Source organism: Hippocampus zosterae, chromosome 9, assembly GCF_025434085.1.
Source record: "Hippocampus zosterae strain Florida chromosome 9, ASM2543408v3, whole genome shotgun sequence".
NCBI lineage: Eukaryota > Metazoa > Chordata > Actinopteri > Syngnathiformes > Syngnathidae > Hippocampus > Hippocampus zosterae.
In genome coordinates, this window is record NC_067459.1 from 2,208,615 (window position 1) to 2,462,500 (window position 253,886).

Sequence of the window (253,886 nt, forward strand, 5' to 3'; positions counted from 1 at the left end):
CCTCCTTTGAATGACTTGCCTGTCAAATATCCGGACCCATTCCCACGATTATTGCCACAGTGTACCGCTCCCCCAAACCCCACCGCGACTTTTTAAATGAAGTGTCTACTGTCCTCACCCATCTCTCCTCTCTGTCACCAAATGTAATAATCCTGGGAGAATTTTAATATACATATGGACAACACTGCTCTTCCTCTCACCGTTGACTTTACTTCTTCAATTAACAGTTTTGGTTTTGATCAATTTGTAGATTTTCCCACACACATCAAAGGTCACACCCTGGGTCTGATCTGCTGCTCTGGTATTTCCCCCTCCAACTGTACTGCTGACGAACTTCCAATAACGGACCACGTCCTTATCTCATTCAACATCACACTCCAGCTCTCAACTGCCAAATCACCCCGGACCATTGTTTACCGTAATATTAAAGACATTAACATCGACTCCCTCACTGCATGGCTGACCACCCTGACCATTGACTCCACTCCTGATGATTTGGTTTTCCGATATAACTCTGGTGTCACCAGCATCCTCAATACGCTCGCCCCTGTCAAGTCCCGCTCTGTCCTTTTTACTCGGTCTGCCCCTTGGTTCACCCCTCATCTACGTTCCTTGAAATCCCAAACCCGGCAGCTTCAGAGACTTTATAGGAAAACCGGCCTCACTGCTCACAAGGACATCTATGCAGCTCAACTATCCCTCTACAAGGATTCCATCTCTCAAGCAAAATCACATTACTACTCCGGACTCATCTGCTCCAATGCTGGAAATACTAAGACCCTATTTTCCCTTTGGAACAGAATCACTCAACCTCCTGACTCCCTACCACCTCACTTTTACTCTTGTGACACCTGCAACACACTTTTCCTCTTTTTCAACAAAAAAATCAACAGAATCCACCAGCATCTGGGCTCCTCTGTACCTTTCCCCTCCTCTGACCTTCTCACCCCTTGCAAACTGTTCTCTTCTGTTGAACTCCCTCATCTCTCCTTAATTTCAGACCTCATCATTAAATCCAAGACTTCCTCCTTTCAAGACTTCCACCACAGTTCTGGTCAAATCCTGTCTACCCTCTCTGCTTCCCTTCATCTCAGCCATTATCCATTCCTCTCTGTCGACTGGAATTGTTCCTGTGCTCTTCAAAACTGCAGCTGTCACCCCAATCCTGAAAAAACCTGGTTCAGATCCCAATGACTTCAATAACCTATGCCCCATTTCCCATCTTCCCTTCATCTCGAAAATTCTGGAGAAAACTGTCGCCTCTCAGCTCCACTCCCACCTCAGTGACAATAGTCTTTATGAACAATTCCAGTCCGGCTTCCGTCCCCGTCACAGTACTGAAACAGCCCTCATAAAAATCACAAACTATCTTCTCATGGCAGCAGATTCTGGCCTTATCTCCATCCTCATCCTCCTTGACCTGAGTGCAGCCTTCGACACAATCTCTCACCCCATCCTCCTCAATAGACTCTCTACCATAGGCATCACCAACACCCCTCTACGTTAGTTCCACTCATATCTCACTGGCCGCTCTCAGTTCATTCAACTTGGTTCTTTTACTTCACAATCCCTCCCCGTTTCTTCTGGTGTTCCCCAGGGTTCTGTCCTCGGTCCGCTCCTCTTCATTGTCTACCTCCTTCCGCTCGGAAACATTTTCCGCAAATTTGGCTTACACGTTCACTGCTTTGCGGATGACACCCAGCTCTATCTCTCCAGCAAACCCGACGCTTCTCTCCCACCCTCATCCCTCTCTCACTGTCTCTCAGAAATCAAATCTTGGTTCACCCACAATTTCCTCAAGCTAAACAGCAATAAAACTGAACTCCTACTCGTCGGTACCAAATCCACTCTAAGCAAAGCCGACAGTTTCTCCCTCACAATTGATATGCCACTATATCTCCTTCCCCCCAGGTGAAGAGTCTGGGTGTCATCCTTGACAATTCACTATCCTTTCACTCCCACATCAATAACATTACCCGGTCCGCTCATTTCCACCTTCGCAATATAAACCGCCTCCGTCCCTCACTCACTCCGCACACCACCGCTATCCTTGTTCACAGTCTCGTCACTTCACGTATTGACTACTGCAACTCACTCCTCTTCGGTGTCCATCAGAAATTCCTCCATAAACTTCAACTTGTTCAGAATTCAGCAGCCCGGATGATCACGAGAACCCCCTCCTTCCATCATATCACCCCCATCCTCCGACAGCTCCACTGGCTTCCTGTCAAACTTAGAATCAACTTCAAATTACTTCTCTATACATTCAAAGCCATCCACAACCTTGCGCCCCACTATCTGTCAGATCTTCTTCAAATCTCCATTCCCTCTCGCTCACTCAGGTCCTCATCCTCCCTCCACCTTTTTCTACCCTGTGCCCGTCTCAGTACAATGGGGTGCAGAGCCTTCAGTCGCTCTGCCCCCAAACTCTGGAACTCACTTCCTCCCAACATTCGTAATATTGACTCTCTTTCCTTATTCAAAACCCAGCTCAAAACCCACCTATTCAGACTTGCCTACCCGCCTTAAATCTTTCTTTCTTTCTTTATTATTTTATCTGTGTTTTACCATTGGTCTTGGCTGTACAGTGTCCTTGAGCGTTGTGAAAGCCGCTTACAAATGTCATGTATTATTATTATTATTATAGATCAGGCTCCACAAATAACCTGCACAGGCACATCAGAAAAGTCCACCCATCAGTACAATCTGAAGAGAAAAGACAAGCAAGGGAACCAGCTATTAATGAAGGTGCTAGTGTGTCTGCAACTGTTGCTGCTGCTGCAATGTCACAACTGCCTAGACGTACAACCCAGAGCTCTATGAGCCACTTTATGCAAAAAGCTATAAAACCAACAAAACAGAACACAATTGACGAGGAACTGGGTAAAATGGATGCAAGGGATTTTCACCCATTTTGTGTTGGCTGTGTGTTGTCGCAACATCTGTCCACTCAGAGAGACTCTTCTCCAAAACAGGTCAAATATTAACAGAGAGGAGAAACAGGATGAACCCCTCAAAGCTGAGGCACTTGGTTTTTTTTTTCATGCCAAACTTCACCAAAGACAAGCTAAAACCTTTACCTGGATGCTGCTTTTTTCTTTTTGTTTTACAAATTTTAATTTATAATTTGTTGAGTGGTATTCAAACCTTACTTATGTTGTTTTACTGTAAATAGTTAAAAGCTTATGTTATAAATATACACATTCAGAGATTGGAACTTTTTGACAACCTTGTTTTGAGATGGGTCTTTGTACTTATTTTTGTAGCACTCCATGTTGTACTCCATGTTGAGTATGTTCAGAAGAATATAAATAAAGCCATATAAATAATAAATATTTGATATAATGTCTATTTTTTGCATTAGTACTTCATTTTACACATAATATTGCGTTATTTTTGGTATTAAATTAATTTGATTTTATAATTTTTTAGGGAGCCGAGCCAAAAGAGGAGCTGGAATTCCCATCACTAGCGACTAGCCCATAGGCAGTCAACTGCTTTGTAGATTATATGCGGCATAATTACATGACAATTATTTTAGTCTCATGACGCGTATTAAACGTATCCTTTTGAGCAGGGGTGCCCATTAGGTAGATCCTGATCTACCGGTAGATCTTGTCACATTTCGGTTTTTCGGTCTGGCCAGCAGGTGGCAGGAGCGGTCTCTCTAGCACACCTGCTGGCAATCATTAATCAATAGAGACACTATTTAAGGACTCCTACGTTCGACACCTGTTGTGGGAGTATTGTTTATGGCATCGCTTACCTCGTTGCTCATTGACTAGTGGCTTTTGACCTCGTCGTGTTTTCGCGTGTAGTCTCGGTACCAAGTTTGTGTGTAAGTACCATTTTGTTTTGATGATCTGGCTTTTCTCGCGTGTACAAAGTGTTACATAGTTTTTCGTTCGTAGTTTGTGGCTTTACTTTCCTTTTCTTGCTCTTTTGTGCAAGCTCCTTTTGTTAGTCGTTTTTGATTTACCTCCTGGTCCTCATTGTGGACCAGCGCTTTATGTTCTCGCTTATTTCCGATTCGATTTGGACATTAAATTGTCTTTACATCGGAGACCTTGTTTTTGTCTACGTTTTTTGGATCCCCCTCCCTAACTTGGTTTACCCGAGTTCGTAACAGAATACTCCCACCAAAATGGATCCTGTAGACATTAACAAGATCATGACCGCCTTGACCAGCCAGGGGCAATTAGTGGGCCAGCAACAACAGGAGCGCACGGAGCTCCGGGAGGCAGTCGCCGTCCTAGCCCAGCGGCTGGAAATATTGTGTTCCCAAGGGGAACACGCGACCCCCCGAGAAACGCCACCCCCAAGAGTCCCGGCGGCTTCATCCGCAACACCCTCTTCCCTGATCATGGGGCGAGAGCCCAATCTCCCCCATCCCCCTTGCTACGGGGGAGAGCAGGCTCTCTGTAAGCAATTTTTACACCAGTGCTCTCTAATATTCGACCAACAACCAGCTACGTACGAAAGAGATAGCACGAAGGTGGCGTTTATTATGAGCCTGTTGACTGGTCAGGCGGCGTCTTGGGCAGTAGAGATCAGCAATGCTCAACCCGGGCTTCGGTCTTCCTACCCAGAGTTTGTCGCCGCGTTCCGTCGCGTATTTCAACATCCGGTTATGGGAAGGGAGGCCGAAGGTCGGCTATTAGCTATTCGGCAAGGACGACAATCCGTTGCCGAATATTCCATCTCATTTCGCATTTTGGCCGCCCGTAGCGGTTACGGGGACCGCGCCCTGTGTGGTTTGTTTCGCCGCGGGTTAAGTGCTGCGTTAAAGGACGAACTGGCAACCCGCGACGATAGCAACAACTTGGAGGAGCTCATCGATTTGGCCCTCATTGTGGACAACCGCATGCGAGAGCGTGAGAGGGAACGTATGGAAGAGCGAGGAACTACCCGTGTTCCACCCCGACGTACGGGTCGTCGGCCGGCTGAGCACGAGTCCTGGCGACCACCCGGACCCGAGCGTCATTCGTGTTCCGATCCAGCCGACGCAGAGGAGGAGCCCATGCAGCTGGGAGGCGGACGCCTGGGACCAGCGGAGAGAGAGCAGCGGATTCGGGATCGAGCCAGCTTCTACAGCTTTCCAACTATTCCTCGACACCGGCCCGCCCTTCCGGGCGCCCCGAAAACTGTGAGTTTGTGCCCGATACTGCGTCACGTGAGTCGAGACGGGAGGAGGTCCATCCTGGACATCCACCAAGACTCGAGTTGGACGGAACTCTTTATGGTCCGTTACGGGTCATTTCTGTTCGGGCCTTGGTGGACTCTGGGGCGGACAATTGTTTTGTAGACCCCAGCCTAGCTAAGGAACTGGGTTGCCAGGTTGAGGTCCTAAGAGAGACAAACCGGGTTCACGATCTTGACGGGCGACTCCTGGCGGAAGTGCAAGAGATCACAGCGCCGGTGAAACTAAAATTATCAGGCAATCACATTGAATACCGTAGATTCTATCTCATGCGGTCTCGATCGGTACCGTTAGTGTTGGGGTTGCCGTGGCTGCGCGAACACAACCCTGTCATTTCCTGGGAACGTCCGGCAATCGAGAGTTGGAGCGCATTTTGCTATACTCACTGTTTGCGCTCGGCGGCAGAAAAGAGAGGGCCGACCCGTAACGAGCCACCAGAAATGATTTGTTTGGACAAAGTTCCGCGTATTTACCATGACATGCGCCCAGTGTTTAGTAAAGACCGTGCCCAGTCATTGCCGCCTCACCGGCCGTACGACTGCGCCATCGACCTGATAGATAACGCCCCACTCCCGAATTCCCGTTTATATCAGGTCTCTCAGCCGGAACAAGAGGCGCTGAGAGAATATATTGATAGTTCACTCGCGGCTGGCCTCATTCGGCCGTCTAAATCCCCACTGGGGGCCGGATTCTTCTTTATTGAGAAGAAAGACAAGACGTTACGCCCGTGTGTTGATTATTGGGGCCTGAACGAAATCACCATCAAGAACAAATACCCACTTCCGTTATTAGATTCAGCGTTCGCCCCCTCCAATCCGCCACTATATTCTCCAAACTCGATTTACGAAGCGCTTACCATCTGGTCCGTATTCGTGAGGGGGACGAATGGAAAACAGCATTCAAGACCCCATTAGGGCACTTCGAATACCTGGTCATGCCATTTGGGCTAACGAACGCGCCCGCGGTATTTCAGTGTCTCATTAATGACGTATTAAGAGATTTTCTGAACCTGTTTTGTTTTGTTTATTTAGATGACATCTTAATTTTTTCTCGGACTCTAGCAGAACATCAACACCATGTCAGGCTGGTTTTGCAGCGTCCACTAGAAAACAGGTTATTCGTAAAAGCAGAAAAGTGCGAGTTTCACGTTGAGTCCATCTCTTTTCTGGGTTTTATTATCGAGAAGGGTCAGCTGAGAGCTGACGAAGCCAAAGTTAAGGCCGTAGTAGACTGGCCCACTCCGACCAATAGAAAGCAGTTGCAACGTTTCCTCGGTTTCGCTAATTTTTACCGTCGCTTCATTCGCAACTACAGCCAGAAAGCCCTGCCTCTGACCCGGTTAACCTCTGTCAAGATCCCCTTTAGGTGGGACACTGATGCTGACCACGCGTTCGCCGAATTAAAGAAAGCCTTCACGAACCCTCCAGTATTACAGCATCCTAACCCCTCCTATCCGTTCGTCGTTGAGGTGGACGCGTCGGAGTCCGGCGTGGGGGCCGTCTTATCGCAGCGATCCCCAGTCAACCAAAGACTTCACCCCTGCGCCTTTTTCTCTCGTCGCCTCAGCCCAGCAGAAGCCAACTACGACGTGGGGAACCGTGAACTGCTAGCCGTCGTATTGGCATTGCAAGAATGGCGACATTGGCTCGAAGGCACTGAAGAGCTATTCATGGTGTACACTGATCACAAGAACCTTGCCTACATCCGGTCAGCCAAGAGGCTAAACTCCCGCCAAGCACGGTGGGCGCTTCTCCTCACTCGCTTCAACTTCACGCTCACCTACTGCCCGGGCTCTAAGAACATTAGACCGGATGCACTCTCCCGCATCCATGACCCTGCGGAGAAGGACAACGAACCCCAAAGCATTGTTCCGGACCATTGTATCGTGGGGGCACTGAGGTGGGCCGTCGAACGTAAGGTCAAGGAGGCCCAGAACGGAGTTCAAGTCCCGGCTGGTTGTCCGACCGGGAGACTGTTTGTGCCCCCACCTCTGCGCGCAGAGGTGTTACAGTGGGGGCACACTTCTAAGGTGGCATGCCATCCAGGGGTGAACCGGACCTTGGACCTCGTGTCGCAGCGGTTTTGGTGGCCGGAGCTACGCAAGGATACCCAGGACTATATCAAGGCCTGTTCCACCTGCGCATGGAGTAAGGCGTCCCACCAACTGCCGGCTGGTTTGCTGCAACCGCTGCCTACCCCTTCTCGACCATGGTCCCACATTTCCCTGGATTTTGTCACCGGCCTGCCTCCTTCCCGGGGAAAATCCGTCATACTCACCATAGTTGACCGCTTCTCTAAATCTGCCCATTTTGTTGCGTTGTCCAATCTGCCCTCTGCTCAGGAAACCGCCGACCTCCTAGTGAGACACGTCTTCCGTCTTCATGGAATTCCGGTGGACATTGTGTCAGACCGGGGCCCTCAATTCATCTCCAGGGTATGGAAACGTTTCTGCCAGGCCATGGGGGGCCACGGCGAGTCTGTCTTCCGGATACCACCCACAGTCCAATGGTCAAACGGAGCGCATGAACCAAGATTTGGAGGCAGCTCTGCGCTGCGTTTGCCTCGATCGCCCCTCCTCGTGGTCGGTCCACCTGCCTTGGGTGGAATACGCCCACAACACCCTCGTCTCATCAGCGACCGGTCGGTCTCCTTTCATGGCAGCATATGGTTATCAACCTCCTCTGTTTCCTTCTCAGGAGGGTCAGGTGGAACTCCCTTCCATACAGCTGCATCTACGACGGGCCCATCGCGTATGGAAGGAGACCAGAGCAGCACTCTCACGCACGGCTCAGCGGAACCGGCAGATCGCTGACCGTCGCCGACGCCCAGCACCCAGCTATCGGGTGGCTGGCAACTAAGGATCTACGACTCGCAGGTACATCTCGCAAGTTGGGGCCACGCTTCACTGGACCGTTCGAGGTGGACTCGGTCCTCAGCCCCGTCTCTGTCAAGCTCCGACTGCCACCCACCATGAAGGTCCACCCCGTGTTCCATGTTTCCCTGTTGAAGCCGGTGGCCACCAGTCCCCTGGCTCCTCCGCCCACGTCGCCGCCTCCTCCACAAATCGTTGACGGTGAACCAGTGTACACCGTGCGTGAAATCTTGGACTCTCGGCGCAGGGGTAGGGGTTTTCAGTATTTGGTTGACTGGGAAGGCTACGGCCCAGAGGATCGGCAGTGGGTCCCCGGCTCCTGGATCTTAGACCCGTCCCTGCTTCGGGCATTCCATGCAGCGCACCCGTCGAAGCCAGGTGGTCCGCCAGGAGGCGTCCGTTGAGGGGGGGGTACTGTCACATTTCGGTTTTTCGGTCTGGCCAGCAGGTGGCAGGAGCGGTCTCTCTAGCACACCTGCTGGCAATCATTAATCAATAGAGACACTATTTAAGGACTCCTACGTTCGACACCTGTTGTGGGAGTATTGTTTATGGCATTGCTTACCTCGTTGCTCATTGACTAGTGGCTTTTGACCTCGTCGTGTTTTCGCGTGTAGTCTCGGTACCAAGTTTGTGTGTAAGTACCATTTTGTTTTGATGATCTGGCTTTTCTCGCGTGTACAAAGTGTTACATAGTTTTTCGTTCGCAGTTTGTGGCTTTACTTTCCTTTTCTTGCTCTTTTGTGCAAGCTCCTTTTGTTAGTCGTTTTTGATTTACCTCCTGGTCCTCATTGTGGACCAGCGCTTTATGTTCTCGCTTATTTCCGATTCGATTTGGACATTAAATTGTCTTTACATCGGAGACCTTGTTTTTGTCTATGTTTTTTGGATCCCCCTCCCTAACTCGGTTTACCCGAGTTCGTAACAGATCTAAGACAGGTTCCAAGTAGATCCGAGGAGTGTCAAGAAGAAAAAAAACAAACAACCATTTGTGTGTCTTTGTACATGTTAGTAATATATTTTTTGTGTTAATATACACTGCACACTAATCATCTTATCAGTCTCATTTTCACAAAAAAAAATATTTAAAAAATAAAATAAAGCAGGTATATCTTAAATTTGTGTGTGTGTGTGCGTGCGCGCGCCGGTAAGGGTAGATCCCGTGAGGCTAGTTGATCCATCCAAAAAGTTTGGGCACCCCTGCTTTAGAGTAACGAGACTGGGGGAAGCTATGGAATGGAACTGGAGGGCCTGAAAAGATGCCGTTCGGAGTTGGAAGGGTTTGATGCAAAAGTGTCGTCACTGACAGGCATTGCCAGCGCCAGGTGGGGAAATGGATCAGGAAGAATTGGACCCAAGTCATCCATTATTATCATTGTTGGCACATTGCTAAAGGTTAGTGTATTTCAATGTTTATATATACGGTAGTTTTGGGATGATGTCATATATCATGCACGTCACTTCACGAGTTTTCATATCATATTAAAAATACAGGTATGTGCAAGAAACTGGACTCCTTGGCCAAAAAGAAGAGCATGTCGATCCTGAAGGATTGGGTACAAAGTTTGAAGTGCCATTTGTACTGGTGTGCACTTTTCTTCCAGACACCGGAGGAAAAGAAGCAGAAGTGGCTGGCATGTGTGGACCACCAACAGAACGTGCACGATAGTTGTTTACATCCCCCAAATACTAGAGAAAAAACGTGGCTATTACCAGTTTTTTTTTGTTAAATGTTGCTTGCCCGTTAACCCTAAAAAATAGAAATATTGTCATACCTTGTAAATTCATTTAAAGGTACTGAAGTCAATGTCGCAGTGGTGGAACTCCTGACAAAGACCATGTTTGTCAACGATATCATGAAGATGTCTCACCTCGGACACACCAGTTGTCACGTTGCGCCCGAGGCGATGAAAAATCGCCTCGTGCACAACAAAAATAACGAGGTGGATCCCAGGAAAAAGCAGACACGAAAAGATTTTGTATGAAAAACAAAGGGTTTTAATACGAACAGAAAGAGCCCGACAGGGAAAACGGTAACAGAAAACGCTGGTCAAATAAGGACCAGGAAATAAGGAAAAACAACCGAAAACGCTCGCGAAAAAACAAGGAGCGAGGAAGTATTGAGATCAGTAATCTAGAGCAATAACAATTTGGATGAAACGCGAATAACAATAGTAGTGGCCGTAAGGCAAAAAGGCAGCGAGTAAATTCGAACGATGAAATAGCGAGAGAGAGCAATGGCACGGTAAGGAATTCTCCGGCAGTGAGAGGACTGCCGGAGTCTCTTAATAAAGGAGGGTAATCAGCCCGAAATTACGAACAGGTGTGCAGAACAGGCGGAGGAAAAAACCCGCCACCTGCTGGCGGGAGGAGCGACGTGACAGTACCCCCCCCTCAATGGACGCCTCCCGGCGGACTACCCGGTTTGGATGGATGAGCAGTGTGGAAGTCGCGCAAAAGGGACGGATCAAGGATCCAGGAGCGTGGCACCCATTGCCGCTCCTCCGGCCCGTAGCCCTCCCAGTCGACCAGGTACTGGAAACCCCTGCCCCTGCGCCGAGAGTCCAGGATGGCACGCACCGCGTACACCGGACCACCATCGACCACCCACGGAGGCGGCGGCGGAGCGGGAGGAGGCGCCAAGGCGCTGGAAGACACAGGCTTGAGCAGGGAGACGTGGAACACGGGGTGAACTTTCATGGAGGCCGGTAGCCGGAGCCTGACCGCGACGGGGCTGATGACGGCCTCGACCTCGAATGGTCCAGTGAATCGGGGTCCCAGTTTTGCAGACGTGCCGGCCAGGCGAAGATCCCTCGTTGCCAGCCACACCTTCTGTCCCACCACATATGAGGGCGCCGGGCGCCAACGACGATCTGCGATCTGCCAGTTCCGGGACGCAGTGCGGGACAACGCAGCCCGGGCCTCCTTCCACACGTGATGGGCCCGCTTAAGGTGGTGCTGTACAGAGGGGACCTCCACCTGCCCCTCCTGGGACGGAAACAACGGTGGCTGGTACCCGTAAGCCGTCATGAACGGTGATCTGCCTGTGGCGGAGGAGACGAGGGTGTTGTGGGCATATTCTACCCAGGGTAAGTGGTCGACCCAGGATGCGGGACGGTGGAGGCACACACAGCGGAGGGCCGCCCCCAGATCCTGATTGGCGCGCTCAGCCTGTCCATTGGACTGGGGGTGGTATCCCGAGGTCAGGCTGGCCGTAGCTCCGAAGGACCGGCAGAACCGCTTCCAGACGCGAGACACAAACTGGGGCCCCCGATCCGACACAATGTCCGCCGGAATACCGTGGAGACGGAAGACGTGTCTGATGAGGAGGTTGGCGGTCTCCAGCGCCGACGGCAACCTGGACAAAGGCACAAAATGAGCAGCCTTGGAGAAGCGGTCCACGATCGTGAGCACGAGCGTTCGACCCCGGGAAGGCGGGAGGCCCGTGACGAAGTCCAGGGCGATGTGGGACCACGGGCGAGGAGGAATGGGCAACGGCTGGAGCAGTCCCGCCGGAGGTTGATGGGACGACTTGCCGCAGGCGCAGGAGGTGCAGGCCTTGATGTACTCCGTCACGTCGCTACGGAGCTCCGGCCACCAGAAACGCTGGGCGACGAGTTGCACAGTCCGGTTCACCCCGGGATGACACGCCACCTTGGACCCATGTCCCCACTGCAGGACCTCCGATCGGAGGGAAGGAGGTACGAACAGCCTCCCCGCTGGGCACCCCGCCGGCACCTGAACCCCCTCCAGGGCTGCCTGGATCCGCTGCTCAATCTCCCACTGGACGGCCCCCACGATGCACTGGTTCGGGAGGATGGTCTCCGGGGATCGGTCCCTCCCCGCAGGTTCGTGGAGACGGGAAAGGGCGTCAGGCTTAGTGTTCTTAGACCCGGGAGAGTAGGTGAGGACGAAGTCGAACCTGGTGAGGAAGAGGGCCCACCGGGCCTGACGGGCGTTTAGTCTTTTGGCGGAGCGGAGATAAGCGAGCTTTTTATGATCAGTGTAAACGGTAAAAGGCTCCTTTGCCCCCTCGAGCCAGTGCCGCCACTCCTGCAAGGCGGTCACAACTGCCAACAGTTCCCGGTTGCCCACGTCGTAGTTGGACTCGGCGGCACTGAGTCGACGGGAGAAGAAGGCGCAGGGATGCAGCTTCTGGTCGACTGGAGAGCGTTGGGACAGCACCGCACCCACCCCTGAATCCGAGGCGTCCACCTCTACGATGAAAGGATAGTCAGGATCTGGATGTTGAAGTACAGGGGGACTAGTAAACGCCGCCTTCAGTTTAGCAAACGCCACATCCGCGGTAGGATCCCACTTAAATGGGATCTTAACAGAAGTAAGGCGGGTTAAGGGAAGCGCCATCTGGCTGTATCCGCGGATAAAACGTCTGTAGAAGTTGGCGAACCCCAAGAAACGCTGCAGTTCCTTGCGGCTGGTAGGAACCGGCCAGTTAGTGACCGCACGTGTCTTAATGGGGTCCGCTCGTAGCCTGCCCTGTTCTATAATGAACCCCAGGAAGGAGATGACGGGGACATGGAACTCACACTTTTCTGCCTTGACGAAGAGCCGGTTCCCCAGTAAACGTTGTAGCACCAGCCTAACATATTGCCGGTGCTCATGTAATGAACGGGAAAAAATCAAAATGTCGTCAAGATAAACGAAACAGAAAAGGTTAATCATGTCCCGTAACACGTCGTTAATAAGATTCTGGAATACGGCAGGGGCGTTTGTGAGTCCAAAAGGCATAACTAAATATTCAAAATGGCCCAGGGGGGTCTTAAACGCGGTTTTCCATTCGTCGCCCTCCCGGATGCGAACCAAATGGTAAGCGCTGCGGAAGTCTAGTTTCGAGAAGACCGTGGCAGATTGCAGTGGGGCGAAGGCGGAGTCTATCAAGGGTAAGGGGTATTTATTCTTGATCGTGATCTCGTTCAATCCCCGATAGTCTACGCAGGGTCGCAGGGTCTTATCCTTCTTCCCCACGAAGAAAAAACCCGCCCCTAACGGTGAGCGTGATGGTCTGATGAGACCTGCAGCAAGCGAGCTGTTGATGTATTCCGTCAACGCCTCACGCTCGGGTTGGGATACCTGATACAGCCGCGAGGTCGGCAACGGGGCGCCCGCCTGCAGGTCTATAGCGCAATCGTAGGGGCGGTGTGGGGGCAAGGAGCGCGCGCGATCCTCGCTAAATACTTCCCTAAGATCCCGATAGCACTCCGGCACTCCGTCAAGGCAGATCTCCTCGGGGGCGCGACGCGTTCGTGCTTCCCGACGGCTGATTGTAAGCAGTGCTGATAACAGTATTGGCTCCAGCTATCGATTGCTGGGCGCGCCCACGAAATCACGGGGTTATGCGTCTGAAGCCAGGGTAATCCGAGGATGATCGGAGCGTTGCGGGACCGCATTACGTAAAAAAGGAGATGCTCAATATGATTGCCGGATAGTAGAAGCTTTAGCGGCTCCGTTCGATGCGTTACTACCGCCAGGAGACGCCCATCAAGATCACGCACCCGCTTTTTTTCAATCAATTCCTCTAAAAAGCAACCCAGCTCGGACGCGAGACTGGTGTCCATCAAACAGTCATCCGCTCCTGAATCTACCAGGGCCCGAACCCGCCTTGACCGGGACCCACCGAATACCTCCCCCTCGAGCTCAAGTCTGTTGGGGTGTCCCGGTCGCTTGTCGACTCGCCTAGGCTCGGGGGGTGACGCGCGAGGTCGTAACTCACAGTACTCGGGGTGGGCATGGAAAGACGACCCCGGATAGCTGGTTGCGGCGTGAGGAGGTGGTTGGGCGCTGTCTGTCGTAGCACGGTCGCGGAGACGGCGCCTTCCTTCCTCCGCACCAACGTCCTTGCCGCCCAGCTGCATCGGTTCCTCCGTGGTTGCTGTCTCCCGGCCCCGGGAGTGCTCACCGAACCCACGATGTTCCTCACGGTACGTGGTGCGTCGAGACGGATACCGATCACTTCCACGCTCCCGGCCTCGCTCCCTCAGGCGATTGTCCATGAGGAGGGAGAGGTCGATCAGCTCCTCCAAATCGGTGCTGTGGTCGCGGGTCGCCAGCTCGTCCTTGAGTAGCAAGTTTAGGCCACGGCGAAACAGTCCACACAGGGCTCGATCGCCGTATCCACTCTGTGCGGCCAGGATCCGGAACTCAATGGAGTAGTCCGCGACCGACCGCCTTCCCTGGTGAAGGGCGAGTAGCCGCCCCTCCGCCTCTCTGCCCCGCACGGGATGGTGGAACACCCGACGAAAGGCTGCCACGAAGTCAGGGAATGATGAACGGAGATTCGGCTTAGCGTCACTGGTAGCAATCGCCCACGACGCCGCCGGACCTGTTAACAGACTCATGACATAAGCCACCTTGGCGGCGTCATTAGCGTAGGCAGACGGCTGTTGGTCAAATACGAGAGAGCACTGGTGTAGGAAGTGTCCACACTGCCCGTGCTCACCCCCGTAACGAGGGGGGTGTGGAAGCGAGGGCTCCCTCGACATAGAGGGATATGAGGAGGGCGCTTCCAGGGTGGTAGGACGAACCCCGGGAGGTGGTGGTCTCCGTTCCTCCACCCGAACTAAGCGAGGTTCGAATTCATCGAACCGATGAGCCAGCATGGAGACCGCGCCCGCGGAGTTCCGTAATGGCTTGGCCGTGCTGACTCATTTGTTGCTCTTGTCGGGAAAGAGCGGAAAATATCTTTTCGATGTCTGCGGGATCCATGGTGCCCGGAGAATTCTGTCACGTTGCGCCCGAGGCGATGAAAAATCGCCTCGTGCACAACAAAAATAACGAGGTGGATCCCAGGAAAAAGCAGACACGAAAAGATTTTGTATGAAAAACAAAGGGTTTTAATACAAACAGAAAGAGCCCGACAGGGAAAACGGTAACAGAAAACGCTGGTCAAATAAGGACCAGGAAATAAGGAAAAACAACCCAAAACGCTCGCGAAAAAAACAAGGAGCGAGGAAGTATTGAGATCAGTAATCTAGAGCAATAACAATTTGGATGAAACGCGAATAACAATAGTAGTGGCCGTAAGGCAAAAAGGCAGCGAGTAAATTCGAACGATGAAATAGCGAGAGAGAGCAATGGCACGGTAAGGAATTCTCCCGCAGAGGACTGCCGGAGTCTCTTAATAAAGGAGGGTAATCAGCCCGAAATTACAAACAGGTGTGCAGAACAGGCGGAGGGAAAAAACCCCCACCTGCTGGTGGGCACGCGACGTGACACCAGTGGCGTGGAAGCTTTTCACAGTGTGGTGAATCACTTTGCCCCAAAGATGTACCACTTCTCGTCCAAAGGAATGAAAAGCAGGCGTGTTAAAGAAAACTGATATGCATGAAATGTAGACTATAGTGAAATGTAGAACTTTGAGATATAAAGTTATTTCATCAAAATTTGACAATTTTTGAAAAATAATATAAGGCATTTTTTGTTCTATTCCAGAATAATTCTTGCTGCTTGATGCATTATAATAAAAATGCTGGCAGACCACAGAAAGTGACAAAATAAGTACAGAACTGGTGATGTGTGTGTCGACCTGCAATTTCTGACAGCAGCACTGAACAGACCAGACTGGACAAGTCAACCGTTATTGCCGAGCACCAGACCAGATTCCTCAGGAAAAAAAAATACATTCCCTGTATTCAGTTGTCCTCCTTTGTTTATTTTTATTCCAGTATTTTGTTGTGATAAACAACATGTCCACATTAACCACTCTAAAACCAGTCCAAATCACAGTTCTGAAACATTTCTCTGTGAAACACGAAACCCTTTAAATACAGCTAACTTTTGTCCTGGTGGTGGTGGTGGAAAATGTGCCCTGATACAAGACACGGCGCATGCTGGGAGCACAACACTGTTGTCCTGACCAAGAAACTTCCAGCATCAGCACATCCTGTGGCCCATCAAATGCCTTGCCTTTGTACTGCTGCTTGTAGGTCATCCATGCCACCTGTAACCCATATGGGTCTAGGGACACAGCATTGAGTCCAGGATGGTCGGTGATGCAGTCCAGCACCTGATTGAAGAATTCCTGTCCTTGTCGACATACAGTCACTCCTTCTTGAATTTCATGGCAGCAAACACATTCGACTGCTGTCGGCAATTGCTGGCATTTAGCACAAGTACACCTGCATGCTCACGTGGGAAATGACAGCGATACCTGGAAGGGCATGGTTGGGAGGAACTGCCCCCCCCATCTGAACTTGAGTGGTGTTTTGTTATTGAACTTCTGTGCTCGTCACGCATTGTCCATAACGAACACCTTGTTCAAACATAAGGGTGTCCATATGTGCACTTGGCACCAGGACACCTTCGGCCCCAGTTCGATGATTGACTTTGTGGTTGTATCATCGGATTTGCGGCCGCATGTTTTGGACACTCGGGTGAAGAGAGGGGCGGAGCTGTCAACTGATCACCACCTGGTGGTGAGTAGGCTCCAATGCTGGGGGAAGATGCCGGTCCGTCCTGGCAGACCCAAATGTATCGTGAGGGTTTGTTGGGAGCGTCTGGCAGAATCCCTTGTCAGAAAGAGTTTCAACTCCCACCTCCGGCAGAGCTTTTCCCATGTCCCGGGGAAGGCGGGGGATATTGAGTCCGAATGGACCATGTTCCGTGCCTCTATTGTTGAGGCGGCCAATCTGAGTTGTGGCCGTAAGGTGGTTGGTGCCTGTCGTGGCGGTAACCCCCGTACTCGCTGGTGGACACCAGCAGTAAGGGATGCCGTCAAGCTGAAGAAGGAGTCCTATCGAGCCTTTATGGCCTGTGGGACCCTAGAGGCAGCTGACGGGTATCGACTGGCGAAGCGGAACGCAGCTTCGGTGGTCGCCGAGGCAAAAACCCGGGTGTGGGAAGAGTTCGGTGAGGCCATGGAAGCCGACTTCCGGACGCCTTCGAGGAAATTCTGGTCCACCATCCGATGTCTCAGGAGGGGGAAGTAGTGCACCATTAACACTGTGAACAACGGGAATGGGGCACTGCTGACTTCGACTCGGGACGTTGTGAACCGGTGGGCAGAGTACTTCGAAGACCTCCTCAACTCCACCAACACGCCTTCTTCAGAGGAAGGAGAGTCTGAGGATCCTGAGGTGGGCTCCCCTATCTCTGTGGTTAAAGTCACCGATGTGGTTAAAAAGCTCCTCGGTGGCAAGGCCCCAGGGGTGGATGAGATCCGCCCGGAGTTCCTCAAGGCTCTGGATGCTGTGGGGCTGTCCTGGTTGACACGCCTCTGCAGCATCGCATGGTCATCGGGGAGAGTGTCTCTGGATTGGCAGACTGGGGTGGTGGTCCCTCTTTTTAAAAAGGGGGACCGGAGGGTGTGTTCAAACTACAGAGGGATCACACTCTTCAGCCTCCCTGGTAAAGTCTATTCAGGGGTGCTGGAGCGGAGGATCCGTCGGGAAGTCGAGCCTCAGATTGAGGAGGAGCAGTGTGGTTTTCGTCCTGGCCGTGGAACAGTGGACCAGCTCTACACCCTTAGCAGGGTCCTGAGGGGACGTGGGAACTTGCCCAACCAGTCTACATGTGTTTTGTGGACTTGGAGAAGGCATTTGACCGTGTCCCTCGGGGGGCTCTGTGGGGGGTGCTCCCTGGTAAAGTCTATTCAGGGGTGCTGGAGCGGAGGATCCGTCGGGAAGTCGAGCCTCAGATTGAGGAGGAGCAGTGTGGTTTTCGTCCTGGCCGTGGAACAGTGGACCAGCTCTACACCCTTAGCAGGGTCCTGAGGGGACGTGGGAACTTGCCCAACCAGTCTACATGTGTTTTGTGGACTTGGAGAAGGCATTTGACCGTGTCCCTCGGGGGGCTCTGTGGGGGGTGCTTCGGGAGTATGGGGTACCGACCCCCCTGATACGGGCTTTTCGGTCCTTATACTACCGATGTCAGAGTTTGTTTCGCATTGCCAGCAATAAGTCGGAATCGTTTCCAGTGAGGGTTGGACTCCGCCAAGGCTGCTCTTTGTCGCAGATTATGTTCATCACCTTTATGGACAGAATTTCTAGGCGCAGCCGAAGCGTTGAGGGGGTCCGTTTTGGGGGCCTCAGTATTGCATCTCTGCTTTTTGCAGATGATGTGGTACTGTTGGCTCCTTCAAGCAGGAGTCTCCAACTCTCACTGGAGCGTTTCGCAGCCAAGTGTGAAGCGGTTGGGATGAGGATCAGCACCTCCAAATCTGAAACCATGGTGCTCAGTCAGCAAAGGGTGGAGTGCCCTCTCCAGGTCGGGGAGGAGATCTTGACCCAAGTGGAGGAGTTTAAGTATCTTGGGGTCTTCTTCACGAGTGAGGGCATGTTAGAGGAATCTATGAGAAAAATTGTATCATGTTTAAAGTTTCATTTATTTGGGCACATCGAAGTGTTTGGGTGCATATCCAGCACCCCCAAACGCCTGCACACAAAGGCGCCAGCCATCTGGCCGGAGGGCTGTTGAAGTCCACATTAGCACGTCAATACAGGTGGGCGACCACAGGGGAGAAGGCGAAACTCGGTCACAAAAGGTGAATGAATAATTCGGGAACAGCGGTTGAGCAACAAAAGACGAGTTGAGAACACCCGTCGCGCCCAGGCGACATTGGCCATCCGCAAAGTCTGCAACATGTTAATTTGATGTAGACCAGACAGAAAAGGCGCCAATGTACTGATGGTTCAAGTTTGAAAAACACGTAACCAATCACTACCGACGGCCTGACCGGGGGTGCGGCATGCATATATCGGGGGCAGTGTTTTTCTTGTATTTTGCATATGATACAATAATGTCGAACTCGTGGAGACGGAACTTTGAGTGTGATCGCGCAACAACAACCGTCATTCGCTCTCAGAGGTCCGCTTACACCAATATTGAAGACAATTTTCCTGTGTGCCGAGTCGTTTCTTTAACTTTCTCTGAGAAAATCTCTGACAGGGCAGGAGGGAGCGAGAGATCGACGGGCGGATCGGTGCAACGTCTGTTGTAATGCGGACGTTGTATCGGTCTGTCGTGGTAAAGAAGGAGCTGAGCGAAAGGGCGAAGCTCTCAATTTACCGGTCGATCTACGTCCCAACCCTCATCTATGGTCACGAGCTATGGGTCATGACCGAAAGAACGAGATCCCGGATACAAGCGGCCGAAATGAATTTTCTCCGCAGGGTGTCCGGGAGATAAGGTGAGCAGCTCGGTCATCCGGGAGGGGCTCAGAGTAGAGCCGCTTCTCCTCCACATCGAGAGGAGCCAGATGAGGTGGCTCAAGCATCTAATTAGGATGCCTCCTGGACGCCTCCCTGTTGAGGTGTTCCGGGCATGTCCCACTGGCAGGAGACCCCGAGGACGACCCAGGACATGCTGGAGAGACTATATCACCCAGCTGGCATGGGAATGCCTCGGGATCCGTCAGGAAGAGCTCGAAGAAGTAGCTGGGGGAAAGGGAAGTCTGGGCTTCCCTCCTAAAGCTGCTGTCCCCGCGACCCGACCCCGGATAAGCGGTGGAAAATGGATGGATGGATGGATGGATATTTGCTGTGTACTGGCAAAGTGAATAATTTTTATTTTCGTGCACCCCATTATTGGTTGGTTGTGAGGAGTGTTGATTTGTATGAGCTTAGCATGACCATACTAAATTGGCATAAAGCCCTGCTCCCCATGACCGCCGTGCATGGGACCAGACTTTGGTCTTATAAAAATTTTTAAAAAAGTGGACCGACAGCATTTCTAGTTGAGGACCACTCTTTTAGACAGTGTTTATGGAATTCAGTAAATATTCCCATCCCCGGAATTCTACAGAAAGGAATATCCTTCACCCCGGAATAAAAACCTATGCATTAACATTTTGACTACGATATTACGTGTTACCGGAACTTGCGTAAGCGGAAATTCCACTACCCGTAACCCGGATGGAGGTGTAATGCAGCGGAAGCTTAAATACACGCAACGCCCACCCGATGCGACGGAAAAGACACAATGCTGAAAAAAGCTTTCACCTCCCGTTTTTCGATCATCACATTCTAAACGACGACGTGTATGTGAGTTTTTATTGCCGTGCGTTTCACTGTAATTTTGAATGATTTTAACTTTATTCACTTATGTCCTGGAGTACGCAGCACTCTCTTAAAAGCAGCACCCACTCGACATGACCGAAGAAACGTGTTCGCTTCGCTGTTTTCATTCATCAAATTCGAAACGAACACGTGTAAGCGACTTTTTATTGGCGTGCGTTTTTCTGTAATTGCGAAAGATTTGAACTTTATTCACTTACGTCGTGTAGATCATCGTATCGAAACGTAGAAGAACTGTAACGACTGGAGCGGAGCGAGTGACATGCGTCCGTTTGAGTGAAGCTGGACACAAAGTTAAAAACATTCAGCAGACACTTGGAGTCGGAAAGACGCAAATCTACGAAACTTTAAAAAACAAGACATTGATGCAACTCCTGATGACAAGCCACGATCCAGCAAGGAAGCAATGCAAATGGCAACAAAAATCCTTCAGTATGCACAAGAATTACCAGACATCGGTGATCAACGGGACAGTGACTTGCAACTAGCAAGAAAACTGTATGACACACAGGCAAACATTGTCATAAACCAAAGAATGCATCCAACAAAATAATCCAAAATACAATTTTTTTCCCAAGATGGAAAAAAATGTACATTAAAATACTGTATGTATTTTACTGTTGTGACTTTTTGGGGATATATCTGTCATGCAGTTTTTGTTATACAAACAGTTTTTGGACAGTAATGTTTTGTATTTTATTGATTGTGCTTGTTACATATGCATTTTGTCAACATACTTGCAGGTTCATAAAGGACATGAAACATGCTCATTTCCCAAATGAGGAATTTCTGTTATCAGGACAAATTGGACAGTGCAAGCAAGAGTCCGTACTAGAGAATATTTACTGTATAACAGTGCACTTAGAAAAACAACGCCACCACCTGCCACTGTGGGGTAGGAACGGCGCTCGGCCTAACACAAGGCAGAAATAAGCGTCTTGTAAATGAAATAACATCGTTGTGAATGGCTGAGTTGAAGACGGCGGGATATCGAATTCCAACTGCGGTCAAGCCAGCCTCCACTCGCAAAATCGAAGTCAAGTGAGCCCCCACTGCGATTGTCAATACTGTGCATTACGGTAATCTGTCGCCAGCGAGCCGCATTGGCCACCTACAAAATAAAAGAGTCGCCACTCATGCATAAACGTCATTTGTTTGGGATAAAGAAATTAATAAAAGTATGAAATAAGTTTTTTTGGCTGTCAGGTAAAGGTTCACCGAGGAAGAACAAGAACTCTCAGAACAGCACCAATAAGCGTTCTCAAGTGGAGATAAAAAATAAAGTAAATGGTAATTCGACATCAATTTCACCTGATATTAAAAAAAAAAAAATAATAATAAAAATTAAAGACACCAATCTAGGTGATCACGCAGCCACACCAGGTTGTCGACACCCTAGGGCACGACAGGTATACACGCACAGATCGAATGTTTCATTACCAATTAAAATGCCTCTCAAATATGACATCTTGAGCTCCTCTGCTTATTTCAAAAGATTCTTGAAAACGAATTTCAGCTATCCCTCAATCATACCAGACCTGCAGGACACTAGAGCACTGCAGGTATCCAACAAGACCGTTCTAATCTGATGTCGGCCTCTGAAAAGTGACAAGATGGCCTGCGTTCTGACATGATCTCATTCTAACATGTTAATCTTTTCACCCATTTATAGAACATCCTAAAAGAAGGAATCCACCACCCCAGGTCTCCACCCAAACCACCCTCGTCCAGATCCTATTTTGCATTTTGAAATAAAAGGCCTCTGAAAACTGTCATGATGACTTGATTTCTGACAAGTTGGCCTGTGAATGCCTAACATGTTGACATTTTCAACTGTTTTGAAAAAATTCCCTAAAATTTAGTTTTCATTATCTTGTGAGGGCTGTAAGTCTGGGGATAACTACAGTACTTCGGCTATCCAACTCAACCACTTTCGTTCGAATCCAATCTATATATATATTGCGCGTCGTCCCGCACGCGGTCTGTCCTTCCGTCTGTCCCTTTTCAAAATGTACCTACTTCACCGCGCCGCTGCGCGCCGCCACTGCGCCGCCACTGCGCCGCTCAGGCAGTGGCTCACTACGATCGTGCGGGCATCTTAGCGAAAAAATGTTGTCTACCCACAAGCATTGCAATAAAATTGTTAGTTATTTAGTAGAGCTAAACATCTGTTTATTTTCGCGATAAGCAATGAAGATGAACAAAAAGTTGAACCAAGCAACAACACTTTGCCAAAGGCCCACAAAAGTGTTGTTGCTTCCGCAGTTCCAGCCTTCCGCAGGAACTAGCTGATGAGCCGCCCGGAGGGTGGCGAACCACCACCTTACCAGCCTTCCGCAGGAACTAGCTGATGAGCCGCCCGGAGGGCGGCGAACCAGCTAGTGTTGCATATGGGAAGAAAAGGCCTCCCAAAAGAGAAAATATGACCTGGGTCCCGACAAGTTGGCCTGAACGCCTAATGTGAACTACAATAAAACCCACCAGAAATAAAAGATTAATTTGTCGCTAGTCGTTTTCAACAAAGAGGGTGTCGCTAAGATGATGAGAAGAAGTCTCTAGTTCACCTCAGAACAGAATGAGAATTGAAAAATGCTCCCACTGATGCCGACACCAAAAGATCGGTGATTGGCTCATTTCGCTGTCAATCAAAAAGAGACTCAGCCTCAGCCGATAAATGCCCACTGTCCATAGACTCCCAGAGACGCTGAGCTTCCGATGGGCTGGACAAAACCAGAATTTATCCAATGACTCGTCTTGTTTCAATGCACTGGGACTCTCCCGACGCTCTGTGTCCACGCTTTACTTTTTTGTGGACTTTGGATGGAAGAAAGGTGCACATTTCTTTCCATCCAAAACTCTCCCTTTGCAGTCTGAGAGCAATCACCTCTGGCTGAAAGGCTTATATGGTATAGTAATAATTTAAAGTCTAGATCAGTGGTCCTCAACTAGAAATGCTGTCGGTCCACTTTTTTTTTTTTTTATAAGACCAAGGTCCGGTCCCATGCACGGTGATCATGGGGAGCAGGGCTATATGCCCATTTAGTATGGTCAAGCCAAGCTTATACAAATCAACACTCCTCACAACCAACCAATAACAATTATTCACTTTGCCAGTACACAGCAAATAATGAGAGGTATTGTGTTGAGGCAGAGGAACTTTTATTTTGTTAAGTTGTGCCTACGTAATAATTTTCCCTTAATTTAACAAAAGCAAAACAAAATATTCATTTTACCAAAATAAATACTAAAAATTAAAACAAAAATTATTTTCATTTGTACAATTCCCCCTTTCACATCCCCTCTAAAATCATTGAAAAATATATCAGAAGAGGATTTAAGAACCATTTTAAATACTGACACAAGGGAACACAGGAATGTGCAGTGCTGTTCTTCCACTAAAGGTGAATACAATGTCTGAGGCATGCAAATATTATTTGAGGACGCCATTGGGATGTTCATTTAACATGTTGCGGTGTTCTGCTGTTAAACAGCTGCAAAGATCCCCCGGTAGACGGGAGCAAAACTGCACACATTCGAAACGTCCCGCGATTTGTCTTGTCTAATTGTCTGTGTGTGGCTCTCCTGTGTTGAAGCTGTGAGCACACTGTGGCGTCGCGCATGCATCTGTTTCCTGACACAATCATCCATTTTGAATGCGTGACGCCGATGCATGTGTAGCCGGGTCTTTGGAAAGACTGGACTGGACACAAAATAATTTTTAGGTGGGCTTTATTCCCGACTGAACAATGAAAAATTGTTCAGCATTAAGATGAAAGGCTGACATGTTAACTGAATTTTAAAAGAGGTCGAAAAGGGATCTAAGAGATCCAAGAAAATCATTTAACAGATTACAGACAATTACACCACAATAGACAACAGCAGTGGCTTGCTTAATAGGAACACAGAAATAAAAATACATTATTTACAAGCCACAATACTTCTTAGTGCAGAACAAATAATCATTAGAACCCAATGTTTTGAGATGCAGCCACACTTACTCGATATGTTCCGGTGTGTTGGGTGTGTACAAAGCACGTGGTCAAACATAAATGATCTCCCCTCTAAAGAATAGATAACAGTTCATATAATTTACAGTAAAAAAACATATTTACATCTTATAACATTGCAACACTTACGCTGTACAGTTGTTCACACGACTCACTAGTGGTAGATGTCAAACTCCAACCCAAACCACTCCAGATATTGTGCTCTACAAATACCATTCAATTTGGGACCTACAGTGGGCACAGTTCAGCGACTACCCTCCTTTACGTGCATGTCACCCTTTCTGGTCTGATTCTCACACGCTGCATATGTTCCCGCGTGTTTTGATCTAGTGTGGCTCTTAAAGTGACAGCGCTACATTTCTTAAACAAGGAAGCCTTCACTACAAGCATCTAAGTAAGGTTCACCTGGTTACATATGGGCACACCTTCAGAGGAGCCAATCAGCGCATCTTTATCGCCGACATGCCCCCGTCTCCAGTTCGTCAAACCTTATACACACAGTCGCGCTGCTGCGTCCTCTGCAATACATCTGTTCGTGCACGCAAATAATACAACGGATAATTTTAACAAGCGATCGCGGTAATGCGCAGATTATAGTCCAAAAATAGAAAATGTATAAAGTAAAAATCACTTTATAATTTATTATTTTATACAATTTGGCGAGGGTCCGGACAGAGGAGGTCGGCGGTCCGGACAGAGGACGTCGGCGGTCCGGTCGTGGATCGCGGTCCGCCAGTTGAGGAAGGGGGTGTTAGGCGTTCACAGGCCAACTTGTCAGAAATCAAGTCAACATGACAGTTTTAAGAGGCCTTTTATTTCAAAATGCAAAATCGGATCCGGACGAGGGTGGTCTGGGTGGAGAGCTGTGGTGCTGGATTCCTTCTTTTAGGATGTTCTAAAAATGGACGAAAAGATTAACATGTTAGAATGCATGTCATCTTGTCACTTTTCAGAGGCCGGCATCAGATCCGAATGGTCTTGTTGGATACCTGGAGTGCTCTCGTGTCCTGCAGGTCTAGTTTGAGTGAGGGATAACGGAAATTCATTTTCAAGAATCTTTTGAAATTTGGAGAGGAGCTCAAAATGTCATGTTTGAGAGGCATTTTAATTGGTAATGGAATATTCAATCTGAATGCCTGTACTGAGGTTGGATACCTGGGTGCCCGAGTGTGTCGACCACCTGATGTGGTTGCACGATCACCCAGATTGATTATTATTCTTTTTTTTTAAAAATTGATTTGGAATTACCGTTGACTTTATTTTTTATCTCCACTTGAGAACGCTTTTTTGTGCTGTTGTGAGAGTTCTTGTTCTTCCGGAGTGAACGTATCGTTAGCTGACAGCCAAGAAATTACTTATTTTATATTTTTATTAATTTCTTTTCTTACCCGAACAAATGACGTTTACGCATGAGTTGCGGCTCTTTTATTTTGAAGGTGGCCAACCAGCTCGCTTGAGGCACAGTACCGTAATGCAGAGCACTGGTAATCACAGTGGCGACTCACTTGACTTCAATTTTGCGAGTGGAGGGTGGCTACCCCGCAGTGAATTCCAGGAGTCAACTCGGAACAACCCACTGTAAGAACAAACAGCGTTCATCTTCAACGTTGAGTAGGCAAACAAGTTAACTTTCTCAAGACTTTTGGAACATGCACCGCGTGTGACAGGAGGAACGCCACGTCTATTGATTCCCCCCCCCCCCCCCCCCCTCTGAACATGCAATGTCTCCTCTTTCTGCAACTTGGCGTATGTTCACCCACCTGATGCCACGTAGCGCATTCTTGGAGCAACACGAGCAAACTCTTGTAAGTCATGATCCTCACACGTACAGTACTGGACTTCAAAATATAAATACTTAAAAGTGCATTTATCGCTGCAGCGTGTGTTTGTATGCATGCTTGCATGATTCGCAATTTTTCTTTGCATTTTTAAAAATACATAATCAATTGATTTATAAACCATTAAGATATGACATGCCAAGTTGCCACGCTATTGAATTAGGACAGATAGATTTATATATAGCAAATAATAGTACTACCACCACTACAACTACTACGTCTACAAACAATAATAATCATATTTCGACATGTTACGGTTTTCAATTTGGTCGCTATAATTCACGGGGCTCATTTATGGAGCAGTTCAGCCTGAACAGTTACCAAAGCAACAAAAAATTGTAAAGAGTCACATTTATTTGTCCATCTGTTTATTGGTCAGTAAACTACTTCTTGGTTCATTAGGTAGGATAATGAACAGATAGGAAGAAGGGCAGTTTCATTGATGCCCTCTTGTTTATCAATTATATTGATAAAGTTAATCATTCCAACTCCAATATTTACCTTTTGCATTTCTCCATTTTCTAATCCTTATCCCCACGCGTATGTGCTGGAACCTATCCCTCCTGTCTTCGGGCAGTAGGCGAGGTACACCCTGAACTAGTTTGTGAACTGTTTGTTTGTTTATTAACATATGACCGGACAACAACAAATATTTGAATAGGAAGCAAAAATATTTTTTTAAAAAAAAGAGTGGTCATCATTAACCCTTCGAAACAGAAAAAACCCTAAGTTACGCATTTTACAATTTTGGAAATGATGTATGTTGTGTTATACAAATATTCTTTTTTTTTTTCAAACAAGTCAAGTCAAGTCAACAGTATTTATAGAGCACTTTCAAACAGCCATCGCTGCATACAAAGTGCTGTACATGGAGCGATTTAACATGCACAATAAACAGTAAGACAAATCGGTAATAAAGGCGGTAGAAAGCACCAAACAGTAAAATCAAGAACAAATCTAAGTCATGCTGAGTCGAACGCCAAAGAATACAAGTAAGTTTTGAGGAGGGCTTTGAAGATGGGCAGCGAGGAGGCTTGCCGAATGTTCAGCGGGAGGTCATTCCAGAGAGAGGGACCAGCAACAGAAAAGGCTCGATCCCCTCTGAGCCTCAGTTTAGTTCTTGGTACTTCTAACAAAGACTGGTCTGCAGACCTGAGGCGCCGGGCAGATGTGTAGGGGCGGATGAGCTCAGAGAGGTAAGGTGGCGCGAGATTATTCAGAGATTTGAAAACAAAGAGGAGGATCTTGAAAATAATTCTAAAATGAATGGGGAGCCAGTGAAGGGATGCCAGAGTAGGAGTTATATGCTCCCTCTTACGAGTACCAGTCAAGAGGCGAGCAGCGACATTCTGGACCAGCTGAAGGCGCTTAATGGAGGACTGGCTGACTCCAAAGTAAAGGGCATTGTAGTAATCGAGCCGGGATGTGACAAAGGCATGAATTACTGTCTCAAAGTGTTCATGTGAGAGGAGAGGTTTTATTTTGGCCAGCTGTCTAAGGTGAAAGAAGCTGGATTTAACAACGGCACCAATTTGCCGATCGAGTTTGAAATCACTGTCCAGTTTAAGACCCAAGTTTGAGACTGTTGATTTCAGATAAGGAGACAGGGGGCCCAAGTCTACAGTATGGAATGTACAAGGGCCACTGGGACCAAACAATATCACCTCTGTCTTCCTTTCGTTGAATTTCAAGAAATTTTGTGCCATCCAGGTTTTGATTTCTTCCAACAGGATAGGAGTGGCCTTAATGAGAAGGCGTCTTTCTTGCTCAGTGGGACATAGATCTGGCTTTCATCTGCATAGCAGTGGAAGGGAATACCAATATTCCTTAAGATGGAACCCAATGGGAGCAGATACAGCGAGAACAGCAGAGGCCCCAGAATTGAGCCCTGTGGAACACCACATGACAGGGGAGCAGTGCGTGACTCAGAGCAGCCAAGGCTGACACAAAAGGTCCTGTCAGCTAGATAGGACCTAAACCACTCAAGAGCACTGCCGCCAATGCCCAACAAGTGCTGCAAACGAGTCAGCAGAATACTGTGATCCACTGTATCAAATGCTGCAGTTAAGTCCAATAAAACAAGACACACGTGGTCTCCAGAGTTCATTTGCCAGGAGGACGTCATTAGAAACGTGTAACAGGGCTGACTCCGTGCTAGGCATCGTCTTGAAACCTGACTGGAAGACCTCCAAGATGTTCTGTTCGTCCAAGAAAAGTTTCAACTGCATGTGCACCACTTTTTCCAGAATTTTGGAAATGAAAGGCAGTTTGGAAATGGGCCTGTAACTTGACAGCACATCTGGCTCAAGACCAGGTTTCTTGATCAAGGGTTGGACCACAGCATGTTTAAACTGTTGGGGAACTACACCAGAAGAAAGGCTGCTGTTGATGATATCCACGACCGATGCACCAACACTCGAGAGAACCTCCTGAAAGAAGCGTGGGGGAAGAGAGTCGCAAGGGGAGCCAGATGGCTTCGTCTGGCGAACTACATCCTCCAAAAGTGCCAAGGACACAGTTTCAAAAGAATTTAGTTCAGCTGAACATGGAACATGGACAGAGGGGTCAGATGCGGTATTTGAGACCGGAGTCCTAGCTGTAGAGACCTTATCAATGAAAAACTGAAGGAATCTGTTGCACATTTCGGGTGAAGAATCCGAGCAAGTAGGCAGAGGGAGTTTAAGTACGTTTTAAATAGTGCGCGTGGGTTGTGACGGTTAGCTAGAATAAGGTCTGACAGATATTCTCTATTGGCCTCTTTTACTGTGAGCTGGTAGTTACGCCAGCAGTCATTCCAAATTTGATAAGAGACATGCAATTTGTCTTTTTTCCACTTGCGTTCAGCTTTGCGACACTCCTGCCGAGCTGCGCGGGTAATGTTGTTAAACCATGGCTCGGGTTTAGGCTTTGGGAGCACAATTTTTGAAGGAGCCATCAAATCCAGGATGGCACGGCATGACGAGTCGAACCAAGAGGAGAGTTCCTCTGTGTTAGACGAGGGTACGCAAAGGTTATTAAAAGCATCAGAGAAACGACTAGCAGTGCGAGGGTTAAAAATTCGGCGTTTACAACTAGGAGCGCCAGATTTCAAAGCAGCCTGTGATAAGACTACGTCAAATAAAACTGCCATGTGATCAGAAATCCCATTTTCAAGGACTTCCAGATTTGACACCGGTAGACCATGAGCAAGGACAAGTTCTAAAATATGTCCTTGTTCATGTGTCGGGCTGGTCACATACTCCACAAAATTAAAAGAGTCGATAAGTCTTAAGAAGCCTTTTGCTAGCGTTTTTTCCGGACAGCACACATGGATATTAAAATCCCCCATTAGGAGCATATGATCATATCTCAGCCTGATTTCCGCAAGAAAGGTTGAAAAGTCGCTTAAAAAGTATTTTATTTCAAAAGGACGGTAATTGACAGCACAAAGCACCGGGAAAACACGAACAACTTCAAAGAAGGTTGCTTCAAAGCTGTTGGCCAATGTGGTGAATGTGCACCGTTTACATTTGAAATTGTTCTTAAAGATGCTTACCGTACCTCCACCACATCCTGATGTCCTCGGGGTATCGAGGAAACCACAGTCAGGTGGTAACAATTCAATCAAACACTCAAAATGTTCAGAGGCATCTGTGCTATCCATACATATATAGTTTTTATTAGTTTTTTGGGATTTTTTATTCTTTATTTTTTGCAAAAGGAAAAAAAAATTGTGTCTGGAGGTCCCAACCAAGCCCTACTAACAATCCCGACCGGACGTGTTCATGTAAAATGCATTGGTTTGAAGCCTCCTGGAAAAAGGCAAACTCATTTGTGATCCTCTGGCGCCACCTAAAAGTTGCATAATTGGAATGATCTCAACCCAACAATGTGGCATGCATACGTCTGTCCAAGCGAAAACAAAGCGATTGACGTAAAAATCGCATGAAATGCATGTTTACACATTAGGTTTACGATGCATTTAAAAATATGAATTATAATGGGTCTCTGTGGTGCAAAATATGTAAATTGTGAAGATTACAGAATCAAAACCTTTTTTATTATTGCTGCAATGCCTGAGAATTATCAGCCGGTGACGTCATGAAATTTGGGCCATTTTAGAATCCCCCCATACGTTTCAGCTCTCTTGTGTTTTTCCGAATGCCTTTGCCTTTGATTCTAAGACATAATTTTGCATTTATCGCAAACGGTGGACTACGAGGGTTATGTTCAAAGGGGAGTAGGAAGAAGTGAAGAACGTATCTAGCCCTTGCTCTTGTTTTATGTGTATTTTGGCTTGTTTCATATTAATACAATACTGTACTTGTAATATGTCAATCATGTAATGTATCCCAAAAGAATATTTATCTCCGTGGGACAATTAGAGTTGATCATTGTTCTCAATAAGGCTGTTTGCCCTAACGTTGTTGCAAAAACAAACATAAAACAATTGTTTAAACTCTGGCACACTGGGAGTGCAAATTGTTTTAAGATGTACCGTATTTTCACGACTATTCGACGCACCGTACGGTTGGGCGCAGTCTCATTAATGGGTGACATTTCTGTATTTTACACATACATGCATGCATGCTAACACGTTCGCTAACACGTTAGCTTGAAGCACACACTGAAGCTCGAAGCTAAAACACGTTTTTAAAAAGGCAACGAAAGCAGAACTGAGTTCGGGTGTATTTTATTTACAAGGTACTCACGTTTTTTGCTCAATCATCACTCAGAAAGCCATCAAAGTCGTCATTGTCCGAATTAAACAATTGTGCAAGTATCGGTAATCCATCCAAACCGCCGGGTTCCCTCTCGTTGTCAGAGTCACTCTCGTCGTCATGTGGCTCCACAGAAATGATGCCGGCTTTTACCAAAAGCTCGAACAACTGTACTAGCAGATACGTTCGTCCAAGCAGCTACAATCCATTCACAGATTGTGGCGTAACTAGCCCGGCGCTGCCTCCCACTCTTCGTGAAGCTGTGTTCGCCATCGATCATCCATTTTTCCCATGCCGCTCGCAACTTCACTTTGAACGCCCGGTTGATGCCGATGTCCAGCGGTTGGAGTTCTTTAGTCAAGCCTACGGGAATGATGGCAAGCTCGGAGTTCATTTGCTTGACTTTGTTTTTCACCGCTGGTGTGAGATGGGCACGCATGGAGTCGCAAATCAAGAGTGACGGCGAGGCATGGAAAAAACCATCCGGTCTCTTAACATACACCTCACTTAGCCACTCTCTCATCTTCTCCTCGTCCATCCAGCCCTTTTGGTTTGCTTTCACGATGACGCCGGCTGGACACTTTTCTTTCGGCAGCGTCTTTCGCTTGAAAATCACCATAGGTGGCAGTTTCTGTCCGTTGGCATGACAACCAAGAACGACAGTAAAAGCTGACTTCTCGTGCCCCGTTGTGCGTATCGCAACCATGCTGGTCCCCTTCTTCTCCACAGTGTGGTTCACCGGGATGTCGAAAGTCAGCGGGACCTCGTCCATGTTGGTAATGTGGTTAGGCTGGATGCGTTTGTCGACAATCTTTTTACTGCAGTAGGTGCGGAAAACGGCCAGCTTTTCTTTGTAGTCCGCTGGAAGTTGCTGAGCTACGGTCGTCTTCACTTGCCTTTAGCGTCCACTTACACGCCCACCCTTCACTCATTGCCGGACCCACCCACTGCGTGCCTGTCCTCACTCACGTCCACCTCTCTTCATATATTTACATATATGTGCACGGACGCGCTTCACTGATTGGCCGACCTCTTCTCCGCATGCGTGCGTGTCGTCACTCGCGTACACATTTTCTCTCTCTCCATAATTTACATATAAGTGCGCGGACGCGCTTCACTGATTGGCCGACCTCTTCTCCGCACTTCACTGATTGGCCGACCTCACTTCCGCCTTTTCTCTATATAAACAGCGTGTCGGGTCTCAGCCAGATTTTGGAACTCAGCTCATATAAAAGACGCATCGCATTATAAGGCGTCCTGTCCATTTTGGAGAAAATGTTAGACTTTTAATGGCGCCTTATAGTCGTGAAAATACGGTAAATTTGATGCAAACAGCTAACCCTAATAATTATTTTAATAAGTGAAGAATTTATTTTTCTTAGTTTTGATTTGAAAGGTGATCATGCAGTGATTTGAAATGAAACAATCATCACCTCAAATATACAACTTCACCCACAGGGGTGTGCACATATGCCTGCAACATAAGGGGCGTTCACACGGCACACATTTGCTTCGGTGCTGCACCGATGTATTTTGTTGCGATATATCTTACACCGGAGCAAATTTTGTGGAGCGTTCACATGTACAAAGCCGCTGACTAAAGAGAAGCGTGTTAACCCCGGTGCCGCCCCACTTGCGTTCAAACGGCAGTTTCTGCAGCGGTGCAAAATGAGCAAAGAGCTGTTGTGTTGCTTCTTTTTAAAACATACACAACTCAAGCAACTGCTGTACCGGCACGTCCTTCTCCTTCTCAGTCTCTGAGCTTCCTGCTCGAGAGGCATTCAATGACCGCCCCCGAAAGCGTAAATCAACGATGACTTCAATGACACTCCGAAAAGCAAACATATAATGCGCCAAACCGAAAATCAAGAGAGGAAAACACAAAATAAATTATATGGGGGAAGGGGGTGCACACACAACAGAGGAACAAACTACACAAACAACTCTGAGACAGTCCAGTCTCCTACAAAAGGAAAGATGACGGAAGTACAACAGAGCACGAAAGCAACGCATTCTAACTGTATGGAATCAACTCTTCTCATGCGTTGCGAGGCTACTCCCCCCCACAAATGAGCATTTGCTCCGGAGCAAATTTTTAACCCTGTAGCAAATGTTGCCTAACATTTGCTCCGGTGCTGCGCTGGGGCTAGCTCAGTAGAGCGTTCACACGTGCAAAGTTACACCGGTGAAGCCCCTGAAAACGGCTTAAACCGGAGCAAATTTAACCCTGCTCAAGGAGGTGGTTTAAAAATTTGCTCCAGAGCAAATGCTCGTTTGCGGGGCAGCACCGATGTAAAATGATACATGTGAACGCTACAGGGCTTCACCGGGGTTAACACGCTTCACTTTAGTCAGCGGGTGAGAACACACCACAAAATTTGCTCCGGTGTATGATATATTGCAACAAAATACATCGGTGCAGAACCGAAGCAAATGTGTGCCGTGTGAACACCCCTTTACAGTATGTAAATGAAGTACGCAAGCACATACTCTGACACAGGGGTGGGCAATTATTTTCCCGGGGGGGCCAAATGAGAAGCAGAAAATATTGTGGCGGGCCGGGCCAAAAGTTAGAAATAGAAAATAAAGAAGATAGCACAATGTCTTTGTATGCCAGTAATAATGTAACATTCTCCTCCACCATCACACTCAGGACCGGTTCTCCTCAAGGATGTGTACTGAGCCCTCTGTTGTTCACGCTCTACACATTTGACTGTTCTCCGACTCTTATTAGTGGTCCAGTTTGCGGAAGGTTTTTAACATGATAACAATCAAACCATTTTAGGAAATGTTCATTTACTCGAGCCACAAGTAATTCACTCTGAGCATGGAAATTGCCAGAATCGCACTAAGAATCGCTTCCTTGTTTTTCAAAGTCTCGTAGATTTGAGTCTTTCCGACTCCAGGCGTCTCCTGAATGTTTCGTACTTTGTTACCCGCTTAGTTTAATCAGATGCATATAACTTTCCCTTTCATGGTCATTACTCTCTCCCTCTTTCTTCATCTTCCCCTCCCTCCCTGCGCTCTGCAACTTGAAGTAACTGCGCTACCTGGTGTTGAAATACATTACACGTCCTAACGAAATGAATGCAATCAAACCTTAATTGTGCGGGCCGGATTAAAAAGACCAACGGGGCGGATCCGGCCCGCGGGCCGGATTTTGCCCACCCCTGTTCTGACACATTTACATACTCTCATAGTCAATATTCCATTACATGACACTTAATCGAACACACTCCACAAATTGCGCTAAGCAATGTACCGACTTAAAGGTGATTCAATTGTTTAGTTTTTTTTGCATTTTACTTTTGAACTAGTTTATGAACGCAGAAAACGATTCAAACCCTTTCAAGTCAGTTCCGAAATGATTCCACAAATGAACACCTCATATAGAAAGATGTGGATTTTTTTTAGGATTTTTTTTTGTCGAGAATTGTATCTCTTTAGTCTTAGCAACTCTCTCTAATATCAAACAATCATGAGCATTGTGGCAGGAAAGGTTACAGTGTACAAAGTGCAAAGTACACTGTAACCTTTCAACCAGGTCATAAAATGTCATCGTGTGTGATTCGACAAATAGTGGATTTGCTGATTCTGTATATTTGGATTGATCGACAATTCTAATTGCTTTTTTTAATGTTTGAAAACGGAGAGTATTTGTTTTCTAGATGTTTCCCCATTTTTTTCATACAGTAGGTCTGCTAATAATAATGAACAATATAATGTGTAGAATGACGTCTTATTAAAAATCGTCCTTGTTTTTGTCCACGATCCCTACAATTTTTGACATTTTCCTTTTGACAGTTTGACTTCCGACTTAGGGTTGCATCAATTACTACGCCGACAAATTTATTTCCATACACTCTTTCCCTTTCAATTTACCACAGTTTTAACTTGCTGTTTAGCTGGTCTAGTGCTAAAAACAATGAACTTCCTTTTGTTTAAATGTAGTGGTAATTTATTTATGTCACACCAGTTTTTAAGATGGTCAATTCTTTTTCTACCAAAGTCAGAAGCTGTCAAGATTGATTGGCAGCCAACCACAGGGCTCACATAGACAAGCAACCATTCACACTCACAAGCACACCGAAGCACAATTTAGAGTGTTCAATTAACCTCCCGTGCCTGCTTTTCAAATGTGGGCGGATACTGGAGTGCCCAAAGAAAACCCACACAGGCACAGGGAGGACATGCACATTCGACACAGGAAGGCCGGGCCTGGAATTGAACCCGCAGCACTGTGAGGCTGACGTGCTAACCAGCCGACCACCGTGCGGCCTGGTTTAGTCTTTTACCATATCAGAATGATTGCTGTGAACAAGATCATGAAAAAAAAGCTAGTACTGTCCAAGACTCATTCTCACTCCTTTTTTTTGTGTGCACTTTCTTTTGTCACGTTCCCCAACATTGCTATGTTTTAAAAGAATAGCTATTGGAGCCTGCTCACAACTGTTTGCTGCCTTGTAATCGGCTGAAAAATACATGTTCATTTCTATTGTCTATTTGGGCTGTGTTTTTTGACGGAAAGCTGTACAAAAAAATAATGCATTCGCACTTTGCCCTTCTGTTTTTCAAATGGATTGAAATTTTGATCAGCACCTTGTATTGCACAAAGAGTACAGCATGTTTGCTTTCTATTAAAATAAATAAATATTTTTTAAAATCCTCGCCTCACCCCCCCCCCCCCCCCCCTCGGGTGGTATCTGTCCCTCATTCAGCTCGGGTCCTCTACCAGAGGCCAGGAAGCTTGAGGGTTCTGCGCAGTATCCTTCCTGTTCCCAGCACTGCACATTTCTGGACTGAGATGTCTGATGTTGTTCCCGGGATCTGTTGCAACCACTCATCTAGTTTGGGGGTCACTGCCCCGAGTGCTCCGACCACCACAGGCACGACTGTCACCTTTACCTTCCAGGCTCTCTCCAGCTCCTCTCTGAGCCCTTGATATGTCTCGAGTTTCTCGTGTTCCTTCTTTCTGATGTTTCCATCACTTGGGACCGCTACATCCACTACAACGGCTTTTCTCTGCCCTTTATCTATGATCACGATATCTGGTTGGTTCGCCATTACCATCTTGTCAGTCTGGATCTGGAAGTCCCACAGGATCTTCGCTCTGTCATGCTCCACCACCTTCGGAGGTGTTTCCCATTTTGACCTTGGGGTTTCCAGTCCATACTCCGCACAGATGTTTCGGTAGACTATGCCAGCCACCTGGTTATGGCGTTCCATGTAGGCTTTCCCTGCCAGCATCCTACACCCTGCAGTTATGTGTTGGATCGTCTCAGGTGCCTCTTTGCACAACCTACACCTTGGGTCTTGTCTGGTGTCGTATATCTGGGCCTCAATGGCTCTGGTGCTCAGGGCCTGCTCCTGAGCACCGCCTTGATCTTAGCCTCCAACCGTCTTTTCCATGGTGGGTAACGTATCTCATGGCTTCCATGGTTGCTCTTATAGCCAAGCATCTCAAGGATCACTGATGCTGAAGCGTATATCAGCTCAATGGTTTCCGTGATCGTTACGGTAGGGATCGCCCTCAGTGCTGCCTTCACACCTTCCATGAGACTTTCAGGTGGTACTTCACATAGCCGTTGTAATCGGTTTCTAGGTTGCCCAGCTTTCATTCTCGTCATGATCTTAGCTTTCAGGTCAGTTGCTGTCTCGCTCAGCATTTCATTCATTGGGACTGGCCTCCCAATCTCATCATCTGCATTCATTGGGGCCTCCCAATCTCTGGTATGACCTCCTCCTCTGATCTGGCAGCCTGGGGTCCTTCACCATGAAACCTGCGTTGTACCTCATCAATCTCAAGTTGTGACAGGAGTTGCCATTTGTGGATGTTGGAACACTGAGCTACTAGTTGTTTCATGGTCAACCGTGACTGTGTCCAAGAAGGACAAAATCAACATAGCCTGACTGCTGTGTTCAAAGTAAACTTGAGAAAAATGAAGTATGCAACCATGGCTTAAATCCACTATAGGCTCAGTACTAGTTTACCTTAGATGTGCACTTTATAATGTTATATTGCTCTGTTTTGATTCCATAAAAGAGCTGTTAAAGCAGCTGTTGTGTGACAAAACATTTTTTTTCACTGTTGTTGATGGACAGTAATATTGTGTGAGAGATTATGTGTGAATAACTGCTCCAAGTGAAAAATGTTCATGTAAAATTGAAAATAGAAATTATTTCAGTAAATATTTGCATTTTGCAAATAGAAAACGGATTCATGATCCCATTGTGATCAGAGCATTAAAATGGGGAAATTCAGAAACGATAAAAAATCCGTGAGTAATCACGATTAATTTTTTGCAAATTTGAGTTAATTATGACAGTTGCATTTTTAATTAGATTACATATTTTAATCGTTTGACAGCTCTAATATATATAAAGTGTGTTTATTTATTTACTAAATAATATTGGAGGGCCGGCGTTATCCAGACACCACAAAAGCATGTGATTTTCACATGTGGAACCCCATCAGATACTGTCATTGAAAGGTCAGATTTGATTTCTGTCCGTGTATTGATTCAATTCCAAGCAAACTAAGTGAATGGAGATACGCCTTGCACTTTGTTGTGATTATCTCAAGTGGAGCCAGTAATGAAACCACAGCAATCAACAAGGGGGTTGTCATGGTGACAGGGCTACCCCGCACTCTTGCAGGCTCTGTAGTCTGATATGAGCATGATTTTGTCTCCCTGTGGGTACCAGCCCAGGAGAGTAAGCGCTGGAGATTTCCTCAGAGTGGAACTTAAATTGATACATCGATTTTTTTTGTTTTTCCACAGAGAACGTCTCCTTGGAACTAAGAAGAACCTAAACGACACGGCTGTGCAGCACGTATAACAGGATAGCAATGGGTAAACAATGTCTCCTTCCGTTTTAAAGTTCATTTAATTCACGTTTGAATGATCTTTCTTGATACATTCCCATCACCGTCAAATCCATACAAAGCTAAAATGTTTTATCATAAATGTATAAAACATACATTCACAAACTTTGATTGAACCAAAAAAAAAAAAGGTAATCTATCTTCAGTATACATAAGTCCAAAGCATTGCAGCCAGAAATATTTTCAAATGAGAAGAATGTAATTTTGGGTATAAATTAATACAATTTCATGAAACAAATGGAATAGACTTTAGGTTGTAAATTTAGGTAAGGCTTCTGATTATGTTTTCTTGCTGACCTGAACTTCTCACCACTGGTATTATACATGAGGTGAAATGGGGACGGTTATTCTGATCATTTGAATACCTGTTTGTTAAATTTGCATAGCTGTCAATAGACAAAGGAGATCAAGGATTCTCTGAAACAGCTGCAAAGATACGTGCTTTTTTTTTTGGTTAAAGGACCCAAAAGGTTTTGAGATGAGACTTGCTGCACAACCGTTTAGTCCCGATCTCACCCTCATATATTTTGCCTGAAAAATTGTTATCTTGCAAAAACAATTTCAATTTGAGGCCAACGTTTTGCATACTTTTTTTTTCAATGAAGAAGGAAAAATTGGCCATCCTGTATGGTCATTACGTTAAAGGGTCACGTGGACTACCCGCTCATCGCAGAGTAAAGAAGAGTTTATTAAACATGTTCACATTGTATTTTAAAGTGGAACAATTGAACTTATTTTACTTTCAAAAATAGTTTCAGTCAAAGCATAAGCTTAACTACAGCTATAAATTTTCACATGTACCTTCGTGGACCCAAAATACAATGACCGGAACAAAATCTTTTCTTCCAACGTACTCTCACATGATGCACAGCTTAGAACTCGAAAAACATTATAGTATTGTATTTACATGCTGCCAGTACATTTATCACAGTTTTTGATCGTGATGCATTTTTATGGTATAAAGGGTCCTTGTGAACTTGGGGATGTGGGCATGTCAAAAACAACAAGTCGTCACTGCTTTTCTTTCCCGCTGCTGCTCAAAATACATACAGACAAACAGCACAAATTGCAGCATTTTTTTCTTTAATCCCTGCACTGTATGTACATGCAGTGTTGGAAAGAGTCAAATCTGAAATGAGTTAGGCAGGGTTACGGACCAAAGTGCACGGAAGCGATGCAGGTGTGATCTTTCAGTATTTTATTACAAAAAATTAAATAAACAAGGAATTTTGGAATCAGAAAGAAGCTGCAGTTGGGGAGCAACAGGATTGATTCGTTATGTATTGAGGATAGAAAAAAAAACAGCATTTGTATTTTGAGGTGTGAATTTATCACGTTAATTGCGAATAATTAATTAGTCATATTTAGCGCGTTATGTTTTTGTTAATCACGTTAATCTAAATTTTAATCTCTAACTTTGTTTCTGTAGGTGGGTTGTCTTTTTTTGTCTTGTAATAATAATACATATTAATAAATGTATTATTATGTATTTATTTTTAATAAATTCATTTGATTTATCAGCGTCTTTCAAGACACCCAAGGACACTTTACAATAACAAAAAACACAAAACAATACGGGTTGAGGAGCGGCAGCCAAAACGCGCCAGCATTCACTCAACCCAGAAGTCAGAAAGAAACCACAAGGGAGGGAGAGGGGGAGAAAAAAACCACACTGGAACTACCCTCATTTTGAGGATAATTTGAGTTAGGCAAAAAACTCCTGCACAAGCATATGACAGTAACAACAGGTCACAAGACATAAACAATGAAGACGGTGAAGCAAGGGAATGTATGAAGGAGGTGGTGATGGTGGGGGACTAGCTTCCGAGCATACTATATCAGGGGAAGTTCGAGATAGCAGATGTTGTTTTGGTAGCAGGCTGCCCAAGAATTTAAGACAGACTTGAGTCCATGGCTTATATCTCTTTAGTGGCGTCGATCAGCCAAATCCGTGATTTCTGTCAATATTTGAGCACGGATTCCAGTTTCTCCAAGTTCTTGACCATCTTAGGCTTCAAAACCGCAACAGTTTGTGGTTGAGCACAGTCTGAGTCTGAGTGTGGGACATCCGCACTATGCCTTCCTTAGACCGGCAGCCTCTTCACTTCCAATAGAGCCGCTCCCGTCGGTTGAATTTTGCGATAGATCAGGAAACTGCTCACACCAAACAGCAGCATACCTGTTATCGGAAGGCCGATAATGTAGATGTCATCCACATCCTCAACGGACAGTGTTGACAGGCACACAATTATCCGCTTCCTCCCAGGATCTAGGGTGTACCCAGCAGCAAAAGTCCCCGAGGGGCAAGTAGGATCCCCACTGCCTGTTCTTCTCATCGAGAAAATTTTGTCGATGGCATCGAGAGACCAGCCAACCAATTCCATGTTTGTTTTTAGGATGAAAATACGACAGGAGGCTAGGAAAAGTCAGACAAAGACAGCAGATGGACTGAGTGGCGAGCAGGGAAGGGTGGGGAATGGGGGGGACAGGAGCAGAAAGCAAAGGCGTCCGCCTTCGTCGAGAGCCAAGCAAGAAGTACAGTCAAACCTCGGTTTTGGAACGTCTCTGTTCTCGACCAAATAGATTTTCGACCAAAAATTTCGAGTTTTTTATGCCTCGGATTACAACCGAAATTCAGTTCTCAATCAAACTGAGCACACTTGAATGCGCCACTCGACTTCTCTCGACTTCCTTACATGAGGAAGTGACGCTTCCTCGGGTTGACGAATAAGTGACGCCTTTGTTGTGAACAGACGTGTTCAATAAAGATTTTTTTTTTAAAAAGAAAGAACGTCCATTGTGAGCAGACGTGTTCAAATTTTTTTTTAAAAAGAGCGTCCATTGTGCGTCCATTATGAGCAGACGTGTTCAAAATAGATTTTTTTAAAAAGCAGACGTGTTTGTTAAGATGGACGCAAATTGGACTGTTATTTCTGCATGGCACCAAAGAAAGCAAATGGAAGTAGTAAAGCTGTTGAAAAAAGACGAAAATAGTGCGCAAAACTATTGAATTTAAGAAAGATTTGAGAGAGAAATATGAATCAGGTGTGCATGTGTCTTTGTTGGCTAAGGAGTTCGGCATGCCGAAATCGACGATCAGCAGCATCCTAAAAAAGAAAGACCATCATAAAGTCAGTGATGCGGTGTTTGTTTGGTGAACAAAGGCCACAAATATTAGAGGAAGTGGAGAAACGTTTGTTTATTTTCATTTTGGTTGTAAAGTGTCCTTGAGTGTTGTGAAAGGCGCTTGCAAATGTGAAGTATGATTATTATTATATTATATTATATTATATTATTATATTATAAATGAGAAACAGCTATAGCAGGGGACAGTCTTTGCCAAGATACGATTTGTGGCAAAAAAATACAATTGTATGGAGATTTGATTTTTTTAAAAAAAGGATCCTAGCATTGCTCCTGAAGAGTTTGATTTTAAAGCAACCATAGGATGGTTTGAAAAGTTGAGGAAAAGAAGTGATTCGTCATGGGGAGGCAGCCAGTTCAGACAAGGAAGCAGTCGAAAAGTTTATAGTTGAGTTTGAAAATCTCATCAAGGCCAAGGAATGTCTTCCACAGCAAACTTTTAATGTGGACGAGACTGGACTTGTGTGGATAAAGCGGTTCACAAAATGGATGGAGGGATGTTACACCGTACCATAGTGTAGAATTGCAGACAGAGCGTCCATAGTTACAGCCATTACTTTAGGATTTATAAATTCAAGGTGTAAAAGAATGCAATCTACAATTGTCGCGATGAGAGAGAGAGAGAGAGAGAGAGAGAGAGAGAGAGAGAGAGAGAGAGAGAGAGAGAGAGAGAGAGAGAGAGAGAGAGAGAGAGAGAGAGAGAGAGAGAGATGTTCAATTTTTATGTTACAATGTTTATGTTAAAATTAGTACAAATAAAATATACAAAGGGCGGCCCGGTAGTCCAGTGGTTAGCACGTCGGCTTCACAGTGCAGAGGTACCGGGTTCGATTCCAGCTCCGGCCTCCCTGTGTGGAGTTTGCATGTTCTCCCCGGGCCTGCGTGGGTTTTCTCCGGGTGCTCCGGTTTCCTCCCACATTCCAAAAACATGCGTGGCAGGCTGATTGGACGCTCTAAATTGTCCCTAGGTGTGAGTGTGAGTGCGGATGGTTGTTCGTTTCTGTGTGCCCTGCGATTGGCTGGCAACCGATTCAGGGTGTCCCCCGCCTACTGCCCGGAGACGGCTGGGATAGGCTCCAGCACCCCCCGCGACCCTAGTGAGGATCAAGCGGCTCGGAAGATGAATGAATGAATGAATGAAAATATACAAAATGATTGCAGTTTGTTGTTACCTGCTCTCTTATTACACATGTATACAGTTTATGGCAGTGGTCCTCAACTAGAAATGCTGTAGGTCCACTTTTTTTTTTTTTAAATAAGACCAAGGTAACGGACCTTGGTCTTATTTAAAAAAAAGAATTCCATGCACGGCGGTCATGGGGAGCAGGGCGAAATGCCAAGTCAGTATGGTCAAGCCAAGCTTATATAAACGTTCACAACCAACCAATAATGGGGTGCATGAAAATAACAATTATTCACTTTGCCCAGTACACAGCAAATAATGAGAGGTATTGTGTTGAGGCACAGGAACTCTTTTATTTTGTTAAGTTGTGCCTGCTTAATAATACAAATAGCCCTTTTAGGGAAATAAGACATTTTTACTTTAACCTTGTTAAACAGTAGTTCTCTTTTGTTCCTTTAATTAACAAAAGCAAAACAAAATACTAATTTTACCAAAATAAATAAACATGAAACATTTTCTTTGTGAAGGCGACGACAGGTATGGCAGCCTCGGTCACACGCTCCCTAGTATTATCCCTGTGTTTGTCATTTTCGTTTGTTTTTGGCGACCCTGAGCGGCTGACTTACACGAGGGAAAAGTTGCTGCGATGTGGGGATTCTACGCTCGGTCTTTTTTCACCAGCACACGAAAATCCACAAGGTTTTTCGGAGCTAATCGCAAGCGGAGCGGCTGCGCTGTACGGAGCATGGAAACGCCGCCGGAGGAGGGGGAAGCGAGCCGGTGTTCTCGTCAAGCTCCGGCAGCGCGGATTTCGAACCCCGCTCCCATCGATCCATCTTGCTAATCTACAATCTCTGCCAAACAAGATGGATGAACCTCTTCTCCTCACAAAGACCAACAAAACCTTTGCACCTTCTGCTCCGCTCTGCTTCACTGAAAGCTGGCTCAGTGACCGCCACCCGGATTCCGCGCTACATCTACCCGGCTTCCGCCTTCTCCGAGCCGACCGCGACACGGAGCTATCAGGGAAATCGAAAGGTGGTGGGATTTGCTTCTATATCAACAAAGAATGGTGCACTGATGTCACGAAGCTCGACGCACACTGCAGCCCGGACCTGGTGTCGCTGTCTTTAAACTGCAAGCCATTCTACTCGCCACGTGAGTTCACCTCCTTTTTACTAGTCGGTGTTTACATTGCGCCACAAGCTAACGCTAATACGGCGATACAAACGCTAGCCGAACAAGTAAAGAAACTTGAACTAAAATACCCAGAGTCACCCCTGATCATTTTGGGCGATTTTAATAGAGCACATCTTGACCGTGAACTTCCCAGATATAAGCAGCACATCGACTGTTTCACCAGAGAAGGCAACATTCTAGACCACTGCTATACAACAATTAAAAATTCATACCGATCGGTCGCCCGTGCAGCATTGGGTCTTTCTGACCACAATTTAATCCACTTAATACCTACATACAGACAGAAACTCAAATGTGTTAAACCGGTTGTTAAAACTGTGAAAAAATGGACAGATGAAGCAAAGCTAGCTCTACAAGAATGCTTAGACTGCACTGATTGGGGCGTCTTTGAAACTTCAACGGGCACACTGGATGAATACACAGACACTGTAACATCATACATCAGTTTCTGTGAGGACATGTGTGTACCAACAAAGTCCTTCCGCTCCTTCAACAATAACAAGCCATGGTTTACTCCCAAACTCAGGCAACTCAGGAAAGAGAAAGAGGCCGCATTTAGAAGTGGAGATCGGGCACTGTACAAACACGCCCGAAAGTAATTGACAAAGGAAATTAACATCGCTAAGAGAAGCTATGCACACCTATCAACTATCACCTATCCCTTAACCTCGGTTGTGGTCGTTGGGGCGCCCGTGAAAACCCTTTCACCGTTTCTTTCCAACCGTCTCTGTTTTCTGCCTCTCTCTGGGACTTTGCGAAATCCAGGTTGGTCCACTCTCTGATGTTGTCCTCCCACCTCTTTTTCTGCCTTCCTCGTTTGCGAGATCCTTGTACAGTTCCTTGTAGCACCGTCTTTGCAAGGCCTGATGATCTTGTAACATGGCCGTACCACCGTAACTTCCGTCTTTTTACGATGGTGAGTAGGTTGTCATGGTGTCCGATAGCTTGTTGTATCCTATTTTGAACTTCCTCGTTTGTTACATGATCGGTGTAAGGGATGTTTAATATCTTCCTGTAGCATCTCATCTCCATTGCAAGGATCTTTCTTTGGAGATCTGCTGTTAGTGTCCAGGTTTCACATGCATATAGGAAGATTGACATGACAAGGGAGCGTAGAAGGTGGATCTTTGAGCGCAGAGCTATGTTCTTATCTTTCCAGATGGTTTGGAGTTTTGCTATTGCTGTTGATGTTTGAGCAATTCTTGCCAACATCTCTGGCCTCGAGCCCTCGTCTGAGGTAATAGAGCCTAAGTATTTGAATGACTGCACAGTTTCTAGTTTTTTCCCACTGACTCGGATATCAAGATTGATGCCTTGATTGTTGTTGGTCATCAGCTTTGTTTTTTCGGCAGATATTTCCATGCCATATGAGGCAGCTGCTTCGTCCAGGTGTTCTACTAGTCGCTGTAACTCATCTTCTGTTCCTGCCAGTCCATCTATGTCATCAGCAAATCTGAGGTTGGTGATGTTTCTCCCTCCGATGGAGATTGTGCCTTCATGATGTTCAAGGGCATCTTCCATGATCCTCTCTAGATACAAATTGAAGAGGGTGGGTGAGAGTAGGCAGCCCTGACGCACACCGACTGTAGTTTTAAACCAATTGCCGATACTTCCATTCAGGAGGACAGCACTTGAGGCCTTTCCATACAGGTTTTCGATGATTCGGACGAGGTTGGCATCGATGTTATACTTGCGCATGGTGGTCCATAGGGCTGCGAGCCATACCCTGTCAAAGGCCTTTTTGAAATCTATAAATACGTGGTATAGGTCTTTTTGGTGCTGTAGGTGTTTTTCGCAGATTAATCTTAAGTTAAAAATCTGTTCTGTGGTGCTGCGTCCTGCTCTGAATCCAGCCTGTTCCTCAGCTATGATGTTCTCAGCTATGGGCTTCAGTCTGTGCAGAATGATCTTCAGCAGGACTTTGCTTGGGTGAATGATCAAGCTGATAGTACGATAATTTTCACACTGCTGTAGATTTCCTTTTTTCGGCAAGGTGATTATTAATGATTGAGTCCAGGGTGTTGGCCAGACTCCGGTACTCCATATATGGTTGCAAATTTTTGTGAGGGCTGTTATCATTGCCTCTCCTCCTGCTTGGACTAGTTCCGCAGGGATATTGTCTGCTCCGGCAGACTTTCCTTTTTTAAGTTTCTTGACGGCTAGTTCCACTTCTTCGCGCAGTATGGGGCTTGAGTCTTCTTCTGGTGGTGTTAGTGGACATTTGAGTACTGATGGGTCCCCATTTAGTTTGTAATTGTACAGGTCTTTGCAGTATTCTGTCCATCTGTCCAGGACATCCTTTTCTTCTGTGAGGCATATTCCGGTCTTGCTTTGTATGCTGCTAGGTCTTCCTTTTTTCTTGGTGGTCAAGTCTTTCACCATTTGGAATGCTTTCCTTGTGTTGTTCTTATCTAGGCTTTCCTGTATCTCGCTGCACTGTTGTTCTATCCAGGCTTCTTTTGCTTTCTTCATTTCCTTCCGGACTCTGTTGTTGGCCTCCTGATACTTCTTTGCTCCCTCTAAATCCCTTTTTTCTTTCTTTAGGTCGCGTCTTTTATCACACAACTGTAAAATTTCGTTGGTGACCCATGGTTTTTTAGGATGTTGGTGTTTGCCCAATATCTTGTCAGCCGTCCCTGCAATTGCAGAGTTAAAGGTGTTGATGGCTTCTTCAATGTCCGTGTTCTCATCCAGGACTCTCAGGGCTGCAAAACTCCCTCCAATCATTGCTTGGAACTCTTCCCTGACGTTGGGGTCTTTTAGTTTGTCGAGGTTGAATCTCAGTCTTGTGAATCTGGGCTTGTTGATTCTTTTCAGTCTTGTTTTGAATGTCATCATTACTAGATCGTGGTCACTTCCTATGTCTGACTCGGGGAAACTGCGGGTGCGGGCGATGTTTATTCCTGAGCGGAAGCGCTTAGGAACCATGATGTAATCAATCTGGTTATGAGTGTGACCATCAGGGCTGTGCCAGGTTTCTCTCCTAGAGGCTTTATGAGCACCGAAGGTGTTGGCCAGTGCTAAACTGTTGGTAGCAGCAAATTCCAGAACCCGCAGTCCTCTCTCATTTGTTACAAGGTTGCAAGATGGTCCATATGTTCCCCTCCAATTTTTATAAGCATCTCTACCAACTTTGGCATTCCAATCGCCCTGTATTATTATTATGTCTTTCTTGTGCACTTCGTCTATAATTCCCTGGAGTTGGATGTAGAATTCTTCTACGTCCTCATCACTATATGTTGATGTTGGAGCGTAGGCTTGTACCACAGTGATGTTGAAGGGTGCTGCCTTTAGGCGGATTGTAATTAGCCTGCTGGAGATTGGGCGACAGCCTAAGACTGTGCCCACAATGTTTTTGTGTACCAAGAAGCCGACTCCTTCTTCATGAGTGTCTTGTCTTCCGATATAATACAGCTTGTGTCCTTCCTGCGTTGACATTTCCCCGATGTTTTTCCATCTCACTTCGCACAGGCCTAGAAGGTTCCAGTGATACCTGTCCATCTCATGGACTAGTTCTTCCAGTTTCCCATCTTGGTGTAATGTTCTTACATTCCATGTGCCAATCGTTATGTTTTCTCTGGATCGTAGCTTGCTTCTGTTGTTGTCATTACCAGTCGTATACTTATCGTCTCCGCCCTGATATGTAAAGGTAGACGCGGTCCTTGTTAACCCGGGCGTCGACCGAGCCGGTATGGAATCTTTGGTTGTAGTCTTCATCATGGCGATTCTTGGGCAGTTAGACCTGGCGGTGCCCATCTCCTCTCCAAGCCGTTGGCCACAGCCGATATCCCCCGGTACTTGGTGGCTCGCCTTGACCCAGGACACATGACCGTTGGGTTCTACATGGAGCCCTTCCGCTCTGGCCGTTGACTTCCAAAAAAGTTCCTCCGCCCAGTGATGCAGTGTCAACATCACTCCCCTCACATGGTTCAGCCGGCCTGTTGAAGCCGTATGGCGCTTGGAGCCACATGTGAGAGATTTAGGAGATAGGTGAGGCCCAGTGATGCCCAGTGATGCCTGTCCACCTTTTCCGGGTGCAACAGCCAGACATCAAAAGGTACTACCTCTACCCAGCTATGCTATGCAGAGAGGCTGAAAAACCAGTTCTCTGCTAACGACTGCATCTGTATGGAATGGCCTGAAAGCAATAACTAACTATAGAATGCCATGTCCCCAAACAGTGAACAATAAGGGTCTGGCTAATGAACTAAACATGTTTTCTGCCGATTTGAAAAGGACACCCCATTTCCCACACACACCCACCTCTACCAGAAACCTCTCTACCTACCCCTCAACCTCTTTTTCTCCACTACAGATCCACGAACGGGACGCGAGACAGCTCTTCAAGCAGCAAAAGATCAAGAAAGCTGCGGGGCCCAACAAAGTGTCCTCCTCCTGCCTGAAAGTCTGCGCTGACCAGTTGGCTCCGGTCTTCACACAAATCTTCAACAGATCCCTGGAGCTGTGTGAGGTCCCATCCTGCTTCAAACAGTCTACCATCATCCCATTTCCCGAGAAATCGGCAACATCGGAACTGAATGACTATAGGCCTAATTGCCCTGGCGTCTGTGGTCATGAAGTCCTTTGAACGCCTTGTGCTGAACCACCTAAAGAACGTCACTGGACCCCTGCTGGACCCTCTCCAGTTTGCCTACCGGGCAAACAGGTCTGTGGAAGACGCAGTCAACAGAGGTCTGCACTACATCCTCGAGCACCTCGACAGCACAGGGACCTACGCAAGGATTCTGTTTGTGGATTTCAGCTCTGCGTTCAACACCATCATCCCGGAACTCCTCACCCCCAAACTTCTCCACCTCGGTGTGTCCCCTACGATCTGCCAGTGGATCCTCAGCTTCCTGACGGGACGGACACAACAGGTGAGACTGGGAGCAACAACATCATCAATACGCACCACCAGCACTGGAGCCCCACAGGGATGTGTCCTCTCTCCACTGCTCTTCTCTCTCTACACAAACGATTGCACCTCAACAGATCCAGCTGTCAAACTCATAAAGTTCGCAGACGACACCACGGTCATCGGTCTCATCAAAGACGGCGACGAGTTTGCGTACCGCCAACAAGTGGAGCAGCTGGAGCTCTGGTGCAGCCGACACAACCTCGGGCTGAACACGCTCAAGACTCTAGAGATGATCGTGGACTTCAGGAAACATTCTTCTCCACAGTTGCCCCTCACACTATCCAACTGCCCCGTGTCAACCGTCGAGACCTTCAAGTTCCTGGGAATCACAGTCTCCCAGGACATGAAGTGGGAAGACAACACCATCTCCATCCTGAAAAGGGCCCGGCAGCGGATGTACTTCCTGAGGCTGCTGAGGAAGCATGGCCTGTAATGTAATGTAATCATCACGACAAATGGCCTTTGTTGTGATGATTATTTCTCAAGTGCTAATTTACAGAGCTGTGATTTAAGGGTCTGTTTTATTTATTATGCGTACTTGTATTGCTCAGAAAAGTGTTCTTACTTTTTGAGATGTTAACATCAGCACTTTTTGTGAACCTGGTGTTCTCTTTTATTTTTATTTTGTAATTATTTGGAGATTTACAGAAACAAAACAGTGATATTCCCCTGGTGGACGAAACTAAAGGTTGCAGGTAGGATTTGGGATTACAGTGATCCCTCACTATTTCGCGGTTCTATTATCGCGCCCTCTGTGTATCGCGTTTTTTTTTTCCCCCCAAAGTACTGTATTCAGAAAAAAATGCCGAATGACTCAGAGGTTTTACACATGGCTGTAGCTTGATTGGTTCCCAGCCATATTGATTGGCTGTGCATCTTCGCAGCCCCCGCCCAGCAACCTCCTTTGTGTCTTTAGATCAGTGGTTCTCAATTATTTATCTCAATCATGCCCCCCCCGCCCCGCCCCCCAAGAAGAAGAAAACATCTCGCACCCTCCCTCGTGACTATAAATACCTGTTGTATCATTTGTTTATAAAATTGTTGTAAGTACACCTCTGCATAACACTTTATCCTTATTAACGTACAAGAGAATAAAAAAAGAAATATGGACCAACTTACAACAAAGAATAGCTTTATTAACTGTAACAGAAAAGAGTTAAAGTGCATCTGGAATTCAAAAGTAAAATTAAATCCTTAATTTAACTATAAATATTTTTTGACTCACCATGTCAAACCATATAATACTGAAAAATAAAATTACCGGTAGATAAAATCAATAAATAACAATGCATTCAAACTGATCACCAACATTAACTCAGGAGCACAATGTTAAAAAACCCTTTAAACTGCAAAACAAAAATATATACAATAATTTGTGCATTTTTTTTAAATCAAAGATGATGTCTGGATTAATGGCTACAAGTAGCAGTCACAAAAAGGGATGATTGTTGGCAATATTCGACACGTTGTACCGTAGAGAATGCTATTGCAGTAGTCAAGGCGGGAGCTGATGAAGGCGTGGATGAGGGTTTGAGCAGCGTTGAAAGAAAGTGAAGGGCGCAGACGAGAATTGTTTTTGAGGTGGAAGAAAGCAGTCTTGGTGATTTGGGTGATGTGTGCTGATGTGTCCTTTTTTAAGTCAAGTCAAGTCAAGTCAACAGTATTTATAGAGCACTTTCAAACAGCCATCGCTGCATACAAAGTGCTGTACATGGAGCAATTTAACATGCACAATAAACAGTAAGACAAATCGTTAATAAAGGCAGTAGAAAAGCACCAAACATTAAAACCAAGAACAAATCTAAGTCATGCTGAGTCGAACGCCAAAGAATACAAGTGAGTTTTGAGGAGGGCTTTGAAGATGGGCAGCGAAAAGGCTCAATCCCCTCTGAGCCTCAGTTTAGTTCTTGGTACTTCTAATAATGCCTGGTCCACAGACCTGAGGCGCCGGGCAGGTGTGTAGGGGCGAATGAGCTCCGAGAGCTAAAGTGGCGCAAGATTATTCAGAAATTTGAAAACAAAGAGGAGGATCTTGAAAATAACTCTAAAATGAATGGGGAGCCAGTGAAGGGGTGCCAGAGTAGGAGTTATGTGCTTTTTATCATCAAAAAGGACACCAAAAACCAAAAAGGACAGTGAGAGGAGGAGGACAGGGTACAGTTGTCAATAGTGAGGTTAAAGTTGGAGGTTGTTTGGGTGAGGGACCGAGGACCGATTATAAGCAGTTGAGATTTAGTACAGCGAAGAGTGAGAAAGTTTGTTTGCATCCAGGATTTGACAGTTAGACAGGGTGGAGTGGGTTGTTGGGGTAAATGATTTGGTGGATATGTACAATTGGACGTCATTATGGACGACCATGATGACGAATGATTTGGCCGAGGGGTAGAAAGTAGAGAATGAAGAGAAGAGGACCAAGCACAGAACCCTGGGGGACACATTGGGACAGTGGGGCAGTGTAGGAAGAGCAGTTGTTGAGCAGTTTTTATTTCGTTCACAGCTCCGAGTTTCCTGAACGCAACATACTCATAGCTGCTGTGCCATTGGCTTACCAAGCTTCATCCTGCTTGGCCAAGCTTCATCCGATTGGCCAAGAGGGACCTCACATTTATGTGTGTAGATAATGTAGCTAGATCCGTGGAAGATAGAGTGGAATGCATCCGATTAGCTGCTAAGAGTAAATTGCTTGTGGCTCGACGGACAGTCAAATAAACAAATGTTTCCTGGAATGCTTTACTTGTTACTTGTTGCTAAACTTACTTGTTGCTAAAAACCTTACGCTAACTGGAGCGCTAATTAGAGAGAAGGCGAGTTCCATCGCGCTAACTATGGCCATCGAGGACTACGAAGCTTCCTTGGGCTGACTTTAAAAGTTCATTGCATGACATCAACTGAGCAATGCTGTCTTAGGTGGCGATCGAGGGGAGGTCGAGTTAGAGACAGTGAGATAGTGGAAAGAAAAGCCACCGGGTCTGTTACTCGTCTCATTTTAGAGCAAATAGTCCTAAATTTGTTATTCTGTATTTTGTTCATATACCTGTACAGTATATTGTACTGCAGATTTTGTGTTATAAACGGTGTTAGGAGCATATATTTTTGCACTTCATTGCTTGTGTTGGTGCACATGTATTTTGTTCACATACTTGCATGTTCATAAAGGACACGCACCATGCTCATTTCCCACATAGGGAAATTCTCTTATCAGGAAGAATTGGACAGCGCAAACATGAGTCCGTACTAGAGAATGTTTACTGTACAAGAAAATAAGTGACTGACATTCCATTTTCATAAAGAGGTGTCGTGAAGTTCTAAATGCCCCAGAAATCAAACAGTTTCAGCTTGACATGATAGAGCATCATTTGGTGTTTCATTACTTGGTCTCTTTTCAAAAGGTTAATTTTTCCCATATGAGGTTTTTGAGTTTTTCCTTTCGCTCTTCGGGGGTTAAGATCACTCAAGGTTTGAGACTCTTGTGATTAAGGATTATATCAATAAATTTGATTTGACGGTGTTTCACAGCCATTGTATCCATCCACACTTTTTTTCCTAATAATTGAGTTGTAGACAGTTGCATTCATGAATTCCCTTCTAACTGCTTCGTGTAAATGCACGCACAGTGGTACCTCTACTTAGGAAATTAATTGGTTCTGGAAGACATTTCTTAACTAGAACATTTTGTAAATTGAGACGCGTTTTCCATGTAAATGCCCTAATCCGATCCACGCCCCCCAAAATTCAGACATAAATGTTTTATAAAGCATAAAATTGCATCAAAATATATATATTATATATATATATATATATTATATATATATATATATATATATATATATATATATATATATATATATATATATATATATATTAGAGCTGTCAAACGATTAAAATATTTAATCTAATTAAAAATGCAACTGTCATAATTAACTCAAATGAACTAAAAAATTAATTGTGATTACTCACACATTTTTATCGTTTATGAATTTCCTTTTACATTTTTTGTCCTATTTTGTCCCCATTTTAATGCTCTCATCAACATGGAATCATGAATCAGTTTTCTATGTGCCAAATGTAAATATTTACTGAAATAACAATTTCGATTTTCAACTTTACGTGAACAATTTTTCACTTGGTGCAGTTATTCACACATGATCTCTCACACAATATTACTATCCATCAATAACGGTGAAAAAAATATTTTGTCACACAACAGCTGCTCTAACAGCTTTTTTTATGAAATCAAAACAGAGCAATATAACATTATAAAGTGCACATCTAAGGTACACTAGTACTCAGCCTATAGTGGATTTAAACCATGGTTGCATACTTCGTTTTTCTCAAGTTTGCTTTCAACACAGCAGTCTGTTTCTGTATGTTTGTTGAAGAATAACGAGACACCGGACACCAGTGTTCATTATGTGCCGCTGTGTTCGAAACTGCCGGCCGTACAAACAAGCACACCATTCTGGAAGGGGTGTGGGGGGGTTCACTCCCCCTAACACAGTCAGGCTATGTTGATTGTGTTGGTCCTTCTTGCGCGGAAGTCTCTCTACGGTTTTGTGTCGACCTCATTTCGAATGACTACACTTGGTTCGATGACAACACTGGAGACGTTTTACTTTCGCTAGGTCGCTACCACCGTAGCGCACTGTCGCTGTCAGACGAACACAGAGAAGCTCCACCCGCTCTATTTATATGGACACAGACCACTGTAACCTTCCACACAAAATAGTTCCAAACAAGTAACAATTGCGTCAGTGGCATACATCGTATACCTGTATGATACAGAGAGAGAGAGAGAGAAAAAAAAAATAATTTAAATTAATGCCAATAAAAACCCGCTAAACTGACAGCTCTAATATATATATATACACTGTGTATATATGTATATATATATATACATTGTATATATATATAAGAAATACATGTTACAATTAGATTATTGCACAATAAAAGAGAGTTGTGCATTGTTAAAAAACAAATAACAGCGTCAACAAAAAAAGGTCATTTAATTTTTAACACCGTCCTCATCATTTTGTGTTCTCTCTGCAAAGTCTTTTTTTTTTTGCCTGGCGTTTTGTACAGAACTGATCCAAGGACGTTTGCTTTTGTCGGCTTTTAACAATCCTTTGAAATTATTTCCTGTTGATGTGTTTCGTAACTTGAAAATGTCGTATGAAGAAAAGTTCGTCAGTAGAGGTACCACTGTATTGTATGATAAACCGTCTGTTGTTGAGCTTTTTTGTGTATTTGTTCAACCTCCTAGGTTGCTCGACCCTCCTGTTGGCCAGTGCGGTGTCATCGCTGGGAGGTCTGGTTTTCGGTTACGAACTGGGCATCATCTCTGGTGCTTTGCTGCAGCTCAAGGCTGAGTTCGGACTCAGCTGCATCCAGCAAGAGGCACTGGTCAGCTCCTTATTAATCGGAGCTCTGCTAGCCTCCCTGCTGGGAGGAAGCTTGATCGACCGTTATGGCTGCAGAAATTCCATCCTGCTCAGCATTGTCTTAATGCTGACTGGAAGTCTCATACTGCTTATCAGCTCCTACCAAACCCTTTTACTTGGCAGGTTCACAGTGGGCTTCGCAATGTGCCAGTCCTCCATGTCCTGCTGCATCTTCGTATCAGAGATGGTAACCCCGGAGCGTCGGGGCTTTTTGGTAACGCTGTATGAAGCTGGCATTACTGTGGGCATCCTTCTTGCTTACATCACAAACTATGTTTTGTTTAATTTACAAAGTGGGTGGAAGTGGATGTTCGGCTTGGCTCTCATACCAACATTGATTCAACTTGTCTCTGTATGGTTCCTTCCGTCGAACACGGAGACGCGATGTATTCATTCTGAAACAGCCCTTATGGCTGCTATGGAAACCCAAGACCAAGCTTGCTCAAATGGCACCCAGGAAAGCAAGAAGGTGCAATATAATATCACGTGCCTTTTCCAGCGGAAAAATAACATGAGGACCCGCACCATCATCGGGCTGGGACTGGTGCTTTTTCAGCAGTTCACCGGCCAGCCAAATGTTCTCTTTTATGCCTCCATCATATTTCACTCGGCAGGATTTCAGAGTGACAACTCTGCAGTGCTGGCGTCGGTCGGTATTGGAATGGTCAAAGTGGTCGCCACTCTTACCTCCATGGTGCTTTCAGACAAAGTCGGCAGAAGGCCTTTGCTCATCGGAGGATGTTGTGTCATGGCCTTTTGTCTGATGTCCATTGCACTGCTCAGTGGACATTCACTAAACAACGTGGCCAGGCCTTGTAATTCAGATGATTCACTTGGCAACAAGACGAGTCACCTTCATTTCACGACTGGAAATGACACACCTCCTTACACAACTCTCCATGAGAACCACAAGCTCCAAGCCGCTGGTGTGCTAATGGCGGGAAACAAAGCAGAAAAACATCATGAACCGGCGATAGAAGACGTTTTCAACTGGATCATACTTATCTGCATGATGGCAGTTGTCACTGCCTACTCTGTTGGATTTGGGCCAAGTTTGTATATTTACCTTGACAATATTCCGATAGACAGTTTATTCCTGCTCTATGCGTTATTTTGATGTACAGTGTTGTCTTGAGACGCGAGAAATTTGTCCTCTGACCACGCTCGTAATTCAAAACACTCATATCTCAAATGATTTGTCCCCAGTGAAATGAATGAAAATGCCATTAATGGCTTTCAGGCTCACGAAAAAATAGCACACTTTGTCATGATTTTTTTTTTAGCTCGAAAGAAAAATGTGTTGTAACAATTCAACAGAATGTAAAGAATTCAACAGTTTGTGCATCTTGATTCACCGCGATTCATTGCGGCTTCTTATGGTGTGCACTCACACAATAACAATAACACAATAACAGTTTCATGTGAAATGTCAGTTTTAGTTGATTTTTTTTTTGTGCCATGGCTGCTGAAAAAAGATGGCTGGCCGCATATGGCTCCAGGCCGTAATTTGGACACCACTTTCCTTAAGCATTGTAACACTGCCATGTAAATGCTTTTTTCTACAGGTTTCCTATTATTTAGGCATGTGATTCCAGCGATATACGGGACAAATGTTAAGAAAATTATGGTAGTTTAAATGCAGTCAAAAGGCATCAATTTGTGGCCAACGTCTTAACGCTCAGTCAATGTGGGTCAAATTTTTAGCTGTGACCCTTTTTGTAGAATCTGAGTTTCAAACATTCAGAACTTTCTTATTGTTGATACTATTTCATTAATTGAAGTCTCGACACAAAACGTTTGGTGACTCTCATCCAGCCGTCCATTCATCCATTTTCAAATTTCATTTCTGACAGTAGGCGGGGTACACCCTGAACTGATTGCCAGCCAATCGCAGGACATACATGAACAATAATTAACACTCAAAATCACACAGAGCGACAATTTAGAGTGTTCCATGCATGTTTTTGGAATGTGGGAATAAACTGGAGTACCCGCAGGAAACCCACACAGGCACGGGGAGAACGTGCAAACTCCAGATAGGAACGCCTGAGGCGGAATTCAACCCTGCACAGTGCGGCGGACATGCTAACCCAGGGGTGTCAAACTTAGGTCCTGGAGGGCCGCTGTCTTGCAAGTTTTCCAAATCTCCCTGTTGCAACACACCTGATTCAAATGAACAGGTTCAATGTCAGGCTTCTGTAGAGCTTGCTGATGATATGATCATTTGAATCAGGTATGTTGCAAAAGGGAAACTTGGAAAACATGCAGGGTAGCGGCCCTCCAGGACCTGTGTTTGACACCCCTGTGCTAACCGGTCGATCACTGTGCTGCCTTCGGTGAATCTCAGCATAACAGAAATCATAACTTGATATCATGGCTCCCATGTGAAACTCAGGTCCTGGAGGGCCGCTGTCCTGCATGTTTTCCAAATCTCCCTATTTCCTCCCACATTCCAAACACATGCGCTGCAGGTTAATGGAACACCCTAAATTGTCCCTCTGTATGATTGTGATTGCAAATGGTCATCGATGTGTGCCCTGTGATTGGCTGGCAACCAGTTCAGGGTGTCCCCCAGCCTACTTCCTGGAGACAGCTGGGATCGGCTCCAGCACCTCCACCCGTCTCCCCGCTGTGACCTTTGTGATGATAAAGCGGATGGGAAAATGAATGGATGGATCAATTTGGGTAATTTCCTTACCTAAAAAAAAATATAAGGGTTTTTGTCAACTACAGGTTCAGGAAATATTTTCCAAGTCTTAAATCACGTGTACTTGATCTCTCGAGAAAATTTGAAGTTGTGTTTATAACTGTCACGTCCCGTGTTTGCTTCTTGCCTGCCGCCTTCACACCTGTCACCCATTGGTGACTAATTTCTCATGCTTTATTTGGGGGCTCTGGCAGTCGACTTACTGCCGGAGTATTCCACGCCGTGCCAAATTCTCTCGCCCATTCCTATTCTAATTATTCGTTGCCTCTTAGCCTTGTGGCTGTTATTGCGCGTCGTTATTTCTCTTTCGTGGGAAAACTATAAGCATTCTCCAATCAGACTCTCCTTGCTATTTTTCCGAAAGCGTTTTCTGTTGTCTCCTTATTTGTATTCCTGGTCCTAATTTTGACCAGCGCCTTTTGTCATTCTCCCGGACGGGTATTTTGTGTTTGTATTAAAACTCCTTTGTTTTCTGACAAACATCTTTCTGTGTCTGCTTTTTCGGGGATCCACTTCAGTTATTTTGTTGTACTCGAAGCGTTTATTCTGTCACTTCGGGTACAACGTGACAGAATACTTAGGCCACCATGGATCCCGCAGACATAGAAAAGATTTTGTCCGCTCTGTCCCGACAAGAGCAACAAATGAGTCAGCAGGGCCAAGCTATTACGGAACTCCGCGGCGCGGTTTCCACGCTGGCTCATCGGTTCGATGATTTCGAACCCCGTTTGGTACGGGTGGAGGCGCGGAGAACACCTCCCCCCGTGGTTCGTCCTACCACCACTGAGGCACCCGCATCATTCCCCACAATGATGAGGGAGCCCTCGCTTCCACACCCCCCACGTTACGGGGGTGAGCACGGGCAGTGTGGGCACTTTCTCCACCAGTGCTCGCTCAGATTCGACCAACAACCGTCCGTCTATGCTACTGACGCAGCGAAAGTGGCATATATGATGAGCTTGTTGACAGGTCCAGCGGCGTCATGGGCTATGGCGACGAGCGACGCAAAGCCGAGCCTCCGGTCTTCGTTCCACGACTTCGTAACGGCGTTTCGCCGGGTGTTCCACCATCCCGTGCGGGGCAGAGAGGCGGAGGGCCGGTTACTTGCACTCCACCAGTGGAGGCGATCGGTGGCGGACTACTCGATCGAGTTCCGGATTTTGGCCGCCCAGATTGGCTACGATGATCGGGCGCTGTGTGGACTGTTTCGTCGCGGGAAAACCACCCAGCTCAAAGACGAACTGGCAACTCGCGACAACTGTGCCGACCTGGAAGGGTTAATCGAGCTCACCCTTCTGATGGACAACCGCCTGAGAGAGAGAAACCGGGAGCGTCGAGGTGATCGGTTCCCGTTCTGGCATGCCACGTACCGCGAGGAACACCGTGGGGCGCTTCGGGCAGCAGGGCCCGGAGATCACCCTCGATCCCGGAATATGGCCACCGCGGAGGAACCGATGCAGCTGGGTGGCAAAAGCTTTGGATTGGAGGGGCGAAGGCGCCGATTCAACGATCGGGCTGTGTCTGACAGCGTCCAACAAGGTCCTCACGCTGCTCCCAGCCGTCCGGAGTCTCCGTTCTCTTCATTCCCCGAGTACTGTGAGACACGACCCCGCGCAGAGCCTCCCGAGACTCGGCGAGTCGACTCCCGGCCGGGGCACCCCAAGAGACTGGAACTCGAAGGGGAGATATTTGGGGGGTCCCGGTCGCTGCGGGTTAGGGCTCTGATAGACTCTGGGGCTGATGATTGTTTGATGGACACCAACCTCGCCTCGGATTTGGGTTGTTTTATCGAGGAATTGGCCGATAAGAAGCGGGTTTGTGATCTCGATGGGCGCCTCCTGGCAGTAGTAACGCAAAGAACAGAACCACTAAAACTCCAATTATCCGGAAACCATGTCGAGCATCGACGGTTTTATTTAATGCGGTCTCGAAACGCTCCGGTTATTCTCGGTTTGCCCTGGCTCAAGACTCACAACCCCGTGATTTCCTGGGAGCGCCCGGCAATAGACAGTTGTAGCCGGTACTGTTACAAACATTGTTTACGATCAGCCGTAGGGGAGCACGAACGTGCCAGTGACGACTCCCCCGAAACTATCTGCCTTGACGGAGTGCCAGATTGCTATCATGACCTTCGTAAAGCATTCAGCGAGGATCGCGCACGCTCTTTGTCCCCGCACCGTCCCTACGACTGCGCCATAGACCTGCAGGCGGGCGCTCCGTTGCCAAACTCACGGCTGTATCAGGTGTCCCAACCCGAACGCGAGGCGCAAACAGAATACATAAACAGCTTGCTCGCTGCAGGTCTAATTAGACCATCGCGATCACCGTTAGGTGCAGGGTTTTTCTTTGTAGGAAAAAAGGAGAAATCCCTGCGACCGTGTGTGGATTATCGTGGTCTGAATGACATCACGATAAAAAACAAGTATCCATAGTTGGACTCCGCCTTCGCTCCTTTGCAAACAGCCACAATATTCTCGAAATTAGATTTCCACAGTGCTTACCATTTGGTCCGCATCCGGGAAGGGGACGAATGGAAGACTGCTTTTAAGACCCCGCTGGGGCATTTCGAATATTTAGTCATGCCCTTCGGGCTAACAAATGCTCCCGCTGTATTCCAGGATCTGATAAACGACGTGTTGAGGGACATGTTAAACATCTTCTGTTTCGTCTATCTGGACGATATTTTAATTTTCTCCCGGTCGTTAAAGGAACACGAGCAACACGTCAGACTGGTTTTACAGCGGTTATTAGAGAACAGGCTCTTCGTCAAGGTAGAGAAATGTGAGTTTCATGTACCCATCATCTCTTTTCTGGGGTTTATTATTAAACAGGGCAAGCTGAGACCAGACCCCAACAAGACGCAGGCGGTGACGAACTGGCCTGCTCCAGCCAACCGGAAGGAGTTACAGCGCTTTTTGGGGTTTGCCAATTTCTATAGGCGATTCATTCGCGGCTACAGCCAAAAAGCACTCCCGTTGACCCGTCTGACGTCCATTAAAGTCCCATTCAGATGGGACTCGGCTGCGGACTCGGCGTTCGCAAGCTTAAAAGCAGCGTTCACTAATCCTCCCGTATTACAACATCCTGACCCTGACTTCCCTTTCGTCGTAGAGGTGGACGCCTCGGATTCAGGGGAGGGGGCGGTGCTGTCCCAGCGTTCCCCGGTCGACCAGAGGCTGCACCCCTGCGCCTTTTTCTCTCGTCGACTCAGTGCAGCCGAGTTAAACTACGACGTGGGCAATCGTGAACTGCTGGCTGTAGTCGCCGCCTTGCAGGAATGGCGCCACTGGCTCGAGGGGGCGAAGGAGCCCTTCACCGTCTACACAGACCATCTGGAATATCTCTGCTCTGCCAAACGACTGAACTCCCGTCAGGCAGGTGGGCCCTGTTCTTTCTCATTAAGGCCACTCCTATCCTGTCTGGAAGAAATCAAAACCTGGATGGCACAAAATTTCTTGAAGTTCAACGAAAAGAAGACAGAGGTGATATTGTTTGGCCCCAGTGGACCTTGTACATTCCATCCTGTAGACTTGGGCCCCCTATCTCCTTATCTGAAATCAACGGTCTCAAACTTGGGACTTAAACTGGACAGTGATTTCAAACTCGATCGGCAAATTGGTGCCGTTGTTAAATCCAGCTTCTTTCACCTTAGACAGCTGGCCAAAATAAAACCTTTCCTCTCACATGAACACTTTGAGACAGTAATTCATGCCTTTGTCACATCCCGGCTCGATTACTGCAACGCCCTGTACTTTGGAGTCAGCCAGTCCTCCATCAAGCGCCTTCAGCTGGTACAGAATGCCGCTGCTCGCCTCTTGACTGGTACTCGTAAGAGGGAGCATATAACTCCTACTTTGGCATCCCTTCACTGGCTCCCCATTCATTTTAGAATTATTTTTAAGATCCTCCTCTTTGTTTTCAAATCTCTGAATAATCTCGCGCCACCTTACTTCTCTGAGCTCATACACCCCTACACCCCTGCCCGGCGCCTCAGGTCTGTGGACCAGTCTTTGCTAGACGTACCAAGAACTAAACTGAGGCTCAGAGGGGATCGAGCCTTTTCTGTTGCTGGTCCATCTCTCTGGAATGAACTCCCACTGAACATTCGGCAAGCCTCCTCGCTGCCCATCTTTAAAGCCCTCCTCAAAACTCACTTGTATTCTTTGGCGTTTGACTCAGCATGACTTAGATTTGCTCTTGATTTTACTGCTTGGTGCTTTCTACCGCCTTATTACTTATTACTTATTACTGATTCGTCTTACTGTTTATTGTATATGTTAAATCGCTCCATGTACAGCACTTTGTATGCAGCGATGGCTGTTTGAAAGTGCTCTATAAATACTGTTGACTTGACTTGACTTGACTTGACCCGGTTCAACTTCGTCCTCACATACTCCCCAGCGTCCAAGAACACCAAGCCAGACGCCCTTTCCCGTCTCCACGACCCCGCGGAGAGGGACCGGACACCATTCTCCCGGCCCAGTGCATCGTGGGGGCGTTGAGATGGGAGATTGAGCAGTGAATCCAAGCAGCTCAGGATGGTGTCCAAGTTCCGGCAGAATGTCCCACGGGGAAGCTGTTCGTGCCCCCACCGCTACGTTCGGAGGTGTTGCAGTGGGGGCACGGGTCCAAGGTGGCTTGCCATCCTGGGGTGAACCGGACTGTGCATCTCATCACCCAGCGGTTCTGGTGGCCGAAGCTCCCGAAGGATGTGATGGACTACATCAGTGCCTGCTCCTCCTGCGCCTGCGGAAAGTCCTCACATCGGCCCCCGGCGGGATTGCTTTAGCCTTTACCCATCCCACCGCGACCTTGGTCCCACATCGCCCTGGACTTTGTCACGGGCCTTCCTCCATCCCGTGGGCGGTCCGTCGTCCTCACAATCGTGGACCGATTCTCCAAGGCTGCCCATTTTGTGCCTCTGTCCAGGTTGCCGTCAGCATTGGAGACCGCCGACCTCCTTATCAAGCACGTTTTCCATCTCCATGGCATCCCGATGGACATAGTCTCGGACCGGGGGCCCCAGTTCGTGTCCCGCGTCTGGAAGCGATTCTGCCGGTCCCTCGGGGCCACGGCTAGTCTGACATCGGGATATCAACCCCAGTCCAATGGACAGGCAGAACGTGCCAACCAGGATCTGGGGGCGGCCCTCCGCTGTGTGTGTCTCCACCGTCCCTCCTCCTGGGACGACCACTTACCTTGGGTGGAGTATGCACACAACACCCTCGTCTCTTCAGCCACTGGTAGGTCCCCCTTCATGTCGGCCTACGGGTACCAACCACCGCTGTTCCCGTCCCAGGAGGGACAAGTGGAGGTCCCTTCGGTGCAGCACCACCTAAAACGGATCCATCGCGTATGGAAGGAGGCCCTGGCTGCACTATCCCGCACGGCGACCCGGAACCGGCAGATCGCGGATCGTCGTCGGCGCCTGGCACCTACCTACGTGGTGGGACAGGAGTGTGGCTGGCGACAAGGGACCTTCGCATGGCCGGCACGTCTGCGAAATTGGGGCCCCGATTCACCGGACCGTTCAAGGTCGAGTCCATCGTCAGCCCCGTTGCGGTCAAGCTCCGGCTGCCGGCCACCATGAAGGTTCACCCTGTGTTCCACGTCTCCCTGCTCAAACCGGTGACTGCCAGTCCCTTGGCTCCTTCTCCCACTCCGCCCCCTCCTCCGCGGGTCGTCGATGGTGTACACGGTACGGACCATCCTGGACTCTCGGCGCAGGGGAAGGGGGTTCCAGTATCTGGTCGACTGGGAGGGCTACGGGCCGCAGGATCGGCAATGGGTCCCCCGCTCCTGGATCCTTGATCCGTCCCTTCTGCACGACTTCCACGCAGCTCATCCGTCCAAACCGGGTAGGCCGCCGGGAGGCGTCCGTTGAGGGGGGGGTACTGTCACTTCCCTTGTTTGCCAGCAGGGGGCAGGCTTCTTGCCTGCCGCCTGCACACCTGTCACCCATTGGTGACTAATTTCTCATGCTTTATTTGAGGTCTCTGGCAGTCGACTCACGCCGGAGTATTCCACGCCGTGCCAAATTCTCTCGCCCATTCCTATTCTAATTATTCGTTGCCTCTTAGCCTTGTGGCTGTTATTGCGCGTCGTTATTTCTCTTTCGTGGGAAAACTGTAACCATTCTCCAATCAGACTCTCCTTGCTATTTTTCCGCAATCGTTTTCTGTTGTCTCCTTATTTGTATTCCTGGTCCTTATTTTGACCAGCGCCTTTTGTTATTCACCCAGACAGGTATTTTGTGTTGGTATTAAAACTCCTTTGTTTTCTGACAAACATCTTTCTGTGTCTGCTTTTTCGGGGATCCACTTCAGTTATTTTGTTGTACTTGAAGCGTTTATTCTGTCGCTTCGGGTACAACGTGACAATAACTAGGACACTTGTTCCTGGTCATCATTAGTGGTGTAGTGGCATGATGAAAAAAATGCTTCAACATCATTCAATATGTGCAATTATGTCTGTGGCTCATTGAGTGACAACTTTTAATGGAAACACACATACTTACATTATATGTTTGCATTAAGCTTTAACTTGTAGACAAATTAACACGGTTGTTTTAATTGCCATTGTGTCATTGTTTTACGTTTAGTTTGACTTTAAACAGCTCAAAGCCTCTTTTTTTGCTGTTTTGTTGACTATGCCAAACTGTTGCTTAATGTGAAGCAAGTAGAAGTGAGCTACTGTCACCATGTGCTTGTAGGGATTATTTTTTTCTCTTAAGTCAAAGCTGAGAAATCTGTATGTATCTCAAGGCATCACTGTACAGGCCTGCTATCAACATGAATAGCATGCTCTTTTGAAAATGCTGTCCTGAAAACATACTGTCATAACTACTCTTTCATTGCCCAACGACTTGTTGTTGATGTTGAACACAGAAAAGAAAAGCTCTTGTTGTTTGCTGCAGTGACCTGGCTCCTCCTCAGTGAGATATTTCCCGCTGCTGTCAGAGGAAGAGCCTTCTCATTCACTAGCTGCTTCAACTGGATTGCCCACCTCTTGGTTGCCTTCACCTTCCTGGATGTTTTCAGTAAGCTTGTGTGCATGCATGCCAGCTTGTGTTCGTGTGTACGTGTGTGCATGTGTGAGTGAGAAAGAGGGTTGTGAGCGTGTTGGACCATATTGCAGCTTTTTTTTGTGCCATGTCAATTGCATGGCACACATAGACGAACAACGAATGCACACACAATCACACGTAAGGACAATTGGTGTGTTCCATTAATGTACCACGCGGGTTTTTGGTGTGGGAGGAAAACCGGGAGAAACCTCCACAGGCACACACGGGGAGAATAAGCAAACTCCTCATAGGAAAGTCAAAGCCTGGAATTGAACCATGGACCTCTGTACTGTCTGGCGGATGTGTTAACTACTTCTTCACTGTGTTTTAATAGATGGATATAGTTGTTTTATTTTTGTCAGGCGGATGTGCCGACCACATGTATGTTTACATATCATATCATAATAATACATTTTATTTAAAAGTGCCTTTCATGCCACCGAAGGACACTGTACAGACAATACGATGTAAAAATAAACAAGAGAAATATTATATAAAAACAGGACATAAAATCACAAAACAGAGGAAATGGGAGAATTATGTGTTGTAGGCAGTCCTGAACAGGTGTGTTTTTAGACGGGACTTGAAAGTGGAGAGAGGTGTACAGTTTTGGAGGTCAGGACGTAGATTGTTTGTTGCAGCTGCTTTTAACAAGAAAGCGTATGAGGCAAAAGTGGTTAGGATTGCACGACTGTCCGTGTTTTATGTTATGTGTTGTGTTTATAAATTATTATTTTACTTTATGTTAACTGATTTGTGAAGCACTTTGTGACAGCTGCAGCTGTTGTGAAAGTGCTATATAAATCAGGATGTATTGTATTGTATCCAAGCGGGATGTGTCAAGACTGTGGACAAGAATAGCAGTGGTCCGGGGGGTGAGGGACGGGTGAAGTCTGTTAATATTGCTGAGGTGGAAATAAGCAGTGCAGGTGATGGTGTAGATATGTGACTGGAAGGTGAGCATGCTATCAAGGATGACACCCAGACTCTTAAACTGAGGGGAGGGGAACACTGAGGAACTGTCAATGTTGAGGGAGAAACTGTTTACTTTAAATGAAGTGGATTTGGTGCCAAGAAGGAGGATTTCAGTTTTATCAGAATTTAATTTAAGAAAGTTGGTTGTGAACCATGTTTTGAGTTCGGAGAGGCGAGGGGTGAGTGAGGGCGCCTGGGAGTATTTGCCATCAAATGTTATATTCAATATCGTTCAACTGCTGAATGACAGCACTATCTGAAATCCACCCTGCTGTTGTTTTGTTAAACATAGTCCCTCAGTTTGTGGATCATGAATGTTGAATCGGTTGGCTATCAATGACTCTTAAATTATTTGTCATGTAGTTATGTAATTTCTTCCCAAAACAATGATCGAGCTGGTTGGTTTTGTTGGACTGCTATTTTTATTTTTTTTACCCCAACTGTGTGTGCAATTGGCTGGTGCACAGTCCAGGGTGCCCCCTGCCTCTCGGCCAAAGTTAGATGGGATCGGCTCCAGCTCACTAAGTGAGGACGGGCAATGTAGAAATAGAACGGATGAGATGGTGTGCAAAGTATATGCCGTGGCACTATCAATGTTGGAAACACTGGGTTGTTTGTTTGTATCACCAGATGCAATGGGTTTGTCTGGAACTTTTTTTCTGTATGGGATAACCGCAATGATGGCTGCAGTTTTCTTCTACTTCATGCTACCAGAAACCAAAGGCAAGACACTGGAGGAGATAGACAGGGAACTGCGTTTGAAAAGGTACTTTCTTTACTGCCATACGTTTTCATATCAGACGGAAGACTAAAACACGGGTGTGCTTTTGCCCTAGGTTTCACAACAATGCTGTGGCATGCTTCAGACGAAGAAATTCCCCTCGAGAATACCAAAGAGTCTGTCAATTAAGCAGCTGAATGTTTGAACAAGGATCACTTATCAGCAGGTTTTCACAATAAACACACAGGGCTGTGTTTTATTTGACCATTGGTGCATTCTTTCTCCCATCTCAACACTTAAAATGCAGTTTTTTTGTTTTGTTTGTTTTAAAGAAATGGTTGTCTTGTTAAGTATTACAACAGTAGCGGCAAATACAGTTCGGGCATATGGTTGCATTGGATTTATCACGTCTTTTCAGCACCACTACAGTGAAACTCCTCTACAACGAAACCTGCATAGGCGAAAGTGCCCACTAGTGTGAAAAAATCTATCTGCATTAACACCATTCACACTTTCCTGCCCCCCATACAATGAAAAAACACCCTATTTTGCGTTATATTAAATATTTTTCTCTGCTCTTGCCTCGCAACGATATTCACTACAACAAAGTCTCATCCAACAGCGACCTCTACTGCTTCGTTCAGGAACGTCAACAGCAATCACCACAGTGGTTTACACATGCGCAGTAGTCCAGGAAGTATTTGTTATTGTTGGTTTCAGACGCAGCAAGAACGTTCAATTGCTAAAATGTCTACAAAACGGACCTTTGGATGTCAAGCAGCTAAGACAAGAAGAGCTCTGATGCTAGAAGAGAGGGTAAAATTGATCAAAATGAAAGACGGAGTAGCAAAATAAAAGACATTATCCAAGAAATTGATCTGTGAAAGTGAACGCTGATCATAAATTTTGCAACTTCTTTCTCTTTTTTTTCTTTCTACACTGACTATATGACGTGTCAAATAAGTGTATGTTCATGCTTATGCACTATTGGAATACAAATAAAGAGTACACATATGTTTGAATGTGGGTGTACACTAGGGATGTGAATCTCAGCACTGAGGACGATTCGATACACATCTCGATCCACTGCCAGCGATGCGATACTTAAACGATACATGGAATTTTCTGGCGATACGATGCGATACGTTTCACCGTCGTCACGATGTGATACGATTCGATACACATTAAGTTCAAATCAATGCGATCCGATACGATACAATGCAATTTGTTGCGATATTGTGCAATTAAACATGATGCAAATAAGCAAAGAAAAAAAGCTTTTAAAAAGATGGAATTCAGTATGGTATTACAAAAAGGATACCACTCTATTCCTTATAAACAGTAGAACTTGTAAAACAACTTATTTAAGCCCTTTCACAATTGGGTTTTGTGCAAAGAAAATGTAAACAATTTGGCACCTGAGACTCACAGCTGTTGCTATAGTGTAAACACAAACAGACTATTCTCACTGAGTGTCTTATATGAAATATAATAATAATATATATATGTATCTGAATCAGGCGGCCCGGTAGTCCAGTGGTTAGCACGTCGGCTTCACAGTGCAGAGGTACCGGGTTCGATTCCAGCTCCGACCTCCCTGTGTGGAGTTTGCATGTGCTCCCCGGGCCTGCGTGGGTTTTCTCCGGGTGCTCCGGTTTCCTCCCACATTCCAAAAAACATGCGTGGCAGGCTGATTGGACACTCCAAATTGTCCCTAGGTGTGAGTGTGAGTGGTTGTTCATTTCTGTGTGCCCTGCGATTGGCTGGCAACCGATTCAGGGTGTCCCCCGCCTACTGCCCGGAGACAGCTGGGATAGGCTCCAGCACCCCCCGCGACCCTAGTGAGGATCAAGCGGCTCGGAAGATGAATGAATGAATGAATGTATATGAATCTATAGCGCAAGATGTCCACCCATCCACTGTAAGTGCAACTCTTTGCGCACTGTTCAGCGAAGCAGTAATCTCACTTCTCACTTTGTTGTACACATCGGGAATATGTTTGTAAGTGAACACAGACCTGTCTGGTATTTTATACCTGGGTTCCAAAACGTGCACGAGCTGTCTGAAACCTTCGTTGTCCACCACGCTAAGGCTGGAGGTCTTTGCATATGAAATAAGCAGTGGCCTTAGTTATAGCCATTGCGCGGTCACAGTGAGTTGCAAGGGGACTCCCAAAATAAGAGGCAATTTTTTTCTGATCCTGACCTGGTTTACCAAGAGTTTCTCCGGTGTCCGACGAGGAACTGGGCGGGGAAGCGGGAGGGAAACTTGTCGGTGATCTGGTGCCATCGTTTTAAGTGGGTCTGCATATTTGTGGTGCTGCCGTTGTATGGCTTCTTAGTGCGACATTCCTTGCAAATTACGGAGGTTTTATCAAGCTTTCCGTCTTTCTTTTCGAAGCCGTAGTATTTCCAAACATGAGATTTGAATGTTGCGGCTGCATTAAATATAGTAGTTTCCTTGCTGCTGCGTGCGCTAACTTCCATAATGTTTCGCTAGTTGTGTACTGGAGTGTATGTGACGCACGGCTACCGTCCGTATTCAACACAAAACGCAAAGCAATGATGGTGCATTCATTGCGCCTAGGAAAGGGCAGATATGTGACTTTTAACATGAATAAAACGGCGCTTGAATCGGATTTTACCGATACCCATCAATGCATCGTGATGAATCGCAGGAAAGGGCAGATGTGTGACGTTTAACATGAATAAAACAGCGCTTGAATCGGATTTTACCGATACCCATCAATGCATCGTGATGAATCGCGATTTCACCCGTCAATCGCGTCGTACCCAGTGAATGAGCCGATGCACTCGGATCGCGCACGTGCGCATCGATGCATCGATTAATATCGATTATTTTCCACACCCTTAGTGTACACATACGTTTGTGTGTGTGTGTGTGTGTGTGTGTGTGTGTGTGTGTGTGTTTACATCTGAGATCAAATTTGCTATAGTGAAAAAACCCTTGTTGTGAAAAATTTCTTGCTGCAAACATGATTTTGTTGTAGAGGAGTTTCACTGTACCAGAATTCAAATGGCACACTTAATGTCGGCTACTGAGCAGGGCTATTGTCTTTATGAACAATAGGTGGTTTCTGTTCATATTTGCGGAGTCCAACTATGGTAAACTGAGTGTGGGGTTAAAACAATGTCCAAACATATTCCACTTTAATAGGATATATAAGGAAAATGAGGGTGTGTGATAATTAGGTGTTGATTGATTATTCAATTATTTGGTTATCAGTTGGTGTTACCTTTTTTTGTTTGTATGTGGTTTGTAAATATACATACATACATAAATATACAGACAATTTATATTAACAATTATTTTGAAATTAATGTAGGTATTGAAAGGTAAAAAATATTGGTAGCATACAGGGATAAATCCAATAAAACTATAGTTTTACATATACTCACTCTTTTTAGGATATGCAAAATTACACGAAACTGAATACAGGGGTTTATTTGCATTCAAAATTGTGTGGCGCCCACCTCCAGCTGATCAGCAGGGCGTTGGGGGACGCTCCGTGCCAGACCATTTGATATCGCTCAACCTAAAGTGAAATATCATGACGCGGCGCATGTCTCGTGCGTGTTGTTCACGTGTTCGGTTGAGGGAGAGAGTGGCTTCACTTTGCTTCAAACGGACAAGAGGAGGAACACCCGCGCTTCATTCACAAAAGTTGACACATCGCGAGAAAGTCTGGTGGTGTTGTCTTGTACGTCTGTATTGCTTTCCATCTGACTCGACCGTGTATGAACGAGGCTCGTTGCAAACTTGACGTACAACAGCGATTTTGTCATGTCCTTTTTGTGTTTGAAGTCTCACTACTTGGTTTGCCTTCAATGGAGTGAGTGGCTTGCTGGTCTTGTCATAATACTGTTTTTGAGCTTTGCGCTTCTTCGTGAGATGAGCCTTGACAGTTTTGGTGGCTATTGCGTTTGGCTTGAGTAACTTCTTGCAGACAGGTAAAGTTGACCGTGTTCTTCTTGAAAACAGTCTCTGAGCTGGAGATCCAAGGATACTGTCTCTGGGTGTATTTCGCAGATATAATAGATTTAGGTAGAAATCGGTTCCATCTCTCTTTGTTGTTTCCAGTAGTCTTTTCGCACTACGAACAGCTCTCTCGCTGAGACCATTTGACTGAGGGAATTCAGGGCTGCTCGTAACGTGTTCAAACTCCCATGACTCAGAAAAATCACGAAAGCTTTGACTGGTGAACTGAGTCCCATTGTCAGAATATAGTTTCTGAGGTATTCCGTGCACTGCAAACTGGCGTTTGAGTTTCTTGATGACACACATCGATGTCATGTTTTCCAGTTTGTCCACTTCGAACCATCCAGAGTAGGAATCCACGAGTACGAGGTAGTTATTGTTGTCCCATTCGAATAGGTCTGTAGCTGTGATGGACCATGGTAGATCTGGAACTTTGTGAAGTCTCAGTGGTTGCTTTTGTTGGTGAGGCTTGAGGCTGTTGCAAACACTGCATGACTTTACTTGGTCCTCTATGTCAGAGTTGATTGTGAGCCAGAAAACAGTGTCTCTCGCCCTTCTTTTCGTAGACTCCATGCCTGGATGTCCTTTGTGTAGTTCCTGCAAGTACACTTCCTGTAGAACAGCTGGAACAACGGCTCTGTTATTTTTCATAACAATCTCGTTTTCAACAGTCAGTTCTTCTCGAAAGCTAAAGAATGGTTTGATCGCTTCAGGTACACAGCTTACCCGTGTGGGCCAACCTTGTAAGATGTAGCGCGTCAGTGTCTGAAGAACTGGGTCTGTCTTTGTGTGTCCTGCCAGCTCTTGTCGACGTTTGGGTGAAATAAGTTGGAGCGTCATGACTTCAAAATCGCGCTGCTCCTCTTTTGATGGGGGAGTGTTTAGCGTTGGCGTGCGAGAAAGTGTGTCCGCAATGTAGAGATGTTTACCCTTCTTGTAAACGAGTGTTAGGTTGAACTTCTGTAGTCTGAGCATCATTCTTTGCAATCGCGCTGGGATCGTGTGAAAGGGCTTGTTGTGGATGGTGACCAATGGTTGGTGGTCGGTTTCAATCAACACTGGTTTTCCATAGATGTAATCATAGAACTTGTAACACGCAAACACAACAGCGAGAAGCTCTTTCTCGATCTGCGCATACTTCTTCTCCGTCTCCGTCAAAGTTCGTGATGCAAAGGCAACTGGTTTGTCATCTTGTAGGCATGCAGCTCCTAGGCCGTACTGAGATGCATCGCAGGTGAGGGTCACTGCCTTCTTTACGTCATAATACTGAAGCACTGGTGGGCTTGTGATGCACGCTTTGATTCTGATGAACGCCTCTTGTTGATGATGCGTCCAGCTCCATACAATGTCTTTGTGAAGCAGCTGGCGCAGTGGCGCTGACAGTTCACTCAAGTTTGGAATGAACTTCCCTAGATAGTTAATCATTCCTAGGAACCGCTGAAGAGAAACCTTGTCTTCAGGTGGGGGCATATCTTTAATCGCCGCAATTTTCGATGGGTCAGCTTTCAGTCCTTTGTCTGTGAAAACATGTCCAACATAACCCACCTCTTTCAATCTGAATTTGCATTTCTTGGGATTTAGCCTGAGTTTGACTTGTCTTGCACGATCTAGGACTTTCCTGAGGTTGCGGTCATGCTCTTCAATCCCTTTTCCTCCGACAAGGATATCATCGACAATCACTGCACATGGATAACCTGTAAAGCAGGCATGTCCAAAGTCCGGCCCGCGGGCCAAATCCGGCCCGCGGTCGAATTTCATCCGGCCCTCGGCCCCCGTCATAAAATCAGTGCCGTCTGGCCCGCAGGTTGGGCGCAATGGAACACGTGTTGCATTGACTGAGGTCTCGTAGACTGGCGAGTGATGTTTCATAGAGTACTGCTTCCCTCTAGTGGCTACATGAGTAATAGCATTCACTAAATGAGTAATAGCATTTAGACACTAGAGGGCATCACTCACGAGTTAACAAGACATCACTCCGTGTTTATATTGACTGATATGTCATATTTCAAATTCCTGTTTCAAATGAACCAAAAGAAATTCTTAAGATTGTTGAAATTCAAATAAAAATGGAAATGTGAAACAGACTGCCTTACTAAAATTTGTTGAACAATATTGTTGTTCAATGTAAAGAATGTCAGCCAAGGTCGGCCCCCCGACATTTTACCACATAAAATCTGGCCCCCTTGGCAAAAAGTTTGGACACCCCTGCTGTAAAGATTTGTTCCATGGCCTTTTGAAAAACTTCGGAAGCTGTGTTAATCCCAAATGGCATTCTCAGAAATTTGAATCTACCAAAAGGTGTGGCAAATGTTGTGAGCAGGGACGAGGCATGATCTAGCTTTATTTGCCAAAATGAACTCTTCGCGTCCAAGACAGAAAATACGGTTGCCTCGGGCATTTGTGCTGCAACCTCTTCAACTGTACGCATGGGATGGTGTGGTCTCATTAACGACTTGTTTAACTCCCTCGGATCGATGCATAGACGCACATCGTCACCCTCTTTCTTATGAGTGGCTACCATGTTCGACACCCATTCAGTAGGTACGTCAACTGGTTCGATCACACCAAGTTTTTGCATTCTTCGGAGTTCACTTTTCACCTTTTGTTGCATTGGCACTGGAACGCGTCGTGGGGAGTTGATGACTGGGACTGCATCAGATGCGAGCTTCATCGAGTAGGTCACTGGTAATTCCCCAAGCTCATCTTTGAATAGATCTTTGTACTTTTTAAATACTTTCTCCTCAAAGCTTTCATTTGGAATTGCATCAATGTGAAAAACTTCTTTGCTGAAACTAACTAGTTTCATATTCACGCTGTCCTTGAGTCCCACGATAGACTGCACATTTCGTTTCACAACTTGGAAAATTAGGTCATAGCTCTTTTCTCCTAATTTGCATTTGAGAGTAATCGTGCCTGCAGACTTGATCTTTGTTCCTCCAAAAGCGATTAGATTGATCTGTTTGTCTTGTGGCTGTATTTTCTCATGCTGAAACATGTCCTTGCAGGTGTTCAGAGAAATCACGTTACACTTCGCACCCGTGTCCACTTTGAGCTTTAGCATCTTCTCTCCGACTGCAACAGAACAATAGCCTTCTTTCTTGTGACCATTCTCGCCCTCCAGTGTTAGGTGCTCGATAGTGAATGTTTCATCACTGTCTGAATCATCAGTTGATATTTGATTTACTTGTCTGCCTCTTGCGCGTGCTTTTGCAAACCTGCACTGGCTCTTGAAGTGATTTGGCTTCTTGCATGTGTGACATTGTTGTCCAAAAGCTGGGCACTGGTCACGTTTGGCTGCGTGTGAACCACCGCAATTTCTGCAATTTGAGATTTCAGTCGCCATTTTCTCTTGTTTCTTTTTGAAGTTGTGAGTCTTTTTAAATGTGTGGCTGCGCTTTATTTGTACAGCGTCCACACTTGTTGATGCCACGTGTTTTGGAGCAGCTAGCATTTTGCTATGTTGGTCAGTGAGCTGGTTTATTTGACAAATGCGCACTGCTTTGGCAAGTGTCAGCTCAGTTTCTTTGAGAAGTGAGCGTCTGATGCTATCACTGTTAATTCCACACACTAATCGGTCTCGGATTAGCTCATCTTGCAATGCTCCAAAATTACACGTTTTTGCCATGTTGCGTAATGTAGTCACATAAGCTTCAATCGTTTCTCCTGGCTTTTGTTGTCTCACGTTGAAACTGTGCCTCTCCATTATGATATTTGTTTCTGGGTTGCATATTTCTTTGAACTTCCTTTTCAAACATGTCGGATCTTCCCGTGACTCCGCTGCGGTTATTTCCACGCCTTGGTCTGACACAACTGCTGGGGCGTATGTGAACGATCTCTCTCTTTCAATGGCCTCCGGTCCCGCCAGATTGAGGAGTATGTAGGCCTTTGTTTTAGCATTTTTGTCACTGTGTGCTGCGGCTATGAATATATCATATTCTTGCTCGAACTTACGCCAGTTTTCAGCGACATTGCCGTCGAAGATGAGAGGATCAGGCCGCCGAAATCCGTCCGCCATCGCTGCCTTTTCACGAAGGTAAAATCTCGTCCTTTTTGCTCACCACCAGCACAGACTGTCTCCGTGGACCCTGCAGACTTTTTTGAAGGATCCCACTTCTGACACCATGTAGTTTTGATATGAAGAGACCAGTCCTGATGAGCTTGAAAGTGGTTTTTACTCAGCAGCACCAAGAACGTGTTACAGGCTTCATCGTGTTTGCTAATCAACAACCGAGCTCCCGCGACACCTTGTGGACGGGTGGCATAACAGTGGGTTAGAATGGCTAAGTAATTGGGACGTTATACAAAATAATAAACAGATCTACAGGGAGAGACTGTCGTTGTTCTGCCCACAGTAAAAGTTTTGGGTCATTTCATTAATAGTAATTCCGTTTAGAATATTCATTTAGTTATCGCGGTGCATTGTGGGTAGCAGACGTCATGTTTCAACAGACGACTCATTACAGAAAGCGTGACCGTGATCGTTGCAACTGGTCCTCCTGAGTTATATTCCTTTCGTTTCACCTTCGAAAGCAATGTCTGTAAGTCTGCTCGTGTTTATCATTATTTAGAAATGTGTTTCAGAGATTGTTATTGGAAATTCGCTAGTTTAGAGCGTTGCTAACGACGTAGCGACAATGCTAAATCGGTGCTAACAAGCTAATTAGCATGCGAAGGTGCTGCGAAAATGCATTGTTTATCGTTGTTTGTCACATTTTGAGCTGTATTTATGTCCTTGTTAAACACCTGACGATTTGTGTTGTATTTGTGTACACAATATTAATGCATGTTTTAAATCTGTTCATTTCAGTTTCACTCTGCAATTCATTGAGTCGATGTCACAGTTGTTCACTGTACGCCGTCAAGAAGACCGTAATAAAGGAGCAAGACGCTCAGTTTCCTGGCTCATGAATAAATGAGTTTGGCTTGCTGTTGACCTGCGTTAACATACCTATAGTATCCAACACGTAGCGATAACAGTACAGTCGTCGTGCGTCCTTGCACAGCAATTCAGGAGGGACTCATAACATTAACATCGGCAACTGACGAGCCATTTGAACCGTTTAATTAAAAATTCACGGGAACCACAACGTTTTTGGAATCTAAAATGAAGATACATATTCTTTTCCTTTCCATTGTAAATTCTGTAGCCAGTGTTGTGTCCAAGGACCGGCAACCCAAGGCCAAGGCCAAGGACTTGACTCCGAGGCCAAGGCCAAGGACTTGAGAAATTTTCCGAGGCCAAGGACAGATTTTGAAGCTGAGGCCTAGCCGAGGACATGTATAAAACAATGCTATCATACCACTTGGCAGGTCTTCATGATGCAACATCCCTCCGTCATAACCCTTTGCACTCCCTAACGCTTGAATGAAGTGTTTTTATTCAAAGAGAAGAACAGTCAGGGTATGCGTTATTTATACTGAGAAAAAAAAAAATAAAAGCATATGATATACATTCATGAATTTATGTTTTAGTGCAGTAGTTTCTTAATATGAAGTAAATCAACACTCAACAGGCATGGCATGGCACGGAACACAAGTTGAGAAATGACTTTGCATAGAAGTCAATCACCAAGTGCAGAAAAAGCGGTAATCTCTGCAGTGATAATTTTACAGTTTACCGGCAGCGAGTCCCAGGGACTCTCTGATTAGAAAAGTATGAGTCCCATTACGCATTGAGAGAGTCCCAAATTTCGAATTCTGAAACGGTCTACTTATTCATTATGTGTGCGTGTAACTTTTTTAATCTCCCTTTTTATTTTAATTTTTATTTAACAGTATCAATGAATGAACATATAAGACATTGCCTTTTAAAATTTGGATAATTATATGCATGTAAAACATCTAGCTTCAGTGTATTTGCAATTTTTGTCCCCGGCAGGCTGGTACCATATCATCCCCTGGCTTGAACATTCTTGCTCTGTCCCCAACTACCAGCTCATCTAAATTTGAGTGTTGTATTTAAGTTACACTGAAGTAACGTTAATATGTCTATGCATAGTTAAGAGTATTTTCTTTATGCAACGTAACTTTATTGACTCATTGTAAGCAGCGTAGTTCACAACCAGACGTGACGTCATGAAAGCGGAAAACGCGTACGCAGAAGCAGGAAGTAAAGCGATAGAGCGCCACCAATAAAAACGTATGGTAGTCAAATTTAATATTGCACAACCCACATACATCTCACACCTCTGGTAGCATCGTGGGCATGTACAAGTTTGTTTTGTTATTGGTGAACAGTTCTGTCAAAACCAATGGCCTCAGCCCGGCCCCCTCAGTGAAATTGATCCAGAATCGCCCCTGCTTATTTTGTTTATTAAAAATGATGAATAGTATCAGCGACTGCGAGCATCCTTCTCTCCGCTACTGAAGGGCATTACATTGGTGTCAGAAGTTTTGGATTCACCCGTCGCACGTCCGTTTTTGCGTAAGGATGTTCGGCGACTCCGGTACTCGGTGGAAGGTGAAGGAAGAGGCCATTCCGTGCGGCGATCCCGGCGGACGGTAAAGGATGAAGCTGTACCGTGCATGATTGATATGCCCGAGTCGAGTTGCAACAGGCGCGGTCGTCATGAAGCTGGTGATTGGCGCCAAAATGAGGGCGGGCCCGCCAAAACGGGGTTACGCCATGACGTAGCGGCAGGTGCCGCCGCCATCGCAACAGATGTAAACATGCATGGCGGCGCCCTTGGGCTCGCGTGGCCCTCCATGAAAGCTCTTAAATTCTCTGGAAAAGGGAGTTGGGAGGCTTATAGAGCACAGTTCGAGTTGGTTGCTGATGGATTGATTATTTTTAGACATCATACATTCGCTTATTAGATTGATTGATTGATTATGCTTGCAAAGAAGAACGCTTATGATTGCAATGAAGAACGCTTCTGCTTTTAATAAAGATACATTCTTTATTATATACTCACATTTTATCCATTATATACTCACTTTTATAATCAAGAATGCTTGGTGCACTGTGTGGAAGTTTAGGGACGCAACCACCTTTCTGAGGACGTGGTTGGGAAGAGATAAGTGTTAAGACTAAACAGTGAGCAAGGTTTGACAGTGAATGGAGCCATCAACACCAGCTGCAACGTGATATTTTTGTAACAATTGTACACATGTACGTAATTTACAATCACATACACACACATAGTCAAACAAGTTCAGTGTGTGTTCAACAGCCCACACCCTTTAGGTTGTAGATTTCCCAATAAATGAAGAGGTGAAGGGGGAGATTGTTAGGGTGACATGGGGAGAACTGAAACCGAACGCTTCTCATTCCCTCCTGGTACCAGAATTGAGTCTCCTGTCTCCTCCTTGTTTTATTCCTGAGTGTTGAGGAATGGGAGCTGTCAATTTGCTCTTGGCCCTCCTTGGTTACAGGTTCTTTTATCTTCTATATATATATTGTGCGTCGTCCCGCACGCGGTCTGTCCTTCCGCCTGTCCCTTTTCAAAACGTACCTACTTCACCGCGCCGCCACTGCGCCGCTCAGGCAGTAGGGATGTGAATCTCAGCACTGAGGACGATTCGATACACATCTCGATGCACTGCCAGCGATGCGATACTTAAACGATACATGGAATTTTCTGGCGATACGATGCGATACGTTTCACCGTCGTCACGATGCGATACGATGCGATACACATTAAGTTCAAATCAATGCGATCCGATACGATACAATGCAATTTGTTGCGATATTGTGCAATTAAACATGATGCAAATAAGCAAAGAAAAAAAGCTTTTAAAAAGATGGAATTCAGTATGGTATTACAAAAAGGATACCACTTTATTCCTTATAAACAGTAGAACTTGTAAAACAACTTATTTAAGCCCTTTCACAATTGGGTTTTGTGCAAAGAAAATGTAAACAATTTGGCACCTGAGACTCACAGCTGTTGCTATAGTGTAAACACAAACAGACTATTCTCACTGAGTGTCTTATATGAAATATAATAATAATATATATATGAATCTATAGCGCAAGATGTCCACCCATCCACTGTAAGTGCAACTCTTTGTGCACTGTTCAGCGACACAGTAATCTCACTTCTTACTTTGTTGTACACATCGGGAATATATAAGTGAACACAGACCTGTCTGGTATTTTATACCTGGGTTCCAAAACGTGCACGAGCTGTCTGAAACCCTCGTTGTCCGCCACGCTAAGGCTGGAGGTCTTTGCATATGAAATAAGCAGTGACCTTAGTTATAGCCATTGCGCGGTCACAGTGAGTTGCAAGGGGACTCCCAAAATAAGAGGCAATTTTTTTCTGATCCTGACCTGGTTTACCAAGAGTTTCTCCGGTGTCCGACGAGGAACTGGGCGTGGAAGCGGGGGAGCGGGAGGGAAACTTGTCGGTGATCTGATGCCATCGTTTTAAGTGGATCTGCATATTTGTGGTGCTGCCGTTGTATGGCTTCTTAGTGCGACATTCCGTGCAAATTACGGAGGTTTTATCAAGCTTTCCGTCTTTCTTTTCGAAGCCGTAGTATTTCCAAACATAAGATTTTAATGTTGCGGCTGCATTAAATATAGTAGTTTCCTCGCCTCCCCTTGCGCTAACTTCCATAATGTTTCGCTAGTTGTGTACTGGACTGTATGTGACGCACGGCTACCGTCCGTATTCAACACAAAACGCAAAGCAATGATGGTGCATTCATTGCGCCTAGGAAAGGGCAGATAGGTGACGTTTAACATGAATAAAACGGCGCTTGAATCGGATTTTACCGATACCCATCAATGCATCGTGATGAATCGCGATTTCACCCGTCAATCGCGTCGTACCCAGTGAATGAGACGATGCACTCGGATTGCGCACGTGCGCATCGATGTATGGATTAATATCGATTATTTTCCACACCCTTATCAGGCAGTGGCTCACTACAATCGCGCGGGCATCTTAGCGAAAAAATGTTGTCTACCCACAAGCATTGCAATAAAAATGTTAGTTATTTAGTAGAGCTAAACATCTCTTTATTTTCGCGATAAGCAATGAAGATGAACAAAAAGTTGAACCAAGCAACAACACTTTTGTGGGCCGAAGGCCCACCTTACCAGCCTTCCGCAGGAACTAGCTGATGAGCCGCCCGGAGGGCGGCGAACCAGCTAGTCTCTCTATAAGGTGGAAGAAGACCCAACACCACGATATCTTTTCTTCAGTTTATCACAACGCAACACGAATCGATTCGGGCTCCTGTGAGTCTCAGATTTCATCAGGAAGCCCCGAGCAACTTCAGTCACACGTACATATAGGCATAGAATGTTAATTAGGGGCGGGCAGTCCTTCCCCTTATGTAAAAATCTGAAACAAAGAAAGTCAAGCAAAGTTCGATCTTGGCATTTTGACAAAGTACAGACAATATCTGCTGGTCTACAAATCTTGAGATTAGGGTTGCTCTTCGAAGGCACTTGACAGCCTTCAGGGACTTTCACGAGGTGGGGGACGCAAAAGAAGACACTTGGGGGCTCTTAATCACTCAAGGGGAAATAGGACCCCAACTTCACCCTACACTCTTTGTTTTAAGTACTTCAGATGTTAAGGACAGAGACTAGTGTTCTCATAGCAAGATGAAATTCATCAACAATGTTCTACTACTACTTCGAGCGGAATAATTCCTTAACACTGAGTGTCAAATTGGACCAACCTGACAGTGGCCGACGCAGCGGATTGGTCGGACAAGGTGAAAGCGGTGCAGTTAGCGCTTTCGCTGACGGAGGAGGCTACATCCTGTCTGCTGCTGCTGAGCCCCGGAGAGAGACTCGATTACAGCACCCTAGTGGGTGCTTTGCAGAGGCGCTTTGGGGAGTTTAATTTGAGAGACTCTTTGCGCTGTGAGTTCAAGCAGCGTGATCGACATCCCGGCGAGCCGCTTCATTGTCTTGCTCATGAGATCGAGAGCCTGGGTCGGAATGCCAAATGAGATCCAAAATGAACTGATACGCGATCAGTTCATCCAAGCTCTCAGACCGGATGAGCTGCGCCTACATGTCCAGCTTGCCCACCTGGCAGCCCTCGGAGAGGCACTCTCTCTTGCTACAGAGTGGGAGATTGCAACCAAGGGGGCGCTACAGACATCAGCCTGCCCCGTTTTGGCCACCTCGTTGTCGGAAGGGGAGGAGCCCAGGCCAGCGTGGTTGGAGGAGCTGGAGTGCGCAATAAAGACTCGCCCATCACAGAAGGAGGAAAGAAGCGGGCATCATGCACGCCCCACTGTCTGCTGGGGTTGTGGACAGGCAGGTCATCTGCTGCGGCGCTCTCCAAAGACGTTAAACCAGCAGGGAAACGGAAAAGGGTCCGTGTAGCCCCGACAACGCGGACCCCTACAGTTGTTAACCGGGAACTGCAACCTGCATCCTCTTCCCAAACGAAGAATTTAACACGCGTCATCATGAATTCTACCAACAGTTAACATGAGCATTGCGACACCTTGTGACAAATGTTTTACGACCAGTAAATTATAGAATAACCAATACTGTTTCATATTATTTTTCATAACGATTAGCCTACAAATCGAATGACCAACTTGCCTCGTAATCGTGCCTCTCGTCGTATCTTGCTCTCGTGTTCTGTGCATACATCCCAGGTGAGTTTAGTGATACGCCCATTGGACGATTCATACGAAAAATCAGACTGTCATTCCCATTTCTTAAATGGTGTAATTAGTAGACCTTTGTGAGTTTTTTTTCGCTGCCATCTCAAACTTTCATCCACGCGATTCCCCAGTTTGCGGACTAAAATAGCAACCCGCATGCGCACATCACGTTATCTGTTGCATCACCCCCATCTCCACCCAACACTGAAAACAAAACAAAACAAAACGAAAGTAAATTAGAAGAAAGATACACACACCACACCACAAACACACATACAGGCACAGTGAAATCATGTTGGTCACACAGTCAACTCGTGTGTGTGTGGTGACTTTTATGGTTAAACTATTTTTCGGTACCGTTAAAATGACGCCACGGAAACGACACGCTGCCGGTAACGATTGTTACGATGGCCGTGAGGGAGCCAACGACGACCACGTGGGAGCGGGAAATTCACATCCCAAAAACATGAATTTCCAACCCTTTGAAGATATTGACTATAAGCCATTCGATCCCGAGAACAATTTGGACCCAGACAATAACTTCTTCAACAACAAACAAAGGGTAACAAACTCTGACTATTACCTGGATGAACAATTCAACACTAATATAAAATTGGAAAATGCACTTTCGGTAATACACTTAAACAGTAGAAGTCTCTATAAAAACTTCACAAAAATTAAAGAATACCTGACTAAATTCAATAAATTTAAAATAATTGCCATATCAGAAACTTGGCTTGATGAAGATAAAACAACTGAAATGGAAATAGAAGGTTATGAAATGTTTGCAACTAATAGAGAAAACAAAAAAGGAGGGGGGGTTGCAATATATGTAGACAAAGCACTTAAATGCAGTAAAATCGAGAGATTGACAAACACAATAGAAAACCTAATGGAATGTCTAACCATTGAAATACACAATAAAAAGGCATCAAATATCATCATAAGCTGCAACTATAGGACACCAGGAACATGTATTGACACATTCAATAAAAAACTAACAGATATGCTCAGTTACTACAACGATAAGAAAACACGAATAATAGGTGGTGACTTTAACATTGACTTATTAAACCCAAATAGACACAAAAAAACAACTGACTTCATAAATACTATGTACAGCAACAGCTTTTTCCCAGTAATCCTGAAACCTAGCAGAATAACAGTTGACACGGCCACATTAATAGATAACATATTTATAAATAAGATTGATCATAAAATGGAAAGTGGACTTCTCATTAATGACATAAGTGACCACCTACCTGTTCTTGCAGTTTTTCATAATTATTTCGATAGAAAAGCTAAATCAACAACTCGTATATCAGAAATAAGACTAAGAACCCAACGTTCCATCGATGCCTTTAAGCAAGGCCGAGAAAAACAAAACTGGACTGAGGTCTACTCAAACGAAGACCCAAATACAGCGTTTGAAGTATTTCAGTCTACCATAATCTCCTTATATGATAAACATTTTCCATTAACTAAAGTCTCCAAAAAGTATAAAGACCCAAGTAAGCCATGGATAACGAAAGGCATAGAAAATGCATGTAAAAAGAAAAACAATTTATATAAATTGTTTTTAAAATTCAGAACTGAAGAAGCAGAAAAAAAATATAAGACCTATAAAAATAAACTAGTAAATATTATAAGAACCAGTAAAAGAGATCATTATCATGCACTATTAGAGCAGAATAAAGGTAACACACAAGAAATATGGAAAATACTTAACCAAGTAATCAGAAATAGTCCTACAAAAATGGATTATCCAGAGTATTTTATCAAAGGCAAAAATACTATTTTGGAAAAAACTGCAGAAATAGCAACTGAATTTAATGAGTATTTTGTCAACATCAGCAGTAACCTAGCAAAACAAATTCCTGATCCAACAAACCTGTTTGAAATAGATAGATACGTAGAAAAAAAACTCCTCCACGATGTTCCTTACTGCAGTAAAACAAGAAGAAGTATCAAATATTATAAAAACTTTTAAAAATAAAAAGTTAACTGATTGCTTTAATATTGATATGACAATAATCAAGCAGATTATAGAATATGTAGTGCGACCTTTCACGCACATATGCAACCTGTCATTCAAAGCTGGTATCTTTCCATCAAAAATGAAAATTGCTAAAGTTATTCCAATCTATAAAAGTGGAGAAAAACATCTGTATACAAATTATAGACCAATATCACTACTACCACAATTTTCAAAAATATTAGAAAAACTATTTTCTCGCAGACTTGATAGTTTTATACAAAAGCATGCGCTGTTAAGTCAGAATCAATATGGCTTCAGGGAAAAACGGACCACCTCAATGGCAGTTATGGAGTTTGTGAAAGCAATAGCCACTAATATAGACAACAAAGAATTTACTGTTGGGGTTTTCCTAGATCTAAAAAAAGTTTTTGACACAATAGATCACAGTATATTATTGAAAAAACTAGAAAGATATGGCATTAGAGGTGTAGCTTATAAATGGATAAAAAGTTATTTAGAAAACAGATATCAGTACGTGCAACTCAACAATAAAAAAACGAATCAACTGAAAATCCCTCACGGAGTTCCTCAGGGGTCAGTGCTTGGTCCAAAACTATTCATCTTATATATAAATGATATCTGCAAGGTCTCAAAACTATTTAAATGTGTCCTATTTGCTGATGATACAACTTTCTACTGTTCTGGAATAAATCTGAAACAGCTCCTGACAACCGTAGAAAACGAATTAAAAAAGAAATAAATTGTAATTAAATTGTCACTTAACCTGAAAAAATCGAAGTCAATTGTTTTTGGCACAAGACCAATCAAACACCAAGCTAAAATTATGGTAAACTCAATTGAAATAGAAAGAGCGTATGAAACCAAGTTTCTCGGATTAGTAATAGACTCAAAACTATGTTGGAAACCACATATCGATAACGTAAAAAGAAAAATAGCCAAGACCGTAGGGATCCTCTACAAAACCAAGGAAGTGCTAAATAAGAGATCTTTGTACACATTATATTCTTCATCATTATTACCATATATGACCTACTGTGTGGAAATATGGGGAAAATGTCTGCAAAACAAACACACTCCTAATTCTAAAACTACCAAAAAAAAAAAACAATTCGAATTATTAATAGATCAAAATATACGGAACCCACAGATCCACTATTTATCAAATTAAATACGATGAAATTTTATGACCTGGTTGACTTTAAAATCGCCCAATTAATGTACAAAGCACACAATAACCTGCTCTGCCAAAACATTCAGAAGTTTTTTGAAATTCGAGAAAGCAACTATGAATTAAGAGGTACCAACTTATTCAAAAAACTCAAAACAAGAACAAACATCAAGCAAAGAAGTGTATCTAGCAAAGGTGTTAATCTGTGGAATAATCTCGAAACGGACCTAAAAATGAGTAAATCGCTTGCTGAGTTCAAAAACATTCATTCATTCATTCATTCATCTTCCGTACCGCTTGATCCTCACTAGGGTCGCGGGGGGTGCTGGAGCCCATCCCAGCCGTCTCCGGGCAGTAGGCGGGGGACACCCTGAATCGGTTGCCAGCCAATCGCAGGGCACACAGAAACAAACAACCATTCGCACTCACACTCACACCTAGGGACAATTTAGAGTGTTCAATCAGCCTGCCACGCATGTTTTTGGAATGTGGGAGAAAACCGGAGCACCCGGAGAAAACCCACGCAGGCCCGGGGAGAACATGCAAACTCCACACAGGGAGGCCGGAGCTGGAATCGAACCCGGTACCTCTACACTGTGAAGCCAACGTGCTAACCACTGGGCTACCGGGCCGCCCGAGTTCAAAAACAAATTCAAAAAAATAGTACAAACAACCTACACCAATCAGAGTTAAAATGATAAATTCTAAACATTAAATATAATGATAAATCAGAACTAAGTTGATAAATAGAGAAAGGTATTGAAATAACCACCATGAATACAAGAGAAAATTGACACAAGAGTGCCAGGGTGAGGATGTATATAATCCCGATACAAACCAAAAGTTGTAAAAATATCACGGTTAAGGGTAAAGTATGAGCCTTAATGAAGACTTCTTCTTACTTTTTCTTTTCTGATTGATATAAAAATGATTTAGTAGATATAAACACATAACGGGGTAGGACTAGATGAGTTTTTTACTTCATCCTACTCCCTTGAACATAATAACTGTGTTGAATGAAGACTGATTTCTTTCTTTTTACTTTTTTATCTACCTTATTTTCTGTCAAATTATTACTGTATATGTTTTATGTTCAATAAACAATAAACAATAAAAACAATATTCATTATTCCAACCATGAGAAAGCATTCACCAAACATAACTGGAATCGAGCAAAAGGACTCCAAATCCCAACGGCCAAACCCAGAAGTGAAGTGCCGGCATTATTGACTCCAGCTGTAACGCAAATTACTTTGTTCAAACAAACCTTCTAGTGTGACTGCACAAACGTGAAGACTGTGCAAAAATAACTATATAAAAGACACCACTGTTACAGAAAGGCTTTACACGCTATTTAAACTGCCGATCGCGAACTCAACAAACCGTGATTGAAACTAACTGTGCTCCCGCTCTTTACACGTTGCACTGTCTGTCACCTGTCAGTGGCAGGCCCGCCCTTCTTGAACGCTTGATAGGTGTATCAACATAGGTTTACCTAGATGGATTTTGTTTTATTTTCCAATAATTATCGCGGTCCACGGGCCAATTTAATATGAGTGGACTAACGATTAGAGGCTCTAATCCCTCGTTGTGTCCGAGGACCGGCATCCCAAGGACAAGGTCAAGGACTTGACTCCGAGGCCAAGGACCAAAGACTTGACTGGGCCAAGGCCCGGCTCGAGGAACACATCACTGTCTGTTAGTGATGGGATCTCCGGCTCTTTTTAGAGAGCCGGTTCTTTTGGCTCAACTCACTAAAAAGAGCTCTTGACTCACTAAAAAGAGCTCTTTCAGCTCCCAAATGGCCACTCAGTTTTTTTGTTGCTTAAATTAATTTACGACCAAAAATAATCTACAATTATGTGTAAAACGAATTACGAATGTAAAAAAAAAATATACAGTATATATGATATTTATTATTTATATGGCTTTATTTATATTCTTCTGAGCATACTCAAAAAGTTCCAATCGCTGATTGTGTATATTTATAAGCTTTTAACTATTTACACTAAAACAACATAAATAAGCTTTGATTACCACACAACAAATTATAAATTAAAATTAGATATTGGATATTTTAACCTTGCACAGTCTACACGGTGCCTTTGAACTATCAATTAAGTTGAAATCAGTCCAAATTTCACGTTTCCTATCTATTTTCTCACCTTTCCAACGTGTTTTTTTTCTTCTCTGTACTGTCGTGCTATCGAGCTCTGTCTCGTTTCCCTGCCTTTCCTGTTCGTGTGCTGCTCACAATGTGCTGTTGTGTGTGTCTAACTCCTCCCCCTACTTTTCAGTGCAGCGTGTGTGTGTGTGTGTGCGCATGTGTAACCCTCCCCTCCCTCTTCTACCACTGATCTTGACCAATCACGTGCGGCTTTAACCGAGGAGCGTTTCCCTATTAGGAGCCGGCTCTAAGAGCCGGTTCGTTCGACACATCACTACTGTCTGTAGCAGACATTTGTTGAACCGGTCCGAAGCAATGTGTCAGCCAATCCACTTTATTGTTTGTGGCTAGAAGTATTTAGCCAGTAATTCTGCAGGTAATATAAAACAATTGAGCTAGCATGACATCATGCAATCAAAATCAATGATTATTAGTTTTTGCTTGATGATATATCTCCAAAGAGCAAGTGAAGGAGTCATTTTTCCAATTTGGTTCACTTTGACAGATACAATACTGTTGGAACTCTACCGTTTTCCTGTAAAAGAAAGTGAGTCAGCTCAATTTACAAAATACATGCACGTTATGGTGCATGTTCAGGATAGTAACACCTTTACCATCAATTTGAGCCAGGAAAATCCGTACATGTTTCATTTGTAATCTTTCTTTTGCAAGTAATGTATTTCCGTTTCTCATTTACTGTACTTATTTTCTTGCTTTTTGGAATACATGTTCAAAATAAAATTGTTATCTCTCTAACTGCATATTTACCATTTTAGAAAAAACTATTAAACAACAGAAAAGAGCATTTCCAAATAAAAAATGGCATCCAAGATGTTTTAACTTTCATTCGAAATGTATTTTGGTGATATTCATTTGAAGTACAAAACTGTTGAAAACTTCTAAAGAGAGCTACAGTAGGTGGGCAAGAAAGAGAAAAATCTCGACTTAACATCAAATGAAACATATTTAAGTATAAACAGGTTGCCTTATTCCAGCTGGAAAAAAATAACTTTTAGCGCATGTGAACGATGCACACTTGACGCGAATAATCTCCAAGATGACAAAACCACCTGGTAACTGATAAATAATTTTTTATTTACACAAATATTTGCAAATACTAGTCTTCTACATAAGGGCATAAAAATTCAGTATATACAGTGGTGTCGGGACTCAATGTACACATTTTGATTTTTGTATTTCCATGTTTACAGAAGATGTACAGCAGGGTCAAAAACTTTCAAGTCTTTCACACTGTGGCACAAGAACACAGGAGATTGATGTCCTTTAAGTGCTATTCAGCATTTTGGACTTGAATAAACTGGTGTAGATCCAACTGTTGGCCAATCACAGAGCCACACTTCATTGAACTGCTGAGTTTTAGTCCAAATTTAACAGCATTTCATTCACCTGTCAAGAATTGATTCATCAAATAAAAATGCTATGAATACTCACATTGTCAACCTTAACACATTCTGGTTTTTACTTATCGCAGGCCTGGCCACAAAACATTAAATGCAAACTCCTCACCTTGCCATGCATAAAAGTCTTCATTTTGGATACAAGGATTTGTTCGTTATACACTTGCATCAATCAGCATTTTCTCCAGTGTCTTTAGATTACTTGTCTGTGCAGTAACGAGGGCTGAAAAGCATTCAATTTTTGTCTCAACCAACGACTCCACATCATCCAAAGATATACAGGACAACAACAAAAATTATACTGCAGATATAGCTATTTTGACCATGACTCTTTCTCTCTCCTTCTCTCCCTTTTTTGTGTGTTCTCTCGCCACAGTTAAAACCCTTGTAGGAAAAATGAGCACATTTTTTGCATGAAGAAAAAACAACCCTGATTTTTAAACACCTTTATCTATTGAGAGCAAAAACCTGGTTTGTTTCACTATTCTTTCAAATGAATGGGACTTTGGTTACGTCTTGAAGTATTTCAAGGAACTACTAAGCAGCATTTCTTAAGAAATAAATTACTCATCTACTGGGCCGCATCCAGCAGGCCAGAAGAGTGTGAGAGTGTCTTGTGTGCGAGGAAGGTTTGGTCTCAATGTTTTGGCTGGTATGGCTGGACGTTTTCAGACACTAATCAGATCGTAGTGTCGTGCATCTGGAGCACAAAACAGCACACAATGTGTTCACAGTTACTGGAAGCAAAACAAGTTTATTCAAGATGTGCTCCTTTTGGTCCTGAGGGCAAATATCTCTTGTTTGCCTTCTGCCAACGTACTTCTTAAAGTACAACATAATCCTAACAAAAAAACGTAACAAACATGGATGACACAGTTTCCCCCTTGAATGCATTGCTGCATTTAGAGAAATGAACATCAGTGTGTTTTATCTACACGGGACATTCATTTCATGTCACGTGAGCATGTTAAACTGATAGGAGGAGGACACAAGGAAGAACACAAATCGTAAGGTTTTGATGAGGCTTGGCCACGCAGACTTATGATGTAGAGAGCTAGTAGAGTTGCACCTGTCTCCATCTGGATTTGATGAGGTGGTCACTGAGGGGCTCCGGCAGCAGTTGGCACTGGGGAGCTCAGAGCATTGGTGGTGGCAGACAGCACAGGTGAGCCATTGAGTGGACCAAGGGCAGTCAAAGCTGGCAAGGCAGAGATACCTGGAGAAGTGCCAGAGCTACAGTTTGACAACAAATAGACAACAGCACATGCACTGTAACACATGATAACCACTTGCCGGCTGCAGGTTTTATGCCAAAAGTACAATTTCCAAAAACCTTATTTAAGTTGGGATCGCAATGTCAGCCCAAGCTGTCTGGATGTCAGGAGTCTGCCTATGTCTAATTGGGACTTCCTTGCCTTCCGCACCAGCTCGGGCTCCTTCCCTTTTAGAAAGGTGAGATTCCATGTCCCGAGAAATTGTTTCTGTAGCCAGGGGATCGGACCAGTTGACTGCTGTGCCGCACTATCACGAGTTCTTTTTAAATCTAAAATTTCACTTTGTGTAGACTCAGAGATGAAAGTAGACTTTCCTGAAAATTCCGTGTGTGTGTGTGTGTGTGTGTGTATATATATATTATAAAAATCCTCAACTCACCCCTCGGGTGGTGTCCGTCCCTCATTCAGCTCGGGTCCTCTACCAGAGGCCAGGAAGCTTGAGGGTTCTGCGCAGTATCCTTGCTGTTCCCAACACTGCACATTTCTGGACTGAGATGTCCGACGTTGTTCCCGGGATCTGTTGCAACCACTCATCTAGTTTGGGGGTCACTGCCCCAAGTGCTCCGACCACCACAGGCACGACTGTCACCTTTACCTTCCAGGCTCTCTCCAGCTCCTCTCCGAGCCCTTGGTATTTCTTGAGTTTCTCATGTTCCTTCTTCCTGATGTTTCCATCACTTGGGACTGCTACATCCACTACAACGGCTTTCCTCTGCCCTTTATCTATGATCACGATATCTGGTTGGTTCGCCATTACCATCTTGTCAGTCTGGATCTGGAAGTCCCACAGGATCTTCGCTTTGTCATTCTCCACCACCTTCTGAGGTGTTTCCCATTTTGACCTTGGGGTTTCCAGTCCATACTCCGCACAGATGTTTCGGTAGACTATGCCAGCCACCTGGTTATGGCGTTCCATGTAGGCTTTCCCTGCCAGCAACTTACACCCTGCAGTTATGTGTTGGATCGTCTCAGGTGCCTCTTTGCACAACCTACACCGTGGGTCTTGTCTGGTGTGGTATATCTGGGCCTCGATGGCTCTGGTGCTCAAGGCCTGCTCCTGAGCAGCCAGGATGAGTGCCTCTGTGCTGTCCTTCAGGCCAGCCCTCTCGAGCCACTGATAGGACTTCTTGAGATCAGCCACTTCAGTTATGGTCCGGTGGTACATCCCGTGTAGGGCCTTGTCCTCCCATGATGGTCCCTCTTCCAGCGCCTCATCTTCTGTTCCCCATTGTCTGAGACATTCTCTGAGTACGTCATCCGTTGGAGCATTCTCCTTGATGTATTCATGAAGCTTGGATGTTTCATCCTGGACAGTGGCTCTCACACTCACTAGTCCCCGGCCTCCTTCCTTTCGGCTTGCATACAGTCTCAGGGTGCTGGATTTGGGATGGAACCCTCCATGCATGGTTAGGAGCTTTCGGGTCTTAACGTCCGTGGTCTGAATCTCTTCCTTTGGCCACCTTATTATTCCTGCAGGGTATCTGATCACTGGCAGGGCATAGCTGTTTATTGCCCGGGCCAAATATATATATATATATATATATATATATATATATATATATATATATTACACGCTCACCCTTCACTCATTGGCGACTGGTACCTGCTAGGGGCGTGCTTTTAGTGTCCTCTTACACGCCTACCCTTCACTCATTGGGAGACATCCGCATGCCTGTCGTCACTCACTCCGACTTTTCTCTATATAAACAGCGTGTCGGCCAGAAGCGCTCTCAGTCATGCGTTGGAACTCGGCTCATACACTAGACCAGTGGTCTTCAACTCGAAATGCTGTAGGTCCACTTTTTTTTTAAATAAGACCAAGGTCCGGTCCCATGCACGGCGGTCATGGGGAGCAGGGCTATATGCCCATTTAGTATGGTCAAGCCAAGCTTGTACAAATCAATACTCCTCACAACCAACCAATAATGGGGTGCATGAAAATAACAATTATTCACTTTGCCAGTACACAGCAAATAATGAGAGGTATTGTGTTGAGGCACAGGAACTCTTTTATTTTGCTTAGTTGTGTCTGCTTAATAATAGAAATAGCCCTTTTAGGGAAATAAGTCATTTTTACTTTAACTTTGTTGTCTTTTTTCCCTTAATTTAACAAAAACAAAACAAAATACTCATTTTACCAAAATAAATACTAAACATGAAAACAAAAATATCCTTTTCATTTGTACAATTCCTCTTTTCACATCCCCTCTGAAATCACTGAAAAATATATCAGAAGAGGAGTTAAGAACCCCCTCCATGAGCCGTCACCTTACCGTGGTGGAGGGGTTTGCGTGTTCCAATGATCCTAGGAGCTAAGTTGTCTGGGGCTTTATGCCCCTGGCAGGGTCACCCATGGCAAACAGGTTCTAGGTGAGGGGCCAGACAAAGCACGGCTCATAGACCCTAATGATGAATACAATAGATGGACCAAGGTTTCCCTTGCCCGGACGCGGGTCACCGGGGCCCCACTCTGGAGCCAGGCCTGGAGGTGGGGCTCGTTGGCAAGCGCCTGGTGGCCGGGCCTACACCCATGGGGCCCGGCCGGGCACAGCCCAAAGAGGCAACGTGGGTCCCCCTTCCCATGGGCTCACCACCCATGTGAGGGGCCAAAGGGGTCGGGTGCAATGTGAGCTGGGCGGCAGCCAAAGGCGGGGACCCTGGCGGTCCGATCCTCGGCTGCAGAAGCTAGCTCTTGGGACATGGAATGTCACCTCTCTGGCAGGGAAGGAGCCCGAGCTGGTGTGTGAGGCAGAGAATTTCCGACTGGATGTAGTTGGACTTGCCTCCACACACAGCCTGGGTTCTGGTACCATTTCTCTCGAGAGGGGCTGGACTCTCTTCCACTCTGGAGTTGCTCACGGTGAGAGGCGCAGAGCAGGTGTGGGCATTCTCATTGCCCCCCGGCTCAGTGCCTGTACATTGGGGTTCACACCAGTAGACGAGAGGGTTGCCTCCCTCCGCCTTCGGGTGGGTGGACGGGTCCTGACTGTTGTTTGTGCATATGCACCAAACAGCAGCTCAGCATACCCACCCTTTTTGGAGTCCTTGGAGGGTGTGCTGGAGAGTACTCCTGCTGGGGACTCCCTTGTTCTGCTGGGGGACTTCAATGCTCACGTGGGCAACGACAGTGAGACCTGGAGGGGCGTGATTGGGAGGAACGGCCCCCCCGATCAGAACTCGAGTGGTGTTTTATTATTGGACTTCTGTGCTCGCCACGGATTGTCCATAACAAACACCTTGTTCAAGCATAAGGGTGTCCATATGTGCACTTGGCACCAGGACACCCTTGGCCGCAGTTCGATGATCGACTTTGTAGTTGTATCATCGGATTTGCGGCCGCATGTTCTGGACACTCGGGTGAAGAGAGGGGCGGAGCTGTCAACTGATCACCACCTGGTGGTGAGTAGGCTCCGATGGTGGGGGAAGATGCCGGTCCGTCCTGGCAGACCCAAACGTATTGTGAGGGTTTGTTGGGAGCGTCTGGCCGAATCCCCTGTCAGAAAGAGTTTCAACTCCCACCTTCGACAGAGCTTTTCCCATGTTCCGGGGGAGGCGGGGGACATTGAGCCCGAGTGGACCATGTTCCATGCCTCTATTGTTGAGGCGGCCAATCTGAGTTGTGGCCGTAAGGTGGTTGGTGCCTGTCGTGGCGGCAACCCCCGTACTCGCTGGTGGACACCAGCAGTAAGGGATGCCGTCAAGCTGAAGAAGGAGTCCTATCGAGCCTTTATGGCCTGTGTGACCCCGGAGGCAGCTGACGGGTATCGACTGGCCAAGCGGAACGCGGCTTCGGTGGTCGCCGAGGCAAAAACCAGAGCGTGGGAAGAGTTTGGTGAGGCCATGGAAGCCGACTTCCGGACAGCTTCGAGGAAATTCTGGTCAACCATACTACGTCTCAGGAGGGGGAAGCAGTGCACCACTAACACTGTGTACAGTGGGGATGGGGCGCTGCTGACTTCGACTCGGGACGTTGTGAACCGGTGGGCAGAGTACTTCGAAGACCTCCTCAACTCCACCAACACGTCTTCCTTGGAGGAAGCAGAGCCCGGGGACTCTGAGGTGGGCTCTCCTATCTCTGTGGCTGAAGTCACCGATGTGGTTAAAAAGCTCCTCGGTGGCAAGGCCCCAGGGGTGGATGAGATCCACCCGGAGTTCCTCAAGGCTCTGGATGTTGTGGGGCTGTCCTGGTTGACACGTCTCTGCAACATCGCGTGGTCAACAGCGAGAGTGCCTCTGGATTGGCAGACCGGGGTGGTAGTCCCTCTTTTTAAAAAGGGGGACCGGAGGGTGTGTTCCAACTATAGAGGGATCACACTCCTCAGCCTCCCTGGTAAGGTCTATTCAGGGGTGCTGGAGAGGAGGGTCCGTCAGGAAGTCGAGCCTCAGATTGAGGAGGAGCAGTGTGGTTTTCGTCCCGGCCGTGGAACAGTGGACCAGCTCTACACCCTTAGCAGGGTCCTCGAGGGTATGTGGGAATTCGCCCAACCAGTCTACATGTGTTTTGTGGACTTGGAGAAGGCGTTTGACCGTGTCCCTCGGGGAGTTCTGTGGGGGGTGCTTCGAGGGTATGGGGTACCGAACCCCCTGATACGGGCTGTTCGGTCACTATACCACCGATGTCAGAGTTTGGTTCGCATTGCTGGCAGTAAGTCGGAATCGTTTCCAGTGGGGGTAGGACTCCGCCAAGGCTGGACAGAATCTCTAGCCGCAGCCGAAGCGTTGAGGGGGTCCGTTTTGGGGGCCTCAGTATTGCATCCCTGCTTTTTGCAGATGATGTGGTGCTGTTGGCTCCTTCAAACAGGGCTCTCCAACTCTCACTGGAGCGTTTCGGAGCCGAGTGTGAAGCGGTTGGGATGAAAATCAGCACCTCCAAATCTGAAACCATGGTCCTCAGTCGGAAAAGGGTGGAATGCCCTCTCCGGGTCGCGGGGGAGATCTTGCCCCAAGTGGAGGAGTTTAAGTATCTTGGGGTCTTGTTCACGAGTGAGGGCAGGAGGGAGCGAGAGATCGACAGGCGGATCGGTGCAGCGTCTGCTGTGATGCGGACGTTGTATCGGTCTGTCGTGGTGAAGAAGGAGCTGAGCCAAAGGGCGAAGCTCTCAATTTACCGGTCGATCTACGTTCCAACCCTCATCTATGGTCATGAGCTATGGGTCGTGACCGAAAGAACGAGATCCCGGGTACAAGCGGCCAAAATGAGTTTTCTCCGCAGGGTGTCCGGGCTCTCCCTTAGAGATAAGGCGAGAAGCTCGGTCATCCGGGAGGGGCTCCGAGTCGAGCCGCTTCTCCTCCACATCGAGAGGAGCCAGATGAGGTGGCTTGGGCATCTGATTCGGATGCCTCCTGAACGCCTCCCTGGTGAGGTGTTCCGGGCATGTCCCACCGGGAGGAGACTCCGAGGAAGACCCAGGACACGCTGGAGAGACTATGTCACCCAGCTGGCCTGGGAACGCCTCGGGATCCCCCGGGGAGAGCTGGAAGAAGTAGCTAGGGAGAGGGAAGTCTGGGCTTCCCTGCTAAAGCTGTTGCCCCCGCGACCCGGCCCCGGATAAGCGGTAGAAGATGGATGGATGGATGGATGAGTTAAGAACCATTTTAAATACTGACACAAGGGAGCACAGGAATGTGCAGTGCTGTTCTTCCACTAAAGATGAATGCAATGTCTGAGGCATGCAAATATTATTTGAGGATGTGTAGAGGAGGGGGAGCTGTCAATTCTCTTTTGGCCCTCCTTGGACACAGGTTCTTTTATCTCTCTATAAGGTGGAAGAAGACCCAATACCACGTCATCTTTTCTTCAGTTTATCACAATGCAACACGAATCGATTCGGGCTCCTGTGAGTCTCAGATTTCATCAAGAAGCCCCAAAAAACCACAGTCACACTTATATATAGGCATAGTATGTTAATTAGCGGCAGGCACCCTTATGTAAAAATCAGAAACAAAGAAAGGTCAATGCAGTTCGATCTTGGCATTTTGACAAAGAACAGACCACATTTGCTGTGCACAAATCTCGAGATAAGAGTTCCTCCTCAAGGGAACTTGACAGCCTTCAGGAACTTTCCTGAGGTGGGGGACACAAAAGAAGACACTTGGGGGCTGTTAATCACTCAAAAGGAAATAGGATCTAAATCTCACCTACATTATTTGTTTTAAGTACCGTATTTTCACGACTATTCGACGCATCGTACTAATGGCCGCAGTCTCATTAATGGGTGACATTTCTGTATTTTACACATACACAGGACGCATCGTACTAATGGCCGCAGTTTTACAGTGGTAAAACATACGCCAGCTTAAACATACGGCATGCATGCGCGCACTCTAACACGTTAGCTTGAAGCATACGGTAGCATGCCAAGACATACAGATAAGATAAAAACACGTTTTTAAAAAGGCAACGAAAGCAGAACTGAGTTCGGGTGTATTTTATTTAGCCATCGTACAATGTTCTCACGTTTATCGATCAATCATCACCCAGAAATCCATCAAAGTCCTCATCCTCTGTATCAGAAGCAGAGGACTGCACATCTCAGTTGTCATTGAATGCATCACATGCTAGTGTGAGTTGCTACGCATTGCCGAGCGGAAAGAAGGAGTAGCAACAGCAAAGTCAACATTTCTCTCGTGTGAAGCTTTCCCACATTTGAAAGTAAAGAACAGAGCGAAACATGGTGGCAGCGCGTGTGTGTGTAGAAAGAATTGAACAATTGTGCAAGTACCGTAATCCATCAAAAACGCCGCGTTCCCTCTCGTTGTTGCGTATTATGGCGTAACTCGTCAAGCGCTGCCTCTCACTCTTTGTAAAGTTGTGTTTGCCACCGATCATCCATTGTTCCCATGCCGTTTGCAACTTTACTTTGAACGCCCGGTTGATGCCAATGTCCAGCGGTTGGAGTTCTTTAGTCAACCCTCCGGGAATAACGGCTAGCTCAGAGTTCATTTGCTTGACTTGTTTTTTTCACCGCTGCTGTGAGATGGGCACGCATGCCAAAAGCATAACCGGTGGCTTTAAGTTTGAACTGAGCTTCGTAGGCGTGTCTTTTTGTCGAATTTATTTTCAGGGGTTCTTAGAAACCAAAACCGGAGTTGTTTTGCAACAATGCACATTGCCACACTCTATACAAGTGTTGGTACTGGCTTGAGGCGTCCACTTACACGCCCACCCTTCACCATTGGCGGACTAGCTTGCCTGTCCTCTCTCTCCCTCTCCATATATGTATATATACACGCCCACCCTTCCCTGATTGGCCGACTTCTTTCCTGCATGCTTGGCCAGTCACTTCCGCCTTTTCTCTATATAAACAGCGTGTCGGGCCGTCGGCTGTCAGTCAGATTTTGGAACTCAGCGCATATAAAGGACGCTCCGCACCATAAGGCGTCCTGTCCATTTTGGAGAAAATTTAAGACTTTTAATGGCGCCTTATAGTCGTGAAAATACGGTACTTCAGCAGATGTTCAGGACAGAGACTAGTATCAATAGTTCTCATAGCAAGGTAGAATTCCTCGACTATGTTGTATTACTACTTCTGGCGGAATAATTGCTTAACAGGATGCCATTGTGATGTTCATTTACCAGGTTGCGGTGTTCTGCTGATCCCCCGGTAGACGGGAGCAAAACTGCACACAATCGAACTCTCCCGCGATTCGTCTTGTCTAATTGTCTGTGTGCGGCTCTCCTGGGCTGAAGCTGTGAGCACACTGTGGCGTCGCGCATGCGTCTGTTTCCTGACATAATCATCCATTTTGAATTTGTATTGGGATAGACGCGTGCTGACGCTTATGTATGGGCACACCTTAATTTCAGAGGAGCCAATCAGCGCATCGTTATCGCCGACATGCCCTGCTCAGCCAGGGTCTCCAGTTAGTCAAACATTATACACACACAGTTGTGCTGCTGCGGTCCTCTGCAATACATCTGTTAGTGCACGCAAAGAATACAATGGATAATTTTAACAAGCGATCATGGTAATGCGCAGATTATAATCCAAAAATATAAAATGTATAATGTAAAAATCACCTTATAATTTATTATTTTATACAATTTGCCAAGGGTCCGGACAGAGGAGGTCCGGACACAGGAGGTCGGCGGTTCGGTGATGGATCGCGGTCCGCCAGTTGAGGAAGACTGCACTAGACGCTCCGCATTATAAGGCGTCCTGTCCATTTTGGAGAAATTTTAAGACTTTTAATGGCGCCTTATAGACGTGAAAATACGGTATTTATATCCCACTTAAATGTTTCCCATCATCAAACATTCATTCATCTTCCGTACCGCTTGATCCTCACTAGGGTCGCGGGGGGTGCTGGAGCCCATCCCAGCTGTCTTCGGGCAGTAGGCGGGGGACACCCTGAATCAGTTGCCAGCCAATCGCAGGGCACACAGAGACGAACAACCAACCACGCTCACATTCACACCTAGGGACAATTTAGAGTGTTCAATCAGCCTACCATGCATGTTTTTGGAATGTGGGAGGAAACCGGAGTACCCGGAGAAAACCCACGCAGGCCCGGGGAGAACATGCAAACTCCACACAGGGAGGCTGGAGCTGGAATTGAACCCGGTACCTCTGCACTGTGAGGTTGACGTGCTAACCACTGGACTACCGGGCCGCCTATGGTATTTATATTAAATTATTTTAACTGACTTACCAGGTTTGTGGACCTTTCTAATGTAGTCAGACAAAAAAAAATCTCAGATCAAGTCCTTTTCCTCAAGCCATGATCACGTGAACGTGTTCCTAACACTCGCGTCTATTGCACGTATGTCAGCTGTTTGAACATTGCGCTGGGCCCAGACAGATCACACATGAATTAGTTTACACAAAACAGAAAGATGTTTGTTGTTTTTTTTCTCTTTCTCCTTTCTTCTTTCTACATACATTCTTGCTGCTGGAGGCTGTAAATTTCCCCAGTGTGGGATGAATAAAGGATATCTTATCTTATCTTATTATTCAAATACTCGACATTCAATGATTAATCTGACTTTTGTGTGCACACGTGCACCCTTTGTGGCTTCCATGAGAATGCGAAGGGAGAGGTGAGTGTTCGTACATCAACATGGCTACGCTCGTGAAAGTAAAATCTGGACAAAAAGTGAAACACAGAGATTAGCAGAAAAACGTGTCCGTCTGACCTCGAGCGTCGTGTCATCTCCGCGGGTTTAGCTGTTGTCATAGAGCAAAGCTTCTTTGATCTGTGAAGTCGGTTGCGTCAGCACTGATCGGTTGAAACCAAAAGACGCGCGCGTGCGTACATGTTCGCGCTGACGCGCGCACAGCAGAGAGCAGCGGACTATCGAGTGCTGAGGTACGCTTCGCTCGAGTGGTGTCGCTACAAGCAAAACCAACTCAAACTCGTGTTCGTTCAATGTTGTCAACTAATATCTGGATTAATTTTAGACAATTTTTTCTCAATTTCTTCCGGAGGCACTTTCATGAAAATTTGAAAATCCGGAATTCTGGGAAAATCTGAAGGTCTTTCATCTTTGTGTAGTGAATCTATGAATTTCACTTTTTGAACTGAGTGCAGAAGTTAGGTTTTCAATGATATTCTAATTTATTGAGATGCCCCTGTATTTCTCTGTTTCATCTATATGATGGCTCGGACATTCCATTGCCAAGGCACAAAGATAAAGTGGAAGAAACAAAGATATGAGTACCGTATTTTCCGCATTAGATGGTGCACCTAAAAGCATTCAATTTTCCCAAAAGCTGAAAGTGCGCCCTATAATCCGGTGGTCTTGAAATATGGTATCACAGTCTAGTTATAGTCCCCATTGAATTCTTTCCCTGTTAGTGTTCCTATGCCATCTTGTTGCGATTATTCGCAGGAACCAATTGTACCCGAAAAGGGATCTTCCCGACACTAATTCACATGTGCATTCACCAACGTACACTCAAACAGACAGCTACTTTGTGAGCTCTGCACAGCCATAATGAAACGAAGATAATACAAAAAGCATACCGTATTTTCACGACTATAAGGCGCTATTAAAAGTCTAAAATTTTCTCCAAAATGGACAGTACGCCTTATAATGCGATGCGTCTTTTCTATGAGCCGAGTTCCAAAATCTGGCTGAGACCCGACATGCTGTTTATATAGAGAAAAGGCGGAAGTGAGGTCGGCCAATCAGTGAAGTGCGGGGAATCGGTCGGCCAATCAGTGAAGTGCGTCCGCGCACTTATATTTGCATATCTCTCTCTCCATAATTTACATATATGAAGAGAGGTGGACGTGAGGGAGGACAGGCACGCAGGGGGTGGGTCCGGCAATGAGTGAAGGGTGGGCGTGTAAGGCACGCCTCTAGCAGGTACCAGCACATGTATAAAAGGTGAGTGTGTGCATTATTGCAAAACAACTTCGGTTTTGGTTTTCAAGAACCCCCGAAAATGAGTTCCACAAAGAGACACGCCTACGAAGCGCAATTCAAGCTCCAAGCCATCGGTTATGCAGTGAAACACGGGAATCGAGCAGCCGCCAGAGAATTTGATATCAACGAATCCATGGTTCGCAAATGGAGGAAGCAGGAGAACGAGCTTCGCCAAGTCAAAAAGACCAAGCGCAGTTTCCGTGGAAATAAGGCGAGGTGGCCAGAGTTGGAAGACCAACTGGAGCGGTGGATTCTTGATCAAAGAGCAGCCGGCAGAAGCGTCTCCACGGTCACCATTCGACTAAGGGCGAAAACGTTAGCCGAAGAATTGAAAATTGAACATTTTCAAGGAGGTCCGTCTTGGTGCTTTCGCTTTATGAAACGGCGCCATCTATCTATGAGAGTGAAGACGACCGTGGCTCAGCAACTTCCAGCGGACTACAAAGAAAAGCTGGCCGTTTTCCGCACCTACTGCCGTAAAAAGATTGTCGACAAACGCATCCAGCCTAACCACATTACCAACATGGACGAGGTCCCGCTGACTTTCGACATCCCGGTGAACCACACTGTGGAGAAGAAGGGGACCAGCACGGTTGCGATACGCACAACGGGGCACGAGAAGTCAGCTTTCACTGTCGTTCTTGCTTGTCATGCTAACGGACAGAAACTGCCACCTATGGTGATTTTCAAGCGAAAGACGCTGCCGAAAGAAAAGTTTCCAGCCGGCGTCATCGTGAAAGCAAACCAAAAGGGCTGGATGGACGAGGAGAAAATGAGAGAGTGGCTAAGTGAGGTGTATGTTAAGAGACCGGATGGCTTTTTCCATGCCTCGCCGTCACTCTTGATTTGCGACTCCATGCGTGCCCATCTCACACCAGCGGTGAAAGACAAAGTCAAGCAAATGAACTCCGAGCTTGCCGTCATTCCCGGAGGCTTGACGAAAGAACTCCAACCGCTGGACATCGGCATCAACCGGGCGTTCAAGGTGAAGTTGCGAGCGGCATGGGAAAAATGGATGATCGATGGCGAACACAGCTTCACGAAGAGTGGGAGGCAGCGCCGTGCTAGTTACGCCAAGATCTGTGAATGGATTGTAGCTGCTTGGACGAACGTTGCTCCTAGTACAGTTGTTCGAGCTTTTGGCAAAGCCGGCATCATTTCCGTGGAGCCACATGACGACGAGAGTGACTCTGACAACGAGGGGGAACCCGGCGGTTTGAATGGATTACCGATACTTGCACAATTGTTTAATTCGGACACAGAAGATGACGACTTTGATGGCTTTCTGAGTGATGCTTGAGCAAAAAATGTGAGTACCTTGTAAATAAAATACACCCGAACTCAGTTCTGCTTTCGTTGCCTTTTTAAAAACGTGTTTTAGCTTCGAGCTTCAGTGTGTGCTTCAAGCTAACGTGTTAGCGAACGTGTTAGCATGCATGCATGCCGTATGTTTAAGCGTATGTTTTACCACTTTAAAACTGCGCCTATTCGTGCGGTGCGTCCTGTATATGTGTAAAATACAGAAATGTCACCCATTAATGAGACTGCGGCCATTGGTACGGTGCGCCGAATAGTCGTGAAAATACGGTAGTTAACGACTGACTAAATGAAGGAAGAAGTAGACAAGCAAGACTAAGGATATTTAGCCGCTTGTGGATGTGAGCCCAGGAGGTTTGTGTGCCTTTTTGTTGAATCAATTGTCTTCATAACTTCTGTCTTTTATTGTTTTGTAACGCCATTTGTATTTATGTCTCATGTCCGTGTTTGTGACCAGTTCTAATGGCTTTGTTACAACTGGAGCGCTTGTGGAGGCTCAGTATAGATAAATCTGTATTGTATTGTATTCCTGTAGCATAACACCAACTAGTGGATGCGTAGCGCAACCACAGCCATGTGCCTTATAATACAGTACGCCCTATATTTGAAAACAGTTGTAAAATATGCCATTAATTGAAGGTGTGCCTTATAATCCGAAGCGCCTTAAACTACAGGTAATACTGTAAATAAACATTTTGTCACTATCAGGTGACAGTTCTGTATGTTGCATTATCTTTTTCTTATGAACAATATGGTGTTTTGAAGCAAAGTACGCAAAAATAAATTGTCATTAAGATACTTGGAGGCCATGAGAAAACTGAATATGGAACTCGACAATTCAAAAGCAATCTCATCACAGGTATACTGTTTAAATTCTATTTTACATGAAAAAAAATCTTACAAGTTATAAGTAACAACTCAACCATGTAATTCATTCAAGCTAATAGACTGAAATGATTGTTGGGGGGGCAATGGAAGCTCTCACCAGTAATAATGCTGGCTGTGCTAACAGCTGGGTTCCCAGTGGGTATGTTGGCGACTCCACCACGAGACTGGTCCTTCACAACGGGGACTAAAGGAACAACAAAAATAATAATAAAGGTGTGCTGGAGGAGTGAGGCTTCAAAAACAGGCTGGATAGGAGATAAGTCAGAGTCACACGCACAGTTTTGTGTGAACAATGTGCAACTTATTTAACACTCACATTCAATCAATTCCAGGTGTCAGGCACACTTAAATAATGATTAACAACCTTATGATGGAAAAGGTTCAGCATGCTGCAGTGCTTCCTGTGATCCAGTGAGTAACCGGAAAGTGCATTGTTTTTCCCCACAACAACTGGTAACAGTTTAATGCAGAAAGTGCAACCCTGGTCCCTGTACTTGTCTGCGCCTACAGTAGTGTGAAACAGTGTTTACCCCCTTTCCCGATTTCTTATTTTTTGGCATGTTTGTCACACTTAAATGTTTCCCATCATCAAACATTCATTCATCTTCCGTACCGCTTGATCCTCACTAGGGTCGCGGGGGGTGCTGGAGCCCATCCCAGCCGTCTCCGGGCAGTAGGCGGGGGACACCCTGAATCGGTTGCCAGCCAATCGCAGGGCACACATAGGCGAACAACCATCCACGCTCACACTCACACCCAGGGACAATTTTAGAGTGTTCAATCAGCCTGCCACGCATGTTTTTGGAATGTGGGAGGAAACCGGAGCACCCGGAGAAAACCCACGCAGGCCCGGGGAGAACATGCAAACTCCACACAGGGAGGCCGGAGCTGGAATCGAACCCGGTACCTCTGCACTGTGGAGCCGACGTGCTAACCACTGGACTACCGGGCCGCCATCATCAAACATCAAACAATGGAAACAGAAAATGCAGTTTTTAAATGAAGGGAGGGACGAACTAATCCGAGCCGACAGTCCACACCCCAGTGTGAAAGAATTATTGCCCGCAAAACCGAATAACCGTTTGGGCCACCCTGAGCAGCAACAACTTAAATCAAATATTTGTGATAACTTGCTATGACAGTGAATTGGAGAAATGTTGTCTCACTCATATTTGAAGTATTGTTGAGGTCTTAGAGGAGTTAGTTTGAGATCATTAGAAGTTTTGAATCTGATCAAGTGGCCATGATGTGGGGTTCCCCAAGGGTCAGTCCATGGACTCCTTTTGTTCAGTCTGTATAACTTTTTGTTCAAATGCATCTGAACACCAATGTTGGCAAGCATGGTTATGCAGATGACACACAACTATATTTATCAATGCCCCCTAATGACAACAGTTCAATTAATGCATTGTGTCACCTTCAAGAGCAAATGAACAAGTGGAAGAACCAAAATTACATGCAGCTAAATCAAAACAAAACCGAGGTAATTGTAATTGTTTTACACAATAAAGAATAGAGGACTGCCGTTCAAGAACACATGAAGTCAGTGGCATTAAAAACCAAAGACCTGACTTTCAGCAATTATATATAATCAATCACACAAATAGCCTTTTACCAGCTAAAAAACATCCAGAGTGAAGGGTCTCATGCTCCAAGCAGAAAGGGACAAATGTATCCATGCATGCTTTCATCGCGAGTCGACTTGATTATCATCTCCTAAATGGACATCAAAGAGCAGCAGCTCATTCAGGAAGCTGCAGCGCGGGTTTTAACTCGAACAAAGAGAGCAGAACATATTACCCAAAGGCTTTACACTGGCCCCCATTCGGATTTAGAAAAGATTTTAAAATTCTACTGCTACTCGACATCTCAGTGAGTGGTTTGAGTCCCGAATACATGAAAGAAAAGCTTATTGAATACAAGCTATCGTTTCTGAATTTCCATTGATATTTTTTGTCCTATTTTTTCCCCGTTTAAATGCTTTCATCAACATGGAATCATCGATCAGTTTTCTATGTGCAAAATGCAAATATTTACTGTATAAATGTATGTGTACTGTATTAACAAAAACCTATGCATTAACATTTTGACTACGATATTACGTGTTACCGGAACTTGCGTAAGCGGAAATTCCACTACCCGTAACCCGGATGGAGGTGTAATGCCGCGGGAGCTTAAATACGTGCAACGCCCACCCGATGCGACGGAAAAGACACAACGCTGAAACAAGTTTTCACTTCGCGTTTTTCGATCATCAGTTTCTAAACGACGACGTGTAAGTGAGTTTTTATTGCCGTGCGTTTTACTGTAATTGTGAATGATTTTAACTTTATTCACTTACGTCCTGGAGAACGCGGCACTAGCTTAAAAGCAGCATCCACTTGACATGACCGAAGAAACGTGTTCGCTTCGCCGTTTTCATTCATCAGATTGGAAACGAAGACGTTTAAGCGACTTTTTATTGGCGTGCGTTTGACTGTAATTGCGAAAGATTTTTACTTTATTCACTTACGTCGTGTAGATCATCGCATCGAAACATAGAAGAACTGTAACGACTGGAGCGGAGGGAGTGAAATGCATCCGTTTGAGCGAGGCTGGACACAAAGTTGAAAAGATCCAACAGACACTTGGAGTCGGAAAGACGCAAATCTACGACACTTAAAAAAAAATGGTATCGATTCAACTCCTGATGACAAGCCACCATCCAGCAAGGAAGCAATGGAAATGGCAACAAAAATCCTTTAGTATGCAAAAGAATTACCAGACATCAGTGATCAACGGGACAGTTACTTGCAACTAGCAAGAAAACTGTATGACACGCAGGCAAACATTGTCATAAACCAAAGAATGCATCCGACAAAACAATCCAAAATACATTTTTATTTCCCCAAGACAGAAAAAAATAAACATTAAAATACTGTATGTATTTTCCTGATGTGATTTTTTTGGGATACACCTGTATTGCAGTTTTTGTTATATAAAATTTAATATCTAATATTATCTATATATATATATAAATAATATAATAATATATAATTTGTTTTTGGACAGTACATTTTTGTATTTTATTGATTGTGTTGTTACACATGCATTTTATCAGGTTCATAAAGGACATGTACCATGCTCATTTCCCAAATGAGGAATTTCTGTTATCAGGACAAATTGGACAGCGCAAACACGAGTCCGTACTCGAGAAATATATATATATATATAAATAAAATCCTCGTCTCACCCCCCCTCGGGTGGTGTCCGTCCCTCTATCAGCTCGGGTCCTCTACCAGAGGCCAGGAAGCTTGAGGGTTCTGCGCAGTATCCTTGCTGTTCCCAGCACTGCACATTTCTGGACTGAGATGTCCGATGTCGTTCCCGGGATCTGTTGCAACCACTCATCTAGTTTGGGGGTCACTGCCCCGAGTGCTCCAACCACCACAGGCACGACTGTCACCTTTACCTTCCAGGCTCTCTCCAGCTCCTCTCTGAGCCCTTGGTATTTCTCGAGTTTCTCGTGTTCCTTCTTTCTGATGTTTCCATCATTTGGGACCGCTACATCCACTACAACGGCTTTCCTCTGCCCTTTATCTATGATCACGATATCTGGTTGGTTCGCCATTACCATATTGTCAGTCTGGATTTGGAAGTCCAACAGGATCTTCGCTCTGTCATTCTCAACCACCTTCGGAGGTGTTTCTCATTTTGACCTTGGGGTTTCCAGTCCATACTCCGCACAGATGTTTCGGTAGACTATGCCAGCCACCTGGTTATGGCGTTCCATGTAGGCTTTCCCTGCCAGCATCTTACACCCTGCAGTTATGTGTTGGATCGTCTCAGGTGCCTCTTTGCACAACCTACACATTGGGTCTTGTCTGGTGTGGTATATCTGGGCCTCAATGGCTCTGGTGCTCAGGGCCTGCTCCTGAGCAGCCAGGATGAGTGCCTGTGTGCTGTCCTTCAGGCCAGCCCTCTCTAGCCACTGATAGGACTTCTTGAAATCGGCCACTTCAGTTATGGTCCGGTGGTACATCCCATGTAGGGGCTTGTCCTCCCATGATGGTCCCTCTTCCAGCTCCTCATCTACTGTTCCCCATTGTCTGAGACATTCTCTGAGTACGTCATCCGTTGGAGCCTTCTCCTTGATGTATTCATGGAGCTTGGATGTTTCATCCTGGACAGTGGCTCTCACACTCACTAGTCCCCGGCCTCCTTCCTTTCGGCTTGCGTACAATCTCAGGGTGCTGGATTTGGGATTGAAGCCTCCATGCATGGTTAGGAACTTTCGGGTCCTAACATCCGTGGTCTGAATCTCTTCCTTTGGCCACCTTATTATTCCTGCAGGGTATCTGATCACTGGCAGGGCCTAGCTGTTTATTGCCCGGGTCTTATTCTTGCCATTGAGCTGGCTTCTTAGGACTTGCCTCACTCGCTGGAGGTATTTGGCCGTAGCCGCTTTCCTTGTTGCCAGTTTGAGGTTGCCATTGGCTTGTGGTATACCGAGGTACTTGTAACTGTCCTCAATGTCTGCTATTGTTCGGGTCTTATTCTTGCCATTGAGCTGGCTTCTTAGGACTTGCCTCACTCGCTGGAGGTATTTGTTCCTTCAGGGAGTGAGAGCCCTTCAGTGCGGACTACCTTTCCTCTCTTAGTCACCAGCCGACTACATTTCTCAAGCCCGAATGACATCCCGATGTCGCTGCTGTAAATCCTGGTCGTGTGGATCAGGGAGTCTATCTATGTCCCTTTCGCTCTTAGCATACAGCTTTATGTCATCCATGTAGAGGAGGTGACTGATTGTAGCTCCATTTCTGTGGTGGTATCCATAGTCTGTCTTGGTGATTACTTGGCTTAGGGGGTTCAGTCCTATGCAGAAGAGCAGTGGGGAGAGTGCATCACCTTGGTATATGCCACATTTGATGGACACTTGTGTAAGTGGCTTGCCATTGGCTTCAAGTGTGGTTTTCCACATCCTCATCGAGTTCGCGACGAAGGCTCTTAGGGTCCTGTTCACCTTATACAACTCCAAGCATTCAGTGATCCATGTATGTGGCATCGAGTAATCAATCCAGGCTGTGCACAGGTTGGTACGTCGGGACCTGCAGTCTTGTGCGACTGCTCTGTCAACCAGGAGCTGATGTTTGGCTCCTCTGGTATCTCTACCAATGCCCTTCTGTGCTTCGCTCATGTATTGATCCATGTGTCCACTTATCTTAGCCGCAATGATGCCTGACATGAGCTTCCATGTTGTGGAGAGACAGGTTATTGGGCGATAGTTGGATGGGACTGCACCCTTTGAGGGATCCTTCATGATCAGGATTGTTCGCCCTTCGGTTAGCCATCCTGGGTGAGTCCCATATATATATATATATATATATATATATATATATATATATATATATATACCCGAGCTGAATGAGGGACGGACACCACCCGAGGGGTGAGATGAGGATTATATATATATATATATATATATATATATATATATATATATATATATATATCCCCATATCTCAGACAATGGGGAACAGAGGATGAGGAGCTGGAAGAGGGACCATCATGGGAGGACAAGCCCCTACACGGGAAGTACCACCGGACCATAACCGAAGTGGCTGATCTCAAGAAGTCCTATCAGTAGATAGAGAGGGCTGGCCTGAAGGATAGCACAGAAGCACTCATCCTGGCTGCTCAGGAGCAGGCCCTGAGCACCAGAGCCATTGAGGCCCAGATATACCACACCAGACAAGACCCAAGGTGTAGGTTCTGCAAAGAGGCACCTGAGACAATCCAACACATAACTGCAGGTTGTAAGATCCTGGCAGGGAAAGCCTACATGGAACGCCATAACCAGGTGGCTGGCATAGTCTACCGAAACATGGTGGAGAATGACAGAGCGAAGATCCTGTGGGACTTCCAGATCCAGACTGACAAGATGGTAATTGCGAACCAAACAGATATCGTGATCATAGATAAAGAGCAGAGGAAAGCCGTTGTAGTGGATGTAGCAGTCCCAAGTAATGGAAACATCAGAAAGAAGGAGCACGAGAAACTCGAGAAATACCATGGGCTCAGAGAGGAGCTGGAGAGAGCCTGGAAGGTAAAGGTGACAGACGTGCCTGTGGTGGTCGGAGCACTCGGGGCAGTGACCCCCAAGCTAGATGAGTGGTTGCAACAGATCCCGGGAACAACATCGGACATCTTAGTCCAGCAATGTGCAGTGCTGGGAACAGCAAGGATACTGCGCAGAACCCTCAAGCTTCCTGGCCTCTGGTAGAGGACCCGGGCTGAATGAGGGACGGACACCACCCGAGGGGTGAGACGAGGATTTTTTTTATATATATCTATACAGTATTTACTGTATAAATATAGATATATATTTCTGGCTCTCACTGAAATACATTTCCAAATAGTTTGCGTTTATGGCTCTTAGTCAAAAAGGTTCCCGATCCCTGGGCTAGAGGAATATAATTCAAGTATAATACACCACAGTTATGTTTTAACAGGACATGCAATCACCATTTCATACAGGAGAATGCAGGTTTGAGTTTTCCCACTTAACAAGTAAAAAGCTTCATTTTAAAACTGCATTTTGTTTACCTGTGCTGACTAATATTTAATTTTGTTTGATGATGACAAACATAGTGCTGTCAAGCGATTAAAAAATGGGTGATTAATTAATTAGGCCTATGATTAATGAAATTAATCTATATTGCAACCTTTAGTTTTGAGCACGAGAGGGAATATCACAGTTTTTTTTTAAATCTCCAAAAGAATTACAAAATAAAAATAAAAAACCTAAGCACTTCAAAAGTGCTTAGGTTAACATATCAAAAACAGTAAGAACAATTTTCTGATCAATGCAAGTACTCAACACTGAACTTGCTTCAAATAATAAATGAAACAGACCCTTTAATCACAGTGCTGTAAATTCGCATTTTAGAAATAACACTGTTCATCATGACAAACTAAAAGCGTTGAAATAAACATCAATCACTTCTCGTAGTCTATAGAGGACACATCAACCATGCCTCATACGTGGGGTGTTCTCGAGTTTAGTTAGCTCGCTATATAGCAAACACCTTTGGTGCTAACGTGCACTCGCAACTGGGTGATTTACATTGATGTAGGAGGCTAAATTTGAGCTGCTTTGGTGGTACGCAAACTCCTTACAAATTAGACACAACATTCTATCTTTATCAATTGTGTTGTCAGGGCGTTTTTGGAATGTAAATGTTCCATTCATTCATTTATCACCGAGAACTCTCAAATGCTGCTCCACATTCACCTCTCCACTCCTCACCGCTGCTTACTCAGCCCACCTAACTCGGGAGCCTATCAGCTTCGGCTAAACAAGCCCAACATAATGCCAGCCAACCAATGTCCGCCTCAGGCTGTGACTGAGAGATGTTTCCCCACCCTCAACAACTCCAACACAGGAAGCCAAGACATAAAAAGGGCTAATCGAAAAAGGCAACCCACCCATAGAAACAATAAATAAATAATAAATAAATAAATGTTGCTAGTCCCTCTCTCAGGAATGACCTCCCACTGAACATTCGGCAAGCCTCCTCGCTGCCCATCTTTAAAGCCCTCCTCAAAACTCACTTGTATTCTTTGGCATTCGACTCAGCATGACTTAGATTTGTTCTTGATTTTACTGCTCGGTGCTTTCTACCACCTTTATTACCGATTCGTCTTACTGTTTATTGTGTATGTTAAATCGCTCCATGTACAGCGCTTTGTATGCAGCGATGGCTGTTTGAAAGTGCTCTATAAATACTGTTGACTTGAATAAAGGTAGAGATTAAATTTAGATTAACACGATACAAAAAAAGTGCTAAATATACTCTAATTAATTAATGGCAATTAATGCGATAATTTGACACCTCTTGACAAACATGCAAAAAGAGAAAAAAAATCAGGAAGAGAGCAAACACTTTTACCACATGGGTGTCGGGTGTTCAACTCACAAAATCAAAATACCCTGGTGATCAAACCCTCTGCAGCACTTTTTTTTTTGCTAACAGTGCACTAAATCAATGTTGTACCATCAATGTTGCAGGGACAACACTGAGAGAAAAGGACTACAAGGCAATTCACATTACTAATTTAACTCTTCACTGCATGTGAGTGCTTACAGAAGTAGGGGTGATCCATGGCCTCACGAGCAGTTAGACGGGCTTGGTGATCGTAGCGCAACAGTTTATCAAGGAAATCCAGAGCCTCTGGGCTGACCAGATGCTGGTTTTCGCTGTGGACAAAGCGTTCCCACCGCTTCCGAGAATGCCTGGTAGACAAACAAAAATTTCATACCACATATAAAATGTACTTGATGTATAGAGAATTGATATTCAGTTATCGCAGGACCTGAGGCTAGAGAAAAAGGGCAAGTCAACTAAAAAAAAAATCTTTACAATATGTTCTGTGCGGCCCCACTAGTATAAGCATGGTATTCTGACTCATACAGTACTGCGTTTGGGGAACATATATTAAATATCAAAATCCACCCATTTTCAATATTCATCAGAATAATGTATTTAGATTAGTGGGGCCGCATAGAACAAACTATAAATAAGATTTTGGAGTTGAATTCCCCTTTAAACTCCAAATTGTTTTTAATTTTTTTTTTTCAAAGTGAAATTTGCAGCGACTTGAGTAGCACCTTTACCTTCCAAGTATATCGTTGAAGCGGGGTTCGAGCTCAATGTTGTACTTGTCAACGTAGTCATATAGATCTTCTGTTCCCAAAACCTTGGCTATTCTGACCAGCTGAACAACAACAAACAGGCCTCTCAGTTACAGTTTGTGCAGAGAGTAGCAGCAATAAAATATAGACAGGAACTCCCAATTTTTTGAATAAGACATTGAGAGACATGGGGTCAGGTAGGCAAGTGATGCACAGCAGTACCACCCCCTGCAGGCCGTTCTCTGCAAGTGAAGACTAAAACAACAGACAAAAAAAAAGGAAGAACACATTCACTTATGTTCCATTTTAGTTCTATGGTCCGTGCTTTATATGTATCTTTTTTTAAATAATAATAACTAACAAATATTATAAATAACATAACTTTGACACTATTGTAGTTAGTTAGCATTTTTCAATATTGCATTGTGTGTAAGTTGTTGCCACTCGGCATCCATTGCAGCCTGGTCAACCTAGAAGAGGGATTAATCCCGCATCTCTGGCCTCGTCTCTTTTCGCTTGATTGGGTTCTTTTGAGTCTTAACCTTGTTAGAGAGGTGCGGAACCCAACCAGTTAATATGCACATTCATTGAACCCTTCATTACAATCCGAGACTCGAGTTGCTCAACTTGGCATGACAAATGATGCAGATAGGATACTGAGTCCCATCACGTTCTGTGATACATGTGAATGTCCATATTGGTCCGGCCACTTTCTTTTTTTGCTCGACATAGTTCATAGTTAGTTGCGAATACCCTGAGAGATCAGTGACAGCCAGGAAAGACTGGATGACAACCATGAAGAGCGTGGTGACGACTGGATAGTCAGTGACAGCCCGGAGAGACGGCAACCGGGGCAGAACGGGTCAGCAACCCAATCTGCATCCTCTGAGAGGAGGGACCCAACCAAGCTACGATGAACTCAATGGAAAAATACCCCCAGGGGTGCCCGAGAGGGGGGGAGGATGAGCACCCCAGTCGGACGGACACAACGGCTACAGACCCAGGCAATGGACAATCGACTTTGATTAAAACGTGTACATGCGGCAAAGTCTGCAAGAACATCCATGGCTTGAAGTTCCACCGAGCGAGGATGAAGTGCCCGTTGGGAGCAGAAACAACACAACGCACAGGTGTTACACCTGGTGAGACGCAGGAGGTGCCAGGCCCGGAGTCACCCCACAGTGCCCAGAACCTCCACGTGTTGCAAACTAATCCCTCGAGCATCAAGTCTGAAACGAGGCGGATCAAATGGCCTGCAGCTAGCATGACCTCTCTCTGGAAGCAATTCGACGACGATGTCGACCAAATTCTGGAGGCTATGGCGAAGGGACACGCCGACGGGAAGCTACAAGCTATGACAGCAGTCATTGTCAGCTTCGCAGCAGAAAGGTTTGGCGAGGAGGAGAAGAAAAGCCCGGGAACAACATATGCAAAGAATCAAAGAGCGGTAAGGATCCACAACATTAGGCAGGAGATGAAAACGCTGAAGTCCCAGTACAAGGCGGCAGGACAAGAGGAACGTACTGGCCTGGCCCAGCTAATGTGCATCCTACGGAAAAAGATTAGAGTTCTCCGCCGTGCAGAGTGGCACCGGAGGCGGCGACGCGAGAGGGCACGGAAGCGTGCTGCTTTCATCGCTAACCCCTTCAAGTTCACGAAGGATTTGCTGGGGCAGAAGCGGAGTGGCAAGCTGGTCTCCTCGCAGGAATTCATAAACCAACATCTGAAACAGACGTACAGCGACCCCGCAAGAGAGCAGGGGCTGGGAGAATGCAACATCCTCATAGACCCCCCTGAACCTGAAGAGCAGTTCGACATGTCGGAGCTGCAGCTAAAGGAAGTCAGGGAGGTTGTCCGCAGAGCAAGGGCGAGCTCTGCTCCAGGACCGAGTGGCACTTCATACAAAGTGTACAAGAACTGTCCCAAACTCCTGCTGCGTCTGTGGACAATCCTGCGAGTCTTCTGGAGAAGGGGAAGGATCCCTGAACAATGGAGAATGGCTGAAGGGGTATGGATCCCGAAGGAGGAAAACTCCACTCAGCTAGACCAGTTCCGCATCATCTCCCTGCTGTGTGTTGAGGCAAAGGTTTTCTTCAGTGCTGTTTCCAAGCGGCTGTGTACCTACCTGGCAAAGAACTCCTACATCGATACATCCGTCCAGAAAGGTGGCATCTCAGGAATTTCAGGATGTTTGGAACATACCGGTGTGGTCACACAGCTTATTCGGGAGGCCAGAGAGAACAAAGGTAACCTATCAGTGCTGTGGCTTGACCTGGCAAATGCATTCGGCTCCATACCACACAAGCTCGTCCAGCTCACTCTGACAAAGCATCATGTACCCAGTAGATGCAGAGATCTCATCGTTGATTATTACAGCAATTTCAGGATGAGGATCTCTTCAGGAGCAATGACATCCAGTTGGCACAAGGTGGAGATCGGCATCATCACAGGGTGTACTATCTCTGTGACACTGTTCTCGCTAGCCATGAACATGCTCACAAAATCTGCTGAGCCAGAGTGCAGAGGGCCCCGCACGAACTCCGGACAACGGCAACCACCCATCAGGGCATTCATGGATGACCTCACAGTCACGACAGAATCAGTCCCAGGCTGCCGGTGGATTCTGAAGGGTCTTGAAAAGCTGGTGGCATGGGCCCGGATGCGTTTCAAACCCGCCAAATCAAGATCTATGGTGCTAAGGAAAGGGAAGGTGGAAAACAAGTTCCGGTTCACCATCTCAGGCACAGCCATTCCATCAATCTCAGAGAAGCCGGTCAAGAGCCTAGGGAAGGTTTTCGACTGCTCTCTGAGAGACACAAAATCTATCCAGTCGACATGCACGGAGTTGGATGGCTGGCTGAAATCAGTGGACAAGTCAGGCCTACCGGGGAAGTTTAAAGCCTGGGTATACCAGCACGGCATTCTTCCCAGGATCCTGTGGCCCCTCCTGGTCTACTCCGTCCCCATCTCGACAGTTGAGACCTTAGAGAGGAAGGTCAGCAGCCACCTCCGGAGATGGCTAGGACTTCCAAAGAGCCTGAGCAGCATCGCTCTCTACGGAAACAGCAACAAACTGCAACTGCCCTTCAAATCCTTGGAGGAGGAATTTAAGGTCACCAGAGCCAGAGAAGTGGTTCAATACAGGGACTCAAGAGATCCGAAGGTGGCTAAGGCTGGGATCCAAGTGAGGACTGGCAGGAAATGGAGGGCAGAGGAAGCGGTTGAAGAGGCAGATGCAAGGCTCCGGCACAGGTGCTTGACTGGAGTGGTCACACGAGGTCGAGCTGGGCTAGGATCCTTTCCATCTCCCCAGCTGAACACCAAGGGGAAGGAGGGCCGACGTCTTGTCCAGGACGAGGTGAGAGCAGCAGTGGAGGACACAAGAACCTGCAAGGCTGTGGGAATGAAACAACAGGGTGCTTGGACAAGATGGGAGAACGCAGTTGAGAGGAAAGTGACCTGGGCAGAGCTTTGGAAAGCAGAGCCTCAACGCATTAAATTCCTCATCCAGGCAGTTTATGATGTGCTCCCAAGCCCATCAAATCTGCACACATGGGGCATAGCAGAGACACCGGCGTGCCCACTGTGCTCCAAGCGAGGAACCCTGGAACACATCCTCAGTGGCTGCACAAGGGCACTTGGAGATGGACGGTACAGGTGGAGGCATGATCAAGTCCTTAAGACTATCGCGGAAGCCATTACCGCAGGGCTGGCATGGGCTAAACAGTTCCGCCCCTCCAATAAAACCATCGCCTTTGTCAGAGCTGGGGACAAGCCTACCGCGGCCAGCAGAACATCATCTGCAGGCATCCTGACATCTGCAAGAGACTGGCAGTTGTTGGTGGATCTCGAAAAAAAGCTGAAGTTCCCCAGCCATATTGCAGTTACCACCCTACGACCTGACATTGTCCTCGTATCGGAGTCCACCAAACAAGCAGTGCTGCTGGAGCTGACAGTGCCGTGGGAAGATCGCTTGGAAGAAGCCTTTGAGAGGAAGCTCTCCAAGTACGCAGGACTGGTCAGCGACTGCCAGCTGGCTGGTTGGAGAGCAAGGTGTTTCCCTGTGGAGGTTGGTTGCAGAGGATTTGCAGCCCGTTCCTTGGCCAGAGCCTACTGTAGTTTAGGCATCGATGGAGAGAGGAAAAGGAGAGCCATCCGCAATACCACTGAAGCGGCAGAAAGAGCCTCAAGATGGCTGTGGCTCAAAAGAGGAGATCCATGGAGTCATGGTAGCTAGCTAGCTGTCTGGACACAAGCCGGGACTTGATCAACCCCGGCTGGGTCACCTGGAGGAGGGCGTCTGATAGTTGAAAGACCCGAAACGTCCAGTGAATCCAGGAACATCACTGATGATGTGTCCAGACTAGGCATCAGTAGATGTATGTACACACATGTATTACAACATTCTAAATAAATCACACGACGTACTATCACAATAGTCACACGTTGACTACTGAGTGAAGTAAATTTCCCGCAGCACTGATTGGACAAGCAATGTAATGTGATCATCTGCAGCCAGTGATGACCAAGCGGGCGTGTCATAACTAATTGACATGTTGAGTCGGATGTATCTTAACCTCCATGGCAGAAGCTCTGTCGAACCCCTGAGACAGATTCACCGAACCCCTGGGCTTTGATCGAATCCAGGTGAAGAACCACTGCTCTAGGGGGTTAAGATCAGGGGATGCCGTTGTGGAATTGTGAAGTCCTTTTAGATTCTTCTCTGATAAAGGATTATGTTGCAGGGGTGCCCATTAGGTAGATCCTGATCTACCGGTAGATCTAAGACAGGTCCCAAGTAGATCCGAGGAGTGTCGAGGAGAGAGAAAAAAAAAAAAAAAGCATTTGTGTGTCTTTGTACATGTTAGTAATATATATGTTTTGTGTTAATGTATGCTGCACCCTAATCATCCTATCAGTCTCATTTTCACCAAAAAATGTTTTAAAAATAAAATAAAGCAGGTAAATCTTGAATTTATGGTGGCGCGTGATTACGTCACCGGAAGTTGTTTGCGCTCAGCAGTCTGCAAATTGCAGCTTGTAATCAGAGCTGTTGCGCTCTATCTTTTATCGTCATTATTCTCATTCAGAGTTTGCTTGGTGTACAATTCACCGGTTAACAGGCTGCAAAAGTGCATCGCATGCCTCCGTTTCAGGCTGTTTCTCATCATGGCGTGCATGTGTGCGTGTGTGTGTGCGCGTGCGTGCCGGTAAGGGTAGATCCCGGGAGGTTAGTTGATCGAAAAGTAGATCTTCGGTCCAAAAGGTTTGGGCACCCCTGTGTTAGAGCTATCAGGAAATTTTGGTTAAATTATATATTTAGCTATTTGTTCACCATTGGATTATTGGATTTGAATAGGTGCAAGCTGTTTGGCGTGTATTTGATGTTTTATTTTATTGCTATTTTACCTACAGTAAATTTATTAAGAATGTTAAGATATCTGGGCTCCATTAGTTGTCCTGTCTTTAGACTGTTAAAAAGCCAGCATTAGGTTGTAGTAGTAAGCAGCATTAGGAAGGCAGTAAGGCATGGAACAACAACTTTTCTGTTTAAAACATGTTACTGTACTTAAAAACGTGTTAACGTGTTACGACGTGTTTCGTTTAAGTTTAGTATCGTGTTCGTGGGCTAACTTTACACGACCAAGTTATGTTTGTCATATTTTTGTAAAGCCTTAATTTATGTTCAAGAAGAAATTAAAGTGAATCCTTTTTTTGGATGAACTACGATGGCCCCGTGTTTTTGTTGTCGTCGTTGTTGAATGGAAAAGCCCATCGGAGAAAGGCACGAGTCGGGAATCTTCATACCCTGCTGACGTACTGACAAAAGTTGTCGCTACAGATTATATAAATAAATTTGACTTGATTAAATTTTTGAATTTGTGTTTTTGAAAAGTCAACGGTACGCATTTGAAAACAAACAGAAAACAGTTTTTGTAATCATGAACTATAGCAAATGATGGACTTACAAGTATCACAGTCTATCTCAGATAATTGACTGTGTTTGCCTTATTGTTCATATTCAGTCACTTAATGAATGGGCCGGCAACATTAGAAACATAAGGCAAATTGCAGTACAACATGCATTTAGCAGACTGTTTCATTCATACGGTACAAATTGATATGCTACGGTTTTTATCATTTATGTAGCAGCCACTATAGTTAAAAATTGGGTCTGACAATAAGTAACTTGGTCAAGTAAGTCAGAGGAAAGCAAATAAAATAAGTAAATGAGGGTTATGCTTGTACTGATCTCAGGAGCAGGTGCATATATGTCTTATGGAGTAACTGAATAAAACGGGTGGTTTAAACATCATTACGTCACACTGGTTATGCTGCCGGATCGTCACGAAAAGTGGAAAATTTGGTTAGTATAAAGCGCCATTCATGCACCTGAGAGTCCCTACTTTACAACTGTGAGCAATGTTACCTCTAAGCTGCGCAACTGCGCACTGGTCGCACAAAACCTATCCAGCGCAGTGAACGCACTTCAAATGAATTAAATATACGGTATAACATTTTTTTTCTGCATCATTTTGCTGTGCCCCTCCGTGAGTCGTCACCTTACCGTGGTGGAGGGGTTTGTGTGTCCCAATGATCCTAGGAGCTAAGTTGTCTGGGGCTTTTATGCCCCTGGCAGGGTCACCCATGGCAAACAGGTTCTAGGTGAGGGGCCAGACAAAGCACGGCTCAAAGAGCCCTGATGAAGATTAAAATAAATGGATCGAAGTTTCCCTTGCCCGGACGCGGGTCACCGGGGCCCCCCTCTGGAGCCAGGCCTGGAGGTGGGGCTCGTTGGCAAGCGCCTGGTGGCCGGGCCTACACCCATGGGGCCCAGCCGGGCAGAGCCCGAAGAGGCAACGTGGGTCCCCCTTCCCACCCATGAGAGGGGCCAAAGGGGTCGGGTGCAATGTGAGCTGGGCGACAGCCAAAGGCGGGGCCCTGGCGGTCCGATCCTCAGCTGCAGAAACTAGCTCTTGGGACATGGAATGTCACCTCTCTGGCAGGGAAGGAGCCCGAGCTGGTGTGTGAGGCAGAGAATTTCCGACTGGATATAGTCGGACTTGCCTCCACACACAGCCTGGGTTCTGGTACCAGTTCTCTCGAGAGGGGTTGGACTCTCTTCCACTCTGGAGTTGCTCACGGTGAAAGGCGCACAGCAGGTGTGGGCATACTCATTGCCCCACGGCTCAGTGCCTGTACATTGGGGTTCACACCGGTAGACGAGAGGGTTGCCTCCCTCCGCCTTCGGGTGGGTGGATGGGTCCTGACTGTTATTTGTGCATATGCACCAAACAGCAGGTCAGCATACCAACCCTTTTTGGAGTCCTTGGAGGGTGTGCTGGAGAGTACTCCTGCTGGGGACTCCCTTGTTCTGCTGGGGGACTTCAATGCTCACGTGGGCAATGACAGTGAGACCTGGAGCGGCGTGATTGGGAGGAACGGCCCCCCCCGATCAGAACCCGAGTGGTGTTTAGTTATTGGACTTCTGTGCTCGTCACAGATTGTCCATAACGAACACCTTGTTCAAACATAAGGGTGTCCATATGTGCACTTGGCACCAGGACACCCTAAGCCGCAGTTCGATGATCGACTTCGTAGTTGTATCATAGGATTTGCGGCCGCATGTTCTGGACACTCGGGTGAAGAGAGGGGCGGAGCTGTCAACTGATCACCACCTGGTGGTGAGTAGGCTCCGATGGTGGGGGAAGATGCCGGTCCGTCCTGGCAGACCCAAACGTATTGTGAGGGTGTCACGTCCCGTGTTTGCCAGCAGGGGGCAGGCCCTGTTGCCACCTACACACCTGTCACCCATTGGGGACTAATTACTCAGCCTTTATTTGAAGGCTCTGGCAGTCTACTCACTGCCGGAGAATTCCACGCCGTGCCAATTCTCTCGCTTACTACTAATTCCATTCGTTGCCTTGAAGCCTTGTGGCTGTAATTGCGCGTCTTTATATCCGCTCGTGTGTATTTCTACGGTTGCCAATTCATTCTCCTTGCTATTTTTCCCGCAAGCGTTTTCTGTTACCTCCTTAATTTATTCCTGGTCCTTATTTTTGACCAGCGCTTTTTGTTGTTGCTCCCGGACGGGTATTTTGTGTTTTTGTATTAAACCTCGTTTGTTCTCTGACAAACCTTTTCTGTGTCTGCTATTTCGGGAATCCACTTCCTTATTTTGTTGTGCACGAAGCGATCATTCTATCGCTTCGGGCACAACGTGACAGAGGGTTTGTTGGGAGCGTCTTGCGGAATCCCCTGTCAGAAGGAGTTTCAACTCCCACCTCCGACAGAGCTTTTCCCATGTTCCGGGGGAGGCGGGGGACATTGAGCCCAAGTGGACCATGTTCCGTGCCTCTATTGTTGAGGCGGCCAATCTGAGTTGTGGCCGTAAGGTGGTTGGTGCCTGTCGTGGCGGCACTCCCGTACTCGCTGGTGGACACCAGCGGTAAGGGATGCCCTCAAGCTGAAGAAGGAGTCCTATCGAGCCTTTATGGCCTGTGGGACCCCAGAGGCAGCTGACGGGTATCGACAGGCCGAGCGGAACGCAGCTTCGGTGGTCGCCGAGGCAAAAACCCGAGCGTGGGAAGAGTTCGGTGAGGCCATGGAAGCCGACTTCCGGACGGCTTCGAGGAAATTCTGGTCCACCATCCGACGTCTCAGGAGGGGGAAGCAGTGCACCACTAACACTGTGTACAGTGGGGATGGGGCGCTGCTGACTTCGACTCGGGACATTGTGAACCAGTGGGCAGAGTACTTCGAAGACCTCCTCAACTCCACCAACACGCCTTCCTTAGAGGAAGCAGAGCCTGGGGACTCTGAGGTGGGCTCTCCTATCTCTGTGGCTGAAGTCACCGATGTGGTTAAAAAGCTCCTCGGTGGCAAGGCCCCAGGGGTGGATGAGATCCGCCCGGAGTTCCTCAAGGCTCTGGATGTTGTGGGGCTGTCCTGGTTGACACGCCTCTGCAACATCGCGTGGTCAACAGGGAGAGTGCCTCTGGATTGCCAGACCGGGGTGGTAGTCCCTCTTTTTAAAAAGGGGGACCGGAGGGTGTGTTCCAACTACAGAGGGATCACACTCCTCAGCCTCCCTGGTAAGGTCTATTCAGGGGTGCTGGGGGTGAGGAGGGTCCGTCAGGATGTCGAGCCTCAGATTGAGGAGGAGCAGTGTGGTTTTCGTCCCGGCCGTGGAACAGTGGACCAGCTCTACACCCTTAGCAGGGTCCTCGAGGGTATGTGGGAATTCGCCCAACCAGTCTACATGTGTTTTGTGGACTTGGAGAAGGCGTTTGACCGTGTCCCTCGGGGAGTTCTGTGGGGGGTGCTTCGAGGGTATGGGATACCGAACCCCCTGATACGGGCTGATCGGTCACTATACCACCGATGTCAGAGTTTGGTTCGCATTGCCGGCAGTAAGTCGGAATCGTTTCCAGTGGGGGTAGGACTCCGCCAAGGCTGCCCTTTGTCGCAGATTCTGTTCATAACTTTTATGGACAGAATTTCTAGGTGCAGCCGAAGCGTTGAGGGGGTCCGTTTTGGGGGCCTCAGTATTGCATCCCTGCTTTTTGCAGATGATGTGGTGCTGTTGGCTCTTTCAAACGGGGCTCTCCAACTCTTACTGGAGCATTTCGCAGCAGAGTGTGAAGCGGTTGGGATGAAAATCAGCACCTCCAAATCTGAAACCATGGTCGTCAGTCGGAAAAGGGTGGAGTGCCCCCTCCGAGATCTTGCCCCAAGTGGGGGAGTTCAAGTATCTTGGGGTCTTGTTCACGAGTGGGGGCAGGAGAGAGCGGGAGATCGACAGGCGGATCGGTGCAGCATCTGCTGTGATGCGGACGTTGTATCGGTCTGTCGTGGTGAAGAAGGAGCTGAGCCAAAGGGCGAAGCTCTCAATTTACCGGTCGATCTACGTCCCAACCCTCATCGATGGTCCCGAGCTATGGGTCGTGACTGAAAGAACGGGATCCCGGATACAAGCGGCCGAAATGAGTTTTCTCCGCAGGGTGTCCGGGCTCTCTCTTAGAGATAAGGTGAGAAGCTCGGTCATCCGGGAGGGGCTCAGAGTCGAGCCGCTTCTCCTCCACATCGAGAGGAGCCAGATGAGGTGTCTTGGGCATCTGATTCGGATGCCTCCTGAGCGCCTCCCTGGGGCATGTCCCACCGGGAGGAGACCCCGGGGAAGACCCAGGACACGCTGGAGAGACTATGTCACCCAGCTGGCCCGGGTACGTCTCGGGATCCCCCGGGGAGAGCTGGAAGAAGTAGCTAGGGAGAGGGAAGTCTGGGCTTCCCTGCTAAAGCTGTTGCCCCCATGACCCGGCCCCGGATAAGCGGTAGATGATGGATGGATGGATGGATGGCATTTTGCTGTGTAAGTCAGTGAGTGACAGGTGTCCAGCCAATCATACGATACAATGCAATAACGCTATGCAGCCATGCATTGACGGTACTTACGCATGTTCTATGCTCCATAACAATAACAGTGTGGCGGCGATAAGTGACGCTAATGCTAATCCTTTATCACGGTGAAACGACCGGGAAGTGAACGTGATACATCGACTCCCCAAACCAAAATAAAAGTGAACTGTGGTTCTTCTAGGTTGGAATGGTATGTGCAATTTTTTTCTTATTTCATTGGGACAGTGCACATTAATGAACAAATGAAATAGGAGAACAAGCGGTGAAAGTGGGTGAGATTTTTTTTCTTTTTCAAGTGAGAGGTCTGCTCTGCAAAACATGCAGCGAAGCTAAAGTTGTAAGCGAATTTTCCAATGGAAAATATGGACTAAATGGAAGCTGGACTACCTCAAGCGACACATTCAGCAGAATAGTCATTTGAATGCTGTTGGAATACTCAAGTGTACAACTATTGGAGAAGTGAGAAGGACAAACGTGAAAACTAAGGTCAAAGTCAAATCTGTGAATATTCTGGTGACATTTATTAAGATGTTTTATTTATGGATATTAAGCAATAAATTATATTCTTTCGAAATTCTAATAAAAGACACGATCACGAGATACAGCCCACATCATTGTGGAAAATGTGAATGTTTTAATGTGAACAAAATGTTACGTCTGAAAGGTGTGTATGTCTCATTTCTTGAAAGACCCTCATCCAGGCCAAAACTGGACCTCACCGACCAAAGCCAAAGTTGGACTCTCACGAACAATGAATGAGTTTTGTATATTTCACTTCAAGTGGTCCAAATTAGTTATATTAAAAGTAAACTTATGGAAATTGCTGTTGTCATTTTATTATTTTAATAAGCCATTAACTTTCTATGATCCCAGGTGTGATACTCGTGTGTGGCCACAGCGAACACTTCTAATGTCCGTCACAGTGGTCCTCGGTGTGCTCAGGGAGCTTGTCTGTTTGCCCAGACATAAAAAATTAGAGGGAACATTGATGGTTTGATGAGGTTATGTTGCCTGATCATCTCACAAAAGGGGAAAAAGTGCCATTAGTCAGCACGGTTAATGTATGTTTCATAAGGTGGCCTGAAAATGTATTTGTTTTTATTTTCAAATATACTCCAACACTTCCTGTCGAACAGTGCAACTGGTTGGACAGTGCACTTCCTCGCTTGTGGTTTTTGGAGCAGGTGAGTCTGTGGGAGTGTCAGCTATGAACTTAAAGTAAGGTGAAAACAACACAATCACAACTATGTCAAGTTGCTTCCGAACAGCCAGTTGACATGGGCGACGTTGAGCACCAGATTACTCGTGCTCTCGCCGGGGAACTTCTTTAGATTCGAGGGTACAAATTTTGCACCAGTGAAAGTGTGCCAGCTCATGGCATAAGGGGTAGAGCAATCGCCCGAATGTGCTGCTTTTATTCCTTCATGTCATGGGTTCACATACTTCTCCCTTCCTTGATGGTTTTACTTTTTACTATGTTTACAATTTCTCGCAGCCAGTCGAGAGTTGTCAACAAGGCGTTTTGTTTTTTGAAGAATTGAACAGTTATGCAGTTGCCCAATTTCAATGTAGTTTGTGATGAATCTGCAGACAATGGTCATAGCTGGAATCGGGAGCCAGTTAATCTGGAAGCCAGTCGGACCGTAACATTGGTGTGCAGTGCGTCTGCCGTCACATGTAATGTCGGTTAAAAAATGATCATGTAAGTAAATAAAAGATTTGCCTCAGGATATTGACACTGTCATATACTGTGTGTGCGCATTTGAGGGAGCTTCCAAAATTGCCACATTCACTGTTGTACCTCTGGATGGGAATAATTTGAATCGCTCAACTTGAATAAGTGCACTGAAAATCCAATTCTGTACTTTTTTCACATCAGATTTACAAAAAAAAATCAAATCTTTTCCACACAGATTCAGTTTGCTGACTTTTCACATTCAGTTTCCCAACTAAAAATTCTGACTGCAAATGCGCAAAATCAGTTTGTGTGACCAACATTCTGGTACTTGAGGATGAGAAATCCATTGCAGAATCAGATCTCCTTTTTGTCCAATTAGCATTTTCCTTTTGAGCACGTGACACAAGCGCTCCCTAAAAATTTCCAAAGCTGCTCTTCATCTTTTCAACACATTTCTTTCACCTTTGTGGTAGAAACCATCGGTTCATGGAGGGATGAAAAGGTACTTCCTTTCAAATTGAGGAAAGGGCATTGTATATTTAGCAGAGTATCAAAACAAAGATGCGCATAACGGTAGCCGGTAATGTGTTTTTCCATTACATTGTTTGAGATACTAGCATCTTGACATGTACTTCTATATTGATATATTTTTGCGAACTGCCAAAGTTATTTTTTTTGTGTATAATTTTTCTTTCCATTTCTAGTTTGCTCTCACAATTTGCATTTTGCGCATTTCTGAGGGTATTAGAAACCCAGCTAAAGATACGGTTGATATTTCAAGTTGTTTGAGGCACTGTATTTGCAAAATCATACCACAAAAGAAATCTGTATTTGCATCGGTTAGCAGAAACACAAGAACCAAACAAGCAGCAGAGCGGCTTACTGTGCAGCAATCAAAGTTATTACAAAGGTTACACATTGAAAGGTAACGTCAAAATCCCTGAGTGACGGCCCGTTACGTGGGAAACAGCTGCAGATGTATTATTTTATTTTGCAGAGATGATCAATGATATTGACCGATCTGCGAAAAAAAAAATCCAATCAGGCCTATGTTGTGTAATATGCACCAGTGTGTTTAATACATAATCCGGGAAAATCGTTGGGTAACATAAAGCATATTTAATTTTAGTGTGTAGGAGTTCATTCAAATCCTATGATAGATTGAATTTATTAAGTCTAAAATATGGCTGAAATCCACAATTTCATCTTGGCAATCAGTGAAAAAGCAAGGCAATTGCTTCAAAGCAAGGCAATTGCTTCAAAGCTTCATTTAATTGTGATTACCTGGTCATAGTTGTCATGGCCATGGAAGAAAGGCTCTTTCCTGAAGATCATGCTTGCCAGCATACACCCCAAGCTCCACATATCCAGACTGTAGTCATACATCTGAAACACAGAGATGCCAATCCTGCAATAACTCCACAATTACGGTAATCGAATAATATACTTAGTGCTGGCATGACTAGTCAACCAGTCAAAATGACGACGATTTTGATCGTCAAAAATTAAGTTAAGAGTCGATGAGTTGTTTAGTTATGGATTTATTTATCTAGCGCTTTGTCCGTCAAAACTGCTTCAAATAACACTTTTTCCAATGGATGTATGTATTGTCCTGTACAGTAGTGGTGATCCGCGTCATCCGTGATCTAAACAGGAGCATTGTGCATAATGCAGTCACATGGCAAACAAGTCAGGTGCATTTCACTCAAAACACACGGCGAGCGTGAGGGAGTCGGCGACGACCGCAAGGGAGCCAGTGACCACGAGGGACCCAGTGATGACGGCGAGAGAGAGAGCGACGACAGCGAGGGAACCAACGACGGCCGTGAGGGAGCCATCGATGACCGTGTGGGAGCGGGAAATTCACATGCCAAAAACATGAACTTCCAACCCTTTGAAGATATTGACTATAAGCCATTCGATCCCGAGAACAATTTGGACCCAGACAATAACTTCTTCAACAACAAACAAAGGGTAACAAACTCTGACTATTACCTGGATGAACAATTCAACACTAATATAAAATTGGAAAATGCACTTTCGGTAATACACTTAAACAGTAGAAGTCTCTATAAAAACTTCACAAAAATTAAAGAATACCTGACTAAATTCAATAAATTTAAAGTAATTGCCATATCAGAAACTTGGCTTGATGAAGATAAAACAACTGAAATGGAAATAGAAGGTTATGAAATGTTTGCAACTAATAGAGAAAACAAAAAAGGAGGGGGGGTTGCAATATATGTAGATAAAGCACTTAAATGCAGTAAAAAGACACCAGGAACATGTATTGACACATTCAATAAAAAACTAACAGATATGCTCAGTTACTACAACGATAAGAAAACACGAATAATATGTGGTGACTTTAACATTGACTTATTAAACCCAAATAGACACAAAAAAACAACTGACTTCATAAATGTGTTTGTTTTGCAGGCATTTCCCCATATTTCCACACAGTAGGTCATGTATGGTAATAATAATGAAGTGTATAATGTGTACAAGGATCTCTTATTTAGCACTTCCTTGGTTTTGTAGAGGATCCCTACGGTCTTGGCTATTTTTCTTTTTACGTTATCGATATGTGGTTTCCAACATAGTTTTGAGTCTATTACTAATCCGAGAAACTTGGTTTCATACGTTCTTTCTATTTCAATTGAGTTTACCATAATTTTAGCTTGGTGTTTGATTGGTCTTGTGCCAAAAACAATTGACTTCGATTTTTTCAGGTTAAGTGACAATTTATTTCTGTCGAACCAGTTTTTTAATTTGTTTAATTCGTTTTCTACGGTTGTCAGGAGCTGTTTCAGATTTATTCCAGAACAGTAGAAAGTTGTATCATCAGCAAATACGACACATTTAAATAGTTTTGAGACCTTGCAGATATCATTTATATATAAGATGAATAGTTTTGGACCAAGCACTGATCCCTGAGGTACTCCGTGAGTGATTTTCAGTTGATTCGTTTTTTATTGTTGAGTTGCACGTACTGATATCTGTTTTCTAAATAACTTTTTATCCATTTATAAGCTACACCTCTAATGCCATATCTTTCTAGTTTTTTCAATAATATACTGTGATCTATTGTGTCAAAAGCTTTTTTTAGATCTAGGAAAACCCCAACAGTAAATTCTTTGTTGTCTATATTGGTGGCTATTGCTTCCACAAACTCCATAACTGCCATTGAGGTGGTCCGTTTTTCCCTGAAGCCATATTGATTCTCACTTAACAGCGCATGCTTTTGTATAAAACTATCAAGTCTGCGAGAAAATAGTTTTTCTAATATTTTTGAAAATTGTGGTAGTAGTGATATTGGTCTATAATTTGTAAACAGATGTTTTTCTCCACTTTTATAGATTGGAATAACTTTAGCAATTTTCATTTTTGATGGAAAGATACCAGCTTTGAATGACAGGTTGCATATGTGTGTGAAAGGTCGCACTACATATTCTATAATCTGCTTGATTATTGTCATATCAATATTAAAGCAATCAGTTGACTTTTTATTTTTAAAAGTTTTTATAATATTTGATACTACTTCTTGTTTTACTGCAGTAAGGAACATCGTGGAGGAGTTTTTTTCTACGTATCTATCCACTTCAAACAGGTCTGTTGGATCAGGAATTTGTTTTGCTAGGTTACTGCCGATGTTGACAAAATACTCATTAAATTCAGTTGCTATTTCTGCAGTTTTTTCCAAAATAGTATTTTTGCCTTTGATAAAATACTCTGGATAATCCATTTCTTTAGGACTATTTCTGATTACTTGGTTAAGTATTTTCCATATTTCTTGTGTGTTACCTTTATTCTGCTCTAATAGTGCATGATAATGATCTCTTTTACTGGTTCTAATAATATTTACTAGTTTATTTTTATAGGTCTTATATTTTTTTTCTGCTTCTTCAGTTCTGAATTTTAAAAACAATTTATATAAATTGTTTTTCTTTTTACATGCGTTTTCTATGCCTTTCGTTATCCATGGCTTACTTGGGTCTTTATACTTTTTGGAAACTTTAGTTAATGGAAAATGTTTATCATAAGGAGATTATGGTTGACTGAAATACTTCAAACGCTGTATTTGGGTCTTCGTTTGAGTAGACCTCGGTCCAGTTTTGTTTTTCTAGGTCTTGCTTAAAGGCATCGATTGAACGTTGGGTTCTTAGTCGTATTTCTGTTATACGAGTTGTTGATTTAGCTTTTCTATCGAAATAATTATGAAAAACTGCAAAAACAGGCAGGTGGTCACTTATGTCATTAATGAGAAGTCCACTTTCCATTTTATGATCAATCTTATTTATAAATATTCATTCATTCATTCATCTTCCTAACCGCTTAATCCTCACTAGGGTCGCGGGGGGTGCTGGAGCCTATCCCAGCTGTCTTCGGGCAGTCGGCGGGGGACACCCTGAATCGGTTGCCAGCCAATCGCAGGGCACACAGAAACGAACAACCATTCGCACTCACACTCACACCTAGGGACAATTTAGGGTATTCAATCAGCCTGGCACGCCATGTTTTTGGAATGTGGGAGGAAACCGGAGCACCCGGAGAAAACCCACGCAGGCCCGGGGAGAACATGCAAACTCCACACATGGAGGCCGGAGCTGGAATCGAACCCGGTACCTCTGCACTGTGAAGCTGACGTGCTAACCACTGGACTACCGGGCCGCCTTATCTTAAATATTAAAATCATCAAAACTCCGCACACACACAAAAAAAAGGCAAACACTTTCTGAAGGCACACTATATGCTTCCTAAAAATGACCCCCCCTCCCACCCTCACACATGAATTTGTTCCCAAAGTCACACAATACATTACACACAATTGATAAAACCAGGAAATGCTCTCCTTCACACGCTAGCAATTTCATGTGTACCTGATAGTCCACCAAGAGCTCTGGTCCTTTAAAATAGCGTGAGGCGACTCTGACGTTGTACTCCTGTCCTGGGTGGTAAAATTCAGCCAGGCCCCAGTCAATCAGACGTAACTACAGAAAGATACATACATTGAACAGTCAATAATACATTGTGACACATACATAAATATGCGAGTGGCAACAAAACACGTATCTTTATCAAATCATGCGATACAAGGGTTACGGTTCGATGCGCACTATATCAAAATATACACTTTTGTCTAGGTTTTTTTTTTAAATCAGTAGTACTGTCAATCCCAGTAGCTCGTTAGTTCATTGTGAAATGAACAAAAAATACTTTCGGCAATAAATTTCACTGTCTTTTTCACTGCAACTACACGTCTACATCGTGTGCAAGCCATTGAAATACTGTGTACTGTATATAGTGACAGCACAACTTTGTTATTTCGGGGCTTGGCAGAAGTCACAATAATAGGCAATAACAGGCATGGCATGGCACGGAACACAAGTTGAGAAATGACTTTGCATAGAAGTCAATCACTGACTGCAGAAAAAGCGGTAATCTCTCAGTGATAATTTTACAGTTTACCGGCAGTGAGTCCCAGGGACTCGCTGATCAGGAAAGTATGAGTGCCATTATGGATTGAGAGAGTCCCAATCGAATCGAATTCTGAAAGGGTCTACTTATTCAAATGCATATGATAATAACACAAACAACATCATATACTGTACATACAATGATAAGCAAATGCTGCAAAAATTTAAATAATTCAGGAGCAGGCCTGAGGATTTCGGAAAATTCATGGGAACCGTTTTTCGGTTCCGTCGGATTAGCCAATGGGAAACCACGAAAACAAATGTTGGGTTCCGTAAACGTTCATCGTGGGAACCCATTTTTCTATTTTGACTGATATTGATCATCAAGAATTCCGAAACTCAAAAGTATAATGTTTCAAGGGTCAATGTTTGAAAACTATGCATTAACAATGAACATTACATCAGCAGCTGTGTACTCCAGGTTTATTCCAAAAAATAAATGGATCAAAAACTGGTGTACTCATGTGGCATCATCAGAGTATTTTTTCCAATCTCACACTGCAAAGATGAATTGACTGGTAATCATTAATATAGGTAAGTATTGATGTGGCTTGACATCCTCGTCCCAAGATGATGCATGTGTAATCTATGAACAATTTGACAAAAGAATTTAACACACGTCATCATGAGTTTTACCAACAGTTAACATTAGCATTACTACACTTTGTGACGAATGTTTTATTCATAAAGTTACCATGCTACAACTAGTAAATTATAGAAACACCAATACTCTTTCATAATATTTTTCACAGCGATTAGCCTACAAAACTAATGACCAATTTGCCTCGCGTCGTATTTCACTCTCGCGTTCTGTGCATACGTCACAGGTGAGTTTAGTGATACGCCCTTTGGACGATTCATACGAAAAATCAGACAAGCATTCACATTTCTTATATATCATTGGTGAGTTTTTTTTCGCCGCCATCTCAAACTTTCATCCGCACATAACGTCATCTGTTGTGTACCCCCACCCAACACTGAAAACAAAACAAAACGAAAGTAAATTAGAAGAAACACACTCACACACCACATCACATCACATACACACATACAGGCGCAGTGAAATTGCGTGGATCACACAGTCAATTCAAGTGCGGTGACTTTTATTATTAAACTATTTTTCGGTACTGTGAAAATGACGCCACGGAAACGACACGCTACCGGTTACGATAGTTACTGTGAAATCCTCAGGCTTTACCGTAGTTTTTTGTGTGTTTGTTTTGCCTGAGAAACTTCCTTGGGTCCCAAAAACGCACATTGGAACTGTGCGTCCCGTGGGAAAATGATGCGTCGAGGACGCGGGACGCAGAGGTAACGAGATGGCTGAATCTCAAACCATTCTCCGAGTACTACTATTATTACCACTACCACTAATACTACATTAATTAATACCTTCAAAGGGCGGCCCGGTAGTGCAGTGGTTAGCACGTCGGCTTCACAGTGCAGAGGGTTCGATTCCAGCTCCGGCCTCCCTGTGTGGAGTTTGCATGTTCTCCCCGGGCCTGCGTGGGTTTTCTCCGGGTGCTCCGGTTTCCTCCCACATTCCAAAAATATGCATGGCAGGCTGATTGAACACTCTAAATTGTCCCTAGGTGTGAGTGTGAGTGCGAATGGTTGTTCGTCTCTGTGTGCCCTGCGATTGGCTGGCAACCGATTCAGGGTGTCCCCCGCCAACTGCCCGGAGACAGCTGGGATAGGCTCCTGCACCCCCCGCGACCCTAGTGAGGATCAAGCGGTACGGAAGATGAATGAATGAATGAATAATACCTTCAACTTCACAATAATAGTAAATAATGAAATCAACCATGATTTTAAACTACGCATTATCAATATTAATGATTCCAAACATGAGAAAGCATTCAGCAAACATAATCAAGCAAAAAGACTCCAAATCCCAACGGGCAAACCCGGAAGTGAAGTGCCGACATTATTGACGCAAATTACTTGGTTCAAACAAACATTCTAGTGCGACCGCACAAACGTGACGACTGTGCAAATATAACTAAATAAAAGACACCACTGTTGCAGAAAGGCTTTACACGCTATTTAAACTGCCGATCGCGAACGCAACAAACCGTGATTGCAACCAACTGTGATGCCGATCTTTACACGTTGTACTGACTGTCAGTGGCAGACCCGACCCTCTTAAAACAACAGAGTTAATCCATCAAATACAGGTTTCCTTCGATGGAATTTATTAGATTCCTTTGTGATTTTTGCGGTCCTTATGCAAAGGGATTTGAGGCTCTAATCTCTCATTGTGTCTGAGGACCGGCAGTCCGAGGCCAAGGCCAAGGACTTGACTCCCAAGGCCAAGGACCAATGACTTGACTCCGAGGCCAAGGACCAAGGACTGCCCCTCGGTCCTCGAGCCGGTCCTCGGTCCACGTGGGGCAATTTTTAAAAATATATGTTAATTGGTCACTACTTGCGGATTTTCGTCTATTGCGGGTGGTTTTGGTCTCCATTAACCGCTATAAACGAGGGATTACTGTATTGTGGGAATGCCGCTTTTTATATTTAGGTGTTTTAACCATTGCCTAATTTGCATGCACTTATTCTTGTGTGGTTTTGGTCATGTAATATCAGTGTTGTGTCCCAGGACCGGCAACCTGAGGCCAAGGCCAAGGACTTGACTCCGAGGCCAAGGACTTGGAAAATTTTCCGAGGCCAAGGCCAAGGACCTAGGACTTGCCTCTGAGGCCAAGGCCAGAGACCAAAGACTGATTTTGAAGCTGAGACCTAGCCGAGGACATGTATAAACAATGCTATCATACCACTTGGCAGCTCTTCATGATTTGCAACAACCCTCCATCATAACCCCTTGCACTCCCGAATGCTTGAATGAAGCGTTTTTATTTAAAGAGTAGAACAGTCAGCGTAGGGTTATTTATATTGAGAAAAAAAATAAAATCATATGATATACATTTATCGAGAGGAGCCAGATGAGGTGGCTTGGGCATCTGATTCGGATGCCTCCTGAGCGCCTCCCCGGTGAGGTGTTCCGGTCATGTCCCACCGGGAGGAGACCCAGAGGAAGACCCAGGACACGCTGGAGAGACTATGTCACCCAGCTGGCCTGGGAACGCCTCGGGATCCCCCGGGGAGAGCTGGAAGAAGTAGCTAGGGAGAGGGAAGTCTGGGCTTCCCTGCTAAAGCTGTTGCCCCCGCGACCCGGCCCCGGATAAGCGGTAGATGATGGATGGATGGATGGATATACATTTATGAATTAATGTTTTAGTGCAGTAGTTTCTTAATATGAAGTAAATCAGAATCAGAATCATCTTTAGTGGCCAAGTATGTAGAACACACAAGGAATTTGTCTCCGGTATAACGCTGCATTAGTATCAACGTAAACAAGGAGATAACAAATAGGTATGCAAATAGTAAGTCAGTGACTGGTTAGGGAGTTAATGGCTAGAGGGAAGAAGCTGTTTAAGTGTCTACTGGATTTGGTTCGCATGGATCTGTAGCGCCTGCCTGAGGGGAGAGTAGCTGGAAAAGGTGGTGGGCAGGGTGCGGGGGATCCAGGAGGATTTTCCGTGCCCTTGTCTTCATTCTTGCAGTGTGCAAGTCCTCAAGAGTGGGTAGGTCGGTGCCAATGATTTTTTCCGCCGTCCTAACTGTCCGTTGAAGTCGGATTTTGTCCTTTTTTGTGGCGCCCCCAAACCAAACCGTGATGGAAGAACACAGGATTGATTCGATGACTGCCGTGTAGAACTGTCGTAGCACCTCCTGTGGCAGGCCATGCTTCCTTAGCAGCCTCAGGAGGTACATCCTCTGCTGGGCCCTTTTCAGGATGGAGATGGTGTTGACTTCCCACTTATTGTCCTGGGAGACTGTGATTCCCAGGAACTTGAAGGTCTCGACGGTTGACACAGGGCAGTTGGATAGTGTGAGGGGCAACTGTGGAGAAGAATGTTTCCTGAAGTCCACGATCATCTCTACAGTCTTGAGCGTGTTCAGCCCGAGGTTGTGTCGGCTGCACCAGAGCTCCAGCTGCTCCACTTGTTGGCGGTACGCAGACTCGTCGCCGTCTTTGATGAGACCGATGACCGTGGTGTCTTCTGCGAACTTTATGAGTTTGACAGCTGGATTTGTTGAGGTGCAATCGTTAGTGTAAAGGAAGAAGAGCAGTGGAGAGAGGACATATCCATGTGGGGCTCCAGTGCTGGTGGTGCGTGTTGATGACGTTGTTGCTCCCAGTCTCACCTGTTGTGTCCGTCCCGTCAGGAAGCTGAGGATCCACTGGCAGATCGTAGGGGACACACCGAGGTGGAGAAGTTTGGGGGTGAGCAGTTCCGGGATGATGGTGTTGAACGCAGAGCTGAAATCCACAGTCAGAATCCTTGCGTAGGTCCCTGTGCTGTCGAGGTGCTCGAGGATGTAGTGCAGACCTATGTTGACTGTGTCTTCCACAGACCTGTTTGCCTGCTAGGAAAACTGGAGAGGGTCCAGCAGGGGTCCAGTGACGTTCTTTAGGTGGTTCAGCACTAGGGATGTGAATCTCAGCACTGAGGACGATTCGATACACATCTCGATGTACTACCAGCGATGCGATACTTAAACGATACATGGAATTTTTTGGCGACACGATGCGATACGTTTCACCGTCTTCACGATGTGATATGACGCGATACACATTTAGTTCAAATCAATGCGATCCGATACGATACAGTGCAATTTGTTGTGATATTGTGTGTGCAATTAAACATGATGCAAATACGCAAAGAAAAAAAGTTTTAAAAAAAGATGGAATTCAGTATGGTATTGTAAAAAGTTGACCACTTTATTCCTTATAAACAGTAGAACGTGTAATACAACTTATTTAAGCCCTTTCACAATTGGGTTTTGTGCAAAGAAAATGTAAACAATTTGGCACCTGAGACTCACAGCTGTTGCTGTCGTGTAAACACAAACAGACTACTCACTGAGTGTCTTATATGAAATATCCATCTCCATAGGACAGAAAAAAAATACAATTGAAACAATGTGGCAGTCAGAGTCTCAAAGCTGCTGTGTATATTGTAGCGTACACAGACCACTCTCACTGAGTGTCAAAATGAAATGTCCAAAAGAGTCATCCATATATAGTTTTTCCTTGCGCGGTCCCAGTGAGCTGCAAGGGGACCCCCAAAATAAGAGGCGATTTTTTTTCTAATCCTGACCTGGTTTGCCAAGAGTTTCTCCGGTGTCCAACGAGGAACTGGACGGGGAGGCGGGGGAGGGAGCGGGAAACTTGTCGGTGATCTGGTGCCATCGTTTTAAGTGGTCTGCATATTTGTGGTGCTGCCGTTGTATGGCTTCGTAGTGCGACTTTCTTTGCAAATTACGGAGCTTCTATCAATCTTCCCGTCTTTCTTTTCGAAGCCGTAGTATTTCCAAACATAAGATCTGAATGTTGCGGAAGCATTAAAAACAGTAGTTTCCTCGCTGCTGCGTGCGCTAACTTCCATAATGTTTCGCTAGTTGTGTACTGGACTGTATGTGACGCACGGCTACCGTCCGTATTCAACACAAAACGCAAAACAATGATGGTGCATTCATTGAGCCTAGGAAAGGGCAGATAGGTGACGTTTAACATGAATAAAACGGCGCTTGAATCGGATTTTACCGATACCCACCAATGCATCGTGATGAATCTCGCTTTCACCCGTCAATCGCGTCGTGCCCAGTGAATGAGCCGATGCACTCGCATCGCGCACGTGCGCATCGATGTATCGATTAATATCGATTATTTTCCACACCCTTATTCAGCACAAGACGTTCAAAGGACTTCATGACCACAGACGTCAGGGCGACAGGCCTATAGTCATTCAGTTCCGATGTTGCCGATTTCTTGGGAACTAGGATGATGGTAGACTAAAGCAGGATGGGACCTCACACAGCTCCAGGGATCTGTTGAAGATTTGTGTGAAGACCGGAGCCAGCTGGTCAGCGCAGACTTTCAGGCAGGAGGGGGACACTTTGTCGGGCCCCGCAGCTATCTTGATCTTCTGCTGCTTGAAGAGCCGTCTCACGTCCTGTTCGTGACTCTGTAGTGGAGAAAAAGAGGGTGGGGTAGATAGAGTAGTTTCTGGTAGAGGTGGGTGTGTGTGGGAAATGGGGGTGTCCTTTTCAAATCGGCAGAAAAACATGTTTAGTTCATTAGCAAGACCCTTATTGTTCATTGTTTGGGGGGATGGCATTATGTAGTTAGTTATTGCTTTCAGGCCATTCCACACCGATGCAGTCGTTAGCAGAGAACTGGTTTTTCAGCCTCTCTGCATAGCTTCTCTTAGCAATGTTAATTTCCTTTGTCAATTGGTTTCAGGCGTGTTTGTACAGTGCCCGATCTCCACTTCTAAATGCGGCATCTTTCTCTTTCCTGAGTTTGGGAGTAAACTATGGCTTGTTATTGTTGAAGGAGCGGAAGGACTTTGTTGGTACACACATGTTCTCACAGAAACTGATGTATGATGTTACGGTGTCTGTGTATTCATCCAGTGTGCCCGTTGAAGTTTCAAAGACGCCCCAATCATTGCAGTCTAAGCATTCTTGTAAAGCTAGCTTTGCTTCATCTGTCCATTTTTTCATAGTCTTAACAACCGGTTTAGCACATTTGAGTTTCTGTCTGTATGTAGGTATTAAGTGGACTAAATTGTGGTCAGAAAGACCCAATGCTGCACGGGCGACCGATCGGTATAAATTTTTGATCGTTGTCTAGCAGTGGTCGAGAATGTTGCCTTCTCTGGTGAAACAGTCGATGTGCTACTTATATCTGGAAAGTTCACGGTTAAGATGTGCTCTAGTAAAATCGCCCAAAATGATCAGGGGTGACTCTGGGTATTTTAGTTCGAGTTTGTTTACTTGTTCGGCTAGCGTTTGTATCGCAGTGTTAGCGTTAGCTTGTGGCGCAATGTAAACACTGAGTAGTAAAAAGGAGGTGAACTCACGTGGCGAGTAAAATGGCTTGCAGTTTAGAGACAGCGACTCCAGGCCCGGGCTGCAGTGTGCGTCGAGCTTCGTGACATCAGTGCACCATTCTTCGTTGATATAGAAGCAAATCCCACCACCTTTAGATTTCCCTGACAGCTACGTGCCGCGTTCGGCTCGGAGAAGGCGGAAGCCGGGTAGATGTAGCGCGGAATCCGGGTGGCGGTCACTGAGCCAGCTTTCAGTGAAGCAGAGCGCAGCAGAACGTGCAAAGGTTTTGTTGGTCTTTGTGAGGAGAAGAAGTTCATCCATCTTGTTTGGCAAAGATCGTAGATTAGCAAGATGGATCGATGGGAGCGGGGTTCGAAATCCGCGCTGCCGGAGCTTGGCGAGCACGCCGGCTCGCTTCCCTCTCCTCCGGCGCTGTTTCCATGCTCCGTACAGCGCAGCCGCTCCGCTCGGGATTAGCTCAGAAAAACCTTGTGGATTTTCGTGTGCTGGTGAAAAAAGACAGAGCGTAGACTACCCAATGCGCAGCAACTTTTCCCTCGTGTAAGTAAGCCGCTTAGGGTCGCCAAAAACTAACGAAAATGACAAAAACAGGGATAAAACTAGGGAGCGTGTGACCGAGTCTGCCATACCTGTCGGCGCCTGAAATCAACACTCAACAATCATGACATGACACGGAAGACAAGTTGAGAAATGACTGCATAAAAAATCAATCACTGAGTGCAGAAATTATTTGGAACTGTGCATCCCGTGGGAAAATTATGCGTCTAGGACGCGGAGGTAACGAGATGGCTGAATCTCTAAACATTCTCTTAGTATTACTATTATTACCACTACCATAAATACTACATTAATTAATACCTTCAACTTCACAATAATAATAAATAATTAAAACAGCCATGATTTTAAACTATGCATTATCAATATTCATTATTCCAAACATGAGAAAGCATTCAGCAAACATAACCGGAATCGAGCAAAAGGACTCCAAATCCCAACGGCCAAACCCGGAAGTGAAGTGCGACATTATTGACTCCAGCTGTAATGCAAATTACTTGGTTCAAACAAACATTCTAGTGCCACCGTACAAACATGACGACTGTGCAAAAATAACTAAATAAAAGACACCACTGTTAAACAATGGCTTTACACGCCATTTAAACTGCCGATCGCGAACGGAACGAACCGAGATTGAAACTAACTGTGATGCCGCTCTTTACACGTTGTACTGACTGTCAGTGGCAGCCCCGCCCCTATTAAAGCGGCAGATAAAGTAATCAATGTGGGTTTCCCTGGATGGATTTGTTTGATTTCTTTATGAGTTTTGCGGTCCTCTGGCCCACTTTATACCTGAGGACGAAGGATTAGAGGCTCTAATCCCTCGTTGTGCCCGAGGACCGGCAACGCGAGACCAAGGCCAAGGCCAAGGACTCGACTCTGAGTCCAAAACCAAGGACCAAGGACTTGACTCCGAGGCCAAGGCCGAGGACCAAGACCTCCCCTAAGGACCGGCTCGAGGAACACACCACTGCGTAATATACACATTCGCAGTTGTAAGTGCGATGCTGTCAGTCTGATGGTAGTATGTACACACACCGTTTATGAGTTAGTTGAATGGTATGCATCACTGGCCAGCAAGTCGTGCAGTCAGGTAAGCCACTTCACTGCCCATCTTTAAAACTCTTGTCTGAAAACTCATTTTTATTCTTTGGCTTTTGACTCAGCACAAGACTTGATTTTTAGTTTGATTGTTTTTGTGCTTCCTACTATCTTCGCTATGAATGTATTTTTAATTGTTGTACGAATTATTTTTGCTCCATGTACCGCATTTTATATTCAGAGGTGGTTGTTTTAAAGTGCTCTATGAATACAGTTGAGAATTAAATACTGACACCCCGTGGCTCATAAATATCATTACAGTTAACAGAAAACACTTCAGTGTCCTTTCAAATTAGTGTATTATTGTATATTTTAATAAAGTAGAAAACATATTGGAAAACTAAAATTTATAAAATCAATATTTGAATGTGTCATGGCGAAAATCAGAATGAAAATGTTGTTGCTCTTTTTATTGACCCATTTTGTCAATAAGGCAGTTGAAAACTGACTCATTTGCAATGCCATGCAGGCTGCAGTCTTTGAGGCAGGCTGCCACCTGGTGGCAACTGAGTTGCATAAAAAATGACAAATGAAAGCTTTTGCCTGTCACTTCAGGCCTCGCTCTGTCTGCTTTTACTACCTGTATTTAACTTCAGGTGACAAAGCAGGTAAAAAATTACCACAGACAGGGCAGACACTTCCATCTCATCCGCACGACATATACCGTCATATCGCCCAGTATTCCTCAGGTGTTCAAGCACTCACCTTGCGGTGTTCATGATCAATCATCACATTATGTGGCTTCACATCTCTATGCATGACTCCCATACTGTGACAATAGTCCAGAGCCTATTGAAAAAAGCCACACATCATATTTGGAAAGAAAACAGATCCTGGAGTGTAGGTTTCTGAACAGCAGACAATTCAAGATGGAGTGTAGGTTTCTGAACAGCAGACAATTCAAGATTGACTGACCTTAAGGATCTCATACATGTAGAACCGGATGTCATAGTCTGTCAAAGTTTGGTACAATTGCTAGGGATCAGAGCAAAGTCATTAGGGTGGTTCATATTAAACAGAATAAGGACCTGCATGACAACAAAAATGCATCACTCATTGTAAAAAATGCAGTCAGAATGCTCCAGTGATTGAGGCTACAACAAGATGAGATACTGGGCAGAACTATCACATAAGTTAGTGATGCACTGAAATGAAAACGTGTGGCCAAATCCGAAAACCACAAAAGATTCATCTTAAAAACATGTTTTAAAGTCCTCTGCTGGATCACTTTCTGCATTTTGCCAACTTCGTCAAGGTGCGTGCTCCGCGATTCCTTTTGGAGTGATGTGTGCCAACATAAGTGTCACCCACAGATGGCTGTCACTTCAGGGGACCTTGGAAATATGATTGCACCAAGTGAAGTATGAACGTCAGTACTTGCAGGCTTGTTAAAAATAAGAAGTTAACTGAAGTGCACGCCTCACATTATCACAGCCTGCCTCAGTGGCCAGACAGCCTTTTCACTCTGAACCAGTGAAGATACCATGGCAGGGGAATTTGGGGGGCGCCACCCACCTCCAGGACGTCAATATGTGCGTGACTGACCAAAGTGCACCGTCAGTGGCCAAGGCTGTGTGACGCACCTCCATCTTCAGCCAGGTCTTAGCCCCTTGCTTCCTAATTTTTTCATAAGCCTCATCTTACCTGGCAAGAGCGCCAAACGATAGAAATTCAGCTATATAACAATTTGTCAAAACATATCAAAAATTAAGTCAAGAACATTGCAACCACTGTAATAAGCAAGATACATTCCATGGAAATTCAGTTTTTCACACTGCACAGAGTGGACAGCTTGAACACAGGGCAATGTCGCGTCTGCAAGTGGTGTGTTGACAAACGCATCTCGCAATTATCAACCAACTATTTAGGCTTGTTTTCAAACTGCGTGAGTAATTTGACTCATAATTTGTAAAATATCCAGAACAATAAGTGTGACGTAACGGGTTAGCAGAGTGATTTCTGCAGTAAAATACGGACGATCTGTAATATTTGACAGCTCTGTATTACAGAATTTTGGGTGAATTTTCAGTGCATCCCTAACATAACATTCACACATGGAGGAGTTGGGTACCCAGCGCCTGGGTGTTAGGTTCCGAGGTCGGCCGGGTCGCGATGGCACCGGCCGGGGAGTTGTCCCCGACGCCGGCCGCGGCCCGGCCTGGACTATGGGAGCGTAGGCAAGGCGGACAGGACGTCGACAAGGGCGCGGACGCGCGGGGTGGGCGGTCGGGGAACGCCGACAGGAGCCTGACCGGGGGCGGCGGGGGCCGGGTGGGACGCGAGGAGCGGCCGGCAGACCGACCGACCCCGCGCCCGACACAGTCCCCCTGACCTCCCCCTGCGACGCACCCGACCGCCCACCCCGCGGCTGCCGCCTATCGAGGTTTCTCACGCACCGGACTCGGGGGGCCGGGGTGCGCCGCCGCCGCCGCCGGCCTCGCGCGGGGTCTGGCCGCGGGGGCTGGGGGCGGTGCTGGTCGGGGCGGGGGAGTGGGCGACCGGCACCGTACCCCCTGCCCATCCCCGTCATGCCCCCGCCCCACGCCTCTCCCCGCGGGCCGCCTTCGACGTCGCCATCGCCGCCGCCCCGCTCCGCCGTCCCCCTCCGCCCTTGGCGCATCTCGCTTTTCTGGCGGGTCGCTGGCCGCTCTCCAGTAATGATCCTTCCGCAGGTTCACCTACAGAAACCTTGTTACGACTTTTAATTCCTCTAGATAGTCAAGTTTGATCGTCTACTCAGCGCGCTAAGGGACCTCCAGTTGTCTTAGAATTGACCGGTGCTTTTCCAGACGGCATGTTTTGGCACTTTCCACAGAATATCAAGATTTAAATCAAGGCTGTCCATAATGTTCTTTCTTATCTCCTGACACAACTCTCTCTTTCGCTTCCTCTAGTCCATGTTTAGTGTGGTTCACACAATGTCACCAAGCAGAGTGAGAGAGTACTTGTCACCCTGTAAATAAGATGACTGATTACAAGTTTGAAGGTACCTGGGATGCTAATTAGAGGACACACCTTGGTTCAACATGATCTTATTACCAAATTATTGTAATTTTTTTAGGGTTAGGTTTTTTTATCCGGGTCCGTTTTCAAGAGTTTTAAGATAAGATATCCTTTATTTGTCCCACAATTGGGAAATTTACAGCCTCCAGCAGCAAGAATGTATGTAGAAAGAAGAGGAAAAAAAAACAACAACAAACATCTTTCAATTAAATACAATATGAACACAAATGGATAAATCACAGTACTATTTACAATTTTCCTTCACATCATTTAATTATTATTATTATCATGATTGTTATTTTTTATTCATCAGCCTGACAGCAGTCGGTAGGAACGAGCGTCGGTATCTCTCCTTCTTGCAGCGCGGGTGTAACAGTCTCTGGCTGAAGGAGCTACCAAGTGCTGTCAGGGCGGGCTGGAGGGGGTGGGAGGGACTGGCCATCATAGCTTTTAGCTTAGTTAGCATCCTTCTGTTGCCCACCTCCTCCAGAGTGTCAAGGGAGCAACCCAGGACAGAACTGGCCTTCCTGACCAGTCGCTCCAGTCTCTTTCTGTCCCGGGCCGAAATGCTGCCTGACCAGCAGACAATGCCATAATAGATGGCCGAGGCCACCACCGAGTTATAGAACGTCTTAAGGAGTGACCCCTGAACCCCAAAAGACCTCAGTTTCCTGAGTAGGAAGAGTCGGCTCTGTCCTTTCCTAATCAGGGTGTCCGTGTTTGTGGACCAGTCCAGTTTGTCGTTGAGAAGAACACCAAGGTACTTGTAGGAGGTCACCCTCTCTATGTCCATACCCTGGATGTTCATCGGTGCTGGTGAGGACTTCTTCCTGCAGAAATCCACAACCAACTCCTCAGTTTTCCTCGGGTTGATCTGGAGGAGATTCTGCTGGCACCAGTCCACAAAGTCCTTCGTCAGTCCCCTGTACTCCCGATCATCCCCTTCTGTAATGAGGCCAACAATCCCAGAGTCATCGGAGAACTTCTGAAGGTGGCAGTTTGGAGTGTCATGTCTGAAGTCCGAGGTGTAGAGGATGAACAGGAATGGAGCCAGAACAGTCCCCTGCGGCGCTCCAGTGCTGCAGAGAAGCCGGTCCGACTCACAGCTCTGCAATCTCACGTACTGCAGCCGATTTGTGAGGTAATCTATGATCCATGCTGTGAGAGGGTGGTCCACTCCGGCGTTCTGCAGTTTGCCTCCCAGCAAATTGGGCTGGATGGTGTTGAAGGCACTGGAGAAATCAAAGAACATGATTCTCACAGTGCTCCCAGCCTTCTCCAAGTGTGACAGCACTGAGTGGAGGAGGTAGATAATGGCGTCTTCCACGCCGATGCCAGGCTGATAGGCAAACTGCAGCGGGTCCAGTGACGGGCTCACCAGCGGTCGAAGGTGGGCGAGGATGAGTCTCTCCAGCGTCTTCATCAGGTGAGACGTCAGCGCCACCGGTCTGTAGCTGTTCAGCTCCTTAGGGTGGGGGGTCTTGGGCACTGGGACCAGGCACGAAGTTTTCCACAGCTGTGGAGCTCTGCCCAGCTTCAGGCTCAGGTTGAAGATGTGCTGGACAATGTTACACAGCTGGTCAGAGCAGGTCCTGAGGAGCCGGGAACTGATCTTGTCCGGACCTGCTGCCTTCCTCACATTCATCTTCCTCAGTTGGTTCCTTACCTGCTCTGTTGTGACGGACAGGCAGGAACCAGGTGACATACTGGGTTGATGAGAGCTGGTCGAAAGAGGAGGGGGAGGAGAAGAAGTCCTCAGTGAGAGAGGTTGCAGTTTGTGGTTGGGGGAAGGGACAGACGACTGGTCGAAACGGTTGAAAAAATGGTTCAGTCCATCTGCCCAGTCCTTGTCCTTCTCGACCACTGTCTTTGGGCTGTCATGTCCTGAGATGGTTTTCAGGCCCCTCCAGACACCAGTGACTTTGCTGGCCTGTAACTGGTCCTCCAATTTCATCCTGTATAACTTCTTCCCCTCCCTGATCTTTCTTCTGAGCCGAATCTGCACGGCCTTCAGCTCCTCTCTGTTTCTCGACCGAAAAGCTCTCTTCTTCTCCTTCAGCAGGGTCTTTATGTCCGGATTAATCCATTGTTTGTTGTTGGAAAAACACCGCAGAGTTCTGGTGGGTACAGTGTTCTCCTCATAGAAGTTTATATAATCCGTGATGGTGTCAGTGAGTGCATCAATGTCCTCCCCATGAACCTCGCTGAAGAGTTCCCACCTGGTTGTCGCGAAGCAGTCTCGCAGAGCATCTTCAGCTTCCGATGACCATTTCTTGACCATTCTGGTCACAGTTGGTTGCCTGTGCACCAGGGGTTTGTACACAGGCTCGAGAAATACCAAGTTATGGTCTGCTCTTCCAAGAGGGGGGAGGGAAAGGGGTTTATATGCCTCCTTGGTATTGGCATAAAACAAGTCCAAAATATTATTGTCTCTAGTGGCGCAGGTTACATACTGCTTGAAGGTTGAAAGGGAGGACGACAGAGAGACATGGTTGAAGTCCCCAGAGATGATCAGCAGGGCGTTGGGGGACTGTGTTTGCAGCCTGCTCACGACAGTCATCAGGGCATCACACGCTGCATCACTATTAGCCGACGGGGGGATGTACACTGTCACGGCTATGACGTGTGAGAATTCCCTCGGGAGATAATGGGGCCTGAGGCTAATTGCTAGCAGCTCAATGTCCCGGTTGCAGAGTTTGTCTTTGATCGTGATATGCCCCGGATTGCACCATTTGTTGTTTACAAAAACAGCAAGTCCCCCACCTTTTCTCTTTCCACTCCCTTCATTCCTGTCCGCACGTATGAGTTGGAAGCCTTCCAACTCGACATGTGTGTCCGGAGTGATCGCTGTTAGCCACGACTCGGTGAGTAGCATTAGGCTAGCCTCGCGGTACTCCCTTTGATGTCGCATTAGCGCCGCCAGCTCATCCATCTTGTTAGGGAGCGATCTTACATTCCCCATGATGACGGACGGGAGGACATGTCTGTACTTCCTCCGCCTTGTGCGGCGGTCCTTCCCGGCTCGACACCCTCGTGACCTCCTCTTCAACTCTCGTGGGATATCCGGTTTATCACCGGCCAGTAGCCTGCTGTTAGCCCGCCATGCTAACAGCTGGTCCTTACTGTAAACAATTGAGTTGCGTGTGCTATCTGGATCTCCGTTCACAGGATACGTAAAAAGATTAAAGCAAATAAAGGAGATGAGCATAAATGAAGCTGCCCCTCTCCCCCCCATGGGTTTGGGGTACAAAACCACCCAAAACAAAATGGGAAGAAGTAATAAATAAAGTAAAAGGACGAAAAGAAACTCAAACAGGGATATGAGCTGCTGGAGAGGCAGCCACTCAGGGGGCGCCATCATCCAAAAATAAATAAATAAAATAAATAAATAAAAATAAAAAAATAAATTTAAAAAAAAATTTTTACTTTACTTATTTTACTTGATTTATTATTATTATTTATTATTACGCACTTCTAAATAATTCTATTTATTCTCAATTCATTTTCAGTGTTTAATTTTCATATTTTTTCTGATTCAAGTTATTTCTGTGACCACCGTGCGTTTTTCTTTCATGAATATGGGGTTACGAACAATTCTGTCCACCTCCGTACATACAAACATACTTGCATGTACTGTATACCAAAACCAAAAAAGTAAGAGTGTAAAATAAAATTGTAGAATTTAAGAATAATTAGTAGTTAAGAATAACAGAGGCCAACATTTTTTTTTTAATTAGAGATGCAAGTAAACTTTCCTAAATTATTCTGAATCGTTTTTTTTTTCTGGAGCACATCCGGTTAAAAAAAACAAACTTTTCTTCAATGTCTCCACTGTCAGAACGAGCTTCGCTGTTGCGGGTTTTGCTGGATTATGCACGGGACGCCAGCGTATGACGTCATCAGGATGTCATGTCAAAATACCGTGTTTTGCAGTAAAATGATTTTCTTATTGTTCCAGAGCAGTGTAAGGCCACACGGGATATGGCTGGTTGAACGCTTGTACTTTTCTATATACATTATGATTGCAGTTGATCGTTAAAATAAGGTTTTGGTGAATTAAAGTTATTTTTAGAATTAATTGGCTACAAGGGAGGGGACATCCTCAATCAGTACTTGTTACTGAGAAAAACAGTACCCTTTTACATTTTGACTTTTTATATCAATTAATCTGAGGGAAAATGTTTTTACATAGTTCGGATATGCCATATTTATTACGAAGGAACATCAAGAACCCCGTTACAATTACAGTAATATCCATCCATCCATCATCTACCGCTTATCCGGGGCCGGGTCGCGGGGGAAACAGCTTTAGCAGGGAAGCCCAGACTTCCCTCTCCCTAGCTACTTCGTCCAGCTCTCCCCGGGAGATCCTGAGTCGTTCCCAGGCAAGCTGGGTGACAGTCTCTCCAGCGTGTCCTGGGTCTTCCTCGTGGTCTCCTCCCGGTGGAGCATGACCGGAACACCTCACCGGGGAGGCGCTCAAGAGGCATCCGAATCAGATGCCCAAGCCACCTCATCTGGCTCCTCTCGATATGGAGGAGAAGCGGCTCGACTCTGAGCCCCTCCCGGATGACCAAGCTTCTCACCTTATCTCTAAGGGAGAGCCCGGACACCCTGCGGAGAAAACTCATTTCGGCCGCTTGTATCCGGGATCTCGTTCTTTCAGTCACGACCCATAGCTCGTGACCATCGATGAGGGTTGGGACGTAGATCGACCGGTAAATTGAGAGCTTCGCCCTTTGGCTCAGCTCTTTCTTCACCACGACAGACCGATACAACGTCCGCATCACAGCAGACGCTGCACCGATCCGCCTGTCGATCTCCCGCTCTCTCCTGCCCCCACTCGTGAACAAGACCCCAAGATACTTGAATTCCTCCACTTGGGGCAAGATCTCCTCCCCGACTCGGAGGGGGCACTCCACCCTTTTCCGACTGACGACCATGGTTTCAGATTTGGAGGTGCTGATTTTCATCCCAACCGCTTCACACTCGGCTGCGAAACGCTCCAGTAGTTGGAGAGCCCCGTTTGAAGCAGCCAACAGCACCACATCATCTGCAAAAAGCAGGGATGCAATACTGAGGCCCCCAAAACGGACCCCCTCAATGCTTCGGCTGCGCCTAGAAATTCTGTCCATAAAGGTTATGAACAGAATCGGTGACAAAGGGCAGCCTTGGCGGAGTCCTACCCCCACTGGAAACGATTCTGACTTACTGCCGGCAATGCGAACCTAACTCTGACATCGGTGGTATAGTGACCGAACAGCCCGTATCAGGGGGTTCGGTACTCGAAGCACCCCCCACAGAACTCCCCGAGGGGCACGGTCAAACGCCTTTTCCAAGTCCACAAAACACATGTAGACTGGTTGGGCGAATTCCCACATACCCTCGAGGACACTGCTAAGGGTGTAGAGCTGGTCCACTGTTCCACGGCCGGGACGAAAACCACACTGCTCCTCCTCAATCTGAGGCTCGACTTCCTGACAGACCCTTCCTCTCCAGCACCCCTGAATAAACCTTACCAGGGAGGCTCAGGAGTGTGATCCCTCTATAGTTGGAACACACCCTCCGGTCCCCCTTTTTAAAAGGAGGGACTACCACCCCGGTCTGCCAATCCAGAGGCACTCTCCCTGTTGACCACGCGATGTTGCAGAGGCGTGTCAACCAGGACAGCCCCACAACATCCAGAGCCTTGAGGAACTCCGGGCGGATCTCATCCATCCCTGGGGCCTTGCCACAGAGGAGCTTTTTAACCACATCGGTGAATTCAGCCACAGAGATAGGAGAGCCCACCTCAGAGTCCCCGGGCTCTGCTTCTTCCAAGGAAGACGTGTTGGTGGAGTTGAGGATGTCTTCGAAGTACTCTGCCCACCGGTTCACAATGTCCCGAGTCAAAGTCAGCAGCGCCCCATCCCCACTGTACACAGTGTTAGTGGTGCACTGCTTCCCCCTCCTGAGACGTCGTATGGTGGACCAGAATTTCCTCGAAGCCGTCCGGAAGTCAGCTTCCATGGCCTCACCAAACTCTTCCCACGCTTGGGTTTTTGCCTCGGCGACCACCGAAGCTGCGTTCCGCTTGGCCAGTCGATACCCGTCAGCTGCCTCTGGGGTCCCACAGGCCATAAAGGCACGATAGGACTCCTTCTTCAGCTTGACGGCATCCCTTACTGCTGGTGTCCGCCACGACAGGCACCAACCACCTTACGGCCACAACTCAGATTGGCCGCCTCAACAATAGAGGCACGGAACATGGTCCACTCGGGCTCAATGTCCCCCGCCTCCCCCGGAACATGGGAAAAGCTCTGTCGAAGGTGGAACTCCTTCTGACAGGGGATTCCGCAAGACGCTCCCAACAAACCCTCACCTCATTTGGGTCTGCCAGGACGGGCCGGCATCTTCCCCCCCCATCGGAGCCTACTCACCACCAGGTGGTGATCAGTTGACAGCTCCGCCCCTCTCTTCACCCGAGTGTCCAGAACATGCGGCCGCAAATCCGATGATACAACTACAAAGTCGATCATCGAACTGCGGCCTAGGGTGTCCTGGTGCCAAGTGCACATATGGACACCCTTATGTTTGAACAAGGTGTTCGTTATGGACAATCCGTGGCGAGCACAGAAGTCCAATAACAAAACACCACTCGAGTTCTGATCGGGGGGGCCGTTCCTCCCAATCACGCCCCTCCAGGTCTCACTGTCATTGCCCACGTGAGCATTGAAGTCCCCCAGCAGAACAAGGGAGTCCCCAGCAGGAGTACTCTCCAGCACACCCTCCAAGGACTCCAAAAAGGCTGGGTATGCTGAGCTGCTGTTTGGTGCATATGCACAAACAACAGTCAGGACCCGTCCACCCACCCGAAGGCGGAGGGAGGCAACCCTCTCGTCTACCGGTGTGAACCCCAATGTACAGGCACTGAGCCGGGGGGCAATGAGTATGCCCACACCTGCTCTGCGCCTCTCACCGTGAGCAACTCCAGAGTGGAAGAGAGTCCAACCCATCTCGAGAGAACTGGTATCAGAACCCAGGCTGTGTGTGGAGGCAAGTCCGACTATATCCAGTCGGAAATTCTCTGCCTCACACACCAGCTCGGGCTCCTTCCCTGCCAAAGAGGTGACATTCCATGTCCCAAGAGCTAGCTTCTGCAGCCGAGGATCGGACCGCCAGAGTCCCCGCCTTTGGCTGCCGCCCAACTCACATTGGACCCGACCCCTGTGGCCCCTCTCATGGGTGGTGAGCCCATGGGAAGGGGGACCCACGTTGCCTCTTCGGGCTGTGCCTGGCCGGGCCCCATGGGTGTAGGCCCGGCCACCAGGCGCTTGCCAACGAGCCCCACCTCCAGGCCTGGCTCCAGAGTGGGGCCCCGGTGACCCGCGTCCGGGCAAGGGAAACCTTGATCCATCTATTGTATTCATCATAAGACCCTTATGATGAGCAGTGCTTTGTCTGGCCCCTCACCTAGACCCTGTTTGCCATGGGTGACCCTGCCAGGGGCATAAAGCCCCAGACAACTTAGCTCCTAGGATCATTGGGACACGCAAACCCCTCCACCACGGTAAGGTGACGCCTCACGGAGGGGTACAGTAATATATTTAGTAATATTTACGAAGGCTTAGGTTCAGCAACAGGTAGATTTTTTTTCTGAAACGTCATAGCTAAAAAAATTATAATGCATTGTAAAATCCGTAGTGTACAGGTTTTTATAGGTCAAATTTAAAAACCTCTCAAAAAACTGCGAGAAAAAAAGGAAAGCAATGTTTAAAATCAGTCATAAATACGTACACATACAACCATCATCGATGATTAAAATTTGCTGTTGTCCAGTGGAATTAAAAAAAAAAATCCTCACCTTAAAGTCAGTGTTGTTAACATGTTCAAAGACCAAAGCAGGTGTCCGAGACTGAAAAAAAAATGAACAATAATGCATTCATAACATCAGATTCGGAATAAAGGATTGAACTAATTTAACTGTAACAGTAAACAATTGGTGTGGATGAAGACCATTTACTCGTACAAGTGGACTACATGTACGTTGTGATAGAGGGCGGAATGTTTTGTTTTTTTTCTGTCATCGAAATCGTGATCCCAGGCAACACGATGACGTGATCGCCAAAGCTCTGTGTTTTTGCAGCGCTCCTGACTGACACAGAATTTGTTGTATCATCTGTCTTACACATAAGAGCCAGCTCCCTCCTCTTCCACCAAGCTGACCAATCAGAAGCGAGAGAGAGAGAGCGAGATAGAGAGAGCGAGAGCTGTAAATTTGTTTTCCGTTTCTACAGTTATGGAACTGCTTTATTTTGGTCATTTATGTTGTTATGCATGCGCCAAGAAACTTCTGTGTGTTCATGTTTTAATCTCTAGCAGACTTGATGATTGTAAAGGCCTATGTAGTGGCCTCCCTCAAAAGACCATCATATAGCTGCAGCTTGGGTTCTGACCACAACAAAGGGATCAGAACATATTAAACTAGTCCTAAAAGATTTACACTGGCTCCCAATTAGCAGTAGAATAGATTTTAAAATTCTGCAACATATCACGAAATGGTGTTGGTCCTGAATACGTAATAAGAAATGCTAATTGAATATAAACCCCTGTAGGGCTCTGAGATATGGAGACTTGGGTCAATTAGTGGAGCCCAGAGTTTAAAGTAAACACGGTGAAGCTGCATTTAGCCATTATGCTGCACACAAATGGAATAAACTGTGAAGTCTGCCCCGAGAGTATATGCTTTGAAATCCAGGTTAAATACTTTGCATTTCCCCCCCATAACTTTGATTAATGTCCTCTAAACAATTAAAGAAAATATTTTAAAAATGTTAGAAACCCACTTTTAATTCTTTAAATGTAAACGTTTTTTAAAAAGGTTTTCTGTTTAAATGTTGCCACGGTACATTCTAGTAATTTTTGAAGCTACTTTTGTTTTCTCTCCTTTGCTTTTTTCTAGATGTTGTTAACTGTTGTGTTTGTAAATGCCTGTAGGTATCGTCTTTGCTTATGTGAAGCACATTCAGGTATCTTGTGTATGAAATGTCCTGTGAATAAAACTTGCATTGCCGAGTCGACTAATCTTCGCAGCCCTTGTCTCGACATATCCTCCATTGTAAAGATGGGTGAGGTAAGCAGTGGCTCCTTGCACAAAACAAAACTGTCCCCAAAACCAAGTGATTTCAAATAAGTTTGTCCTAGGTCCTCCTTGTGTGTCCTGGCCTTGCCGTGGCAAGGAGGCTTGTGTGTTCCAATGATCCAGAGAGCGTTACCGTCTGGAGCTTGCTCCAGCTAGGGTCTCCCTTGGCGGGCAAGTCTTCCGGGGAGGTTCCAGACTAACAAGGCCCCGACAGTGTGTCGGTACGCCGCTAAGATGGCAGCCCCATCATCCGTCCATCCTGCAGAGTGCCAACAACCCACTCAGGACAAATGTATTGTTACGAAACCGACCAGAAGAAAACGGACTGCCCAAACCAAGACAAGACATAGGAACTTCTTGCTTTGCTCTCGACGAAGGCGGACGCTTTTGCTTTCTGCTCCTGTCCCCCACCCTTCCCTGCTCGCCACTCAGTGCATATGCTGTCTTTTGTCTAACTTTCCTAGCCTCCTGTCGTATTTTCATCCTAAAAACAAACATGGAACTGGTTGGCTGGTCTCTCAATGCCATCGACAAAATTTTCTCGATGAGAAGAGCAGGCAGTGGGGAGCCTACTTTCCCCCCGGGGACTTCTGCTGCTGGGTACACCCTTGATCCCTGGAGAAGGTGGAGAATGGTGTGCCTGTCAACACTGTCCGTTGAGGATGTGGAAGACATCTACATTATCGGCCTTCTGATAACAGGTATGCTGCTGTTTGGTGTGAGCAAAATTTAACCTACGAGAGTGGCTCTATTGGAAGAGGCTGCCGGTCTAAGGATGGCAAAGTGCGGCTGTCCAACACTCAGACTCAAACTGTGCTCAACTGCAAACTGATGCGGCTTTGGAACGGCACTGCAAAATGGGCAATAACTTGGTGAAACTGGAATTCATGCTCAAATATTGAAATAAATCGCAGATTTGGCTGATCACACCATTTGAGAGACACAAGCCACGGACTTCAAGGCTGTTTGGAATTCTTGGACTGGTTGCTACCAAAAACAACATCTGCTATCTCAACCGTCCCCTGATGAAAGTATGCATGGAAGCTAGTGCCCTACCATCACCCGCTCCTTCTCGGCCATAGTCTGAAAAGCCAGGACCGTCTCCATGAAATGACCTCGACGTAGCAGGTGTGGCTCTCACACACACACACAACCAGACGATCACCGCCTTTCATTGTTCATGTCTTGTGACCTGTTGTAATTGTCATATGCTTGCGCAGGAGCTTTTTTGCCTAACTCAAACTATCCTCAAATTGAGGATAGTTCAAGCGTGGGGTTTTTTTCTCCCCCTTTCCCTCCCTTGTGGTTTCTTCCAACTTTCAGGGTTGAGTGAACGCTGGTTCATCTGGCTGCCGCTGCTCAACCCGTACTGTGTTTTCTGATTGTAAAGTGTCCTTGGGTGTTTTGAAAGGCGCTTATTAATAAAATGTATTATTATTAATGCCCCGACCAATGAGTACGGACTGACCTACACCCCAAGCATTGCTACATGGAACTTCCGAACGCTTCTTCAGGCTGTAGCTCCTTCACTGCTGTCCTTGGAGGTTTCCCGCTACAAAATCACCATGTCGGGTCTATGTGAATCAAGGTGGCAAGGCAGCGGCGAAATTATAGTAGAAGAACACTGCTTCATATGGAGTGGCCCTGAAACTCGGACGGGCCTCCATGGAGTTGCGCTGCCCATATCCAAACATACACGCCAATCACTTATTAGCTGGATCCCAATTAACAATCATCTCCTGTCTGCACGGTTCCTCCACGACATGGCAAGATGACAGTGATCTTTGCTTACGCTCCCACAGATGACGCCGACGATACAGTGAAGGACACCTTCTTCGACCAACTCCATCAGGTCGTTAGCCAAGCACCACCACATGACATCGTCATCACCCTCACCGACACCAATGCAACCTTCTCTTCCTCCCTCAAAGGACCATCTCACCAAACCCCCACACAACCCATTGGCACCACCCTTGTCGACAACACCACAAATAATAACGGCAAACGTCTGCTTCTCCTCTGCCATTCAAATAACCTCTGCATCACCGACACCTGGTCCCCCCGCAAGCGGATCCATCACTGGACCTGGTATAGTCCTGATGGAAGAACCCGGAAGGCGATAGACCACATCATCATCTCCCGCCTCTGGCGATCCTCCGTCACTAACTGCAGGGTCTTCAGAGGAGCACAGCTGGGCAACACTGACCACCGCCGGTTGGTTGCCCAGCTACGACTTAAAATACGGGCAGACCAATCTGCCAGGCCACAACCACACTGAATGTCTTCCGGACTCTGTGACCCCACCACTGCCTCTGCATATCGCCACTCCATCACCAATGCCTTCACCGCCCTGGCCGATGATGACATCGCGGACTGGGAGACTTTCAAACTAAACTTCTTGCTTGGCTCTCGACGAAGGCGGACGCTTTTGCTTTCTGCTCCTGTCCCTTACCCCCGCCCACCCTTCCCTGCTTGCCACTCAGTCCATGTGCTGTCTTTGTCTAACTTTTCCTAGCCTCCTGTCGTATTTTCATCCTAAAAAACTACATGGAATTGGTTGGCTGGTCTCTCGATGCCATCGACAAAATTTTCTTTACGAGAAGAGCAGGCAGTGGGGAGCCTACTTGCCCCTCGGGGACTTTTGTTGCTGGGTACACCCTAGATCCTTGGAGGAAGCGGAGAATGGTGTGCCTGTCAACACTGTCCGTTGAGGATGTGAATGACATCTACATTATCGGCCTTCCGATAGCAGGTATGCTGCTGTTTTTGGTGTGAGCAGTTTCCTGACCTATCGAAAAATTGAACCAACGAGAGTGGCTCTATTGGAAGAGGCTGTCGGTCTAAGGATGGCAAAGTGCGGATGTCCAACACTCAGACTCAGACAGTGCTAAACCACAAACTTGCGGTTTTGGAGCGTCTCTGCAAGATGGTCAAGAACTGGGAGAAACTGGAATCTGTGCTCAAACATTGACAGAAATCACGGATTTGGCGGATCAACGTCACTAAAGTGACATAAGCCACAGACTCAAGGCTGTCTTAAATTCTTGGGCAGCCTGTTACCAAAACAACATCTGTGATCTCGACCTTCCCCTGATGAAAGTATGCATAGAAGCTAGTCCCCCACCATCACCTCCTCCTTCATACACTCCCTTGTATCACCGTCATTGTTGTAACTGTCATATGCTTGTGCGGGAGTTTTTTGCCTAACTCAAATTATCCTCAAAATTAGGATAGTTCGAGCGTGTTTTTTTTCCCCTCCCTCCCTTGTGGTTTCTTTCTGACTTCCGGGTTGAGTGAACCCTGGCACGTTTGGCTGCCGCTGCTCAACCTGTATTGTTTCGTGTTTTTTGTTATTGTAAAGCACATATGTCAAAGTGCCGGCCCGAGAGAATGTTTTTCAGTGGCTCTTGAAAATGATATTGATTTATTATTAGAACCGGCCCGCGGACCGCAGCAAGCCGGGAGCCCGCGATCTTTTACATGCACCAATACTACATTTCCCACAATGCAACTGTGACGTGCCACGCAGTGGCCGCTTCATTTCAATATTAGTGAAGCAGTCGTTAGTATTGCAGTGACGTTAGCTTGCAGATACCCATCAAAAATGGCAGAACGTAAGGTGGACACCGAGAACCGGGGGTTTCAAAAAAGGTGGGAGTCAGAGTACATGTTCATGGACGTAGCTGGAAAACCTGTGTGTCTTCTGTGCGGAGAAAGTGTGGCGGTATTGAAAGAGTGTAGTCTGAGACGACATTATGAAACGAAACACGCAAACAAAAACAAGAATATGGACATGGAGGGGGGAGGGGGATTTCATTAAAAACTGTATCCTTAAGGTTTGTGACTAAGTTTGCCCGAAAAAAGCAACTCTTTTGTGAGCATGAGCAGAAACGCAATTGCCGAGCGAGTAGAGCAGTTTGTCCATTTATCTCAAAGAGCAGCTTGTGAAAAACGGAAAAGATGTCATATTCCTTGGCTGTGGATGAGACCGCTGAAGTTTCTGACATTGCCCAGTTGTCAATTTTCGTGCCCGCAGTGAACTCCAGCCGAAGCGTAGCAGGTGTTTTTGGCTTTACATCCTATGCATGTGTTAGACGAATCTATGAGCAAAATTGTATGTATCATGTTTAAAGTTTCATTTAATCTGGGCACATATAAACGTTTGGGTGCGTATCCAGCACCCCCAAATGCCTGTACACAAAGCCGGAGGGCTGTTGAAGTCCACAATTAGCATGTCAATACAGGTGGGCGATCACAGGGGAGAGGGCGAAACTCGGTCACAAAAGGGGAATGAATAATTTGGGAACGGCGGTTGAACAACAAAAGACGAGTTGAGAACACTCGTCGCGCCCACTTTGGCCATCCGCAAAGTCTGCAACATGTTAATTCAATGTGGACCAGACAGAAAAGGTGCCAAGGTACTAGTGGTTCAATGTTTAAAAACAGGTAACCAATCACTTCCGAGGGGCCGGTATGCAAGAATGGGGGGGGCTGTGTTTTCCTTGTATGTTACAATAAAAGTCTGAATTGGCGGGAAGGGAGCTCGAGAGTGTGATCGCGGAGCAACTAAACCGTCGTTCGCTCTCAGAGATCCGCTCCCGCCGTTATTGAAGACAATTTTCCTGTGTGCCGAGTCATTTCTTTAACTTTGTCTGAGAAAATCTCTGACAGCATGAAAAAGGTACGGCAGTGGGTGCTGCGCAGTTTGCCCGTTTCCTCCCCGACACAGTGGCCCAGCTGCGCATCCAGGCTGATCAAACGTCGAAAGTTTGGCAGCACATACCTGTGTGAACAACTACTTTCTTTGATGAAGCTGAGCAAAACATCATACAGAAGTCGAGTTACTGCTGAACACCTTCACCACACTTTTGAGGATTTGCTCAGCTCAGAGCCTGACCCCAAATATTAATGCACTTGTAGAAAAGATAAGACACCACCACAAGTAGCAGCCTCAGCCTCCAAGAAGTGAATATTACTGTACAATCACATATTCAGAGTTTTTACTCACTTCAAGTTTAAAAATTAAAGTATAATATTGGCTTTCACTGTATGTTACTTCTCCTTGAAGTGTTATTTTTGGTTAATAAATTTCTGCACTTTGTTGTATTTAAATCCAACTATGTTTTAAAAATATTTTATTTGAGTAAATGATCAAAAATTGCTTTTATTAGTTTTTCTTGTAAGTAAATTTAGCCTACCGGTACTTTTGCTAAAAGAGAAAATATGGGCTATTGATGATGCCTTGAATAATACTGGCTTCTTTCATTCATTATGGGTATTTATACAAAAGGAAATTTGTTTTTTGTGCCTGATAAATTAAAGTTTAATGACAGAGCCATAAAAAAATGTTGCTCTATTTATCTGATCATATTGGAATGTATGTTAGGTTTTCAGTCAATTAACTTTGGTTCAATAAACCATTTGTGGTCATTTTTCAATTTTTCAATGAACGTTCGATCAGTCCGGCCCTCGGCTTGCAGCAAAAATTTTTATCTGGCCCTGTTGTAAAGTGTCCTTTGGGTGTCTTGAAAGGCGCTTATAAATAAAATGTATTATTATTAAAGGTCAACCAGTCTGCCCAGGATGTTTTGGGAAGATCAAGATCTCTTCCCAAACAACCATGGATCTCACAGCTGACCATCGACATCATTGACCGCCGCCGTGACGCTCGCCTGCGCGGTGATATCACAGAGTGCCGGAGGCTGAATGTAGCACGAAATGCAACAATTGCAACTGACAGGCTTGGATATCACCTCCGATTACCCCCGGAACACCCAACCCGTGCCATCTTCTCATTCGACCCAGCGACAGCCGGCTGGAAAAAGCCACGCGGCAGACCCCACACCAGATGGCTTGATGTCATCAGGGAGGATCTCAAGCACCAGGGCCTTACCCTGGAGGATGCAGCGGACCTGGCTCATGACCGTGGTCATTGGCGGGCCCTGGTGAAGCTGATCGGCTCTACGCACTGTGACAACCCAGCCGAATGAGACTGGGCCTCCTCATTGCAAATGCATTTATTATTATTATATTATTTATTATTATTTATTATTTGTCCTAGGCAGATGTTAAGGCTACCAACTCCGGAGGTAGAACATGCAGCGCTTCCTCTTCTATGTCGCTTACGTTAGAGTCATCTTCAGGTGTTTTTATCAGTTACCGCCAATGTGGAAAGTATCAACACAGGCCGAGAGCACCTTCTTGCGGTTTAATGTGAAAATAAGATGTGAAATGATATGTGTTAATAATTTCACAGATAAGTTGCTCCATGGTATAAATTGAACCCCTGGCCAAACTATTTTTTAAAAAATGGTGACTTGTAATGCGGAAAATACGGTAATTCACTTAAAGCCAGAGCAAGACAAGAACAGAAGCAGTGCAAATGTAATTGATGATCTTTGCATTGTGGGACTTCCGGGTTGAGTGAACGTTGGCGCGTTTTGGCTGCCGCTGCTCTCCCACAAACTTTTGTCTTTTACGGTGTTTTTACACTCGATTGTCTTACCGTTTCGCATGGTATCACTATCATCATCTCACAGTCATTCCACCCAGCCCCCATTCACGCCTGCCTCGCACTCTCAACTATCTTCGACTGTTTCGTCCCGGCGCCTCAGCGTCCTACCTGTCAACCTGTCGCTCCTCCATCGACCTGTCAAGGGTCTTCTCCAGTACTCGGTGGCCGAGCTCATTAGGCTCCGCTTCAAATGGCTGGGCCCTCCTCCTGCTCTACACCTGCTCCCGGACATCGTTCGCTTCCCTTCCCGGAAATACATTCATCGTGGGTCTCGTCGGGGCTTCTGCCTCAACCGATCCAACACCTTCACCGGCCATCCAGAAACGCCGGCCGATCCATCGACCATCGTACGATAGCCGGCTTGGCTAGGTCGGCTAACGGTCCCCGCAGCAGCGAGACTGCCGCCGTCGTCTTCGGGATACTTAACATCCGTTCGCTTACTGGGAAGGGTACCGTATTTTCACAACTATTCGACGCATCGTACTAATGGCCGCAGTCTCATTAATGCGTGACATTTCTGTATTTTACACATACACAGGACGCATCGTACGAATAGCCGCAGTTTTACAGTGGTAAAACATACGCCAGCTTAAACATACGGCATGCATGCGCGCACTCTAACACGTTAGCTTGAAGCATACGGTAGCATGCCAAGACATACAGATAAGATAAAAACACGTTTTTAAAAAGGCAACGAAAGCAGAACTGAGTTCGGGTGTATTTTATTTAGCCATCGTACAATGTTCTCACGTTTTTCGATCAATCATCACCCAGAAATCCATCAAAGTCCTCATCCTCTGTATCAGAAGCAGAGGACTGCACATCTCAGTTGTCATTGAATGCATCACATGCTAGTGTGAGTTGCTACGCATTGCCGAGCGGAAAGAAGGAGTAGCAACAGCAAAGTCAACATTTCTCTCGTGTGAAGCTTTCCCACATTTGAAAGTAAAGAACAGAGCGAAACATGGTGGCAGCGCGTGTGTGTGTAGAAAGAATTGAAGAATTGTGCAAGTACCGTAATCCATCAAAAACGCAGTGTTCCCTCTCGTTGTTGCGTATTGTGGCGTAACTCGCCAAGCGCTGCCTCTCACTCTTTGTAAAGTTGTGTTTGCCACCGATCATCCATTGTTCCCATGCCGTTTGCAACTTTACTTTGAACGCCCGGTTGATGCCAATGTCCAGCGGTTGGAGTTCTTTAGTCAAGCCTCCGGGAATAACGGCAAGCTCAGAGTTCATTTGCTTGACTTGTTTTTTCACCGCTGCTGTGAGATGGGCACGCATGCCAAAAGCATAACCGGTGGCTTTAAGTTTGAACTGAGCTTAGTAGGCGTGTCTTTTTGTCGAATTTATTTTCAGGGGTTCTTAGAAACCAAAACCGGAGTTGTTTTGCAACAATGCACATTGCCACATTCTATACAAGTGTTGGTACTGGCTTGAGGCGTCCACTTACATGCCCACCCTTCACCATTGGCGGACTAGCTTGCCTGTCCTCTCTCTCCCTCTCCATATATGTATATACACGCCCACCCTTCCCTGATTGGCCGACTTCTCTCCCGCATGCCTGGCCACAGTCACTTCCGCCTTTCCTCTATATAAACAGCGTGTCGGCTGTCAGTCAGATTTTGGAACTCAGCGCATATAAAGGACGCTCCGCACCATAAGGCGTCCTGTCCATTTTGGAGAAGATTTAAGACTTTTAATGGCGCCTTATAGTCGTGAAAATACGGTAATCTCATTCAAGATATCCTCACGGACCGTTAAGCTTGACATTCTTTGCTTAAATGAAACCTGGCAAACTCCCGGGGACTTCTCACAGTTGAATGATTCCACTCCCCCGGGATTCGTTTACATTTCCAAGCCCCGCGATGGTCGCGGAGGAGGTCTCCCGATAGTATACCGCGAGAAGTGGAAAGTACTTCCGGTTTTTCTCCCTCCACTTTCCTCCTTTGAATGCCTTGCCTGTCAAATATCCGGACCCATTCCCACGATTATTGCCACAGTGTACCGCTCCCCCAAACCCCACCGCGACTTCTTAAATGAAGTGTCTACTGTCATCACCTATCTCTCCTCTTTGTCACCAAATGTAATAATCCTGGGAGATTTTAATATACAAAAATGACAACACTGCGCTTCCCCTCAACATTGACTTCACTTCTTCAATTAACAGTTTTGGTTTTGATCAATTTGTAAATTTTCCCACACACATCAAACGGTCACACCCTGGATCTAATCTGCTGCTCTGGTATTTCCCCCTCCAACTGTACTGCTGACGAACTTCCAATAACGGATCACTTCCTTATCTCATTCAACGTTACACTTCAGCTCTCAACTGCCAAATCACCCCGGACCATCGTTTACCGTAATATTAAAGACATTAACCCTTAGATGCATGAGTGACTGGCCCCTACACTCTTCCATAGGTGGGTGAAAAATGACCCATAATAAAATTAATGCTTTTTTAATGACATTTTTGTCATTTTGGTTAAGAATAATCACTTGTATAAAATTTAGTAATATATTTAGGACCATACAGGAATGATTTCATGTTTGAAATATCTTTATTTTTAATTTTTTAACATTTTTGAAAAATAAAAATTACCCAGAACAGCAATAGAAAAATGTGAACATCCATTTTGTGTGTCTGTCTGTCTGTCTGTCTGTCTGTCTGTCTGTCTGTCTGTCTGTATGTATGCATTGCCTGTTTTGCCTTTCTGGCAGTGATCATTGCACACAGGTACATTGCATTTCCCACACCTATTGCTGACTTTGCGATCTTTGTTACTGGGGCAGATCTGACACCTTTTTCACTTTGGTTGGCCCTGTGTATTTCTTTCCTGTGCCTTAGTGGTGGCTTTTGTCACCCACCACCTTTTCATTGCTTCGATAATCGGGATTTGCAGTTGGGTGCAGCTTTCCAGTCGACTCCTCATGTAGGGTGTGACAAGCTCCTTTGACAGCTCTTTGAGGAACAGCCGTCGTGCATTGGTGATGCCACTCTTGAAATCTGGGTGCTGAGCCATGAAAAAGGTGTAGACATTTAGGGTGCCGATGTCAATTATGTTGTACCATTGCACCATGGGCCACCTCTGTATTTGTCGCTTGCACGGGTAGTTGCCAACCATCTGGTCAATGGTGTCTACACCTCCATTTGTCTCATTGTAAAATTTGATCACTTCTGTTTTTTTTTTCTTTTTGCTATGTTCATCCACTGCTTTGTCGTGGTGCATCGTGCTCAGGAGCACAACAGCTTTTCCTTTCTTTCTGACATAGCTGACCATGGTAAGGCTATCATTGAATCCAAACTCTGTGCTGTAAACCTCCCTGGACTTGGAAAGCTTCATCAGAGTAGGGATGTCTGGCTTGTTCTGACATAGAGTCCCCACAATAGTGAGCTCCTTCTCCAGGAGATGCTGCGCGAGTGGCACACTGGTGAAAAAGTTATCCATGGTGATGTTGCGACCGGTGTTTCTAAATCTACCACACAGCTGCTGGACAATATTTTCTCCCAGATTCTTCTGAACGTCTTCCCCTGGTTGTCTCCCCGTGTAAACTATACCATTTATTGCATAGGGGATGCGTGCATCACAAACCCAGAAGATCTTTAGGCCATACTTGGCAAGCTTGCTTGGCTAGAAACTTGCACCTTCCCCTGAATGGCACAAGATGTTCATCGACAGTGACACAATCACTGGGGATGAATTGCTGTCTGCAGTTGACCAGGAACAGGTACCATACATAGCGAAAGACTGCCATATGATCTGTTTCCAGGCAGAAGGCCAATTTGTAGATAAATCATAGTCATGAACAACACACAAACAATTTTATATGAAGATAATACTTAGACGTATCAGCTCTTACAGTGTAAAATAATTTTCCTGAGGGGTTCATTTCTGATAGTATAGTCTGCCCAGTCCGCAGTCAATGTATTGCTGACAGCCAAAGTTGATTCGAATCAGTGGTTCCCATTGGACTCCATAGAAAATGTACACGGGTCACTTTTGACCCATTTATGGAAACTTTGGGTAGCAAGACAAAAACTGAAATTTCTTAAAATGTATAAAATGTAAGTTAAAATTGTGAATGACATTATATAAAAAACATGTTTTTTGAGGAATACCTGGAATATGAAATTATAATAAATTTTCAGTCCAAAGATATTTCATGAAAAAAACCTCATCGGGTCATTTTTGACCCACATATGCATCTAAGGGTTAACTGACTCTCTCACTGCATGTCTGACCACCCTGACTCCGGACATTGATTCCACTCCTCATGATTTGGTTTTCCGATATAACTCTGGTCTCACAAGCATCCTCAATACGCTCGCCCCTGTCAAGTCCCGCTCTGTCCTTTTTACTCGGTCTGCCCCTTGGTTCACCCCTCATCTCCGTTCCTTGAAATCCCAAACCCAGCAGCTTGAGAGACTTTATAGGAAAACCGGCCTCACTGCTCACAAGGACATCGATGCAGCTCAACTATCCCTCTACAAGGATTCCATCTCTCAAGCAAAATCACATTACTACTCCGGACTCATCTGCTCCAATGCTGGAAATACTAAGACTCTCTTTTCCCTTTGGAACAGAATCACTCAACCCCCTGACTCCCTACCACCTCACTTTTATTCTCATGACACCTGCAACGCACTTCTCCTCTTTTTCAATGAAAAAAAAAATCAACAGAATCCACCAGCATCTGGGCTCCTCTGTACCTTTCCCCTCTCTGACCTTCTCACCCCTTGCAAACTGTTCTCCTCTTTTGAACTCCCCCATCTCTCATTAATTTCAGACCTCATCATTAAATCCAAGAATTCCTCCTGTCAGCTAGATCCCCTCCACACAGTTCTGGTCAAATCCTGCCTACCCTCTCTGCTTCCCTTCATCTCAGCCATTATCCATTCCTCTCTGTCGACTGGAATTGTTCCTGTGCTCTTCAAAACTGCAGCTGTCACCCCAATCCTGAAAAAACCCGGTTCAGATCCCAATGACTTCAATAACCTACGGCCCATTTCCCATCTTCCCTTCATTTCGAAAATTCTGGAGAAAACTATCGCCTCTCAGCTCCACTCCCACTTCACCGACAATAGTCTTTATGAACAATTCCAGTCTGGCTTCAGTCCCCGTCACAGTACTGAAACAGCCCTCATAAAAATCACAAACGATCTTCTCATGGCAGCAGATTCTGGCCTAATCTCCATCCTCATTCTCCTTGACCTGAGTGCAGCCTTCGACACAATCTCTCACCCCATCCTCCTCAACAGACTTTCTGCCATAGGTATCACCAACACCCCTCTACATTGGTTCCACTCATATCTCACTGGGCGCTCTCAGGTCATTCAACTTGATTCTTTTACTTCACAATCCCTCCCCGTTCCTTCTGGTTTTCCCCAGGGTTCTGTCCTAGATCCGCTCCTCTTCATTGTCTACCTCCTTCCGCTCGGAAACATTTTCCGCAAATTTGGCTTACACGTTCACTGCTTTGCGGATGACACCCAGCTCTATCTCTCCAGCAAACCCGACGCTTCTCTCCCACCCTCATCCCTCTCTCACTGTCTCTCAGAAATCAAATCTTGGTTCACCTATAATTTCCTCAAGCTAAACAGCAATAAAACTGAACTCCTACTTGTCGGTACATAATCCACTCTAAACAAAGCCGACAGTTTCTCCCTCATAATTGATAATGCCACTATATCTCCTTCCCCCCAGGTGACGAGTCTGGGTGTCATCCTTGACAGTTCACTATCCTTTCACTCCCACATCAATAACATTACCCGGTCCGCTCATTTCCACCTTCGCAATATAAACCGCCTCCATCCCTCACTGACTCCTCACACCACTGCTATCCTTGTTCACAGTCTCGTCACTTCCCGTATTGACTACTGCAACTCACTCCTCTTCGGTGTCCATCAAAAATTCCTCCATAAACTTCAACTTGTTCAGAATTCAGCAGCCCGGATCATCACAAGAACCCCCTCCTTCCATCATATCACCCCCATCCTCCGACAGCTCCACTGGCTTCCTGTCAAACTTAGAATCAACTTCAAATTACTTCTCTATACATTCAAAGCCATCCATAACCTTGCGCCTCCCTATCTGTCAGATCTTCTTCAAATCTCCATTCCCTCTCGCTCACTCAGGTCCTTATCCTCCCTCCACATTTTTTCTACCCTCTGCCCGTCTCAGTACAATGGGGTGCAGAGCCTTCAGTCGCTCTACCCCCAAACTCTGGAACTCACTTCCTCTCAACATTTGTAATATTGACTCTCTTTCCATATTCAAAACCCAGCTCAAAACCCACCTATTCAGACTTGCCTACCCGCCTTAAATCTTTCTTTCTTTATTATTTTATCTGTGTTTTACTATTGCTCTTGGTTGTACAGTGTCCTTGAGTGTTATGAAAGGCGCTTACAAATGTGATGTATTATTATTATTATTTCACAAGTGACAGCATTACTTGCTCGTAAATATGGTGACAAAGAAATATGGTACCTGTACATCTCTAATTGATTTGACCAGTACTGTGCAGTATGTCAATTACGTATAATTGCATACTTACCACAGGGTCTTTCACGATGTCTATAAGGGAGATGATATTTGGGCCTCCTCGCAGATTCTCCAAAATCTTAATCTCACGTTTTATTTTCTTTTTCTTCACAGGCTGATGAGACAGAAATGTCGTTCATGTTTGTGGACTGAGAATATAGCTAAAATGATTGCAGCAACTAGGACATTATCATTTTATGGATTTGTTTACCTTAAGGATCTTGACTACAATTTTTTCATTATTGGTGATGTTGATGGCCTCAAAGACTTCACTGTATTTGCCACGCCCAAGCTTTCGCACAAGCTGAAAGTCATCTTGGTTGCTGTGAATGCATTATTCAGGTTGGAAATTCTGGCAACCAATATGGTGAAAATTGCATGAAACTGGCAACAAGCATTTTACCCCCATTCCACGACATGGGATTCATAGTCCCAGTACTCCCTCGGTCGGTGAGTGTTGACCTCATTGTACACCCTGGCCCGGCTCGACACAGGTCCCGACATGTCCGACAGCTTGGCAGAGTGGGTGGTGAGCGCTCTCTGCAGCGGAGCGCTCGGGAAGGGAGGGAGAAAGAAAGGTCGGTGTGGATTTTGATTCAAAGGGGGTAAGGGTATGGGGAGTTGGGGATTGGGGGGGGGGGGGTACTTTGAGGACAAGGGAGGGGCACCAGGGGCACGTGGTTGTTGCTTTAAAAAAATAGAAGAAAATGAATGAAATATGAGCAATTAAATCACTGAGTTACAATCCATATCAATATTAAGATTAAGATTTCCTTTATAAGCGGCTGGATAGCTCCGTTTGTAAGGCATCGGTTTGGCGTACAGGAGACGGTGGTTCGAATCCCGCTTAGGGCAAAAATGAGCACATAACACAATCCAGTGTGGGTCCTTTGGCAAGATCCTTCACGCTAATGACTACCTCATACAATGATGAGAGACAATAAAACTAATGACATGCTGGCTCAGACGTCGCCCGGCCAAACAAGGTCTGCGTCAGGTGCTGGGGAACCAGAGCACCTTGATGAAAAATGGGCTACTGGAACAAAGCGGAGATGCGATAACATGGCTCTGTTGGAATGCTACTACTCAAGCAACCCCAGTCAGAGGGGTTACATGCAGAGAATGTGGGCTAAATGGTTACTTCAAAACCCACAGTCACGGTTGACCACGAAACAACTAGTAGCTCAGTGTTTCAACATCCACAAACGGCAACTGCTGTCACAACTTGAGATTTATGAGGTACAACGCAGGTTCCAGGCTGCCAGATCAGAGGAGGAGGTCATACCAGAGATTGGGAGGCAAGCCCCAATGAATGCAGATGATAAGATTGGGAGGCCTACCGCAATGAATGAAATGCTGAGCAAGGCAGCAACTGACCTGAAAGCTAAGATCATGGCGAGAATGAAAGCTGGGCAACCTAGAAACCGATTACAACGGCTATGTGAAGTACCATCTGAAAGTCTCATGGAAAGTGTGAAGGCAGCACTGAGGGCGATCCCTACCGTAACGATCACGGAAACCAATGAGCTGATATACGCTTCAGCATCAGTGACCCTAGAGATGCTTGGCTATAAGAGCAACCATGGAAGCCATGAGATACGTTACCCACCATGGAAAAGACTGTTGGAAAGGCGGCTCGGAAAGATGTGAGTCAATTGACGGAGGTGAAAAGGCCTATACCCGAGAGGGACATTCAGATGACCATACCTGAAGCACTCGAAACTGCCAAACAAAGGCTCCAAACCTTGTCCAGCCGCCTAAAGCAGTACACGAAAAAGAATGAGACCAGACGAATAAACAGGCTCTTCGTGACACAACCTGCGAAAGTGTACGCTCAGTGGCAGGGTCCTAACAACAGAGCTTACCCACCAAGACTGGAAACTGAAAGGTACTGGAAAGGCATATGGGAGAAGGAGGTTGCACATAACAGGAGTGCACAATGGCTGGTGACCCTGAGAGAGGAGCACAGCAACCTCCCTGAACAGAACCCAGTTACCATAACAGTGGCAGACATACAGGAAAGAGTCTCAGATATGAAGAACTGGACAGCACCAGGCCTGGACACGGTCCACACCTACTGGCTAAAGAAACTCACAGCACTCCATGAGCGCCTAGCAGCACAAATGAACAAGCTGCTGAGGACTCACCCAGGATGACTAAACCGAAGGGCGAACGATCATGATCATGAAGGATCCCTCAAAGGGTGCATTCCCATGACTCGATGCCACATACATGGATCACTGAATGCTTTGCGCTGTATAAGGTGAACTAAGAGCTGTTGCCACTGCTGTTCTGCATAGAACTGAACCCCCTAATCCAAGTAATCACCAAGACAGGCTATGGATGCCGCCTCAGAAATGGAGCTACGATCAGTCACCTCCTCTACATGGATGACATAAAGCTGTATGCGAAGAGCGAAAGGGACATAGACTCCCTGATCCACACAACCAGCATCTACAGCAGCAACATCGGGATGACATTTGGGCTTGAGAAATGTAGTCGGATGGTGACTAAGATAGGAAAGGTAGTCCGCACTGAAGGGAGGGGTCTCACTCCCTGAAGGTACAATAGCAGACTCTGAGGACAGCTACAAGTACCTCGGTATTCCACAAGCCAATGGCAACCTCGAACTGGCAACAAGGAAAGCGGCTACGGCCAAATACCTCCAGCGAGTGAGGCAAGTCCTAAGAAGCCAGCTCAATGGCAAGAATAAGACCCGGGCAAGAAACAGCTATGCCCTGCCAGTGATCAAATACACTGCAGGAATAACAAGGTGGCCAAAGGAAGAGATTCAGACCACGGACGTTCAGACCCGAAAGCTCCTAACCATGCATGGAGGGTTCCATCCCAAATCCAGCACCCAGAGACTGTACGCAAGCCGAAAGGAAGGAGGCCGGGGACTAGTGAGTGTGAGAGCCACTGTCCAGGATGAAACATCCAAGCTCCATGAATACATCAAGGAGAAGGCTCGAACGGATGACGTACTCAGAGAATGTCTCAGTCAATGGGGAACAGAGGATGAGGTACTGGAAGAGGGACCATCATGGGAGGAGAAGCCCCTACACAGGATGTACCATCGGACCATAACCGAAGTGGCTAATCTCAAGAAGTCCTATCAGTGGCTAAAGAGGGCTGGCCTGAAGGACAGCACACAGGCACTCATCCTGGCTGCTCAGGAGCAGGCCCTGAGCACCAGAGCCATTGAGGCCCAGATATACCACACCAGACAAGACCCAAGGTGTAGGTTGTGCAAAGAGGCACCTGAGACAATCCAACACATAACTGCAGGGTGTAAGATGCTGGCAGGGAAAGCCTACATGGAACGCCATAACCAGGTGGCTGGCATAGTCTACATCTGAAACATCTGTGCGGAGTATGGACTGAAAACCCCAAGGTCAAAATGGGAAACATCCCCGAAGGTGGTGGAGAATGACAGAGCGAAGATCCTGTGGGACTTCCAGATCAAGACTGACAAGATGGTAATGGCGAACCAACCAGATATCGTGATCCTAGATAAAGCGCAGAGGAACGCCGTTATAGTGGACTAGCTGGTTCGCCGCCCTCCGGGCGGCTCATCAGCTAGTTCCTGCGGAAGGCTGGTAAGGTGCTGGTTCGCCGCCCTCCGGGCGGCTCGTCTGCTAGTTCCTGCGGAAGGATGGTAAGGTGGGCCTTCGACCCACAAAAGTGTTGTTGCTTGGTTCAACTTTTTGTTCATCTTCATTGCTTATCGCGAAAATAAAGAGATGTTTAGCTCTACTAAATAACTAACAATTTCATTGCAATGCTTGTGGGTAGACAACATTTTTTCGCTAAGATGCCCGCGCGATCGTAGTGAGCCACTGCGTGCAGCGGCGCGGTGAAGTAGGTACGTTTTGAAAAGGGACAGACGGAAGGACAGACCGCGTGCGGGACGACGCGCAATATATATATATATATATAGAGAGAGAGAGAGAGAGAGAGAGAGAGAGAGAGAGAGAGAGAGAGAAAGAGAGAAAGAGAGAAAGAGAGAAAGAGAGAAAGAGAGAAAGAGAGAAAGAGAGAAAGAGAGAGAGAGAGAGAGAGAGAGAGAGAGAGAGAGAGAGAGAGAGAGAGAGAGAGAGAGAGAGAGAGAGAGAGAGAGAGAGATAGAGATAGAGATAGAGATAGAGATAGAGATAGAGATAGAGATAGAGATAGAGATAGAGATATAGATAGATAGATAGATAGATAGATAGATAGATAGATAGATAGATAGATAGATAGATAGATAGATAGATAGATAGATAGATAGATAGATAGATAGAAGATGTAGCGGTCCCAAGTGATGGAAACATCAGAAAGAAGGAACAAACTCGAACTAAAATACCCAGAGTCACCCCTGATCATTTTGGGCGATTTTAATAGAGCACATCTTAACCGTGAACTTCCCAGATATAAGCAGCACATCGACTGTTTCACCAGAGAAGGCAACATTCTCGACCACTGTTATACAACAATCACAAATTCATACCGATCGGTCGCCCGTGCTGCATTGGGTCTTTTTGACCACAATTTAATTCACTTAATACAGACAGAAACTCAAATGTGTTAAACCGGTTGTTAAAACTGTGAAAAAATGGACAGATGAAGCAAAGCTAGCTCTACAAGAATGCTTAGACTGCACTGATTGGGGCGTCTTTGAAACTTCAACGGACACACTGGATGAATACACAGACACTGTAACATCATACATCAGTTTCTGTGAGGACGTGTGTACCAACGAAGTTCTTCCGCTCCTTCAACAATAACAAGCCATGGTTTACTCCCAAACTCAGGCAGCTCAGGAAAGAGAAAGAGGCCGCATTTAGAAGTGGAGATCGGGCACTGTACAAACACGCCCAAAACAAATTGACAAAGGAAATTAACATCGCTAAGAGAAGCTATACAGAGAGGCTGAAAAACCAGTTCTCTGCTAACGACCACAGAAAGCTGTGGGGCCCGACAAAGTGTCCCCCTCCTGCCTGAAAGTCTGCGCTGACCAGCTGGCTCTGATCTTCAAACAAAACTTCAACAGATCCCTCGAGCTGTGTGAGGTCCCATCCTGCTTCAAACAGTCTACGATGATCCCAGTTCCCAAGAAATCGGCAACATCGGAACTGAACGACTATAGGCCTGTCGCCCTGACGTCTGTGGTCATGAAGTCCTTTGAACGCCTTGTGCTGAACCACCTAAAGAACGTCACCGGACCCCTGCTGGACCCTCTCCAGTTTTCCTACCGGGCAAACAGGTCTGTGGAAGACGCAGTCAACATCGGTCTGCACTACATCCTCGAGCACCTCGACAGCACAGGGACCTACGCAAGGATTCTGTTTGTGGATTGCAGCTCTGCGTTCAACACCATCATCCCGGAACTCCTCACCCCCAAACTTCTCCAACTCGGTGTGTCCCCTACGATCTGCCAGCGGATCCTCAGCTTCCTGACGGGACGGACACAACAGGTGAGACTGGGAGCAGCAACGTCATCAACACGCACCACCAGCACTGGAGCCCCACAGGGATGTGTCCTCTCTCCACTGCTCTTCTCCCTCTACACAAACGATTGCACCTCAACAAATCCAGCTGTCAAACTCATAAAGTTCGCAGATGACACCACGGTCATCGGTCTCATCAAAGACGGCAATGAGTCTGCATACTGCCAACAAGTGGAGCAGCTGGAGCTCTGGTGCAGCCGACACAACCTCGGGCTGAACACGCTCAAGACTGTAGAGATGATCATGGACTTCAGGAAATATTCTTCTCCACAGTTGCCCCTCACACTATCCAACTGCCCTGTGTCAACCGTCGAGACATTCAAGTTCCTGGGAATCACAGTCTCCCAGGACATGAAGTGGGAAGTCAACACCATCTCCATCCTGAAAAGGGCCCAGCAGAGGATGTACTTCCTGAGGCTGCTGAGGAAGCATGGCCTGCCACAGGGGGTGCTACGTCAGTTCTACACGGCAGTCATCGAATCAATCCTGTGTTCTTCCATCACGGTTTGGTTTGGGGCCGCCACAAAAAAGGACAAAATCCGACTTCAACGGACAGTTAGGACGGCGGAAAAAATCATTGGCACCGCCCTACCCACTCTTGAAGACTTGCACACTGCATGAATGAAGACAAGGGCACGGAAAATCCTCCTGGATCCCCCGCACCCTGCCCACCACCTTTTCCAGCTACTCTCCCCTCAGGCAGGCGCTACAGATCCATGCGCACCAAATCCAGTAGACACTTAAACAGCTTCTTCCCTCTAGCCATTAACTCCCTGACGTAGTCACTCTACTTGTACTACAAATACTGCTACATGTCACTCTAAAATGGTTCAATGATTTTGTTGTTTACGATGATACTAATGCAGCGTGTTATACCGGAGACAAATTCCTTGTGTGTTCTACATACTTGTCCAATAAAGATGATTCGGATTCTGATGGTTCTGACTCTGCGGAGTTAGACTGCAAATAGTGGAAATGCATTATTGACACTCTTTTATAATTGTCATGAAAAAATACTCAGCAGAAAAAACAGGGATCAGGTGTGAATGACATGAACAGCCGAGTGATGAGGTAAAAACTACACAAGCAAGTGGGAGATTCCATGATTTTATGACCGTTGAACTTTGAATATGCATGGGTCCACTTGTGTACACAATTGAAACTAGTGAGACACTTGGTGCTTTTCTTGGCATCGGTGCTACTTTTTATATTTAGGTTAAAAATATCACGTACCCTATGAAGTGGCTTCATGTACCCCTGGGGGCGGGGGGGGGGGGGGGTACCCATAATAGGACAGGGAATCAAAAACAGGAAATGCTTAACTCTCCAGTACATGCTTGAAAAAAAAATCCCAAACTTAATGTGCATGTGTCTTGGGATGAAAATACAGGATGTTCCAAAAGTCTTGGGCACATTTGAAGTCCCCTTATCTCCTTGACTATGAATGGTAATAGGACAAAAGTCGTGCAATTTTAAAGCTAATTACATTGAGTTTTCGTAAGGGTATTGATTTTTTTATTTCTTTTCAGACCAATGAATGGCGTTCACTCAACCATAAAAGGGGTTTTGTGTGCTTGAATTTGCAAAAACTGAATCATGAACTGTTGTTCAACGTGCATTTTGCAGAAAATTCGGAAAGGAGCCACCAGAGAGGAAGTCTACAGTGAGATGGCATGGTAACGTCATAATGGATGGGTGCTTATGCTTTATGCTGAAGGCACGGATAACAGAAGCTGTTGCAAACTTTGAGAATACAACGCTGGGACACGTTTGGAAAGAATTTGACTATCGGCTTGATGTGTGTCGTGTGACCAATGGTGCTCACATTGAACATGCCATGTCAAAATTGAGATTGCAAGCTTTCTGAATTTATCAGATGTGTTTTTATATCGTGAATAATTTCCGAGTTATTCAATGTCAAAATGTCAAGACTTTTGGAACACCCTGTATTCTCGTATACATATCATGCCATCTAGTGGCGACGAGAAATGTCATCTTTGACATTTTAATGCGCTGAGCATGTTGACTGGATCCAACTGAAATGAGGTCAGAAAAGCCCCAAGACATTGATCATGCTTTACAGCTAATCTTGTGAACTTTTCAGCGCCTCAAATTCTGATCATTTGCTGTGACATCAAAAGCTGCCCTACACTGACTTGGATTATCTTCTCAAAATGTCATAAATTAAATAAGAGTCCAGGCCTGAAGACTTCTCCAAACCTCTTTGTCATTGAAGCAGTACTGCCACCTAGTGACAAGAGGAAATACTGTAAAATAACGTATTTGTTTTCTTCCTAGCGTCTTAATCATACATACATATCTACCTTCAATTTGCTAAGATGTTTGTAAAAAGTTTTTGAAAGCTTTTTATTTAATTGCACGCTGTTGCTGTGACAATGAATACAAGAGAAAATTGACACAAGAGTGCCAGGGTGTGGATGCATATAATCCCGATACAAACCAAAAGTTGTAAAAATATCATGGTTAAGGGTAAAGTATGAGCCTTAATGGAGACTTCTTACTCTTTCCTTTTCTGATTGATATAAAAATGATTTAGTAGATATAAACGCATAATGGGGTAGGACTAGATACGTTTTTTACTTCATCCTTCATCCTTGAACATAATAACTGTGTTGAATAAAGACTGATTTCCTTCTTTTTACTTTTTATCTACCTTATTTTCTGTCAAGTTATTACTGTATGTTTTATGTTCAATAAACAAACAAACAAACAATGGCTCCGTAGCGCCCCCTAAAATGTTTTAACAAATCACCAGGTTGTGCATTCCGCCTAGATCTACGAAAATAGGGAGACATATATAACAGCCCAACACCTACAAAAAAATATTTTGGCGCCAGACCCTAAACCAGGGGTCACAAACAAAAAGTTTTTGAAATAGAGAGTTACTTCTTGGCTACTGATTAGTGCAAATGGCTCCATGATTGATACAGTACATACGTTTGAAATAACAAATGCGCTCAAATTACCTTTGATGTATTATATGTCATGCGTTATATGTCATTATACGTTTGATTAATGATTAATGGTATTGACTTATGTGAAGACAATGCTCATGTTCATTATAACTCACAATGATTTTCTATAAATCTCTGCCTGTTTAAATTTTCAACAACAACAAAAAAATCACTTGTAGAACATTCCTAGATGGAAAAAAAACTGTGTTCCATAGTTGGTGAGCTGTTTTTGGAACAGGCCCACGGGCTACTCATGTGGTCCTTGAGGGCTACCTGGTGCCCACATAAGTCAGCCATTTTGAATTCACTTTTGAAGTCGTCGAGGTTTTGGCCTTGACAGAACTCATATTTTAATGAACTCCTCCAAGACAGTCTATCCAATCGTCTTCAAATTTTGTGTTTCATCTACAGATGTTCATGATGAAAAGTTGTTCAACACTTTTCATGTCGGTGCATGCTGTTGTCATGGAGATGCGTTGTTTGACAAGTATAAAAATGTCACGAAGCATACTCAATAGTATTTTTGACCTCGATCAACAAAAATTGAGAGGAATTTCTAACAACCCAAGACTTTGTAGCTCTATGCTACACCAAACAGGAAGTCCAACATTTTAAATTCACCTTCAATTTGTTCCCCGTTTTGACCTTAGATTTTTTTTGACCAATTACAGATGTCCGATTTAAACAAAATACTCCTACAGATTTGATTTGATTGCCTTGAAGAGTTTGGGTGTTTCATCTAAAGATGTTAAATCATTATTTTCCGATATGCCAGTACTCCAATGTGCCACAACACCAACGTGACCAGGGTTGTGAGGGTCCTGTATCGCGGCTTGCAGACCTAGTTCATTTTATATTTGTGTAACAGCAAATGTAGATAAGCACATGCTTGGTATTAACACAGAATACAGACAGGTCAAGTTTTTGTACTGGTTGTAACTGTTAATAATGTTCGTAAAGGCTTTATGATACTAATAGTCACTCATGTTCTACCAGGTCATGCTGCTTCAAATGGGTATTGTTGTTTGCTTATTTTATTTTGTCACAAATAACAATTGGTTAACACAAATAACACAAAGGGGAACAGAGTCCAACTGAAGTAATTAATGAACAGAGTCCAGCTGAAGTAATTAATGAGTTGATTTCTCCTATCATTCAAATGTCTTCTCTCGACCATAGGAATCATAGGAAACCAAGTCTACCGTTGGCAGCACTGTGTCGTAATGAACAACATCCAGTTACACCGCTTGACTCGAGATAAACATGGCACGTATTAGTCAGAATTAACAAATATTACTACGGAACCAATTCCTTTTACAGCCCCTCAAAAACGACAAAAGTACTAATCCAAAATAACCCATAATATGCTGTCTGTCCAGCATTCGTCATCAGCCAATACCCGCTGACTATATCATGCAGTCAGTCAAACAATCAGAACAGCGAAATATATAATAGGAAAGTCAGGCGTATCACTTACTCGGTTTGTATTAAGTTTTAGTCGTTAGATGTCTGCTGTTTGATGAGACACAAGCAATTGGATGGATTGAAACTCACATTTGAATACAAGTTGGTTATCAAATAATGTTACAGATGGATGTTGACCATTTGTTTTGAGTAGTGCAGGATAAGGAAACACATTGGCCTGACAGATTGTTGGCGTAGTAGACTGGGTTTTGACTGCTAAGAGGGTGTTGGGCGGACCCTTTACGATAACGTCCGATCCGAAGCAAATGGCAAAGCTCATTTTTTTTATCGTCCATTCTTGAATTGTTTATATCATCAGCAGATTCATTGTGTATATTTACCCCCGTGATCAATGAGACGAACGAACGTTTCCCGGAAAATCGGGTGGTAGTCCCAATGGCCAAATTTCAAACCGTCGCCGGTATGCCTGTTCGGATATGAGATTTCTGCTGTATCAGAGACAATATGGCGGATCACGACCTACGTCACCAAATACCGAGACGGAAACCGCAAAGGGACCAACGCCTCGAATCGGCATCAAAATGCTTGCGATATAAAATGTTTCGTTTAATCTATACTTGACACCAATTTAGTGTAAAGTTTAATTTTGATAATCTATTGACAATTTTACGTGTGTGGTGCCAAAAGAAATGCGACACTAAAGGGGCGTCGCCACAGACCAAACATCCGTGAAACGTGAAGTTTTACCGGAGGTCCGTCGCACAACACAATCCTGCCACGAACACACCCCTCAAAACTTAGTTCCATGAGGGTAATTATGTCACCAAGCACCACACTTAAGTACTGTCGTCCAATCAAGAAAATATTATCTGTGTTCTTTCATCCTTATTCTTCTGTTTATCCAGGGGTCAGTTTGCAGAGGCAGCAGCGATTTTGAGACTTCTCTCTGCACATCATTTTATGACAGAGGGATCCCCAGAAGTTCCCAGGCCTTCCGGTGTGGTGTAATTGTGTACAACATGACGATAGAGTCGCGGGGCGACTACCTCATGGGTGTGCGTCGAGAGCGGGAGACGAGAGAGTGACGAGAGAAAGAATACACGCTTCGGGAAAGGTCAATAAAAGTTATCCACGTTAACACGACAGCTGGACTCACGTGTGCCTGACTTGATAACACGACATCCGGTAGGCATATACCCTCCAGCGCGTCTTGTATGTTCCCCAGGGTCTTCTTTTAATGGGGTGTGCCCAAAACACCAGGGAATCATCCAGGTGGCACCCTACCTCATTAGGCAACTCTCCGAGCCCCTCCCAGATGACTGAGCATGTTACCTGCCTCTAAGAGAGAGCCCAGACACCCTGCTGCAGAACTGCTCGTATCTGTGAACTTATTCTTTCTGGTACCACCCACAACTTGTAACTGTAGGTGAGGGTAGGAAAAATGTTAACAGGTAAATCATGACCTTTGCCTTTTGACTCAGTTCCTTTTTCTCCCTGACAGACAGCTGCATAGGCTGCAACACTGCAAATACTGCACCCATCTGCCTGTCGTTCTCCTGTTCTATTCTTCTTTCCTTCTTCAACAAGAGCCCAGGTTACTTGAAGTCCTCTATTTGGGACAGTATCTCTTTCTCAACACAGAGAGGGCACTTCACCCTTTTCCGACTCATGACCATTGTCTTTTAATGGAAAGTGGTGATTCTGGCTCCAAATTGCTCTAGCAAAAGTAAAGGCTGTCTTGATATAATTGAATCCAAACTCTGAAACCCATTGTGCAGGACTGAACAGCCCATATCAAAACGTTCAGTACCCTACTCTCCTGTATAATCACCTCTCCCCACCTATCCACAAAGCACCACAGGACTTTTTTCAGCATTTTTTGGCCACGACATTCATCAAGGAGGAGACTCTGTGCATGGTGGTTGCGCCTTCTCGGCAGCATGGGTATACCAGCACTGTTTTTGACTAGGAGGAATGTCGGCGCCATTTGAGTGTCGTTGCTGGTCAGTCCCGGGGCGCTTGTGTCTTGCGGCTGTAATGGGCAGCATTTTTCGCAGCCCCGCTTTGTTCAGCGGAGAGATCGGTGCTGTTGAACGGTCTGCGGCTGGATGGATGTAAGTCTTGAGGAGCCGACTATGAGAAGAAAGGAGCGTTAGCGCGGAGCGCCGATGCGGATTTGGAACTGGGAGTCGCGGCTTGGAGTTTGAAGCGGATTACATGGGACAGGAGAAGTGAACGAATCTCTTTTCGTCAATGGACGCTACAGCTTCGTGTTTGCTTTCAAAACTTAGCTTGTTTTTTCAGCATGACGTCTCTGATCCACTGGTGAAAGGACACTTTGATCCTCTCCTCTTTCATCTATAACTTCTTCAGACAACAAAGTGTATGCAGAGAAGTGGTGAAGATTGCACGACTGTCTGTGTCCTATGTGTTATGTTGTGTTGTGTTATTTTTGTTATTTTGACTTCAAAATGGCGCCGCGAGAGTGGCTGCCTTTCCAGCAGCTCATATATTTTGTTGTTCTACTTCTTCCTTTCATAACTTTGGTGCTGTGAATTGGGAATTTCTCCATTGCGAGACTAATTAAGGTTTTCCTATCTTATATTTGTTGGGACAACTCCAGAGTACAATACAGGTAGTGTCCAAACCCTGCCAGAAGAAGTGGTTCCAGTGCCCGGATGTCTGTTTAGGTGAGCTCAAGTACTGTATGTCTTCCCATTAGTGATGTGTCGTTCGCGAACAAGCCGGCTCTTTGAAGTGAACGATGGGATCCGGCTCCTCATTGGGAGCCGGTCCGAATAGGAGCCGACTTTTTTTTTTTTCTCCTGTCACCCCCCCCCCCCCACCCCAAGCTAAAACCTTTACCTGGATGCTGCTTTTTTCTTTTTGTTTTACAAATTTTAATTTATAATTTGTTGTGTGGTATTCAACGCTACTTATGTTGTTTTACTGTAAATTGTTAAAAGCTTATAAATATACACATTCAGAGATTGGAACTTTTTGACGACCTTGTTTTGAGATGGGTCTTTGTTCTTTGTTGGTTTTTCTTAATACTTACTTGGTTTTTCTTAATGCCAATCTTCGCTAAAGACAACCTTTACCTGGATGCTGCTTTTTTCTTTTTGTTTTACAAATTTTAATGTATAATTTGTTGTGTGGTATTCAAAGCTTATGTTGTTTTACTGTAAATCAAGTCAAGTCAAGTCAAGTCAACAGTATTTATAGAGCACTTTCAAACAGCCATCGCTGCATACAAAGTGCTGCATGGAGCAATTTAACATACACAATAAACATTAAGACGAATCGGTAATAAAGGCTGTAGAAAGCACCAAGCAGTAAAATCAAGAACAAATCTAAGTCATGCTGAGTCGAACGCCAAAGAATACAAGTGAGTTTTGAGGAGGGCTTTAAAGATGCGCAGCGAGGAGGCTTGCCGAATGTTCAGTGGGAGGTCATTCCAGAGAGAGGGACCAGCAACAGAAAAGGCTCGATCCCCTTTGAGCCTCAGTTTAGTTCTTGGTACTTCTAACAAAGACTGGTCCACAGATCTGAGGCGCCGGGCAGGTGTGTAGGGGCGGATGAGCTCAGAGAGGTAAGGTGGCGCCAGATTATTCAGAGATTTGAAAACAAAGAGGAGGATCTTGAAAATAACTCTAAAATGAATGGGGAGCCAGTGAAGGGATGCCAGAATAGGAGCTATATGCTCCCTCTTACGAGTACCAGTCAAGAGGCGAGCAGCGGCATTCTGGACCAGCTGAAGGCGATTAATGGAGGACTGGCTGACTCCAAAGTACAGGGCATTGCAGTAATCCAGCCGGAATGTGACAAAGGCATGAATTACTGTTGTTTTGAGATGGGTCTTTGTACTTTGTAGGTCGGATATCAAAGTACTGTACCACGCACAACCAGTCGAAACAAGGTACGGTAGATTTTGGACGATTTTACTACATACCTTACTCTACCAGAAGAGGGCGCTCAGTGAGATATTGAAGAGCTCGTTATTCAGAAACCCCTAAAGACTGCTGTAAAATAACACCAACGTTTGCCAAACTTAATCTCTTCTCCGGCTACTGAATCAGTTCATCGTATCAGATAAAGTTCAAGATTAAGATTGCAAATAACTATATACCAGAATAGTTTGAAACTCGTTCTTACTAGTGATGCTCCTCATTTACAGATGTTGTGTAATGTTTTACACTGTGGGCTGTTTGTTTTTATCATTTTGTAAAGACCAGAATCAAACCCTGATTCTCTGTACTGTGAAGCGGAGTGCTAACCATCAGTCACCATATTGCCCGATTTTGCATTTGGCACTGCATTTGATATCAGTCAATTGAGTTGTCTTTTATGTTAAAGCAGTGCTGCTTTGCAGCCAGGTCAACTCTCATTCGATCTCTCTCAGGACTTTTATTTGGTGAAATAAATGAACAGTAAAACAGTAGCGTACTTAAATATTTTGTACCAGCTATTTATGAAATTATATTTAGAATTCCAATTCTCTGCAACTCATGTTTGGCAAGTAGGGATAAGGTCTCAGTCCTTTCCTGGTGTAGTCAGTACAGCAGTTACAAGCGTTGCCTCTCTGCTGTACTGCTCTCATCAGTGTGATTCCTGAACATTGTACCGAGAGTGAAAGAACAAGTTCAAACATGTTGGTTGGAGAAGGCATCTTTCAAGCCCGAGACGGGTACGAGTCTACTCTTTTAGTCAAGGGAGCCGTGAGCCGTCACCTTATCGTGGTGGAGGGATTTGCGTGTCCCAATGATCCTAGGAGCTAAGTTGTCTGGGGCTTTATGCCCCTGGCAGGGTCACCCATGGCAAACAGGTTCTAGGTGAGGGGCCAGACAAAGCGCGGCTCATAGACCCTTATGATGAATACAATAGATGGACCAAGGTTTCCCTTGCCCGGACGCGGGTCACCGGGGCCCCACTCTGGAGCCAGGCCTGGAGGTGGGGCTCGTTGGCAAGCGCCTGGTGGCCGGGCCTACACCCATGGGGCCCGGCCGGGCACAGCCCAAAGAGGCAACGTGGGTCCCCCTTCCCATGGGCTCACCACCCATGTGAGGGGCCAAAGGGGTCGGGTGCAATGTGAGCTGGGCGGCAGCCAAAGGCGGGGACCCTGGCGGTCCGATCCTCGGCTGCAGAAGCTAGCTCTTGGGACATGGAATGTCACCTCTCTGGCAGGGAAGGAGCCCGAGCTGGTGTGTGAGGCAGAGAATTTCCGACTGGATGTAGTTGGACTTGCCTCCACACACAGCCTGGGTTCTGGTACCAGTTCTCTCGAGATGGGTTGGACTCTCTTCCACTCTGGAGTTGCTCACGGTGAGAGGCGCAGAGCAGGTGTGGGCATACTCATTGCCCCCCGGCTCGGTGCCTGTACATTGGGGTTCACACCGGTAGACGAGAGGGTTGCCTCCCTCCGCCTTCGGGTGGGTGGACGGGTCCTGACAGTTGTTTGTGCATATGCACCAAACAGCAGCTCAGCATACCCACCCTTTTTGGAGTCCTTGGAGGGTGTGCTGGAGAGTACTCCTGCTGGAGACTCCCTTGTTCTGCTGGGGGACTTCAATGCTCACGTGGGCAATGACAGTGAGACCTGGAGGGGCGTGATTGGGAGGAACGGCCCCCCCGATCAGAACTCGAGTGGTGTTTTGTTATTGGACTTCTGTGCTCGCCACGGATTGTCCATAACGAACACCTTGTTCAAACATAAGGGTGTCCATATGTGCACTTGGCACCAGGACACCCTAGGCCGCAGTTCGATGATCGACTTTGTAGTTGTATCATCGGATTTGTGGCCGCATGTTCTGGACACTCGGGTGAAGAGAGTGGCGGAGCTGTCAACTGATCACCACCTGGTGGTGAGTAGGCTCCGATGGGGGGGGAAGATGCCGGACCGTCCTGGCAGACCCAAACGAGGTGAGGGTTTGTTGGGAGCGTCTTGCGGAATCCCCTGTCAGAAGGAGTTTCAACTCCCACCTTCGACAGAGCTTTTCCCATGTTCCGGGGGAAGTGGGGGACATTGAGCCCGAGTGGACCATGTTCCGTGCCTCTATTGTTGAGGCGGCCAATCTGAGTTGTGGCTGTAAGGTGGTTGGTGCCAGTCGTGGCGGCAACCCCCGTACTCGCTGGTGGACACCAGCAGTAAGGGATGCCGTCAAGCTGAAGAAGGAGTCCTATCGTGCCTTTATGACCTGTGGGACCCCAGAGGCAGCTGACGGGTATCGACTGGCCAAGCGGAACGCAGCTTCGGTGGTCGCCGAGGCAAAAACCCGAGCGTGGGAAGAGTTTGGTGAGGCCATGGAAGCCGACTTCTGGACGGCTTCGAGGAAATTCTGGTCCACCATACGACGTCTCAGGAGGGGGAAGCAGTGCACCACTAACACTGTGTACAGTGGGGATGGGGCGCTGCTGACTTCGACTCGGGACGTTGTGAACCGGTGGGCAGAGTACTTTGAAGACCTCCTCAACTCCACCAACACGTCTTCCTTGGAGGAAGCAGAGCCCGGGGACTCTGAGGTGGGCTCTCCTATCTCTGTGGCTGAAGTCACCGATGTGGTTAAAAAGCTCCTCTGTGGCAAGGCCCCAGGGGTGGATGAGATCCGCCCGGAGTTCCTCAAGGCTCTGGATGTTGTGGGGCTGTCCTGGTTGACACGCCTCTGCAACATCGCGTGGTCAACAGGGAGAGTGCCTCTGGATTGGCAGACCGGGGTGGTAGTCCCTCTTTTTAAAAAGGGGGACCGGAGGGTGTGTTCCAACTATAGAGGGATCACACTCCTCAGCCTCCCTGGTAAGGTCTGTTCAGGGGTGCTGGAGAGGAGGGTCCGTCAGGAAGTCAAGCCTCAGATTGAGGAGGAGCAGTGTGGTTTTCGTCCCGGCCGTGGAACAGTGGACCAGCTCTACACCCTTAGCAGGGTCCTCGAGGGTATGTGGGAATTTGCCCAACCAGTCTACATGTGTTTTGTGGACTTGGAGAAGGCGTTTGACCATGTCCCTCGGGGAGTTCTGTGGGGGGAGCTTCGAGGGTATGGGGTACCGAACCCCCTGATACGGGCTGTTCGGTCACTATACCACCAATGTCAGAGTTTGGTTCGCATTGCCGGCAGTAAGTCGGAATCGTTTCCAGTGGGGGTAGGACTCCACCAAGGCTGCCCTTTGTCTCCGAATCTGTTCATAACCTTTATGGACAGAATTTCTAGGCGCAGCCGAAGCGTTGAGGGGGTCCATCTTGGGGCCCTCAGTATTGCATCCCTGATTTTTGCAGATGATGTGGTGCTGTTGGCTCCTTGAAACAGGGCTCTCCAACTCTCACTGGAGCGTTTCGCAGCCGAGTGTGAAGCGGTTGGGATGAAGATCAGCACCCCCAAATTTGAAACCATGGCCCTCAGTCAGAAAAGGGAGGAGTTCAAGTATCTTGGGGTCTTGTTCACGAGTGGGGGCAGGAGGGAGCGGGAGATCGACAGGCGAATTGGTGCAGCGTCTGCTGTGATGCAGACGTTGTATAGGTCTGTCGTGGTGAAGAAGGAGCTTTTACCGGTCGATCTACGTTCCAACCCTCATCTATGGTTACGAGCTATGGGTCGTGACCGAAAAGAAGAGATAAGGTGAGAAGCTCGGTCATCCGGGAGGGGCTCAGAGTCGAGCCGCTTCTCCACCACATCGAGAGGAGCCAGATGAGGTGGCTTGGGCATCTGATTCGGATGCCTCCAGAAAGCCTCCCCGGTGAGGTGTTCCGGTCATGCCCCACCGGGAGGAGTCCCCGAGGAAGACCCAGGACACGCTGGAGAGACTATGTCACCCAGCTTGCCTGGGAACGACTCGGGATCCCCCGGGGAGAGCTGAATGAAGTAGCTAGGGAGAGGGAAGTTTGGGCTTCCCTGCTAAAGCTGTTGCCCCCGGGACCCGGCCCCGGATAAGCGGTAGATGATGGATGGATTTTCGGCTCCTTTTGGAGAGCCGGTTCTTTTGGCTTTGGCTCCCAAATGTCTCCTGAGTTTTTTTGTTGCTTAAATAAATGTAATACCAAAAATAACGTAATATTATGTGTAAAATGAAATACTAATGCAAAAAATAGACGTTATATCAAATATTTATTATTCATATGGCTTTATTTATATTCTTCTGAACATACTCAACATGGAGTACAACATGGAGTGCTACAAAAATAAAAACAAAGTACAAAGACCCATCTCAAAACAAGGTCGTCAAAAAGTTCCAATCTCTGAATGTGTATATTTATACGCATTTAACTATATACAGTAAAACAACATAAGTAAGCGTTGAATACCACACAACAAATTATAAATTAAAATTTGTAAAACAAAAAGAAAAAACAGCATCCAGGTAAAGGTTTTAGCTTGTCTTCAGCGAAGATTTGCATGAAGAAAAACCAAGTGCCTCAGCTTTGAGGGGTTGATCCTGTTTCTCCTCTCTGTTAATATTTGCCCTATTTTGGAGAAGATTCTCTCTGAGGGGACAGATGTTGCTACAACACACAGCCAACACAAAATGGCTGAAAATCCATTGCAATCATTTTACAAGGCCCGGTAGTCCAGAGGTTAGCACGTCGGCTTCACAGTGCAGAGGTACCGGGTTCGATTCCAGTTCCGGCCTCCCTGTGTGGAGTTTGCATGTTCTCCCCGGGCCTGAGTGGGTTTTCTCCGGGTGCTCCGGTTTCCTCCCACATTCCAAAAATACGCATGGCAGGCTGATTGAACACTCTAAATTGTCCCTAGGTGCGAGTGTGAGCGTGGTTGGTTGTTCGTCTATGTGTACCTGCGATTGGCTGGCAACCGATTCAGGGTGTCCTACTGCCCGGAGACGGCTGGGATGGGCTCCAGCACCCCCCGCAACCCTAGTGAGGATCAAGCGGTACGGAAGATGAATGAATGAATGAAAGATATCCTTTATTTGTCCCACACGGGGGAAATTTACAGTTCCTTGTCAATTGTGTTCTATTTTGCTGGTTTTATAACTTTTTTCATAAAGTGGGTGGTACATCTAGGCAGTTGTGACATTGCAGCAGCAGCAACATTGCAGACACACTAGCACCTTCATTAATAGCTGGTTCCCTTGCTTGTCTTTTCTCTTCAAATTGTACTGATGGGTGGACTTTTCTGATGTGCCTGTGCAGGTTATTTGTGGAGCCTGATCTATGGGATATTTTAACCTTGCACAGTCTACACGCCGCCTTTGAACTATCAATTCAATTGTCCATATTTCACTGCGTTTCCTATCCATTTCTCACCTTTCCGCTTTCCGTGTTGGTTTTTTTTCCCACTAAGTAGCTCTCTCGTCTCCTCGTCTGTCTTGTTCGTGTGCTGCTCAGTGTGCTGCTGTGTGTGTCTCTTCTCTAACCCCTCCCCTTCTCTAAACTGCAGTGTGTGTGTGTGTGTGTGTGTGTTTGTGTGTAACCCTCCACTTCCGTCTCCTAATTAGGAGCCGGCTCTAAGAGCCGGCTCGTTCGCGAACGACACCACTATACTCTTTGCATGCTGTATCATTCTGACATCCCTCGTTGCATGCCTGCATGTGTGGTGTCAAGGCCAAAAATACTGTGACATCATCAGTCATGATCTGAATGTAAACAAAATATTTGATGTTGTTTTCTTCCTTATTATTAGAAATCATTTAAATGAATCTAGATGATAATGTATGTGCATGTGAGGATTTGAATCAATCAATTTTAGATGAAGAATAAAGATAAAATGTCACATTGGCTGGAGCACCCTTGTTCTGATGTCTCTGCTTGACTTCTGTCGGACACATCATGAAACACACACACACAAAAAAAAAACCCAGCAACCACATCAACAACTTTACTGAGCAATCAAGTTTGTGCCACTTACCAGAGGTTAGCTCTGATCCAATGCAAACTTGTGCAGCCATAGAACTATGCAGTTCTGCTTACCTTTTACCTTTGATTGTGTATTTCAGATAGTGTAGACCAGGGGTGGGCAAACTTTTTGGCTCAGGGGCCTCATTGACTTTTCAAATTTGATAGACGGGCCGGGACAGCACAGGATAGATTAACATATCAGAACATATTAAACATGAACAGGACAAAAGTATTAAAGTTTTAACATACTTTTTAATGGGAGAAGTGTTGTTGCTCATCCATTTTAGCCAGTGCATCAAAGTCTGGTTGTAATCGTGTTCTCGCAATTCTCAGAACAGATCTGAGGTGTTTATCACTCATCTGGGATCTGTGGGGAGCTTTGTTGGTGTTTATCAAACTAAAAGTCTGTTCACACACATATGTCGAGCCAAACAACACCAGCAATCTCAGTGCCATCTTCTGGATGTTTAGAAATTTGGCTGCACTTAAAGAAGCATAAAACTCATCCAGTTTCAGGGAGTGGAACTTGTCCTTTAACATCACGTCACACTGGAGATCTATCAGTTCCAACTGCAACTCCTGTGGCACGGGTTTCTGAGAAGGGACATGACACCAGCTGAAGTGCCCTGTCAATTTTTCCTAAATCACAAAAGCGACGGCAGAATTCCTCATGCAGGTCATCCAGTGATTTTCTGTATTTTTTCACATGTTGTGCCTCCATTAACGTAGCCAGTGTGGGGAAATGAGCAAATGACTTGGCTGACATTTGCTCCGAAAATAAGATCAGATTGCTTTTGAAGGCTTTGACGTTTGCTTGCATTTCATGCACATACTGTTTTTTCCCTTGGAGCTTCATATTCAGTTCGTTCATATGTGTCAGTAGGTTCACAGTAAAAGCAAAATCACAAAGCCAATCTGTGTCATTCAGCTCAGAAAACCTGTCAAATTGCTCTAAAAATGAAATCATCTCCTGTTTGAGCTCCCACACACGTTGACATAATTTCCCCAAATTTACAGTAACCAGCGGGCATTAGAATGGTACAATAAGTCCGTGCGATCAGCGTCAGCTTCTTCAAGGAAATGAATAAATTGACGATGGTGAAGTCCCTCGTTCGAATAAAATTGACAAGTTTCACAACTGGCTTCACTACGTGGTCAAGCTGCAGCACGGATTTACAGAGTGCTTCCTGGTGAATTATGCAGTGTAGGAAAATTACTTCCTGCTCAAAGTTGTCCTCTTTCACCTTGTCCTGAATTCTCTTCAGCATCCCGATATTTTTTCCTGTCAGATTTGGTGATCCGTCTGTGGTAACGTTGATGAGCGTTCTCCAAGGTAACTTGTGCCTCTGTATGACCGCTGAGACGCTGTTAAATAAATCCTCTCCTCGTCTTTTTCCTTTCAGGGATTTCATATCCAAAACGCCTCCGTAATCTTGAAATTCTCATTAATCCCTCTGATAAAAATTAAGATCTGAGCGGTGTCATTAACATCGTTGCTTTCGTCCAGTGCCAAAGAATATAATGAAAATCCCTCCGCTTTTTTGTTTAGCTTGCTCGTTAAGTGTTTGTCAATTACTTCAATCCGGCGAGTCACTGACCTGCGTGATAAGCTAAAATTTTCAAATTTGTTCTTGCTCTCAGGGCATAAAATAGTTCCTGTCTCCAACATGCACTCTTTAAGAAACTCCCCTTCGGAGAAAGGCTTGCTGGCTCTTGCTAGTTTGAATGCCAGTAAAAAACTTGTCATCGTGCTTGCTTCTTTGATGGAAGTGGATCGAGTAAAGGTGTTTTGTTGCGCCTGCAAACTTGCTAGCAACCTGTCAGCGTTAACTGTACGTTCTTGTGTTGAAAGGTTGCTGGCGTAATCAGCATGCTTAGTGGGAAAGTGACGGCTGATGTTGTCTTCTTTTAAAACCACATATTTCTTGGCATATGTGACATACAGCCTTCGATCGGACTTCGGTAAAAAAAGTATTTAGGCGTCCATTCCTTCTTAAACACCTTTGACATTGCTGCAGATGGCTTGCGATCTAACCAGTAGAAGTAGAGCGATTACTGAATTGGAAATCTCTCTCTCTCTCTCGGCACTGCAAAATAAAGTCACAGCGCCACCTGGTGTTGAACGCCCATCATTGCAATTAAAAATGAAATAAATTGCAGAATTCACATCAAGCCTTGTACTGTATTCTGAACCAATCTTCGGCGGGCCGGATTAAAAAGCCCAACAGGCCGGATCTGGCCTGCGGGCCGTACTTTGCCCACCCTGGTGTAGACTTACAGACAGACACAGACTGTTGCTTGTTATAGACACTGCTCCTAATTGAGTCTTGTTGTGAAGTCATGGTTTGGAAAAAGTTCGGTGTGAAGGCGATCATTATAAATTAATATATTAGCCACACAGTTACATAATATATTCAATATTCAAGTTATGTAGAAATACATATGAACATGAATACAAACTTAAAAAAGCCCCACAAATTAATCCCTTCAATAAGCGCGTTTGGCCTGTTTTTATTTCGTAGTTCAGTACATATTGTATATTGTTTCACATTTATCCATCCATCCCTTTTCTGATCCTCTTATCCTCACAAGTATCGCATTGCGTGCTGGAGCCTATCTCAGGTGCCTTCGGGCAGTAGCCGGTTTTCACCCTGAACTTGTTGCCAGCCAATCGCAGGGCACATACTGATGAACAATCACACCAAGGGACAATTTAGATCATTCCATTAACCTGCCATCCATGTTTTTGGAATGTCGGAGGAAACCGGATTACCCGGAGAAAACCCACAGAGGCATGGGGAAAACATGTAAACCACACACAGAAAGGCCAGAGCGGAAATCAAACCCACAACCTCTGCACTGTGAGGCCAACATGCAAACCTGTCGCCCACCGTGCCGCCGTCTCACATTTAGTCATTTACAATTCCCTGTTTTGTGACAAAGAGAAATGCATTTTTTACAGCTAGTCCTCGGGCATCTGGGTCCCCCATTGATGTCAAAGCTGGCACTGACCCAGGATCCAAGGCCCCACGGGGAGGGTTTCAACAGGGTCAAGCCTTTCGGATGTTTCCTTTCTGTTCTTCAATGACATCTTCCTGCTTCAGGATACCTCTGGGAGCATTTAAGCAATATTCCACCTGGCCTGAAGAGCTGCAAGATAATTCTGAATGGCAGTTTCAAATTAGACCAAAGCACAGATGAAAGACAGGTGAAAACATTGAAGGTTTGGGTGCTTTTTGAAAAAAAATGCGTTTTGTACCCCTTGACTGTTTCCTACAAAATGATTAAAACCTTAGATTCCAGGGCCAAGTCTTAATGTACTGTGTGACTGAGATGCAAAACAAAAATGACATTAGTATGACATTAACAATCATTCACACATGATTCAAACCTATGGATAACTGAAATACCCAATTAAAAAAATAATCATGTTTTGGAAAGAAAGAGGAAGTCTGAGTGTCAGTGTTTCATCATACTGTTTGATTTTTCATTACAGTAAGTTTTTATTTCGCTTTGGCTTATGTTTTTTAAATTCCCTTTGGTTTAAATTCATTTTTTGGGTGAATGTGGATGAAAATGAACAACATTTTCACGATGGAGTTAGTTTTTATGAACGTAAAATGTAGTTTTTTAAATAGCACTTTTGTTGTTCATTTTATTTCATTAACCAAGAGTTGTTTTCAATTTAGGTATTTCATGAGTTTTCATTATCTAAAATAACCTTACTGAGTACCAATAGAAAACTTACAGAATCGTGGGGAGAATATGCAAACTTAACAGATGGTGGCCTGTGCTGAGATTCAACCTTGGGACCTCAAACCTATGACGGAGACGTGCTTACTACTAAACCACAGAGCTTCCTCATTATGATTTTTAACATTATTACATGATCTCGATTCTCAAGGATTCACTCACTTTTTTGCCTGATTTGCTCCAATACCTTAACAGCAGCTGTGTTTGTCGGGACAGGGTGCTAGGTGATATTCGCTGTGACTGATCAACACCACATGTGTATCCTCTCATGGGGGATTTAGTACAACACAGTCATGCATAAGATCAGCCCTCATGTTTCTGGACAATATCTTTCAAACTCTCATTTGAGGATTTTCTACTCTAGTCTTCCTAAATTTAGAAAGATTGTTGTTTCTGTCAAGAAGGCCTAGACCAGGGGTGCCCAAACTTTTTGGACCGAAGATCTACTTTTCGATCAACTAACCTCCCGGGATCTACCCTTACCGGCAAGCGCGCGCACACACACGGACACATGCACGCCATGATGAGAAACAGCCTGAAACGGAGGCATGCGATGCACTTTTGCAGCCTGTTAACTGGTGAATTGTACACCAAGCAAACTCTGAATGAGAATAATGACGATAAAAGATAGAGTGCAACAGCTCTGATTACAAGCTGCAATTTGCAGACTGCTGAGCGCAAACAACTTCCGGTGACGTAATCACGCACCACCATAAATTCAAGATTTACCTGCTTTATGTTATTTTTAAAACATTTTTTGGTGAAAATGAGACTGATAGGATGATTAGGGTGCAGCATACATTAACACAAAACATATATATTACTAACATGTACAAAGACACACAAATGCTTTTTTTTTCTCCTCGACACTCCTCAGATCTACTTGGGACCTGTCTTAGATCTATCGGTAGATCAGGATCTACCTAATGGGCACCCCTGGCCTGGACTGTTAAATGGGTATTTCCTTTTTGAGGTTGAGCTTGTTGGCATATGTCCAGCACAGTCATACTGTCCCATGAGTAATCATCAGCCATTACAATAGATCTAACGAAGCTAATTTGTGTCTTTCCTGTTTTGCCTTTATACGTTTCCCAGAGTTGACACTGATTCATACCTTCCTAATTGGCGCTCACTATGAACTACCACTCCAAATACCAGGGTAAGATACTGCTGATATGCAGGGATTCCACAGTGATCCCGCTGAGAAAGAGATTAATGGCTTCCTCTGTTGTGACTCTTTGGCATTACAGTACTCAAATCGAGAAGGTTACTTTCAGTGGAATTCCCCATGCAGGTTCCCAGGTCACAGGACAATAATACAGAAACGTTTGAATGAGTGTGTGAATAAGTGTGTGTGTGTGTGTGTGTGTGTTTGTATACTGTAAATACAAACACAATCAATATGCACAAACACAATGTGCACAGGGTGTCTGACATTGTAATTGATACATTTTTTCCACACAATTCCACTTTCCCTCAGACAATGCAAAGCACACATTTCCCAAAACATAATTAAAGTGATTTTTTTTTCATTTCATATGAAATAGTATTAATATTGCATCTACACAACTGAACACAGGTTTGAAAATAAATGACTGGATTTTACAGTACTGCAATGTAACTGACACATAACACGTATTTGTGTAAAATTAAGATCCAATGCCATACATATGAGGGCGGCCCGGTAGTCCAGTGGTTAGCACGTCGACTTCACAGTGCAGAGGTACCGGGTTCAATTCCAGTTCCGGCCGCCCTGTGTGGAGTTTGCATGTTCTCCCCGGGCCTGCGTGGGTTTCCTCCCACATTCTAAAAACATGCATGGCAGGCTGTTTGAACACTCTAAATTGTCCCTGGGTGTGAGTGTGAGCGTGGTTGGTTGGGTGTTCGTCTCTGTGTGCCCTGCGATTGGCTGGCAACCAATTCGGGGTGTCCCCTACTGCCCGAAGACAGCTGGGATAGGCTCCAGCACCCCCCGCGACCCTCGTGTGGATAAAGCGGTTCGGAAGATGAATGAATGAATGCCAACATAGTTTTAATTCTTTCAGAGGCATGTAAAAGTCAAACATAATAATGTTCCTCTGGCTCCCACTCACCTGCTTAACCTGAGGCTCGGCATATATAGCATATGTGTGAATCAAATGTAACAAAACAAAGACATCTCCCGATTACAATATGAAATGTGGACACTATTGCTGCTTTCCCATACAGGATTTAATTGTTGTTCAGCACGCACTCCATTGAACTCCATTTGGTGAACACATTTAACTAAGAAACAAAAAAAACTCTCATCAGTCGTCAGTCAATCTGATCAACCAACAATCAGACTCAGCTAAACCGGTAAAAGTGATTGATCTGAAGCAAGTTAATGTGTCTAAGAACGTTCTACAAACATCATGATGGAATTGCAATATTGTCAACTATTAATTCTTTTATTTTATATTCCAGGAATGAGTAAATAGTTAGGATTCCTTAGTGGTGAAGCGCACAATGCTACAGTCCTTCCTGTGTACAAGAGCATTGTTATGAAATTGGCCATGTTTGACTATGAACATGAACTGATCACCAAAATATCTCTCGGCTTTATTCTTAACTTTTCTCAAGTTAATATTAAAATACACAGAGAAAGAGTCTTTGGTTGTGCTGTGCATGGCTTTCCTCAAAATAGCAGGACATTTTCAGTCCCAAATAAGGAAGAGTTTTATCGAGAAGGTATTTTTCTCACCGCCCCTCCGTGCATTTTCACACAATATCGGCTGTCTTTAACCTGTAAAACAAAGAAGGAAATGGTTGTCAGTCAGATAATTTCACAGCTGCAATGTTCAGACCTATGCAATGTAGCCTACTGTAGGCCTATATTTCTGCTATCCAAAGAAAACATTGGCAGGTTCAATGCAAAGACAGAGGTCTGGAGTGAAAAGAAAATGTTTCCTTTAAAGACATTTTTAATAGTTTGATGGACAATGCTTGTTATCTATATATATATTGCGCGTCGTCCCGCACGCGGTCTGTCCTTCCGTCTGTCCCTTTTCAAAACGTACCTACTTCACCGCGCCGCTGCGCGCAGCCACTGCGCCGCTCAGGCAGTGGCTCACTACGATCGCGCGGGCATCTTAGCGAAAAAATGTTGTCTACCCACCAGCATTGCAATGAAATTGTTAGTTATTTAGTAGAGCTAAACATCTCTTTATTTTCGCGATAAGCAATGAAGATGAACAAAAAGTTGAACCAAGCAACAACACTTTTGTGGGCCGAAGGCCCACCTTACCAGCCTTCCGCAGGAAATAGCTTATGAGCCGCCCGGAGGGCGGCGAACCAGCTAGTATCTTATATTCTAAATCCATGTTCAGGGAATTAACGTAAACTGTATTAATTGAAAATGATACATTTTCCTTAATTGTTCCTTGTGTACCAGCACATTGGTAGGTTTACACATGGCATGATTAATGACATATACAAAGCCATTGTAACAACACCGACATTTATTTGTACTGTACCTTTTTTGTACAGAATAGGAAATGCTGTTGACATTCTGGTTTTGCTCCTCTGGCTATTTGATGTCATTCTCAAAAGTAGATTAGACTCTGACACGGATATTAAATATAGCCTGAGGCTTGTGTGTGTGTGTTGTGCGGATATGAGTGCGAATGCAAATTTCAATTATTACCCCTTTTCGCTGTTTGCTGAGGCAGAATGTGCAGATGCTCCGGGGCTGCCCGGGGTCTCCTCTGCCCCTCACCTCCTTGTACACGGCGCTGAGACATGGCGCGCCGTCCTCCCTCTCGTCGCCCACCACCAGCACATTGGCCAGGTGCGAAATATAGCTGGACGCCAGACGCAGCGTTTCGATTTTGGAAAGTTTTCGGTCCATCGGTTCCGTGGGAATGAGCGTCCGTAGCGCGCTGAAAGCCGTGTTGACGTTCTGAGTCCGGTGTCTCTCTCTGGCGTTGGCGGCGTTTCGCTGGTGGACCACGACCCCGCTGGTGCCGGGCACTGCGCAGCAGTTGTAACCCTGGTCCGTGCTGCCTTCGCTCTCGCTGCGGTTCCCTTCTTCCTCGTCCGACGTCAGGGTCAAGTCAACGGAGAAAGTGAAGCGATGAGCCGACATCGGCCTGAGCATAGTGAAAGCCATAGCGCCGAGAAGAGGAAGACCGCTCTCTTACTTTCCAGTTCAACATCTGCATATAGACAGGAGCAAAGTAGGCTTACCCAGCTAAATGTTTGGTCAGCCGCGCCCGATTTCACGTTTCAAGAAGATGGTGTCTGAGGATCTTCGAGGGCGGGGTGGGGGCTCTGGAGAGTCACCCACTTTTTTTCTCCTCAAGTTAAAGACAGCATACTGCAGTGGTCACCAACATGGTGCCTGCGGGCACCAGGTAGCCCGTGAAGACCACTTGAGTAGCCCGCCAGTGCCTGGACATTGTGATTTGCTAGTAGAAATTATGATTTAAAAATGCAAACATTGGCAGTACTGTGAGACATTTCGAAACACGATCAAAGTCTGACAATTTAAATCATCAAGTATTAAAAATAACACTTACTCATATTATTGAAGGTATTTTGGACAAATATGTTATTTCAGACGTGTATCAATTTGGTAGCCCTTCACACAATCGGTACACATGAAGTTGCTCTCACCCTCAAAAATGTTGGTGACACCTGGCATACTGTAATCGTTTTAAAAATGTCCCCATCTCTCTCTCTCTCTCTCTCTCTCTCTCTCTCTCTCTCTCTCTCTCTCTCTCTCTCTCTGTCTCTCTCTGTCTCTCTCTGTCTCTCTCTCTCTCTCTCTCTCTCTCTCTCTCCCTCTCTCTCTCTCTCTCTCTCTCTCCCTTAGTGAATGTGTGTGTGTGCGAGCACCTGTGTGTTGTTATCCATGTCTGTTTAATATTTTTGGTGGAGCTAGATGAAGATAGGCAATCTATGGCCCGCGGGCCAAATCCGGCCCGTTGGTACACAATTAAGGTTCAATGTCAACGACTGCATTCATTTCATTTGGACTTGTAATGACAGGCATTTCAACGCCAGATGGCGCAGTTACTTGAAGTTGCAGAGCATACGGAGGAGACGATACGGAAGCCCGCACCAGCGCCAAGTCAAGCAAATCCCATTCGATATGACGGAATAAGTGTTTCTGTACCGTTATTTTCTAACATTGGATCCAAAAGAGCAACATGCAAGTGACTCTTTATTGCAGTCAGTTTTACTGGAATAGCGAAAATGTTTATGTCCTGTAGATCATGGCATCCAAATGAAGAGGAACAGTAATGGCCGTGGAAGAGAAAGTGAAGTGTATCTGATTAAACGAAGAGGGCTACAATGTATGAAACATTCAGGAGACGGTTGGAGTATGAAAGACTCAACTCTACAAGACTTTGAAAAACGAGGAAGCAATTCTTGCTCAGTCCGATTCTGGCTGTTTCCATGCTCAGAGTGAATTGCTTGCGGCTTGATGGACAGTCAAGTAAATAAACATTTCCTGGAATGGTTTGACTGTTATCGTGCGAAAAACCTTCCGCAAACTGGACCACTAATAAGAGAGCAATTGAGTTCCATAGCGCTAAGACTTTGAAGCGTCCCGTGGCCAGGTTCAAAAGTTCGTTGCACGACAGCGTCGCAACGCTTACTGTGGTGATTGAGGGGAGGTAAAGTTCTAGACCAAGGGTCCCCAAACTACTACATTTGACCCGGCCCTATAACGCTCCTGTTGTCCTTGGGTCAAAATGACCCGTCACTGTGTTAAAAACGCCCCAAAAACCCTAAATGATAATTTTTTAACTTGAAATTTTATGACTTTTCCTAGATTGTCCCCAACTGCAGAAAAAATGAAATGTTGTTTTTATTCACATTTCCATGGAAGCTGTACAAAAAAAGTACAAAGGTGGTCTTCGGGGCAAAATGACCCATGACGCAAATAGGGTTGAAATCAAAGTCACAAAGTTATTTACACACCATAGAATGTTTCAGTGTTTTAGTTGTGTCTCAGATCAATTAGTAGAACACGTGAACAAGACGGTAGCAGACATAAACAAGACAAGATAGGTGGCGTTCTTGTAGATGGCAGAACTTTTTTTGTGGATTACAGGGGGCTATAAAGAGAGAGAGTTGTTTAGTTATTATTTATTTCCTGTTTTTTCTGTGAAGAACTCAGAGAGGGTTAATTAGTTATTATTTATTTCATTAATAGTGTTATTATTTGTTTCCTGACGTTTTTTTTTTCTGTAAAGAACCTGCAAAGGGTTATTTGGTTATCTGTGGCTTTCTGGGAAGCAATAAATTTTTTAAGCCCCCCCTACGATCGTTGATGTTACAAACTGACACCAGCCCCCCATCAGAGAAGGGAAAAGTTATGTGGCCCTCACAGGAAAAAGTTTGGGGACCCCTGTTCTAGACAGTGAGTGAGTGGAAAGAAAGCCACCAGGTCTTTTATTCGTCTCATTTTGTAGCAAAAAATAACTAACTTTGTTAGATTTTGTCATATACCTGTACTGTATGTATGCTTTGGACAATATATTGTTGCACTTTGTTGCTTGTGTTGTCACACGTACAGTATGTTGTTAACATACTTGGACGTTCATACAGGACATATACCATAGTTGTTTCACTGTTCTCATTAAAAAAAGTATGGTAATACTTTAATGCTTTTGTTCTGATGATGCTTGGTATGGCATGTCCACATTTACAGTTGTATACCATATATGTACCATATCTTGCGCTGACCCGGCCCACCTGTCAAATTTAGAAATCAATGTGGCCCCTGAGCCAAAAGGTTTGCCCACCCCTGAGCTAGATACACATAAATTAATTGTATATATCAGCCTTACAAAGGCATAATTGTCAATTCAAAGTGTGTTCTAAGTCAAAATTCCATGAATATAAAGGCCTCTTTATACTTCCGAGTACAGTACAACACTGGAGAGCGACAAACACCGACTTATATATGATTATATGATTCAGCGCAATGGTCACCAATGTGGTGCCCAGGTAGCCCTCGAGGCCCACATGGCTCGGCAGTGGTGTGATTTTGTGATTATCTAGTCATGTTGTAAAAGTAACAATTTGAAAATGTAAACACTCGCAGAGATTTCTAGAAATAAAGTGTCACGTGTTGACATTGATTTTAGAGCTAAGATCGGTCCTAAAAAATCGAGCCCTACCTGAACCGGCCCGAGGGTATTTAAGCCCGACCCGGCCCGAGCCCGATCACTTAACTTGATTTGCAGGCCTGAGCCCGAAGCAAACCCGACATTTCATATTTTATTTGTGAGGGCTAGGGAGGAGGAGGGGTGATTTCTGATAACAAAGCCTATCTTTTGTAACGAAATCTAAGTTATACAAGACTGTATAAACATTTACCTCTTTTATATTTCTGTTTCTGAAGAGGTTACATTAACCGACAATTTTCCATCATTGACTGATTTTTTAAGAGTGGACGGGGAAAATTTAAGGCCGTCCGTCATTTTGACGGGTTGAAAATTGAGCCGTAAACCACCGTAGCAGTACGTCCTTAAGAATCTAGCGCGGCACTTTAGAGTAGCAGAGAGACTAAGACGAACAACGGGTGGATACTCGACAGAGACTGGAAGGAGTTCTTTGAATTGTCATTGCAAGAGTTTAGTATAGTACGTGTTGTGATGAGGCGACTTATGTTTTTTTGCGAACCACGGTCTCTCGTAGCTAAAACTATTCACGGCCTCAAAACAAAACAAAACAAAACAAAACAAAAAAAGTCAGCGAGAGAGAAGCCGGATCTGACCCGAACCCGAAGCAATGATTGACATTTTAAGGCCTGACCAGACCCGAAGTCTGGTCGGGTTGGGCTCGGGCGGCCCGATCTTACCTCTAACTGATGTTACCTAATTATGAGATGTGAGATGAAATTCTATAACAGCAACCTTATCCATATATCCATCCGTCTGTCTATTTTCAACACTGCTTTTCCTGAACTGACTTTTTTTACAGCAACATTATCCATCCATCCATTTATCCATTTTCTGATCCGCTTTATCATCACAAGGATCGCAGGGCGTGCTGGAGCCTATCCCAGCCATGTTCGGGCACGCTGAATCGGTTGCCAGACAAATCGCAGGGCACACACAAAAGAACAAATATTTGCGCTCACAATCACACCTAGGGAGAATTTAGAGTGTTCCAAGAACCTGCCAAGCATATTTTTGGAATGTGGGAGGAAACCGAAGTACCCGGTGAAAACCCACACAGGCAGGTGGACAACATGCAAACTTCACAAAGGAACTCCAGAGCCGTAATCGAACCCTGTACCTCTGCAATGTGAGGTGGACGTGTTAACCAGTCGATCACCATGCAGCCACATTTAAATCATTTCTTCAAATAGGTTCTTGCAGGGATATAACAGCATATCTCCACCCAGTCAGTACAAATCATGCAATGTTTTGTGAAGTTACTTAGAATAACTAATGTAATGTAAAAATAAAGATAGTAATATATGTGAAGCCAGATGGTCGGGTCCGTTTTTGTCCCACAACTTTTTTTCACTTTTCCTGGTTTTACGTCAGAAAAATCTGACTTCTCACTTTCTTTAAATCTAGCATTAGAGCATTCATATGTATGTCCGTGGTCACGGAACCCCTGCGTTCCCTCTGCAACACATGCCATGCACTCGACAGAAATTGTCGCTGCACATAGAATGTTGCACGGATCATCTCCTGTGATTGGCCCGTTTAGTCGTATGGTGTGATGATTTTCCTCTGTAAGCGGAAATGCTATTGAACAACTTTCATTCAGTGGCCGCACATATGATGGACACCGCCATCGATTTGACAATCTAATTAAACGCATCATATGGTTATCTAAGTCCAGTGGTTGTATTAGGCAATGTTCCATGTTGTCATTTTGTTTCTTGATCCGCAAGGTAAAAGGTGTGTGACATATACAGTAGAAGAAAAGGTTTATTTTGCATTGTGCTTTTTCCAGAATATTGTTTGTTACGATGCTCCAACAACAGGGAGCTTTGCATTAACATGGAGCTTGACGGCTATTTGGTGAAGAATGAATCTCAGAGGAAATATGGAGAGGGTGCTGTCAATAAAGTAAGAGAAAGGATTGGGACAGATTTGAAATGTTCCTTCTGTATAACGGTTGTTAGAAAACTACAGTCAATTGTTTGCATCCGTACTTCATAAAAGCAAACAAACTGACAACAGTCTTGATCAAGATGTACTGTCAAATTTTAGGCCCTCATGACATCCTCGTGGCAAATGGCACTGGAGACTATGTGTGTCTGGTTTTATTGGATTTAACTGCAACGTCTGATACAGTGGATCAGTGGCGGTTGCAGGGCCTGCACCACCACAGGAGGTTTGGAGGACGTCCGTCGGGTTTGTGCCACCAGTGCAGAGTCACAATGTTACTGCAAAAGGTGTAATGCTAGAGTAGGATTAGAAGGCGGTGAATACAGCGCATGCCCCAACTGGCTCTGCAGAGGAGCTGAGACTGGTACCTGGTGCTCTCAACGTGCCGGGGCGACTACCTGGTCCTGCCGAGGCAGCGGGACGGGAATCTTCAGCTGCAAAGGTGCTGGCACGAGTTCTAGCCTTATCATCTTGCCACCATAGAAGTTGGAGAGATCAAGAGACACAAGAGGCCAGGAGTACAGACATGAGGAAGGTGACAGGAAGAAACATTACAAACAATATGAGGTGAAGAAGTAGACAGTGAATGAGAGGACTAAAAAGGCAGAGAGTGAAGTGGCTTGAGAGTAGGTTCTGATTGACACGACTTGCAAAAGGCGAGATTACAGAAGGAACAGAAGGAACCTTGATCTGGGTGCCTATATTGGCCATGCCGCAGAGCTCTCAGATAAATGGCCAACCGGGCACCCAAGTGTCTGAAGGGAAAGGTCTGGGTGTACACTGAGGGACACTTAAGAGACCCGCCAGGGTTCTCGTTTTTTCACCCCCCCCCCCCCCCACTCCATGTTGGTTATTGCTGTCTTGTCCATGTTCCTCTAGGTTTCCATTGAAAATGTGTGGCGCATTATGAAGCATAAAAGACAAGAACCGAGACCCCGGATTGTTGAACAGCTGAAACTGTACATCAAGCAAGATTGGGAAACAATAGTACAAAGCTTCAACAATGAGTGTCCTCAGTTCCCAAACGTTGACTGAAACGTTAAAGGAAAAGGTGATGTGACACATTGGCAAACATGACCCCATCCCACTTTTTAGGAACAAGTTGCAACCATAAAATTCAGGTTTTTGATTTGAATTGAAGTTTTTGATTAAAAAAATATCAAGTTCATCATTTTGAACATTAGTTTACATGTTTTTCTATTTACTTTCTTTCACATTTAATTACATATCGGTTAAGCATGATTTGAAAATCATTGTATTCTGTTTTTATTTATGTTTAACACAATGCCCCAACTTCATTGGCATTCGGTTTGTACATACTGTAAATAAAAAATAATTGGTGAGTTTTTAATGAGATGCAGAGTGTGGAAGCACAGTTGACCACAGTTGTGGCTCATGCCCTGAGAGGGTCAATGTGAGCTGTAGATTTTTCATTATTTCTAATGGGTTAAGACCTGAGGGTAAATAAACACTCAGCAGATGCGAAGGGTGATGAAGTCTGAACTTTCTCGTTGGAAACTGAGCAAATGGCTTCCAGATTGACTCATGCTATGGAGGCAGTGTGGGACTGAGTGGCGGAGAGAGACACGCCATCACAGCGCCTGTTTTTACAAACACCACATCTCAACACATCAAACCAGGCCACCGGCGGCTCCTGGCCTCCAGCTCAGCTGCACTAACAACTGTGACCTATGCAGAACCTGGCTCTGCTCATAAAGCAGGACACCATGGTGTTTTACCACATTCAGCTCGCCAGCAACAGGACCCCACTGCACTTTCTCTCCCTCAGTACCTCCGTCTCGTCACAGTTTGGAATCGTCAATACTTCACCCCTGCTTTCCCCCCAAAACATACACACACATATATACACACGGTGTCTTAGACAAATGGCATTAAATACCCGCCGAAGGCATTAAAGCACTAATGAAGTGTAGGATTGCTCGGATGTGTGTCAGAGACCAATGTGAGTATGCCACTATATTGTCCAGTGGGCCCCACAATTCGTGGCCGCAAATAGCTAAAATACACAAATAATTGTTGGGAAAAAATCTTTCAATTTCTTGGAAAAATGCTGATAAATCGCCGAGAAGAGTTTTACTCAAAAAGTGGATCTTTTACCCCGAATAAATAAATAAAAAAAGTTTGCAACAATAACAATGCGGGGGTCAGCCAGTCAGAACAGTAGGAAGGTGCCCTATAATTGGAGTTAGATGATTGTAAAATAAGACTCAGCACTTAAATTGAATTCAACAAGTTATAGTTGAATGTATTCAGCTGTTCATTTGCAGTTTGCACAAAGCAAAATCCTGTCACTAGCATTTACTTATCATCAGTTGTGCTCAATGGTGTCATTGGTGCTGTGACATTGTACTCACTTGGCCTCTGTGCAACCAGCATGGGTTCAATTCTCGTTGAGTGATGGTGTGAAAGCTTGTTGCTTTACAGTTGTGTTTAAAAATGTGAGTAGAGCTCAAAATCCTGATCGCTTTTTCAATATTTCAATGCACATGCACATTGAATTGTACACTGTGCGTTATATTCTAAATCAAAACGTGTACATATCATATACAACATACATATCAATAAAAGGCAAACTGCTTACTTTGGATGACAAAACGTTTTTGAATGCCTGAAAAGAGAAAAATCAATGGTAAAGAAAATTCTTGAAAAAAAACTCACAGTCTGAAACCAAATATGAAGCACATAAAAATGAATTAACTTCTCTATTAAGAAAATGTAAGGGGTACAATCAAAGGTTGCGAAAAAGAATAAAAATAATGTCAAAGGAATCTGCCAACTGCTAAAAGAAGAAGAACCAAGAGACAAACAGGCAACATGGTTACATATTACATGTAAAAATTGAATGCTGTCTGTTCTAAATATTCTTTTAACCCTTTTATGCACCCTGTAACCTGATACAGTAGCACGGATCAGCTGTCCACTGCAGTGACCGCTGTCCCTCAAAGCGTTAAACCAGTAGATGAAATATAAATTATTTGCATTGTAAACTAAATTAAAAACAAAAGATCAAGTTATTGTAAAAGTCTGTGTATGGCATTAGATATAATGTTTAAACAAATAAAGAAATTGCAAAATCGATAAAAACGTACATGTAATCTCTTCGAAATGGAAAATTTCCTGCGAAAATGAAAATTACAAAAGTCTTACCAGTTTTTTTAAAAAAACGTGACAAACACCCAATTGCTAACTACATGCCAATTTATTTGCTACTATAATTCTCAACAATTTTAGATGAGCTTTATACTGTGAGATTGTCATTTTATTGATAAATACAAGCTCCTCAACAGTAACATTAACTGGAGCAGTAGAATTAAATCTAAAGCAAAACAAAATACATTTCTTTGGAAACAAAAATAAATAACATGGAACTGAAATTAGATAATGAATATACTGTACATAAATTATCCATCCATCCATTTTCTGACCCGTTTTATCCTCACAAGGCGGGTGCTGGAGCCTATCCCACCGGTCTTTGGGCAGTAGGCGCGGGACACCCTGAACCAGTTGCCAGTCAATCGCTGGGCACACAGAGAAAAACAACCATCCACGCACACACTCACACCTAGGGACAATTTTGAATGTTCAATCAGCCTGCCACGCATGTTTTTGGAATGTCGGAGGAAACCGGAGTACCTCGGGAAAACCCACGCAAGCACGGGTAGAACATGCAAATTCCACACAGGGAGGCCGGACCTGGACTCAAAACCCTGCACATCAACACTGTGAGGTTGACGCGCTAACCACTGGTTCACCGGGCCACCTGTCTATAAATTACATAATAAACATATAGAATCTGTCATCTGTCATGCTTTGACCGTAAATGTCATGATCCCGATCTTGTGTTTTCACAGCTAGTGGCAGAGGAGGGCTGCCCCTCCAATTTGCACACCTGCTGCCAGTTTAATCCGCTGACTATTTAAGGACTCCTATATTGTCATGTTGTCAATTTGCCTTGCTCAAGACTGTCACCAAGTGTTTAATTGGTCTTGACATTACATATTCTTGCTCTTCATTTTTGTTCTTGCCATGTTTACTACACTTACCTTTGTAAATAGTTTTTTTGTTGTCGTTATAGCCAAGGTTTTCGTATTATGCTCATTTGGGTTTCTTCTTTTCTATTTATTGACAAGCAATTTCCGTTGCCACAGCTGGTGTTTATGGCTCCATTCACTGTTCACCCTTGCTCACTGTTTAGTCTTAACACTTATCTCTTCCCACGCCATCAAGAAGACCGCCAAAAAGGAGCACGACGCTCAGTTTCCTGGCTCATGAATAAATGAGTTTGGCTTGCTGTTGACCTGCGTTAACATACCCGGAGTATCTAACACGTAGCGATAACAGTACAGTGAAAAGCCATATTAGCAGTTGGTGCAAGAAAGAATCACAACGTAGCGATGGACAACGCCCAAGAAGAAATGGCTTACTCCGAAGCCAGAGCATCATCCAAAGCATCATCCAAAGCTAGCTCTAAGTCCAAACACTCAACCATATTGTCCTCAAAGTCCAGTGTACTGGAAGAAGCCATCTTGGCAAAAGCCTCTGCAGAAGCTACAAATGCTAAAGCTTCATACAGTAAAAGACGGTTGGAAATCAAGAAACAACAAGCAAAACTGGAATTAGAAAAAGCAACATTAGAGGCAGAAAGCGGAAGTCCGCGAAGCAGCTGTAGCGATCGAACAAAGCAACGCTGAAAGCGTCAAGAGTGCAGTCCCACTACAAGATGTAAGAGAGCGAACTATGGAGTATGTGCAACACCAGACCCAGCTGAAGTCTTAAATTCAACCGGCAAGGACACAATCGTTCACCTCAAGGACACCCGAACAGCACAGCTCTCCACCGGTGCAAAATAAAACGTATCGTATTTTCACGACTATAAGGCGCCATTAAAAGTCTTAAATTTTCTACAAAATGGACAGGACGCCTTATGGTGCGGAGCGTCTTTTGTATGCGCTGAGTTCCAAAATCTGACTGACAGCCGACACGCTGTTTATATAGAGAAAAGGCGGAAGTGACTGTGGCCAGGCATGCGGGAAAGAAGTCGGCTAATCAGGGAAGGGTGGGCCTACCTATGCCCGAAATCGCTCTCGCCCACGCCCACTTAAAAAACCTCACTCCTCTCATTCCAAAGTACGATCCTGAAGCACAAATTGCAGTTTTACTGGGCAGAGACATTATACAAGTCCACAAAGCACGGCAGCAGATCAACTGACCCCACAATGCTCCCTTTGCCCAGCGCCTGGATCTAGACTGGGTAATCGTGGGAGAAGTGTGTCCTAATGCTCAGAATCAGAATCAGAATCATCTTTATTGGCCAAGTATGTAGAACACACAAGGAATTTGTCTCCGGTATAACACGCTGCACTAGTATCATCGTAAACAACAAAATCATTGAACCATTTTAGAGTAACCAGTAGTTTTGAAGTACCATTTTGTGGTGCAAGAAGAGTGACTATGTCAGTGACTGTTTAAGGAGTTAATGGCTAGAGGGAAGAAGCTGTTTAAGTGTCTACTGGATTTGGTGCGCATGGATCTGTAGCGTCTGCCTGAGGGGAGTGGCTGAAAAAGGTGGTGGGCAGGGTGCGGGGGATCCAGGAGGATTTTCTGTGCCCTTGTCTTGATTCTTGCAGTGTGCAAGTCCTCAAGAGTGGGTAGGGCGGTGCCAACGATTTTTTCTGCCGTCATAACTGTCCGTTGAAGTCGGATTTTGTCCTTTTTTGTGGCGGCCCCAAACCAAACTGTGATGGAAGAACACAGGATTGATTCGATGACTGCCGTGTAGAACTGTCGTAGCACCTCTTGTGGCAGGCCATGCTTCCTCAGCAGCCTCAGGAAGTACATCCGCTGCCGGGCCCTTTTGAGGATGGAGATGGTGTTGACTTCCCACTTCATGTCCTGGGAGACTGTGATTCCCAGGAACTTGAAGGTCTCGACGGTTGACACAGGGCAGTTGGATAGTGTGAGGGGCAACTGAGGAGAAGAATGTTTCCTGAAGTCCACGATCATCTCTACAGTCTTGAGCGTGTTCAGCCTGAGGTTGTGTCGGCCGCACCACAGCTCCAGCTGCTCCACTTGTTGGCGGTACGCAGACTCGTCGCCGTCTTTGATGAGACCGATGACCCTGGTGTCGTCTGCGAACTTTATGAGTTTGACAGCTGGATCTGTTGAGGTGCAATCGTTTGTGTAGAGAGAGAAGAGCAGTGGCGAGAGGACACATCCCTGTGGGGCTCCAGTGCTGGTAGTGCGTATTGATGATGTTGTTGCTCCCAGTCTCACCTGTTGTGTCCGTCCCGTCAGGAAGCTGAGGATCCACTGGCAGATCGTAGGGGACACACCAAGGTGGAGTAGTTTGGGGGTGAGGAGTTCCGGGATGATGGTGTTGAACGCAGAGCTGAAATCCACAAACAGAATCCTTGCGTAGGTCCCTGTGCTGTCGAGGTGCTTGAGGATGTAGTGCAGACCTATGTTGACTGCGTCTTCCACAGACCTGTTTGCCCGGTAGGCAAACTGGAGAGGGTCTATCAGGGGTCCAGTGACGTTCTTTAGGTGGTTCAGCACAAGGCGTTCAAAGGACTTCATGACCACAGACGTCAGGGCGACAGGCCTATAGTCGTTCAGTTCCGATGTTGCCGGTTTCTTGGGAACTGGGATGATGGTAGACTGTTTGAAGCAGGATGGGACCTCACACAGCTCCAGGGATCTGTTGAAGATTTGTGTGAAGACCGGAGCCAGCTGGTCAGCGCAGACTTTCAGGCAGGAGGGGGACACTTTGTCGGGCCCCGGAGCTTTCTTGATCTTTTGCTGCTTGAAGAGCCGTCTCACATCCTGTTCGTGGATCTGTAGTGGAGAAAAAGAGGGTGGGGGGGGGGGGGGTAGGTAGAGTGGTTTCTGGTAGAGGTGGGTGTGTGTGGGAAATGGGGGTGTCCTTTTCAAATTGGCAGAAAAACATGTTTAGTTCATTAGCAAGACCCTTATTGTTCACTGTTTGGGGGGATGGCATTCTATAGTTAGTGATTGCTTTCAGGCCATTCCATACAGATGCAGAGTCGTTAGCAGAGAACTGGTTTTTCAGCCTCTCTGCATAGCTTCTCTTTGCAATGTTAATTTCCTTTGTCAATTGGTTTCGGGCATGTTTGTACAGTGCCCGATCTCCACTTCTAAATGCGGCCTCTTTCTCTTTCCTGAGTTGCCTGAGTTTGGGAGTAAACCATGGCTTGTTATTGTTGAAGGAGCAGAACGACTTCGTTGGTACACACATGTCCTCACAGAAACTGATGTATGATGTTACAGTGTCTGTGTATTCATCCAGTGTGCCCGTTGAAGTTTCAAAGACGCCCCAATCAGTGCAGTCAAAGCATTCTTGTAGAGCTAGCTTTGCTTCATCTGTCCATTTTTTCACAGTCTTAACAACCGGTTTAACACATTTGAGTTTATGTCTGTATGTAGGTATTAAGTGGATTAAATTGTGGTCAGAAAGACCCAATGCTGCACGGGCGACCGATCGGTATGCATTTTTGATTGTTGTATAGCAGTGATCTAGAATGTTGCCTTCTCTGGTGAAACAGTCTATGTGCTGCTTATATCTGGGAAGTTCGCGGTTAAGATGTGCTCTATTAAAATCGCCCAAAATGATCAGGGGTGACTCTGGGTATTTTAGTTCGAGTTTGTTTACTTGTTCGGCTAGCGTTTGTATCGCCGTGTTAGCGTTAGCTTGTGGCGCACCGACTAGTAAAAAGGAGGTGAACTCACGTGGCGAGTAGAATGGCTTGCAGTTTAAAGACAGCGACTCCAGGTCCGGGCTGCAGTGTGCGTCGAGCTTCGTGACATCAGTGCACCATTCTTCGTTGATATAGAAGCAAATCCCACCACCTTTCGATTTCCCCGATAGCTCCGTGTCGCGGTCGGCTCGGAGAAGGCGGAAGCCGGGTAGATGTAGCGCGGGATCTGGATGGCGGTCACTGAGCCAGGTTTCAGTGAAGCAGAGCGCAGCAGAACGTGCAAATGTTTTGTTGGTCTTTGTGAGGAGAAGAAGTTCATCCATCTTGTTTGGCAGAGATCGTAGATTAGCAAGATGGATCGATGGGAGCGGGGTTCGAAATCCGCGCTGCTGGAGCTTGACGAGCACGCCGGCTCGCTTCCCCCTCCTCCGGCGGCGTCTCCATGCTCCGTACAGCGCAGCCGCTCCGCTCGCGATTAGCTCCGAAAAACCTTGTGGATTTTCGTGTGCTGGTGAAAAAAGACCGAGCGTAGACTCCCCAATGCGCAGCAACTTTTCCCTCGTGTAAGTAAGCCGCTCAGGGTCGCCAAAAACAAACGAAAATGACAAAAACAGGGATAATACTAGGGAGCGTGTGACCGAGGCTGCCATACCTGTCGGCGCCTGATGACGTAAGTCAACAGTCAACAGTCAGCGTTTACAAAATTCACATGCTCTCCAACGGTCGCCCGTCTCTCCTCACTCCTTGTCCCAACAGCATCACAACCATGCTACGGCGGAGAGCACAAGAAAGGTTTCTCTAACCGCAGCTCGAAATCCGTCAAAACGTTTGGAGACTACGTTTTTTAGTGCGCAGAATGGCCAGTGTGCCATGTCTTTCGAGGATGAGACCTTAAAAATAATGGTGAAGGAGGTGCACCAGGACAAAAATAACACCTGGGTCACTCCATTACCAGTCAAGTCCCCTCGCTTGCCACTCCAAAACAACAGGGACCAAGCATTGTCAAGACGTAACTCGCTCCGACGCAGCCGAATGAAAAACCCTCAAATGAAAGCCTTTGTGGAGAGACACTTCTATGTAGATGATGGGTTGGTTTCACGCCCCGAGTCTGCGGCCGAAAATGACCAGCTGCACGGTCACCGTTGCATTATCGAACCACGTCACGGGGGAAAAAGAATCGGAGCGATGAAGACGGTGATAACAAGGATGTGTATGCGCGTGTGCTTGTCCAGTCGTGTATGTGTATGCGTGTACAGGTCATAGCTGCTTCATCGTGGTCTGCTCATCATGAAGACAGTCCCGGCTTATCAGTCCATGGCCGAGAAGGAGGGGGGTGGTGGTGGGGGCTCTTGACTCCATGCATATTCCCATCCAGGGGAAAGGCCAGATAGTGTTGTTTGTTTTGGAGAGACGACCGCCAACAATTCCAGACAGCCTTGAGTCCTTGGTCTGTATCTCCTCACTGGCGGCAATCATTAGATCCGAAAATTCTTTTGCAGCGTGGATTCCAACGTCTCCATGGTATTTTCAATCGCGCGGAGTCGCTCCAAAACAGCAAAGTCGCAACAATATTGCGGTTGAGCTCAGTCACCGCTTGAGTCTGAGTGTTGGACATTCGCGCCAAGCCATGCAGAGTGACCGGCAGCTTCTTCACTTCCAATAGAGCCGCTCCCATCGGTTGAATTTTGCGATAGAACAGCAAGCTGCCAACACCAAACAACAGCATACCTGTTATCAAAAGGCCAATGATGTAGATGTCTTCCACATCCTCCACGGACAGTACTGTCAGGCAGACCGGTCTCCACTTTCTCCATGGATCCAGGGCGTATCCGGCAGCGAGTGTCCCCGGAGGGCAAGCAGGCTCCCCACTGCCCGCTCGAAAAAATTTTGTCGATTACATCGAGAGACCAGCCAACTAATTCCATGGTTAGTTCTTCGGATGAAAACACGGTAGGAGGCTGGGGGAAAAAAAAGTTGGACAAAGACAGCACAAAAGAGTAAGTGGCGAGCAGGGGAAAAAAAAGGTGGAAGGGCAGGTGAGCTGTGCAAAAAGTGTCCGCCTTCGTCGAGAGCCAAGCAGAAAGAAAGGTCGAGTGACTCATCAAATCACTCATGTAAAGGGTGGCATCAGTGTCCTATGTCACGCAATCCAGAGGAGCTAGACATCACCAGTAGCCTCATCCTGCAGTCCGTTCAACGAGATCCGTTCTCTGACAAATATGCTGCTCTCCAAAAAAATCGAACCGTCCACAGCTCAAGTCCTATTGGAGGTTTTGATCCCTACACGAGTGACGGCCTCATTAAAGTCGGTGGTCGTTTCAAGCATGCTTCATTGAACATAGCATACAAGAATCCAATTGTTATCCCAAATTAGCATCAGGTGACTAACCCGCTACGTCCTGCAACAATCTTGGCCCAAAAGCAACTTGTTCCTCCTCCACCAGGAGACTTCTGTGGAAAAGACTAGCTCAAAAAGCAGTGGAGACAAGTGCAGCCACTTGCAAACGAACTTTGGAGTCTAAACACCCTACAATCAAGGCGCAAGTGGCAAACAGCATGTCGGAACTTCCAGCCAGGTGACATTGTGCTGTTGAAACAAAATCAAGCACTAAGAAATGAATGGACAATGGCCATCATCACAGCCACATTTCCAAGCGACGACGGAAAGTTCAGAAAGGTCGAAGTGAGGACATCATCCCAGGGCGTCTTAAAGACATTCTTACTTCCCATCTCGGATGTTGTCATGCTTCTAGAAATTGAAGAAACTGAAATAGTTGTAGTGGCATTAGTAATGCCAGACGGGAGTGTTCATATATCATCAGGCGCCGACAGGTATGGCAGCCTCGGTTACACGCTCCCAAGTATTATCCCTGTTTTTGTCATTTTTGTTAATTTTTGGCGACACTGAGCGGCTTACACGAGGGAAAAGTTGCTTAGCATTGGGGAGTCTTTCTTCAACAGCACACGAAAATCCACAAGGTTTTTCGGCGCTAATCGCGAGCAGAGCGGCTGCGCTGTACAAAGCATGGAAACGCCGCCGGAGGAGGGGGAAGTGAGCCGGCGCGCTCGTCAAGCTCCAGCAGCGTGGATTTCAAACCCAACTCCCATCGATGCATCTTGCTAATCTATGATCTCTGCCAAAAAAGGTGGTTGAACTTCTCCTCACAAAGACCAACAAAACCTTTGCATGTTCTGCTGCGCTCTGCTTCACGAAACCTGGCTCAGTGACCGCCGCCTGGATTCTATGATCATGGGCAACAGCAGTGGCACGGCATGCAATACTCCGGCAATGAGTCGACCGCCGGAGCGCTTAGATATAGCAGGTGCAATCACCGACAAATAGGCAGCAGGTGTGCAGGCGGCAGAAATGAAACCCCTGCCACCCGCTGCCAAATACGGAACATGACAGAAAAGGGCCCAGCAGAGGATGTACTTCCTGAGGCTGCAAGGTCTGCCACAGGAGGTGCTACGTCAGTTCTACACGGCAGTCATCAAATCAATCCTGTGTTCTTCCATCATGGTTTGGTTTGGGGCCGCCACAAAAAAGGACAAAATCCGACTTCAACGGACAGTTAAGACGGTGGAAAAAAATCATTGGCACCACCCTACCCACTCTTGAGGACTTGCACATTGCAAGAATCAAGACAAGGGCACGTAAAATCCTCCTGGATCCCCCGCACCATGCCCACCACCTTTTCCAGCTACTCCCCTCAGGCAGGCGCTACAGATCAATGCGCACCAAATCCAGCAGACACTTAAACAGCTTCTTCCCTCTAGACATTATCTCCCTAAACAGTCACTGACGTAGTCACTCTTCTTGTCCAAAAAATAATGCTACTGGTCACTCGAAAATGGTTCAATGATTTTCTGTACCAACTATACAAACTGTCATAGTATTGTATTCTACCACCGATCACTTTAGCTCTGCTTGATACTTTGCACATTGTCTCACAGTTGTCACTGGGTGGTACCACCGCACTACGGTTCACTTACATTACAAAATGTCCTTCCATACCTATTTGTCATGTCCTTGTTTATGGTGATACTAATGCAGCGTGTTATACCGGAGACAAATTCCTTGTATGTTCTACATACTTGGTCAATAAAGATGATTCTGATTGCCCATAGTAAAAGTTTCGGGCCATCCATCCATCCATCCATCTTCTACCGCTTATGCATGGCCGGGTCGCGGGGGCAGCAGCATTAGCAGGGAAGCCCAGACTTCCCTCTCCCTATCGACTTCTTCCAGCTCTCCCCAGGGACCACGAGGCGTTCCCAGGCCAGCTGGGTGATATAGCCTCTCCTGTGTGTCCTGGGTTGTCCTCGGGGTCTCCTCCCAGTGGGACATGTCCGTAACACCTCACCAGGGAGGCGTTCAGGAGGCATCCGAATCACATGCGCAAGCCACCTCATGTGGCTCCTCTCGATGTGGTGGAGAAGCGGCTCGACTCTGAGCCCCTCCCGGATGACCGAGCTTCTCACCTTATCTCTAAGAGAGAGCCCGGACACCCTGCGGAGAAAGCTCATTTTGGCCACTTGTATCCGGGATCTCGTTCTTTCGGTCACGACCCATAGCTCATGACCATAGATGATTGCTGGAACGTAGATCGACCTGTAAATTGAGCGCTTCGCCCTTTGGCTCAGCTCCTTCTTTTCCACGACAGACCGATACAAAGTCCGCATCAGAGCAGACGCTGCACCGATCCGCCTGTCGATCTCTCGCTCTCTCCTGCCCTCACTCGTGAACAAGACCCCATGATACTTAAACTCCTGCACTTGGGGCAAGATCTTCTCCCCGACCCGTAGAGGGCAGTCCACCCTTTTCCGACTGAGGACCATTGTTTCAGATTTGGCGGTGCCGATTTTCATCCCAACCGCTTCACACTCGGCTGCAAAGCGCTCCAGTGGGAATTGGAGAGCACTGCTTGAAGGAGCCAACAGTATCACATAATCTGCAATAAGCAGAGATGCAATACTGAGGCCACCAAAACGGACCCCCTCAACGCTTCGGTGGCGCCTAGAAATTCTGTCCATCAAGGTTATGAACGGAATCGGCAACAAAGGGCAGCTTTGGCGGAGTCCAACCCTCACTGGAAACGATTCCAACTTACTGCGAACCAAACTCTGACATCGGTGGTATAATGACCCAACAGACCGGATCAGGAGGTTTGGTACCCCATATCCACGAAGCACCCCCCACAGAACTCCCTGAGGGACACGTTCAAACGCCTTCTCCAAGTCCACAAAACACATCTAGACTGGTTGGGCGAATTCCCGCATAAACCTTGAGGACCCTGCAAAGGGTGGGCAGCTGGTCCACTGTTCCACAGCCGGGACGAAAACCACACTGCTCCTCCTCAATCTGAGGCTATACTTCCTGACGGACCCGCCTCTCCAGCACCCCTGAATAGACCTTACCAGGGAGGCTGAGGAGTGTGATCCCTCTATGGTTGGTACAAACCCTCCGGTCCCCCTTTTTAAAAAGAGGAACCGCCACCCCGGTCTGCCAATCCAGAGGCACTATCCCTGCTGACCACGCGATGTTGCAGAGGCGTGTCAACCAGGACAGCCCCACAACATCTAGAGCCTTGAGGAACTCCGGGGGGATCTCATCCACCCCTGGGGCCTTGCCACTGAGGATCTTCCAAAACCACATTGGTGACTTCAACCACAGAGATAGGAAAGGCCACCTCAGAGTCCGCAGACTCTGCTTCCTCCAAGGAAGACGTGCTGGTGGAGTTGAGGAGGTCTTTGAAGTACTCCGCCCACCGGCTCACAACATCTCAAGTCGAGGTCAACAGCGCCCCATCCCCACTGTACACAATGCATTGTTTCCCCCTCCTGAGACGTCGGATGGTGGACCAGAATTTCCTCGAAGCTGTCCGGAGGCCGGCTTCCATGGCCTCACCGAACTCCTGCCATGCCCAAGTTTTTGCCTCGGCAACCACCGAAGCTGCATTCCGCTTGGCCAGTCGATACCCGTCAGCTGCTTTTGGTTGTCCCACAGGCCATAAAGGCCCGATAGGACTCCTTCTTCAGCTTGACGGCATCCTTTACTGCTGGTGTCCACCAGCGAGTACAGGGGTTCCCACAACAGGCACCAACCACTTTACGGCCACTACTCAGATTGGCCGCCTCAACAATAGAGGCTCAGAACATGGTCCACTCTGTCGGAGGTGGAAGTTGAAACTCTTTCTGACAGGGGATTCTGTCAGACGCTGCCAGCAAACCCTCACAATAGTTTCGGTCTGCCAGGCCGGACGGGCATTTTCCCCCACCATCGGAGCTTACTCACCACCAGGTGGTGATCCGGTGACAGCTCCGCCCCTCCCTTCACCCAAGTGTTCAACACATGCGGCCGCAAATCCGATGATACAACCACAAAGTCAATCATCGAACTGCGGCCAAAGGTGTCCTGGTGCCAAGTGCACATATGGACACGCTTGTTTGAACAAGGTGTTCATTACGGACAATCCGTGATGAGCACAGAAGTCCAATAACAAAACACCACTCGAGTTCTGATCGGGGGGGCCGTTCCTCCCAATCACACCCCTCCAGGTCTCACTGTCATTGCCCACATGAGCATTGAAGTCTCCCAGCAGAACAAGGGAGTCCCCAGCAGGAGTACTATCCAGCACACCCTCCAAGGACTCCAAAAGGGTTGGGTACGCTGAACTGCTGTTGGGTGCGTATGCACAAACAACAGTCAGGACCCGTCCTCCCACCCGAAGATGGAGGGAGGCAACCCTCTCGTCTACCGGTGTGAACCCCAATGTGCAGGCACTGAGCCGTGGGGCAATGAGTATGCCCACACTTGCTCTGCGCCTCTCACCGTGGGCAACTCCAGAGTGGAATCGAGTCCAATCCCTCACAAGAGAACTGGTACCAAAACCCAGGCTGTGTGTGGAGGCAAGTCTGACTACATCCAGTCAGAACTTTTCGACCTCACACACCAGCTTGGGCTCCTTCCCTGCAAGAGAGGTGCCATTAAATGTCCCTAGAGCTAGCTTCTGCAGCCGCGGATCGGACCGCCAGAGTCCCTGCCTTTGGCTGCCGCCCAGCTCACACTGCACCCGACCCCTTTGGCCCCTCCCATTGGTGGTGAGTCCATGAGAAGGGGGACCCACATTGCCTCTTCAGGCTGAGCCCGGCCGGGCCCCATGGGTGCAGGCCCGGCCACCAGTCGCTCGCCAATGAGCCCCACCCCCAGGCCTGCCTCCAGATGGGGGCCCCGGTGACCCACGTCTGGGCAAGGGAAACACAGCACCCCAACATAACTGGAATTGGAGTTTGTAAATAAAATACTGATTGATCAATTGAATGAGTAGACAATCATTCTTTGAATAAAGATATAATCCTCATTATATACTCACATTGATAATCAAGAATTCTTAGTGCACTGTGTGGCAGTTGAGGGACGCAACCACCTATCCGAGGAAGTGGTTGGGAAGAGATAAGTATTAAGACTAAACGGGAGCATGGTTGGACATGGACGGAACTGTCAACACCAGATGCAACTTGGTGTTTTTGTAATGATTGCACACATGTACGTAATTTTCACTCACATATACACACACATAGTCAAACAAGTTCAGTGTGTCTTCAACAGCCCTCATCCTTTAGGTTGGACACACCCATTCCCGGTAGATTCCCAATAAATGAGAGGGCGAGCGGGGAGATCCTTGGGTGACATGCAGAGAACTGAAACCAATGCTTCTCCTCGTTCCCCCAGGTACCAGAATTGAGTTTCCCGTCTCCTCCTTGTCTTTTATGTCTGAATGTCAAATTGATGGACCTGACAGTGACTTACAGCATGCAACAAAACTTGTATATATTTTTTACCTCAATGGTGCACGTTGTGAAATGCTCAACTGATTTTCATTGTTCCTGTGACAACGACGATCAAGTGATATTGTTTTGTAATTAAAATTGCCTCTTTTTTAATGAGAAATCTGAAAACTAGGGCCTCGTCAAATTCTCGTTTTTACAGAGGAAGGTGTAGTTCCACATAACCAGAGGTAAAATTAAAAAACATTTTTCCATCATTTATGATGGAACATGCAATTATGAAATGACTGAAATACATCAATTCAATTCATCAGAATCAGAATCATCTTTATTGGCCAAGTATGTAGAACATACAAGGAATTTGTCTCCGGTATAACACGCTGCACTAGTATCATGGTAAACAACAAAATCACTGAACCATTTTAGAGTAACCAGTAGTTTTGTAGTACCATTTTGTGGTGCAAGAAGAGTGACTACGTCAGTAACTGTTTAAGGAGTTAATGGCTAGAGGGAAGAAGCTGTTTAAGTGTCTACTGGATTTGGTGCGCATGGATCTGTAGCGCCTGCCTGAGGGGAGAGTAGCTGGAAAAGGTGGTGGGCAGGGTGCGGGGGATCCAGGAGGATTTTCCGTGCCCTTGTCTTGATTCTTGCAGTGTGCAAGTCCTCAAGAGTGGGTAGGGCGGTGCCAACGATTTTTTCTGCCGTCCTAACTGTCCGTTGAAGTCGGATTTTGTCCTTTTTTGTGGCGGCCCCAAACCAAACCGTGATGGAAGAACACAGGATTGATTCGATGACTGCAGTGTAGAACAGTCGTAGCACCTCCTGTGGCAGGCCATGCTTCCTCAGCAGCCTCAGGAAGTACATCCGCTGCCGGGCCCTTTTCAGGATGGAGATGGTGTTGACTTCCCACTTCATGTCCTGGGAGACTGTGATTCCCAGGAACTTGAAGGTCTCGACGGTTGACACAGGGCAGTTGGATAGTGTGAGGGGCAACTGAGGAGAAGAATGTTTCCTGAAGTCCACGATCATCTCTACAGTTTTGAGCGTGGTCAGCCCGAGGTTGTGTCGGCCGCGCCAAAGCTCCAGCTGCTCCACTTGTTGGCGGTACGCAGACTCGTCGCCGTCTTTGATGAGACCGATGACCGTGGTGTCGTCTGCGAACTTTATGAGTTTGACAGCTGGATCTGTTGAGGTGCAATCGTTTGTGTAGAGAGAGAAGAGCAGTGGCGAGAGGACACATCCCTGTGGGGCACCATGAGTTCACAAATCAATCACATTAATCACAAAAACAACAAATAATATTTGTATCTTTTTCATTTTGTTATAAAACTATTTTGCACCTAAAATCTGCATAAATCGCACGATAACATCACTTCGGAAAAGTGGAATCAAATTAATTTAAAATAGTGTTGTCCTTTAGCTGTGCACTTTTACTGCTCTCCTTTTCCTGATGACACAATGCAGCTAAGGTGAAGGAAAGTTAGCAAAAAGGTTAGAAGATCTGACGATCCAAAATACGCCCCAAGTGTGTCATTTTGCAGACTACTTGAAGATACTGCACACTGAATTGAACAGAGCCTTCAAGAAACTTTGGGTATGTCTCATTTCTTTATTTGGAACCTCCTCAGTCCATGTAGTCTTGCTTCTGTACATACTGTACATGTTGCTCGTCCCACTTGAGAGCCCATTGCCGAGGCAAGAAATCACCTGAGGAGTGAGGAAGGCTGAATGCAAGATTCATAAGATGCACCTTGTATGGAGATTAATTTGCTTGTTACTGTGTCTTTCGGCTTCTTCCAGTGTTTGTCACAACAAGTCACTCTTTTATGAATAGTTTTTACGCTGGATGCCCTTCTTGATAGCATCCAGCTGTTATTTCCCCAAGTTTGGGACAGGAAGTGGCTAGGTATTTGTGTGACATCCTATATTTACAGACCTGACACTACAAGCGGGCCATAGTGGACCTCAGTTGCTCGCCAAGATGCTTTTGTCCCCCCATTTGAGGCGCGAATTTCTAAAAATACGCAGTAGTCATAGTAATAGCAGTAATAGTAATTTTATTTTATTTTACTGTAGTAGCTGTTTTGGGGCGGCCCGTTGGCCCAGTGGTTAGCGCATCGACCTCACAGTGCAGAGGTCGTGGGTTACATCCCGGCTACAGCCTCCCTTTATGGAGTTTGCATGTTTTCCCTGTGTCTGCGTAGGTTTTCTCTGGGTACTCCTGTTTCTTCCTACATTACACAAACATGGATGGTAAGTTAAAGGAACACTCAAAATTGAGTGTGAGCGTGGATGCTTGTTCGTCTGTGTGCCCTGCAATTGGCTGGCAACTGGTTCAAGAGGTTCCCAGCCTACTGCCTGAAGACAGCTGGGATAGACTCCAGCATGCCCTGCGACCCTTTTGAAGATAAAGCGGATCAGAAAAGGATGGCTTTCAATAAAGTGTTGTGTTTATCAAAAAGACATTAAAGGACAAGTGTTAAGTAATTGTTGGAAATCCCAAACGAGAAAATATGTCACAACTAAAGCAATTCATCATAATACATTAAACAAAGCACAAAAAACCTTCTATTTCATAAATTTGACAAAGTATCGGTCATCATTTTCCCAAAGTGAGATACTGACGAGTGTCAAATCCGGAAGTGCGACATCACATCCAGATAACAATGGAGGGGCTCACTCTGAAAAGAGTTCAAAGCCAGTCAGAAATTGATTCAGAAAGCGACATTTCAAACGTATCTGAAGGGATCCAGGTATTTGAAGAGTAGGAGGAAGAAGAACTTGTTGGCAAGATGTACAGTATATTGGACCATACATGGATTAGCCAAATGCTCAGGATTTGGAGACGAACCCACTCGAAGAACGGTAAGATATATCGGCAATCTTAGCATGATTGTTTGCAATTCGATGCTGTGCTGTGCTGTAAATTGCGCACACTGGGATTACCTACTTGATCCATGAATTCCCACGAGCACTGAGAATACACGTCAACGTGGGTCCTACATTGTCATTGCTAAGGTAGTTCTGTTGCGTTGTCGGCCATCCCACACATTATATCGGCAGGATTGTTAGTTACAAATCATTACAGAGGATTCCATCCATGTACTCATATAGTTTCTGACGCGAGGTAATACAATGAAAGGTATCTTTCATTTAGATTTACCTTTACTGGAGATGCAAGAGCACCAATGTGGTGCACATGCAGTTGAAACTTTTCTGGATGAACATAACATCTTGAAGGTCTTCCAGTCACGTTTCAAGACGATGCATAGCACGGAGTCAGCCCTGTTACGCGTTTCTAATGACATCCTCCTGGCAAATGACTCTGGAGACTCTGTGTGTCTAGTTTTATTGGACTTAACTGCAGCATTTGATACAGTGGATCACAGTATTCTGCTTACTCGTTTGCAGCACTTGGTGGGCATTGGCGGCAGTGCTCTTGAGTGGTTTAAGTCCTATCTAGCTGACAGAACCTTTTGTGTCAGCCTTGGTCATGCACTGCTCCCCTGTCATGTGGTGTTCCACAGGGCTCAATTCTGGGGCCTCTGCTGTTCTCGCTGTATCTGCTCCCATTGGGTTCCATCTTAAGAAAACATGGTATTCCCTTCCACTGCTATGCAGATGACTGCCAGATTTTGATTGGGACGAATGTCGGCGCCATTGACTGTCGGTGCTGGACAGACCTGGGGCGCTTGTGTTTTTTGCGCCAGTAATGGGCAGCATTTTTCACAACCCCGATTTGTTCAGTGGCTATGTCAGCGCTGTTGGACAGTTGGCGTCGGTGCGGCTGGATGGATGGCCGCTGAAGTTGAGGATGAGGAGAGAGGAGCGTTGGCGAAGAGCACCGATGCGTATTTGGAACCGTGAGTCGCCGCTTGGAATTGAAGTGGATTTCCATGGGACAGGAGAAGTGAACCAATCTCTTTTTTCGTCAATGGATGCTACAGCTTCTTGTTGACTTTGAAACTTAGCTTGTAGCCGACGTGTGCTCATTTTGAGCATGACGTCTCTGATCCACTGGTTAAAGGACACTTTGATTCTCTCCTCTTTCATCTCAAACCGCTTCAAACAACAAAGCGTGTGACGGAAAAGTGGTTAGGACTGCACGACTGTTTGTGTTTTATGTTGTGTGTTGTGTTTATTATTTTACTTTATGTTAACTGTTTTGTAAAGCGCTTTGTTACAGCTGCCGCTGTTGTGAAAGCGCTATATAAATCAGAATGTATTGTATGTATTGTATTGTATTGTATGTCCCACTGAGCAAGAAAGACGCCTTCTCATTAAGGCCACTCCTATCCTGTCTGGAAGAAATCAAAACCTGGATGGCACAAAATTTCTTAAAATTCAAGGGAAAGAAGACAGAGGTGATATTGTTTGCTCCCAGTGGCCCTTGTACATTCCATACTGTAGACTTGGGCCCCCTCCCTGTCTCCTTATCTGAAATCAACGGTCTCAAACTCGGGTCTTAAACTGGACAGTGATTTCAACCTTGATCGGCAAATTGGTGCCGTTGTTAAATCCAGCTTCTTTCACCTTAGACAGCCGGCCAAAATAAAATCTCTCCTCTCACATGAACACTTTGAGACAGTAATTCATGCCTCTGTCACATCCCGGCTCGATTACTGCAATGCCCTTTACTTTGCAGTGATCCAGTCCTCCATGAAGCGCCTTCAGCTGGTCCAGAATGCCGCTGCTCACCTCTTGACTGGTACTCGTAAGAGGGAGCACATAACTCCTACTCTGGCAAGCCTTTACTGGCTCCCCATTCATTTTAGAGTTATTTTCAAGATCCTCCTCTTTGTTTTCAAATCTCTGAATAATCTCGCGCCACCTTACCTCTCTGAGCTCATCCGCCCCTACACACCTGCCCGGCGCCTCAGGTCTGTGGACCAGACATTATCAGAAGTACCAAGAACTAAACTGAGGCTCAGAGGGTATCGAGCCTTTTCCGTTGCTGGTCCCTCTCTCTGGAATGACCTCCTACTGAACATTCGGCAAGCCTCCTCGCTGCCCATCTTCAAAGCCCTACTCAAAACTCACCTGTATTCTTTGGCATTCGACTTAGCATGACTTAGATTTGTTCTTGATTTTACTGTTTGGTGCTCTCTACCGCCTTTATTACCGATTTGTCTTACTGTTCATTGTGCATGTTAAATTGCTCCATGTACAGCACTTTGTATGCAGCGATGGCTGTTTGAAAGTGCTCTATAAATACTGTTGACTTGACTTGACTCTAAGGTGCGCAATTGCGCACTGGTCGCACACTCTCAGCACACCAGAAAACCTATCCACCGCAGTGAACGCACTGCAAATGAATTAGGAATGTAACTTTTTTTCTGTATCAATTTGCTGTGTAATTCAGTGAGTGACAGGTGTCCAGGCAATCACACGATACGATGCAATGACGCTATGCAGCCAATCAGGGCATTGACAGTACTTGCACGAATCAAATCAAGTCAAATACAATTTTCTCTGCTCCAGGCAATAAGTGACACTAATGGTAATGCTTTATCATGGCGAAACGACTCAAGATGGGAGAAGGAATTGTTACAATATTGCGGGAGAGCACAAATGACAGGGAGAAAAAGAACCGGCTGTCACACAGAAAAAAATCCGTCCCTGATCAAGTAGAAGTTCTAATTGACTATATTTACTTGCCATTAAAACAAATGCACCAAATATTGGATTTATGTTGATTTGAATCCTATTCAATGTGTTATAATATTGCGTTAATTTTCAATGTTTAAAAAACGCTTATAGTAACAATATAACACTTAATTGTTACATTTTTTTTTTCACATTTTCAGGTAGTGGTGTGCCACAGGATTTTTTCAATGAAAGAAATTTTTCTGAGAATAACAAATTTAAATTGTTATTTTATTTTCATAAATATGTAAACAAAATTATTCTCTGTATTCTTTATGTCATATTATTTCCACTTATTATTAGTCGAGTGGCTTTCAATGTTATTCTAAATAGCATTGAAAGCCATTCGACTTCTTATGGTAGAGTTTTTAACCAATTATATTTCAGCTAGCTTGTGTTGCCAGGTAAATTAAACTTGCTCTGGGCCTTCAGATTAAACAGAGCAGGCCCCTGTGCGGTGTAAGTGAACGGGCACAGTCAGGTTGCAATAGCCAATCAGATCACGAGTCTGAGACTCAGATCATGAGTCTCAGACTCGTGATCTGACTCGTCTACGTACTAGGGCCAGCTAGAAGGGCTTACGTCGAGACTGGCCGTGCGCGTTCGGTGATTGGATTCGCGCCTGCTCGAGCTATCATTACATTTTAACCCAAAATGGCCGAAGGAGAAGACGTTGATCTGTTTGTAAAACTACTTTCCACACAATTTTCAAGACGGGCCTTCCACGAAAAGCTGTATATTGTGCGAAGAGGTCGCCCAACTCCTGCGCGAGCTAGCCTGTCCCAGCAAGGAAAAGGGTTTGTCCATCATTTTCAGACGAGCAATTATGAATGGTACCCGTGGCTCACAGCCTCTGAGAAACGCTGCAAATTGTACTGCTGGGAATGCCTATTGCTTGCAACTGACTCCAAACTGGTGTTTGGAGCCACACTGGATTTACCAGTTTACCGGTAAGTTGTTTTACCAAGGCAGCAAGGAAACATCAGAGCACGGCTGGGTACTTACAAGCTACGGTGCGTTTAAAAACATTTGGGGACACTCGCGCAGATCTGCAGCTCAGTGAACAGGCACTACTTTGGTGAGGAAATGAATTTTATTTTACATTTCCTCTTGTCATTTTATTTTGTTAGTATTAAATTAATGGTAATGAAATAAAATGACAAAGATACAAAAATGTATCAAATAAATCTGCTCACCTGCAATTTATAATGGCGCATTGCAGTCACCTTCGTGCACGAAAGTTCGTTCAATATCAGGCAGGACAGCGGCCCTACAGGACCAACTTTGGACACCCCGCTCCTAAGGTGTCATTGGGAACTATTGCATTCCCTCGTAAATTTGCAAGATAATGTGATTTAATTTTGTTTTAGTTTTTTTAAGGGAACGCATTTCTGTTTGGCTCTAATGCGGGGCTATTTCAGTGACAACAGCACACTTCAGATATGTCGTGCTTAAGATGAAGAACAGATTTTCAGTCTTTGTATTTCTAACCAATTTCAAAGTAAATTTAAATTAAACTTGCCCATGAGTGAAAACGCTCAACCTTTGTTGATTTCGGTAACGCGGAAGATGACCTGAAAGGACATAAATGCTCATTTAGAAAAAAAGACGTTTCGTTGCAAAAAAAAAAAATTTTTTTTCCATGTCACCTAAGGGGCTCCATAGAAAACTGTGTCACCAAAATGTATATGGACATCTGTACTTTTATCCATATAAACCTCTAAAAATATCACTATGATCACCTTAAAGTTTGTATTTTATGGACAAATCACTTCTCTCAATAAGTAACATGAGCTTTGTAGTGACCATCTCTATGGAGAGAAACATACTATTGCCATACAATCACCAACACTTGTGCAATCATTTTGATATAATACCAGAAGTTGATGTGAGCATACGTAGACATGTCAACATAAATTTTGGTGTTTACTTATTTCCTACACCACCTGTTTAGACAGTCGTGATGCGACACAGTACAGCAAGTCAGGAAGGACATATTACATTCGTGTCGACAACTAAAGAGCCATCTGAACTCGTTCCATAGAAGAAATTGCATTAGTATTGTGTAAATACATTTTTATGTTAATGGTTGAACAGCAGATGGAATTGGTTGCAAAGGCAGAAGATGGTTGTAGAACAAGAAAAGACAGGAAGGCATTGGTGTATGATGACGAGAAGAGAAGTACAAGCACAAGCTCACTGTTCAAAATCACTTTCGTTCATCATTTTCAAGAATGAACAATACAGAAAACTTAAGAGCCAATAAACCATTTGGACATCTAAATTGAAGATTGATTTTCATTTCCATTTTTCTTTCAATTTGTGCTGCAGACACCCATTGAACTGAGTGGCCTGTTCAAAGCGATAGGGCAGCACATCACATACTGGATGTGTCCTTTGTACCTGACATAAAAACTGTAAATAATATCTGCAAATTTGAGTTAGAATATCATAACGTTATCAAAATGTACTGGTAATGGGCAGCATTTTTCACCTCCCGTTTTGTTCAGCGGAAATGTCAGTGCTGTTGGACAGTCTGCGGCTGGATGGATGGATGGCTTGTGGAGCCAACGATAAGAAGAAAGGAGCGTCAGCGCAGAGCGCAGATGCATATGTGGAACTCGGAGTCGCCGTTTGGAATTGAAGTGTATTTAAATGGGACAGGAGATGTGAGCCAATCTAGTTTTCGTCAATGGACGCTACTTGTTAGCTTTCAAGCTTAGCTTGTAGCAGACCTGTGCACATTTTCAGCATGACGTCTGATCCACTGGAGAAAGGACACTTTGATTCTCTCTTCTTTCATCTAGAACTTCAAACAACAAAGTGTATGTAGGAAAAGTGGTTAAGGCTGTCTGTGTCTTATGTGTTGTCTTGTATTATTCATTCATTAATTCATTCATCTTCCGAACCGCCTGATCCTCACTAGGGTCGCGGGGGGTGCTGGAGCCCATCCCAGCTGTCTCCGGGCAGTAGGCGGGGGACACCCTGAATCGGTTGCCAGCCAATCACAGGGGTCTTGTATTATTTTGTCATTTTATGTTAACTGTTCTGTTGATGGCGGCGCGGGCACGAGCAGTGGCTCCTCTTTCTCCTGTGGTTGAGAGGAAAGACATTTCACCAGTACTGTATGTCAATCAAACATATTTGACAATAAGGTTGACTTGAACTTGAAAAGCAGTGGCTCGGTATTAATTCAGTGAGTTCTTGCTTGTTGACTGATTGACATCTCCAAGGACCAAGTGAATGAGGCATCACAAATAATTTGCCACATCCAATACGGCTACAGGGTCAACATACTCAATAAGGCATTTAGTGTATGTGTATTTATTGTAAATCCTGTCTTTGATAATGCCAGCGGTTGTCGTAAAGGGTGTCACTCAAGACTATTGGCTAGGATTGCTATATGAATATATCCAAATACATTGAGCAATGTAAATGCCATCTGTACGATATTAATCATAAATGTCCCCCCTCAGGTGCATTTCATGTGCCCCCCTTAAGCTCGGGCTCTGGCGACAGGTCTGTATGTTTATTAATTCTGAAATATACAAAATGCAATTCTCTTCTTTAATGCCACATGGAGCTATATAGCGTTTTTGCACATTATATCGTGACGTGATGGTGTTTCATAGAACTGGATTAAGTCACTTAAATACCAACTGTAAATAAATCCTCTTGAAAAATTACTTCAGCGTTCCACATCGTATTGTTCAAGGCGAGTGTTGAGTAAAATGGTGCAGCTCTGTCACTGTTTTATCATGAGTTTTTCATTCATTCATTCATTCATTCATCTTCCGAGCCGCTTGATCCTCACTAGGGTCGCAGGGGGTGCTGGAGCCTATCCCAGCTGTCTTCGGGCAGTAGGCGGGGGACACCCTGAATCGGTTGCCACCCAATCGCAGGGCACACAGAAACGAACAACCATTCGCACTCACACTCACACCTAGGGACAATTTAGAGTGTTCAATCAGCCTGCCACGCATATTTTTGGAATGTGGGAGGAAACCGGAGCACCCGGAGAAAACCCACGCAGGCCCGGGGAGAACATGCAAACTCCACACAGGGAGGCCGGAGCTGGAATCGAACCCAGTACCTCTGCACTGTGAAGCCGACGTGCTAACCACTGGACTACCGGGCCGCATGAGTTTTTCAAAAATAATTAAATTAAAAGAAATCAACTTTCTATTTCTTTTATAAGAGTTATGTTAAAATATTTCCCTCTATTTTGCTCAATTATAACATGCAAGTGATAGAGTATGACCTATTTGAGAGTGACAAAGATTATGTAAAGGCAAACCAAGTCAAGAAGACCTCTGACAAATTATTTTCCCGAAATTTGTGGCCATTATAAATGTACCTTTCTGAAGCAGACTGCATCTGATCTATAGTATGCATTTTTATCAAGATGACGCAAATTTGGCCCCTCTCGACTATAGTCAGAGCATACCTTTTCAAGACTCAGCTCTTATCCGATCACCTCATTCTACCACCCCCCCTCCCGCGCCCTCTTCAACCCATACTTCCTTTCTGGCTGTATTTTACAGATCCTGACAGTGTGAGCTGTCATGACAGATGTGACACTGTGCCAGTAAAAGTTCAACAAATGGCCATCGTGCCTCAGTCATCCACTTCTCTCAATTAGACGACAGTTTACAGAGGGCACTTGGTTTAGAAAAGCACAGTCATAAGGCGTTGAATGAATGAACTGGTTTTTATTTTTAATCGACTGTGCAAACTAGTTTGTTGAAATGCCAAATGGGATATGTTGTTACCTTTGTAAACCAAGCCCCCAACCCCCTTTCCAAGCCCATTTACGCTACGGTCCCACTATCTTGACAAGCAGCTGCCTCTTGATCCTGGATTGATGAACAAATGTGTCCTGAACCCAGACGGGACCCTCAAACCGACAGAACATCAAGTGATCCAGGAAGTTGACGCGCATGCAACAATTCATTCAGTAACATGCACTCTGCAGTCTTCAGTATCCAGCGGGGCCTACTTTTTGGTCCCTCTCCAGCAGCCGTCCGCTTCCTCCAAAGTAACCTGGGACGGCTGAGTGAAGGCTTTGGCTGATAAAGACTTTATCGCATTTGTGAAATCTACAAGTAGGTCATCAATCTCTATCTGTCAGAGTAGCAGACGTGCATTGAGGTCTGATAAAGGAGGCTGTAAATATCTCATCCGCCGCTTGTTATGGACATGACAGTCATATCCTCTTGGTTGATTGTCAATCAGCGCTGACCCAAAGAGGTGATCTGCTCCTTTGTTTGTGCACACTCTTAGGACACGAAGGGGGCCAAGTTAAACAAAATTTTCATGTTGTGATGTTGTCCCACTGTGGAGAAGGTTTCTATACTATTGGAAGCTGCAAGGAACAGAAACAAATAAGTGACATCCGGTCGAACCCACCCTTGTCCAAGTTTTTGTAAATTTTATTTTTGATTTTTACTCCTGACTGACCAATCCACAGTGTTGAAAATGGCTTGCCCTCTTTGCATTGCAATGTCAATGGCTCAACAAATTTGTCATTTTTTGCGGTTCCCAGAAAAGTAATATGAGGAAGATTGGAGGATTCCGCCCTACGCCAGTGAAATATCACTTATGTTGTGGGAACAATTAACAGTTAAGATTTGTTGAATTGTTTGCATGGCGACTCACACAATACAGATATAATACCCATCCATCCATTTTCCGATCCGCTTATCCTCACAAGGGTCACGGGGGGTGCTGGAGCCTATCCCAGCCGTCTTCGGGCAGTAGGCGAGGGACACCCTGAACCAGTTACCAGCCAACCGACAAGCACACAGAGAAAAACAACCATCCACGCACACACTCACACCTAGGGACAATTTTTAGTGTTCAATCAGCCTGTCATGCATATTTTTGAAATGCGGGAGGAAACCGGAGTACCCGTAGAAAACCGACGAAGGCCCGGGGAGAACATGCAAACTCCACACAGGGAGGCCGAACCTGGAATTTAACCCGGTACCTCGGCACTGAGGTCGACGCGCTAACCACTGGACCGCCGGGCCTCCCCCAGATATAATAGTGTACTGAAATACTTTATATAGAGAGCAGTGAAAAAATATTTCCCCTTTCTCAAACTCTTTTTTTTAATTGTTTCCCCACTTTATTGTTTGAAGAGCTTCAAAATATCAGACAAATGTAACCCAAGTAAACATAAATCGTGATTGTATTTATGAAAGAATAAGACTATTCACAGTTAGCTGGTCCTACGTGAAAAAGAAAATTGCCCCCTAAACCTCATAACCGCTTCGACCACGCTCAGCAGCAACAACTGAGATCAATCGTGAGCTAGAACCATCAGTGAGTCTCTTACATCTCCGTAGAGATATGTTGGCCTGCTCTCATTCAGAAGTTTGGTTGCTGCTGTGTTTTGGGTTGTCTTGCATCAAAACCCAAATGCCTTTATTTTTTTAGATCTTTTGGCCGGCTTCATTTTGTCAAACCTTCTACATAAGAGATTTCTTGATTGAACCAGTCTGAAGCCAATCTGTCTTGGGTACGGTCAGCAAAGATGGGCTCGGCTTTTTGAGAAGGAGGCAAATACTTTTCCAAACTTGTAGAGTACACTTCGTACTGGATGTAAGTTTTCAATAAAAACAATAAAAACATGACTCTTAGCATCTATTTACACAACATTGCTCGGCATGTTGGCACGTCACTTTCCTTCTACGTTAGGAGAGCGTGTTTTGTGTGCACAAAAATGTGATTTCTATAAAGAAAATGTGATTTCTATAAAGAAATCACATTTTTGTCTTCAATCTTTTTTTGCAAGAACTCGGAATTATATTTTTGATCAAAGTTGATTTGTTTCTTCAGTTTCTCTTGATGCCCTCATCGCAACCCATTTGCTTGCTCATAAGCATGACGCTGAACTTAGTGACGGATTTAAGAGGCAAATAAGAACAGAAGACTTTATGCCCTTTTTGAGCTGCAAGCCCAAATAAACCTAAACTGGAGTCACGTGCATCGTGGCCATCATATTGAACCGGGAGTCTCGCAATGGTCCCATCCTACCCTCCCCCCACTTTATTTCTATTTTGACTTGGGCATGAGCAATTAAAAAAAAAGAAATCATGACTTGTTGCTTTTTCAAGCGATTCTCATGCAGTTTACTTTGTTGAAAACGACGGATATATATATATATATAGTCGTGAAAATACGGTATATATATATATATATATATATATATATATATATATATATATATATATAAAAAATCCTCATCTCACCCCTCGGGTGGTGTCCGTCCCTCATTCAGCTCGGGTCCTCTACCAGAGGCCAGGAAGCTTGAGGGTTCTGCGCAGTATCCTTGCTGTTCCCAGCACTGCACATTTCTGGACTGAGATGTCCGATGTTGTTCCTGGGATCTGTTGCAACCACTCATCTAGTTTGGGGGTCACTGCCCCGAGTGCTCCGACCACCACAGGCACGACTGTCACCTTTACCTTCCAGGCTCTCTCCAGCTCCTCTCTGAGCCCTTGGTATTTCTCGAGTTTCTCATGTTCCTTCTTCCTGATGTTTCCATCACTTGGGACCGCTACATCCACTACAACGGCTTTCCTCTGCCCTTTATCTATGATCACGATATCTGGTTGGTTTGCCATTACCATCTTGTCAGTCTGGATCTGGAAGTCCCACAGGATCTTCGCTCTGTCATTCTCCACCACCTTCGGAGGTGTTTCCCATTTTGACCTTGGGGTTTCCAGTCCATACTCCGTACAGATGTTTCGGTAGACTATGCCAGCCACCTGGTTATGGCGTTCCATGTAGGCTTTCCCTGCCAGCATCTTACACCCTGCAGTTATGTGTTGGATCGTCTCAGGTGCCTCTTTGCACAACATACACCTTGGGTCTTGTCTGGTGTGGTATATCTGGGCCTCGATGGCTCTGGTGCTCAAGGCCTGCTCCTGAGCAGCCAGGATGAGTGCCTCTGTGCTGTCCTTCAGGCCAGCCCTCTCTAGCCACTGATAGGACTTCTTGAGATCAGCCACTTCAGTTATGGTCCGGTGGTACATCCCGTGTAGGGGATTGTCCTCCCATGATGGTCCCTCTTCCAGCGCCTCATCTTCTGTTCCCCATTGTCTGAGACATTCTCTGAGTACGTCATCCGTTGGAGCCTTCTCCTTGATGTATTCATGGAGCTTGGATGTTTCATCCTGGACAGTGGCTCTCACACTCACTAGTCCCCGGCCTCCATCCTTTCGGCTTGCGTACAGTCTCAGGGTGCTGGATTTGGGATGGAACCCTCCATGCATGGTTAGGAGCTTTCGAGTCTTAACATCCGTGGTCTGAATCTCTTCCTTTGGCCACCTTATTATTCCTGCAGGGTATCTGATCACTGGCAGGGCATAGCTGTTTATTGCCCGGGTCTTATTCTTGCCATTGAGCTGGCTTCTTAGGACTTGCCTCACTCGCTGGAGGTATTTGGCCGTAGCCGCTTTCCTTGTTGCCAGTTCGAGGTTGCCATTGGCTTGTGGTATACCAAGGTACTTGTAGCTGTCCTCAATGTCTGCTATTGTTCCTTCAGGGAGTGAGACCCCTTCAGTGCGGACTACCTTTCCTCTCTTAGTCACCATCCCACTACATTTCTCAAGCCCGAATGACATCCCGATGTCGCTGCTGTAGATCCTGGTTGTGTGGATCAGGAAATCTATGTCCCTTTCGCTCTTAGCATACAGCTTTATGTCATCCATGTAGAGGAGGTGACTGATTGTAGCTCCATTTCTGAGGCGGTATCCATATATATATATATATATATATATATATATATATATATATCTCGTATCTCGCCCATCTCCACTTTGTTCCAGTAGCCCATTTGGAGCTGGAGAGAGCCTGGAAGGTAGAAGGCCGAGCAGCACAAATGAACCAGCTGCTGAGGGATGGGACTCACCCAGAATGGCTAACCGAAGGGCGAACGATCATGATCATGAAGGATCCCTCGAAGGGTGCAGCCCCATCCAACTATCGGCCAATAACCTGTCTCTCCACAACATGGAAGCTCATGTCAGGCATCATTGCGGCTAAGATAAGTGGACACATGGATCAATACATGAGCGAAGCACAGAAGGGCATTGGTAGAGATACCAGAGGAGCCAAACATCAGCTCCTGGTTGACAGAACAGTCGCACAAGACTGCAGGTCCCGACGTACCAACCTGTGCACAGCTTGGATTGATTACAAGAAAGCCTATGACTCGATGCCACATACATGGATCACTGAATGCTTGGAGTTGTATAAGGTGAACAGGACCCTAGGAGCCTTCGTTGCGAACCCGATGAGGATGTGGAAAACCACACTTGAAGCCAATGGCAAGCCACTTATCCAAGTGTCCATCAAATGTGGCATATACCAAGGTGATGCACTCTCCCCACTGCTGTTCTGCATAGGACTGAACCCCCTAAGCCTAGTAATCACCAAGACAGGCTATGGATACCGCCTCAGAAATTGAGCTACAATCAGTCACCTCCTCTACATGGATGACATAAAGCTGTATGCTAAGAGCAAAAGGGACATAGATTTCCTGATCCACACAACCAGGATCTACAGCAGCGACATCGGGATGTCATTCGGGCTTGAGAAATGTAGTGGGATGGTGACTAAGAGAGGAAAGGTAGTCCGCACTGAAGGGGTCTCACTCCCTGAAGGAACAATAGCAGACATTGAGGACAGCTACAAGTACCTTGGTATACCACAAGCCAATGGCAACCTCGAACTGGCAACAAGGAAAGCGGCTACGGCCAAATACCTCCAGCGAGTGAGGCAAGTCCTAAGAAGCCAGCTCAATGGCAAGAATAAGACCCGGGCAATAAACAGCTATGCCCTGCCAGTGATCAGATACCCTGCAGGAATAATAAGGTGGCCAAACTAAGAGATTCAGACCACGGACGTTAAGACCCGTAAGCTCCTAACCATGCATGGAGGGTTCCATCCCAAATCCAGCACCCAGAGACTGTACGCAAGCCGAAAGGAAGGAGGCCGGGGACTAGTGAGTGTGAGAGCCACTGTCCAGGATGAAACATCCAAGCTCCATGAATACATCAAGGAGAAGGCTCCAACAGATGACGTACTCAGAGAATGTCTCAGACAATGGGGAACAGAAGATGAGGTGCTGGAAGAGGGACCATCATGGGAGGGCAAGCCCCTACACGGGATGTACCACCGGACCATAACTGAAGTGGCTGATCTCAAGAAGTCCTATCAGTGGCTAGAGAGGGCTGGCCTGAAGGACAGCACAGAGGCACTCATCCTGGCTGCTCAGGAGCAGGCCCTGAGCACCAGAGCCATTGAGGCCCAGATATACCACACCAGACAAGACCCAAGGTGCAGGTTGTGCAAAGAGGCACCTGAGACGATCCAACACATAATTGCAGGGTGTAAGATGCTGGCAGGGAAAGCCAACATGGAACGCCATAACCAGGTGGCTGGCATAGTCTACCGAAACATCTGTGCGGAGTATGGACTGGAAACTCCAAGGTCAAAATGGGAAACACCTCCGAAGGTGGTGGAGAATGACAGAGCGAAGATCCTGTGGGACTTCCAGATCCAGACTGACAAGATGGTAATGGCGAACCAACCAGATATTGTGATCATAGATAAAGGGCAGAGGAAAGCCGTTGTAGTGGATGTAGCGGTCCCAAGTGATGGAAACATCAGGAAGAAGGAACATGAGAAACTCGAGAAATACCAAGGGCTCAGAGAGGAGCTGGAGAGAGCCTGGAAGGTAAAGGTGACAGTCGTGCCTGTGGTGGTCGGAGCACTCGGGGCAGTGACCCCCAAACTAGATGAGTGGTTGCAACAGATCCCGGGAACAACATCGGACATCTCAGTCCAGAAATGTGCAGTGCTGGGAGCAGCAAGGATACTGCACAGAACCCTCAAGCTTCCTGGCCTCTGGTAGAGGACCCGAGCTGAATGAGGGACGGACACCACCCGAGGGGTGAGATGAGGATTTTATATACCTTCCGAGCCGCTTGATCCTCACGAGGGTCACGGGGGGTGCTGGAGCCTATCCCAGCTGTCTTCGGGCAGTAGGCGGGGGACACCCTGAATCGGTTGCCAGCCAATCGCAGGGCACACACTGACGAACAACCAACCACGCTCACACTCACACCTAGGGACAATTTAGAGTGTTCAATCAGCCTGCCACGCATGTTTTTGGAATGTGGGAGGAAACCGGAGCACCCGGAGAAAACCCACGCAGGCCCGGGGAGAACATGCAAACTCCACACAGGGAGGCCGCAGCTGGAATCGAACCCGGTACCTCTGCACTGTGAAGCCGACGTGCTAACCACTGGACTACCAGGCTATATATATATATATATATATATATAAAATATGTATAAAATATTATTTTTATTACATAATAGCCAATACATTACAAATCTCAAAACAAGGTAATATTAATACGAATACAAAAGTACAATGTGGCACAGTCGATCAATCAACCTTGCGCGATCGACATGTTACCGTGCACGCACACACATGCACGCACTTGTATGAATTATTTTTGCTCCATGTACAACACTTTGTATACAAGGGTGATTGTTTTAAAGTGCTATATAAACACAGTTGTGTTGTCTCACCTTTCCAAACTTTAAATATCAACATGTTTTAAACCAAGGTGGGTGTGTTGCTTTGTTTATTTTTTGCATCATTGGACAAACAAAAAGTATTACATTTGATCAACTTTATTGTCTTCACTGATCTAATCAGATGAATAAATATAATATGGCAGCGTATATTTTGTGTTTTGTTCTTAACAAAACAGTTCATGGCTTGGAAAACCTTTCCAGAAATAAATACAAATATATAAATAGTTGAAGCAATGAATCTGTCCGTTTTCTGTATCCTCACTCAGTAGGGTTGTTGCTGCTGGTGAGCTGGAGCCTATTCCAGCTGACTTTGGGCAAGAGGCGGTGCAGACCTCGGACTGTTCAGCAGCAATCATAGGGCAAGGGAACATACAGTGAGTATACACAAACAACCATTCGTACCTCAGGGCCATTTTAGAGTCTTCCGTTGATTTAAGAAGTGTGTTTTGGAATGTGGAAGAAAGATGGACTAACCCCACACCTCAGATGTTTGAAGCGGACCCGCTAACCATTGGGCAGCTGTGCCGCCCACACAGAACAAACTCATTCTTCAATAAAAAAAAAAAAGTTTGCTGTGAACTTACTGTCTCATGAAATGAAATTAAAATAAATAAGGGTACCAATTAAGTATAATCCATGAAAAGAGAAAATTATGAGTTTATCTTCGCATAGAATTATTGAATAGTTTGAGTGGTTATTCAAATGTTATTGCATGGATCAAAAGGTAAGGATTAAGGGTGCATGCATGCGATAAGGCTGAGATGCAGAGATTATTTCATCGAAAGAATGAAGTCAGTCAGTCCTCTGAGCCGCACCCGTCCTCTGATTGGTGCCCTTTGAAGCATGCTGACTCGTAGTGTTTGTTTAAGTAAGACTTGAGCGCAAAGCTTTTGTGGCAGCGTTTGCACGAATAGTGCTTGAATGCCGAATGCGTCTGCATGTGGGCGCGCAGGTTGGAGCGGTCAGCGAAGGCTTTCCCACAGTGGGCGCAGGAAAACGGTTTTTCGCCGGTGTGGGACCGCATGTGGCCCTGCAGGAGCCAAGGCCGGCTGAAAGCTTTACCACACACCGTGCAACCGTGCTTCAAGTCGTGGGTCAGCATGTGCATGGATAACGCGGGCATTGATACGTACAGCTTGTGGCAGGTAGGACAATTCCTGGCTTGCTGGCTGTCCAGGCTCCGATGAGTCTGCTTGTGTCTGCTCAGATTAGATGACGTTGCGTAAGACTTGCCACACTCACTGCATACGTGCCGACCTTGGGTTTTGGATTTTGGTCTGTGACCGGCTAACCTTTTAGCCTTGCTGCTGTCTGATTGACATGCCCGGTCTGGTCTCCGGCTGGAGCGTCCTTCAGAGATGAGGAAGGAGTTGATGGCGCTCACTGCCGTATCAGACTCGACTGAGGTGCTGGAGACTGGGCTATCTGGATTTTCCATGTCATTGTCAGAGAATTCGTCCCCGCTGCTGCCACCAACACATCCTTGAGAGTACAATGCCGCGGAGGCCACCTTGGACTTGGACAGCTTTGTGTTTTGCAGCACCGAGGGAATTATGTAATCATGGATATAGCCTGGGGAAAAGTGTATGTACATTTCATGTCAGAAACATCTTTTTGGAATGAAATGAATGCGGCGACTCTTTGACCCAAACATTCATCAACATGAAAACTAATACAGGAAGTGATTGGTGAGAGGTAGCTTCAGCAGGCTTTTGAGTATGAAATATAAATGAGTGCTTAGTGTGCAGTTGTCCCAGTCAATATATTTTGTGACTTCAACAAGTGCTCTTGAAAAAAAGATGTTCTGAAAGGCCGTCACGGCGGAATATCAGTCAAACATAATGTGCTGATTTTGACAAAACATCCAAAGTGCAATCATTTGCCTCGCAGCTGGAGCAGCATCTCGAGTGTGCACAGTTAAAGCACAGCGCCACAGTCTTAGAAGTAAAATCCCCAGGCTAAATCATTTTAATCAGATCGTTCCCAATCTGTGGCATGTTTTCAGGGGTTCATGAGCATGATAATGGGGCAACTGAGTGACAGGTGGTGAGGCGCATTTTGGCAAAGGGGAAAAAGGAGGGTCTTTATTTGGGAGCGTGTGAGATGCGCTGGGGGCTGAGGGGGCTCTGATCTTGACAGCAGTCCATGGTTTTATTGAGCCCCCACCACCTCCGTCACCGCACGCGGCGAAACAAAGGCAAGCAGACAGCTGGCACCCTGGATCTGGGGAACAAATGATTCAACTTGAATGGGGTTGGTGATGAGTGGCTGGAAAATCTGTTCATGCATTTCTTTGGATGCTCCTCACAGCCACATACAGGCAAATACAGAGTACCACATGCTGGTCCATTTCACAAGTATTACCGCTTCAAATCAACTGCTTGCCACCGTAGTGCTCATGTTTAACTTTATTGGATTACCTGCAGCACTCTCTATTTCCTCGTCAATACCCATCCTCTCAAAACCTTCTCCATCACCTGTTACCACTCCGCATATGGGCAGTTGCGGCAATCCTACTCTGTGGCTATCCTGCACGACCAGATGGAGAGACATGGAGAGATGAGGTAGGGAGGCGGGAAGTGGGGCACAATAGGAGGGGAATCTCAAGGGCACCTGCACCGTCTAAGAACGACATGGTCCCATGTGACGATCTGTTTTATTATTTAGCTGTTTTCATTTGGAACTCGCAAGAGTTTGTGTTGTGTATTCTGCCCGGTCCCCACATAGACAGTATGCATGCATTCATCCAAGCCAAAGACAGCTGTTTGATCTTGTTTGGGTATTAATCTGACTGAGCCCATGTGACCTGAATACTATTTAGTATCCCGAGTTACAAAACAAGTCCTAGGCTTTATGGATGGGACAAAGCTGCCTGTAGAGGATTTGAGGTTGTTTCCCAGAGTGGTATTGTAGTAAAAGCAATTCATTTCTTTCATTGTTTACTCCTGTTTCTTCTAATTTTGAAGAAAAGAACCACTCCAGGATCCCAAAATGAAGAGGTGCTTTCCCACACAAGAAGTACTCATAAACAAGTGGAAATTAACTCACCGTTTTCACCCAAATGGACAGCCAAGTTGGTATCTGACTCTGTGATGGCATGTGTCACAGAGTAGGAATCATCCCAGTGCTGCTGACTCTGGTGGTAGTAGTTAGAAGGTAAGGAATCATGACCCTTGGGCTGCTTCACCAAAAATGAGCGGGGCATTTTCTTATTTAAAGAAAGAAAGAAGCGAAGAAAGAAACAAAAACAGCCCCTAAAGACAGGAAAAGACTGTTGAGTTTGGGGGGATTTTGGTGGGGGGAGAAGATAACAGCAAAAATGCACTACACTCTTTCAAGTACAAAAAAGCCTTAAATATCTTAAACGATAAGGTTGATGGGAAGGGGAGAGGAGAGGAAATGTGTTTAAAAAAACAGCAGAGAGAAAGCATAGACAGGATGGTGATGAAGATGGAAAGTGGTGTGGAGGAAACTGAGACACATAAAGAGAGAGACAGAGAGAGCGAGGGGCAGAGCGAGAGAAAGAGAGAGCAAGAGAGAGAGAGAGAGAGAGAGAAGTAGGGGGTGGAGAGGGTGGGGGGCGATGGATGCTCAACAAGCTGAGATCAGCATTACTGCAGCCTTTTATATATGGGGCACGAGACCCGAAGATCAGGTGGTGATTCCAAGAAGGGAGCTGCTTAGTATTAATCCATCAAACATCCCTAGGGACACACATCAAATTACCACCACCCGTCTGTGCTTCCTCCGAGACGCACGTGCGCACACACACACACACACACACACACACGCACGCGCACACACACACGCGCAAATGCAACCGACCAACCACACCATCACCACCAGCACCGCCGCCTCGTCCCAGTGGGTCTTCCTCCCCCTTACTCCCCTCCAAGTGGAGACAATAGTGATGCAGGAGCATGTGGGGGACACGACACAAAACATCTTGTTTGCCATTGTCTCTCAATGAAGTAGCTAACACAATTTATACCACACCCAGCACATGCCACCTTCCTGCTAACCCCTCCATCTTTGATCATGCATCATAAACCAGACTTATCTGTTGGAATCTGAAATCGCAAATGACAATTGCAGAATTAGATAAAAAAGTATATATATATATATATATATATATATATATATATATATATATATATATATATATATATATATATATATATAGGGACTGAACCCCCTAAGCCAAGTAATCACCAAGACAGGCTATGTATACCGGCTCAGAAATGGAGCTACAATCAGTCACCTCCTCTATATGGATGACATAAAGCTGTATGCTATTTGGCCGTAGCTGTATGCTACGGCCAAATACCTCCAGCGAGTGAGGCAAGTCCTAAGAAGCCAGCTCAATGGCAAGAATAAGACCCGGGCAATAAACAGCTATGCCCTGCCAGTGATCAGATATCCTGCAGGAATAATAAGGTGGCCAAAGGATGAGATTCATAGTCCCAAAGGATCTTCGCTCTGTCATTCTCCACCACCTTCGGAGGTATTTCCAATTTTGACATTGGGGTTTCTAGTACATACTCTGCACAGATGTTTCGGTAGACTATGCCAGCCACCTGGTTATGGCGTTCCATGTAGGCTTTCCCTGCCAGCATCTTACACCCTGCAGTTATGTGTTGGATCGTCTCAGGTGCCTCTTTGCACAACCTACACCTTGGGTCTTGTCTGGTGTAGTATATCTGGGCCTCAATGGCTCTGGTGCTCAGGGCCTGCTCCTGAGCAGCTAGGATGTGCTGTCCTTCAGGCCAGCCCTCTCTAGCCACTGATAGGACCTCTTGAGATCGGCCACTTTAGTTATGGTCTGGTGGTACATCCCGTTAGGGGCTTGTCCTCCCATGATGGTCCCTCTTCCAGCGCCTCATCCTCTCTTCCCCATTGTCTGAGACATTCTCTGAGTACGTCATCCGTTGGAGCCTTCTCCTTGATGTATTCATGGAGCTTGGATGTTTCATCCTGGACAGTGGCTCTCACACTCACTAGTCCCCGGCCTCCTTCTTTTCAGCTTGCGTACAGTCTCAGGGTGCTGGATTTGAGATGGAACCCCCCATGCATGGTTAGGAGCTTTCGGGTCTTAACATCCGTGGTCTGAATCTCTTCCTTTGGCCACCTTATTATTCCTGCAGGATATCTGATCACTGGCAGGGCATAGCTGTTTATTGCCCGGGTTTTATTCTTGCCATTGAGCTGGCTTCTTAGGACTTTCCTCACCCGCTGGAGGTATTTGGCCGTAGCTGCTTTCCTTGTTGCCAGTTTGATGTTGCCATTGACCTGTGGTATACCGAGGTACTTGTAGCTGTCCTCAATGTCTGCTTTTGTTCCTTCAGGGAGTGAGACCCCTTCAGTGCGGATTACCTTTCCTCTCTGAGTCACCATCAGAGTACATTTCTCAAGCCTGAATGACATCCCGATGTCGCTGCTGTAGATCCTGGTTGTGTGGATCAGGGAATCGATGTCCCTTTTGCTCTTAGCATACAACTTTATGTTATCCATGTAGAGGAGGTGACTGGGACTGCACTCTTTGAGGGGTCCTTCATGATCAGGATCGTTCGCCCTTTGGTTAGCCATCCTGGGTGAGTCCCATCCCTCAGCAGCTGGTTCATTTGTGCTGCTAGGTGCTCATGGAGTGCTGTGAGTGTCACGATTCGGTCTAACCGAATCAAGTTTTGGAACCCAAAAGTGTAGGCGCCGATCGCGGAGACAAACAAAAACAATGTATCCAAAATACACGCAAGAGAAAGCCAATTCACAAAATAAAATCCAATACTTACAAAACCATTGGTACCGAGAGTTCAAAAGTGAAACACGACGAGATCTATAGCAAGAATAGTCTATGGGCAAGGAGGCATCAAGGCATAACAATATTCCGACAACCAGCAGACAGATTGTTGGTCCTTAAATAGACAGTTCCTTGATTGAAAGATTGGCAGCAGGTGTGCAGCCAGAAAGTCTGCTCAGTCTGCCACCTGCTGGCCAGGCCAACGACAGGAACATGACAGTGAGTCTCTTTAGCCAGTAGGTATGGGCCATGGTGCTGTCCAGTTCTTCATATCTGAGACTCTTTCCTCTATGTCTGCCACTGTTATGGTAACTGGGTTCTGTATAGGGAGGTTGCTGTGCTCCTCTCTCAGGGTCACCAGCCATTGTGCACTGCTGTTATGTGCAACCTCCTTCTCCCTTGCGCCTTTCCAGTACCTTTCACTTTCCAGTCTTGGAGGGTCAGCTCTGTTGTTAGGATCCTGCCACTGAGCGTACACTTTCGCCGGTTGTGTTGCAAACAGCCTGTTTATTCGTCTGGCCTCATTCTCTTTTGTGTACCGCTTTAGGCGGCTGGACGAGGCTTGGAGCCTTTGTTTGGCAGTTTCGAAGGCTTCAGGTATGGTCATCTGGATGTACCTCTCGGGTATCGGCCTTTTCATCAAACATCTCTGGGCCTACGTCAATTAACTCACATCTTTCCGAGCCGCCTTGATCTTAGCCTCCAACCGTCCTTTCCATGGTGGGTAACGTATCACATGGCTTCCATGGTTGCTCTTATAGCCAAGCATCTCAAGGATCACTGATGCTGAAGCATATATCAGCTCATTGGTTTCCGTGATCGTTACGGTAGGGATCGCCCTCAGTGCTGCATTCACACTTTCCCTGAGACTTTCAGGTGGTACTTCACAGAGCCGTTGTAATCGGTTTCTAGGTTGCCCAGCTTTCATTCTCGCCATGATATATATATATGTCGTGCTACGGTATATATATATATATATATATTAGAGCTGTCAAACGATTAAAATATTTAATCTAATTAAAAATGCAATGTCATAATTAACTCAAAATGAACTAAAAAATTAATCGTGATTACTCACACATTTTTTATCGTTTCTGAATTTCCTTTTACATTTTTTGTCCTATTTTTTCCCCATTTTAATGCTCTCATCAACATGGAATCATGAATCAGTTTTCTATGTGCCAAATGCAAATATTTACTGGAATAACAATTTCGATTTTCAATTTTACATGAACATTTTTCACTTGGTGCAGTTATTCACACATAATCTTTCACACAATATTACAGTCCATCAATAACAAAAAAAATAAACATATATATATATATATATATATATATATATATATATATATATATATATATATATATTGTCACACAACAGCTGCTTTAACAGCTTTCTTTATGAAATCAAAACAGAGCAATATAACATTATAAAGTGCACATCTAAGGTACACTAGCACTCAGCTTATAGTGGATTTAAACCATGGTTGCATACTTCGTTTTTCTCAAGTTTGCTTTCAACATAGCAGTCTGTTTCTGTATATTTGTTGAAGAATAACGAGACACTGGACACAAGTGTTCATTATGTGCCGCTGTATTCGAAACTGCCGGCCGTACAAACAAGCACACGCACTTCCCCCATGCTGCAGGGGCAAACCATTCTGAAAGGGGGGGTTGGGGGTTTCACTCCCCCTAACACAGTCAGGCTATGTTAATTGTGTTGGTCCTTCTTGTGCGGAAGTCTCTCTACGGTTTTGTGTAGACCTCATTTCGAATGACAACACTGGAGACGTTTTACTTTCGCTAGGTCGCTACCACTGTAGCGCACTGTCACTGTCAGACGAACACAGAGAAGCTCCACACGCTCTATTTATATGGACACAAAACACTGTAACCTTCCACACAAAATAGTTCCAAACAAGTAACAATCACGTCAGTGGCATACATCGTATCCCTGTATGATACAAAGAGAGAGAGAGAGAAGAACAGATAACTTTGGTCTTGTCAGTGGAGCAATATGGCAACTATTTAGAAGTAAACTTTCCATTCATAAACTCTAAGTATCCGTTTTCAGTGTCTCGCGCAGCCGTGGCTGGCAAAACAGACATGGGTGTGGACTTCTGCAGCGCGCTTGTTGTTTTGTTTCTGGTGTATTTATAGAGCAACGTAACATCCGCTTGTGACGTGTGCCGCGTTAATCTCGCGAGAAAAAAATTAATCCCGTTAAAATTCATTTAAATTAATGGCAATAAATCGCGCTAAACTGACAGCTCCAATATATTTTAAAAAAAAAAAAATCCTCATCTCACCCCTCGGGTGGTGTCCGTCCCTCATTCAGCTCGGGTCCTCTACCAGAGGCCAGGAAGCTTGAGGGTTCTGCGCAGTATCCTTGCTGTTCCCAGCACTGCACATTTCTGGACTGAGATGTCCGATGTTGTTCCCGGGATCTGTTGCAACCACTCATCTAGTTTGGGGGTCACTGCCCCGAGTGCTCCGACCACCACAGGCACGACTGTCACCTTTACCTTCCAGGCTCTCTCCAGCTCCTCTCTGAGCCCTTGGTATTTCTCGAGTTTCTCATGTTCCTTCTTCCTGATGTTTCCATCACTTGGGACCGCTACAACGGCTTTCCTCTGCCCTTTATCTATGATCACGATATCTGGTTGGTTCGCCATTACCATCTTGTCAGTCTGGATCTGGAAGTCCCACAGGATCTTCGCTCTGTCATTCTCCACCACCTTCGGAGGTGTTTCCCATTTTGACCATGGGGTTTCCAGTCCATACTCCGCACAGATGTTTCGGTAGACTATGCCAGCCACCTGGTTATGGCGTTCCATGTAGGCTTTCCCTGCCAGCATCTTACACCCTGCAGTTATGTGTTGGATCGTCTCAGGTGCCTCTTTGCACAACCTACACCTTGGGTCTTGTCTGGTGTGGTATATCTGGGCCTCGATGGCTCTGGTGCTCAAGGCCTGTTCCTGAGCAGCCAGGATGAGTGCCTCTGTCCTGTCCTTCAGGCCAGCCCTCTCTAGCCACTGATAGGACTTCTTGAGATCAGCCACTTCAGTTATGGTCCGGTGGTACATCCCGTGTAGGGGCTTGTCCTCCCATGATGGTCCCTCCTCCAGCGCCTCATCTTCTGTTCCCCATTGTCTGAGACATTCTCTGAGTACGTCATTCGTTGGAGCCTTCTCCTTGATGTATTCATGGAGCTTGGATGTTTCATCCTGGACAGTTGCTCTCACACTCACTAGTCCTCGGCCTCCTTCCTTTCGGCTTGCGTACAGTCTCAGGGTGCTGGATTTGGGATGGAACCCTCCATGCATGGTTAGGAGTTTTCGGGTCTTAATGTCCGTGGTCTGAATCTCTTCCTTTGGCCACCTTATTATTCCTGCAGGGTATCTGATCACTGGCAGGGCATAGCTGTTTATTGCTATGGTCCCTCCTCTTCTTATTCTTGCCATTGAGCTGGCTTCTTAGGACTTGCCTCACTCGCTGGAGATATTTGGCCGTAGCCGCTTTCCTTGTTGCCAGTTCGAGGTTGCCATTGGCTTGTGGTATACCAAGGTACTTGTAGCTGTCCTCAATGTCTGCTATTGTTCCTTCAGGGAGTGAGACCCCTTCAGTGCGGACTACCTTTCCTCTCTGAGTCACCATCCGACTACATTTCTCAAGCCCGAATGACATCCCGATGTCGCTGCTGTAGATCCTGGTTGTGTGGATCAGGGAATCTATGTCCCTTTCGCTCTTAGCATACAGCTTTATGTCATCCATGTAGAGGAGGTGACTGATTGTAGCTCCATTTCTGAGGCGGTATCCATAGCCTGTCTTGGTGATTACTTGGCTTAGGGGGTTCAGTCCTATGCAGAACAGCAGTGGGGAGAGTGCATCACCTTGGTATATGCCACATTTGATGGACACTTGGGTAAGTGGCTTGCCATTGGCTTCAAGTGTGGTTTTCCACATCCTCATCGAGTTCGCAACGAAGGCTCTTAGGGTCCTGTTCACCTTATACAACTCCAAGCATTCAGTGATCCATGTATGTGGCATCGAGTCATAGGCTTTCTTGTAATCAATCCAAGCTGTGCACAGGTTGGTACGTCGGGACCTGCAGTCTTGTGCGACTGTTCTGTCAACCAGGAGTTGGTGTTTGGCTCCTCTAGTATCTCTACCAATGCCCTTCTGTGCTTCGCTCATGTATTGATCCATGTGTCCACTTATCTTAGCCGCAATGATGCCTGACATGAGCTTCCATGTTGTGGAGAGACAGGTTATTGGCCGATAGTTTGATGGGGCTGCGCCCTTCGAGGGATCCTTCATGATCAGGATCGTTCGCCCTTCGGTTAACCATTCTGGGTGAGTCCCATCCCTCAGCAGCTGGTTCATTTGTACTGCTAGGCGCTCATGGACTGCTGTGAGTTTTTTTAGCCAGTAGGTGTGGACCATGTCCGGGCCTGGTGCTGTCCAGTTATATATATATATATATATATATATATATATATATATAGTCAATGCAACACGTCAATGCAACACGTGTTCCATTGCGCCCAACCTGCGGGCCAGACGGCACTGATTTTATGACAGGGGCCGAGGGCCGGATGAAATTCGACCGCGGGCCGGATTTGGCCCCCGGGCCGGACATTTGGACGTTCTGGTATCAGTTCTCTCGAGAAGGGTTGGACTCTCTTCCACTCTGGAGTTGCCCACAGTGAGAGGCGTAGAGCAGGGGTGGGCATAATCATTGCCCCCCGGCTCAGTGCCTGTACATTGGAGTTCACACCGGTCAACGACAGAGTTGCCTCCCTCCACCTTCAGATGGGGGGACGGGTCCTGACTATTGTTTGTGCATATGCACCCAACAGCAGCTCAGCGTACCCACCCTTTTTGGAGTGCTTGGAGGGTGTGCTGGAAAGTACTCCTGCTGTTCTGCTGGGGGACTTTAATGCTCACATAGGCAATGACAGTGAGATCTGGAAGGGCGCGATTGGGAGAAACGTCCCTCTCGATCAGAACTCGAGTGGTGTTTTGTTATTGGACTTCTGTGCTAGTCACAGATTGTCCATAATGAACACTTTGTTCAAACATACGAGTGTTCATAGGTGCACTTGGCACCAGGACACCCTTGGCCGCAGTTTGATGATCGACTTTTTGGTTGGATCATTGGATTTCTGGCCGCATGTTTTGGACACTCCGGTGAAGAGAGTGGTGGAGCTGTAAACTGATCACCACCTGATGGTGAGTACACTCCGATGCTGGGGAAGATGTCGGTCCGACCTGGCAGACCCAAACGTATTGTGAGGGTTTGTTGTGAGCATCTGACGGAATCCCATGTCAGAAAGAGTTTCAAATCTCACGTCCGGCAGAGCTTTTCCCTGCTTGTCCCCAGGCAGGGGACATTGAGTTTGAGTGGACCATGTTCCATGCCTCTATTGTTGAGGCGGGCAATATGAGTTGTTGCTGTAAGGTAGTTGGTGTCTGTCATGGTGGCAATCCCCGTACTCGCTGGTAGGCACCAGCAGTAAGGGATGTCAAGCTGAAGCTATCGGGCCTTTATGGCGTGTGGGACCCCAGAGGCTGGCTCAGCTGAACGCAGCTTCAGTGGTCGCCAAGGCAAAAACTCGGGCCTGGGAAGAGTTCGATGAGGTCATGGAAGCCGACTTCCGAACGGCTTCAAGGAAATTATGGTCCACCATCCGACATCTCAGGAGGGGTAAGCAGTGCACCACTAACACTGTGTACAGTGAGGATGGGGTGCTGCTGACCTCGATTCGGGACATTGTGAGTTGGTGGGCAGAATACTTTGAAGACCTCCTCAATTCCACCAACACGCCTTCATTGGAGGAAGCAGAGTCTGAGGACTCTGAGGTGGGCTCTCCTATTTCTGTGGTTGAAGTCACCAATGTGGTTAAAAAGCTCCTCGGCGGTGGATGAGATCCGCCCCTTAAGGCTCTGGATGTTGTGGGGCTGTCCTGGTTGACACGCCTCTACAACATTGCGTTGTCATTGCGGAGAGTGCCTCTGGATTGACAGACCAGGATGGTAGTCCCTCTTTTTGAAAAGGGGGACCGGTGTGTTCCGACAACAGAGGGATCACACTCCTCAGCCTCCTTGTTAAGGTCTATTCAGGGATGCTGGAGAGGAGAGTCCGTCGGGAAGTCGAGCCTCAGATTGAGGAGGGGCAGTGTGGTTTTCGTGCCGGCCGTGGAACAGTGGACCAGCTCTACACCCTTAGCAGGGTTCTCGAGGGTACATGGGAACTTGCCCAACCAGTCTACATGTGCTTTGTGGACTTGGAGAAGGCCCAGAACACGCCGGAGAGACTATGTAACCCAGCTGGCCTGGGAACATCTTGGGATCCCCTGGGAAGAGCTCGAAGAAGTGGCTGGGGAGAAGGAAGTCTGGGCTTCCCTGCTAAAGCTGCTGCCCCCGCAAGAATTCTTATACTGCACTGATTTGGGCGTCTTTGAAACTTCAACGGGCACACTGGGTGAATCCACAGACACTGTAACATCATACATCAGTTTCTGTGAGAACGTGTGTACCAACAAAGTCCTTCCGCTCCTTCAACAATAACAAGCCATGTTATTGAGTTTACTCCCAAACTCAGGCAACTCAGGAAAGAGAAAGAGGCCGCATTTAGAAGTGGAGATCGGGCACTGTACAAATATGCCTGAAACCAATTGACAAAGGAAATTAACATCACTAAGAGAAGCTATGCAGAGAGGCTGAAAAAACAGTTCTCTGCAAACGACTCTGCATCTGTATGGAATAGCTTGAAAGCAATCACAAACTATAGAATGCCATCCCCCCCAAACAGTGAACAATAAGGGTCTTGCTGATGAACTAAACATGTTTTTCTGCCGATTTGAAAATACTCCCACCCTCTTTTTCTCCACTACAGATCCGCGAACAGGACGCAAGACGGCTCTGCAAGCAGCAGAAGATCAAGAAAGCTGTGGGGCAAGCCGGTAGCTTACTCAAGTTTGATGACAAGCCACAGAATTACAGAGCCTGGAAATGCTCATTTCACTCTGCTACCGACGGCCTAAATTTAACACCAAGTGAAGAAATTGATCTTCTTCTAAAATGTCTAGGTGAGGATTCAAAAGAAGATGCCGAACGGATAAGGGCAATTCATGTCAATAATCCAGAAGCAGCCCTAGACATGTTATGGTCAAGACTCGAACAAACTTACGGTTCAACAGAAGCAATCGGAGATTGACGCCTTTCCAAAGATAGGGAAGAGGGAATTTGCTATGATAACGAAGTTAAGTGATCTTATGGAACTACCCATTCAGCTCAAGATGAAGGAGTCTTACCTGGTCTGTCCTTCCTCTACACAGCTAGAGGAGTAAACCCAATAGTGCACAAGCTTCCCTTTCGCCTGCAAGAGAAGTGGGCTTCAGTTGGTGCATCGTATAAGCGACGAGAGAATGTGCATTATCCACCCTTCAGTTTATTTGTAGATTTTGTCCAACAAGAAGCAAGCATTGCCAATGATGCAAGCTTCAGCTTTATCACTCAGACAGACAGTGTACCCAAGGCTGAAAAATCAACATGGCAGACAAAAAGGAATCAGAAAATCTCAGCGTACAAAACGGAGATAAGACCCGAAACGGATCCTGACTTGACTGAGTCCCCAACGAAAGCAGTGGACGCTGATAAAATGTGTCCTGTTCTTGGGAAACCAAATCATTTGCACAAATGTCGTGCATTTAGAGAACGACCCATCGAAGACCGCAAAACATTCTTGAAAGAAAACAATCTTTGCCTCAAATCTCTGCAACATCGCGTGGTCAACGGGGAGAGTGCCTCTGGATTGGCAGACCGGTGGTCGTCCCTCTTTTTAAAAAGGGGGACCGGAGGGTGTGTTCCAACTACAGAGGGATCACACTCCTCAGCCTCCCTGGTAAGGTCTATTAAGGGGTGCTGGAGAGGAGGGTTCGTCAGGAAGTGGAGCCTCAGATTGAGGAGGAGCAGTGTGGTTTTCGTCCCGGCCGTGGAGCAGTGGACCAGCTCTACACCCTTAGCAGGGTTCTCAAGGGTATGTGGGAATTCGCCCAACCAGTCTACATGTGTTTTGTGGACTTGGAGAAGGCGTTTGACAGTGTCCCTCGGGGAGTTCTGTGGGGGGTGCTTCATGGGTAGGGGGTACCGAACCCCCTGATACGGGCTGTTCGGTCACTATACCACCGATGTCAGAGTTTGGTTCGCATTGCCGGCAGTAAGTCGGAATCATTTCCAGTGAGGGTAGGACTCCGCCAAGGCTGACCTTTGTCGCCGATTCTGTTCATAACCTTTATGGACAGAATTTCTAGGCACAGCCGAAGTGTTGAGGGGGTCCGTTTTGGTGGTCTCAGTATTGCATCCCTGCTTTTTGCAGATGATGCGGTGCTGTTGGCTCCTTCAAACAGGGCTCTCCAACTCTCACTGGAGCGTTTTGCAGCCAAGTGTGAAGAGGTTGGGATGAAATTCAGCACCTCCAAATCTGAAACCATGGTCCTCAGTCGGAAAAGGGTGGAGTGCCCCCTCCGGGTCGGGTGGGGTGGGGGGCGGAGATCTTGCCCCAAGTGGAGGAGTTTAAGTATCTTGGGGTCTTGTTCACGAGTGAGGGCAGGAGGGAGCGAGAGATCGACAGGCGGATGGGTGCAGCGTCTGCTGTGATGCGGACGTTGTATCGGTCTGTCATGGTGAAGAAGGAGCTGAGCCAAAGGGCGAAGCTCTCAATTTACCGGTCGATCTACGTTCCAACCCTCATCTATGGTCACGAGCTATGGATCGTGACCAAAAGAACGAGATCCCAGATACAAGCGGCCGAAATGAGTTTTCTCCGCAGGGTGTCTGGGCTCTCCCTTAGAGATAAGGTGAGAAGCTCGGTCATCCGGGAGGGGCTTCTCCTCCACATCGAGAGGAGCCAGATGAGGTGGCTTGGGCATCTGATTCGGATGGCTCCTGAACGCCTCCCTGGTGAGGTGTTCCCGGCATGTCCCAACGGGAGGAGACCCCGAGGAAGACCCAGGACACGCTGGAGAGACTATGTCACCCAGCTGGCCTGGGAACGCCTCGGGATCCCCCGGTGGAGAGCTGGAAGAAGTAGCTAGGGAGAGGGAAGTCTGGGCTTCCCTGCTAAAGCTGTTGCCCCCGCGACCCGGCCCCGGATAAGCGGTAGAAGATGGATGGATGGATGGATGGATGGATGAAGTAACGTTAATATGTCTATGCATAGTTAAGAGTATTTTCTTTATGCGACGTAACTTTATTGATTCATTGTAAGCAGCTTAGTTCACAATCGGACGTGACGTCATGAAAGCGGAAGACGCGTACACTGAAGCAGGAAGTAGAGCGACAGATCGTCACCAAGAGAGAAACGTATTGTAGTCAAGTTTAATCCAGCACAATCCACATACATCTCACGCCTTTGGTGGCATCGTGGTTTCACCTTTTCCTCCATCATTAAACCTGTGGACTAAGAATAACGTCTTCAGAGTCGTGGTGTAGAAGATGAGTTTAGCAGACTGTCCAAATCTGGCCGAGACAGTACAGGGACCTCAGAGGGGATCGAGCCTTTTCTGTTGCTGGTCCCTCTCTCTGGAATGACCTCCCACTGAACATTCGGCAAGCCTCCTCGCTGCCTATCTTCAAAACCCTCCTCAAAATTTACTTGTATTCTTTGGCATTCGACTCAGCATGACTTAGATTTGTTCTTGGTTTTACTGTTTGGTGCTTTCTACCGCCTTTTTTACCGATTTGTCTTACCGTTTATTGTGCATGTTAAATTGCTCCACGTACAGCACTTTGCATGCAGCAATGGCTTTTTGAAAGTGCTCTATAAATACTGTTGACTTGACTTGACTTGTTGACTTTTAACTAAGGGCACTTGCTTGTATTCCACATGCAAGGCTCTGCTACCCCCAGCTGAGCCAAGCAGGTGGCCGCTTGCGGGAAGTTGCGAGATGCAACCAAACCATCCATTTTATTTTCAACACCGCTTATCCTGAACAGGGTCGTGGTAAGGCCGAGGGAGGGGGGTGGGGCGAGGGGTGCTGGAGCCTAGCCCAGCTGACTTCAGCCAGAAGGCATACTATACGGTCGCCAGTCAGTTGAAGGGCATGTAATAGAGATAAACTACCATTCACACACCATCCACACCATCACTGAGTGGGAACCGATCCCACCCTGCCCTCACACAAGTTACCATCAGTGACGAGATGCAACCCACGAGCTGTAATTCTGATGAAAGCCATGCTTGCCACTGGCGCTGCAATATATGATGTGGGACGAGGTCTTGGGTCACTATATCAGATAGCTCCAAAAGGAGACTTGGAGACCACCTTCCAAACCTGATGGTGCATCAGAGTTACCCGAGTTATGCCGCACCGTCAATGGGTGCTATTTACATATTTTGTGTCATGTTCCGGTTTGTGTTCACCCAGCGGGTGGCAGAGTGGAGCCTTCTGGGTGCACACCTGCTGCCAATATTGTCATTCGGGAACCATGTATTCAAGGACTGACAAACTGCCAGCAGATGTTGTATTATTGTTGACCTTGTGTGCTGCTCTGGTCCAAGTGATCATTTTCTAGACCTCTTGTTCACGCCATAGTTGTCCTCGTTCCTTTAGTACCTGGTTTCTGGTTAATATCTGGTTTAGTCAATTGCCTTTGTTTTTGTTTGTTTCGCCTAATTGCATGCTGGACATTTCATTGGTTGTCTCGGTTAGACGACCTCCTTGCCTTTTGCAAGAGCTTTTTGTTAAGGTATACTGTAGTTTTTCCTGGTTCTTTTAACCAGCGATTTCTGTTCACACTTTGTCGGTCCGTTTTTGTTCTTGTAAATAAACCTTCTTGTTATGAAGTTTTGTTTGAGTACGTTTCTGGGATCCTAAAACACTATTCGGCTCGTTTCAAACTGTAACATTTTTAAGATGAAACTGGTCATAATTCGGTCAAAGATTTACTTCCACAGTGATTCTGAGGCATTGTTCCATGCTGTTGTCATTTCTGAATGAAATATGATCACATCCACCAGACAAAGCTGCGTAGCCCCAAAACTTAGACCGGCTTTTAGCAACTCTATAATTTCATCTCCCTTTGGTCACCGAATTACAAGACGTCCCAGGAGTGCAATCAATTATGCTGGAACGCCTATCAAGGCGTAGGGTGGTCTATTCATAAACATGCTAAAATGGACTTGGCTGGGCACAAAAAGGAAGCTATTCGCACAGACAGCCAGAGCACCTCAGTCTCATTGGTACAGCCCCTCCCTGGGTAGACTCGTACCTGTCCGAAAGCAAATAGTAAGAGTTTATCAGTGAGAGGTCGTGATTTTTTGGACCTAGGCTTCCAGTGGGTATTCTGTGATCTTATCCAGCTCTGAATAACACCAAAACATCACAATTTCATCTTGAAAAGAGAGGGGGTCAGAAGAGGGGTAAATTCTAAACATACTTTTGATACACACGATCGAGACAATATAAGGAAGAATTACAAAAAAATCTTGAATGTTGTCTTGATAGATTCATTTCCAACAGCCAGTGGTGGCAAATAAGGGACTGGTGAGGGTGGCAGCTGCCTGTTAACCCGCATATATACTGTACCAACATGGACCCAGTCCCATCCCCACTGCAAGGAATGCATCTCGTAGGAGATATGGCGAGGGACAAGAGTCGGAAATTAAGTATAGTGATGCAAGACTGAGGACTAAAGTGGACAGAAGAAGAATAAAATCCCATCGGTCTACAGAGTTCATCCATCCATCCATCCATCCATCCATCCATTTTCTGAGCCGGAGGGTGCTGGAGCCTATCCCAGCTGTCTTCGGGCAGTCGGTGGGGGACACCCTGAACTGGTTGCCAGCCAATCGCAGGGCACACATAGACGAAAAACCATCCTCAATTTTGAGTGTTCTTTGAACTTGCCAGGCATGTTTTGGGAATGTAGGAGGAAACAGGTGTACCCGGAGAAAACCCACACAAACACAGGGAAAAACATGCAAACTCCATAAAGAGAGAGCGGAGGCTGTGACCCGAACATAGGATAAGATGGATATGAACAAAGCTCTGTCTGGAAAGGGAAAGGAGAAGAAGAAGAAGAAGAGCGAGAAACAGACTGAAAACACGCACAACGAAGATGAAGGGGGATCGGCGCTAACGGCTACTGCTAAGATAGCATTAGCTCACGACATCGACAATCAACCTGCCTGGGCGTCTGCAATGCAGGCTAATCTACAGAGAGGACTTGGAGAAATAAGAGCCAAAATGGACACGGGACAACATCATTTAAACGGCAAGTTGGACAGAATCGCCAAACAAATGGAGGAGATGAAACAAGGACTTGAAAACTTGCGGGAAGAAACGAACAGAAAGCTTGAATCCGTGAACGTTGACATCCGGGTGCAAAGGAAGGATATTGAGATGCTGGAAGAAAGAGCTTTGGAGGACTGGAGTACAGAGGTACAGGAAATTCTCACTGTCTCACTCGAACAACAAAGGAAGCTCCAACAGAAAGTGTCCGACTTGGAAGGAAGGTCGCAGAGGAACACCATCCGAATTTGGGGACTGAAAGAGGGGGTCGAGGATGATTCCACAATCGACTATGTTGATAAGCTTATCCATAAAGAGCTGGGAATCTCCGAAGATATTCAACTGGAGATACAAAGGGCGCACAGAGTGCTCGCTCCAAAACCATTACTGAACAAAACACAAACAAACCACCACGAGCGATGATTGTAAACTTCCTGAGATTCAACATCAAAGAAAATGTACTCAAGACGGCTTGGCGAACGCCGCTCCAAGTGGAGGGAAACAGAATGACTTTTGACCATGACTACGCGTCAGAAGTGGCAGCTGAACGTCAAGAATATTCTGGACTTTAAAAAATTCTAAAGGAGAAGGGAATTAGGTTCCAATCCCCGATGGACACACTGAGGGTCCACTGGACTGAAGGAGTGAAAATATACAACAGCGCCTAGGAGGCGGCGGCGGCGATGCGGATGAGAGGGTCCAGGTGCCAAACCTTGGACAAGAGAACCCGACGACACAACAGTGACTGGAGGCACCGCGCAAGTGGACAAAGACCAAGAGATAAATGTGAGAACATTTGGATGAGACAAGGAGAATGATGGACAAAAGCTGCGGAACAAAGAACTCGGACAGGAATGCAGTTGTTCTCAAAGGACTTGTGGAATCCACATAACTTTCGTTAATTTCCCTAGTTCAACGGTTAGTGAGTAAAGAACAAATTTTATGTGGGGATGCTGTTAAAAGTTTTCGAAGGGGGGAGCAACTCTGAGTCAAATTATTAGAAATCTGTCGATAGGCTCTGAATGTTCGGGTGTAAACGAAGGATAAATAGAGCAATGTAATTTGATTGATAGGCTGGGTTTCTTTTCCCAAAATAATCCACTGAAGAAGGTTAAAGAATGTTTAGAAATCTACAAAGCTGTGGCCGGGAGCTCTTGAACTGAATTGTTGGACTTTTGTATGTGAGCTTGGGAGATCAGCACTGGAGATGATCTCTGCCACTAGGGGGGCCCTCTCACTACCCCCCACCCACCAACAGGGGAAAGGGGATATGAAAAGGGAATCCCTTAATGCTTTGGAAGTTCAATTTTTGATTGATGATGACATTTTTTTATGTTTTACGGTTACAGTGTTTAGTATGTATGTTGTGATCTGTGATATGGTGGTAAATACAGGATATTCCAAAAAGAGTGATGGTTCAACATGGAGACATTAAGGTGGTGTCATTAAATGTGAATGGCATGAACAACCCAGTAAAGAGGGGTTCTTGACAAAATTAAGAAAGGAGGAGATGCAGATCTTTTTTTTTTTACAAGAAACACACCTGACCCACCCCTCCACCCCTCACCCATAGGAGAGGGGTGGTTATATTAATGGAAAACTCAGTGAAATTTGAAATTGACAAAGAGATAAAGGGGGCGGCCCGGTAGTCCAGTGGTTAGCACGTCGGCTTCACAGTGCAGAGGTACCGGGTTCGATTCCAGCTCCGGCCTCCCTGTGTGGGTTTTCTCCGGGTGCTCCGGTTTCCTCCCACATTCCAAAAACATGCGTGGCAGGCTGATTGAACACTCTAAAATTGTCCCTAGGTGTGAGTGTGAGTGCGAATGGTTGTTCGTTTCTGTGTGCCCTGCTATTGGCTGGCAGCCGATTCAGGGTGTCTCCCGCCTACTGCCCGGAGACAGCTGGGATAGGCTCCAGCACCCGCCGCGACCCTAGTGAGGATCAAGCGGCTTGGAAGATGGATGGATGGAAAGAGATAAAGGATAGAGAAGGGCGGTATATAGTGGTCAAGGGGACAATGGAAGGCGAGAAGGTCACATTAACTTTTTTGAAGACCTTTTCAATGTCGTAGCTGTGGAAATGGATGGGATCTTGATATGCGGAGGGGACTTCAATGTGGTGCTAAACCATGACTTAGATACAACAAGCACAAGGAAGTCTAGGATAAATATAACCAAGTGCATCAACACACAAATAAAACAACTAGAGATAATCGATGTATGGAGGGATGCACATGCGTTACATAGAGACTACACACATTACTCTCATCCACATACAATCTATGCTAGAATAGAATATTTTTTCATGAAGATGGAGGATAGACACAGGGTGGAAGAATGCAGAATTGGTGTCACAGATTTTCAGACCAAAGCGGTGTGTATATGACAGTGAAATTGAAGGAAATCTACAATTTGGAGGTTGAATGTCGGTTTATTGAATGATAAGGAATTTGTACGAGAAATAAATGGAGATATAGTCAAATATAGGGAAGAAAATGACAATGGAGAAGTTAACCCAACTATTGTGTGGGATGCTCTGAAAGCAGTAATAAGAGGAAAACTCACATGCAATACGGCTTAAAAGGATAAGACAAGAATCATATGAAAACTTAACAAGACAACTGAAAGAACTTGAAGGTCAACATAAAAGAACAAATAACGCAGAGGTACTTATGAAGGTCACAGACACTAGAAAGGAAGTAGATAGAATATTATTAACGGAGGTGGAAAAAAGAGCACGGTTTGTGAAACAGGTTTACTATGAAGGTGGGTGCACGGCAAGTAAATTACTGGCACGAAGGTTAAGGGTACAACAAGTGTTAAACACTATTCATAAGATTAGGTGCCCCAGAACGAATGAATTATTAAAAGAACTAAAGGACATAGAGGAAGCATTTCAGCAGTATTATAAGACTTTATATACACAACCGGATGCAGCAGATGAAGAGAGTATCACAACATTTTTAGAAGAAGATAATGAATCCCTGAACTCTGAAATTACTGCAGAAGAATTGGAGATCGCAATCAGCTGAACGGAAAATTGTAAAGCTGCGGGTAGTGATGGCTTCCCCTCAGAGTTTTACAAGATATTTACACAGGAACTACGTCCCCTTTTGCTATCTTCACTAAGATATACCATGAAGGAGGGCAAGATTCCACCGTCATGGAAAGAGGTAACAGTCTCTATAATCCCCAAAGAGGGCAAAAATAAAGAGTTATGAAGTAGCTACAGACCAATATCCATACTTAATGTAGATTATAAGATCTATACCTCAATCATATCCAAAAGATTCAAGACTTTCATACCTGAAATTATAGATAGAGACCAGACGGGTTTTGTCAAAGGTAGACAGCCCCAGGATAATATAAGAAAAACTTTACACGTAGTGGAGGCGATTCGGAAGACAGTAACGAGTGCAGTGTTGGTGAGCATGGATGCAGAAAAGGCATTCAATAGTGTGCGGTGGGTCTATCTATATAAAGTCATGGAAAAATTTGGCTTCAATCGAGATTCGATTAGAGTTGTACAGACACTGTATAATAGGCCGACTGCAAGAGTGAAAGTGAATGGAAGCTTGATGGACCGATTAACACTTGAAAGATCAACCAGACAAGGATGTTGCCTCTCACCAACACTATTAAATGTTGATTTATCTGGGGGGGTAAGCGACCGAGGATCAGGCTGACGACACTACAGTTGCCCAAGGAGAAGGGAGGATTGGCGGTACCGAATTTTAAGGATTACTACCGTGCAGCACAACTCAGAGCAGTAGCATGTTGGTGTAACGGAGAGTATAGAGCAAAATGGAAAGAAATTGAAGTGATGGCCGAGGGATACCTGACTCAAACACTGCTGGGGGACAGAAGATTATTTCGGGTAAAGGAGGGCTTGATAGATCAAATAACAAAATTCACTTTAAATACATGGTTCACCATAGTAAAAGAAAATAAATTAGAAAAGGAGGTGAAAATCCTAAGGTGGCTATTACATGATGAGGACTTTCAACCAGGGAAAGATTATGGTTTCCAAAGATGGGAAAGAAAAGGTATCACAGCGATAAGTACGATGATAGAAAAGGGGGAGATGCCGACCTTCCAAAAAATGAAAGAAATGTTTGATCTAGAAAGGAGCAACCTCTTAAGGTATCTACAAGTTAGAGACTACTATACAAAAGAAATAAAAATGGGTACGACAAATGAAAGACATGATGTAATACAGGTAATGATGGATGCATATAACGGGGGCAAGAGTAACGTGATTTCATCCCTTTACAAAGGGCTCCTGTTGAACAAGGGGAATTCGACTCTGTATGTAAAAGAGAAATGGGGAAAGGAACTCCAAACCGTGATAACGGAGGAAGAATGGTTAAATATGTGCAGGATACAACAATCAACAACCGCTTCGAGACGTTGGCGGGAGTTTGATTGTAAAAATATCATGAGATTTTTTATAACCCCAGAGATGACCGGGAAATACAAACAGGACAGATCTGTAGATCATGCACACATAATTTGGAAATGTCAAAGGCTGAAAGGTTATTGGGAAGAGGTTTGGAGAGAACTTAAGAAGATAATCGGTTATGAAATACCAAAGACCGGCTTAGTGATGTATCTGGGCGATATAAATCAAGGAAATGTACTAACGAGAGACGAGTACTTGGTAAAAGTGTTGCTGGCTGCCAGCAAGAAAGCCATAACAAGAACATGGTTTAAAACTGACCCGCCAACAAAGAACCTATGGCTGGAAATAGTGGGAGAAATATTTGAGTTGGAAAGATTCATATAGATATTTAGGGTCCAAGTAGGGAAGTTTAAAACGAGATGGGAAAAATGGGAGGAGTACAAAAACAAATGAATGAGGGAATGACACCACAAACCGGGAGAGGTCACTATAGATTACGGATATAAATCCAACAAAAGGGACACATGTCACTGTTGATCACAATATTCTGCTATTTTTATTTGTCTGTGTGTTTTTTCTTTCTTTTTCTTTTTTCTTTTTCCCCAAATATGTTTGTACGTCATTTGTTGTTTCCTATGTTAAAGGGCCGTCACAGCCATACATGGACGTTGTTGTGGAAACTAAACACGGGTGGAAATGTACGACGTCCTCTGTATTCATATGTTCAGATTTGTATGGTCCTATGCGTGGTTGAAATAATAAAGATGCTAGTTACAAAAAAAAGGGAGGCCTGAGTCGGAATCGAAGCCTGCACCTCTGCACTGTGAGGCTGATGTTCAAACCAGACAACCACCGTCTACAGGTCTTGAAGCTTGGACCATGCAATGCAATGTGGAAACCATAGGTATGCAAACTAGTGCGACATGACACCTCTGTAAGGAGACTCATTCAGCAACAAGTGTTGCCACGTTCTTTGTTCGTGGACAGGGCCGCAGAGCCACTCATCCCAAAATACAGAATAGGTAGACACATTGGTAGACATAGAATAGGTAGACACATTGCGAAAATGAGGTGAATCTAACCAATCTGAGGGAACATTCTGACGTGTCCCTGACATAAAATTTCACTGAGCTTCAAGCTGGGCGGTCTATACTTTTAGCTCATCGGTAGCGCTCTGTGCCCCCAAACCGGACACACAAGTTTGACCCCCAGAGTGGGTGGACACCGCAGGAGTAAAAAGTAAAAATGTCCCCGCACAGGGAAAGGTTGAAACCACAGTTGAATTAAACAGAAACGGAAGAACAAGATGGCAAACCTGTGTTGCCAAAACTGGATAATTATAGTTATTCCTAAATTGTTATTTGCAGCTGTGCTTGCTGTATTCACTGCAATGCTTTTCACTGTATTCCTTGAGGAAAACATTGTCCAACCACATATTTTGATTGGGACTTTTTCCTAACCCTAAAATTTCACACAATTTAAGGATTTTTTTTTAGCAATATATTTACAGTTGGGCGGCCCGGTGGGCCAGTGGTTAGCACGTCAACCTCACAGTGCAGAGGTACCGAGTTCAATTCCATCTTGGGTCTCCCTGTGTGGAGGTTGCATGTTCTCCCGGGCCTGCGTGGGTTTTCTCCAGGTACTCTGGTTTCCTCCCACATTCCAAAAACATGCATGGCAGGCTGATTGAATACAGCACTCAAAATTGTCCCTCGGCGTGAGTGGGAGCGTGGATGGTTGTTCATTTCTGTGTGCCCTGCGATTGGCTGGCAACCAGTTCTGGGTGTCCCCAGCCTACTGCCCGAAGACAGCTGGTATTGGCTCCAGCACCCCCACCCCCCTTGTGAGGATAAGCGGATGGGAAAAGGGATGGATGGATATATTTACAGTTGACTATTCACAGTGAGTAAGGAACAGGCCGACCCTTGAATAGAAAAAAATCTGCATATGATGTGATCCCTCATTACTTTGCGGTTCACTTATTGTCATGATTCGGTTTGGGACCAACGGGTGGTACTGTAGGGCTCCCCCTGCAGCTGCACACCTGTTGGTGGTTATGTAATTTGTAATATAAAAGGACTCCTGCCCGACCACTCATTGTCGGATTGCTGTTGCTGTTTCTTTGCTGCTGTCATGTTTGTTCGTTTGGTCATGTTTAGGTCATGTTTCTGTTACAATTAGTTTTGAGCTTCTGCCATAGTTTTTGTTTGATACTTTGGACTTCGTTTGTTTTGGATTTAGTTTTCTCTGTTTTAATACAATTTGTCAGGTACACCCTGCTCCTCTGTCTAGCCTGCTTTTTGGGGTCCACCACAACCTCACAACTTGACACTTATTGCGCATTCAGTGCATCGCGGATTTTTCAAAAGTATTCAATATATATAAAGTATATATTAGAGCTGTCAGTTTAGCGCGTTATTATTGCCATTCAACTAAAATCAATTTTAACGTGATTAAATTTTTTCTCGCGAGGTTATTGCGGCTCACAGCGGATTTTACGTTGCTCTATGAACAAACCAGAAACAAAACAACAAGCGCACTGCAGAAGTACACACCCAAGTCTGTTTTGCCAGCCACGGCAGCGCGAGACACTGAAAACGGATACATAAAGTGTTGATGAAATGGTAGCTTACTTAGAAAAATATGCCAGATTGTTCCACTGACAAGACCAAAGTTACCTGTATGTTTTGCAGTCGTAAACTGAGCTATCATCATAGCGCGTCGAGTCTGAAATACCACTTAAAAGCCAAGCAAACAGCTGATGTGAGTACTCCGCCCCCTCGTCTTAGACAGACAGCTATGGATCATTTCAAAGCAAACAAAATGGATAACACGACGACGAACAAATTTGATGAAGCCATAGCTATATGTATGGCTACTGCATGCAAGCCTGTCAACATTGCCCACAGCTAGACTCAAGCTGAAATCATTCGCATTGCATCTAATGACTCCACTACGCATTGCCAGCGAGACCCTCCATTACAAGCTATGTACAGAAATTGTACAAAGCGGAGAAGGCTAAGATACACCAAGCGGGAAAAGACACTGTTTCGGGAGAGAAATAAGAGACTAGGTTGATGAGCTTCTGGTGAATATAGAGCAAGTAGCCTATTGAGTATGATGTATGCCACTGACGCGATTGTTACTTGTTTGGAACTATTTTGTGTGGAAGGTTACCGTGTTCCGTGTCCATGTAAATAAAGCGGGTGGCGTTTCTCTGTGTTCGTCTGACAGTGACGGTGCGCTGAGCCACGTCGACAATTCAGCAGTGCAGTCGTAGCGACCACACTGAAAATAAAACGTCTCCCGTGTTATGCGTGCCTCGAACCGAAAGTGTAGCAATCCGAAATGGTGTCTACACAAAACCAAAGAGAGACTTCAGCGCAAGAAGGACCGACAGAATCAACATAGCCTGACTGCTGTTCAAAGCAAACTTGAGAAAAACAAAATATGCAACTACGGCTTATATCCACAACAGTGTATAGGCTGAGTACTCGTTTACCTTAGATGTGCACTTTATCATTTTATATTGCTCTGATTTGATTCCCTAAAAAGAGAAGTGAAAGTGAAAGTGAAAGGAGCTGTTGTGTGGCAAAATATTTTTTTCACTGTTGCTGATAGACAGTAGTATTGTGTGAGAGATTATGTGTGAGTGTGAGTGCAAATGGTTGTACGTTTCTGTGTGCCCTGCGATTGGCTGGCAACCGATTCAGGGTGTCCCCCGCCTACTGCCCGAAGACAACTGGGATAGGCTCCAGCACCCCCGCGACCCTAGTGAGGATCAAGCGGCTCGGAAGATGAATGAATGAATTTACTTCTACCTGCATGTATATAATGAAATGTGACCTTATAAATATTATACTGTATATACTCATACACATGTACATATACAGTAAATATTCTCTAGTACGGACTCGTGTTTGCGCTGTCCAATTTGTCCTGATAACAGAAATTCCTCACTTGGGAAATGAGCATGGTACATGTCCTTCATGAACCTGCAAGTATGTTGACAAAATGCATGTGTAACAACACAATCAATAAAATACAAAAATATAATGTCCAAAAACTGTTTATATAACAAAAACTGCAATACAGGTATATCCCAAAAAAATCACAACAGTAAAATACGTACAGTATTTTAATGTCTATTTTTTTCTGTCTTGGGAAAAAAATATGTATTTTGGATTGTTTGTTGGATGCATTCTTTGGTTTATGACAATGTTTGCCTGCGTGTCATACAGTTTTCTTGCTAATTGCAAGTAACTGTCCCGTTGATCACCGATGTCTGGTAATTCTTGTGCATACTGAAGACTTTTGTTGCCATTTGCATTGCTTCCTTGCTGGATGGTGGCTTGTCATCAGGAGTTGAATCGATGCCTTGTTGTTTAAAGTTTCGTAGATTTGCGTCTTTCCGACTCCAAGTGTCTGCTGGATCTTTTTAACTTTGTGTCCAGCCTGGCTCAAACGGATACAATTCACTCGCTCCGCTCCAGTTGTTACAGTTCTTCTACGTTTCGATGCGATGATCTACACGACGTAAGTGAATAAAGTTAAAATCTTTCGCAATTACAGTAAAACGCACGCCAATAAAAAGTCGCTTACACGTCTTCGTTTCGAATCTGATGAATGAAAACGGCGAACCGAATACGTTTCTTCGGTCGTGTCGAGTGGGTTCTGCTTTTAATCTAGTGCCGCGTTCTACAGGACGTAAGTGAATAAAGTTTAAATCATTCACAATTACAGTAAAACGCACGGCAATAAAAACTCACTTGCACGTCGTCGTTTAGAATCTGATGATCGAAAAATGCGAAATCAAAACCTGTTTCAGCGTTGTCTTTTCCGTCGCATTGGGTGGGCGTTGCGTGTATTTAAGCTCCCGCGGCATTACACCTCCATCCGCGTTACGGGTAGTGGAATTTCCGCTTACGCAACTTCCGGTAACATGTAATATCGTAGTCAAAATGTTAATGCATAGGTTTTTATTCCGGGTGAAGGATATTCCTTTCCGTAGAATTCCGGGGATGGGAATCTTTACTGTACCTGTAAAGGGGGCGGGGGGTGACTACTTCACGGATTTTCCTCTTTTGCGGGGGTGGGGTGGGGGTGGGGTGTCTATTGATGTTGTGCTTGTAATCAGAAGTTGTACTTTTTGTCACGTTGTGCCCGAAGCGATAGAATGATCGCTCCGTGCACAACAAAATAAGGAAGTGGATCCCCGAAATAGCAGACACAAAAAGAGATCTTGTCAGATAACAAAAGGAGTCTTTAATAACGAACACAAAATAACCCGACAGGGAGAATAACAAAAAGCGCTGGTCAAAATAGGGACCAGGGATAAAATAAAAGGACAACAGAAAACGCTTGCGGAAAAAGATGGCAAGGAGGGTCAGATTAGAATAATGAATCTAAGTTTGTTTTTCGCAAGAGGAAACAACGACGCGTAAATACAGCACAAGGCTAAGAGGCAATGAATAAATGCAAGTAGGAATTGGGCGAGATAAATTTTGGCACGGCGTGGAATTCTCCGGCAGTAAGTCAACTGCCGGAGCGCACACATAAAGCCAGTGTAATTAGTCCCCAATGGGTGACAGGTGTGTCGGATGGCAACAGGGCCTGCCCCCTGCTGGCAAAAACGGGACGTGACAGTACCCCCCCCCCCTCAACGGACACCTCCCGGCGGACTACCCGGTTTAGACGAATGAGCAGCGTGGAAGTCGCGCAGAAGGGACGGATCAAGGATCCAGGAGCGGGGGACCCATTGCCGCTCCTCCGGCCCGTAGCCCTCCCAGTCGACCAGATACTGGAACCCCCTGCCCCTGCGCCGAGAGTCCAGGATGGCACGAACCGTGTACACCGGGTCACCATCGACGACCCCGGAGCTTGACCGCGACGGGGCTGATGACGGACTCGACCTCGAAAGGTCCGGTGAATCGGGGTCCCGGCTTCGCAGACGTGCCGGCCAGGCGAAGGTCCCTCGTCGCCAGCCACAC

General features: G+C 45.8%; 6 protein-coding genes across 8 annotated transcripts; 1 reads left to right on the forward strand and 5 right to left on the reverse strand.

Moving 5' to 3' along the window:
- Nucleotides 1-25,563: 25,563 nt before the first annotated feature.
- Nucleotides 25,564-65,088, forward strand: slc2a10 (solute carrier family 2 member 10). The gene is made up of 6 exons (XM_052075159.1): nucleotides 25,564-25,913; nucleotides 37,429-37,500; nucleotides 53,178-54,407; nucleotides 62,979-63,101; nucleotides 64,734-64,869; nucleotides 64,940-65,088. Exons 2-6 carry the CDS (start codon nucleotides 37,497-37,499, stop codon nucleotides 65,019-65,021), a joined length of 1,575 nt encoding a protein of 524 aa, XP_051931119.1. The 5' UTR covers nucleotides 25,564-25,913; nucleotides 37,429-37,496; the 3' UTR covers nucleotides 65,022-65,088.
- On the reverse strand, nucleotides 35,322-222,008 carry LOC127607151 (uncharacterized). The gene is made up of 2 exons (XM_052075280.1): nucleotides 221,554-222,008; nucleotides 35,322-35,854 (listed from the first exon to the last, which is right to left on the reverse strand). Exons 1-2 carry the CDS (start codon nucleotides 221,818-221,820, stop codon nucleotides 35,375-35,377), a joined length of 747 nt encoding a protein of 248 aa, XP_051931240.1. The 5' UTR covers nucleotides 221,821-222,008; the 3' UTR covers nucleotides 35,322-35,374.
- LOC127607121 (uncharacterized) lies at nucleotides 48,097-208,936 on the reverse strand. The gene is made up of 3 exons (XM_052075224.1): nucleotides 204,037-208,936; nucleotides 165,828-166,185; nucleotides 48,097-48,226 (listed from the first exon to the last, which is right to left on the reverse strand). Exon 1 carries the CDS (start codon nucleotides 205,595-205,597, stop codon nucleotides 204,548-204,550), a length of 1,050 nt encoding a protein of 349 aa, XP_051931184.1. The 5' UTR covers nucleotides 205,598-208,936; the 3' UTR covers nucleotides 48,097-48,226; nucleotides 165,828-166,185; nucleotides 204,037-204,547.
- On the reverse strand, nucleotides 85,819-170,438 carry csnk2a4 (casein kinase 2, alpha 4 polypeptide). The gene is made up of 13 exons (XM_052075205.1): nucleotides 170,291-170,438; nucleotides 160,425-160,708; nucleotides 160,233-160,344; nucleotides 160,035-160,136; nucleotides 145,691-145,741; nucleotides 135,760-135,819; nucleotides 135,550-135,633; nucleotides 125,665-125,775; nucleotides 122,069-122,170; nucleotides 108,670-108,770; nucleotides 108,140-108,288; nucleotides 100,111-100,197; nucleotides 85,819-87,378 (listed from the first exon to the last, which is right to left on the reverse strand). The coding sequence occupies exons 2-13, from the start codon at nucleotides 160,523-160,525 to the stop codon at nucleotides 87,260-87,262; spliced, it is 1,179 nt and encodes a 392-aa protein (XP_051931165.1). The 5' UTR covers nucleotides 160,526-160,708; nucleotides 170,291-170,438; the 3' UTR covers nucleotides 85,819-87,259.
- LOC127607174 (transcription factor 15-like) lies at nucleotides 185,520-188,899 on the reverse strand. Of its 2 annotated transcripts, XM_052075318.1 has the most exons (3): nucleotides 187,708-188,899; nucleotides 187,166-187,610; nucleotides 185,520-186,265 (listed from the first exon to the last, which is right to left on the reverse strand). In XM_052075318.1, exons 2-3 carry the CDS (start codon nucleotides 187,604-187,606, stop codon nucleotides 186,200-186,202), a joined length of 507 nt encoding a protein of 168 aa, XP_051931278.1. In that variant the 5' UTR covers nucleotides 187,607-187,610; nucleotides 187,708-188,899; the 3' UTR covers nucleotides 185,520-186,199. The 2 variants fall into 2 exon arrangements, with proteins under 2 accessions (XP_051931278.1, XP_051931277.1); XM_052075317.1 differs by having other exon boundaries at nucleotides 187,166-188,898.
- A 3,416-nt stretch (nucleotides 222,009-225,424) lies between the features above and the next one.
- LOC127607137 (transcriptional repressor scratch 1-like) lies at nucleotides 225,425-229,463 on the reverse strand. 2 transcript variants are annotated; one of them, XM_052075260.1, is made up of 3 exons: nucleotides 228,448-229,463; nucleotides 226,692-226,971; nucleotides 225,425-226,598 (listed from the first exon to the last, which is right to left on the reverse strand). In XM_052075260.1, exons 1-3 carry the CDS (start codon nucleotides 228,602-228,604, stop codon nucleotides 226,196-226,198), a joined length of 840 nt encoding a protein of 279 aa, XP_051931220.1. In that variant the 5' UTR covers nucleotides 228,605-229,463; the 3' UTR covers nucleotides 225,425-226,195. The 2 variants fall into 2 exon arrangements, with proteins under 2 accessions (XP_051931220.1, XP_051931218.1); XM_052075258.1 differs by having other exon boundaries at nucleotides 225,425-226,971.
- Between the last annotated feature and the right edge of the window lie 24,423 nt (nucleotides 229,464-253,886).

What these genes read in the sequence shown, in the direction of transcription:
- slc2a10 (XM_052075159.1), top strand. An exon ending in CACCTTCCTGGATGTTTTCA is followed by an intron (nt 63,102 to 64,733) that starts GTAAGCTTGTGT and finishes TTGTATCACCAG; the next exon opens with ATGCAATGGGTTTGTCTGGA. An exon ending in AGGGAACTGCGTTTGAAAAG is followed by an intron (nt 64,870 to 64,939) that starts GTACTTTCTTTA and finishes CTTTTGCCCTAG; the next exon opens with GTTTCACAACAATGCTGTGG.
- csnk2a4 (XM_052075205.1), bottom strand. Translation starts at nt 160,525, where the DNA reads ATGTCGGGACCTGTGTCGAGCCGGGCCAGGGTGTACAATGAGGTCAAC. An exon ending in TCCCATGTCGTGGAATGGGG is followed by an intron (nt 160,345 to 160,424) that starts GTAAAATGCTTG and finishes ATGCATTCACAG; the next exon opens with CAACCAAGATGACTTTCAGC. An exon ending in TTGATCATGAACACCGCAAG is followed by an intron (nt 125,776 to 135,549) that starts GTGAGTGCTTGA and finishes ATCTTTCTGTAG; the next exon opens with TTACGTCTGATTGACTGGGG.
- LOC127607174 (XM_052075317.1), bottom strand. Translation starts at nt 187,630, where the DNA reads ATGGCTTTCACTATGCTCAGGCCGATGTCGGCTCATCGCTTCACTTTC. An exon ending in TCAGCAAACAGCGAAAAGGG is followed by an intron (nt 186,266 to 187,165) that starts GTAATAATTGAA and finishes TTTGTTTTACAG; the next exon opens with GTTAAAGACAGCCGATATTG.
- LOC127607121 (XM_052075224.1), bottom strand. Translation starts at nt 205,597, where the DNA reads ATGTGTTTTGTGGACTTGGAGAAGGCGTTTGAACGTGTCCCTCAGGGA.
- LOC127607151 (XM_052075280.1), bottom strand. Translation starts at nt 221,820, where the DNA reads ATGTACCACCGGACCATAACTGAAGTGGCTGATCTCAAGAAGTCCTAT. An exon ending in ACATGGAACGCCATAACCAG is followed by an intron (nt 35,855 to 221,553) that starts GTGGCTGGCATA and finishes CGCCATAACCAG; the next exon opens with GTGGCTGGCATAGTCTACCG.
- LOC127607137 (XM_052075258.1), bottom strand. Translation starts at nt 228,604, where the DNA reads ATGCCCCGCTCATTTTTGGTGAAGCAGCCCAAGGGTCATGATTCCTTA. An exon ending in TGTCCATTTGGGTGAAAACG is followed by an intron (nt 226,972 to 228,447) that starts GTGAGTTAATTT and finishes ACTTTTCCCCAG; the next exon opens with GCTATATCCATGATTACATA.